This window comes from Pinus tabuliformis, chromosome 2_2 (assembly GCF_031772625.1).
Source record: "Pinus tabuliformis cultivar Carrire ecotype Pingquan chromosome 2_2, CPIR1, whole genome shotgun sequence".
Lineage (NCBI taxonomy): Eukaryota > Viridiplantae > Streptophyta > Pinopsida > Pinales > Pinaceae > Pinus > Pinus tabuliformis.
The window spans coordinates 199,569,125-199,857,482 of record NC_142300.1 but is presented as its reverse complement, the minus strand read 5'-3'; positions in this window follow the sequence as shown (position 1 = coordinate 199,857,482).

Here is a 288,358-nt window from a genome sequence, read left to right as displayed (position 1 = left end):
GTTCTGAATGCTCATATTGGGGTTTCCTGTTCTCCCAATGAGATCAGGATTTACACTGAACTTTTCAAATAATTTTGAGATGTCTTCACGTGGTCATATGAGGAAATGCCTGGTATTGATCCAACAATAGTGGTGCATGAAATACTCACCTATCCTAGTGCAAAGCCTATTCATCAACGACTTTGTCCTATGCATTCTCGGAAGGCTGTTGCTATTAAGGCATAAGTGTAAAAGCTTTTAAAAGTTGGTTTTATCTATCCAATCCCATTGACAGATCGGGTGTCTAACATTGTCCCTATTGCCAAAAATTAGGGCACGATTCACACTTGTATTGATTACCATGACATTAATTGCGCATGTCCAAAAGACAATTACCCCACTCCGTTTATCGATTAGATCATCGATGACTCTGCTAGGAGTGAGGTTTTCTCATTTATGGATGGTTTTTTTGGCTACAACTAGATCAACATCTCACCTACTAATCAACATAAGATGACCCTTATGTATCCATGGGGCACTTTTCCCTATAAGAAGCTCCCTTTCGGTTTAAAAAATGCTATTGCTACCTTCCAGAGAGAATTTTCTTATGCATTTCATGATATTCGTCAAATTTTTCAACCTTACCTCACAATTTACCAACCCATTCTGCTAAGCGTCATGACCATCTCGACCACTTAAGATCCATATTTCTGTGATGTCAACATTATAACATCTGTCTTAATCCATGCCAGTGCACCTTTTGTGTTGAATCTGGTCGACTCTTGGGTTTTGTGGTGTCCCGCGAAGGTATCTGAATTGATCCTTTAAAATTTGATGCTATTGTGAACTTACCCCCCCTACCTCTTTGCTTCAATTGCAAAGCCTGCAAGGAAGGTTAGCTTTCTTCATCGATTCATTCCTAACTACGGTGAACTCACCAAGGGTTTTACTCATTTTCTTAAGAAGGGGATCCCTTTCATTTGGGATGAAGTTGCCTAGAAATCCTTAAATGCTTTGAAAAACACACTTATCATTGCTCCTTTACTACATCCCCTTTATTATCGACATGACTATTTCCTATACTTTGTTGTAACTCGCAGTACCATTGTTATGGTGTTGGTTCAGGATGATGACGATGGCAGTGAACATGTGGTTTATTATTTAAGCTAAAATCTCCTTAACATTGAATCTCGATATGCTCATGTCGAGAAGGTTGCCTTAGTAGAAGTCGTTGCTATCCAAATATTTCTTCATGATATCCTTTTACAAAAAACCATGGTGATTTCCAATTGCAACCCCATGACCTATATATTGACTTGTCAATTATTGGGGGGGAAATACTCCAAATGGATTGTTATCTTATAGGAGTTTGATTTGGAGTTTATTGTTGCCAAATCAAAGAAATCACTTTTTTTTTTCTGAGTTGATATGTTCCCTTCCGTCTGCAAACACTTCTATTGATTTTGTTGAGCAGATTCTTGATGAAACTTTGTTTCTCATCAGCACTCTTGACCCATGGTATGGAGATATTATCATTTATCTTCAAACCCAAACCTTCTGATTTTAGTTGTCTCGATCCTACCAATGCGGCATTCAGCATCAGTCCCAAACCTATCAGATTCTTGGTGATACATTGTACCAAGTCGGTGTGGACTATGTGTTAGTTCCAGTCTTCACAGCCTGTCACTAGGGATCAACATGGGATCTTACTAGGTTTGGTTTGGTTAGATGTTTTGCACATGATATTCATCACAAAACATGTCACAAATGGGTTCATCAGAAGAAGCTCATAAAAATCTTTCCAATGGTATATCACACTCCTATAACCGGCTTCTGGATCATAAGATATGATCAAAATGAATGATTGGTTCTTGGTTATGCATGTTTTGAGGTCAGTTGTTGTACACAGGGACAAGTTTACTACAAAATAATTTTGGACAGGAATTTTAAAAAAGTGAAAGAGGTTTTTGTCCATCACATACCAATAACGAAAACCTCCTTCAGTTTATGCATAGGTGCTACTATGTGGGAGATATGCAGTGATATTTGGAGCCTGTAATGATTTTGCTGTTAGTTGTAATGGTTGTCTTAGCAGAATTCATCCTTGGCTAGATGCTCTGTTGAGCAACCTCGTGATTCTCTTTCATCTAAAGTTGTTGTTGCAGATTCATCCATTGTATGATGCCTATAGGGCAGTGGGATTTCTCTCTCATACTTCTCACATTTACAATCTTCACTTGGCTGAACATGGCACTTAATTTTCCCCAGGTTTGCTGGCATAAACTGGCATTGACTCCATAGCCCAACCATCCTTTCTCTTGCTGTTTCGACCCAAAACCTTTCATAAAAACTCTTTCACTCTATACCTAGCCTAATATCTATATTAAATTCAGTTATATCGACAGATATTGACAAGGAGAGAGCCATCTCCTGACCTGGTGGGGCTAGCTACCAGGTTAAGCTTGGTTTGTGGTTATCCTAAGATTGCCTCCCTTCAACCTGAGGTCGATCTAGGATCTAACACTATGTTCTTCATAGATGTATAACACTTGAAGAGGCTGAATGGGTTTTGAATGATTGCCACTCTAGTGCTTGTGGTGGTCATATGTCTGGCTACACCACTACTCAGAAAATACTCCACGCCAATTATTTCTCGCCTTCCATCCTTAAAGATTGTATTCTGGTTGTTCAGAAATGCCATGAATTCCAAACTTTTAACTACAAGAAGTGCACCCCACCAGCACGCCTACACCTAGTAGTTACCATTGGCCCATTCGCTAAATGGGGCATAGACTTCATGACATGTAACCCTCACTCAGTCGGGGGATATGGCTATATTATCATCACCGTCAACTACTTCACTAAATGGGATAAGGTGATGCCCACATATAATGCTGACGGTATCACTGCTGCTTGGTTCCTCTTCAACCATGTCATAGCGCATTTTGGTGTTCCTCAAGCCATTGTATCTGACCATGGATCACATTTTCGTTAGTACGTGGTGGAAGAGTTGATTGCTCAGTTGGGCCTTCGTCATGATAGCTCAACTCCTTACTATCCACAGGCCAATGGCCAAGTCGAAGAAATTAATAAAGTTTTGATTACTATGCTTCAACTCACCATTGGGAACCAAAAAAAGGACTGGCATCTAATCCTATGACTTAGTCGAACGAATAACAATATTGATGAATATAGAGTAGCCATTGAACTATTGTCAGGAGCAGTTACTCTTGGAATTAGATATTTAATTGTCAAGTTATATTCACAACTTATTGTGTTATAGTTAAACAATCATTATTCAGTAACAATTCCACAGATATTGCATATGTATCTACGTTTTCAATTACTAGAAAGAAATTTTGATTTTATCACATATCAACATATACCACGCAATTTGAATACATTAATAGATGCATTAGCGAACTATGTTCTTAATAGATATTTGCGTAATTTATAAAACCAGTCACATCATCATCATACATGGATGCATCAGTAGAAAATAAAATATGCATATGTGTGTGTGTGTGTATATATATATATATATATATATATATATATATATATATATATATATATATATATATATATAGACACACACACACACACACACACACACAGATATATATACATATATATATATATATATATATATATATATATATATATATATATATATATATATATATATATATATATATATATATATATATATAGAGAGAGAGAGAGAGAGATCATGTCTGTCAGAGTGTTTACATCAAAATCTCAAAAACTAAAGTGTTATGAGACGCTTGGCTTTCAAAGCCTACAAAATGTGTAAAAGTAACTAGAAAGGCTATCAAACTGCACGATTCTCATTGTAACATGAGACTACTCTGATCACTCAGCCTAACAGCCAATGCAGTCTCACTGATGCTCCTACAGTGTGCCTCTGCCATCGTTGTGGTGTAGGTAAATTCTCGATGCAGACAAAGACAATTCCTCTAGCCCGAGAGAGCAGGTCTAGCCACAAACAAACAATCTAGTGAAAACTTCCTTAGGCTATAATGAAATAAGAGGGCCTACCTCTTAGAACACTATTCTACTTGGTGATGATCCTACTTCCTTACTCCAACAACCTTTCGTTTCCTTCCTTCGAATACCTGAATCAAGCAACAAACAACAACAGCAAACGTGATAGCATACAAATTGCATTCAACCTACTTAAAAGGTCATCTTAAGCCATCAAATGTAAGATAACACTTAATGTAGGAAATCAATCAATAGTTGTATTCATATAAGTTCAAAAAGAGATTACAATCAAAGCCTTGACGTTGCTGGTCTCCTTCGACGTATCTAGGTTCCCACACCTCTTTTAGCATCTCATGGATAGCCCTAACAATGGAAATTTTAAGGCTTCTTCCCTTTAGTTCCAAACCAAACCAAACACACTATTCTCCCTCCACAAACATAAACTAGAAGGCTACAAGTTATAGATATCTTTCTAGTTATTCAAGCTCCAAAAAGACTAGTTCAGCTTGGAAAAGGAGGATTTTATATAGGTTTGATGGAGGGGAGATGGTTCCTCTTATGATGGGAGAGGGTTTATCTCTTTGGTTTGTTCCATCTTAATAGGGGAAAAGAGCCCAAACTGAATTCCTCGGCTCTATCCATCCCAACCATTTACCAGACTTCCATTACGAAGCTTCTAGACCTGGAAGATTTGACTCCATATTTAAAAAACTTGCCAAAAGAGGATCAACGTGACTGAGAAAAGGCTCATTTGTGTCGTATGGTGCTAGGCTAGGTTTTAAACCCTACAAATTGACACAAGGAGGGAACGAGTCATTAGCGTTGGTCTTGTAAACTAGGGTAAAATGAATATTCTTGGAAAATGATGCAAAATGGAAATGTTCTTCTCATGAAGAGGGACATAATGGGAGTTTCTTCATGATGGGAAAGCATGTAGGGTTCACTATAGAGGTCCTCCAGGATCGAGGAATGGGGAGTACAGGGATAGTGACAAAATGTTGTGTAATAGATGCCCCCTAAAGCATGAAGGTTGAACTAGAGTGGGGGGTGAAATGCTTTACAAGTAGATGTGGGGAGCCGGAATTCGTCGTCGGAAAACCTACAAGAAAGCATAGATACATATACAACACTAAAACTCTCACAAATTATACATGAATCATGGTATGGACATGGCCATCCAAATGTAAATGGATCCAAGGCATGGGTGCAACCATCCAATAAAGAGGATTATATCGAAACCAAGGTATGGTCGCAGCCATCCTATAATGAAAAGGATCACATATAACCATTCATGGTATTGTTGTAGCCATCCATCTAAGAGAGACATGTATATCAGCATGATCATGTCAAATCACCTTGCAACCTGGACTTTTGTAATCTAAGCCCAGGGTTTTGTGCTCCAACATGACCCGATCAAAGTATGAATTCTAACATGCGAATAAATGTGTTGAAGTTGAACATGCTAGAAAGTCGCTTGATTACTGGTCAATGATGTGGATCGTTAACAAGTGTGGGAGAAGCCACCAATAATTACAATGGGTCTCAAGGTACCATCAGCACAATCCATGGAATGTGAATAAAGGAACTGGAGTTGAACACCTGTGAAATCACTTGATCAAAAGCCAATGATGTGAACTTGTTATCGAGTGTGAAGAACTTGCTATTAGGGCGTGCAAGCTCTAAGGTACTGGAAGGGAGTCTCTTAGCCAACTTCTTAGATAAGGAGCTGAATTCAACAGGAAGTGACCATGTCAAAGGAGAGCCATGATGTATCCCAGATCATCAACACGAGACAAAGTGATGCAATGATTATGGATGGTACAGAGGATCAAGAATGAGTGTAACTATAAAAGCACAACTCTTGAACATATCCATGACACGACTCTGGAGTTTGGCAGCTTTTGGATCCATAGGATCGGAGGTCATGATGATGTGGCAGAGATCAAATGGAAGGGAAAAATGAACAAACCAACCTAGGAAATTCAACAATGAAGTGAGGATATCCCAACCCGACACAAAGCAGAAAGTGTCATGTTTAAGAGTGAGTTGTCGACACAACTCATAGAATTTCCCATTTTCCCCCACCATTTCTAGCAGGTACCCCAATTATTTTTTAATCGCAAGCTTGAAGGGGACATCATGTGCTTGCACTGTAAGTCCATCCTTCGGATGAATCTGACCTAGCAAGATTAATGAGCCCTAAGAAGGAGAAGCTCATGTTCATCATGTTTATGAATCCGATGTCGTTTAATGTTTTAACGAGTCTGAGAAAGGTGTGACTTGGTATCTTTTTCATGTTTAGAGAGTTTGAAAAAGACAAGGAAAAGAAAACTCCACATGGTCCCTTTTCGTACATTTGTGTCTCTCAAGCCTGAAAAGGTAGAAAATGATACTTGAGAGAACTTCTTGATCATTTCAGTCAAGGAGTACCTTTTTCGTAAATAGTATATCTCAGCTTGAAAGAGGGATAAATGCATACTAGGTAAATCACATTTCATAGCCTTTAACGAGTTCAAAACAACAAGAGCTCGGCAATCTTTTCATATTTTAGGAGTAAAAAAAGAGTTCAAATATGACTCCCTACTTTTATTTGCTTTAACAAGTCTAAAAGGGAAAAATACTTAGCAATCTTTTCATTTTTTATGAGTCAAAAAAGAAATTAAAGGTGACTCATCCTAGAGGAGCAAGTGGTATAAAGGGTAGCAACAGGTTTCGGTTATGGTGGAACTACTCAAAACATTGAAAGGTCAAGAGGCTAGCTAGCAAAACCACTCATTGCTACAGTTCCCTGGGAAAGGAAAAACAACCAAGTGAAAGCATATGATCATCCAAAGAGATGGTGGCGATGGAATGAAACAACCAAGGCTCATCTAGTAGAAATTAGCTGATAAAAACGACAAACACGAGATGTAAATGGGGCATGGGTTCATTTTTACACAAACTTGAACCATGGGGAACTCTGCTTGAATTTGGTTTCATGTTTACACAATCTTGAAATGAAAAACTATGCTTGAGTTTAGTTTCATTTTTACACAAGCTTGAAACAAAGACAAACTATGGTTGGATGAAAAAAATGGCATGCCCCCAGCATGATGAGAGCCGAGGAACATGCCCCCCAAACTTCATTTAATTCGATGAAGTAGGCATCAGGTTGCTAAAAGGTGGATGGAATGAAGTTTCACTTTCGAGATCAAGGAAAGACTCAACTGGAATTTTATGAGATCTGAATGAAAGACTCGATTTGAAAAAGGGACTTTTTTCATTTTTTAATGAGGTTGACACAGTAAAAGAACTATCCTCAGATATCTGTTTCATTTTTTAACTAGGTTGATACAGGAAGAAACTATCCTCGGACATCTGTTTCATTCTTTAACGAGGTAGATATAAGAAGAAACAATCCTTTGACTCCTTGATTCATTTTTTAATGATCTTGACACAAGATAGGAAACTATTCTCACATCCCTTGTTTCAATTTTTAACAAGCTTGACACAAGACAAGGAATTCTAATCCGAGGTCCTTGTTTCATTTTTTAAGGATTTTGACACAAGACAAGGAACTATGCTCCGACACTCTAATCATGGACCACACAAGAACATGGCCCCCAAGAGGTCCTCACTAGATGAGAGAACCATGCTCTCGGAGGAATTCATGTTCATTGGTACCAACAACAGATCAGGTTCCAATGCCCCTAGTACATAATGTACTATACCATTTGTGTGATCATCAACAGATGTGGAGATGGAATGGGTAGCCACATAACTGACTTGTGGTGGGGAGGTAAATTCTTGCAAACAAGAACCAGTAGTGGACGATGGTTGCATAGGAGGCATCTAGTGACCAATGAATGAAAATTGATCAATGGTCACTCTTCTCCCTTTGTGTGGAAAACAAACCACACGAAAAAGCAAAGAAACAGGAGCTCCCATGACATAAACATAATTACATCCAAGGAGAAGATTGAAATCTAGGGGACCTTGGACCACCATCATGTCTATATAGATAGTATTTCCTCCCAAAGTAATAGGGAACTTCAAAAGGATCCTTAAGGGCTGGCTGGTTCCTCTGTTGATAGCCAACAGATTCTGGGTGACAGGCACAAGCTATGGGAACCCAAATCTTTCCAAGTAGTAGAAGACATGATGCTAACAGGCGCGCCTTCATACAATATAGTTCCATGTACTACCATATTATATGCTTGTACTGTGATATGAAAAGGCACATAAGATGGGAGACGAAATGCAGTCAATTTACTCCAATCAAAAGAAACAATGGAACTAATTAGTGGGGGTATCATATGATTGCTCCAATTCCCTACAGGAGAAGGAGAAGGACTCTCCTAAACAACTGGGACGAGAGGGTCACTCTTTGATTCATGAGAATTTGAGGAGATGAGAAGAACACGAGAAGTACGATCACTAATCTCTTTCGGGAACAGAGTGAACAAATGAAGGCATAGCCAAGTCGACACTATTTTCAACCAATGGTTGGTCAAGAATAGACACAAGAGAGTCATACTCAGGAAGATCAGGATGGGCAAGAGATGAATCCAAGTCAATCTCTTTACCAACTAGGAGAGGGTTAGAAGAAAGCCTCTGATAACCAACAAAGAGTTGGGCTTGAGGACCTGTAAGGTTTTCCAAAACTTTGGAATCTCTATCCATAAGAGGACAAAGGTGAAAAGGATGCTTCCCTTCACATAACCTACAGGGGAATTTAATTTTTCCTTTCTTCTTACCATCACTAGCCGAGGGAGTAGCATCGACATCATCTCTAGAGGTCAACGAGATGGTTGATTCAGGTCTTGAGACCGTACCTCTAAGACTCTGGGAATTCCAGGGCAGTCTCAAAGGAGATGGTCACCCTTACACAACTTGCAAGGGAATCTAACCTTATGTGGAGGATTGGAAGGTTTGTCTATGGGAGGTGAATTTGGATTAACAACTGCACGGTTAGCCTCTCGCTTATCTGACCTCTTAATCTTCTTCTTCTTAACCTCTTGGTTACTAGATTTCAAACTTTCACTAGGCAAAGTAGAAGATGAAGGTGAAGAAATAGGGGAAGAAGGTGAGAGGTCAACCTTAGAATCAACGTGATGTGGTTCAAATGAAGGAGATGGTTAGGCAGGAGTCTGGACACTTGGGACCACCAAGGTAAAAAATAACCAGATAGGTAAACCAATGGTTAACACAGGGAGGGACAACGTTGCCATATAAGGAGCACCAACATTTCCAAAAGAAGGAAAAGGACCAGGATTCCCATCCGAGGGGAATCCTTGACCGATAGACTCTAGAAATGTTGCCATTGGAATCAACCCTAAAGAATCACTAAGGAAGATAACTTTAATCAAGAATATTTCGTGGGTAGTTAATTTTAATACACTGAAACAAAACTTTTCCTTTTCATATTTTAGGAGTCGATAAAATGATGAAAGGTGACTCTAGTCACTTTTAGAGTTAACGATCTTGAAAGGACAAGTGCTTGATGATATTTCAAATTTAAAGAGTTAAAAAGAAAAAAATGACTATTGATGATAATCTAGGCAAAAGGGACTACCAGGTAACTGTGAACTACATAATACCTCCTAGCGAACCGAGAAGTACAGGGCAGGCAATCTCCTCGAATGTTGTGTTTGGTGTATCACGTTTACAAGGCGGCAGACTCGGCTTCCTATGGAATAAGGATTGTGAAGCTAGTGGGGTCTCCCTTTATATACGCGATGACACAGGGAGCGCAAGTCCGTACTAGCGCTGTCTAGTGCCGAAATGAATGCCAGTTGCTAGGTTTAAAGATGTTGGAACACATCTCTAGCCTAGACCCTCTAAATTTGAGCATTAAGTTTCAAATGTGCCTAAGGTTAATTCAATAAATTTTAACGATTGATATTGAATTAGTTTTCAATTCCAAGGCCCTACTATTGTCATATAAAAACTCCTATATGCAGCTATATGAGAAAATAAATCTTTCTTCGATGAAAGTTAACACTAATTGAGGGATAGAGAGCATGCAATCAATGCAACAATCAAAGAATGAAATCTTTCACTAATACATGTCTTAAATGCACTTAATCTTCCCTTAACAACAAATGAAGTTTCATTTCATTTCCAATGCTTATAATGATGCAGTTCTAGCTTCTCAATGACACTACTAATGCAATATTTTCGCTTAAGTAAACTAGAATGATGTTCTTCTTTTCATAAAATGCAAAATGAATCTTTCGTATAAAGAACTTTGATGAAAATTTTCACAATTCCGAAAAAACAAGCATCGATCAAATCCAAAGCATGATAAATGAAACTAAAAGAAACTTCTTCCCTGAATCACACAAACCAAACACATAAATGCTTCAATTGAGAAACCAAGCAATGTAATCTATGCTTGGAAAGAGAAAAGAGACACTCGAAATAAGAGAACAAATGAGACTCTTTCACTCATTCAATTAAAATGAAGCAATGAAGATGTTGTGACTAGAAGATGGATTAAATGAAGCAGAAAATTAGAAACTTGACACACTGAGTAAACAAACAAATGAACGGTAATTGACCTAGATGTCCTAGGGTCATAGAAACCATCCAAAAAACTCAAAAAATCAAGAAATGAAACTTCAAGCCTATCAATCAAACAAAACCAGCAAACAAATCATTCTAGTCACTTCTGGGCAGATGAAGAGACTCTCAGGGTCAAGACACACTAGCACTAGAATGGGAAAAAATTATGATTTTTCTTAACTCAAAGACCACACACATTTTGGGTTGAAACTAGTGTTGATCGGCACGACTAGCATGACTGGCCAGGCTACAACTAGAGCTGATAGGCTTGATCAGCGTGACTCTTTGGCCAAAAAGAGCGTTGATCGAGGGATTCAAATAAAAATTAAAAAATAACTTCACACAGAGCCAGACTTAACACATCAAAAGGTGGGATAGTGTCTGTATGCTTTCAAATAGGCTAAGAGGCGGAAATTATGAGGGAAATACACATTGGTTATGATTCAGGAGAAACCTTGATCTTCACCTACAGGAAACGGCGTGATTGCCTAACTGACAACAAGTGCCACCAAGGGGTACGGCGCAACTGTTTAAGAGAAAATTGCGCTGGTCGGCGTGACTGTCAAAAAATAAAACGAGTTGATCAAGGATTTCAAGAAAAAAAATGAAAATTTTCAAAGGCCAAAACTAGACCTGCCACCATAAATTTCAAACACAGAGCAGTAAACCACGGAAAGCAGAGAAAACTAGAGGTAAATGGTGATACGACAAAATTTCACACAAACCATGAAATGAAAAATCAATAAAACAAGAGGATTATATCCCTAGTGGAGTCGTCAATTTGTGGTGTAGGTAAATTCTCGATGCAGACAAATACAATTCCTCTAGCCCGAGAGAGCGAGTTTAGCCACAAACAAACAATCTAGTGAAAACTTCCTTACACTAGAATCAAATAAGAGGGCCTACCTCTTAGAATGCTATTCTGCTTGGTGATGATCCTACTTCCTTACTCCAGCTACCTTTTGTTTCCTTCCTTAGAGTACTTGAAACAAGCAAACAAAAAAAAACAACAAACATGATATCATACAAATTGCATTCAGCCTACTTAAAAGGTCAAGGAATCTTAAGCCATCAAATGTAATATAGCACTTAAATTAGGAAATCAATCAATAGTTGTATTCATATAAGTTCAGAAAGAGATTACAACCAAAACCTTGATGTTGCAGGTCTCCTCCGACGTATCTGGGTTCCCACACCTCTGCTAGCATCTCATGGATAGCCCCAACAATGGAAGTTTTAAGGCTTCTTCCCTTTAGTTCCAAACCAAACCAAACACACTATTCTCCCTCCACAAACATAAACTAGAAGGCTACAAGCTATAAATATCTTGTTGGTTATTCAAGCTCCAAAAAGACTAGTTCAGCTTGGAAAAGGAGTTTATATAGGTTTGATGGAGGGGAGATGGTTCCTCTTATGATGGGAGAGGGTTTATCTCTTTGGTTTGTTCCATCTTAATAGGGGAAAAGAGCCCAAACTGAATTCCTCGGCTCTACCTAGCCCAACCATTTACCAGACTTCCATTACGAAGCTTCTAGACTTGGAAGCTTCGACTCCATATTTAAAAAACTTGCCGAAAGAGGATCGACGTGACTGACAAAAGGCTCATTTGTGTCATATGGTGCTAGGCCAGGTTTTAAACCCTGCAAATTGGTGCGAGGAGGGAACGGGCCATTAGGTTCGATTTTGTAAACTGGGGTAAAAGGAAGATTCTTGGGAAATGATGCAAAAGGGAAATGTTATGCTCATGAAGAGGGACATAATGGGAGTTTCTTCATGATGGGAAAGCATGTAGGGTTTAGTGTAGAGGTCCTCCAGGATCGAGGAATGGGGAGTACAGGGACAGTGAAAAAAGCTTTGTAACAATCATAGTGGCACCTCGTCTATGGTCACATACTCTAGTATCCCCCAAGTAATAACGTCCAAGTTGCGCTCCATCTCTACCAAGGGGTCTGCCCCTTCCTCATAGTTGGCACCTACTATCTAGTGGGCTACTCATCGTGTTATTGGTGACATGCCAGGCAATTTTCCCAATCCAACATATGCACATTTATCACATTTTACATCTCAGTTACACTTTTACAAAAATTCATAAAACTTGAAAAAATCAAAAAACAAGTTTTACCTGCGTCAGGCCACTGTTCTCCCGATGGCAGAGATAAATCCAAATCCCATCTAAAATCTGTGCCAGCATAAGCATAATCATCCACAACAAGTATTTGGCAATGTGGCAAACCAAAAAAATATGGAGGGAAATGCATCTGTTGGACCCCTCCTCTTCGAGGTATGATTTGACTCCAACGCACTATCCTCAAATCTTAGGGGAGAGGATCTAGTACCTCTACAAATTGGTTCCAAAACAAGGGCACCCGCTCTAGGAAGAAAGTAACTAGTATTGAACCAAAACAAATTTGTTTCAGGTTCCCTCATTTACCTTTGGTTAGTTGCCTCTTCATATTATCCAATAGTCCTCCACACCAGTTGAAGACTGTGGGAGTCAAGAAATCTACTGCATAATGAAATTGCGACTCAGAGGCTTCATGGAGAGCTTGAGTGCCAGATACGTGAGCTATGGTGAATGAGATAGTTCTCAAGGGAAGGTTAGTGACTGTTGTTTTCTTTAATTTCCCACCCATGGTCATCTCTAAATCTGGGCAATGTCTCTTGATGAGACTACTAGTACTTTCATCTCCTGGATGAGATCTAAAGAGTTGGACTCTCTCTCCCCTCCTAGACAATTCGGTGAAGAAATACATGTTTGTTTCTTCTAGCACTGGTTCCTGGTCTTTTATTATGAATATTTCTTGATCAACATCCCACAAGATGATCAAATACAGCAACAACTCCATCTGAGCTCTCAATATTGTGGTCCTGAAGAACTTCAGCAACCCACAATTTCTCAAAGCATTGATGCATTCTGGATCTTAGGACGCCTGGTGGTCTTCAGCCTCATGGCCTCTTTATTTCCATTCTAGAACCATGATATCATGCAAAACATCATTAGACATAAGTTACAGACTAAAACATCATTAGACATACGTTAGAGACTTTTTCATGGGTCAAAACTAAGAATTTTTTCTTGAAAGAAGAGTTTTTCTTCAAAAAATTCTACCTCCGCGCCATTGTGCTTGTTTTTATTAACAAAGCGATGTCATCGCATGAGCCTTTCGGCTTAGGAGTGATTGTCATGGGTTTGATGAGGAAACGCGCAATGATCATCGGCGATTTAAAATTTTAAAATCTCTCCTTTTAACATGCAAAATTCCATTAAAAATGGATAAAAGTATGATGAATTGCAAGAGAGAGGATAGACCTCTTACCTGCTACAAATGGTTTACAAAATTATGCCCCGGGTCTCCTACATTGGTTACCTGAAACTCAAGCAAATTAGGGCACAAATGCACTCTCAAAACTTAGTTGGGTGAAATGGTAAAAATATTTTTACTTTTGGTCTATTTCTAAGTTTTGAAGTCATGTTTTGTCAATATTTTATTAATATTTTAATATTTTTTCTCAATATCAGTGATGGGTGAATCTCTTTGTGCAGTTACAGGTACTTTTGATGGACAGTGATCATTTTTTACTAATTCACATGAGTTTTTGTTTTATCTCTTTTTCAGACTCGTTAAAAAATAAATGAAAAAGGAACCCCCCTAGAGTCATCTTTAAGCTCTTTTCTAACTCTGGAAACATGAAAAGATCACCGAGCACTTGTCATTTCGAACTCATTAAATTAAATGAATTGATGTCATCCCAGTATACGTTTACCCCTTTTTTAGGTTGAGATTGACTATTTACAAAATAGGTACACCTTGGTCGATATGGTCAAGAGGTTCTCTCGAATATGGTTTTCTGCCTTTTCGGGTTCAAGGGACAAATTACGAAAAAGGGACATGATGGAGTTTTATTCTTCGTCTCTTTTTCAAACTCTCTAAATATGAAAAAGACACTGAGTTGTTCTTACGTTAGACTCGTTAAAAATTTTGCGACGAAAGACTCATCACCATGATGAGATTGAGTTTCTCCTTCCTATGACTCGTAAAACTTGCTAGGATGGATTCATTCGAAGAATGAACTTACATGAAAATCATATGCTATCCCCTTCAAGCTTGTGTTAAAAATAATTGTGGTACTTGCTAGAGATAGTGGGGGAAAATTAAAATGAAACATCCTTTGCATAGGTAGCATGTCGCTCTTGAACATGACACTCTTCTTCTTTCGTGTCGGGTTTGGGATATCCTCACTCAGTCACTTGTCCTCCCGGGTTTGGGTGATCCATTTTTGCCTCTCATTTGACTATTCCATTTTTTCATCATGACCTTTAGTCCTATGTTGAGCCAAATGTTGCCACACTCTGGAGTCATGTCACCAGTGTTCAAGAGAAGTTCTATCTATAGTTATTTACCAATACATTGTCTGACCAATTGTTACAGTTTTGGATCTTATTCATTTCATTCCACTTTATTCTGTGTTTCGTTTCAATGATGGGGGACTCATTAATGCCCTCCTTCGTCGGGTTGCTTCTTGCCAACTTCATATCATTATCCAGGAAGATGACTTAAAAGCTCCCTTTTAGTACGTTAGAGCTTGCATGCCTTAATGGCAAGTTCTTCGCTTCCGACAACAGGTCTTCATCATTGGCCTTTGATTGGATGATTCCATGAATGTTCAACTTCAGCTTCATTATCACATACACGGATTGTACTGTCGTACCTTGAGAACCATTGTCATTATTGGTGGTTTCTCTCGTACTTGTTAACGGTCCACAACATTGGTCGGTAATCAAGTCATTTTCTAGCATGTTTGACTTCAACACATTCATTCGCATGTTACAATTCGTACTTTGATCGGGTCAAGATGGAGCGCAAAACCTTGAGTCTTGTCTGAGATGACTCAGGTTGCATGGAGTTATATGTTATTCATGATTGTACACATGTTTTTTCTATACGGATGGTTGTGACCATACTGTGGGACTTTACATTTATGATGATCCTTCTATATCGAATGGTTGCGACCATACCTTGGATCTTAGATTCACAAATGATCCTTCTCATTTGGATGGTTGCGCCCATACCATGGTGTTATATACATTTTTGGGCACTGCAACCCCAATCATATATGTCCATAAATCAAGGGCTCCTAAGTCCCTAAAAGTGTTGTTCCATACCTTAAAAGAACAAGGTAAGCTGATTACATCATCTCCCAGAAGTTCTCCATGAAAAACTGCTCAGAACTGGTCAAAACTGGATCATCCCACCTGCTCCATGGTCAATGTGCGATGCATACCACCTAATGCACATGGGAGGTGAAATGCATACTGAAAATCCCTTCTATGGGGTGTGATGGACGAGAATAGACAAGTGGCGGAGACAGTTTGCGAGGTGGATGATCATGGAATCTTCCAGAAACTTCTCCTGTGACACTTGCCTCTCAGAAATCGCCCAAGGATGAGTAAGATATCAATGAGATCTCCAAGTGGAATCAAGAACTATCAGAGAGAAGACACTAATCAAAAATCCAGAGCTGACTCACACCTATGCAAATATCTATATATGGATCTCTCATCCCAGAGATCCGGAGGTTGGGGGCTGGAATTTTGTATCTTGTAAGGAAGTGCTGCTGGTTTCTTGGTGCAACATCATAGTGTTGAGTGATCTAAGCTTTTCATGAGCTGAAGAAGGGCTTTCTTGCTGAGAGGATGATGATGGGTCAGAACAATTGGTTGTAATCCTCTTTGCTATTCTTGATTATTAATAAAGTTATTCAAGTTTTCCTCCACATTCTTGTATGATTGATGATATGTGCATTTGTGTGGTCAATATATATATGGTCCTATATTTTTTATGATAGTAGATCTATGTTCTTGGATAGTGTTATGCTGCTTTGATTCTACAGGTGCTCTTTGAAGCTGGGTAGACGAGGAAGCGAGTGGCAAGGATCTATCAGAAGGGAGAGGAATCAAGTAAGGAGCCAAGCGCAAGAGAGAGATTGGTCTCCTTCTTTCCCCTCTTATCTACTTCTCATAAAGGGAAACGAAAGTGGTTTTAGTTTGTTTGTTTCTAAGGTAGCTACCAGCCTTAGTGGGACTAGCAGTTCTGCATAGACACTAGATTTCCCGATAACAAAATGGCGACTCCACTAGGGAGCGAATAGATTGTTTATTTCTCTATATTTGTTTGTTTTATAAACTTACAGATGGAGCCTGAAGTCAAGCCAGCTAGCCTTCGAACTGCATTTGCTATGCAAGTGAAAAGTAGATGAATGCTGCTTCAGTCTATCTCCGGGTTTTGTTTATGAACTGAAAAATTTATTTACAAACTCTCTAATTGACCTTGTGGTGGCTCTAGTAACCTCTTTAGATCTACCCCTGTGATTTATTTACTGATTACCACTTGCTCGGCCTAAATCCCTGAACTATGCTGCAAACTGTGATCAAGAACTGGATCAAAAGTCTCGCGTTGTACCATCGCACCCTCTCTTCAAGGATATCAGTATGCATCACACTTCCCATGTGCTGTAGGTTGGATGCATACTGGAATCCCTGTGTAACAGGTGCGCTAATCAGAAAGGGCTAATTTTGCCTTCAGACTTTGGTTTTTTCACTCTTTTCAGCTCTATTCAGGAGTTTTGCTGTCTGTAATCAGTATACCTCTGTTGGAAACCCCCTTCCTTGCCATTATTCCGCCTCCATTGTGTAAAGAATTGTAAATGTTTTTATGTATTGTGAGCCATTTTTAGTTCTCTTTTACAAAGAAGTAGTGTAATTGAACTGTCGTTTCTTGATTTGAAAGTGTCGCAAGTGTCGTTTTTAGTCATAGAAGAGAATCCGATTGTTCTTGATAGTTGATTACACTATTACTCTTGTATTTGATTTGAATTAGTAGTTTTTTCAAGTATCGAAAGCAAGTTTTCAATTCCAAAGAACAAAGTGTCATCATTGTCTTCATTTTGTCTTGAAAAGAAACTTGTTAGTAATGTCGCTTTGAAAAATAATTCAGATTTGCGCTTTGCTTTCTTTTTATCCTTCACACATTAAGAAGTCTGAAAACAAATACATGCATGTGCATTCTCATTTAGACTATTTGTTGGTTTGATTTAGGACAGTGCATATAGTGTGTGCTCTCTGCTCTATGTTGAAAGAATATCATCTCTCTTTCCTTAGCAGCTAGGATTTTCATTGCAAAAAAGAAGATTAAACGATTTTTTATCATCTTAGATTGCATTTTAGGAATTGTATATCTACATCACACGGTGAACTTGAAAGGAAAATTTCTTAAGCAAGATCAACTGTAAAATAAATTTAATGAATCTAAAAATTCTTTGGAACCTAACGCACAACATTTAGAAGTCTAGGCTAGAGACATATTCCGACGTCGTAAAGCCTGGTAACTGTTGTTTTCATTGTTGGTTGGGTGATTCCTCCACTTTGAGATGACAAGTGCCAGTGCGGACTTGTGCTCCCACGTACCATCGAGTATATATTGGGAGACCACAATAGGCTATATCCTTTATCCATAGGAAGCCGTGTCTTCCGCCCTATCGATTGAAATGCACTGAACACAGCATTCAGGAAGATTGACTGCCATACTGCAAAAAGTATTCTGCAGTTTTGCAATTGGTTTGGTAATCCCTCTGTCTAGATTTCCATAGTAGTCTCTTTCGTTCCTTTTCAGACTCCTTAAAGGAAAAGGTCCATTTGAGCACTTGTCACTTCAAGCTCATTAAAAATAGAAGGCGACTAGAGTCATCTTTTGTTTTTTCTCGACTCTTAAAAATTGAAAAAACAAGTTGTGTCAAAGCATCTAAAATTCATTTAATTCGGAAACATATTTCCCCTTGATTTTTAGTTGATTGAGTAATCCACAATCGTGGAAGGAAGTCAATCGAAATCACTAGAAAATCTTTTGGATAGACTAGATATGTCTGAACAACCGTCAACATCCAGGACTGTGTCATCTGACGCAGCAGCGACAGAGCCTCCTGCTGCTACTCCAACGATGTTTGCTGGTATACCATCTATCCCAGAAAGTTATCAACAACAACCCGGAGTCCAATCAGGGACTGTTTCGACGACATGGTCAGTTCCTATTTCTTCATCCTGATTATCATCTGGTATTTCTTATGTTGAAACTCAACAAATTGATCCAATGTGTCTTCAAATGCCAATCTACCCTTTAAGTACTGGATTTCCATCATATGGAGGGCAGTATGCCTTTTCATTGTTCCCTCCCGGAGAACAACCATATGGGAGTTTACAACAAAGTTCAGGTCAAACTGGAATTACATCCAGCGGTTGGGTACCAATACTGCCTCAGCAACCAAGGGTTGTATATTCAATGCAACCAATCCACCCTGTGTCGAATATTCCCACTATACCTGCTATGGTGATTGCGTCGCAAGTACAAGCGTTACCTGTTGTATGTCAACCCCAAGTTTCTCAGGTTGCAATACAATAGCCTCTTGTCTCAACAACTCAATCACAACCTCAGGTTAGTGCCTTCTTATTTGGAATGACTCAGGCTCAAACAAGTACTATGACTCCTCATCTTGGTCAATCATCCAGTATTGGGCAACAGCAAATGGTCCAACAACCATGGTTGGTTCAATCTCAACAACTGCCATTCCAGCAATCATATCAAGGACTTGAGCAACAAGTCTTTGTAAGTAATGGGAAACTGCATTTCCAAAGCGGTTATCAACAACCATATTATAATGGTTATGCCCATCAACCTTATCAAAGTTACCAGCATCAAATACATTATGTTGGTATGCAAAGACCCACTGCTCAGGCAATTCCATCTTATCCTGGGTATGCTTCGCATAACCTAAATCAACAGTTTTCCTTTGTAGCAACTCTAGAATTACCAAATCTAAACTGGCTGACGAATGATCCAATTGCTTCTGCCCCTTGGTGGCCGGCGATTCCGCATAAAATTCCATCAGATATTCCTAAATTTAATGGAAATCCGGGTGAAGACCCGTTGAATCATGTGATGACCTTTAATCTGTGGTGTTCATCTAACACTCTAAATGATGATTCGATTAGGCTTCACCTTTTTCAGCGAACGTTAATTGGTCCGGCAGAAAAATGGTATATCGAATTGCCTAGAGCTTCATTCGATAACTTCAGCACCCTAGCCACAACCTTTTTAACCCATTTTCAGTTACCAATAAGTTACGAAATAGGAATAGAGCTTCTTAACAATTTCAAGCAAACAATGACCACTCACATATCCGATCATATTCATGAGTGGCGACGTCGTCGCAGAATGGTAAAAACATATGTTCCTGATCAACTGCTAGCTGAATGGTTTATTAAGTCATTATTACCTTCTATCACATAAGATGTGGCAAAGGGAGGAGTCATCACTGAAGAGCAAGTTATTTCTCGTGCACAATATCTAGACTTGATCTATACTCAGTTTGGCACGCTCTACAATAAAATACCTGATGCTCCTAGACCGGAATTTTCCATTCCTCCCCCTCCTAAATCAAACAAAGACTCTCATGCTGGCGATGGCGTGATAGGTACGACAAGAACAAAATCGACAAAGGTTACATCTAAGAAAGTCCGTAAGATTTCTGATCAAAATTCAAATGAAGAACTTCTCACCTCAGAGGTAAATGCCATGTCGACCGACAAGGGAAAACAATTGAAGCAACCAGGGGGCAAGAAGAAAAAGAAAGGGAGAAAAAAGAAGCAAGATGAGTCATCTCCCGAAAAACCTTCTGCAAACCCTTTTTGGCAAAGGAAACCCCCTGTGGGGTGTCAGATATGCGATGAGGATCATCAGACGAGAGATTTTCCACATAAAGCTGAAGTTAAGGAACTCTTTAAGAGTTCAAGAACCTCAGCAGTATTGACTCATCCGTTTCCAAACCCGGGAACCAAACTGGTTGCTAATCAAAATGCTTCTCGATCCCAAGTGCTTATGTTGTCTATCTCAAAGCAGAAAAATGATGCTTTGACATGGAATAAAGATTACGGGAATCCACAGCTGTTGAATAACAAGGCTAATCAACAACCTAGTAGTTCGACAACAAATTTGACCGAAGTTGTGCCACCCATCATTCCTGAACCAATGATAAAGCCGCCAAAGGGAGTAGTACACAAATCGACATTTAATCCTCATGCCAAAGTAGCACAGAATTATAATATAGTAGAGGACCGAGCCCAATTTCTGTCCGCTATGTCAACACTTGAGGTACTGCAAAATTGCCTCTCCCAGAAGCAGGATCTATTATCAGTAATAGGTGGGATTGACCCAACAGATTCCAATCTTGTATCCTTTAATCACAAATGATATGACCCTTAGTTACCAGCTCAACTAGCTTTCCTTATTCAAGTGAAAGCCCTCAACAAAACTGTTCATCGAACAATTATTGATGAGGGGGCATCTACATGTATTATGTCGATGAGTTGCTGGAAAAATTTAGGCTCACCACCCTTTTCGCGATCGTCAACAATGTTAAAAGCATTTGATGACCGATCATACACTCCATACAGGATTTTAAGTAACTTGCAAGTTGAACTAGGGGGAAAAACAGTAGAAATTGATGTTGAAGTAATCGACGGAAACCTCGATTACAACATCCTACTAGGAAGGCCCTGGATATATGCCGTGGCCGCAGTTGTGTCGACCTACTTCAGGAAGATTGCATTTCCCTTTCAAGGAAGAATTACAATCGTCGACCAACAAACATTTCTCCCCAACAGTTCACAAGTTACGGTAAGCATTCCAATGATCCATGGAAGCAATCATTTGCTTCAAAATATCGGAGTAGGTCTCCTAAAAGACCCTGCCTTAATGGGTACTTTTGCCCTACTACCCCCGAGTAATCTGGCGGAAGTGGCCACAGTGGAAACCTGCAATATGAAATCTTCTATATCTAATGGATTCGGAAGATTCCTAAACATTTTGTTAGCATGGATCATCGCCATTTTAGAAATATTGTAGCAATCAATTTTCTTGGCCTAGGGGGAAAACCCAAATCAATGCTCATCGAGTGTTTGGATAGATAGGTCTAAGGAATATGGTACCTCTTCAGATCCTTGGTCACATGTACATTCTACAGACGAAGGAATCATTCAGTCAATGATGTTAGGAGAGGCACCATGGGAAGATTACCACCATCGTTCCCATCTCCCGAATTACAACGAAGATTATTCCAATGACCTTAATCATCCTTCAGTTTTTTATTTTCTATCAAATACTGTAAATACAGTGGATTCCGAGGATGGTTCTTATCTCGTGTCGACCTTGTTAAAAAATGAAACAAGGAGTCATGAGGATAGTTCTTTTACTGTGTCAACCTCATTAAAAAATGAAACAAATCCCTTTCCAAATCTCAAAGGTAAACCTTCATTCCAACCACCGAGTTGAATGCAATGAAGCTTGGGGGGCATGCACCTTGATTTGCGTTATTATGTTGGGGGCATGCAAACTTATCATGAGTAGTGTTACCGCAGGGTTCAAGCTCATTAAAAAATAAATCTGCCATGAGCAGTGTTACCGCAGGGTTCAAGCTCGTTAAAAAATAAACCCGCATCGAGCAGTTTTAACGCGGAATTCAAGCTTGTTAAAAAATAAACATAAGCAATGAGCAAACGTTCCCCCAGAGTTTAAGATCATTAAAAAATGAACCAATTTCTAGTAAATAGCCATTGTGAATGCATTATCATCAGCCTTTTAAGCCTTGGTCATGTTCTCATCATCACCTCCACTCTGTATTGGCCGATCATTCACCTCCATTTGATTGTTTACCCTTTTGAGGAACAGCTGCGAACAGTGATCTTGTTAGCCATCCTTGTGACACTGCCGTGATTAGAAAATTCCAAACCTTACCTGGAATTAGTTGCTACTGGAATTTATCACTCATTCCTCGAAAAACGAGTCTCCTTTAAGCCCTTTTCATCTGACTCGTAAAATATGAAATGGTTGCCGACCAATTGGCCTGTCCAGCTCGTTAAAGTGACCAAAAGTGCCATCCTTCCTTTAGATTTTAATCTTTTTGGACCTGAGGGATTATTACACGAAAAGATCGAGCGCTTGTTTTGTTCGGCTCGTTAACATTATCGCAAATCCATCCCTTTTGTATTATTTTATACTTTTTCGGACTTAAGGGATTATATGACGAAAAAGGATTATTGGAGTTTTCTTTATGTCCCTTTTCAGACTCTCTAAAATTGAAAAGGACCGAGTTATCTTTGTTGTTAAACTCGTTAAAACCGAATAGCGACAAACTTGTCCATACAGACATGAACGAGTTTCACTGTCGCTAGGCTCGTTAAAACATAGCGATGGGTTTGCCCAAAGGGAAAATTGTAGAACAAGCATATGTTATCCTCCTCAAGCTTGACAAAAATAAAGAGGCACTGGTCAGCAATGACTGGGGAAAGATTGGGAAGAAAACTTGAAGAAACTTTATTGGTAGCAAGTCGCTCTTGAACATGACACTTTCGCTCCGCATCAGAGTCAGGTTGGGTTGTTTCGTTCACTGGTCATATCACCATTGGTCCATCACACCATCCATATTTGGGGTTAACGCTACCAATCCATCATGTCAATGTCGCCGATATTTTCAAGAGAAGTCGCTCAGAGAATTCACCTGTGTCTCATCCACTGCAATACATTTACGCTCCATTCTTTCAGGACTGCCACCCTGAACCTTATGTCATCAGATCATTTTCACCTCCATTAAAATCATTTGCTCCATTCCATGTCATTGATGTGGGATTCACTAAGGCCCTCCTATGACGGATCGCTTCGTATCGACATCAACTCATTATCCAGGAAGTCGATCTAGGAACAACCCTTTCAGTACTTTGAAGCTTTCATGCCTCAATGGCAAGTTTCTCACTTCCGGCGACAGGTTTACATCAATGGCCTTCGATCGAAAGATTTTGCGTGGTGTTTGACGCCAAGTCCCTTATTCACACCACGTGAATTGTACTATCGTACCTTGAGGGTCATCATCATTATTGGTGATTCCTCTCGTGCCTGTTAACAGCTTACATCACTCGCTGGTAATCAGGCGATGTCTTTCCATGTTCGACTCCAGAACATCTCTCACATGGATCGACTTGAACTTTGAGTGATGATCAAATGAGATTGAAGACCCAAGATCTAGTTTCATCCATCCGGGCTGCGATATATATTCAGGAAAATAAAGACATCAAATGTACATCATTGCTACACAGATAATCATCCAATCTAAGGGATGATGGCTCTACCAGAATCATCAGTCTGCACACAGACGATTGTTTATCTTGTGTACATGAAAATGAATTTATAAAGCTGAGCATGGGAATGCTCGCCTCAGCTAGATCATGAAAATATTATGAGGATAATGTATTGTATTGTATCTTATTACAGGTAGCCTTCCAGCTCAAAAAAACTTTGGATCCTCATGATAAAGCATTTCACCCGACATCAAAATATTAACGACCTCATGCTTTAGGGGGCAACTGTTATAGACATTTTTGGGCACTGAAACCCAAATCGTATATGTCCATAAACCAAGGGCTCCTAAGTCCCTAAAAGTGTTGTTCCATACCTTAAAAGAACAAGGTCAACTGATTACATCATCTCACAGATGTTCTCCATGAAAAACTGCTCAGAACTGGTCAAAACTGGACCATCCCACTTGCTCCATGGTCAAAGCGTGATGCATCCCACCTAATGCACACGGGAGGTGCAATGTATACTAAAAATCCCTTCTATGGGGTTTGATGGACGAGAATAGACAAGTGGCGGAGACAGTTTGCAAGGTGGATGATCATAGAATCTTCCAGAAACTTCTCCTGTGACACTTGCCTCTCAGAAATCGCCAAAGGATGAGTAAGAGATGACTGAGATGTCCAAGTGGAATCAAGAACTATCACAGAGAAGACACTAATAAAAAACCTAGAGCTGACTCACACCTCTACAAATATCTATATATAGATCTCTCATCCCAGAGATCCGGAGGTTGGGGGCTGGAATTGTGTATCTTGTAAGGAAGTGCTGCTGGTTTCTTGGTGCAACATCATAGTCTTTGGTGATCTAAGCTTTTCATGAGGTGAAGAAGGGCTTTCATGCTGAGAGGATGATGCTGGGTCAGAATAATTGGTTGTAATCCTCTTTGCTATTCTTGATTATTAATAAAGCTATTCAAGTTTTCCTCCACATTCTTGTATGATTGATGATATATGCGTTTGTGTGGTCAATATATATCTGGTCCTATATTGTTTATGATAGTAGATCTATGTTCTTGGATAGTGTTACGCTGCTTTGATTCTACAAGTTCTCTTTGAAGCTGGATAGATGAGGAAGCGAGTGGCAAGGATTTATCAGAAGGGAGAGGAATGAAGTAAGGAATCAAGTGCAAGACAGAGGTTGGTCTCCTTCTTTCCCCTCTTATCTACTTCTCATAAAGGGAAACGAAAGTGGTTTTAGTTTGTTTGTTTCTAAGGTAGCTACTAGCCTTAGTGGTACTAGAAGTTCTGCATAGACACTAGATTTCCCGATAACACATGGAACCTTTCATACAATCCTTATCGTCCGGATGGTTACGTCCATACCATGGATTCATGTTTTGATATTAGATATGTATATGTATATGCATCCTTGATTTACAGGTCTCCTGACAGTGTTTATCCTCGTCCTTGCAAAAGCTCGTAAAGCATCTTAGCCATCACTCCTCATTCTACCTTCATGATTTAGGGGGCATCTGTTAAACAACATTTTGTCACCCCTCCTGCACTTCCTCGTGACATACCCCGAAGTGCCTGAAACATGACCATCATGCAGTGTACTCATTCATATATGCAATTCAGATCTGTCCTAAGACTTTGATTGGAAAATTCCTTGAGATTCGCCTAAAGGAAATAGCTCTAAAACCCTAATTTGAGAATCATCACCCTTATGAGACTAAAAATAGTGATGATCACCGGTTGCGCTGTACTTGACCCACGATGGCATCGCTTTGTTCACTTGTATACCTGCAATGATCCCTAAAATCCAATTTTCCCAAAGAGGATGAGAAGCTTCGTGATCTAGAAGCTTCCAGAGCGGCGAGCTGGAGGTTACTCGGCATAGATGAGGTCGAATTATCCCAACTTGGCCTCTTGGTCTTATCCCTATGAGCTACCTCCTTGAGATAAGGGCCTACTACTATCTTTGGAGAGATCCTAACTCCCTTTCGTATCCTATATATTCATCCTCTCACATTCCCAAATTGTTGGTCTATGCATATTTGCACCCTTGTGCTAAGATTGTGCATATATGCTACTCATTTGGCTTGGAGAAGGAGTGCTTGGAGAGCCTAGCTTGGACTTGGATATTCATTTCAAGGAGAGCATATCAACATCAAGGCTTGGTTGTATGCTTCCCCTTATTTTCTATTAATATACAATTGTTGGTTCATTTTCCATTGATGTGTATGCTCATGTATCATATATCTTAACATTCCTTGATCAGTTAAGTAGGTTGCTTTTGAATATGCTATTTGTATTTGCATGCCTTGTTGTGTCTTGATCTCTTATGCAGGTGCATAAACACTGAGAGCAGGAGGAATGAGCTCGTGACGCAAGTGATTCAAGGTATTCAATAAAGGAGATAGAGATAGCATCAGAATGAGGTAGGTCATCTTCTTCATCTATCTTTTCAATTACAACTTAGGAAAGTTTCTAATTGTCACATAGGTTGTTATTCCCACTCATTGAATTAGAGGGATCATCTCTGTCTGCAAAGAGGATTTACCTAGACAACACCTATGGTGAATTTCAGAAAAATGATGTCAAGATATGCAAAGCTTCTGGGGAAGCCTATCATGTTGAGTGAAGAATGATACATGAACTGTAAATTCGCACTTGGGGACAGATTCTACTAAGAAGCTATTGATAACCTGCAACTTTAAAAGCAAATAACCCAAGTGAAAACATCTATGCATAAAAATATGGGAACTAGAAAGCAATATTAAATAAAAACATAGGAAGGCATACTTGAAGGGTTCTCTGAAAGGGTGGAGCTGATGCTACTGTTCCTAATGTGGTGGGGATCAGGCTATGTGTCAATATGATGCTCCACGATGGTGGGAACTGATGCTTGCCATTTTAGAGTAATTCCATGCAAAAAAATCCCTATATTCTTGGAACATGGCTTTGTATGAGGCCACCTCATCTTGGGAGAATGTTGCTCCAACAATATCTCTTCAACTATGCCAGGTTTTCTTTAAATATCGACCTTAATGGTAGGTGAGATATTTGAAATGTTCCCTCCTTGAATGCATTTGGTGTCAGGATGGAATTTTTAAACCAATCTACCTATCTTGGTGGTAGCAAATCCTTTGATTCTATTGTGCAAATATCGTGCTCTGGTGCATCAATAGGTACAATTTTTTTTTTGGGTAGAAAGAATGAATGGTGCTGCATATCATCCCATAGACATTTGGGTTCCATCATGGCCTCTAAAATATCTTCGTCTGAGTGAAAAAAATTATTTAATGTTGAACTGGGTTGCATGAGGCCATGAGGATGACGTACAGGCTTAGTTGTGTTGGTAGACAAGCAAGAAAATGATTCAGTGGTTGATTTCATAGAGCCCAGTGAAGTTGAAAATGTGCAAATGGGATGGGTCTGCACAGTTAGTAGCAGTACCACCATTGTGGTGGGTTTAGCAGCCTTGACAGCAGAAAAAGATGAGCATACATCGCAAATCAGGGTTCCTACGGAAGAAGAAATGAATCGTATATGTGTTACATGTCGTTAGCATTAGGTGGTGGTAGTATCTCCATAATGCCAAATTAATGATGAGTGGGAGTGGGTTCTCGCAATAACGTTGGCATCCTAGGAGCCAATGCATCTTCCTCCATGTGAAGCTAGTGTTTAGGAATATGATGAACTTGTGGATACCGAATCTTAAGTTGTCCAAATGTTCGTAATAGAGGACATGTCACAGAACTATGAGAGTTTCTAGTACATACATTGCACGCAGGACAAGTGCTAACATAATAAATGGTGTAGGTGTCATCATCTCCCATAGCAGGAGATCATGATGCATGGTTCGTGCAATGAGATGGGACACTCTTGGATGTTGGCCACCTCTGGATCTCAGTATGATGTGTGTGATCCAGGTGGATGTTGGTGGCCACCCGCCTATTCCACTTGGACCCCCAATACTTGTCTCTTTCATTTTTTTGGGTCCTAAACTTCTGGAGCTGTTTTGAGGCCCTAAACAATGTTTTTAGGGAAAAACAGAGAGACTGAAAACGTCCCAAACTGACTTGTGCAATTGTTTTTAGTACTCTCTTCGAGTCTTCGAGATCTTAGAAACGAGGTATTATGATAGCCAAATGGAGATCGTATGCCAAAGTTACGACTCCGGGAAGTTGATGTACCAACTGATCCATTGATCTGGATTTAAACAGGAATGCAACAAATTACAAATATAACCATAAATACAAAGATGCAGTAGAAATAACACTTCATTTCATTAATATAAAATGCTGAAATATGCTTAGAAATAGAATGGAAATACGGCTAGCTCGGGCGATGATAGCTTATCTCTGAGAAGAGATGTGCTGGCTACATGCCTCTCAACTATGTTACAATGAGGCTCAAAGGCCTATTTATTATTGAGAAACAATGGAAACCCGAAACATCCAAAAACCTAACCCTAGGAGATGAAGTGCCAAAATTGTGGGCCCTGTTTGGGTAAATTGGTACATCAACTACCCAGGGTCGTAACATTGGCATACGATCTCTGTTTGGCCATTATCATGCCTCGTTTTGAAGATCTCGAAGAGAAGGCCTAAAATAAACTAGAAAGCCAACTTGGGACGTTTTTAGTCTCTCCATTTTCCCTGAAAACATAGTTTAGGGCCTCAAAATGGCTCTGGAAGTTCAAGACCTGAAAAACTACAAAAAATAGTAAATTGTGCTACATTTAAGGAAATCGAAAAATTGAAAGACAAAAGTGTTGGGGGTCCAAGTGGAATAGGTAGGTGGCCACCAATATCCACCTGGACCATTCCTCCCCCCTTAGGAAGCAATGGTCCCCATTGCATTGAGTGCCTGCATGAGATGGGGAAACTTTTGCTGAACTTGGTACCTGGTGAGCCACTTGTCTTGATGAAGGAGTTGACCAGCTTTGACAACTTGATATAGTTGGATCTTTTGCTGGCAAGTGTTCTTGATTTGTGTGTCCATGATCCAATCAGTGGTGGCCTATTCCATGTAGTTTAGGTTTAGCTTTGTTGGTGTTAGCTGTTTTACAATGGCTGATGTGTCCAGCAATGGTGGAAAGTATGGTCGAAGGCGGTCTACATTGAACAGTGGGTGTAGACCAAGGAACGGTGGAATGCTAAGCTCAAAGAAATTTTCCCCTATAGCCTTGGTGATGGTGTATGGCCCATATCGGAGTGGTCGACGGTTGCAGTGGTATCCAGTGAGACGCTTCTTCTGTAAATGTAGCCAAACTTTTTCGCCCACCTAGAACTTGTGTGATACTCGGTGTTGATCATGGCACTGCTTGTACTTAGCATTGGCTCTTTCAAATATACCATGGACCTGTTGGCGGATGTATTGGATGTGCTCAATGAAGTTGTTAGCCCTGTTGCCTTCGGATTGGACATGAGCCGAATTTTCCTGACTCGCTGCAAATGGTATGGCCACATCAATGGGACATAATGGCTAAAATCCTAGCCCTACCTAAAAGGGGTTGTGGTCCGTTGAGCTGTGGAGAGCTCTGTTGTAGCTATTTTGGACATAGGGGAGGCTTTCATCCCATGTACGTGGATGATTCGAGTTGTACATGCGTAAAATGTGTATGATCATCCTGTTGACAACCTTTGTTTGGCCATCAGTTTGGGGATGGAAAGTCGTGGACTTAGTAAGTTTTGTATCCAGCATCGACCAAAGACTTGACCAAAATGCACTCAAGAATATGTTGTCTCGATCTAAGACAATGGACTCTAGGATCCCAAAGTGTACCCACACTTGCTCAAAGAAGAGCTTAACAGTGGTCTCTGTTGTGATACTCTTCTTACAGGCCACCATGATGGCCATCTTAGAGAATCTGTCGACGACCATGAAAACGCAATCGTTGTCATGCTTAGTAGAAGGAAGGCCCGACATGTAATCCATGGAGAAATATTCCCAAGGACGACTAGTAGTAGGTAGAGGAGTATACAGGCCTTGCTTCTTGATGGTTGGTTTGGCAATGGCACAAGCGGTGCAGGATCTAATGTACTTCCCAACATCCTGATGAAGCTTTGGCCAATAAAAATATTTCTACAATACCACCGCTATTTTCTCTACTATGAAATTTCCAGTGACCTAACCGTAGTGCACCTCCCAAATCATCTTGGCACACTCACTTGAAGGATCACAGATGTGTCCTAGGTGGCATTACAATGCATCCTTAAGGTGAAAACTTGGAACTTGCTTCCCTTCCAGGAGTGTCTGATATGTGTTGTTGAATTCTGGATCGCTCTTGTAAAGATGAGGCCACCTCGATGTCCCGTGCCCGCAGGAGTCGAGCACAATGATTAGCTCCATGACTAGTGGTTGGCTGAGGCAATCAACAACATTATTGGTGCTTCCCTTCTTATACTCAATGTTCAAATGGAAATACTTCAGGTGGGTGGACCATTTCTAATGGCGATTGTTCTGCAACTTCCCTTGTGTCTTTATGAACTATAGAGGTTGGTGGTCTGTGTGGATGACTGTTTCCTTCCCTAGAATGTAATGCCTCCATTGAAGATAGGCCTGCGCAATGGAATACCTTTATTTGTTGTAAGTGGGGTACTTTCGGACTGTGTCTGAAAGTGTCTCACTACGGTAAGACATCGAAGGCCCATGTTGAGTAAGAACCGCACCAATAGCATAGCCATAGGCATCTTAATCTCAAATGGTAATTGCAAGTCTGGTAATGTGAGCATTGGTGCAGAACAAAGGCGATTCTTCAACTCGGAGAACGCTTGTTGTTGGGTTTCAAACCAAAAAAATTTTGCTTTTGCTCCGCCTTTAGTAACTTAACTTAAAGGCCAAGTGATATGAGAGAACCCCAACACGAACCTACGGTAGGAGTTGGCAAGGACCAAAAAGTTGTGGAGCTTTGTTAGAGTGGTTCGGGCTGGCCAATCCTGAATGACTTGTATCTTGGATGGGTCCACATGCACACCCTGCTAATCAATTATGTACCCGAGATATTGAACCTAGGTCAGGCCAAAGGTGCATTTCTCCAAGTTAGCACACAACTTGTGTTGTCGAAGGGTTTGAAGGACCTGTCGAATACAGTGGAGGTGCTCATCCCAACTCTGGCTAAAGATCAAGATGTCATCAAAATAGACCACCATGAATGCATTGGTGAAAGGTCACAAGATGTCATCCAGCAGTATCATGAAGGTTGCAGGGGCGTTTGTCAATCCGAACGATATGACCAACCATTCAAAAAGGCCCTCCTTGGATTTGAAGGCAGTCTTCCACACATCAGAGGGTTCGATAGGCACCTAGTGATAACCTAACTTCAATTCAATCTTGCTAAAATATTTGGGCCCCTTGAGCTAGTCAAGAAGGTCATCTATCTGCGGGATTGGGTACCTATTCTGAACAGTGATCTTGTTCAACACTCGGTAGTCAATACAGATCCTCCAAGTCCCCTCCTTCTGTACCAATAAAATCGAGCTCCCACAGGGTGATGAGATTGGCCTGATGTGCCCTGTCTGCAATAGTTCCTGAATCTGCCTCTTGATCTCATCATTCTCTACAACAGAGTGCCATATATTGGCCTACTAGGCAACAACACACCCGGGTTCTGATCGGTGGAGTGCTTGACCTGACAGTGCAGAGCTACCCCTGTAGGTGAGGCAAAAATATCCTTGTACTCCTCCACAACCTTGTCCATCTATTGCTGCTAAGGAGAGGAGCCCTGCCTAGAAGCCGTGGCCACGACCTTCTTCTTGCCCTGAGGGTGAATCATAAGGAACACAAATTTCCTGGTCTCGGAAATAATCTTATTGCATTTCTTTGTAGCGATCAAAGAGATGGCAGTAGGCAGGGCCACCTCTGGTATCTTATACAACTTGTTGGCCAAGGCAATAATTACAAAGCGAGGTATAGACTCATATACAACATGTCGCTTCCACAAGTATGGTTGTCCTAACAATACATCACAAACTTCAAGAGGAGCAACATCACAAAGTACCTCATCCATGAAGGGCTTGATGCTATAGGGTAGGTGGCACTGCTGGCTGACACAAAGATCCCATCCTTGGTGAATCCACCCGATGGTGTACGGTTGTGGATGTGCTGTAGTCTGCTAAAATGAGGTTCTTTTGGCTCCTGCTATTGACAATGAACTACACAGAGAACCCTTCACCCACATCTATGAGTGGAAGAGGTGTTTCCCATCCTCTTGATCTTCAGGCTTAATATTCTGGATCTTGGTGGTGGCCACGGTGGCACTGGGCCCCGCATCAATGGTCTACTTCCCTTTGTCATTTCTCTTATCAGGTTTTGATTTAGAGTCAGAACATGTGTCTGATTCAAAAGCCTTCGACTCGGCCACCAGTGACTGCTTGGCCCAACACTCACTTGTATTGTGAGTGGAGCTCTTATGGAACTCACACCATTTTCCTATGTCGTTCTTTGTCTTCATGGTGTTGTTATTTGTTTGCGGCCTTAGCAGGCTGTCCTGGGTAGCCCTGCCTTGGCTTGGTCCTTTGTTATGTGGTTTGGGGGTGCCTTTTCCTTACTTTGGATTCACAGATCCAAAGTCCCACTTCTTCTGTTTAAACTTCTGCTCAATCTTGACATCATACCAGTACATCATGACGCGAAAGGAAATTTCCATGAACTCCATCATGTCCTAGATGTACTTGTGTAGACAGTCACAGTACTTGAGCGTCAAATGTCGCTCGATGTCCTTGTACCTAGCTTCATGTGAAGGGTATGGAAAATATTTTTGAACTCTAGCACATCTTGGTCCCTTCCCTACCGTAGCATGGTACACTTTATGTATTTATCGTCATAGCTCCCGACAGGGTAATATTGTTCCTTGATGGCATCTCGGGAAGAAACCCGAGTGGGTGCGGTTGAAAACAATGAGGGTTCACTCTCGTCCTTTTGTTCACAGTAGGTTTCCCACTAGTCCTTGACGTGTGGGGTGGCTTTGAGAAGTGAAAAAGTAATCTCTTCCCGATTGGAATAGTCATGAACTGAATAATATCCTTCCAATATATTTAACCATTTATCTATGTCATCTGCATCTATCAGGCCTTCAAATATGGAAATATCGAAGTTAACTTGTACCTTAAAAGGAGTGGTGCCTCCAGAGTGGCTACTAGATGAAGATGCATCGCCTGTGGGTAGCCATCGAAGGATCTGGGCAAAGTTATCCATCATCGTGTCCCTTCGCCACTCGAGGGCTTCCTTGAGCAACATTTTGAAAGAATCTCCTGCCCCCTCATCTTTCTTTTCTTCTGCCATGGGAGGCCGTCGGGATTTGTGAGGCTGATCTTGCAAAGTTTCAACCAGATCGAGCCGTAATTCCTTATATCCCAACCTCGTTGGGGACATGCAAATAAAAACAGAGAAATAGCAGACCACTCTGATACCACTAATCCACTGATCCAGATTTAAACAGGAACGCAACAAATTATAGATATAACCATAAATACAAAGATGCAGTGGAAATAACACTTCATTTCATTAATAACAAATGCTGAAATATGCTTACAAATAGAATGGAAATAAGGCTAGCTAGGACGATGGTAGCTTATCTCTGAGAAGAGATGTGGTGGCTACATGCCTCTGAACTATGTTACAATGAGGCTCAAAGTCCTATTTATTATTGAGAAACAATGGAAAATCCTAAACATCGAAAAACTTAACCCTAGGAGATGAAGCACCAAAACTGTGGGCCACATTTGGGTAAATTGGTACATCAACTTACCGAGGTTGTAAATTTGGCATATGATCTTCGTTTGGCTATAGTAATACCTCATTTCGAAGATCTTAAAGAGAAAGTTGAAAACAAATGGGCAAACTGATTTGGGACATTTTCAGTCTCTCTATTTTCCCTAAAAATGTCGTTTAGGGCCTCAAAATGGCTCAAGAGGTTTAGAACCAGAAAAACTGCCAAAAATAGTAAACTATGCTACAATTAAGGAAACCAAAAAATTAAAAGAGACAAGTGTTGGGGGTCCAAGTGCAATAGGCGGGTGGCCACCAATATCCACCTGGATTAGTGTGCCCCCAATGTCAGTTTGTCTCAATGTTGCTCGAAAACATGGAAGGTATTGGAACTTTTACATAAGATGTGCTTGGGAGCAGTTGTGACAATGATTTTGTGAGCATCTAGCTTTATTTGAGTGAGTAGGTCGAGGAATATGGACCAACAAGAAAAATGTGTCTCTAATCTTGCTCAATTCCTGGCATTGATTGACCAAGTGACCACTTTTGTTGCATAGGGCACATGTGTGGGGAGGTTTTGATAATACTACCTGAGTTTGTTTTCCATCCTTCTAGATCTTGTCCGAGGATAGGAGGTAACATGGTGGTGGGTGCCAGGATGAACCGCCCATGGTTCCTTTTCCTCGAATATGCAAAAGATCATTCTGGATCCATCATCCCTCACTGCCATGGTGTTATCCTATGATTGGGTATCTACTTGGATAGATGTTGAGTTCTTAACAATGTATTAGCATATAAAATCCAATGTTTCGTGGAATCAGGGAAGGGTTGGATGAAACCAAGTATAATGGTTTCGCATACAAATGTGGCAACTATGGAATTTTCACCTGGGTCAGATGCTAGGGACAAATTGAGGGGTCAAGTACCATTTCCTAAGTTCCCGCAACTCATGACATGGGTTAACCAGAGGTACGTTGCAATGTCACTAATTATGGTTGCCTCCTTGTATAGTGGGAGGTTGCGTGACCATGGGTGCAAGGGGAATATGAGCATGAATCGTCTTCCTTAAAAACACAAATGATGGTTTTGAATCCATCATCTGCCACTGGCATGGCAGGAAGTGATGGAGCCATAATATTGGCTTAAGCAAGTGCACTCAATGCATGTCGATATCGAGGGATCTTTGGGCAATGATGAGGGTAATTCCTTTACTCTGTGCATATAGTGCATGCATGGTTAGTGTACAATGCCTTATTTTGTGTTGGTGTGGACTTCTCTCCAGTGGATGCAGGTGGGGTCACTGGTCTTTTTGGGGCATGTAGAAGAGCTTTTAACTCCTCTAACTCAGGGCACATATTGGTAGGGTGCCTAATTACTTCATAAAAATCACAGAGTGGAGGTACCTTGGATGAGGAATCATTTGAGGCTTCCATCCTCTTGCCTTTTTTATTATCCATCTTGTTGGCACCAACTAGTTTCAATGCAGGAATTTTTAAATTTGGGGTGGTTTCCTGAGGAGGGGCTACAGGAATGATGCATGTCGACATGGTACCTAATTTTTCTGACATGGGCTAAGGGGCTAGATACGAGACTGGTATCACAAGAACCATATTCAGCAACATAAGGGTCGCCATGACATAGTAGAAGACAACACCAAGTGGAGGGTATAAGAAGGGTGTTTGGGTGATAATATATGGTAGGAACGTAGAATCAGTAGTTGCAGCACTAATGTGTCTAGAAGTAATTCCTGACTCTGGTGTTGTTTGGTGAACTCATCATGCACACTAGAGCTCTTGTGGTTGGAGAATGGCCTCCAACAAAGGGGAGTCTCCAAGGTATGTATCGAGGAGTTTTGATGGTTTAAATTGTCTAGGTTCAAATTTAGTGAAGGCTGTGATCAACTCAAGGGAAGATCCTATTAAAGGTAGAACAACATTAGGGGTGGTGGATATCTTATTCTCATAGTATGCAAGTTGGTCAATTGTAACAATTTTCCCATCATGAGTTAACATCATTATCCTGAATACGGAAGATGCCACTACAGTCATTACATACATGTAAATTCGACCAAGAAGGATATTGTGATCCAACTGTGCATCCATGACTTCTATGTTGATGAGAACAATTTTAGCGTCAAGTTGCACCAAAACCTCTTGAAATAGGCCTACTAGAGCATAAGGGTGCCTATGCTCAGAGAGTAATTTTAGACGGTTTGAGTTCAGGAGCTCCAAGTTTTTTCCAAATTATTTTGGACATAATACATGTAGACACTCCTTCATCAATTGTGCAACGATGGATGTTGATGTTCCAGATTGTGACCAGAATTTGGAAGATGACTATTGATGGAAGACACTGGGTAGCGTTATCCAAGTCGAAAGCCATTAAATGAGAATCAACAGGGTCAATTTCTCCTAATGCGGAAAGTAAGGATTTGCATTGGGTTAGTCATGTTTGCAAGACTTCCAATGCTGACATAGATGATGGACATGGGTTCTCTTTCGTCGTAAAGGCCCTTTTACCATTTTTGGGATGGGTTCTATAGGATGTCAATGGATTTTAAAATATGTTGTAGGTGTTATAGTGGTCAAGGTGGAAGGGTTGGTTTCTCGTGGAGTTTTGTAATCCTGGTTCAACATCTATAGGAGAATTTCTTCCCCTACGATATAAATGTTGTGACTTAAGGTATTTGGGGAACTTCCTCCAAGAGGATTTAGATACTATTGCTGGGAGGGTTCTTACTTAGTATTTACCACTCCTTGATGGGGGAAAGGATTATGCATTGCTGTAGTTTGTTGGTTTTTTCCTCCTTGCCCCCTAGTATCTTTCATCCTCTTCAACTCAGGGAGATGAGGGCAATGATGGGTGTAATGATTTTATTCCCCACAGATGGAACAACATGATTAGCTTGTAGACCAAGGTTCTTGTTTTTCCTTTGTGGGTTATTATTGGTCTATCCCTTATTTGGATTCTGATTGGGGTTTCACCCATATGGTGTCCATAGAGGTTGTTACTAATTGTTTCCCCTTATTCGGGCTCTACCTTTGGCTTTTTCTTTCCTTTTTTCTTAGGAGTGTTGGGTGAGTTACCCATGTTTAGTTTTTCAAATGATTGTTGTTGTTGAGGGAGAGAAAGTTATGGAAATTTAACCCCTACATTAGCCTATGTTGGTGGGTCATTCTATTGAGGTGTTGGAAAATGGAAATGTTGATTCCCTTGTTCTTGGCTGGCATATGTGTTTTGGGAAGTGGAAACCACTTCGACATTCCTAGGGGGGTATAGGTTTCCCTGATTGGAGGACATAAGACACCCTACGTGGGAGGGTATTAGGCACCCTGCGTGGGAGGTTATTCGTTGGAGGGTATTGGTTGACCTATATAGAATGATTCTACATAGGTGTAGGTTGATAGGGATAATATCATTGGTTTTGTGGTGGTTGTGTTTCAAGTGTGGTGCCAAATAGTTGGCCACTATACATATTTCCAGAGTAGTGGAAGGTGTTTCCAGGTTTATTTTGGGCTATGGTCTTGATCAACCCGTCTACAACACTAGATGCACCTCGTAACTCTAGTTTAAAAGTTTGCGTGTGGGGTGCATATGGAAGGACATGGTAGAGGTATCTAGATTGCATGTATATGAGCTCTAATTGTTGATCTTTTTCATTAACATCTTCCTCATTTTTTTGGGGAGGAATTTTCCACATCTTTTGAAATTTCTAATGTGAGGGATCTCAAAAATAAATCGAGGGGGATTTTTTTTCTAGATGAGCTTTGGACAAGCTACGACATTTCTGCCATTCATGGATGTGGTCTGATATGTGCTTAGTGGATGTTTGCTTGAAATGGGTTAAAAGTTCCAGTCTTGAGCCTTAACGAATAGAGAAGTAAAAAAATGTGAGGAATGTTGTGGCTAGAGAACTGAAGTTCCCATGTGACCTAGAGGGTTTGGTTATGTATATTTTGTTGCCACCGCTATAAGGGTGTGTTGAAATAGTTGTAGGAGAATAATGTCTGTCGTGATCATGTTGGATGAACACCAAAGGTGAAAGGTCATAACATGGTTTCTTGGATCTTCTCCTTGTTTCCATTCGAATTTTGGCCCATCCGAAGGCAACTTGTTTGGTATGGGTGGAAAATTTTGGCCCTGTACAATGGGGTCATTGGTTAACTGACTTAAATAAGGGGGTTCCCTGATGAGAGTGGTTACCCTAGTGGGAATTGCATGGATTCCCAGGAGGAGTGTTGTCTGGGCTCCCCTAATGGGTAGTGTGAGGGGTCCCCTGACGGGTAGCATGTGAAGTCCCTTGAGGGGTAGTGAAAAGAGTGTTGTGAAGATGAAGGGTCCCAATCAAAGTTTCACTAATAAAGGATGATCCTCTAACAATGGTTGTGTGGTGTCTTCTACGCCTAAATGGAAAGAGACTTGGCACACCTCCTGGTAATGGGGGGAGGTTTTGGAAGAGCCTAGAGTGACGGGGAGTTGTGGCATCCCCTATGGTGTCAAGTAGAGTGTGTTTCACTTTGTGTGATGAGGAAATGAGATATGTATCAAATAAATTAGCTCACATACATAAAACAAAGCGAAAAAATAAAATGATTACTTTCCTTTTAACTTATGTTATGCCATCAATCAAACAAAAAATGGTTTTTATTTCCTTTTGCATATGATTAAAGATCTTATGAAGACTTATTCATCCTTACCACCCTCAAAGTAACTAAGCCTTGCAAAAATATATTTTCATGGGTATAAGGGCAACATCCTAAGAGAACAGGTGATGCCTTCTAGTAGCCAAAGAATCAACCAAGGTATTAATGAGGCTTCATTGCTTCCCGTACCTCCACCTATAGGGAAAGGATGCCCTAATTGTGGCCACTAAGATACCTTCATCCCACGTGAGAAGTTGAGTCCTTAGCTTCTTGGGAGTCAGTTACAAGTATCGAGCACTATACGAGACAGGTAGCCCCGAATAGTATTGCATGCTCTAGACCTAAACCGAACCCCCTATTAATCTGATCTCTAACGTGCTTGGGTAATATTTTCCATGGGATGATGAAGGATTTGAAGCACCCTAAAAGTCAACTTCTATGTTTCAAAGGTGTAGCATTACCATCGTGGTATATGGGATGTCTACCCCCAATGGTCGTAACCTAAACTATAAATTATTTTGTGGCCCCTGTGGGGAAATTTATTTGGTTCAAGTTATGGTTTCTTTCAGGATTCTTGCTTCAATTATGGTGTGATAATGTAAGCCAAAATAAACTAAGTACAAAAAACTCTAGAAACTGGATGCCCTTCTGTACCAAGCTTATAGAAGCTTAGTGTGTGAGGTGTAATGTGTATGCAAGCAGAAAAGTGAACATACAAAGTGTGATAAGATGTTGATATTCAATGATCCTTTATAATACCCTCTAATTACACTAAGTTTTGATTGCTCCTTGCATGAAAAAAAATTAATGTGTGGATCATGAGCCACTTACTCTTTTCCTATTACACTATGTGTGTCTAAAGGGATTTGGAAAACCCAAGTGCTTTAAGAAATATTTCATACGCAAGCCTAGGTTCATATAAAAGATGCAAGGGAAGAAGGGATTACTTAATTTCTATACTAACACTTGTCCTAGTCCCAAAAACTAATGAAAAATGCTTTGTTTAGTAACAAGATATTTGGATAATGGGCCACTTACTCCTTTACTAACTAAGCTATGTGACTTGTGAAAAATAGAAAAATAGATTTAAAAAGATATATGGAATGTGGCCACTTACTTTTCCGTTTAATTAATCTATGTGAGAAATGTAAATAAAAAGCAAAGGTTATGTAATTACTCTACTAATAGTGATTAGTAAAGAAACTAGGAAATTTGAACTAACTGGAAAAAATTTGCAGAGGTGAAGCCTATTCAATAAAGCCTGACAATCACCTAGGAAAGAAAAATTAAATGGTTTTTGTGCTCTTTGTAAATCACACAAGTTTTCCTATGCACATACATGCGCACGCATCTGTCTATGCAAAAATTCATGCAAAAGGTGGAAAAAATTGAACAGTCAAGCTTCTCAGCTGAAAATAGATCCAAAAGGTCTTGTGAAAATTCTAGAGACGTGATAAACGCACAGTGAACGGATAATGCAGAGAGAAGGTCTTGCAAAAAAAATTGTTACAGTAAAGAGAATAAACTGGTGGAGTCACCAAATCTGTGGTAATGCGTTTGTTGCTATGGGGTAACCAAGACACCTTCTCTGTAGTTGGTTGTTCTCCTACAAAAAGCATAGATAATTGCTTGTTGTTAGTAGACAAACATGAATAAAAAAGCACTATAAATGGTGAAAACAATGCATACATCAAAATGAACTAAAAACTAAGAAATAAACACATAAATAATTCTTGATGAAGCAAGCATGCCAACAAAGTAATGGAAAAGAGCTCCCTTTACTAACTATTGAATGTAGAAGAGATACAATAGATGAATACTAAAGCACTTGGAGAGAATAATTTGAGCAAAGGTGCTCAAAAATCCTCAACAAGGGGATTTATTTCCTCAATCTCTTTGCAAGCTTCTTCTCTCTCTCAAAGAAGTGTGAAGATTCTCTCAATGGTGAAATCCTCTTCCCACTAGAATGTTGGATTGCTGAGGAACAATTTTTCCAGCATAACAATGCTCTACTTCTTCTTGTTTTTGGTTCTCCAATTGCGTGTTTATATAGAATTTTGAATTCATGTTCCCTCTCTTGGTTCATTAATGGGAAAATGACTTATGAGTAGTACAAAGGGTCCCTTGGGGGTTGCATATCTCCAGGTCGACTCGAAATCGGTTGTCCTTGACTGGTGCATGTCAGGGAATCCCGAGTTCCAAGTGTGTGAAGTGGTATCGGACTGTTGATTCATACTTTCTCTTGACCATGCGGGTATCGAAATAAAAGCCACAGAGTCACTGATTTTTTTCCTTTGGATGGGCCACATGGGTAGAATTTATAATTGAAACCTTCAGAGAATTTTTTATTTTTGTATCTCATGATGTTTTCAGCTAAAAATTATTTGCATGTACATTATGTTGGGTGAATTTGGGTGTCATCTGGATTGCACAATGTGTGTACAATTTTTTTATGTTAACATCTACATTGAATTTCTAAAGAAATGACTTTAACCAACATTGACTAATGTGTTTGAGGGACTATTGGACTGCAATTTGACATAGAAATATTTTTTTTTGGGTAGGCAAAATTAAGTAGCACAGGAACTGAGGTAATATGTGAAGTTTGACATGTGTTGACTATATGGCTTGACCACAAGTTTGATCTGCATTGACTGCAGTATTCTCTGTCTCTTTTGATAAGTTTTTAAGACTCTTTTGGGATGACTATAGCTAGCTTTGGAGATCGAATTTGTGGGAATTTGACAGAACCATTGAAGGACATATTTGACCATTGACTTTGATTGGTTAGGGAACACATTGACTATTGTTGATTTGGACAGAATTGTGAATTTATAATAGTTGACGAGATTTGACTATTTCATCTTTGGCACATTAGTTTTTGGTTGGTTGATTTATTGGATGAGTCAAGGATTTGACATTGACTCTTATTAATGGATTTGGGCTCATTGTACTCTCTACTGAATATTTTATGACAATCTAATAGAGGAATAATTTTCAAAGGGTTCCCCCTTATGGGGTTTTTCCCTGGTCTTTGACCAAATCGATGTCTCTTGTTGATGTTCTTTATTATCTTCTATTGTCATTGCATTTACTATTCTATCTTCAATTACTGTTGATTATTGGAAGAATTAATTGTTACTAAAAGCATTACTTAATGAAGGACTGAATTTGGCTAAAGTAATTGACCTAGCAAGAAGTGAAAAAATAACAATTTCATGAGATGGTGTTGAACTTAGTGTTATTTACAATTCAAAGCCATAATTAAACATTGATTGCATAATATTTAATGTAAAATATAGTACCAAATTTAATGATGTATCTAGCACTCGGTTTCTTTAACAACTAAATTAAAGTGAAAAAAAAGCTTCAATTTTATTTTTATTTTTAAATTTGAAGGGATAAAAATGAGTCACTTCACAAAACCATTCAAATCATACCCCTTTCATTATTTGCCCATCTACTCTCTTTCTCTCTTCTTTTATCCCCCATTATTTTTTCTCCATTAGTGTTTCATCCTCATGAAAGCTAGAGTTTTCTTTTCACGGAGGAATATTCATGAGGAAGGTAATAAATTCCCCCTTCCCTTCTTGTCCCGCCACTTTTACTTTTCTCTTTCTTCTTTTGATTTCCAAATTTTTATTCGTGTTGTTTTCTTGATTTAGGTTTAATTTTTCATGCATGGAGGATAAATTTTCATTTAAGAACCTCCATGATGCATGCAATGGCTTCTCCCTTTCATTATCCTCCTTCAATCCTTTCTAAGTTTTCTTTAACTTTATTATTTTGTTAATTCTATTGTTCTTTTGTTGTTGTAGGTTTAGAGTTTCACATGTGGAAGTTATGTTTTCATGGAGGAAACTTCATGAAAAAGGTAATGGCTTCTCCTTTCCCTTCTTTTTCCTTCACCTTTTGTTTTTCTTTTCCTTTATTTATTTGTTAGTGTTTATTATTTTTTGGTGGCTGTGGATTTAATGGAGAAAGAAGAAAAAGAGGCACCTTGGAGGGTCTATTTAATGGGTAGATCCATTTCATGGGTGTGTCCGAAGGAAGGTCATCACATTCCCATAAGGAGATAAGGGTTCAAATACTGTCACCCATTTATATATCATTACTTACTTTTCCGTTATTATTAAACATTAATATTTATCTCATATCTGCATTATTCACCTTTTTACATGCCTCAATTAGGATTATTCCAATATGAATATTTTTTGTGCGAATGTAGCTCAAGTAGAGTTATTTCATTTTGGAAAGTGATAAGGGCTCAAATCCCAACATTCTCTTACCATTTTCAAATTATACTTTCATATTTTTACCATTTTCTATTTTTGTTTCCATAAATTTTAATTTGCAATAAGTTAGTCCAGTTTAACATCAGATTTAAACTTTTAGTTGCATATTTTCTCTAGAAAGTATCTCAATTAGAGTTTTTTCCTTTTGGAAATAATGGTATTGTTCAACCCCTGACATTTTCTTACCATTTTTTGTTTTTCATTCTATAATTCTAATTTATAGATAGTTAATGTTAATTCCAATACCAAACTTAGAACTAAAGTTGGCACTCAAATTGTCCCAGGGGGAAGCTCAATTGTTGATCGAAGTAATGTTAAATCTGTGAAAAATGAGATATCCAAGGTTCAAATCCCCCTGGTTGTCTCTCAGTTTACGAAGAGGAGGACAAGTCGTAGATCCCGAAAGGTTTACTAGTAGTTATGTGTCAAGCAGGTTATTGGATTCCACTAGGATACAACAAAAACAAAGGTTGGAACTCAAATTAGTGCTAAACCATGTAATATATATGAAGATCGATTTAACACCAAATTTTGTGCTAATAAAATGATCCAAATTGAAAACATTTGATACAATTCTATGTTAAACTCAATACTAATGACCTATCATTTTGTAGTGTCCATAAATAACATGTGAAATCATGAGGAGAGTTATGAATCTAAGGTTAAAGATATAACATGGAAGGGAATAAAGTAGGGACAAGTTTCAATATTTTCCTAAATGTTTTATATTGATTGGGGGAGGCATCCGCATACACTCTCTTTGAGGAAATGACAAAATAATGAAGGAAAATTCAACAAATGTGAGTCATATCAATAACAATGGGAGTCCCTATTTGCATTAGTAAATGGGAAGCACACGGTGATTCAACACTTGAAATTTGATGAAATTCTATATCATATTAGGTACATACATGAATTGAACCAAGTGTGAAATCTATGCACAACATAGTTTCCAATTGGAAGGAGATGTTATATGCGAAGAACCTATCATTGACGTGTCATGTAAAGAGACAATGGCATGTAAGAATAAGGATGGAAAAGAGAACAAATTCCAAAAGCAATAGAAAATGTAGACCAAACATGGAAATTCTTAAGGGGAAAAGATTACATAGACCATTCACTAGGTCTCCACTTAATTGACATATGTCAAAGCACCTGCATTCATAGAATATTAAAAAATACCCATAATGTCACTAGATATTGATAAAAACTTCCAATTTTTTTTTTTTTTACCCCCTCTCAATACACTTTTCCAATAAAAATAACCATATTTTTATCATATACCCCATTTCATATATATCCCCTATTTTAGAAAATACCCCATTTTATACCCTTTAATACCTAGATTATCTCCCTACCCCACACCCTCCAACCCCAATATCTACAATATATTGAATATATTTTTCATAATTAAAAATACCCTTTATGAGTGAACATAATAAGATAACAATCAACAAAGTGAAGCTCTATGAGCTCATTTAAGTAATAGTCATCTACCCCCACTTGAAGAGGTAAATATCTCATGTGGCAAGGTGAATATTGTCATGGAGGACACTTTATAGAGTGATCAATTATACCAGTGAGGAACCAAAAAACTTCTCAAAATGCATGATAACAAGCAATCCATGCAAAAGTAAAATAAATAACAATAAGAAACCCATGCATGACAGGAAGAGAATAATTAGAGCAAGGGAAAAGTAAATATCTAGCTACATGTGAATGAAATAAGTTATTATACACAAAGTCTCTAAACTATAAGAATGATAAATATATCTATGAATAGTAAAATAGCAACTAAGCCATAAAGAGTAGGTTGAAATATGAGAGGCAAATATACCGACACTTACCTCATCATCACTTGCGTTTTTAGAAACATGTCAATACATAGCCCGAGGATGCATGAAGATGCTAGAAAATTTATCTTTGGGATAAACAACTTGAGGTAAATAATAACAGTGATATTAAAAAAAAAAAAAATGGAGGAGAGAGAAATAAGGACCATCTATACCTTTTGATATAGGAGCACTTCATCACTGAGAAAATAGCTATTAAATATTTTTCATAGTAGAGCATCGAACTCATCATTATGCTCTTAAGGAATATGTAGAAGAATCAAGAAACCATCACATGTATTGGGACAACAAAGGGATCCAAAATGGATTTATACACTTTCAAAACCATGTTGAATTATAAAAAAAAATAATAGGGTATTTCATAAGAGAGTGGCATGGAAAGAATCTAAGGCCAAAGGATCATTTAGATCTCTTATCATCAATCATTTCTTATGGTCCATGTCATCGCTAATGCAATAAGGTTTCCTCTACTTCCTCCATCAATGTGTATGATTGCAGGTTATGTCTAAAACACCACACCTATGAGAGAAAATCAAAGACAAATTATAAGAATATATTACCCAAAGGAGCAAAACCAAAACATGAGGCAAGAAACCAACATCAAGAAATTCACATTAAGACCAATATTTGGAAAGAAATCAGATTAAATGCATACATTAAACATCTACATTTACTCTCCAATGACCAAAAAAGGGTTTCCTCTAGTCCCCCAAGTTTCCACACTTTCTATTGTTGAGACAAACATGGGACAAGAAACATCATTAACAACATGGAAATTGTGACCACCATAAAAATTTCAAGGGAATAAGAAATATAAACCTCATTTAAGCACTCTATGGGGGGAATATAGACACATATGAAAATCTAACATGAACCATAAAAAATGAAAAGTGAAAAGAAAGTTGATAGGTGGCTTGAGAAACAAAAGAAAAAAGGATCTTTGCAAGTGACTAGAATACTTATGAAGCATTATAGTCATGAATATTACTCAACTTAAAAATAAGTAACATGTTAAAAAATGTAGCAAGAAAGGTTCAATTTGACTTTAACCATAGTCAAATTGAGTAAACCAAATTTCCACATCAACAGGACAAATTGGAGGTAGTTAACTAGTGTGACATGGCTCTTGTCACTTAGTTAGCATAGTAAATTTGAGTTAGAGGGCTTAGAGTTTAGTTATGCATGTGTGATTGCTAAATTTTAGCAATCTAGTTTAGTTATTTTCAGTGGAATTCAATTAACTGACCTCTAACTATTGATAGAGTCAATTGAAGGTTAGTTGTGCAGTGGGACAATAGTGTAACTCGAAGATTTGTCAGTTAACTGATCAATTATCCCAAACTAGCTAATTCCTGCAAGGAATTCGAATTCTTCAGCTAAAGTGGAGATGAAAAGGTAGCGTAACATGAGTTGTATACTAGTTTGAGTGTACAAGTGTTGCATGAAGTCAAGAGATCAATCCTTTGGAATTGCCCAATAAAATAGGAGGGAATTCCTATATTTTAGGGGTTAATTCCCTCAAGAATTATGCAAGGAAATAGGAGGCTAGAGGAGAAAATAATTGGCTAAGTGTTGGCCATAGTTTCTCATTTCAATAGAGAGAGTAGTTATTCTTTTGCAGGTTGTGCTCAGAGTTGGAGCAAGAAATTGTAATAGTTTCTCTATTCAACTGATTAATACAAAGAAGCTTGAGGGGTTTTTCCTAGTTGGGTTCCCCTAGAAATCATTGTGTACTTTTGGTTTTGCTTGTTTCATGTCTATGCATGTTATTATAAATTGTGATTTTCATTCTGCATATTGGTAGGGTAGAATTTTGTCTCTTGCTTTTTTGTGTGAAATCTTGAGAAGTTGCAATTTATATAAAATTTCTGCATGATATCAAACCCCTAAAATCACATTAGAACCATTATTTCGAACTTGTCTCTTAGGAATTTTGAATTTGCAGCTTCAATGCAACATTTTTTCTTCGATATCAAGAGAATTCCTTTCAACGGATTGAGATTGGAGTATGCCCTAGAGGGTAGCTCAAATTTCATAACATGGAAGGATCAATTGGAAGGAATACTTGATGATATTGGTGTGTTAGAATTTGTTAAAACTAATATTGCAAAACCTACACAGTCAGATGCACAACAGTTATCCCAATGGATGAAGGATATTGCAAAGACTAGGAGAATTCTTCAAGAAGGTGTGAGAGACCATGTGGTCTCAAACCTCCATGGAAAATAGACACCATTTTCTATGTGGGGGACATTGACTGAGCTATTCGAAAATAGAAGTGACCATAGAAAATTGGCCATTAAAGAAAAACTTTGAAACATTAGGATGCAAAAGAATGATACTATTCCGCAATATCTCTCCAAGTTTACACAAGTTGAAGATGAGCTTGGAGGGGTTTGGGTCAATGTTGCAAAAGATGACCTGGTCAGCCTAGCTCTTCTAGGCCTTGTAAAATATTGGCACAACTACCAAGATGATGTGAATGGAAGGGGAAAATTATCGAATTGGGAGAGATTGTGGTCTGATTTGGTTCAAGAAGAGTTCAGGAGAAATAATAGAGATGGAACATCATCCAAAGTTGAGGATGAAGATAATTTATCCTTGGTTGGGAAGGGGAAGGAGGGAAAAGGAAAGAAGACCGAAAGCAAACATGAATCTAGCCAAAACAATGGCAAGAAAAAATACTTGAGCAAGAAACAACGTAAACTTTGAAATGGGAACTGTAAACTCAAAATGAGAACTCTAGCCAAAAAACCCCCCAAAAAATGAAAAGCAACCCGAAAATGAAAATTGTTGATGTTGGAATAAAGTTTTTTTTTCAACATTTTTTAAACATGGTAATAAAAACAAATAAAAACTATTTATTTCTTTTCAAGGTACATTTTCAACATTTTTTCACAATCATGTTAAGGATAAATTGTCATGACTTAGAAAACCCTTAAATTTTTTACAAATTTTCAACCATGGAATTAAAACCAAAGATCATGACTACAAAATACGTTTTTTCAACATATTTCAACCATGGGATTATGAAACTTTTCTATGACTAATTTTTTTTTAAATGAATACCTGAATGAAGGAATCATTATATGAAGAGTAATGTTCTTTTCAAATGCTAAATGTATAACAACTTCAAAGTCTCACCCTAAGACAACTTGACACATTGCAACAAAAATTTAAAAATAAATCATCAAATTGACAAGCAGCGTAAGTGAACTGACCCATTCTAATGAAAGCTTAAACACCAACCATTAAATTGATACATTGTGGAGTCAGACTCGATACATTATAACAAAGACTTTAAAATTAACTATCAAATTGACACAATGGGATTAGGTTGCTAGTCGAGGATCAACATGGACCTTGTAGGAAAAAATAAAATCAAACAAAATAAGAAATAAATAAAAATGAAAAATACAAAAGAAAATAAAAATTAAAACATTGAAAAAACAAAATTCAAAAAAAAAACACAAGTTTAAAAAATAATAAGTAAATAAAAAGATATAATAAAACATTTAAAAAACACGACTTAAAAAAAAAAATTAAAATATCGAGAAAACTAAAAACTAAAACAAACAAAAATTTAAAAAAAATAATAACAAAGAAAAAATATATATATTAAAATATAATCCAATTAAAAACATGACAAAAATATATATATATAAATGACCAAAAGAAACCAAACATCAAAAGTAAAATGTTAAAAAAAAAAAACAACTTAAAAATTATTAAAAAGTTTAAAAATTATATTAAAAAAAACAAACAAATCAAAAAAAAAATACAAGAAATTACTACTAAAATAAACTAAATAAAAAATAAAAAAAAAAGATACAGATAATTTAAAAATAAAAAACGAAATAAAACATAATTAAAAAAGAAAAAATAAAACATCAAAACTTAACAAAAACATTAAAACAAAAATAAAACATCAAAAAAAAAATAAAAAATTAAAAAAATTGCCCGCTATGGCCCCACCCTCGCGGCCCAACAGGCCCTAGGGGGTGGAGGCTCAATTCTTAGAATCGAGCCTCTACCCCCTAGGGACCGTTGGGTTGCGGGGGTGGGGCAAGAGGGGCTACTCCTGCACCACCCCAGTGGCCTAACGGGCTCCAAGGGGTGGAGGCATGATTCCAAGAATTGAGCCTCCACCCCCTAGGGCTCGTTGGGTCACGGGGGTGGGGCCTTAGCGGGGCATTTTTTAAATTTTTTATTATTTTTTAGTAATTTTTTTAAAGGGTTATGTTTTATAAATTATTTATGATTTTTTTAATTAATGTTTTTAAATATATTTCAATATTTAGTTTTTAATGTTTATTTTTATTTTTATTTTTTTGTTTTAATAAATTTTTTTACGACAAGCCATTTGAGGTGAACTAGAGCTCAAAACCCTCACATTCATGGAAGCCGCCGCCGGAGTTCAGAACGACTTGTTTTTTTGCACAGATCTCAGGCAGGGGAACTGCAACGCAGGTTCTCTAGTGCCCATCTCCCCCTCTTCCCATGTCGTGGACCTGGAAGGGTGGAGTTTCGATACCAGTGATTCTTTGCGGGCATCACACGATTTGCCTGTAAATCCCACTCAGAGTTTCCAGCCCTCTCTAGTTCATGAAGTCAGTGAGCCCCTGAGAAGAAACGGGACTCAGAATTTCACGCAGAATCACCCCTCCTTTCAACAGAATAATCTCTATGGCGATTCTGCTCCTCAGGGAAGAGTCAAATGGATGATTTGAAGGAGAAATTAGATGAGAATGCATAGCCCAAGGCATTGGTCTCCCTTAGCGCGGATCTCGGGATCATTGTCTCATCCTCATCCCATTTTTAGGGTTAGAATGTTCCAGATCTCCTCTCTACCAGAAGCAAGCAGCGAATCTGCTCCTCATTCTCACCAGATTTGCTTGCAGAGGTTCCTCTCTTGAATCAGCCAGATCTGTCTGAAGAATCTCAGGAATTTCAGATCCAAGTCAAACTCTTGGGCAAGACGAGGATGCATTGGGTTCGAGCAACAGATCTCGTGCAGGATCTTCTGCAAAAACTTGAATGCCGGCTGGGGATCCCCTCCTCTTTCCTCAGATTTTTATATAAGGGTAAGCAACTTATGAATCCCCTTCCTCTCTCCTTTTACAGCATTCATAAGGACGCCTCTATTGGGGCTTCTTTTCGTTTAAGAGGTGGTTCCTTTGGGCAGACCTCCTCTGCCCCTTCTTTCTCTTATAAAGATGCAACTCGCAAAGATGCTGCCCAACCTCAGTCCTCTTCGAAAGCAACCCATCCAAATGGGGCTCCAAAGCCGTTTTTGGTAGACAAATCAGAGGAAATTCCTTCCATCAATTTCTCTCATCCTGAGATTGAAAATCGCTTACAGATTTTTGCAGAATCAGCACTCATATGCAGATTTAATGGGCTTTGGCCTCGCACAACAGATCTATACCAATGGATCCACTCCACTTGGACAAAAAAAAGCAAGATCTACTTATGCTCAAAAGGATTCTTCATAGTGGTTTTTGAATTAAATGAAGATTACCAGACGGCCTTAACGGGAGGCCCCTGGTTCTGGGGCTCGGCTGGGCTCTTTCTCACCCCTTGGTTTCCAGACTTCGACCCTTCTACAACAGTCATCACCAAGCTTCCCATTTGGGTCAGGCTCCCGAATCTTCCTGCTCATCTATGGCATCTCTCAGTTTTCTTGGCCATTGGAAATACTTTAGGACGCTACCTGGCTACAGACTCCTCAAGAAAGGAAAGTGGGCTCTTCACCTACGACAGACTTTGTGCAGAGATAGATATTAGCAAAGGACTGCCGGATCAGATTAATCTCAAGATTGGAGATTTCCACTGGACTCAAACCTTGGATTACGAGAATATAGCCTTCCGTTGCCGCCATTGTCATCAAACGGGGCACCTCCAGAGTACATGTACCCAGTTCCTCGATAAAAAGAAAAATCTGAAACACAAACCCAAATCCAAGCGTTGGAATCCTTGTGAGCCTCCCCGTCCTATGGACGATTTAGATTTCTCCAGCTCGGATGAGGAGGAATCTGAAGCAGATGTGCAGAATGATGAGGATACTGTAGCAGATATGCAGAAGGATATGATTCAGATGGACGCTCCCTCGGTCGGTCCGGAAGTCCCCTCTGACCCTCAGATTTCTCAGAAACGTTCTCATTTTTCTTCGTCCTCAAACTCTGATAAGGATATTCCGCCGCCAGTGCAGAATAGTCTACAGCTTGTTATGGCTCAGCCAAACTCCTCTGGGTGGGTCAAAGTAAGCAAGAAAAAAGGCAAAAAATGTCGTGTGGTAGGAACTGACCCCTCGGGGTAGTTCTCTCAGCTTAGTTCTATCTTTTTGTATTCCTGTGCCCTCTATGGCCCTTTCCTTGACTGTCTCTATGGAGCGAGGTGGATAGCCTATCACCTGCGGCTCCCTTGCTTTTCTGCTTCGCTTGCGTGCAAGCTTGATTGTACTATACATTTCTTATCTTAATAGAATTAGTCTTTATCCAAAAATAAAAATAAAAATAAATAAATAAATAAAATAAAATAAAAAATTTACATGTTTTTTATTTTTTTTAATGATTTTTTATTTGTTTTTTTTAAATTATCTAGTATCACTTTTTTATTTTATTTTTTTATATAATTTTTAAAAGTTTGAAGTTATTTTTGTTTTCTTTTTACAATTTTATGTGTTTTTTCTTTTTCTTTTTTCTTTTCTTATGTATTTTTTTTTTTATTTTTTTCCATGTTTTAAATCTGATTATATTTTAATATATATTTTTATTTGTTATTTATTTTTTTTAAATATTGTTTGTTTTATTTTTTATTTCTCAATATTTTAGTTTTTTATTTTTTAAGTCATTTTTTTTATGTTTTACTGTATCTTTTTATTTACTTGTTATTATTTTTTAAACTTCTTGTGTTTTTTTTGTTTTCGAACCAATCTCATTATTTGTCAATTTGATAACTAATTTTAAAATGTCAAAAATATGCCTTAAAAAATAATGTTGATGCTTTTCAAAATCCAGATGAAATTTACCAAAATTTTAAAAAAAATATTCACAACTAATACATTAGAAAATTTAAAGTGTAAAAAAGAAGTGCTCTAGAAAATGGGTTGATGCATCATCAACACTTTTCAAAATCAACATGAAAATCATTAACATTTTTAAAAGAATGTTCATAACAAAACTTAAGGGGTTGATGCCTCATCAATAATTTTCAAAATCAACATGAAAATTATTAACATTTTTAAAAAAATGTTCATAAGAAAATTTAAAGTGTCTAAAATATGCTCCAAATAAAAAAGGGTGTATTCTGAATCACTACTTTTCAAAATCGAATGATTTTTTTGTTACCTCAAGAAAGCGGGTAATTGTATCAACTCCCATTTCAAAGTTTATGATGTTAAGATAAAATGCTTCCACTTCCCCAAATACGGGAACTATGCATTTCCACACAAGAATTCTACTAAGAAGCCTTCAGGAAGAGTAGGAGGTGAAGCAATGGCTTCACAATTCGAATTAGACTTCACCCTAATGGCATGCATGGCCAACATTGTTATGGGGAGTGTGTGGTACTTTGATTCCAATTCCTCGTTCCATATGACAAGGTGCAACGAGTTTTTCAGTAGTCTAGAAGAGAATGATCTCTAAATTCATATCGAAATGGGAGATGATGGGAGTTACAATGCTACAGGAATTGGTATTGTCACCTTTGAGAGGGAGAAAGCCTCTCCTCTTTGCCTCAAAGATGTTATGTTTGTACCTGGTCTAAAGAAGAAACTAATCTTTGTAGAAGTATTGGAGGATAGAGGCTATGATTTTATTTTCAATAAAATGAAATCCTTTCTAAGACACATAGCTATCAAGAAAGTGAAGCATATCGAGGGTCAAGTGAAGAACCTATACAAAATTAAGGTGGTAGATTACACTGTATTGAGAAGTAAGGCTAAAAAAGTGCATAGTAGATATGTTGAAGAACTCTAGCATAGGATATTGGGTCATCTACACCATGGTGCCTTAAAAACCATGCAGCAAATTACCATCAGTATCCATAAAGGCTCCCTTGAATAGCAGGATGTCTGCAAGGGTTTCTCATTGGGGAAGAATGTCAAATCCATTTTCCATGACTGAGATAGAAAATTTGATCCAATCTTGGAGCAAGTCCACTCTGATGATTGTGGTCCCTTTTCTGGAGCCTCCACAACAAAACATAAGTACTATGCTATTTTAATTGATGATTTCTCTAGAAATTGTTGGATATTCTTCACGTGGAAGAACGATGAGGTTTTCTCCAAATTTGTTGAATTCAAGGCATTGGTTGAGAAGGATACTGGGAAGAAGGTGAAGGCTCTCAGGAGAGACAATGGAGATGAATTTGTTTTGAATTTCCTCAAGGATTTTTGTGCCAAAGAAGGTATTCGAAGAGAATTGATAGCACCCATTAACCCACAACAAAATGGGGTAGTTGAGAGGAAGAACAGGAGAATAGTAGGAGTAGCAAGAGCCATGTTACATGATTAGGGGTTTCCATTTCATCTATTGGCAGAAGCATGCAACACAAAAGTTTACTTGTAGAACCATAGTCCTCATAGAATACATGGCAAGATCACACCAGAGGAAGCTTTCTCTAGGAGAAATCCTGAAGTGTCTCATTTCAGAATTTTTGGAGCTTCAATTTATTGTCATGTCTCCAAGGATTCAAGGAAGAAACTTGAGCCTGTAGCAAAGTTGGGATTTTTTATAGGATACACCAAAAGTCCACACAATTACTAGGTGTATTTACCTTCACTGAGGATGACATTTGTGAGGAGAGATGTCAAGTTTGATGAGGAGAAGGTTATGATATGATCTCTAGAATGAGAGTTGAGTATTCCACCAGAGTAGGAGCTTCTAGATGCAAAGAAGGAGCCTCAGGATGAGCTTTAGGATTTTATGGAGCAGTCCCATGCAGTGGAGTAGATAGGAGACAGAGTGAAAGGAACCCACTCAACCAGATTCTTCCAAAGAGGGGACAAAGAGAACCTGAGAAGTTGATATATTGTTGCAGGATGCAATGGAGAATGTGGGAGCCCCTACATCACAGTGCAAGTAGAGGAGGTCACCTGATAGGTACACTAGTTACATGGCTCTCATGACAAAGCTCATTGAGGAAAATCCTGCTTCATTTGAGGAATCAGTTTCTCAACCTATTTGGGTTGATTCCATGGTGGAAGAATACAAATCCATCATGAAGAACAGTGTATGGGAGGTGGTTCCAAGACTAGAAGGGAAATCAATGGTTGGTTCCAAATGGATCTACAAAGTGAAGCATGCAACTAATGGGAGCATTGAGAAGTACAAGGCCAAATTTTTGGCCAAATGATTCTCTCAGTTAGAGGGAGTGGACCATGAGGAAACTTTTGCACCAGTTGCAAGATGTTCCTCAATCAGATCCATTCTATCATTGGCTATGTAGATGAGGTGGAAAATCCACCAAATGGATGTGAAGGCCTCCTTTCTTAATCATGTTGTTGAGGAGGAAATTTACATAGAGCAACCAAAAGGATTTGAGACGTATGATCAAGAGTCACATGTGTGAAGAATCAGGAGAGCATTGTATGGTCTCAAATAGGCTCCCCAAGCAGGTACACTCAGATAAAAAATTATCTTAGTGGATTGAGATTCACCAAAAGTGAAGCGGATGTGAACCTCTATCACATTGTGGTAGATGGTAAGTTTCTTATTATTGTTTTTTATGTTGATTAATTAATATTGATAGGTAATGAGCAGTTGATCCGCTCTTTCAAAGAGGATCTTACAAGGGAACTTGATATGAAAGACACGGGCTTAATGCATTATTTCCTTGGGCTAGAAGTATGGCAAGGTGTTGGTGAATTGTTTTTGTCTCAGGGGAAGTATGCGTCTGAAATACTTTAAAGATTTCACATGGCGAATTGTAAGCCCATGGACACACCTCTAGCTACAAACTGGAGGAAGAAGAATTCCACTTCAAGTGAAGAGTTTGATGCTACCATTTACAGGTATCTTGTGGGGTATTTGATGTATCTTGTGAACACAATACCTAACACGTGCTATGCAGTAAACCAGCTTAGTCAAGCTATGGTGAGGCCTACCAAGTTATATTGGAAGAAAATAAAGCACATGTTACGGTACCTCAGAGGCACTACCGAGTATGGATTATGGTATGGGAGGACATAGGGAGTGAAACTTCAAGGCTTCACTAATGCGGATTGGGTAGGGTGTCCATCAGCCAGGAAAACTACTTCAGGTGCTATCTTGAGTGTTGGGTCTGTAACTATATCTTGGTATAGTAGGAAGTAGAGGTTTTTGGCACTCATCTTAGTAGAGGTTGAATACATGGATGCAAGCCAAGCAACATGTGAGGCCATATGGATGAAGAAAATACTTGTGGGCCTTTTTAGTTAGGAGATGGATCTAACAGTGGTATATTATGATAACCATAGTTGCATTAATCTCTTTAAGAACCTGGTATTTCATGACAGGTCCAAGCACATTGATATATGGCATCATCATTTGCGGGATTGTGTGAAAAGGAGAATTATGTTACTACAGTACATTCCAATTGAAGAGAAAGATGTTGACATCTTGACAAATGAATTGTCAAGAGGTAAATTTGAATTCTAGATGTGCAAGATAGGGGTGGTGAAAAATCCCTTTCTTGCTAAGAAAGGCTCAATTTGACTTTAGCCCTAGTCAAATTGAGTAAATCAAATTTCCACATCAACAAGACAACTTGGAGGTAGTTAACTAGTGTGACATGGCTCTTATCACTTAGTTAGCTCAATAAATTCAAGTTAGAGGGTTGGGAGTTCAATTATACATGTGTGATTGCTAAATTTTATCAATCTAGTTCAGTGATTTTCAGTTGTGTTCAATTAATTGACCTCTAACTATTGATAGAGTCGGCTAAAGGTCAGTTGTGCTATGGGACAATAGTCTAACTCATATATTTGCGAGTTAACTAATCAATCAGCACAAAATAGCTAATGCATGCAAGGAATTCAAATTCCTCAGCTGAAGTGGAGATGACAAGTCAATGTAACATGAGTTGTATATGAGTTTGAGTGTAAAAGTGTTGCATGAATTCAAGAGATCAATCCTTGGGAATTGTGCAAGAAAATAGGAGGAAATTCCTATCTTTTAGGGGCTATTTTCCTCAGTAATTGCGCAAGGAAATAAGATGCTGGAGGAGAAGACAATTGGCTAAATGTTGGCCATAGTTTCTAATTTCATCAGAGAGAACATTATTCTTTTGTAGATTGTGTTCAGAGTTGGAACAAGCAATTGCAATAGTTTCTCTATTCAACTAATTAATGCAATGAGGCTTGAGGGGTTTTTCCCAATTGGGTTCCCCTAGAAATCATTGTGTACTTTTGATTTTTCTTACTGCATGTCTATGGATGTTGTTCTAAATTGTGATTTCCATTCTACAAATCAATAGAGTAGAATTGTGTCTCTTGTTTTTCAATGTGAAATCTTGACAAGTTGCAATTTATATCAAATTTTTACATAAAATACAACAACAACAAAAAAGTACAAGGAGGCAATGGGTTGTAATTCCATTGAATAAACTTCTAATTAATATAAAAGGTTAACACAAAATATGGGAAAATCTACTTACTATCCCCTAGGTTATTCCTTTATCTCTCACTTAGGGTCTTAACTTTGGGGCATAATCAGAAGGAGCACCTCCCTAAACCACTCTAGGCCTTTAATCTAATAACCAAGTCAAAGCAAGGGTACCCTTTTGTAACAATCCCTCCCACCCCCTTGGCTGATCTTAATTGTGGGAGGTGTTACCTATTCATTTTACCCGATATAAAAAATTTAATATGAATATGGGGTTAGTAAACATTTTTCTTTTGTAATCTTATGGAATTCAAGAGTGATACCACCATTGTGATCAAGACATTGAGATATTTTCAATGACATAAAATTTAACTCAATCCAAGTTATGGATCAAAATTTATCCTAATTTTAAGTTTTCCAATAAGAAGGGTCCATGTTGGTATATGGATCTATGGATCTCCATGTCGACCCATGTGGCCCATTCCTATCCCATGTGGCACTGTTGCAACCACTTACCCATCCACCGAGTTTCCTTGCCTATTTGCGTCGTACTAGGGTATTAAACCACCTCAATCAAACAACTAGTATTGTGGACCCCCAAATGGTGGGTTTGAATTAGGGGAAGGGGGACCCATAATTAATCTCAACCATCGATTAGATATGGGTGGGTCGGTGTTAATCTGAACCATGCCTCCACCGTACTAGTTAAACATCGACCCTGAGAAGAACCCCTCAATCGATATCAATCATTGATCTTGCTTGTGCAAAGATTTCACTTGATTAACTTGCATGGTGTTAGGTTTAAATTCTTCAGCAGATGGTCAGAAATCTACTTTTTATAGCTGCTGATGTATCTACCTAACATGTAAATGAAACTAGGAAAAGATTCTAGAACCCTACAACCTCCAATTTTTTTTTATACTTAGACAGACATGAAATTGTTAGAAACCTGCAAAAGAAACTAAGAAGATCCCAATATTAAGGAATTTAGACTTCTGTGATCCATAACATTGTTTAGATAATCTTCGGCAAAATCACATAACCAATCTTTTGTCGACGCGTTTCGAACCAACCAGTGTGGTTCATCGTCAGGACAAGTTGAAGAACCAATCCGGTTTAGCTGATTAAATAGAGTGTGTAGAGACTCCAACGGTTATCTTGCCAACGGCTAATTTGACCTAATGATCCTAGTCAAACCATTAATTTAATTATTAACATTTCTATAAATAGCTAAAACAGGTAAATTTGTTAATTATATTTACGATTAAAATCATTTAATAATATGAGTATTGAATAATCTACTATCCATGTTTATTATTTAAATATAATGGTCATATATTTATTAAATAATGTATAATTATTATTATTTTAATATTATTAAAGTATAAATAAATATTACTCTTAGAATTTAGTTATCTTAGGTAAAAATATACCATTTTATTATTTATTATTTAAATATAATGGTCCATTCGAAAAATGTTAATAAATCCATAATAATAAAATAATATTATTATTAGAATAAAGTAATGTTCATGTTTATTAATACTAGAATAACTAATAAATCCATATTTATATAATAATTCATAATTCCAATACTATTAAAAACAAACAAATAGAATTCTTAATAAAATATTATTATTATTAGAATAAAGTAATGTTCATGTTTATTAATACTAGAATAACTAATATTATTGTTAAATCATATATATATTTATTTATACTACTAACTAATTAACTTTTAAACCTAATGGTCATTTGGTAAACTAGGTCTCCTTTAATATTTAAATAATTGATCTATATATATTAAATACTCAATATATAAAATTAATTATGTCATTAGGTAAATATAATATTACTATAAGGTTTAAAAGGGTTTTTTAGACATTAGCATATTTAATCAAATTAATGGAACCAAAAAATCTAATCTCATAATAATATATCCAATAGAATCATACCCGGGACAAGGTTAATACCCTGAAACTCACAAGGACTAATCCGCCAAAAACGAAACTTAAGGAGGGGGAAGACGGAAACCCTAAGGCTAAACACAAGGGGAATGAGGAGGTTAGGAAGACAAGGCTGGGACCCAACAACTGCTAATCTTCCAGCCATCATCCCTATTAAGATTATTCGGCCTTTTTTCAATCTCCAGGGCCTCTCTAAATTTGCGATGGTGAAACTGCGCAACTTTGGCAATGACTTGAGCCTCTTCAATACACACATGATGCATAGTCTTCCCCGCATGTTCAGCCAGGGCGGAGGACTTGGTCCTACCATGTCTCAAGTCAGCCGAATGCTCACTAATCCGTTGATTGATAGAGCGACCAGTCTCACCAATATAAAGGGTCCCACAGGAACAGGGAATGACATAGACGCCCTTCATGTCCTTAGGGTCAATCGGGTCTTTCACAGACCTGAGGGAGCCATGGATAGTGTTGAGAGGTCTAAAACTAGCGGGCACATCGTATTTCCTCAGAATTCTTGCAATCCTGTCCGTGGTCCCCTGGATGTAAGGAAGGTTCACACCCATGATATGATCTTTAGGAACCTTTCGGGATGAAGGCTCCTTCTTGGCCCTGAGGAAGGCTCTACGACCGAGGTGCCTACTGTAACCATTCTTCTCAAAGACATCTAGGAGATGCGCCTTCTCTGTTTCCAGGCTCTCCTCATCCGAAATTCTTACAGCACGGGTGGCGAGCGTGCTAAGAACCCCTAACTTCTGAGCGGGGAAATGATGCGAAGAAGCATGCAAATATTGCTCAGTATGCGTCTTCTTTCTAAACACCTGATGAGAAAAGGAACCATCCACCTTCTTAGAGATGAGAACATCCAAGAATGGAAGACAACCATTATCTTCTTTTTCCATCGTGAATTTAATGGCGGAAGATTGGTTATTGAGGTGACTAAAGAAATGATCCAGCTCGACGGGACCATGGGACCAGACAACACCCGTGTCATCAACGAATCTTTTCCAAAGCTTTGGTAAGAGACGAGAGGAGGCCAAAGCCTTAGACTCAAAATCCTCCATGAAGAGATTGGTGACGATAGGGGACAAGGGGGAGCCCATGGCAACTCCGCAAGTCTGCTCATAGAATTCTCCCTCGAAGCTGAAAAAGGTAGAGGTAAGGCATAGCTCAACTAACTTAGCCGTATCAGGGTCGGTTAGCTTATTAATAACGTTCATGGCCTCATTGATAGGAATACAAGTATAAAGAGAGACCACGTCGAAACTCACCAGAATGTCCTCGGGCTCAAGTTTAATTCTCTTAAGATCCTCAATAAAAGAAGCTGAGTCTTTAACAAAGGACTCAGTCTGCCCAACCAAGGGTCTTAACTTTGCAGCGAGAAACTTGGCCAGGAGGTAAGTCAGACCACCGATGGTATTGACAATGGGTCTCAAGGGGACCCCATCCTTATGGATTTTAGGAAGACCATATATCCTAGGAGTGATGGGGTTTCCCTCAATAAGTTTCTGGGCTAGAGGAATCGTGGAATTGCACAACTTTATCGCGAGAGCGACCGCTCTAGAAACTTTTTTGAGGGGATTTTTAGAAAGCTTCTTATAACTTCCACTATTACAAAGATGGTCAAGCATCTTATTTCTGTAATCCTTCCTATCCAGGATAACGGCAGCCCCACCTTTGTCAGCTTTTAAGACCACGACGTCACGATTTCCGTTCAAGCTCTTAAGAGCTTCAAACTCGGCCTTGCTGATATTGCTACGGGGAGGCTTAGCCCTTCTCAGGGTAACGGCACAATCCTGCCTAATTGTTTCTTTAATCTTATCAGGAAGGTTCTTAATGCCAAATTCCACATCGCAAATGATGTCTTCAATCGGGATTTTTCTGGGTGCTAAGGCAAAATTAAGACCTTTCCCTAAGAGACTAAAAACCGCAGGCGGAAAAGAAAAACTCGACAGATTTACCACCTTATTGCCCTGAGAGGGGGAACTCGAATTACCCACCGACATAACCCTACAATCAAGGTTAACATTCCTATTTACCACATTATTACAACGACTCCTATTATTATTATATACTTTATCATCCGCAATTATATTATTGCTTTTATGTATTACAGATTTAATATCACGATCGTTTATAATCATATTATCATTACCTTTATGTATCTTATCACAATCGTTCATCATAACATCGTGCTTATTATTCTCTTTATCATAATCGATTATACTAATATTATTACTTTTATATATATTATCATTACCTTTATGTATCTTATCACAATCGTTCATCATAACAACGTGCTTATTATTCTCTTTATCATAATCGATTATAATAATATTATTACTTTTATATATATTATCACAATTGTTTATAACAACAACGTGCTTAATATTCTCGTTATTAACCCTAACCATATTATCCTTATCCTTATTTTCCACGCTATTAGAACTATCGTTACCATTATTCATGCGCAGATCCGTTTTCATTGAACTACCACCATTTATATCGATCTTATTAAATATTACGGCTTCATAATTGTTTATAACGCTATTAGAACTAACGTTGCCATAATTAACGCTCAGATCAGTTTCTGCTGATTTACCTGCAGCAACGCCATCTGAAACCACCGCTGATTTACCAGCAGCAACGCCAACCGAAACCGGCGAGAAAACTACCACATCAGAACTCCCACGCATAACCATCTTCTTCGACGAGTCAGCAGCTACACCATCTGAGGAACAGGTCGAACAGATAGGAGAGCGATCACCCGAATCTGCTGCTTGGCAGATCAGATTCACGGGCCCTCGCTTAACGCAGATCGATTCACTGTTCAACACCAGGCCGTTCACATCGCTGCTTCCTTTCACCAAACCTGAGCCAGAATAAAAAGTTTATTAATAAAGTTCACTTGAGGAGAAGAAACTAGACATGGGTCTATGAAGTCCTCCTCTAAGGAAGGGTTCTTTTGATATCCTTATTCTTTATTCGGTTATTTATCTCTCTTGGTTACAAAATAAAATGGAAGATGAACTCATAGTGGGGATTTTGAAAGTAAGAAGATCATAATGACGTCAATGATAATGATCATGTGTAGAAAGTGAGGGAAAAACCTCTCGATTTATAACAAAATGCTAGGATAGATCTAGATCTAGTCAAGCAACAAAATATTATTGGACCAAACCAAGATCTAATAGTTAGGCATATTTTAATATATTTAAGAGAGGAAATTATTAATGAAATGGTCAATAATATTTATTTAGTGAACTAACTCAAAAAGTAATGATTAATTGAGTTAATTAAGAAAAGTGGTTAAAGTAATTAATGACTAAATAAAGATTTAATAATTTCTTAAGGAGATATGGTCAAGGTAAGTTATAAAAAATTACTAACTTAGTGATTTGATTATTATTTCATGGGGGAAATGTATGAAAACTAAGGAATAATAAATAAATAAATAATAGTTTATTTAATTATTCCTATGGATGAGTGAAAATATTTTTAATTATTTTCACTAAATGGGTAAAAATATGAAAAATAACATGAAATTAAATAAATTATTTATGGGTTATTTTCAAGTGGGTAAATTAATTAAACATAATTTTTTTTAGAAAAAATGATTTTCTAGATTATTTCCTATGGTGAAAGTGGGTTTTAATGTGTAAAACACATACTACATTGTGTATTTCGATCATCCTAGTAGAAAATGGCTAGGTGATCACCATTTGGATGATAACATATTTCCCCCCCAATGTATGAGTGTTAGGAGCACATCATATGACTAAAATACATTATAGGTTCACTTTCACAAGACACCGAAGGGAGATTCAATGGAGAGAGAGAGAGAGTCATTGTAGCATAGGGAAGAACTATAACCAGAGGAGGCAAGATCTACTTGTCAAGTAAAAGTCTCCTTTATGGTGTGTACATGACCTCAATGAGGCAAGGGAGGCATACCCATACCCACTGAGATAAATCAGTACAAAGAATAATGGTGCACCCCATAATGTGAGTCTATGCAAAATAATACATGATGCATGATGATTTGGATCAATGGGCCTAAATATAATACAATGATATAAGGAATCCCATATACATGTTCCTAGAATAGAAAGGTCAGGAATGATACAATGAATGTTGTTGAATTGAGTTCATAGGACCAAATGCCCCCAAATTTGTGAGAGGAGGAGATTACAACCAACGAAGCCTTTCTAAATAGGAAAGGGATATGAAGATTTGAATGAGGAAAATAAAGGAGGGGATCATGTAATGGGTTTTGTGATCAATAGAAACTAATCCAATCAAATCTACTAAACTAGATCTAAGGTTCGATCAGGAACTACATATGACCAAGCATGTAGGGGGCCACCCGAAGGGCCATTTCCTCATGAGGTATGGAACATATCACACATGCTCAGTATATGTTGGGACAATTTGGTGAAGCATTGGATCATCAAGTGTATGATTTGTTATCATGTGATAATGAGTTGGAGTCAAGCACATGCGAAACAACCAAGTCAAAGGGAATTGATGGATCCCTTTAATTGATACGAGGAACCCAATGATGAAGAGAATGGATTCGGGTGCACTGCCCTCTAGGCCACTCTCCTAGAATAAATGCGTTGAATTCAACAAGGGAGGACCTGTCAGAATTGATGCAATAAGGAGTTCTCAACAAAGGCATGAGGAACATAGTAATGTGACTAACAGAGACTAACATTAAGGATTATGATGGATAATGGTATGATGGGTGGGCTTATGACTTCCCTTGTTAGAATAACATGCAAGGTTGACCTGGTAGCATTTCATAGGGGATGGCTAATTACTCAAACGAGGATTTTAAAAGACAAATAAAGACATTTAGAGGTCAAATCTAAGTGATACAGGAATAATGTGGCATGGAGAGGATGATATAATGTAAAAAGACTTGATGGGGTTTTGAACAAACTCCATTACTGACAGGCCCAAATGGAATTTCCAAAGCATAATTAAAAAGTGATTACTCAAGATGAAACTTGACATATAAGTGGATAGGTGCAAGGACAAAGTGGTGGTCAAGTACGAGTGGGAAATATTAAGATATTCGATTTTAATAAGGGGAGAATTGACACCTCATGGAAAAAATGGCTTCCTAATGAAGTATCAAATCGAAAAAAAATGGATGGCTTTAATTCATCTTGGAAGGATGGTTCCTGGTGAAGAATTAAGGTAAGAAAATAATATGAGAATGAACTACTAGGGGAACTATAGAATCATCCTTTCCCACAAAGTCAAACATGGGGACCATATGGTAAGAATGGCATCTAATAGAGTATATTGTTTGAATATATGGTATCAATCATATATTATATGTGAAGTATATATGGCTCATCAAAAAGACCAATAGGTCAAACTATCAAAGGATTGAAAGGATAATCAACCATAACTAGATCATTGGGGCCTAAGTTGAGGTTGTTGTTAATCAAGTGAAAGGTGGCCAGAGGAGCCATCATGCCCCCAAGCATGGGATACCACCCCCCATCATATGGTGAAGGGGGGAACTGATCAAGTATGAAAAAGTGGGGATGATTCCCCATTGTTGGAGGTATATGTATATTGTTATGTACATGCCATATGTATTTAGAATTATGGATTCTAAAAAATTGTACAAATGATTTTAGTACATAATATTATTATGCAATTTATTGTGTCATCACAATTTATTGATGATGTGGTGATTGTCTTCTTATGGGGAGAATGGATGGATAAAATTAGAGAAAAGAAATGGTGGAATGTAAATCTTGCTTCAAACTGCATATACTAGTCCAAGGGGTGAAACATATGGGTTTATATATAGGTGTCACCATACCAAAGAGTGAATTTGGATATAATGACCTGATGCTCACTTACACAAGATTGGGGATCAATAATATAAGTGTCAAAGGGACTAGATTGATGATGTAAGACGTAGGAATGATTAAGTGGATCATCCGAAAGGTGACATGGAGTGATATGTGACTCTAAAGGTTCTTCAAACTGGAAAGAATAATGATACTAGAGTTGACATAACCAACCATAACATGAGGGTTGGGGAGAATTTATTCTTTTCAACCCTAAGAAGTGGATGCCCCTTTACCCAAACATTGTGTGGAAATATAATGACGAAAAGGTGGATATGATTCAAATTTTTGGCTTCAAAGAGGTGATTAAACCAATCAACATCATGGGAAACATGGTTACTATGCACAATGTATTCTAGGGGATATGAATGACAAAAGGATTCAAAGTACACCTATATTGAGACTGAAGTAACTTCAAAAGTTGAATCTAAAGAAACACACTTAGACATTCCCAAGGAGTTTGAAGATGTTGATCCCATGAAGGATGATAAGTAAAATATGGGTGCAAAATTATCTATAATTTCCACATCAAGAGGTCGAATCATGATGGTGGTTTGAGTAGCCTTCTTCCCTGGTGAAAAATTGGTACCAAGGGCCACAGATAGAGGAGTTGACAAGTCACTACGAATGGAATTCATCTCATGAAGAACAATAAGGGTATCATGAAAATAATGGAGATGAGGACAATGATGTGAATAATATTTGTACGTATCGTACAGATCACATGGGTAATTCATGTGTAAATATTTATTATTTTTGGATGATTTAGGTAAGGTGACTTGCACCTCAGGGACATTTGGGTCTGGCTAAATTTCATCCTTAGAAATCACATCCTTTAAACAGAGAAGAGTAGGGAAATTATTACTAGAATGGTTGTGGATATTGCACAAAGCGCTTGGAGGAGTAGGCTTAGGTATTATAGATGGAGTAGCTTCCACTTGGTTTCTTTGTCTTTACCCCCATTTTTCTGATATTTTCCCCCCTCACCAGATGCTTTCAAAATAGGAGTAGATTCCTATTAAGGTTGCAATTTAACTAGAGAAATGGTGGGGGCGGTGGGGATTGATTGTATTGGTTTCAAAGCCATGTAAGGTTTGAGTTGATTAGGAGTGAATTTTTGAGGAGGATCAATATACCAAATGAGGATTCCCAAGGTATAGTTGGGTAAACTCAGCATAGCCATCACAGGAGTGGAAACTATTCATGGCAGTGGGAACAAGAAAGGAATTTTTCCAAAGGGATGGTGTCCAAGAGGAACTCCTCTTGAGGCAACAGTTGACTTTGAAGTAGTAGGTTGTTGTTGAACTATTTGTTGGGAAGTGGTACTAGGTTGTTGAGCTACACGTGACTCTTGAAGCATCCAAACATTGGAAGTGTTGGGCTCAGTGGGAATACGTGATGGACCATAATAATCCCCAAGAAATGAGGAATATTTATAGACCCCTAGATTTATTTTGGTTAAAGAAAGCATTGAATTGTTCCCTCCCATTATATAAATGACATTCTGAGGGGATGTCTTAGACCAAGGATCGTAGTATCTCAACTAGTCTATGGTGATAATCTTCCCATTATGAGGGAAGGTCATGGTATGAAATACAGAAAGAGTGACCACCTTCATGGTATACATGAAAATATGACTGAGAAAAAGGTTATAATCAAGAGGTGCATCGATGACTTCAGCATGAATCATGACTTTCTTCTCAGCGGCGGTGAAGGGACAATGTTGGTAGAGACCAACAAGTTACGAATGGAAACCACCATATACACGGAGGGTGATTAATAATGGTGAAAATTTGGTGGAACCAAGTTACTTCCAGACATTAGTCAACACCACACATGTCGATGTGCCTTCATTGATGATATACCACTAGAAAATGATGTTCTTAATGGATACTAGTATCTAAAAAGAAACGGAAGGAGGAAGGTGACGATGATCCAATTTATCAATGTTGAAGACAATAATGTGATTGTTTGAAGGGTTCATAATTTCCAAATCATATAGAAGATCCTTTCATTGAGATGAACATGTCTGCAGAAATTCTAGCATTGACATGGTAGTAGGATACTATGCCAAATCATTTACAATGTTATAAGTATGGGAGGCTAAGGAATTGGTAGTGTTTCGACGTAATGGACCTTTGACGATTCTTAAGGGAACCTATACCTTAGGTGGAGGGATTTGTAAGGTATGATTGGGTGATGAAAGAGCCTATGTGGATACTTATGGTTGTGCCTTTGTGGATGACTTCTTAGGAGGTGAATCATATTGGCGCAACTGAGTTTGAAGGTTGACTTTTTTGGAGTTCATCATGAGAATTTGGTAAGACCAATTGCTTGGTTGATTATGAGGAATGAAAATATTATTTTTTCCATCTTACGTGGCCACATATCCTTAATGAGGGAAATGATTTTTGAGCACTATTGACTGCGAAGAGTGAGGTATGGATGAAGGCATAGGAGGTTTAAAACCAATACGATACTAAGAGGGGCAGTGAATCAATATTATACGAATTATACCAATTAAAAACATTCTTTCACTTGTGAAAGAACACTATGACACCATTAATTAATTCAACAATTAATTTAAATAAACATGACAAGAAACAATATCAACAATCACAATGGAACACAAGGAGTAAACAAATTCTTCAAAACCGCTCTTCAATTCATTCACAAGGCAAGATACAACTTGTCACAATTCTCTGGCTACAATCAACAAGAAGCTAAAACTCACTAATTTATCAGCTACAACCAAATGGATCTACAACCCCAAATATTTACTAACACCCACTAGAGGGAGCACCAACCCCTGATCTGCAAGCTACAACTTGCTTGATGCTCACTGATTCACCTTTCATCCATTTTCACATTAGAAACCATGAATGCCACCTATGATTGCAAACAAAACTATCTATTCCTTAATCACCAATACCTTTAACAATCTCTAATTACTGATAACATCAACATCTTCACCTCAAATCTCTCAAGAGAATTCTCTTATTTTCGTTCAACCAATTTTCTCAAGCCTGCTTATAAATAATTTTGGCTTGATATTTTTGGCCTCTTTGTTTTTCTTGTATTGTTGCATGAAACCATATTTTTTTCCTTTGTCCTATTATTTCATTCCTCTAATTTTGTTCTCCAAGTTCTTAGACTTCAAACAACCTTTTATGCAAGTTAAACTGAGTTTATTTGCTTATTTTAGAATTATGACATTTTAATCGGTTTTAGCGAGGCTTTTCTAATTTTGGCTGCAGTTAACTTTGGCATGACTACAAAAACTTCACTTAAACTATTACTTATAATTCTTACTCATTCTGTCAAAGCCCAAAGGCTTTATTAACAAAGCTACTAAAATTAGTTGTCGACTCATTCATCCAAGGCCTTTGGTTATGGCACGAATCCTTTTAATATAGGTCCAAAGGCCTTTTTCTAATTATACATGCGCTTCCAAAAAGACCTTCATGGCAATTTTTTAATTTTAAAACAAAATTGCTACTAAATATGCCAAAATTTGCCTTATTTCCTTATGCTATAGCACCTTTTTTCTTTCCCACCGACAAACTAGGTGATATGTCCTCTGGCTATTTATTTAAGCACTTGAGCTCCTTTATTATTTTCCTGTACCCTTGGGCTTTTGTTTCTTGCACATAACCTTGTGTTGGTGCTTAGGCCCAGAGCTCCCAAGTCCAGTGTTTTTGCATTCTTCCTCTTACAATCCATCAGGATCCACTTTAGTAGGTTTTTCTATCAATTGGGTTCGGGTTGGGTGTGGAGCCTGATTATATTATTTATTCAGAGGTATCGCCACGGAACCCCTTTCGTAATGTGGCAAAAATGCCGCCCATTGATGTGTGCCACTAGGGGGGTCTAGGGGGGAGTGATGGCCCCGAAGCTAAAAATAGATGTAAAATTGCCTTGTAAAATGTTGTAATTTCGTAGTCAATCTAAATCGTTCATTATGCAGAAATATGACAGTAGAAGTTATGTTTAATTTAGGGTTTTTTTCCCTAGAAGGAAACCCCTCACTATATATGAGGGAATTCTATTGTGGCTATGTAGATATGTATTCTGAGCGAGAAAGAGAGAGGAGATTGTGTGATAGAGAAGAGGAAATTATAGCGGATCTGTTGTAGGTTGTGTCTCTTAATTTGGCTAGATAATATAAAAGGAGGACTGACTGTTTCTCCGTGGACGTAGCCCAAATTGGGTGAACCACATATATATGTGTCTCTCTTGTTTTATGCATTTTTATCTTTATTTATATTCCTGCAATATTTTATGTGTTCTATTTCTCTGTAATATGTAATTTTATAACAACTAGTATTAGAGTCGAAGGTTTATTTGGCTGATAAACTCGCACAAGAGAAGGGTTACTGGTTCGAGTGGGAGCAATGGCGGAAGATGGTAGGTTTAGGGTCAAAAAATTTAATGGCCAAAGTTACCTATTGTGGAAGATTTAGATGGAAGATTATTTATATTAGAAAGATCTATACCTACCATTGAGCGGAAAGACAAAGAATCTGATGAGTATGATAGACACAGAATGGATATTCTCGATATAAAGGCACTTGGAACAATATGGTTGTGCCTAGATGCATCGGTAGCCTTTAATATTTTAAAGGAAATGAAAATAGAGGGTTTAACATTAGCATTGGAAAAGTTATATGAAAAAACCTCAACCTCAAATAAGGTATTTCTTATGAAGCATTTATTTTATATTAAGATGTCAGAAGGTGGATATGTTGCTGATCATTTCAATGAATTTAATTTAGTTACAAGTCAGTTAAGTTCTATAGGGGTAACTTTTGATGATGAAGTTAGGGCTCTGTTATTTCTATGTTCATTTACATAAAGTTGGAATGATTTAGTTATGGCCATTAGTAACTCTATCTCTAGATCTAGTACTTTAAAGTTTGATAATGTTGTCGGTGCAATCCTTATCAAGAAAATGCCACAGAAAAGATTCAGTGAGACATCAAGTAATGATTTGACTGCAGAGACTAGGGGAAGAAAAATGGAAAGAGGAAATAGCCCAGGATACTGTAGTAAGTCAAGGAAAGGAAGATCCAAGTCTAGATTGGGGATAGTGTGCTGGAAATGCGGGAAGAAAGGACACCTGAAGAAAGGTTGCAAGTCTCATAAGGGAAAAGAAGGAGACGTGCAACAAGAAAACAATCATGAAGTGAATGTGACAGGTGATGTGTTACAAGATGCTTTGATTATTTTATTATAAAATATTATTGATGCTTGGGTGGTAGATTTAGCGGCCTCATCCCATGCCACACTTTATCGAAAACTTTTTCATGATTATGTTCAAGGAGATTTTGAACAGGTTCGATTAGGTGATGACAAACCCTGTAAAATCATTGGAATGGGTACAATTTTCATAAAACAACAGAATGGAAATCAATGGTTGGTGAAGGAGGTAAGTCATGTTCCAAATATGAAGAAAAATCTAGTTTCAATAGGGCAGTTGGGTGGTGAAGGATGTGTAACTAATTTTACAAATAAAACCTGGAAAGTCACTAAAGGAGCCATGGTAATAGAAAAAGGAGAAAAGATTCGTACATAGTATTGAGGCAATGATATTTATAATTTTGTTAATGCTTTAACCTCTACAGGAGAAGATACGACATTGTGGCATCGTAGGCTCGGGCACATGAGTGAGAAGGGGATGCAAATTCTTCACTCAAGAAATTTGTTGCCATCTTTGAAGCATGTTAATTTGGAATTCTGTGAGAATTGCATTTGTGGAAAACAAAAGAGAGTTAGATTCCTCAGAATTGGGAAAGAAAAATAGAGCCAAAAATTAGAGCTTGTTCATATAGATGTATGGGGACCTGCTTAGGTATCATCTCTCAGTGGCTGTCATTATTATGTTACTTTTATTGATGATGCAACCAGAAAAACCTGGATTTATTATATTCGAAATAAATCTGATTTATTTGACACTTTCAAGAAATGGAAAGCTGTGATTGAAAATGAGATAGGAAAAAGGTTGAAGTGTCTCAGATCAAACAATGGAGGTGAATATTGTAGCAAAGAGTTTGATAGGTATTTTTCAGAGAATGGAATTAGCTGAGAGAAGACAGTTCCATGAACAGCACAAGCAAATGTTGTGTCAGAAAAGATGAACAAGACAATCATGGAGCGTGCAAGGTGCATGAGATTTCATGCAGGATTGCCTTTAAAATTTTGGACATATGTTGTATATAATGTTGTTTATCTAATAAACAGAGGGCCTTCAAGTTCCTTGGATGGTGGTATTCCAGAGGAGGCATGAACAGGTAAAAAGGTAAACTACTCACTTTTAAAGACTTTTGATTGTGAAGCCTTTGTCCACATTAATAAAGAAAATAAATCAAAGCTTGAGGCAAAATCAAAGAAATGTACCTTTACTGGATATGGTGTTAATGATTTTGTTTATCGCTTTTATGATTATAAAGAACACAAAATCATTAGGAGCAGAGATGTCATATTCAATGAAAATGTTTTATATAAGGATCAGATGCAGGAAAAGAAACAGGAAAAAGAAAACAAAGAATACACAGTGATTGATGAGATCACTGAAAAAGTGAAGGTGCCTGAAAATCATAATGATCAATATCCATAACAACAACAACAACCACAACAGCAACAAGCACCTCAAACACCTGAAAGTGGTGTTAGAAGATCTATCAAGATAAGTAGACCCCCTGAACGATACTCTCCTTCAGTATATTATGTATTTTTGATTGAGTTTGGTGAACCAGAATGTTATGAAGAAGCAGTGCAGGTAGAAACTAGGAAGAAGTGGGATCAAGCCATGAAAGAAGAGATGGATTCCTTAGCACATAACCAGACTTGGGACTTAGTCAAGTTTCCTGCAGGTAAAACAACGTTGTAGAATAAATGGGTTTAAAGGTTGAAGGAAGAAGATGGAGGTAGAAAAAACTATAAAGCTAGACTTGTGGTGAAGGGGTTCTCACAGAAAAGGGTATAGACTTTAATGTGATATTTTCTCATGTGGTTAAAATGACTTCAATCAGAACTATTTCAAGTCTAATAGCAGGTGAAGATTTGCATCTTGAGTAGTTAGATGTAAAGATAGCCAAGTTTCTCCATGGGGATTTGGATGAAGAGATATGTATGCAATAGCCACAAGGATATGAGGTAAAAGGAAAGGAGAAACTAGTGTGTGTTGGGGAAAATAATTGATTAATAAATAGATAAAACAACCAATCACTTGAACATTAATTATCAACCCGAGGAGCATCTTTTTATTTCAAGGCAATTAGAAAAATATATGCATAACAATACCAACAGCTAACACTGGTTCCATATGATTGTGTTCTATACTATCAAGCTCACTCAACGAGAAATAAAATGTAAGACTTGAATAATAAAACTAAATTAAAAAGAAGAAAGTAAATGAAAGGAAAAACAATTATGCTAATCATGAAACTTGAATCATCCAAATTAAATCACACATTGCTGAATTGGAAATTTAATCTATTGCACTCAACAAAATTCAAATTCTAATCTAGAGCAACAAATCAAATGAAATCTAGAAGTTGCAGGAAATAACAAATCTGGAAATGAAACAACTTAACAAATTACTTGATTAAAATGGAAATTTACTTTAAAGAACAACGATTGAAATTCAAATAAACAAGCGCACAACTAAACTACTGTAGATGTTCAAGGCAGCACCTCATCCAAGGTAGTGGGCCCAATTGCCCAACACTCAGTTCTGCCTTGAGAAATAGCTCATATCAGATTATAAATAACGGATGTAGAACTCAATGGATAACTTCCTTCATTAAAACATATGAGAGAAAAATTATAGCATAATGAAGCTCTTAGCTTTTCCTCAAATTCAAAAATTGTTCATCCTCTCATCTCTCATCTCTTATATCTTCTCCTACATCCTATCTAATAATTATCCATATCCTACCTCCTAATTATCCTTCCATTATTCCCGCAATGATCCTCTAATTCTCTCCCTATTATCCTCCTCTCTTTGATCTTTGTTTTCATTTAAATACATAGAGAGCAAAGGGAAGTTACAACAAAGTTGATTACAAAATGATTTCCATTACAATTTTGGATTGATTACATAATCTTAATAAAGAAGATCAAATCTGAAATATCTTCCCATCATGATTTAGTTGGAACAAGTCGAATATGGTATTGCAATTGGAAGAATTTGGAAAACGGTTGCAACAACAAATCTGAGAAAATAATCTTCGAAGAACCTTTCATTTCTTTTAATTCAAGCCGAATTTTGGAAAACTTCTCAACACAAAACTAATTCGGTTTGTTCTAGACAAAACCTATGGTTTGGATTTTCTAGATTCTCCTTCATTTGTCCAAAACTTCCAATGCAAAACTGTCACTTCTTATTCCAACGAATTTTTGAGTTGGAATATTTAATTATGAGCTAGAGATCAAATTTGCAATCTAGAAAAGATCTTGGAGGCTAAAATCATGAGTGATGTTACAAAAAATCCATTAATAAACCATCATTGGTAAAATCATGCATAATAATAATCAATTTATTAAAAATAAAAGAGAAAAATAGTATTTATCCATAAGAGCATAAATAATTATAAAATGGAATTATATGATAAATGACATGATAAAGAATGGTAGAAATGGATGAAATAGATGTTAAAAAGTGATATTAATAATGACAAATTAGTGGCCCAACATACCCCCAAACTTAATATGTTGCATGTCCTCATGCAACCCAAAGCCTCTGTGTTAACCAAGCTATGATACAAAAATGTTCATCCCAACTCATGAAATTGATGGAACAAATGAGTTCTTCTTCAAATAATGAATATTTAATTTTAGCAATGTTGATGAAGGCATAACAATTTTTACGTTGACTTTCAACCATATGTATATCAAGTTGCAACATCCATGGTGAAGTGGATTCTCAGGTATTTGAGAGGTACCACATATCAAGCATTATGTTTTGGTGGTTCAAACACTTCTCTACAGGGATATGTTGATGCAGATATGGTAGGTGATAGAGATAACAAGAGGAGAACCACAAGGTATGTGTTTATTGTTGGTGTAACAACTACCAGTTGGGTTTCAAAACTGCAAAGTGTTGTTGCAATCTCAACAATGGAAGCAGTGTATCTCGCTGCTACAGACGCTAGCAAAGAAATGATTTGGTTACAAAAGTTTTTGGATGAATTAGGTAAGAAGCGGGAGTTGGGCAGGTTATTCAGTGACAACCATAGTGCCATACATCTTGCAAGAACCCTACATTTCATTCCAAGTCTAAACACATACAAATCAAGTACCAATTCATATGGTCAGTGTTGGAAGATGGACAGTTGAAGCTAGAAAAGATACACACTATCCATAATCTTGTAGATATGTTAACAAAAGTTGTAACTAGAGAGAAACTTATATTTTGCTCGGTTTCAATTAGTCTTCAAGTATGATGATGAAGATGAGAAACAGCCAGGTCCAAAGTGGAGTCACTGTCCAGCAAATGAAGCAATGGTGGAGTTGCTATAATCAGTCTCCAAGTGGGAGATTGTTGGGTATGGAGCCCGATTATCTTCTTTATTCATAGGTATTGCCGGATTGGACCCCATTTTTGTAATGTGGCAGCAATTCCACCCGTTGATGTGTGCCACCAGGGGGGTCTTGGGGGGGGGGGGGGGGTGGGGGCGGCAGCCCCGAAGCTAAAAATAGATGTAAATTTTCCTTGTAAAATGTTGTAATTTCGTAGTAAATCTGAGTCGTTCATTATGCGAAAATCTGACGGTAGAGGTTATGTTTAATTTAGGTTTTTTTTTCCCTAGAAGGCAACCCCTCACTATATATGAGGGAATTGTATTGCGGCTATGTAGATCTATATTCTGAGCAAGAAAGAGAGAGGATATTGTGTGAGAGAGAAGAGGGAATTACAACAGATTTGTTGTAGATTGTATCTCCTCATTTTGTTGGATAATATAAAAGGAAGGATTGGTTGTTTCTCCATGGACGTAGCCCAAATTGGGTGAACCACATATATCTGTGTCTCTCTTGTTTTATGTGGTTTTATCTATGTCTATATTTTTGTAATATTTTATGTGTTCCATTGATCTGTAATATATAATTTTCTAATAGTTTTCCCAACACCTTTTTAATTGGTTTTCATTGTGTGCTTTTAGTGCGACGTATCCTGGCTCTCACTACATGGAACTTTCCTTATGCACTACTCTTTAACCTTTTGGGCTAAATCTTTTGGGATAATGTCATGTTGTTTTCACGTGTGCTATGTGTTCACCAATGATTGGTCCATGTGTCACTCAGATATGGTCCATTCGGGTACCCAAAAACACTGAATATTCCAGCCATATGTCCACCTCCCATTGGGTGTGTTGATGTCATCATCCTTCATCATCTAGAGCCATAGCATCCTTCCAAGTGTCCCTGCCAAAGATGTTAAATTTTTAGGGCTATATTGTTATTTTCTTTGATAATTGTATTTCGTTATTTCCATATTAAATTCACCCCATAACATCATAACATTATTCAGATTTACATCATTATTCAACAACATATACAACTATGTAGAAAAACCAATATAATCATTTATGCAATGGAACATAAAGGAGAAATAGAAGAAAATACTTCACACATAGAGACACCATGATTGGTCAGAGACTAGGGAAAAAAACACTACGGGGAAAACCCTTTCAATTCTTCTTCTTGTTATATTGTCATTGAATGATTCAACAAAAGAGAGTACAATGATCCATATCTTCATCCATACAACTGTCTAGAAATTTCAACTAAAAAATATCCATAAGATGAACCCAACCATGCTAATAATATAAAATCCATGATTCAAGAACATGTAGTCAACTTTCATCGTTTGTAGTCAATTGTCAAACTCTATAGTCAATGGCTGAAAACTTTGGTCAATTGAAAAATTCAACCTTCAGGTTCCAGTAGCAGGGAAGATGCATCATGCATGCGGATGAAAGGCTTCAGTCAAAATTTATCCATGAAATGCCTACGGCTAAGACCTAAAACCCTAAAAATGGACATGCAAGCTTCAGACCCTGCAATTTCGCACCTATGCCAACCATTCTTCGTGAACTTGCCTCAGACTTGTGTGAGCGAAACCAAAAAGGAGAATAGAATAATGTATCATGATAATAACCAAATGAGGTTGAGTTAACTTGTATTTATAGCCTTCCAAGGGTCTCCAATTTGTTTTATGGACGACCTAATCAAATATGCACATGTGGGATTTAATTCAAAAATACACTTTCCCTTGTCCAAATTGAGCAGTTCAATAATCAAAATTGGTCCTCTCAAAAAGAGGAATATCATCCCATGGTTGGAATTCATCACTAAGATTCCAAATTAACACTACCTCTCATCTAATGAGAAATTTCAACTACATCATTTAATCATCGCAAGAATCTTGTCATCAAATCATATCCAATCTCAAGTATCTCGTCATCAAATTTCATCACTACTCATCTCTACTTATCCCAGCTTATCTCTTGATTGAACATTCTCAAATATAAAATAAGGAGAATTTGATATCGGAGGAGAGCCTAAGCTACCTCCCTCTATTCATCGGGGAGCCACTACTACCACCCAGAATCACTGCCAATAGGGAGCCCAATGCTACTACCTAGGAAACATTAGTGGGGATCAAATTATATGACCCACATCAACATCGAAGAGCCTAGATCAATCTCAAACAACATCAAGGAGCACATCTTAACCTAAAACCAAGTTTGGGAGCTTATTCTCAACCTGAAATAGTATAGGGGAGCATATGTCAACCCAAAAAGTACATCGGGGAGCACATCTTAACCCAAAATCTCATGGGGGAGCGAAACATCTTGTTGTTGGGAAAAGTATCCATTCGGAATGCCCCTATCCCACTCTAAGGTGTGATAGTGCCTTAGCAACAAACAAGGAAAACTAATTGAGTATTCTTCTTTATGGAATGTAAATGAGGAGAAAGGATGTAACTAACCTGTGTCTTCCGCTAGTTTGTTGATCCAAATCGCTCCTCTCTTCAGTAGCTCCCAGCTCCCAGCTCCCTTACCGGCCCAGCTTCACCGAATCCCTGCAATATCACAAGAGAGAGAAACTACACGAAGATATAGATATACATTCATTAAAAGCTCAAGATCAGATTAAGCTAAACATGTAAGTATAGCAAAACATCATTGGTACACAACATGTAGGAGAAACTCAAACAGTTTATTGATATGATAAGAAAGTCCAAGAGGAGATACAACCAAGTGAGTTCTGATCCAGCATCTACCTCCCAGCAAAGGAATCCCTTCCTCTCCTCCAACAAAACATAAATCACCCAATGTACTAATCTCAATCTCAAACCAACAACAATTCTCTGCAAAGTACAAAATTCCAGCCTCTGGATCTCTGGGATGAGGGATCCATATATAGATGTAAGAAGAGAGGATGAGTCAGCTTATGTTTTGACTTGTGGCTTCTCTCTGTCAGTTCTTGCTTCCACTTGGAGACTGAGAGCCTCTTACTCATCACTTGGTCAAATTCAGTGAGGCAAGTGTCATTGGAGAAGATTCTGGAAGCTTCCATGGTCTCTCCACCTCGTTGAATGACTCTGCCACTTGTCATTTCCCGCTCAGCGCACCTGGGTAGTGTATCCAAGTGCGTTGCAATGCACCTAGCCAGTGCTTTTGGGTGCTTTGCAACGCAGGCAGCTAGTAGAGCATCTGAATTGATCCTGAATTGACTGTTTCTGAGTGGTTTTTGGTGGAGAACTTCTGGGAGAAGCTGTCATTGGTTGACCTTGTCCCTTTAGGAGCTGTAACAACATCTTTAGGGACTTTGGATCCCTTGAATTATGGACATTTCATGCTTATAGCTGTAAGGCACAAAAATGTCTATAACAGTTGCCCCCTAAAGTATGAGGCCGTTTATCGAGTGAAATTCTTTATTAGGAGGATCCGAAGTTCATTCAATGCTGGGAGGAGACCTGTAATAAGATACAATACAATACATTATTTTTCATATTGTTTTCATGATCTAGCTGAGACGGGCATTCCCATGCTCAGCTTTATAAATTCATTTTTATGTACATAGGACAGACAATCGTCTGATGGTAGACTGATGATTCTGATGAAATCATCATCCTTTTGGTAGGATGATTATCTGTTCTGCAGTGCTGTACATGTCAATGTCTTTATTTTTCCTGAATATATATCGCAGCCTGGATGGATGAAACTAGATCCGGGGTCTTCAATCTCGTCCGATCTTCACTCTAAGTACAAGTTGATCCATGTGAGAAATGTTTTGAAGTCGAACATGGAAAGACATCACTTGATTACCAGTCGATGATGTAAACTGTTAACAAGCGCGAGAGGAATCACCGATAATGATAATGGCCCTCAAGGTACTGCAGTACAATTCACATGGTGTGAATAGAGGACTTGGCATCGAACACCACGCAAAATCTTTCGGTCGAAGGTCATTGATGTATACCTGTCGCCGAAAGTGAGAAACTTGCCATTGAGGCATGCAAGCTTCAAAGTATTGAAGGGGGTGTCCCTAGATCAACTTCTTGGATAATGAGTTGATGTTGACAAGAAGCGATCCGTCAAAGGAGGGCCTTGATGTATCCCACATCATTGACACGGAACGGAGAAAATGATTTTGATGGAGGTGAAAACGATCTGATGATATATGGTTCAGGGTGGCGGTCATGAAAGAATGAAGGATAATGTATGGTAGTGGATGGGACACGGTTGACTTCTCTGGATGACTTCTCTTGAACATATTGGCGAAACTTATGTGATGGATTGGTATAATTTACCCCAAAGGTGGATGGTATGGCGAGACCATGGTGATGTGATCGGTGAATGAAACAACCCAACCCGACTCAGGCATGGAGTGGAAGTGTCATGTTCAAGAGCGACTTGCTACCAATAAAGGTTCTTTGAGTTTCTTCCCAATTTTTCCCCAGTCATTGCTGACCAGTACCTCTTTATTTTTGTCAAGCTTGAGGAGGATAACATATGCTTGTTCTATAATTTTCCCTTCGAGAAAACCCATCGCTATGTTTTAGCGAGCCTAGCGATAGTGAAACTCGTTCTCGTCTAAAGACAAGTTTGTCGCTATTTAATGTTTTTAACGAGTCTAACGACAAAGATAACTCTGTCCTTTTAATTTTTAGAGAGTCTGAAAAGGTACGTAAAGTTAACTCCAAAAGTCCTTTTTCGTCATCTAATCCCTTAAGTCCGAAAAAGTATAAAACAATACAGAAGGGATGAATTTTCGATAGTTTTAACGAGCCGAACAAAACAAGCGCTCGATCTTTTTGTGCAATAATCCCTCAGGTCCAAAAAGATTAAAATCTAGAGGATGGATAGCTCTTCCGGTCGCTTTAACAAGCTGGAAGGCCAAAACTCGGCAATCTTTTCATATTTTACGAGTCAGATGAAAAGAGCTTAAAGAAGACTCGTCTTTTGAGGAACGAGTGATAAAATGGGTAGTAGCTGATTCCAGGTAAGGGTTGGAATTTTCCAAGCACGGCAGTGTCACAAGGATGGCTAGTGAAATCACTCTTCGCAGCTGTTCCTCAAAATGGGTAAACAATCATATGGAGGTGAATGATCGGCCAATGGAAAAGTGGAGGTGACGGTGCAAACACGACCAAGGCTTTAATGGCTGATAATGCTACATTCACGGTTGTCATTTACCGGAGGATAGTTCATTTTTTAACGAGCTTAAACATGGGTTGAAACACTTGCTCAATCTTATGTTTATTTTTTAACGAGCATGAACTATGCTCTAAAACTGCTCGATCTTATGTTTATTTTTTAACGAGCATGAACAATGTGCTAAAACTGCTCGATCTTATGTTTATTTTTTAACGAGCATGAACTATGTGCTAAAACTGCTCGATAATCCAGTCATATGATAAGAATGTCTCATGTAAGATGCCATTTTTTATGGAGCTTGCGTCTTACAAAGCTATGCCCCGCATCCTTTCGTTATGCAAGTTCGGAAACGACTAATCCTACGAGTTTAAAGGGTTATACCTACGGGTTTAAAGGGAGGACCTAAAAATTTAAAAAATAAATAGCCGCCCCTTGCTTGCACTCCAAAAGGTTTGCATGCCCCCAGGTATAAAGTAGAGTTTCAAGGTTACCCCTCAATTTGCAGGAAAAACATTTGTTTAACCGGGAGAGGCCTACCTCTTTCAGGTTACCAAAGATTGTTTTATTAATCTTTCAAACAAAACATTTCTTCAGCGATGTCTATCGAGATAGACAAAGGTGAGTGACAACGAGCGCTAAACACATAAATTTGACAAAAGAATCTTATTCTAGAATAACCCCTCTTCCAAGACGAACGGGGTACAGACTAGTCATATTCTCCCACGGAAACCTACCCTATACCCGAAGTTTTCCTGCCGAAGCAGACCAGGACACATGCCCCCTGGGTTCCAGTCATATCCTTCCGAATCACTCGCGCTCATCGGGAGGACGGACCGTGGGTTGAGACATTTCTTGCGTGAAGAGACCATTTAGGGATGGTATATGACTATTTGCGATGCGTGATCCAGGAAATGAAAGCTGGTCCACGATCTTGACCACTCTTCTTTCGTGCGGAAAACACATTACTCTAAAGAGTGAGGAGACGATGGCTCCCATGCAATATATATAGTCTCGTCCAAGGGTCCTTGAACGACCATCACGTTCATTTGAACGGTCTTCCCTTTCAATGTTATGGGCACATTGGGGAGGATCCCTAAAGGTCGACTGGTTCCTTTATCAAAGCCTGTCATATTTCTCATTTCAGGCAAAAGCGTTGGCGAACCAAGCGCTTTCCAAGCAATAGAGGAAAGGATACTCATAGATGCCCCCTCATCAATGATGGTGCCAGCCATGACCATTCTGTATATTTGGACGATAATTCTGAATGGTATGCTTGCTGGCAAACGGGGTCTGCCTAGTTGGTTCCAGTCAAAGGAGACAACTAGGTTGCTTGGTGGTGGGACCGAGTAGACGGCCGGGAATCGCTCTGACGAACTTCCTTCCTACGATAAAGGAATGGGGGAATTGCCCCCGTGCTCATCGGAGTCTGTGTTGATGAAGAGAATTTGGATGGTGTCATCTTTATCCTCTTCAGTGACTGTATCATTCGAAGATAAATCCTGTGAAGGCAAGACCGGGTCAACTGCCGCCTCGACCTTTTGACTTTCTTCGGGTATGGATTCAGCTGGTTCATCTTCAATGACTGGCACTTCAGCTGACCACTTGAGCGGGCCAGCTGGATTTTCAACTAACGAAGGACTCGGCAAGAGTTTTTTATATCCAGGAGGAAGTCGTAATGGTGAAACCGGACGATCATCCAAAACTCTTTTCGCTTCGTCTAAGAAGGGACAACGGTGGATGGCATGGTTGCCTTCGCACAGTCTACAGGGAGATCTGGCTCTCCCTTTTTGTCCAGGGACTTCACTTTCGCTAGTTGACGACGTGCCTTCAACATGGCTATCAGAGGTTGATGCCACCGGATTGTGCAAATGGGGAGACGAGTCCCTTAGTATCCGAGGGATGCAGGGACAATCTCTGTGAAATTGGTCTCCCTTGCATATGACACATGGCGATTTAGGCCTAGTCAGTGCTATGTGTGGATTTTCGTTAGACGACACTCGTTTTCCCCCAGTCGCTTTTGGCTCCTTCTTCTTCTTCTCTTTCTTATTCTTTTCCTTCTTCTCCTTAGGAACTTGGTTTTTAGTTTTACCAGTTCCGTCAAGCGAAGAGGAAGGGAGAGAGGAAGAATTAGAGGAAGTAGAAGGCTGGTGGGTAACTCTGGACTGGTCTAACTGCTGATTCAACTGTTCAGGAATAGTGGTGTTCTGAACGACATTGGTTGAGAAGAGCCAGACCGGAAAGCCAATTGTCAGTCCTGGAAGCGACAATGTGGCCATATGGGGCGCACCAACATCTCCCCAAGAGGAGAAGGGACTAGGATTTCCACCAAGGGGAATTCCTTGGTTGGTAGGCTCCAGTTTCTCAACCTAAAGATCAACGCAGGAAAAAAGGGTATGAATATTCCGTTTAAAATAAATTTTAACGACGCTTGGACACAACTTGCTTTTTCAATTTTAAAGAGTCGAGAAAAAGCAAAAGATGACTCTAGTCGCCTTCGATGTTTTAACGAGCCCGAAGTGACAAATGCTCGGATGGATGTTTTCTGTTATAGAGTCTGAAAAAGGCCAAAAGGAACTGCTCTGGAGTTCTAGGTAGAGGGTGTGCCAAACTTTTCGCAAAACCGCAGAATACTTTTTAAGGTACGGGCGGTCAATCTTCCGAATGCTGTGTTCAGTGCATTGCGATCAATAGGGCAGCCGACACGGCTTCCTATGGATAAAGGTTTTATGCCTATAGGGGTATCCCAATATATACTCGACGGTACGTGCGAGCACAATTCGTACTGGCGCTTATCGTCTCTCAGGAGGAATCACCCAACCATCAGCGAGATTGACAGTCACCAGGTTTTACGACGCCGGAACACGTCTCTAGCCTAGACCTCAATGTTGTGTGTTAAGTTACAAAGCGTTGTTAAGTTCATTCAATTTATTTTAGGTTGATATTTCTTAGAATTTTGCCTTTTTGGATCACCACAAGATGTATGATACAATTCCTAAATGCAGTCTAAAGATGATAAGCAAGCATTTATCTCTTTTCAACAATGAAAATCCTAGCTACAAGGGGAAAAGAAAGACACAATCTTTTCTCAAAGAGCAAAGAGCACACTGTAAATGCACTTTTCCTAAATCAAAGCATGCAAACTATCAATATGCAAATGCACAAATGCATGTATTTGTTTTCACTTTCTTAATATTGATGCCTAAAAAGAAAGCTGTTGTACAAAATTTGAATTCGATTTCAAGTGAAAACACAAACAAGTTTCTTTTTGAACTCAAAAAGACGATTACGACACTTTATGATTTTGAAGTAAACACTTGTTTCGACACTAGAAATTCATAAATTCAAACCAAAAGACAAAAGTAAAAGCGCAATCAACTGTCAACAGCAATAAACTTACTCCTAAGATTAAAACGACACTTACGACCGATCTAGATCTAAGGGCGACAGTATGACTAGTTTACTTTTGTAATGGTAAACTACAAATGATGTAATAAATACACAAAGAACAAATACATTTTCTTTATACAACTGAGGTGGAATTGAGGCAAAGAAAAGGGGTTTCAGATAGGTACACACACTGATAACAGGCTGCAAAAAAACAGAGACAAAACTGAGCAAAAGGAAGCAGGGAACCATAGCTGCACAAGGCAAAGGCTGATCAGCGCACCCCCAGCACAGAGAAACTGAACTTCAGCGCAGGTAGCCCTCTCAGGACCTACGTTGAAATGTAGAACCTCTTCACAGAGCCTGCGCTGAAGCAGAAACGAGAATTGTCTCTGGGTTTTGGGTCACGGTTTGCAGTTTAATCTATAGTTTTTGGTCGGATAAAAGCTATCAATTAGGTACAATTAGGAGGATGATTTAAAGGAGGACTAAGATCTATCACAAAGGGCTGTTAGAGCACTTTTGGATCAGCTATTTAGATCATAAAAACAGGCCCAATGAGTGGACTAGAGTGGCAGATCTCTACTTTGCATTTGTAAATGGCAAATGCAGTTTGATTCAGCACTCCTGAGTTTATGAGAAGAACAACAATAAAAACACAAATAAACTAACAAGATACGTTCCCCAGCGGATTCGCCAATTTGTTGTTGGGAAAAGTATCCATTCGGAATGCCCCTATCCCACTCTAAGGTGTGATAGTGCCTTAGCAACAAACAAGGAAAACTAATTGAGTATTCTTCTTTATGGAATGTAAATGAGGAGAAAGGATGTAACTAACCTGTGTCTTCCACTAGTTTGTTGATCCAAACCACTCCTCTCTTCAGTAGCTCCCAGCTCCCAGCTCCCTTACCAGCCCAGCTTCACCGAATCCCTGCAAGATCACAAGAGAGAGAAACTACACGAAGATATAGATATACATTCATAAAAAGCTCAAGATCAGATTAAGCTAAACATGTAAGTATAGCAAAACATCATTGGTACACAACATGTAGGAGAAACTCAAACAGTTTATTGATATGATAAGAAAGTCCAAGAGGAGATACAACCAAGTGAGTTCTGATCCAGCATCTACCTCCCAGCAAAGGAATCCCTTCCTCTCCTCCAACAAAGCATAAATCACCCAATGTACTAATCTCAATCTCAAACCAACAGCAATTCTCTGCAAAGTACAAAATTCCAGCCTCTGGATCTCTGGGATGAGGGATCCATATATAGATGTAAGCAGAGAGGATGAGTCAGCTTATGTTTTGACTTGTGGCTTCTCTCTGTCAGTTCTTGCTTCCACTTGGAGACTGAGAGCCTCTTACTCATCACTTGGTCGAATTCAGTGAGGCAAGTGTCATTGGAGAAGATTCTGGAAGCTTCCATGGTCTCTCCACCTCGTTGAATGACTCTGCCACTTGTCATTTCCCGCTCAGCGCACCTGGGTAGTGTATCCAAGTGCGTTGCAACGCACCTAGCCAGTGCATTTGGGTGCTTTGCAACACAGGCAGCTAGTAGAGCATCTGAATTGATCCTGAATTGACTATTTCTGAGTGGTTTTTGGTGGAGAACTTCTGGGAGAAGCTGTCATTGGTTGACCTTGTCCCTTTAGGAGCTGTAACAACATCTTTAGGGACTTTGGATCCCTTGAATTATGGACATTTCATGCTTATAGTTGTAAGGCACAAAAATGTCTATAACACATCTTCAACCCCATATCGAGAAAGAGGTGATATAGGGGATCATCCCAACAATGGCCCTCAAGATTCATGTGGTAGAACACTTACATCATAATCTGAGGTTGGGTAAGGTACCCGACTTACCAAATGTAAGGATCACACACCCCCAAGCCTCCTCAACCTGTTAGCTAGACGAGGAGGGACAATCCAAACAAGCTCGTCTTGTGGGTATCATGCTAATTGGGGTATAATATATGCATATACCAAGATAGGGGGAGATACCCCACTTGTTAAAATAGATAAGGATCACACACAACCTATGGATGAAAATAGGGGGGATACCTGACTTACTGTAAGAGTATGGATCACACACATTGATTGTACATAGTTCCCTCAACCCTAGGAGCCCTCCATCTCAATTCCACTTCCTAGGAGCTCATACAGGGGGGGAGAGTTGGTTCAATGTTCTTGATTAGTCCTTCTCCCTATATATTAGAAACATATCATCATGCTCATATTTGGTACCTGCTTAATCATCATGTCACAATCAAACCAAATATCATTTTAAAAAATTTATATATCACAAAAATGATACTTTATTCATCCTCCCTCTCACAGAGGAAGAAACCATGAGCTTAAGCTTTTCTCGTATAGAAACATTGTCTCAATATATGAATAGATCTCAGTCCCAACTATATACGAGATTCTCTGCCAATCAAATCCCACTCAATATTATCACAATGTATCCCTGTCATATCCAAAACCTTCTCTAATAGATCTCCAAAGATATTCTTCAACCTACTTCATAGTTAGTTATGGAAGCAACATCATATTCGACCTCGGTCCTGCTTAAAGCTACAGAATTTTCATAAAAAATATCATGGCAGATCTCATACTAAGGCAACACCCAAATGTTCTCATGTCCTCAATAATGATCCCAAACAATATCAATATATCTATGCAGTCACATATCATAGGAAGAATATCTTCAGATCAAAAAATTGATTGTCCCATGCAAATATTGCAAAGGGTGCTTGGCAATAACTGAATGTATGAATTGACTCAAAATATACAGATGGGTGTTCGCATGGAACATCAATGCTTAAATAAACTATCAGTTTCCAAGTTAGGTTCCTCATAACTTATTGAAATTCAATTGGAGTGTCCAAGGATTTCCATTTCCACTTTCCAAAAACTCTTCAATAGTTTCACAGTATATATTTTATTTTCCAATCTTCAGAAAGCGATTCATCATGCCATGATTCATTATTTCGAGCTTCAAAATCCAACTCCCTCCTACTTTGATCATCAGAGGTTCGTTACTTGTCAGGACTATACCATCAGCATATAAAACCAAAAATCAAAGTCATATCTTGGACCCCTTTTGAAGTAGAGGTTCAGATCAGCACATCTTCTTGACTTCACCAAATAACTGTCAATGAAAACATGTCAGGCTTGGGGAGCTTGCTTCACATAGTACTTTATGCAAAAATATCACTTGACCAGACCAATATGATCATCCTTTGATAAATCAATATTGTGTAATCAAATAATCTAAGTCAGCTTATCAAGCCTTAGATGCCAGATCAAAACTAATATCAAATCATAAAAGTTTCTACCATTATCTTTGTGACAAACTTTTTGAACCAAATGTCAGGTGGAGCTCACATCCAAATATTAGGTTACAAAACCCTTTTATTTACCAAGCATTATCCAATCTAAATTTATTAATCCATCCTTATGATCATAACATGAATAATTTCTTTCACTAAATATGAATGGATACATTGGGCACAAGTCATATAAGTTTCATATGTCAAGAATAAGTCGTACAAGTTTCATCCATTCATTGTGAGGTTACTTCATACATAATCAAATTTTTTTATGCTTTAACTAATATTCCAAGGACAATGAGGCCAATAAAAAATCATTATTGAATCCCAATATTAGTTACTAAAAGTTACTATTCTCACATAGTATTGTTATCTAGGAAAATCATCAAGTCAAAAACTCTAATTTGTCATCTTTGTGAATTTAATCAATCCATAAGCCAAAAACATATGAAGCATAATTTCAATGTTCTAAAGAATATTTATGAACTATCAAGCATCATGTCAAAACTCCAAGCATTTCTCATTTATAGTAATCACCTAAATCTTGTCAAACCCTTGTGGTTGTCATCAAATATTGTCATACACTAGATTCAATGGTTAAATCATAATGAAATATTGATATCCATATTTCAGTCACTTGTAAATACAAGCTTAGTCAACATATTCACATTCTCTATAGTAAGTCAAACATTCAAACTTCCCTACTTATAGAAATTTCTGATGTCTGGTACATATTTGTATAACTTTCATACTTCAAGTGCACTTCTGATTTCGTGCATGAGGCTTTGTAACCTACAGGCATAGCTGCTCTCATAGACCTTCTTCCATGTGGTTGAAGGCCTATAATCACACTAATAAGCTTGCTTCCATGCAGTTGGGGCTTAGACTAAGAGAAACCCTCTCTTCTCATACCAAAAATTTCTATAGACCAACAACATCTAAAATTTATCTATTTAAGTCAAAAAACATCAACAATAAGGAATCTTCTATACATCTAATGCAAATTAAAATAGGAGAAGGGATCTTATAAAGAGATTCTCCCTCTGAAAGGGAATCCACTCTAGTCATTATCATTCAAAACATCAACATCAACCTGTCTATCAAAATACTTCTCATGCATCAGCGGAGATGTTAGATCATAAAATCAAGCTATATCAGGTTTTGAAACATATATTTATCATATTCATAACATGTCAACATTAGCTACTTCATTATCATATATGAACTTGACATCAAAGTTTTATCAAGAGTTAGAGTCTTATGTTTAGGGCAGCAGACAGGTGATTCATCATACTTCAAAGATCATGAAAAATGTATAGATTATTCCATCAAGTTAGGGAATCCATATTTACATTATTGTCAAGATTAATAAGCCAAGGTCAATAAGAAGATCCTGAATATCAATCTTATTGTCACACTTTTATCATCATGGTTATCGTTCTTATCACAAACATAATCAATAGTATCAAGTTACCATCTATTAAAATCAAGGTGTTAGCCTTCATTATGGGATCAAAATATCCAACACAATAGATGTTAGCTAAACATCAAGTATGATAATATATCAAAGATCAATATTAAGTAGCCTCACATAATCAAGAAGTGTACCATGTCTAAAAGGTAAGAGATGTGTTCACTACCAAGTGCACCATCCCATCATCAGTACCATCAATAAAACTTACTTTCACATGCATGCATTAGTCATTTGTGAAGCTGATATACTCATCATACCTTAGGGCTTACCTTGCCATCCAATATTGCAACTAAAACATAACATTGAAACAATATACCATTTATACCTTGCAGTATTCAAATACTTATGCACCTTCTTATTTGACATTGGTAGTTGTAGCATTGTGTCAATTTCCTTGGCATGGGAAATTGTAGCTCTTCTCTTCCTACACTAGTCATCCTTTCCTGCATCTGGGATGATCCTCAATAAGGATTCACTTATCATAGCTCATCAATACATTAGAAGTTTCCAAATACTCACATATACATGCAGGAAGTATAAGTAATAATCAATGAAAAAAATCAAACAGGAATAGAATCACAAAGAGGTAACATAAATCTAAAATGTACTTATCTTTTAACGAGAGGAGATTAGATCCCTCTTGAACCATCCTTCAAGAGTCATGACCATCCATTGACCATATAATATTGTTTCTTTCAATATACTCATCAAATTCATCAATAATAAAGGCCTAATTGAGATGATCCCATCTAGGGCTACATCAAATCTGTCACAAGTGCTTGAACATATCCACATTAAACATGCTAGGGCTTCTAGATTGCATATCTCAAATATTTTCCATAAACCGAGGTTTCTCCCAAGCCCTAACCTCATAATATCCATCAAGCCCAAATAACGAAATTTCATAGGGTTACCTTCAAACCCTAGTATTCTTTTAGGTATCCTCCATCTTCTCACTCTTCCATTAAAGGTGTCTTCATAGGGCTGATGTTCAATGACTTTTCTTCAGCCCATCTCTGATACCATGTTAAATATTTCTTAGGGCTATATTGTTCTTTTCTTTGATAATTACATTTCATTATTTCCATATTAAATTCACGCCATAACATCATAACATTATTCAAATTTACATCATTAGTCAACAACATATGCAATTATGTAGAAAGAACAATATAATCATCAATTAAGTGGAAAATAGAGCAATAAAAGAAACGAATTCACACATAGAGACACGAGGATTGGTCAGAGACTAGGGAAAAACTCACTATCAGGAAAACATTTTCAAATTCTTCTTCTTATTAAATCGGCATTGAATGATTCAGCAAAAGAGAGTACAATGATCCATATCTTCATCCATACAACTATCCAACAAAATCAACTAAAAAATATCCATAAGATGAACCCAACCATGCTAATAATCCAAAAACCATTATTCAAGAACCTATAGTCAATTGTCACTGTCTATAGTCAACTGTTGAACTTTGCGGTCAACGGGTGAAAACTTTGGTCAACTAAAAAATTCAACCTTTAGGTTCCAATTGCAGGGAAGATGTGTCATGCATGCGGATGAAAGGCTTTAGTCGAAATTTCTCCATGGCATCCCTACATCTGCAGCCAAAATTTCTCCATGATATGCCTATGACTAAGACCCAAAACCCTAAAAACATAGATGCGAGCCTTAAACCCTGCAATTTTGGCCCTGTGCCAACCAATCTCCCCGAACTTACCTCATACCTATGCAAGTCAAAACAAACAAGAGAATAGAATAATTTCTTGTAATCATATCGAAATGAGGTTGAGGTCACTTGTATTTATAGCCTTCCAAGGGTGTCCAATTTGTTCTAGGTCCACCTAATCAAATATGCACATGTGGGCTTTAATTCAAAAATACACTTTCCTTGTCCAAATTAAGCACCTCAATAGTCAAAATTGGTCCTCACAAAAGGAGGAATCTCATCCCATGGTTAGAATTTGTCACTAAGCTACCAAATTAACAAGAGAAAAGAGATAAAGGGTCTCGAGTCTGGTTTTGCTAGCAAATCCTTTGTTCAATATTTTTAAGGGTTCCCGTCTTATTTCTTCTATTTTTCTCCAATATCCCCCTGGATGACTCTCCTATGAGCTTTGTTATCTTCTATGTTTGCCTTAGTGGGTTGAACTATTAGTTGTGGGGGTCGCCTGGTCCACTTTTCATTAATCGTTGGTTTTATTTTTCCTTGTTGCACAATCCAGCATGTCTCGATGCCTGACACTTGGCATTGTGCACCACTTTTAATTGTGCCAGGTGAATACCTTTAGGCTACATTTTTTTGGATGGCGTCATATGCTGGCATCATCCTACCCATTTTTTTTAAGCACTTAATAACAAATGTCAATTTATTTCCATCAGGCTTCCCCTGTCAGTCTATCATGTAGTGTGGGCCCTGCCTGTGGCCAATGGGAGGCCTCTCCACTACTTTTTTGTCCCTTCAATTTAGCCTCGTGCTATCTACATCTGCTCTGCTAACTTTGTCATTGATTTGACTACTCTTCCAACCTTTTTTAAGCACCAAAAGGGACTTTAATCCATTTAATCACTGCTAAACTTTGACTTGGGGATCCACAACTTTGACTGGCTCTATCTTTCAAACCAGGAGGCCATTTTCAGACTTCCACATAAAACTAGAAACATTTTCTAGAGGTCTATTCATATTAGTGGGTTTCACCTTCATTTGATATGATCTTCTTCTCTAGAATTTGTTGCAAGGTCTTGACACCATTCTCATCCATGTTTATCCTTGATACTTGTTTTGTGCTTGGAACATAATCTTATAAGTCCTTCTTTGACCCCTATTTCCATAAATGACAACATGTTTCCAAAATTCCCCCACTTTGGCATTAATGGCAACACCAAAATAAAAATAAAAAAATAAAATTCCTTTAATTGTCTCCTTTTAGTGTTTCTCCCCCTCAGATGCACTTCACTTATCCTTCATTGTTTCTGCTACTTTGGTGCTATTGTTGTTGCTATTTTTGGATCACTAACACCTCCCGCTCACCAAGTACCGCTCCTTTTACTTATTTTTTTTTATCAGCATGTATCTCTCCCCCTTTGACATCAATGGAAAATACACCAACATGCTCCCCCTATCACTATACTCCCCCTAACATGTTGATCTTGTGGACCTTGCAACTTCATCTTGATATGCTGAAAATACACTAGCTTCCTCTCTTCCTCTTGAAGAAGATCTAGTGGAGGGAAGAAAGAGGAACAAATCCTAATATTTTCCTCAAATATTCAATTTTTTCTGTAAGAAGTGGCTTGGTGAAAATATCAACAACTTTCTCTTTTTTAGTGACATACTCCAACTTCACAATCTGATTGATAACCTTCTCTCTGAAGAAATGATACTTGATTGGAATATTCTTAGCCTTGGAGTGAAAAACTAGATTCTTTGACATGCTTATGGCACTTATGTTATCACAAATAATGGGTAGGGTTGATCATATAACACTTGTACATCTTGCAAAGTATGCTTCATCCACAATAGTTGAGCACAACAAGGACATCCTCCAATGTACTTTGATTTGGCTCTAGATGAGGAAATGGAAGCTTGCTTCTTTCTCAACCATGAAACTAACCATTCTCCAAGAAATAAAGCACCACCACTTGTGATCTTTCGATCATCTACATCACCTACCCAATCATCATCAGTATAAACAATTAATGAAAATTATCTACCTATGGGGTACCACAGTCCATAATCCATTGTTGCTCTGTGATATCTAAGAATCCTCTTGGCTTCTAGCAAATGACTTTGTTTTGGGGTTGCTTGGAATCTTCCAAATATACCAACAACATGCATTATGTCTAATCTTGATGCTATAAAATATAATAGGATGCCAATGATGGATCTATATAAAGTCTATGGAGATTCATCCATCTTACTAAGTTTGCAACTTGTCATCATTGGTGTGCTAACTAAAGAGCATTCTTCCATGCCAAATTTCTTTAGTACTTCTTTGAGATACTTAATTTGAGAGATAAAAATTCCCTTGGGTGTCTACGAAATCTGCAATCCAAGGAAGTAGGAATCTCTCCACGCATTTCCATCTCAAACTTTCCCTTCATATCAGCTACAAATTCACTAGTTAGAAAATATGAATCATTGGAAAAGATAATATCATCAACATATACAACCACCATGATAAGTTTTCCATCCTTTGATTTAACATATAAGTTCTTTTTTGTTGCACCTCTTTTGAATCAACACTTGAGTAGGTAGTTTTCTAGCTTGGAATACTAAGCTCTAAGTGTTTTCTTGAGATCATACAAGGAATTATTAAGTATACAAACATAATATGGTTTCTCTGTCAATTTAAAAACTTATGGTTGCTTGATGTATACTTCCTCCTATAGTTATCAATTGAGAAAGGTAGATTTGACATCCATTTGATAGATTTTGAATTTCTTAAAGAAATAAAATGCAAAAGACATTCTTATTCCTTATCATCTAGCAGTAGAAGAAAAATTTTCATCAAAGTCTAGTCCTTATATTTGAGCATAGCCTTTGCATACCAATCTAGCTTTGTTTCTTACCACTTCTCCATGATCATTCAATTTATTCCTAAAAACTCACTTTGTGCTAATGGCACCTTATTAACAAGTATTGGAACAAGTTCCCAAGTTTGATTTTTCTCTATTTTTCCCAATCTTCATGCATTAATTTTAACCAATGTTGATCTTGACATGTGTGTACAACATCCTTTGTCTCCTCCATGGATAGTAGGGAAACATGTGCTTTCGCAGGGGGATTAAGCAGATTCCTTATTGTCTACATACCAGTATTTAATTCTCCAGCAATCTGATCAGTTGGGTGGTGGTTTTGTACATACCTTGATGGCTATTTGGCTTGAGGACTAGAGGACTCTTCATCATCTTATTTTGCATGTGGCTCAACATACTCCTCACCAATGTTGTTTGTCACTGGTTGTTTCTGTTCAATGTATTCAACCACCTTGACATAAATACAGTCAACGATCCTCTTGGTGTTCATGTTATAGCATCTATACCCTTTATTGTTATGTCAATATCCTAGAAAATGACCTTCATCTTCTCTTGCATCGAACTTACCCAACTTCTCATCATTTCACTTGATATAATGTCTGCTGCCAAAAACACTAAAGTGCTTAACTATTGCAATTGTTCCATGCCACAACTCATAGGGAGTTTTGTGTTATGCAACCAGATCACAAAATAAAAGAAAAGGTAGATCAACGACTTGAAAATTAGCCTTTTAGATGGGGAAACCTCCTTTACATCACATAAATGAAAAATTCTTGTATGATACAAATGACAAGACCTCCTCGGTATATATAGGAGTCTAAGAGATCAAAATATAATCAAAGCCTACAAAAAAAAAATTAATGTAAGGGCACAACAATAACAGTTGTGGGCTTCTATGGGACACAATAATAACAATCTGGGGGCTACATGGGCACAACAATAACAATAAGGGAGCTACACTAACAATAACAATAAGGAGGATAGGCTAGTACTATAGGTACCTAACATGCCCCTCCTTCAAAAAAAGTGTTTTCCTCAATGCTTGAGTAGTTATGGATGCTTCGATATAAAATTATCATCCTTCGATCTAGAATCTTCAACGGTAAGTTCTTCCATTTAATGAGATACTCTGAAATTGAATGATTTCGTAGATGTTAGGTTCTTATTTTCATGATTGCTTAAGGATCCAATATGATTTTCCCTTCTTCATAAAGTTCTAGAAATATTTTTTGAACTGTGATATTGTCATTGATAACCTTCTTTAAGCATGAAACATGGAAAACTAGGTGTACTCAAGAACATGCAGGCAACCCCAATTTTTATGCCATAGTATCAATCTTTTTCAACACCTTGTAAGGACCATAGTAATTGGGTGATAATTTATTATCCTTTTTAACTTGTTGAGGGAAATTTGTTTGTATGGTTGTAACCATAAAAATACCCATTTGCCTACGTCAAAACTTCTTTCACTTCAATGTTGAATTGCTTGTTGTTTCATTCGATTATGAGTCAGAGTGAGGTTATCCTTCAAGAGTTTGAGAACTTTTTATTGATGCTCGATGTCATATTACACTTCTTGAACCTTAGAATTTCCTATTAAAGATGATGTGATGGATGGCGGATGATATCCATAAAGTCCCTATGAAGACATCAATCATATGCTCCTCTGGAATATCAATTACCCTGATATTCAATTTTTGGAAGTCCTCAATGTGCGTTTTCATTGAACCTTTTTGTTTGAGATTTATTAGTTGGCTAAAGAAGGTGTTTTTTTTCTTCCTCATTGTTTCCAAGAAAACTAGTGTCGATTCGAACTGCTAGTCCCACTAAGATGGGTAGCTATATTAGAAACAAACAATCAAAGCAATTTGAGATTTCCTTTATATGTAATAGATAAATGGAAAGAAAAGAGGACCAACCTGGATCTTCCGCTTTGATCCTTACTTGATTTCTCTTTCCCTTGATAGAATTTGCCACTCCCCTCCTACTTGTCATGCTTCAAAGACTACCTGTAGAGTCAGGGAACAAAAAACCATCAAAGCATATCTATCTAAAATGTCATAAACAATGAAAAATCAAAAACACATTGGCCATACAATTCCATTCATAAACAATAAGATTCGCAAACACATGATTATATGGAGGAAAACTCAAAGAACTTTATTAATAGTATAAGAGAGGATTACAACCCAGCTGTCTGATCTAGCATCATCCTCCCAGCATAGAAGCCCTCTTCACCTCATTAAAAGCAAGATCACCCAACAATACAATGTTTCTCCTCACAGATAAACCAACAACACTTCCTTACAAATTACAAAATTCCAGCCTCTAGATCTCTCAGATGAGGGATCCATTTATAGATGTCTTGCAAGGGTGTGAGTTAGCTCTGGGATTTTGATTAGTGTCATTCCATTGATAGTTCTTGGTTCCACTTGGAGATTTCATTGATCTCTTACTCATCCCTGGGCGAATTCAGAGAGGCAAGTGTCCTGGGAGAAGTTTCTGGAAGATTCCATGAGCTTCCACTTAGCAAACTGTCTCTGCCATTTGTCTATTCTCGCTCATCGCACCCTACAGAAGGCCATTTCAGTATGCATCACACCTGGCTAGTGTGGTAGCCAGTATGCATCGTACCTTGACCATGGAGCAGTCAGTATGGTCCAGTTTTGGCCATTTTTGAGTGGTTTTGCAGGTAGAACTTCTGGAAAATGATGTAATCAGTTGACCATGATCCTTTAGGGTATGAAAAAAAACTTTTAGGGACTAAAGAGCCCTTGTTTTATGGACATATGGGTTTGGGGTTTCAGTGCCCAAATATGTCTATAACACTCATGATGTGCTATCATTTCCTCCGTAAATATTGACCAAGTGACAAGCAGTTTACGAGAACAAAGCCATCAATACCATACAAACTTATTGGGTTCTAAATATAAAGATGGAATGTGTACCTTTTGTGAATGTAGCTCCATCTATAGTATCCATGTTACCATATCCTTGTCATAAAACTTCCTCATATCAATCTTTGGATTTTGGTTGGTCTTCAACCCAAAATTAGAGTCTCTAAAATCATGATTAGCATTCCTTTTGTTCTCATCATGGGTTTCATGGAATACCTTGTCACCATTTGGAAGCATTTCTTGTAGAAACTTTGTTAAACCTTCCATATCTTATTTTAAACAATTCATGTCACCTTTTATTTCTTCTTTTAAACCATCCATGTCCCCTTTTAAGCAATCCATGTCCCCTTTAATTCATCTTTGGTTTCTCTTTGTGAGAGAAAACTTTGTTGCACTTGGTCCCGTAATTTTTATATATCATGTTTCAATTATTCATCTTCATGTGTCATAGTAGAGCTTTCTATGCTTCAATATTCCCCTGGAATCACTTCAAACTGATTTTTCAAACAAAAGTTATGCAATTTTTTTTTTCTAAATACACATATTTATCTTGCTTTTTGGAGCTCGATATTGAAACAATTTTATCTTTGTAATTTCATCTCTCAAAGGTATAAATTTTGTCTTGTGGTAGCCCTCTAGGTATTCTTTCCAATTCCACAAGTAAAACAGAGATTGGATTCGTCGAGATATATTTATGTCCAATCTCCCATGATGGCCTAGTTATGGACTGGTTCAGTAGAGTGAACTTCTATGGAAGGCCATGTGTCACTATTTCAACCTTCAGCCCTAAGAATGATATAAAACAAATTACAATCCATTCAATTTCAATCTTTTTTTACAAAAGACAAATTTGATGCTCATTCAGAACGTTATGATGATTTACTCTAGGTCATCTATTTGAAACTAAATTATGGAGCATTAAAAAAAAACTTAACTTCTTCGGACTATAACTCAGAAAATATAGCAAACCAAGATCTAAAATTTTTACATGAAGTGCAACAAGATTTCAGCTCCACTTGGTCAAAGTTTCATCTTTTGAAGCCCTGTAGAAAAAAAAGTTATAGCGAAATTTCCAAGATGACTTGTTTGAAGCAGTGAAACCCTAGAATCCAAAGCTTTGATACCAAATGTTATGCAGCCAAATCACAAAACAGAAGAAAAGAGAGATCAATGACTTGAAAATTAGCCTCCTCGAGGGCAGAACGTTTTTTACATCACATAAATGAACAATTATTGTATGATACAAATGACAATACCTCCTTGGTATACATGGGATTCTAAGGGGTCACAATATAATCAGCCTACACAACAATAATAATGTAAGGGCACAACAATAATAATAATGGGCTTCTATGGGGCACAATAATAATAATATGGGGGCTACATGGGAACAAAAATAATAGTAAGGGGGCTACACTAATAATAACAATAAGGAGACTACACTAGTATTATAAGGACCTAACATTTTGTCACTGTTTGGTCTAAAATGAGTTTTATTGAGGATAACCATTGTTGTATGAATATATTTTTCCCAAAAAAAATTGTTGTACATTCCTTTTTTCCATCATTTCTCTGTCTAATTACTACACTGATTTGTTTTCTCTTTCTACTACACCATTTTGTTGTGGAGTCTCTTCTATAGTGAATTTCCTTTTGATGCCATTCTTCTTGCATAATTCTTCAAATTATTCTGAAGAAAACTCGCCTGCATTGTTAGACCTTATGATTTGTATTTTGAAATCAATTCCATTCTCAACCATAGCTTTGAACTCTTTAAATTTCTTGAAAACTGGAGATTTCTCTCTGAGGAAGGCAACCCACATCATTTTGTTGAAATCATCAATTATTAGCATAATGTATAATTTACCTATGGGTGATTGCATTCTCGATGGTCCACACAGATCCATGTGTACCAACTACAATGGCTTTAATGATGATTTATCCTTTTCCTTGAATGGAGCATGGGTTTGCTTTCCCAATTAGCAAGATTTGCAAATAATATTCTCTATTTTGGAAAGCTTGGGTAAACCCTTAATAAACATTTGTCTTTCTCAACTTGACTATCTGAACAAAGTTCAGATGTCCAAGTCTCCTATCCCACAACCATATTTCATCAATATTTGATAGGAAGCACCTATTTATATTATCTTTGAGCACATAGACACTATTATCTATTCTTAGAGCTTCAACAACTATCTCACTAGTGCATGTAGACTTAATTTGATAATTTTGGCTTTAAAAATCACATCATATCTTTGATCACAAATCTTAGATACACTAAGGAGGTTATGCTTCAGGCCATCAACATATAAAACATTATTGGATTTACCTTTTCCATTTTATAGACTAGCCACTCTTTTTGCAACAATTTTTCCTGGAGAATCGTTTCCAAAAGTCATATTACCTTTGTCAACTAGTTTCCATGTCAAAAACTTACTTCTGTCACCTAACATGTGCCTGACAACCACTATCCATATACCAATGGCTCCCTTCATTATGAGCATAAAAATTAATATCACATTTCTCTAATTTCTCCTTTTCTTTCCAGACTTTGGGCTTCTGTTCAATTTGTTCAATAATTGGTTTTGTCTTCTTCTCCTTAAGTTTGCAATTGACTGCTATATGCCCAAAATGTTGACATTTAAAACATTTCCCCAAATAGTTTAGAGGAGAAAAAGAATTATTATATTTGGGTCTCCTTTTCCTTTGCTGAATTCTTCTTCTAGATATGATTTTCCCATAGGAAAGGTTGACTCTACAATTTTTTCTCTATGGTTGTAGTTTGTGCATGTGAAACAATACCCTAGGAAATATTATTATACCTAGAAGGTTGCCTTATATGCTAACCAAATTTTTGGGTAGTTTGATTTGCTTGGACAACGTTTTTCTTTTGTTTTTGCTGATATTTCCTAAGCTACACATTATCCTCTTTTTGTTGTGCAGACCCTTCTTTATCTACGGGGACAAACAATTCCTTCTTTACTTTATAATTCAGCTACTGCAATAGACTCTACTTCAAAGACAAGACCACTAAGGTATTTAGAGACGCATTTTTCTTCCAATATTTCATTCAAATATTCAGTCCCTTTACTGAATCTCTGATTAAAAATCAGTTGTGCTATGTTTTAGCCTTCTCCAACTCGTTCTTTAGCAACACGATTTCTCTTTCCATACTTTCACATGCTTAAATATTTTCATTCAGTTGTTGGTTCAAGGATTCTTGTATCTTGTTTCCCTTTTCTATTTGCAAAAGAAATGGTTGAACAAATTATGTTTTTTCTTTTATCAAAGACTCCTTCTCAGACTTATTTTTCTTCCACAATCTCTCTATTTCCTCAAGTGCACTTACTAGTTCTCCTTCAAGCTATACTTCTTCCTATTCATCGTTAGAATTAATAGGCTCAACTTGTATATTTTCTATGGCCATCAACATAAATTCTTTACGGATCTCATCATCTCTTTCCTCATATGAGGATTGGCTAAGTTCACTTTCTGAGGAGCTCTCTTCTTGAACATAAAAACCTCTCTTCTTATCCTTCTTTCTATCCTTTTGAACTTTCTTGAATCTTTCTTTAGGATTGTAATATTTCTTCTTCTTTTATCTTCTCTTGAGCTTCCTCATGTGAAAAAATTCTTCTTCATCTGATTCAAAACATGAGTCATCATGCTTTTCTTTGCACTTCCTTTCTTCTTAAAAGGATGATTCTTTGGCTACAGACTTTCCATTAGAAATCCTCATCTCATAGGTAGTGAGTATTCCCAGAGTTGATATTGTGTGAGAGAGTTTAGATTGGTCATTTCTTCAATGGATGACACTTTGGGATTAAACCTTTCATGAAGAGATACTAACACCTTTTGAACTTATGCATCTTCATTTGGCTTCTCATCAAGCCCTCTTATGGTGTTCATAACTTTATCAAGTCTTAAAAAGTACTTTGTAATATCTTCATCACCACGCATACTTAAAGACTCAAATTGCATCATATGCCCTTGGATTTCAGATTTACCTTGTTATCTCCTTCATAGTATCTACTCATATTGTCCCAAATAGCTTTGGTAGAAGTGTAGTCCATTATTTTAACAAGCTCAAATTCAGGTAGACCAACAAGTAGGCCATTCATTGCTTTAGCATTGCATGTAAACTCCATGTTTTTATCTTTGGTAGTTATTGTTGTAGGCTTTTGACATTCTTCTTTCACAACATCCCACACATCAGCTCCAATTGATTGATTGTAGATCTTCATCCTTACATTTCAAAACACATAGTTTGTTCCATTGAACATAGGTGACCTCTTGGTAAATCCTCCCTCCTGGTTTTCCATGGTCATTGATCTTTCTTCCAATTGCTAAACTGATCTGAAGTAACCCACTGTGATACCAATTATTGGAAACCAAGGAAATACTAAGGGGGGATGAATCAGTATTGTAGGAATTTTACCAATTAAAAACATTCTTTCACTTGTGCAAAAACACTAGGACACCATTAAGTACTTCAACAATTAATTTAGATGAACATGACAAGAAACAATATTAGCAATCACAATTGAACACAAGGAATAAACAAATTCTTCAAAAATGATCTTCAATTGATTAACAAAGAAAGTGATCCAAATTTAAAAATGAATGCAACAAATTACAGATATAACCATAAATACAAAGACGCAGAAGAAATACACTTCATTTCATTAATATCAAATACTGAAATATGCTTACAAATAGAATAGAAATAATACTAGCTCGGGGGATGGTAGCTTATCTCTTAGAAGAGAGGTGGCGGCTACATGACTTTGAACTGTGTTACAATGAGGCTCCAAGGCCTATTTATTATTGAGAAACAATGGAGGTACATCAATTTCCCGAGGTCATAACTTTGGCATACGATCTCCATTTGGCTATCATAATACCTTGTATCAAAGATCTAAAAGAGTATGCCAAAAAGAAATAAGTTTATTAATTGTGAATTTTCAAGTCTCTCTGTTTTCCCTAAAAACGTTGTTTAGGGCCCCAAAATTGCTGCGGAAGTTGAGGACCTGAAAAATTGCCAAAAATAGTAAACTGTGCTAAAATTAAGGAAACTAAAAACTAAAAGAGATTGTGTTGGGGTTCAATTGGAGAAGGAGGGTAGCCACCAATATCCACCTAGATCAATCCTCCCCCCTTAAGAATCAATGTTACCCATTACGTTGCATGCCTCCATGAGATGGGGAAATTTTTGCTGAACTTAGTCCCTGGTGAGCCATTTTCCTTGGTGCAGGAGTTGGCCAACTTTGACAACCCGATACAGTTGGATCTTTTGTCAGTGAGTGTTCTTGACCTGTGTGTCCATAATCTGATCATCTGTGGCATGTTCCATGCAGTATGAGTTTAACTCTATGTTGTGAAGGTAAATCCCCTCTATGGATAGAGGCAGTTCCTCTAGCCCAATGAGTGGGTTTAGCAACAAACTAAACTAATTAACATACAAATTCATAGCTTATGTTTAACAAATGTAGAGAGGAAGAAACCTACCTCGCTTTGATGCTAATTGCTTAATCTTTTTGGAGATGACTTTGATTCTTTCGCTCTAGGCCTCACTCCTTACTTGTTATTCATGTCTAATTACCTACATGAAATATCAAAGAGCTAAGCAAGATAAAAGAGCATATATGGCATACATCAAACATAAACTACTTAATAGATCAAGGAGTATTAAGCTAAAAGCATAAACATTTACACAATTATGGAAAGTGAACATCATATGTATATATTAATGAGCTAAAAAGGGAAGCATACAACTTATGCCTTGATGTTTGAGACCTCCTTTTCATGGATGTCCAAGTCCAAGCAAAGACTCTTCAAGCACTCCTTCTCCAAGTTAGAATGGGCAACATTTAGGCATAATCTCATTATAGGAATGGAAGCAATCAATGACCAACAATTTGGGGATGGAAGGGAGTTGGTTTATAGGAAGGGAGAGGGAGTTAGGGATCCACAAAAGAGGGAGGAAGGTCCACATCTCAAGGAGAAAGCCCATAATGATAAGATCAAGAGGTCCAAATGGGAGGTCCCTACCATATCAACAACAACCAATATCAAGCTCGTTTTTCTCAAAGGTTCTAGTGCACGAAGCTTCTCCTCCAGTTTTGGAAAACTTTCCAGAATAGGTTTAATGTGGGTTTTCATATGAAAACCCATGCTGGCAGCACTAGGGTAAATAAGAGAAACCTGCCATCATCATGGGCAGGCAGTGGAGAAAAACATGCTGACCCTAAAAAGTAGGGTTTTAGTTAACCTTCTTCAGAATTGACTCAAGGCAGTTTTCCTTTAGTTCTTAAAGGAGGTTTTGGTTTGTATATCATGATGGATATGTTACACAGTTGTCAATGTTTTGACACTTTAGGATATGGAACAGGAAGTGAACAGGAGGTGTGACAAAATACTGTGTAACAGATGGCCCCTAAAGCATGAAGATAGAACAGGAGGTGTGACAAAATACTGTGTAACAGATGGCCCCTAAAGCATGAAGACAGAACAGGGAGTGATGGCTGAGATGATTTACAAGTTAGTGCAATGACTAGAACAACACCATGAGGAGACCTGCAAATCAAACATATACATATACATATCCATATTTGACATCTCTGATAAACATGCCTAGTATTACATTAATAGACATCTAATGATACATGAAGCTAGAATAGAAGGGATCATGTTCATGGATCCACGGTATAGTCACAACCACCTGAATAAAAAGGGTCATGGATATGGACCCATGGTATGGTTGTAGCCATCTGTCTAGAGGAAACATGTGTACAATCATGAATAACTCATAACTCCACGCAACCTGGACTTTATCAGACAGAATTCATGGTCTTGTATTCCATCTCGACCCAATCAATGTATGAATTATAACATGTGAATAGATGTGTCGAAGTTGAAAATGATAGAAAACCACCTGATTACTGGTCAATGATGTGAACCGCTAACAAGCATGAGAGAAACCACCAATAATGACAATGGCTCTCAAGGTACAATCAACACAATCCAAAAATGTGAATAATGAAGTTGAATTTGAACACCTCTGGAATCATCTGATCAAAGGTCCATGATGTAATCCTGTCATCGAATGCGAAGAACTTTCCATTGAGGCATGCAAGCTCTAAGGTATTAGAAGGGACTTTCTAAATCATCTTCCTAGATAATGAGCTGAAGTCAACAAGAAGTGATCCATCGAAGGAGGGCCATAATGAATCCCACATCATCGACACAAAACAAAAGGATTTAGTAGAGTAGATAAGTGCGATCAAAGACTACAACAAAAATTCAGATAATGTATAAATGGTAAAGAACTGCATATAAGACTTCTCTTGAATGTATCGGTGACACGACTCTGGAGTTTGGTAGCATTTGACTCGACATAGGATCACATATCATGATGAAAAAGCGGTATAATTAGATGAGAGGAAAAATGGATTTCCCAAACCCAGGAAGGAAAGTGACTAAGTGAGGATGTCCTAAACTTGACATGAGCAATAGATGAGTTTCATGTTGAAGAGCTACATGTTGCCTTTACATGATACAAGAGATGATCGATTTCACTTTTTCGCCCATAATTTCTAGTGAGTACCCCATTATCTTTTATTGCAAGCTTGAAGGGGATAGCATATGCTTGTTGTATAAGTTCATCCTTCAGATGAATCCATACCAATAAGTTTTACGAGCCCTAGGAAGGAGAAACTTTGTCTCATCATGGTGACAAGACCTTCATCGTTTATGTTTTATGAGTCCCACGGAGGGGAAAATCGACATCTTTTTCATGTTTAAAGAGTTTGAAAAAGAAGCAGAAAAGAAAAATCCAAAGGTACCTTTTCGTAAATTGTCCGTTGAACCCAAAAAGGCAGAAAACAATATCCAAGAGAACCTCTTAGCCATGCTCAACTAAGGTATTCCTTCTTCATACAATAGTCTATCTCAGTCCAAAAAAGGGCTAAACTTATACTGAGTAGATGTGATTTCATTTACTTCAATGAGTTCAAAACGACAAGTACTCAACAATCTTTTCATTTTTGGATAGTCAGAAAAGAGCTTAAATATGACTCAAGGGGGTCACTTTTTTGTTTATTTTTAAGTTATCTAAAAAAGCGATACAATAAAACTCATTGAATCAATCAAAATAAATCACTGTTACCAAGAATGCATGACCTGTCATGGCACAAGGAAACACAAATTACTTATTTCGAGGAAAAATATTAAAAAAATGAGTGAGATATGCCCTAATTTGGTAAAAACTATTATTTAAAACTTATAAAAGGGCCAAAAAGTAAATAATTTTTACCATTTCACTAAGTTGCAAATCTGAGAGCATTTTACCTCAATTTACCTCAATTTTCAAGAAAGGATTACGATCAATCCTAGACACTATTCATGAAGTCGTTTGTTGCAGGTAAAATATATGTCCCTTCTCTTCATTTTGGTACCCATTTCACGCATTTCCATCCATAGATTATGTTGCAAAGAGTATTCGCAAAAATTTTATGTCGAGGGTGATTAGCGTGGGCTTTACCCATCAGCCCCAAATTGCTCACCCTGTGGTCAACTAGGCCATCATGCTGGAAGCGCGTGAAAATTCACACAGAATCACACTAGCACCGAGGTAAAAATTTGTGGCGAAATCCTCCATGTTGAATGGTTTTTGTTAAATTTTTCTTCCATGGAAGCCATGAAATTTTGTTTAATTTATTTTCCATAGGATAATTATTCCAAAATGGTGGTTGAATGGAAATAAAGAGGACATGAAGTTGAAGACCATCAAGCAGCTCAAGATCAAGAATGTATTGAATCCCTACGAGCATGCAGGTTGCTCAAGTTCTTCAGGATTCCTTGGATTAGATCTCAACCCTAGTTATTCCAAGAGATGAACTCGCAAATACATTCTCAAAATTTGAGGGTTTCTAACTAAATATTGTCCATTGAGATGTATTACAATGAGTTGTGAATCATGTTTCACGATTAACTCTCTAATGCCAAGAGCCATAGCTTCTGACAAAAGCTTGATGACCGCACTATAGTCAGAAATTTTATTAGTTATACGACCTAAACATATGCCTTGCAAATTCACTAACTCACCATTAGGGTCATATATTTCCCATGCAGTGGAACATAGACTCTATGCACTATGAAAAGCACCATCTGAAAAATCGACGTGACAGTTGGATGACATCTACAAACCAAGTAGAGCATGAGGTAAGCAGAGGAAAACCTGTTTTCAAAAGAAAAATAACACACCAAAACCACACTGCACACTAATGTACAAAAGTATTTACACAAAAAATGTATAAAAATTTTCAGATGGAGCCCATTGGCGGACTCGGGTAATCAATCAACAGAGAGTAAAACCGTATTTTCACCATTGGCATGACATGTAAGCATCGACTCGGCTAAATAGTGGAATGAAACACATAAATGACAATGCCCCCTTGCCCCCTGGGCGAGTGAGGGTTACGAGTCATAAGATGAATATCCCATTGCAATAATGGGCGAACAATAGAAACTTGATGATAAAATCCCATGAAAGAAGGCAATAAAATCTTAATCTCATTGCGAGGAAAAGATGCCTCCAATTGAAAGATTTTGACAATCTTAGGTTGGACTGAAATGTCAATGGGCAAGGTAGCAATAATGTTCCCCATGTTTCCCTCAGACAAAAATTCATGCACCAAAATAGGCATTTGAAGTGGATGAGTTGGTTCATGGGAAATAAAGGTATATAAACACAATGAAATCTCTCCAAGACTTGGGAGAAATGAGGAATGATGATGGGCATCATTCTAGGGAGTTTCTTCAAGAGACATAACCTCGATGATACTCTCATCAATTGGAAATGTCTCGTTCAAGGGATCTGGAGAATCCAAAGATCCAAGCCAAGGGGATTGTGAATACACATCTAGATGCATGCTAATATTAGTATGACTTTCAGAAGTGGTTGCTAAAGCCAAAACGATAGATTTATAGGCTTGTTTTGCTAGGCTAAGTGACATGACATTGCCAAAAGAATCAACTTGACTGAGATGTGGAATGATCCAAGGATCATATGAAGTGGAGATCATGTTGATGGAAGTGACATTTGGAGGGGGGAGGGAAAAAGTTTCGATAAGAGCAGAGTCTTTAAAAATACCCACCCCAACACTCTCATAAGGGATGTTAGTATTTCCCACATATGGCACATTGTCATTCGAAGAGCTAGAAGAGAAAAATGCTAACTGATCAACCATGACGATTTCCCCTCATGAGGAAAATGGAGCACACGAAACAACATAGAAACCACGAAAAACATAGCATGGGTCCAACTTTCACTAAGTAGATGGTTATAATTCAAATTGGAATCAACGAATTATACTTCTAAGTTAATGGTTTTCCCTTCTAACGTTATGGGCAAGTTTGTGATAATATCGTATGGATGAGATCCTCTACCATCAAAGGCTTCTTAGGTGTTAGGATACTGGTTGAGAGGTGGAGAGCCAATAGCTTTCCATCATGAGACAGACATGATCCAAGTGGAAGTACCCTCATCAACGACAATCCAATGAATCATCTTCCCTTTGTTAGTGACTTGGATTAAAAGGAAAGCTGATGTGGAAGACATGGAACATGATTTTCCAAGTCAAAAATAATGAGACTCAAATTAGTAGAGTCAATTCCTCCTATAGCAGATAGTAATTCTTTCTGCTACGATGGAAAAATCTGGAGAAATTCCAAGGGAGACATCACCAAAGACACTTGAGTTAAATCTTTGACAATATTGTAATGTTGGGTAGCTCATGCATTTGTGTTATATGATTATTTCCAAAGGACATCGTTAGGAGGTGGTCACATAAAGGAGTCATTACTGGGCCTCTAAATATGAAGAGGACCAAAACTGGGTGGAGTAAAAGTGGAAGGTATATCAGTAACTTCTTTCTCCACAACTTGTTTGGGAGGAGTCAGATAGTCTTTTGACCAAGTAGCAATAGAAATAGGTGTCATTCCACTCATATAAACCTGAGAACCCAAAGATGTAGAAGATTGTGGTTTTTCTACCAATTGGGTTTGTTGTGATTGAAAAGGTTCTTTTAGTACAGTTGGTGTCAATGGGTGCCTTTAACAAATGATTGACTTCAGCACGATGGGGACAATCCTTGGGGTAGTGATCTTCCTCACAAATGAGGCAAGCATATTTGGGCTTACATTTAGATGCATCATCAGCAGATGATTCCAGAGGATCTTGTTTTTGGGTATTAGATTTGGCTTTTCCTTTACCCTTCTTTTTAACTTTTGAGTTTTTTTCTGTCATGGTAGACTAAACAGAATTAACCTCAGAGGTTTTACCAGGATTTTGAGAGGGATTCGAAGGAGATTTGGATGTAGTAGTTGAAATGTATTTCTTCTTTGAGGAAGAAGCAGAATATTTACTAGAATTTTGAGTTACTAACCCAATAATATCGTCAATGGGCAGTTCCTTTGGAGGTTTGGAAGATACAAGATCCGTAGACGGTCTTAAAGCATCAGGAAAGAAATCATATAATGTGCTAGATTGGGAATATACCAAATCTAAATATTGGGCATGGGAAATAGCTTGATATACCTAATGAGATTTTAACTAAATGGTTTACCAAAACATTATTTAATAAAATTTACAAGGACATAGCTATGGGTGGTTGTTATGATTGGGGATGTGGGTAGAAGTACTCTATTTCAAGGACGTAAGTATATGGGTACTAGTTTCATATCGAACGGGTAACTACAAGTGGGTAAGGAAGGCCATTGTTAAATGTTTGAAGTCCTGGTAGGAACCTTGAGGTAACTCAATGTACCATTTCACAAAAGCACCTGTCAAGATTCGTTGGAAAAGACTTAGACGAATGGAATCATCCACCCAAGAATTCGATGAATACCATAAATGGTAAGTCATAACGTGGGCTTGTGGATCTTCTCCAGACTTTCCTTCAAATTTTGGACAATCATCAGGAATCTTAGTAGGAACCGGAGGCCAATACGACGAATGGAGTATTGGGTCAATTGTGAGGCTTGACACATCCAGTAGTTCCAACGTTGCTAGAAATGGAAATTGTGGATTAAAAGGTATGGGGGTCCTTTGATAAAGCCCAACCTGTGGATTACAACCTTGTTGGTATTGATTAAGCCCCCAAAGTGGCGTATTTTGACCACAGGAGTTTGATATTTCCCCCACTGAGATGTATTTTGACCATACAAAGGGGGATTTCTCCCCCACAAGGTGGGTTTTGACCAGGGCAAGGTTGATACTGACCTACCAGAGGCCATTGAGAACCATAATGTGGATAAATAGCTTGCGAAGAGTATGGAGTATAAAGTTGTTGTTGCAACTGTTGACCCTGGTGGTAAAATTACTGACCTTGCTGCTGCAGGTGTTGACCTTGTTGCTCTAAAGGTTGGCCTTATTGGTACAAGGGTTGGTTTTGTTGTTTCAAGGGTTGACCTTATTACTGCAATGGCTTTTGATAAATCCCTTGTTACACATAAGGCCCTTTTTGTACATAATTTTGTTGTTGTTGGAAAGTTCCTTGTGGAATTTGTTGAGTTCCAGGTTGGTATTGATAAGTTCCAGTTTAAAATTGACCAGATGTCCCAAATGAGGAATTTGAACCAGGTTGCATTTGGGGTCCTGCCTATTGATGAAAAGGTGTATTTTGAGGTTGTTTTGAGCCATACAGTGGGTAAGGCTGTTGGTAGGGTATCTGGTCTGAAATAGGTTGTTGATACGGGATTTGTCCTGATCCATATGGAATAAAGGATCCACTAGAATAAGGTACACTAACAACATTTTGACTAACTCTGGTAGTGTGAGTTTGAGATCCACTCACATAAGTTCCACCTGAAATAGGAGGTACATATGGAGGAGGTGGTTGTTGCCCCACATTTGGTGGGATAGGTGGTGGCACATATTTTCCACTTAATGGAGGACCAAAGGAACCTATAGGAACATTAAATGTCCCAACCGTAACTGTTGGTTGTACTAGAAATTATGAAACTACAGTTTGTACAGGAATTTGAGAGGCCACACTTGAAACAAACGGATCAAAAGTAGGCATGGCACCTAATGACCAAATGGGATTATGATAAAGTGAAGATGCACTCGGAGTACCTGAAACCAATTAAGCCAAAGAGGTGTAACCTGGTGGAAATGAAGGTTCAATACTTTCAGGTAGTGGTGGAGGTGGCACACTTCCCACATACGGAAAGCCTTCATTTTGAAATTTATATTTAGAATCATTGCCAACACCAAGAGTGTGAGTGGCTAAGACTTCTGGAGGAGGATCTTGAGGAGAGGTTGGAAACACATCTTCTGATTCCATGGGTGGAAACACTTGGTGATGGGGAATCTACGACGATCGTGGAGAAATATCCAAAGTTACACCGGGATTATCGTACAAACTATATGGTCATTGAGGAGATATCACGAATGGATCAAAAAGTGAATTTAGAGGGAATAATAAATACCTATGTGGACTCTTAGGAGTTTCTGGGTCATATTCCTGAAGCGGTGAGTCTCGAGGTGGAAGACAAGAAGCAATGGGTTGAATACTTAGGACAATTCCAAGTTCAAAATGTTGGGCTTCAAGTGACTATGAAATCTCTGTATGGAGTCCTTGTGATGACCCTTTAGTGTCAAATGATGAAGGGGATATGTAAGGTAAACCCAATGGTTCAACCACGATGACCTTCTCTCAAAAACAAAAGGAGGTGGTTGATTTGAGTTTACAATTAAAATTTACTATTAATCAAGCAATGTGAGGCCAAGGATAACTACATAGGTAATTCATGTTATCGCGGGTAGTTAAATTTTAGAACTTAAAGAAAGAAATAGACCAAAAATGTCTTACTAGGAAAGAGGGTTTACCAAGTATCTGCGAACTGTAATGTACACCTTAGCCGAAACCAAGGACTTAATGTACGATAGTCGATCTCCCCGAATGTTTTGTTCAGTGCATCACATCTACAAGGCGGCTAACTCAGTTACATGTGGCTAAAGAATAGCAACCTAGTGGTGTCTCCCAATATATACGTGATGGTATGAAGAGCACAAGTTCATGTTAGTGTTGTCTAATGCATAACCATTCGGTGAGAGAGTTCGCATAGACTTGCCATACTAGAGTGCCTCCGATATAACTGAGTGTATTGGAAAACCTCCTATATACTTTCGTACTAGAACAGGATTTCACCTCTGGGATTCAATGCATCCAGTTAACAACATATGCTAGTTTTATAGATGGTGGAACATGTCTCTAGCCTAGACCTCTAAATGTTTATGTTAAGTTCCAAATGCTCCTTAGGTTAATTTAGTAAATTTTAATGTTGTTCTTGAATTATATTTCAAGTTTGGGCTCAAACGATGTCACCTGAATCCTAAAATGCAACAATATGAGAAAAGGAAACTTTTCACTTCGATGAATGCTATACTAGCAAAGGAAGAGAGTTCAATCAATCAATCTATAAAACAAGAGAATGCATCAAAGAACATGCCTACAATAAATTTTGTTTCCAAATGAAATATGCAAAAGAAAAAACTAAACTTCACTTTTGCTACCCAACATCCAATCTATCAAAAGCAAAAATGACTTTTACTTCGCTAAGTTGCACTTTATCTAAATGATGTTTTCTTTGATTTTCCAATGCTCTATTGAAATTAAGCTTTAACTAAAGCAAAATCATATTTTTCATTCAAAGGCTCCTAACGCAAGCTATGCAAAAATCAAAACAACACCAAATCAAATCCAAAAGCACTCAATGAAAATGTCTTTCACTTTTCTCTTTTGAATAGACAAACAAACGTACTCTTTTCATCTTGTAAACCAAGCAATGTATTCTATGCTTGATGAATAATAAAGATGAATTTCAAATGAAATATGACCTAATACAATTGAAAATAAACTTTTCAAAAGGCAAACCAAAACTAATACAAACCAATGTTTTGAATGATTTTAACATAAAACCAAATCTAACCAATCAGAAAACCACAATCTCAGTGACACTCACAAGTGGCAAGTGACAATGAAATGGCCTATAAACCCTAAAATCAATCCAATTTCACTCAAATACTTGAAAGATAAAAAATACAAGAATTTTCTAATCAAATATCATATGTCATACAAGACATCAATAAAGTCAATCACACTAGACAAGACAAAACCTCAAGGGCTCAAACACACTGGATGGCCAAACTGGTGTTGGACAAGGGATCAACATGACTATGTCAACAAAAAGCACACTGGCAGTGCCACTGTTAGAGAAAAAAATGTGTTGGGCGAGGAAAAAGGAAAAAAATAAAAATATTTCCACAAACACTCTAGACTTAGCACTCTAAGGTAGCAATCAGTGATTGTGCAGACCTATATAGACTCAAACTAACTGAGAACTCGATGGTCGGTCAAATTGATCAAGAGATCATATGGGAAAAGAGATTGAAGAGGCTATAGCTTCCCAAGTGGAGTCGCCATTTTTTTGTGAAGGGAAATCCCCTCTGTGGATACAGGTGATCCATCTAACCCAATGAGTGGGTTTAGCAACAAACTAAACAAACTAACATACACTTTCCTAGCTTATGTTTAACAAATGCAAAGAGAGGAAGAAACCTACCTCGCTCTCATGTTAATCTCTCAATATTTTTGGAGATGACTTTGATTCTTTCACTCTAGGCCTTGCTCCTTACTTTTTCTTCACATTCAAGTACCTACAAGAAAGATCAAGGAGCTATGCAAGATAAAAGAGCATATATGGCATACATAAAACATAACCTACTAAATAGATCAAGGAGTATTAAGCTAAAACCATAAACATTTACAAAATTATGGAAAGTGAACATCAGATGTATATATTAATGGTCTAAAAAGGGAATCATACAACCTATGCCTTGATGTTGGAGACCTCCTTTTGGTGGGTGTCCAAGTTGAAAAAAAGACTCTTCAAGCACTACTTCTCCAAGTTAGAATGGGCAGAGCATTTCGGCCTAATCTGAGTATAGGAATGCAAGAAATCAATGACCAACCATTTGGGGATGGAAGGGAGTTAATTTATAGAAAGGGAGAGGGAGTCAGGGATCCACAAAAGAGGGAGGAAGGTCCACATCTCAAGGGAAAATCCCATGATAAGATCAAGAGATCCAAATGGGAGAGATCAACCATATCAACAACAACCAATATCCAGCTCATTGTTCTCGAAGGTTCTAATGCATGAAGCTTCTCCTATAGTTTTGGAAAACCTACTAGAAGAGGTTTAGCACAAGTTTTCATATCAAAACCTGCACTGGTAGCGCTAGTGTAAAGAAGAGAAACATGCTATCAGCATGAGCAGGAAATGGGACAAAACGTTCTGACCATAAAAATTAGGGTTTTAGTTAACCTTCTTCAGAATTGACTAAGGGAAGTTTTCCTTTGGTTCTTCAAGGAGGTTTTAGTCTATATATCATGATGGATATGCAGCACAATTGTCAATTTTTTGGCACTTTGGGATATGGAACAGGAATTGAAAAGGAGGTGTGACAAAATATTGTGTAACATTATGTTGGTGTGATTTGTTCTGCAATTTCTGATGTGTCAAGCAATGGTGGGAAGTATGGTTGAAGGTGGTCCGCATTGAAAACTGGGTGCAGGCCAAGGAATGGGGGAATGTTGAGCTCAAAATAATTGTATCCCATAACATTGGTAATTGTGTAAGGACCATATCAGAGTGGTCTGAGCTTTCGATAGGCTCTGGTAAGACGTTATTTCTGCAAATGCAACCAGACTTCGTCACCCACCAGAAACTTGTGTGGGACCCAATGTTGATCATGTCGTTGCTTACACTTGGCATTTGACTTATCCAAGATTTCGTGAACCTGTTGGATGATGTGTTGGATGCATTCAATAAATATGGTAACTTTATTGTCCTTGGGTAGTACATGTGTGTATTTTTTCTGCATAGTTGCATGAGGCATGACAACATCAATCGGACACAATGGTTGAAATCCTAGACCCACTTGAAAGGGACAGTGACCAGTAAAGCTATGGAGAGCTCTATTATAATTGTGTTGCACATATGGAAGAATCTCATCCTAGGTTCGAGGATGCTTGGATTTGTACATTCAGAATATGTGCACTATCATCTTATTGATGACCTCCTTCTAGCCAAAAATCTGGGGATGGAAGGCAATCGATTTGGTGAGATTGGTGTCCAATAGTGTCCAAAGGCTTTACCAGAATGTGCTAAGGAACTTGCTATCCTGATCTAATATAATGGTCTAAGGGATCCCAAAATGTACCCATACTCGTTAAAAGAAGAGTTTTCCAGTGCCTTATGTTGTGATACTCTTCCTGCAGACCGCCAATATAGCCATCTTAGAAAATTTGTCCACAACCACAAATACATGGTCATTACCATGCTTGGTAGAATGGAGGCCAGACATATAGTCCATGGAGATAGATTCCCGTGGCTATCTGGTACGAGGCAGAGGAGTGTACAGGCCTTGCTTCTTGATGGTTGGCTTGGTGATGGCATAGGTAGTGTAGGATCTAATATATTTACCAATATCCAGTAGTAGTTTGGGCCAATAAAAGTAATTTTATAGTATAGCCACAGTGTTCTCCACACCAAAGTGTCCTGCGACCCCACTATAGCACGCCTCCCAAATCATCTTGGAATGCTCGCTTTAAGGAACACAAAGGTGGCATGGGTAGCATAATAATGTGTCCTAGATGTGGAAATGAGGAACTTTCTTGCCAGTGACTAGCATCTGGTATGTCAAGGCGAACTTTGGATCATTTTTGTATAGTTGTGGCCATCTAGAGGTCTCATGACCGCAAGATTTGAGAACAGTAGCTAGTGCTACAATTGGGGGTTGGTTGAGGTAGTTTGCAACATGATTGGTGCTACCCTTTTTGTATTTAATGTTCAAGTGGAATTATTGCAGATATGTAGAGCACTTCTGATGGCGATCTTTCTGCAACTTCCCTTATGTATGTGTAAACTGAAGAGGTTGGTGATCGGTGTGGGTGACTGTCTCCTTCCCCAGAATGTAGTACTTCCATTGTTGGAAATCATGCACGATGGAATACATCTCTTTATCATAGGTGAGGTACTTCTGAATTGTATCAAAAAGATTCTCACTATGATAGGCCACTAGATGCCCGTGCTAGGTGAGGACTGCACCAATATCATATTCTAAGGCATCTGTCTTAATTTCAAATGGTTGTTGCAGGTCTGGAAGTGTGAGTATCGATGTAGAGAAGAGGCGATGATTCAAATCAACAAACACCTTTTGTTGGGACTTGGACTAGGAAAAAATTTATTTCGCATCGCCGTTAGTAATATTACTCAAAGGCCAAGTGATATGCGAGAATCCCAACAAGAACATTTAGTGGAAATTTTCAAGGCCCAAAAAGTTGCGAAGCTCTGTTAGAGTGGTTGGAGTTGGACAATTTTGGATGACTTGGATCTTGGTCGAGTCCACATGCACACCACTCTAATCTATGGTGTAACCTAAGTATTGGACTTGGCTCATGCCAAAGGTGCATTTCTCCAAGTTGGCACATAGTTTGTGCTGCTGAAGGGTTTGAAGGACCTTCTGAATGTGTTGCAAGTATTCTTCGCAACTCTTGTTGAAGATGAGAATGTCATCTAGATAAACCACCATGAACAAGTTGGTGAAGGGCCACAAGGTGTCATCCATTAGCCTCATAAAAGTAGCAGGGGAATTTTTCAACCCAAAGAGCATAACCAACCATTCAAAAAGGACTTCCTTGGATTTAAAGGTGGTCTTCTATACATCTATGGGCTCTATTGGAACTTGGTGATAACCAGACTTCAGATCGATCTTGCTAAAACAATTAACTAACTTGAGTTTGTCCAGATGGTCATGAATCAATGGGATTGGATACTTGTTCTTGACAATGATTTTGTTTAGTGCCTGCTAACCAATGCAAAGCCTCCAAGTCCCATCCTTCTTCTGTATAAGTACAATCAAGCTCCCACAAGGTGAGGAACTTGGTTGGATGTGCCCTTTCTGCAGTAACTCCTGGATTTTCCACTTGAACTCTTCATTTTCTAGAATAGAGCGTGATATATTAGCCCATTGGGTAGAGGTGCTCCAGGAGTCATATCGATTGAATGCTTAACCTGACAATGCAAGGGTACCCCTATGGGTGAGGAGAAGATGTCCCTATATTCTTCAATGACTGTATCCACCTGCTTCTGCCACTTGGAGGAACCCTTCCCAGGGGCCATGGATGTGGCTACGAACTTCCCTTTATTTTGAGAGTGAATCACAAAGAAAACAAATTTCCTAGTCTATGAGATGACCTTACTGCATTGCTTAGCAGAGATTAAAGAGATGGAGGTAGGTGGGGCTACCTCTGGTATCCTGTATGACTTAGTAACCAAAGAAATAATAACAAAGCAAGGTCTAGACTCATATACAACATACAAGTTCCATAAGTATGGCTGTCCTAATAATACATCACAAACTTCAAGAGGAGCAACATCACACAGTACCTTATCCACAAAGGGCTTGATGTTATAAGGAAGGCGACACTGTTGGCTGACGTAGAGATCTCGTCCTTAGTGAAGCCACCCGATGGTATATGGTTGTGGATTTGAAGTAGTCGGTAGGCCTAGCTACTTCATGACCTATCCTAAATGAGATTCTTTTGGCTCCCACTATTGACAATGAACTGCAGCGGAGAACCCTTCACCCACATATTTGAGTGGAATAGGCGCTCCCCCTCTTCTGGATCTTCAGACTCAATCTTCTGGATCCTGGTGGTGGCCACAGTGACACTGGACCCCACATCAATGGTCTGATTCCCTTTGTCATTCCCCTTGTCAAGTTATGACTCATAATTGGAACATGCATCGGACTCAGAAGCCTTCAGCTCGCCCACCAGTGACTAATTTGCCCGACACTCATTTGTGTTGTGAGTGGAGCTCTTATGGAACTCACACCACTTCCCCATGTCCTTCTTTGTCTTCGTGGTGTTTTTCTTTGCTCACAACTTTGACAGGTTCTCCAGGGTTTCCCTGCCTTGGCCTTGCCCTTTTCTCTACAGTTTGGGGGCGCCTTTCCCTTGCTTCAGATTCACAGATCCAAATTCTCTCTTTTTTTGTTTAAGCTTCTGCTTGATCTTGACAGCGTATCAGTATGTCGTTCCAAGTGAGGAGATGTCCAGGAACTCCATCTCATCTTGGATGTACCTATGTAGGTAGGCGTAGTACTTGAGTACCAAATGTTTCACAGAATCATTGATACCCAACTTCATGCAAAGAGTATGAAAAACATTAGTAAACTCTAGCACGTCTTGGTCCCTTCCATGTCGTCGTGTGGTCCACTTTATGTATTTATCCTCATAGCTCCCAATAGGGTAGTATTGTTCCTTGATGGCATTCTAGAACAAAGCCCAAGTGGGTGTGGCCAAAAATAGTGAGGGCTTACTTTCATCCTTTTGCTCACAGTAGGTTTCCCACTAGTCCTTGACGTGGGGGGTGACTTTGGGAAGAGAAAAAGTAATATTTTCCCAGCTAGAAAATCATGGACAGACAAATATCCTTCTAGCATATTTAACCATTTATCTACGACATCCACATATATCTAACCCTAAAATATGGGAATGTCAAAGTTAACTTGTACCTTAAAGGGTGTGGCGCTTCTAGAGTAGCTCCTGGAAGTAGATGTGTCGCCCTTGGTTAGCCACTAAAGGATCTGGGTAAAGTTTTCCATCATCGCATTCCTCTATTACTCGAGGGTTTCTTCGAGCAAGATTTTGAAAGGATCTTGTTAAAGGGAAAAGTGTCTACTCAGAACGCCCCTATCCCACTAAGGTGTGACAGTACTTTAGAAACAAACAGAGAAAATTACTTTCATATTCTTCTTTATGAACTATAAACGAAGAGGAATAGGATGAACCAACATGTGTCTTGTGCTAGTCCTTTGATCCAATCTCTCTCCTCTTTGACAGCTTCCAACTACCTGCTCCCTTGCTTTCCCAGCTTCACCAAGTTCCTGCAAGATCACAGAAGAGGAAAACTACACAAAGACATGGATTTATATTCATAAATAGCTTAGGATCAGATTTAAGCTAAACATGCAAATATAACAAAACATCATTGATACACAAGCATGTAGGAGAAACTCAAATAGTTTTATTGATATAACAAGAAGATCCAGGAGGAGTTACAACCGATGATTCCTGATCCAGCATCAACCCCCCAGCAAAGGAATCCCCTCTTCACCTCCAACAAAGCATAAATCACCCAATACTCTGATCTCTATCTCAAAACCAACAGCAATTCTCTGCAATGTACAAAATTCCAACCTCCCGATCTCTGGGATGAGGGATCCATATATAGATGTATGCAAAGAGGATGAGTCAGCTTATGATTTGACTAGTGGCTTCTCTCTGTCAGTTCTTGCTTCCACTTGGAGACTGAGAGCCTCTTACTCATCCTTGGTCGAACTCAGTGAGGCAAGTGTCATTGGGGAAGATTCTGGAAGCTTCCATTATTTGTCCACCTCGCGGAATGACACTGCCATTTGTCATTTCCCGCTCAGCGCACCCTGGTAGTGCATTTAGGTGCATTGCAATGCACCTAGCTAGTGTACTTGGGTGCTATGCAACGCAGCTAGCTAGTGGAGCAACTGAAATGATCCTGATTTGACTGATTCTGAGCAGTTTCTGGTGGAGAACTTCTGGGAGAAGCTATAATTGGTTGACCTTGTTCCTTTAGGGGTAGGAACAACACTTTTAGGTACTTAGGATCCCTTGGTTTATGGACATTTCATGCTTAGAGCTGTAAGGCACAAAAATGTCTATAACAGTTGCCCCCTAAAGTATGAGGCCGTTTATCGGGTGAAATGCTTTATTAGGAGGATCCGAAGTTCCTTCAATGCTGGGAGGAGACCTGTAATAAGATACAATACAATACATTATCTTCATACTATTTTCATGATCTAGCTGAGGCGGGCATTCCCATGCTCAGCTTTCTAAATTCATTTTCATGTACATAGGACAGACAATCGTCTGATGGTAGACTGATGATTCTGATAGAGCCATCATCCTTTTGGTAGGATGATTATTTGTGCTGCAATGTTGTACATTTCAATGTCTTTATTTTCCTGAATATATATCGCAGCTCGGATGGATGAAACTAGATCCGGGGTCTTCAAACTCGTCCGATCTTCACTCGAAGTACAAGTCAATCCATGTGAGAAATTTTTTGAAGTCGAACATGGAAAGACATCGCTTGATTACCAGTCAATGATGTAAACTGTTAACAAGCGCGAGAGGAATCATCGATAATGATGATGACCCTCAAGGTACTGCAGTACAATTCACGTGGTGTAAATAAAGGAATTGGTGTCGAACACCACGCAAAATCTTTCGGTCGAAGGTCATTGATGTATACCTATCGCTGGAAGTGAGAAACTTGCCATTGAGGCATGCAAGCTTCAAAGTACTGAATGGGGTGTTCCTAGATCAACTTCTTGGATAATGAGCTGATGTCGACAAGAAGCGATCCGTCAAAGGAGGGCCTTGATGAATCCCACATCAATGACACGGAACGGAGCAAATGATTTTGATGGAGGTGAAAACGATCTGATGATATATGGTTCAGGATGGCGGTCATGAAAGAATGAAGTATAATGTATGGTAGTGGATGGGACACGGGTGACTTCTCTGGATGACTTCTCTTGAACATGTCGGCGACACTTATGTGATTGATTGGTAGCATTTACCCCAAATGTGGATGGTATGGCGTGACCATGGTGATGTGACCGGTGAATGAAACAACCCAACCTGACTCAGGCACGGAGTGGAAGTGTCATGTTCAAGAGCGACTTGCTACCAATAAAGATTCTTTGAGTTTCTTCCCAATTTTTCCCTAGTCATTGCTGACCAGTACCTCTTTATTTTTGTCAAGCTTGAGGAGGATAACATATGCTTGTTCTATAATTTTCCCTTCGGGCAAACCCATCGCTATGTTTTAATGAGCCTAGCGATAGTGAAATTCGTTCTCGTCTAAAGACAAGTTTGTCGCTATTAATCTTTTTAACGAGTTTAACGACAAAGATAACTCGGTCCTTTTCATTTTTAGAGAGTCTGAAAAGGTACGTAAAGGTAACTCCAAAATTCCTTTTTCGTCATCCAATCCCTTAAGTCCGAAAAAGTATAAAACAATACAGAAGGGATGAATTTTCGATAGTTTTAATGAGCCGAACAAAACAAGCGCTCGATCCTTTTGTGCAATAATCCCTCAGGTCCAAAAAGATTAAAATCTAGAGGAGGGATAGCGCTTTCGGTCGCTTTAACGAGTTGGAAGGCCAAAACTCGGCAATCTTTTCATATTTTACGAGTCAGTTGAAAATAGCTTAAAGAAGACTCGTCTTTTGAGGAACGAGTGATAAAATGGGTAGCAGCTGATTCCAGGTAAGGGTTGGAATTTTCCAATCACGACAGTGTCACAAGGATGGCTAGTGAAATCACTCTTCGCAGCTGTTCCTCAAAATGGGTAAACAATCAAATGGAGGTGAATGATCGGCCAATGAAAAGTGGAGGTGACGGTGCAAACACGACCAAGGCTTTAATGGCTGAAATGCTTCATTCACGGTGGTTATTTACCGGGGAATAGTTCATTTTTTAACAAGCTTAAACGTGGGTGGAAACGTTTGCTCATGTCTTATGTTTATTTTTTAACGAGCTTGAACTATGTGCTAAAACTGCTCGATTAGATGGTCTTGTTTTGATTTTTACCATAAATAGCTTCGTCTTTCCAAAGATAGTACTGTATTTTCAACTGCTTCATCAAACTAGTTAGAAATGAACAATATTTGCTTGAAAATGAGATTAAAACGCTAATATTTTACTTTGAACTACGTAAAAGCAATCAAAAAGTGTTTTTACCTCTCATTTTACCATTTCATTTGAACTTGGTTTGTTGGAGCTTTGGAGGTGCCTTTTCCCCCTCAATTTTCATCAGCTGATTTCGGGAGATTCTGTGGATGATTCTCGGCGCCGTCTGGACCAGGTAGGAGCTAAAACCGAGCTCTTCGATTTCATGGTTTCCTTTTTGAATTCTGGGCTTCATTCCCTGCTTTTCTGAGCCCCTGGGGTTTGAGGGGTTCGTTCTGCCATCAACGCACCCTTAGTACATCGAAACCTGCACTGAATGTTGGCCTGTATCAAGGCAGTTTGACATTCAACGCAGCTGGAACACTGCTGTAGGTGCGTTGGGCGCAGAAAGGGAATTTGTTGCACAGTTTTTGATGAAATTTTTTGCCTGTTTCTCATCAAAATCAAGATCTAACTCCTCTCTTGTTTGTTTTTCAGAGATCTCGGAGCAAGATGACCCTTACATGGCGAGAATGAGAACATGAAGAAGAGGACATGATTGCCCTACATGATCTAGTTATAGTGAACGCGTTGCGGAATTGTGGCTTGCTGAAGTTCTTCCACATCTCTAGCATGAGACAACAGATCAACTTACTGCAGTATTTGCTCGATGCTTGGGATCCTATCAATCAAGTTTTCGAGATTAGGGGCAAATCTATCCCCTTGACTGCAGTAGACATCTACTTCTTGACTGGCTTGTCGAGGCAGGGTGCCCCCATCTCTTTGTCAGGTTAGGCCTGAGGAGGTGACTCTGTGAGAGATTATGTCCACCAGTATTGCAGGGAAGGATCTCAGCCGAGTAAAGACGGCAAGATCATCATCCGTGTGTCGCTGATAGGTCCCTTAGGACTATCCTGTTTACTTTTGGTAGGATGGCCGGTAGTGCGTCTCTTCATGTAGCCAACAGATCCTATATGCAGCATGCCTTGGAATGCCTCCAACCGAAGGTATTCAACTGGTGCGACGCAGTACTTCTTGTGATGAAAGATCAGTTGACCAAGATAAAGAACGGGAGGTTGAAGAACTTTGGGTTCCGTTCTATTTTGACTGCCTTTGCCTTGGAGAAGATACCAGTGATGTAGCCGCAGTACATTGCACTCGACTTACCTTCTCCTACTGAACCACGTATGCAGAGATGGGTTGACCATATGTCTAGGCATGTTGGCCAGTCCCAGATTTCATTTTCCGATACCTTCTTCAGGTGGTTTGATCGTCAGGAGATGGTTTATGCCGAGTATCCATATGCTGGCATGGACTTCCGGGGTGATCCAGATTTAGTACTACCGGATGGCGAGCAGTGGGGTGACATTGGTAAAATCTTTGACCATATCGCTGTTTACTGTTTTTATTTATAATGTCCTTGTGCTTTTTTCTTTCAAGACTTTAATCAAAGTCATGTGTACATGCAGATGTTGGTCCTGTAGTTCGCCTGAGAGTACCAGCTGTTGCCCCGGCAGGAGAGGCCACCGGGAGAGTTATTCTTCATGACCTCGATGTGGCCGAGACTCTCACAGCTGTGCAGGAGCAGGTTGAGAGCCTTACTCTCGGTATTCCAGATGTGAGGATCGACGAGCTACCTTTGCAGTTACAGCGGCATACTACTGGTGTGCCTAGACGATGGAATCGTCTCTTACGCATGATCGCACAGGCTGTGACGTTATCACGAGCATCATTAGACTAGGGTGCCCCCTAGCATTTTGAGTTTTTGGGTCATGTGACCGATTTTGTCTTGGTTACAGAACATTATATGTAAACCATAAACAACTATATATATTTTGATTTTCGGGGTTTTATTTTGGTTGAGCTATGTGATCCACATGTAAAACATTGATGATGTGTTTCTTTTTATAAATGTTGCAAATGCCTATCTAACACATAGTTTGCTAATGAGTCGGTTAATGTGTTTAAGTTTCTGGAAATATGTTGGTATTGAATAAGATCAAATTGTCTTTCCAAAATCTTAACCCTTAGGAACATGCGATAAATAGCTGGGTTTCGGACGGAATATATACCATTGAGTTATAGTATTACGAGTTGTGAGTCTAGCCTGACAATTAGTCGGCGTATACCATGGGTGATGGCATCAGAGAGAAGTTCTATCAACGCGCTATACTCAGCGATGTTATTCGTTGATTGACCAATACATACACCTCTGAAACTTACTAACTTGCTGCTTGGATCAAAAATGGCCCAGGCTGCGGAGGACAGGTTCCGCGAACTACGACTCGCTCCATCGGCATATCCAACACATGGCTCCAAAAGGTTTGACATCTGCAATAAATGTAAAAAGGTTGATTACTCGACCAAAACAAACACTTTAGCGAAAATGAAAATATAACAAAAGCATATTGGTTACTATTTATGCATAGTAACGCTTGAGGTACAACCCATTACAAGGTTGCGCCAGTGGAACTCCGTCATAATCCATTAAATCATAGGATCCTTTTGCTAACACTCATTTAACAATATAGGGGCCCATCCATAAAGACTTAAATTTACCTGCTCCCAATTTATCGGATTCTTGGTCGTAAAGCAAGACCAAGTCACCTTCTGAGAAGACACGGGGTTTGACATTTTTGTCGAACTGCGCCTTGACTCGTTTCTTATGGGCTTCGTTAGCCAAAGCGGCATCACGACATGTTTCATACAATTGGATTAATTCCAAGAAACGAGCCTCTTCTTTTGAAGTTCCGGGGAGGAGATCGATTGCGAGTTTGAGAGACGAGATTTCACACTAGACTGGTAAGACTGCTTCCAGGCCATATACTAGTTGGAAGGGTGTGAACCCGGTTGCATTCCTTACCGATGTTGGGTAAGCCCACAAGGCTGAGTACAGGATTAGGTGCCACCTTCTTTTGTGAACTCCGATCATCCTTTGTAACATGCGCTTCAGGACCTTGTTGATCGCTTCAACTTGTCCGTTGGCTTGTGGATAATACGGAGTAGAGCTGTCGTGAGACAATCCTAGTTTGGCAGCTGATTCGAGCATCATGTGATTGCGAAAATGCGATCCATGATCTGTGACTATAGCCTGTGGTACGCCGAATCTGGCGACTACATGATTGAAAAAGAAAAGGGCAGCTGTTTCACTAGTATTATCTAATGTAGGCATCGCCTCGGCCCATTTGGTAAAATAGTCAACTGCGACTATGATATACCCATGCCCCCCGGTCGAGGTGGGGTTACATGTCATGAAATCGATGCCCCATTTGGTGAACGGCCCAACAGCAACTATTGGCTGTAGTGGCGCGGGTGGTCTTCTGGTTTTGCTATCAAAAATTTGACAAGCATGGCAACTTCTGACTGCGGTTATGCAATCTTTGAACATTGTTGGCCAGAAGTATCCTGCTCGTAAGATTTTTTGTGCTGTAGCATATCCAGATTGATGCCTCCCATAGGCTCCTCAATGACACTCATTCAGGGCTTTTTCGGCCTCCTCATGGGTGAGGCACCTTCTCAGAACTGTATCGATACCACGACGGTAGAGTGTATCACCGACGATCATGTAGTCTTTTGCTTGGTATCGAATCCGTTTTTGTTCAGAGTGTCAGGTGTTTGGCCTAAAACTTTGGGTTTGGAGATAAATTATTATATCTCCATACCACTCATTGCTTGTAGATATCAGAAACAAATTCTCATCCACGATTGATTCTTCGGATGTTTCATCGTTGGACGATGATGGGAGATCGCATAATAGTTCTGCAAAAACTAGAGCTTTCTTTGATTTGGATTTTACAAATTCCAGATCAAACTCTTGAAGGATCGTTATCCATCTTGAATATTTTCCCCCCAGCAACTGTCGTGACAATATATAAGTCATGGGGTTGCAATCGGACAGAATGGTAGTTTTCCGAAAGAGGACATAGTGTCGAAATCTTTGTATCGCTTGAACAACTGCAAGCGCTAGTTTTTCAACGTAAGAATATTTGCTTTCTGTATCATTTAAGTTCTTACTTAAATAATATATAGGATGTTCAATTCCATCGATTTCTTGAACTAAAACCATCGCGATGGTTGTATCTGCTGCAGCCAGATACAAGCTGAAATCTCTTTGATAATCGGGGGCATACATTAAAGATGCTTTCATTAGGGAATCTTTTAAAGCATCAAAGGAAGCTTGCGCGACCTGATCCCAGACAAAGGGTACCTCCTTTTTCAAAAGACGTGTATAACCTTTAGCAAGTTCGGCGTAATTTGGAATGAACCTCCTCAGAAAGTTTGCTTTCCCTTGGAGTTTCTGAATCTGAAGCAAATTTGAAGGTGGAGGCAAATTTATGATTGCCTGGACCTTGCACGAGTCGAGACGAATCCCATCCTTGGAGACTACAAAGCCAAGTAAACGACCAGAACTGACGCAAAATACACATTTGTGTGGATTGAGTCGTATCTTGTAGTGTCGGCAACGTAGAAATATCACTCTTAAATGCTGCAGAGGATCAATCCGCTTTCGCGAATGAGCCGGAAGGTCGTCGAGGTATGGTTGAACGATGTTTTTGATGTCATGGAAGGCATAATTCATTGCCCTCTGAAACGTCACCCCTGCATTCTTTAAACCAAAGGGTAATTTTCGATATGCGAATGTGCCCCACGGACAAATGAATGTAGTCTTTGACTGGTCCTGTGGGCGGATATTTATTTGATTATACCCGGAAAATCCATCCATGAATGAAAAGATTTCACATCCGGCACATTCATCAATTATCTGGTTGATGAAGGGTGTAGGGTAGTTGTCTTTTGGACAAGCTTGATTTACATCCCTATAATCGACACACGCTCTAATCATCCCCTGTTTCTTCATAACAGGGATAATATTCGATACCCAATCGGTAGAGGAACCAGGTAGATGAAACCAGCATGGAGAAGTTTTTCAACTTCTGCCTTAATGGCAGTGGCTTTCTTGGGGTGCACCTGCCTTAGCCGTTGTCATACCGGTTTAACATCTGGATACATCTTAATTTCGTGTTCAACGATACTTGAGTTGATGCCTGGCATTTCACTGTATGACCAAGCAAAGACATCTCTGAATTCGCGAAAAAGAGCGTTATATATTTCCAGTTCTGAAGGAGAACAACATTTGCCAACATAAATATTCTCTACAACATCTGTTTTAGTCGAGATATTTATGGCTATAGTCTCTTCAATGTTGGATAAGTTTCACTCGGAATCCACCGTATTTACAGTATTTGAAAGAAAATCAAATACTGAGGGATGATAAAGGTCATGTTGAGTCTCTTCTTCACAATCCGGAAGAAGGGAACGATGGTGGGAATCATTCCATGGTGCTCCTTCAATTACCATAGCTTGGAGAATTCCTTCGTCGGTGACATGCACTTGCGACCAAGGATCTGAAGGAGTACCATATTCTCTAGACCTATCTATCCAAACGCTTGATGAGCGTTGATTTGGGTTTGCCTCCCATGCTAGAAACATTGATTACTATAATATTTCTATTGGGCTTGGGGGCAAAACCATTGCATGATCCATATTGATATCGTTTTCTGAGATCTTTGTAGAAGATATCATATTGCAGGTTCCTATCGACGCTACTTCCGCCAGATTGATTGGAGGTGGAAGAGCGAAAGTTCCCATCAGTATAGGATCTTTTAGTAGGCCTACTCTGATATTCTGAAGCGAATGGGGGCTTCCATGGATCATGGGAATGCTTCCTGTAACTTTAGAACCATTGGGGAGGAAGTTTTGTTGATCGACGATTGTAATCCCTCCCTGAAAGGGAAATGCAATCTTTCTAAAATAGGTCGACACAACAGCTGCCATGGCATATATCCATGGTCTTCCTAGTAGGATGTTGTAATCAAGATTCCCATCGATGACTTCAACATCTATTTCTACCATTTTCCCCCCTAGTTCAAATTTCAAGTTATTTAGGATACCATATGGGGTATATGTCCTTCTGTCGAATGCTTTTAACGTCGTCGCAGATCGCGACAAGGTTGGAGATCCTAAAGTTTTCCAGCAACTCATCGACATAATACATGTAGATGCCCCCTCATCAATAATTGTTCGATGAACAGTTTTGTTGAGGGCTTTCACTTGAACAAGGAAAGCTAGTTGAGCCAGTAACTGAGGATCGTATCCTTTGTGGTCGAAGGATAAAAGATTGGAATCCTTAGGATCAATCCCACCAATGGCTGATAACAAATCCTGCCTTTGGGATGGGCAATTTTGTAGTACTTCAAGAATCGACATAGCGGATGGCGATTGGGCCAAATCTTCCACTATGTTATAATGCTGCGCCGCTCTAGCGCGGGGATTAAATGTCGACTTGTGTACTACTCCATTCGGCGGTTTTATTGTTAATTCAGGAATGGTAGGTGGTACAACTTCTGTGGAAGTTGTTGTCGAACTACTTGGTTGATCTTTATCCTTGTCGTTTGACAGCTGCGAATTCCCGTAATCTTTTTTCCTTGTCGAAATCAAAGCATCATTCTGCTGTTTGAAATCGACAACATTAGCACTTGAGACGGGGTAGCATTTCCACTTTCAACCAGATTTGTTCCTGGATTCGGAAACAGATCAGTTAACACTGCTGAGGTTTTTCGAATTCTTAAAGAATTTTTTAAGCTCAGCTCTATGTGGACAATCTAAAGTTCGATGATCCTCATCGCATATCATGCATGGATATTTTTGTTTCCTATTTCCAGGAGGGTTTGAAGAAGATTTTTCAGGTGATGATTCATCCTGTTTCTTCTTCTTCCCTTTGCCTTTCTTCTTGCTTCCTAGTTGTTTGGTTTCTTTGCCCTTATCTGTCGATACGGCATTTACTTCCGAAGCAAGAAGTTCGTCTTTTGCATTTTGATCTGAAATCTTACGGGCCTTCTTGGATGTAGCCTTTGTCGATTTCGTGTCTATTGTGCCAATCACGCCATCGCTGGCGTGAGTGTCATTGTTAGATTTAGGAGGAGGAGGAATCGAGAATTCCGGTCTACGGGCATCAGGTATTTTGTCGTAGAGCGTGCCGGACTGAGTATAAATCAAGTCTAAATATTGTGCACGAGTGATAACTTGCTCTTCCGTTATGACTCCCCCCTTTGCCACATCTTCCGTGATGGAAGGTAATAATGACTTGATAAACCATTCAGCTAATAGCTGATCGGGAACGTACATTTTTACCATCCTACGACGACGTCGCCACTCATGTATATGATCAGATATGTGAGTGGCCGTTGTCTGTTTGAAGTTGGTAAGGAGTTCTGTTCCCGTTTCATACCTTATCGGTAATTGAAAATGGGTTAAAAAGGTTGTGGCTAAGGTACTGAAGTTGTCGAACGAAGCTCTAGGCAATTCAATGTACCATTTTGCCGCTGGACCCGTTAACGTCCTCTGAAAGAGGCGAATCCTTATCGAATCATCATTTAGGGTGTTTGATGAACACCATAGACGAAATGTCATCACGTGATTCGATGGATCTTCACCCGGATTTCCATTAAATTTAGGAATATCTGATGGAAGTTTGTGTGGAATCGCTGGCCACCAAGGGGCGTAAGCAATTGGATCGTTTGTTAACCGCTTTAAATCAGGTAACTCTAAAGTTTCCACGAATGGTAACTGCTGATTCAGATTAGGTGAAGCATACCCAGGGTAAGATGGGATTGCCTGAGCAGTTGGTCTTTGCATGCCAGCATAATGCATTTGATGCTGGTATGACTGATAAGGTTGGTGGACATGACCATTGTAAAATGGTTGATTTTGACCATTTTGAATATACGGTTGTCCACTGTTCGCAAAGATTTTCTGCTCAGAACCTTGGTATACTTGTTGGAATTGTGGTTGTTGGTATTGCACCAGCCATGGTTGAGAAGTCATGTGCTGTTGCGCTATACTAACCGTTGGACCAAGGTGTGGGGTAATTGTACCCGTCTGGACCTGTGTCACCCCACCAGTTGGCGATTGTGGTTGAGTCACAGGGTCAAGGGGCTGTTGCATTACAACCTGAGAAATCTTAGGTTGACATACAACAGGCAGCGTTTGAACTTGTGACACCGTCATAATAGTTGGTGTAGTCGGGATATTCGACATAGGTACACATTGTTGCATCGAATACACAACCCTTGGTTGTTGAGGTAGTATAGGTACCCAACCACTTGAGGTAATTCCAGTATAACCTGAATATTGCTGTGAACTCCCGTATGGATATCCTCCCGGAGGGGATAATGAAAGGGCATACTGCACCCCATACGGTGGTAATCCAGAACTCAAGGGAATTGTTTGCCCTTGGGGACCTGACTGCCCAAATTGACCTCCAAATGGATGAATTTGTTGAGACTCAACACAAGAGTTTCCGGATATTATTCCGGATGAACAAACAGGAATGGACCAGACTGTCAAAATAGCCCCTGAGTGGGCTCCTTCTAGCGGTTGAGAGCTAGTTGGGACAGATGGTATGCTGGCGAACATTGTCGGAGTGACGACAGGGAGTTCTGCTATCGCTGTGTCAGACAACACAATCCTGTTCAAACATTTGGAGCCTATCCAAAATATTACCTAGCGATTCTACAGGAACTTCCACTGGTGGTAGACTAACTTCTGATGAAGAAGGATATAGAGTGATCCCGACTCCAAAGTGCGTTGGAGTACTTGTTTGAGGATCTTCTACAATTTCTTCAATTGCAATCAGACCAGGTGGAAGGGGAAGACCGTCAGGTCCATAAAATATTTCTGGTGCCGAAGAAGGGGTGGAATCGACAGCGACAGATGTTTGAAGAGCAAGACTCTCCGAACCGGTTGTAGATGGAACTGGTTTGGTAACACAAGTGTTTACTCTCAGACTAGGATCAGTATCACTGTCCCTCTGTGGCTGTTGAACTTCTTCTGTAGAGGTAGGGTTTCCAGAAATGTTTGGAGTAACCGGAATCTCGGATGTCGTTGGAACACTTGTTCTAACTTTAATAGGATATTTTGAACCAGTTAAATGAGTTCGCTTTGTCCGTACTGGTTTCGATTTCGGAGACAAAGACGGTTGACTCGTAAGCCTCCGCGAACGACGGGGTTTCAATTGACTTTCTTCCACGATTGCGGATTACTCGATCAACTAAAATAAAAAGGGAAAGTATGTTTCCGAATTAAATGAATTTTAGACGCTTTTGACACAACTTTTTTTTTCAGTTTTTAAGAGCCGTGAAAAAACAAAAGATGACTCTAGTCTCCTTCGATTTTTAATGAGCCTGAAGTGACAAGTGCTCAGATGGACCTTTTCCGTTAAGGAGTCTGAAAAGGAACGAAAGGGCCTGCTCTGGAGATCTAGGTAGAGGGAGTACCAAACCAATCGCAAAACTGCAGAATACTTTTTACGGTACGGCAGTCAATCTTCCCGAATGCTGTGTTCGGTGCATTGCGATCAGTAGGGCGGTCGACACGGCTTCCTATGGATAAAAGGTTTTAAGCCTATAGGGGTCTCCCAATATATACTCGACGGTACGTGCGAGCACAAGTCCGTACTGTCACTTATCGTCTCAAAGTGGAGGAATCACCCAACCATCAGTGAGGACAACAGTTACCAGGCTTTACGACGCCGGAATACGTCTCTAGCCTAGACCTCTAAATGTTGTGCGTTAAGTTCCAAAGCGTTGTTAGATTCATTCAATTTATTTTAAGTTGATCTTTCTTAGAAGTTTGCCTTTTGGGATCACCACGAGATGTAGATGTAATTCCTAAAATGCAATCTAAAGATGATAAGCAAACTTTTATCTCTTTTCAACAATGAAAATCCTAGCTACAAGGGGAAAAGAAAGACACAATCTTTTCTCAAAGAGCAAAGAGCACACTGTAAATGCACTTTTCCTAAATCAAGCCAAACATACTATCAATATGCAAATGCACATATGCATGTATTTTTTTTCACTTTCTTAATATTGATGCCTAAAAAGAAAGTTGATGTACAAATCTGAATTTGCTTTCAAGTGACAAACACAAACAAGCTTCTTTTCGAAATCAAAAGGTAGAGATGATTACGACACTTTGTGATTTTGAAATAAACACTCGTTTCGACACTAGAAAGTCTCAAATTCAAACCAAAGGCAAAAGTAAAAGCATAATCGACTGTCAACAGCAAATAAACTTTCTCCTAAGATCAAAATCGACACTTACGACAGGTCTAAATCCAAGGACGACAGTATGACTATTCTACTCTTTCAATGGAAAACTATAAATGATGTAACAAACACACAAAGAACATCTACAGTATTTTTGTACAAAGGAGGCAGAATTAAGGCAAAGAAAAGGGGTTTTTAAACAGACACACACTGATCACAGGCTGCAAAAAATCAGAGACAAAACTGAAAAAATGAAGCAAAGAACCTCAGCTGCACAAGGCTAGGCTGATCAACGCACCTGTTACACAGAGAAACTGGATTGCAGCACAGGTAGCCCTCTCGGTAACCGCGTTGAAATGCAGAATCTCTTCACAGAGCCTACGCTGGGGCAGAAACGAGAATTCTATCCGGGTTCTGGGTCACGGTTTGCAGTTTAATCTATGGTTTTTGGCCGAGTAAAAGCAATCAGTAATGCACAATCAGAGGGTGGATTTAAAGGAGGTCTAAGAGCTATCACAAAGGGTAATCAGATCATTTGTGAATCAGCTGTTCAAATCATAAACAAATCCAGTGAATGGATTGAAGTAGCAGGTGTCTACTTTGCATTTGATAATGGCAAATGCAGTTCGATTGCTACTTCTGTGTTTATGAAACAAACAACAAGAGAAACACAAACAAACTAACTAGACACGCTCCCCAGCGGAGTCGCCATTTTGTTAACGGGAAAAGTGTCTACTCAGAACGCCCCTATCCCACTAAGGTGTGACAGTACCTTAGAAACAAACAGAGAAAACTACTTTCGTATTCTTCTTTATGAACTATAAACGAAGAGGAATAGGATGAACCAACCTGTGTCTTGCACTAGTCCTTTGATCCAATCTCTCTCCTCTTTGACAGCTTCCACCTACCTGCTCCCTTACTTGCCCAGCTTCACCAAGTTCTTGTAAGATCACAGAAGAGGAAAACTACACAAAGACATGGATTTATATTCATAAATAGCTTCGGATCAGATTTAAGCTAAACATGCAAATATAACAAAACATCATTGATACACAAGCATGTAGGAGAAACTCAAATAGTTTTATTGATATAACAAGAAGATCCAGGAGGAGTTACAACCGATGATTCCTGATCCAGCATCAACCCCCTAGCAAAGGAATCCCCTCTTCACCTCCAACAAAGCATAAATCACCCAATACTCTGATCTCTATCTCAAAACCAACAGTAATTCTCTGCAATGTACAAAATTCCAGCCTCCGGATCTCTGGGATGAGGGATCCATATATAGATGTATGCAAAGAGGATGAGTCAGCTTATGATTTGACTAGTGGCTTCTCTCTGTCAGTTCTTGCTTCCACTTGGAGACTGAGAGCCTCTTACTCATCCTTGGTCGAACTGAGTGAGGCAAGTGTCATTGGGGAAGATTCTGGAAGCTTCCATTGTCTGTCCACCTCGCGGAATGACACTGCCATTTGTCATTTCCCGCTCAGCGCACCCTGGTAGTGCATTTAGGTGCATTGCAACACACCTAGCTAATGTACTTGGGTGCTATGCAACGCAGCTAGGTAGTGGAGCAGCTGAAATGATCCTGATTTGATTGATTCTGAGCAGTTTCTGGTGGAGAACTTCTGGGAGAAGCTGTAATTGGTTGAGCTTGTTCCTCTAGGGGTAGGAACAACACTTTTAGGGACTTAGGATCCCTTGGTTTATGGAAATTTCATGCTTAGAGCTGTAAGGCACAAAAATGTCTATAACAGATCTCCTACCCCCTTGTCTTTATTTCCTTCCCCCATGGGAGGTCGTCGGGATTTGTGAGGCTAGTCTTGCAAAGCTTCGATTGGTTCAAGCCCTAACTCCTTATATCCCGACCTCGTTGGGGACATGCAGAGAAAAACAAAGAAATAGAAATCTTCTATGATACCACTGATATGAATTTAAACAAGAACACAACAACTTATAGATATAACCATAAATACAAAGACGCATTAGAAATAACACTTCATTTCATTAATATCAAATATTGAAATACACTTACAAACAAAATGGAAATAAGGCTAGCTTGAGCGATGGTAGATTATCTTTGAGAAGATATGTGCTAGCTACATTCCTTTGAACTATGTTACAATGAGGCTCCAAGGCATATTTATTATTGAGAAGCAATGGAAAACCCTAAACATCCAGAAACATAACCCTAGGAGATGGAGTGCCAAAACTGTGGGCCCTGTTTGGGTAAATTGGTACATCAATTTCTCGGGGGCGTAACTTTGGCATATGATCTCTATTTGGCTATCATAATACCTCGTTTCAAAGATCTCAAAGAGTAGGCTAATAATAAATAAAACTTTCATTTTGGGACTTTTATGGTCTCTCGGTTTTCCCTAAAAAACGTCTTTTAGGGCCTCAAAACGACTCTGGAAGTTCAAGACTTGAAAAAATCACAAAAATAGTAAATTCTGCTACAATTAAGGAAAGTAAAAAACTGAAAGAGAGAGTGTTGGGGGCCCATGTATAATAGGAGGGTGGCCACCAATATCCACCTGGATCAACAAGCTACAACTTGTTGTTACAATTCTCTACTACAACCAGCAAGAAGTTACAACTCCTTGAGCTTTCAGCTACAACTGAATGGAGATACAACCCCAAATATTTACCAACACCCACTTGATGGAGCACCAACCCCTGATCTACATGCTATGCTTTATACGGAATATAAGACTATGGACATAAGTTTCTTCCCTAGATCTGGCGCACTGACCTAGAACAACATAAAGCAAGACTATAATGTTCCTTAAAGTAACTGGACAATGGGATGAATCCTACCTGGAATCTGTCGCAAGCTTCATTCCTCTCTTGGCTTATATGCTCCAATCCTAGCTCTGATTGCTATAATTAGAACCTTCACAATTAGACAACACAAGCCAAAAATCTACGACATCTTTGTGGCATAATCTAATCACTTCATTCAATAGATCAACATGGTATTGAAATATATGAAAGCATAACATCACATATTAATAGGAAAACAATGTACTCCTTGTATTAATAGAAATGGAGAGAATTACAACCAAATATAGATTTGATCTTTTAGAAGAGATCCTCCAAGTTTACTTGTCCTTCCTTGTCACAAATTGTGCCTCTATGTCATCTTAATGCATGGAATAATGACTCTCACAATAACAGCATGAGAGTAGAATCTATCTCCAAAATCCAACCCCTGGATTGTGGATGGTAGTAAATATATAGAAGAGGATGGTAGGTTAGGAATTCTTATCCATTTACCATTCTAGGCTTGAGATCCACTCTTGATGGGAGGATGAGCTCAAGGGATAAGTGGTGAAATCTCCAAGGTATGATAGGATAGGATTCGAGACTTTCATCTAAGGTAAATGGTTATAACAACTCCTGGAAGCTTCTGGGAGAGGAAGCTTTGGGATTATTTTTATTTCTCCCAAATTTCTAGAATCAGTGTACCCCCAACAAGGGGAAACCTACTGGTGATTAGGGCATGTCTAGAGAGGGAAAACTTCTAGTGAACGCAGTCTCTTAAGGTAACAAGGTGTGTTGGGCCTTAAAATCAATGAAATGAAGAAATTAAGGGAAAACACTTGAGGATTAGGGAGATTCATGCTTAGGGATTTGTGTAATGATAATGAGAAGGGGTAAAAGGATTTTGATTGATCTAGTTAATAGGCCTATTGACCAGATGTAACAAAATGACCTATAACACTACAACTTGCTTGACACTCACTAATTCATATTTCATGAATTTTCACACTAGAAACCATGAATGCCACCTCTGCTTGCAAATGAAACAACTTTTTCCTTAATCACCAATATCTTCAACAATCTCTAATTAGTGAGAATGCCAGTACCTTCACCTCAACACACTCATGAGAGCTCTCTTGTTGTCATTCAAATAGTTTGCTAAAGCCTTCTTATAAAGATTTTTGGCTTGATATCTTTTTCCTATTTGCTTTTCTTGTATTGCTGCATGAAACCATATATTTTGCCTTTGTCTTCTTTATTTCGGTCCTCTGAATGTGTTCTCCAAGTTCTCAGACTTCAAACAACATTTTCTACAAGTTAAACTAAATTTATTTTCTTATTTTAGCAATATGGCATTTTAATAGATTTTAGCGAGGCTTTTCTATTTTTGGCTACAATTAAGTTTGGCTTGTTTGCCAAGGCTGCCCCATAAAGTGTTACCTATGTTTCCAACTCATTCTATCAAATTCCAAATGCTTTATTAACAATGCTACTGAAATTAGTCACTAACTCATGCATCCAAGGCCTTTGGTTATGGCATGAATCTTTTTACTATAAGCCCAAAATCTTTCTGCCAATTATAATTGTGCTGCCAAAAAGAGCTTCATGGCCCTTTTTTAATTTTAAAACAAAATTTCTACCAAATCGGCCAAAATTGAGCTGCTTATGCTCTAGCGCCTTGTTTTTTTTCTATGAATGGACAAGGTGTTATGTCCTATGGTTAGTTCTTCAGGCGCTTGACCTCCTTTGTTATTCTGTCACACCCTTGGTCTTTGGTTTCCTCCACATAACATCATGTCAACACTAAGGCTCCAAGCTCCCAAGCCTAGTTATTTTGCATGCTTCCTATTACAATCCTCTAAGCTCATCTTTAGTGGGCTTCACGACTAGTGGGGTCCACCCGATGCCTTTTTAATTGGTTGCATTTGTGTGTTGTCATTACGACGTATCTCAGCTCTCACTGCCTGATTTTTCCCTTGTGCACTACTCTTTAACCATACAAGATAAACCTTGTAGGCTGACGTCACCTATGCCACATGTCAATCACTGATTGGTTAATGTGTCACTCAGATATGGGCCATTTGGGTGCCCAAAAACACTAAATCTGCCCGCCATGTGTCCACCTCCAATTGGGTGTGTTGACACCATCATACTTTGTCATCTAGAGCCAATAGTATCTTGCCAAGTGTCCCTATCAGAGAGGAGAGATAAAGGGTATCAAGGCCGATTTTGTGAGAAAATCATTTGTTAAATATTTTTAAGGTTTTACAGCTTATTTCTTTTGTTTTTCTCCAATATCCCCTAGGCTATCTCCTACGATCTTTCTTATCTTCTAAGCTTGCCTCAATGGGTTGAACTGTTAATTGTGGGGGCCTCCTGCTTTGCTTTTCATTGGTCGTTGGTTGCATGCTACCTTATTGCATGATCCAACATGTTCTGACACCCAACACTTTGCACTATGCACCACTTTTAATCGTGTTGAGTGAATACCTCTGGGCAGGCTCTATCAGGATGCCTCTACTGGGATGGTGTCATCTTTCTCATTTTTTTTAACCAATTGACAAAAACTGGAGGGGTATTTCCGTTAGGCTCCTCCCGTCGAGCTAGGTTGTAGTGTGGGCTTTGCCTATGACCAATGGGAAGCCTTGCCGCTACTTTATCGTCACTCCAAGTCATCTTGGTGCTCTCTACATCTTCTCTGCTAACTTTTCCATTGATTTGGTTGTTCCTCCAACCATGGATATGCACTAAAAGAATATTTAATCCATTTTATCTTTGCTAAAATTTGACTTGGTGTTGTTGGGAAAAGTATCCAATTCGGAATGCCCCTATCCCACTCTAAGAGGTGATAGTGCCTTAGCAACAAACAGGTAAACTTATTCAAGTATTCTTCTTTATGGAATGTAAATGAGGAAGCAGGATCTAACTAACTTGTGTCTTTCGCAAGTTTGTTGATCCAATTGCTCCTCTCTTCAGTAGCTCCCAGCTCCCAGCTCTCTCACCGGCCCAGCTTCACAGAATTCCTGCAAGATCACAAGAGAGAGAAACTACAAGAAGATACAGATATACATTCATAAAAAGCTCAAGATCAGATTAAGCTAAACATGTAAGCATAACAAAACATCATTGGTATACAACATGTAGGAGAAACTCAAATAGTTTATTGATAGAGTAAATAAAGTCTAAGAGGAGATACAACCAAGTGAGGCCCGATCCAGCATCTACCTCCCAGCAATGGAATCCCTTCCTCTCCTCCAACAAAGCATAAATCACCCAATGTACTAATCTCAATCTCAAACCAACAACAATTCTCTGCAAATACAAAATTCCAGCCTCCTGAACCTCTGGGTGAGAGATCCATATATAGATGAGAGCAGAGAGGATGAGTCAGCTCATGTTTTGACTTGTGGTTTCTCTCTGTCAGTTCTTGCTTCCACTTGGAGATTGAGAACCTCTTACTCATCACTAGTCAAATTCATTGAGGCAAGTGTCATTGAGGAAGATTCTGGAAGCTGCCATGGTCTTTCCACCTCGTTGAATGAACTTGCCATTTGTCATTTCCCGCTCAGCACCCTGGTAGTGCTTCTACCTACGTTGCAGTGCACCTAGCCAGTGCAAACTTTGCATTTCAGCGCAGACAGCTAGTGGAGCCTCTGAATTGATCTTGAATTGACTGTTTCTGAGTGGTTTTTGGTGGAGAACTTCTGGTAGAAGCTGTCATTGGTTGACCTTGTTCCTTTAGGAACTGTAACAACATCTTTAGGGACTTTGGATCCTTTGAATTATGGACATTTCATGCTTATAGCTGTAAGGCACAAAAATGTCTATAACAGTTTCCCCCTAAAGTATGAGGTTGTTTATCGGGTGAAATGCTTTATTAGGTGGATCCAAAGTTCTTCCGATGCTGGGAGGAGACCTGTAATAAGATACAATACAATACATTATTTTTCATACTGCTTTCATGATCTAGCTGAGGCGGGCATTCTCATGCTCAGCTTTATAAATTCATTTTTCTGTACATAGAACAGACAATCGTCTGATGGTAGACTGATGATTTTGATGAAATCATCATCCTTTTGGTAGGATGATTATCTGCTGTAATGTTGTACATGTCAATGTCTTTATTTTCCGTGAATATATATCGCAGCCTGGATGGATGAAACTTGATCCGGGGTCTTCAAACTTGTTCGATCTTCACTCTAAGTACAAGTCGATCCATGTGAGAAATGTTCTGAAGTCGAACATGGAAAGACATCGCTTGATTACCGGTCAATGAGGTAAACCGTTAACAAGCGCGAGAGGAATCACCGATAATGTTAATGACCCTCAAGGTATTGCAGTACAATTCACGTGGTGTGAATAAAGGACTTGGCGTCGAACACCACGCAAAATCTTTCGGTCGAAGGTCATTGATGTATACCTGTCGCCGGAAGTGAGAAACTTGCCATTGAGGCATGCAAGCTTCAAAGTACTGAAGGGGTTGTTCCTAGATCAGCTTCTTGGATAATGAGCTGATGTCGACAAGAAGCGATCCGTCAAAGGAGGGCCTTAATGTATCCCACATCAATGACACGGAACGGAGCAAATGATTTTGATGGAGGTGAAAACGATCTGATGATATATGGTTCAGGGTGGCGGTCATGAAAGGATGAAGGATAATGTATGGTAGTGGATGGGACACGGTTGACTTCTCTGGATGACTTCTCTTGAACATATCGGCGACACTTGTGTGATGGATTGGTAGCATTTACCCCAAAGGTGGATGGTATGGCGAGGCCATGGCGATGTGACCGGTGAATGAAACAACCCAACCCGACTCAGGCACGGAGTGGAAGTGTCATGTTCAAGAGCGACTTGCTACCAATAAAGTTTTTTGAGTTTCTTCCCAATTTTTCCCAGTCATTGCTGACCAGTACCTCTTTATTTTTGTCAAGCTTGAGGAGGATAACATATGCTTGTTCTATAATTTGCCCTTCGGGCAAACCCATCGCTATGTTTTAACGAGCCTAGCGATAGTGAAACTCGTTCTCGTCTAAAGACAAGTTTGTCGCTATTAAATGTTTTTAACGAGACTAATGACAAAGATAACTCGGTCCTTTTCATTTTTAGAGAGTCTGAAAAGGTACGTAAAGTCAACTCCGAAAGTACTTTTTCGTCATCTAATCCCTTAAGTCCGAAAAAGTATAAAACAATACAGAAGGGATGAGTTTTCGATCGTTTTAACGAGCCGAAAAAAACAAGCGCTCGATCTTTTTGTGCAATAATCCCTCAGGTCCAAAAAGATTAAAATCTAGAGGAGGGATAGCACTTCCAGTCGCTTTAACGAGCTGGAAGGCCAAAACTCGGCAATCTTTTCATATTTTACGAGTCAGATGAAAAGAGCTTAAAGAAGACTCGTCTTTTGAGGAACGAGTGATAAAACGGGTTAGCAGCTGATTCCAGGTACGGGTTGGAATTTTCCAATCACGGCAGTGTCACAAGGATGGTTAGTGAAATCACTCTTCGCAGCTGTTCCTCAAAATGGGTAAACAATCATATGGAGGTGAATGATCGACCAATGGAAAAGTGGAGGTGACGGTGCGAACACGACCAAGGCTTTAATGACTGATAATGTAACATTCACGGTTGTTATTTACCAGAGGATAGTTCATTTTTTAACGAGCTTAAACGCGGAAAAACACTGCTCGATCTTATGTTTATTTTTTAACGAGCATGAACTATGCGCTAAAACTGCTCGATTATATGGTCTAATTTTGTTTTTTTACCATAAATAGCTTTTCTCTTTTCAAAGATAGTACTGTACCCTCAATTGCTGCATCAAACTAGTTAGAAATGAATAAAATTTGCTTGAAAATGAGATTAAAACATTAATATTTCACTTTGAACTACGTAAAAAGCTATTAAAAAGTGTTTTTACCTCTCATTTTACCATTTCATTTGAACTTGGTTTGTTGGAGCTTTGGAGGTGCCTCTTCCCCCTTGATTTTCATTAGCTAATTTCGGGAGATTCTGTGGACAATTCTCGGCGCCGTCTGGACCAGGTAGGAGCTAAACCTGAGCTCTTTCTTTTCATGGTTTCCTTTTTGCATCCTGTGCTTGTTTTCCTGTTTTTCTGAGCCCCTGGGGTTTGATGGGGTCGCTCTGCCATCAGCGCACCCAGTTCACTCGAAACTTGCGCTGAATGTCAAGCTGTATGAAGGCAGTTTGACCTTCAACGCAGGTGGAACACTGGGCAGTTGTGCTGGGCGCAGAAAAAGAGTTTTGTTGCACAGTTTTTGATGAAAATTTTGCCAGTTTCTCATCAAATCCAGGATCTAACTCATCTCATGTTTGTTTTTCAGAGATATTGGAGCAAAATGACCCTTACATGGCGAGAACGAGAACATGAAGAAGAGGACATGATTTCCCTACATGATCCTGTCACGGTGAACGCGCTGCGGAACTGTGGCCTGCTGATGTTCTTCCGCATCTCTAGCATGAGGTAGCAGATTTCCTTACTGCAGTATTTGCTCGATGCTTGGGATCCTATCAACCAAGTATTCCAGATTAGGGGAAAATCTATCCCCTTGACCGCAGTAGACATTTACTTCTTGACTGGCTTGTCGAGGAGGGGTGCCCCCGTTTCTTTGTCAGGTTTGGCCCGAGGGAGTGACTCTGTCAGAGACTATGTCTGCGAGTATTGCAGGGAAGGATCTCAACCGAGTATAGATGGCAAGATCGTTATCCGTGAGGTTGCTGACAGGTCCCTTAGGTCTATCCTGTATACTATTGGTAGGATGGCCGGTAGTGCGTCTCTTCATGTGGCCAACAGATCTTATGTGCAGCATGCCTTGGAGTGTCTCCAACCCAAAGTATTCAACTGGTGTGATGCAGTACTTCTTCAGATGAAAAGTCAGTTGACCAAGGTAAAGGATGGGAATTTGAAGAACTTTGCATTCGGTTCTATTTTGACCGCCTTCGCCTTGGAGAAGATACCACTGATGCAGCCACAATACATTGCACTCGACTTGCCTTCTCCTACTGAACCACGCATGCAGAGATGGGTTGATCACATGTCTAGGAATGCTGGTCAATCTCAGATTTCTTTCTCTAATACCTTCTTCAGGTGGTTTGAGTGGCAGGAGATGGTCTATTCTGAGTACCCATATGTTGGCATGGACTTCCGGGGTGATCCGGATTTGGTACTGCCGGATGGCGAGCAGTGGGGCGCTATTGGTAAAATCTTCGACCATATCACTGTTTATTGTTTTTATTCATAATGTCCTTGTGCTTTATTCTATCAAGACTTTAATCAAACTCATGTGTGCATGCAGATGTTGGTCCTGTTCGCCCAGCAGTTCGCCCGAGAGCGCCAGCCGCTGCCCCAGCAGGAGAGGCTACCAGGAGGGTTATTCTCCGTGACCTTGATGTGGCCGAGACCCTTACAGCTGTGCAGGAGCAGGTTGAGAGCCTTACTCTCGGCATTCTAGACGTGAGGATCGACGAGTTTCCCTTACAGTTGCAGCGGCATACTACTGGTGTGCCTAGATGATGGACTCGTCTCTTACGCATGATCGCACAGGCCATGACATGCTATCATGAGCATCACTAGACTAGGGTGCCCCCTAGCACTTTTGAGTTTTTGGGTCATGTGACCGATTTTGTCGTGGTTACAGAACATTATATGTAAACCATAAACAGCTTATATATATATTTTGATTTTCGGGGTTTTATTCTGGTTGAGTTATCTGATCCATATGTACAACATTGATGATGTGTTTCTTTTTATAAATGTCGCAAATGTCTATCTAACACATAGTTTGCTAATGAGTCGGTCAATGTGTTTAAGTTTCTGGAAATATGTTGGTATTGAATTCAATCAAATTGTCTTTCCAAAATCTTAACTCTTAGGAACATGCGATAAATAGCTGGATTTCGGACGGAATATATACCATTGAGTTGTAGTATTACGAGTTGTGAGTCTAGCCTGACGATTAGTCGGTGTATACCATTGGTGATGGCATCAGAGAGTAGTTCTATCAACGCTCTATACTCAGCAATGTTATTCGTTGATTGCCCAATACATACACCTCTGAAACTTACTAACTCGCCGCTTGGATCAAAAATGGCCCAGGCTGCGGAGGACAGGTTCCGCGAACTACGACTCGCTTCGTCGGCATATCCAATACATGTCTCCAAAAGGTTTGACATCTGCAATACATGTAAAAAGGTGGATCACTCGACCAAAATAAACACTTCAGCGAAAACAAAATACAACAAAAGCATACCGGTTACTATTTAAGCATAGTAACGCTTGAGGTACAACCCGTTACGGGGTTGCACCAGTGGAATTCCGTCATAATCCATTAACTCGTAGGCTCCTTTTGCTAACACTCGTTTAACAATATAGGGGCCCATCCATAAAGAATTAAATTTTCCTGCTCCCAATTTATTGGATTCTTGGTCGTAAAGCAAGACCAAGTCACCTTCTGAGAAGACACGGGGTTTGACATTTTTGTCGAACTGCGGCTTGACTCGTTTCTTATGGGCTTCATTAGCCAAAGTGGCATCACGACGGGTTTCATCCAATTGGATTAATTCCAAGAAACGGGCCTCTTCTTCTGAAGTTCCGGGGAGGAGATCAATTGCGAGTTTAAGAGACGAGATTTCACACTGGACTGGTAAGACTGCTTCCAGGCCATATACCAGTTGGAAAGGCGTGAACCCGGCTGCATTCCTTACCGATGTTCGGTAGGCCCACAAGGCTGAGTACAAGATTAGGTTCCACCTTCTTTTGTGAACTCCGATCATCCTTTGCAACATACGCTTCAGGAATTTGTTGATCGCTTCAACTTGTCCGTTGGCTTGCGGATAATACGGGGTAGAGCTGTCGTGAGATAGCCCTAGCTTGGCAGCTAATTCAACCATCATGTGATTGCGAAAATGTGATCCATGATCTGTAACTATAGCCTGTGGTACGCCGAATCTGGCGACTACATGATTGAAAAAGAAAAGGGCAATTGTTTCACCAGTGTTATCTAATGTAGGCATCGCCTCGGCCCATTTGGTAAAATAGTCAACGACGACTATAATATACCCATACCCCCCGGTCGAGGTGGGGTTACATGTCATGAAATCGATGCCCCATTTGGCGAAAGGCCCAACAGCAACTATTGGCTGTAAAGGTGCGGGTGGTCTTCTGGTTTTGCTATCAAAAATATGACAAGCATGGCAACTTCTGACTGCGTTTATGCAATCTTTGAACATGGTTGGCCAGAAGTATCCTGCTCGTAAGATTTTTGTGCTGTCGCATATCCAGATTGATGGCCCCCACACGCGCCTGAATGACACTCATTCAGGGCTTTTTCGGCCTCCTCATGGGTGAGGCACCTTCTTTGAACTGTATCGATACCACGACGGTAAAGCGTATCACCGACGATCATGTAGTCTTTTGTTTGGTATCGTATACCTTTCTGTTCTGAGTGAGAGGTGTTAGGCCTGAACTTTTGGGTTTGGAGATAAATTATTATATCTCCATACCACTCATTGCTTGTAGATATCAGAAACAAATTCTCGTCCACGATTGATTCTTCGGATGTTTCATCGTTGGACGACGATGGGAGATCGCACAATAATTCTGCGAAAACTAGAGCTTTCTTTGATTTGGATTTTACAAATTCCGGATCAAACTCTTGAAGGATTGCTATCCATTTTGAATATTTGCCCCCCAGCAACTGTCGCGACAATATATAAGTCATGGGGTTGCAATCGGACAAAATGGTAGTTTTCCGAGAGAGGACATAGTGTCGAAACCTTTGTATCGCTTGAACAGCTGCAAGCGCTAGTTTTTCAACATAATAATATTTACTTTCTGTATCATTTAAGTTTCTACTTAAATAATATATAGGGTGTTCGATTCCATCGACTTCTTGAACTAAAACCATTGCGATGGTCGTATCTGCTGCAGCCAGATACAGGTTAAAGTCTCTTTGATAATCGGGTGCGTACATTAATGATGTTTTTATTAAGGAATCCTTTAAAGCATCAAAGGAAGCTTACGCTACCTGATCCCAGACGAAGGGTACCTCCTTTTTCAAAAGACGTGTATAACTTTTAGCAAGTTCGGCGTAATTCGGAATGAACCTCCTCAGAAAGTTTGCTTTCCCTTGGAGTTTCTGAATCTAAAGCAAATTTGAAGGTGGAGGCAAATTGATGATTGCCTGGACCTTGCAAGGGTCGAGACGGATCCCATCCTTTGAGACTACAAAGCCAAGTAAATGACCAGAACTGACGCAAAATACACTTTTTTGCGGATTGAGTCGTATCTTGTAGTGTCAGCAACGTAGAAATATCGCTCTTAAATGTTGCGGATGATCAGTCCACTTTCGCGAATGAGTCGGAAGGTCGTCGAGGTATGGTTCAACGATGTTCTTGATGTCATGGAAGGCATAATTCATTGCCCTCTGAAACGTCGCCCCTGCGTTCTTTAAACCAAAGGGTAATTTTCGATATGCGAATGTGCCCCACGGACAAATCAATGCAGTCTTTGACTGGTCTTGTGGGCGGATATTTATTTGATTATACCTGGAAAATCCATCCATGAATGAAAAGATTTCACATCCGGCGCATTCATCAATTATCTGGTCGATGAATGGTGTAGGGTAGTTGTCTTTTGGACAAGATTGGTTTACATCCCTATAATCAACACACACTCTAATTGTCCCTTCTTTCTTACTAACAGGGACGATATTCGATACCCAATCGGTTAGAGGAACCGGGTAGATGAAACCAGCATGGAGAAGTTTTTCAACTTCTGCCTTAATGGCAGTGGCTTTCTTGGGGTGCACCTGCCTAAGCCGTTGTCTTACCGATTTGACATCTGGATACATATTAATTTCGTGTTCAACGATACTCGAGTCGATGCCTGGCATTTCGTCATATGACCAAGCAAAGACATCTCTGAATGCGCGAAAAAGAGCATTATATATTTCCAGTTCTGAAGGAGAACAACCTTTGCCGACATAAATATTCTCTACAACATTTGTTTTAGTCGAGATATGTATGGCTATAGTCTCTTCAATATTAGATAAGTTTCGCTCGGAATCCACCGTATTTACAGTATTTGAAAGGAATTCAAAAACTGAAGGATGATAAAGGTCATCTTGAGTATCTTCTTCATAATCTGGAAGAAGGGAACGATGGTGGCTATCATTCCATGGTGCCCCTTCAATCAACATTGATTGTAGGATTCCTTTGTTGGTTCCATGCACTCGCGACCAAGGATCTAATGGGGTACCATATTCTCTAGCCCTATCTACCTAAACGCTTGATGAGCATTGATTTGGGTTCGCCTCCCATGCCAGAAATATTGATTGCTACAATATTTCTATTGGGCTTGGAGGCAAAACCATTGCATGATCCATGTCGATATCGTCTTCTGAGATCTTTTTGGAAGATATCATGTTGCAGGTACCTATCGACGCTACTTCCGCCAAGTCGATTGGTGGTGGAAGGGCGAAAGTTCCCATTAGTATAGGATCTTTTAGTAGGCCTACTCCGATATTCTGAAGCGAATGGGGGCTTCCATGGATCATGGGAATGCTTCCTGTAACTTGTGAACCATTAGGGAGGAAGTTTTGTTGGTCGACGATCGTAATCCCCCCTTGAAAGGGGAATGCAATCTTTCTAAAATAGGTCGACACAACAGCTGCCATGGCATAGATCCATGGTCTTCCTAGTAGGATGTTGTAATCAAGATTCCCATCGATGACTTCAACATCTATTTCTACTGTTTTTCCCCCTAGTTCAACCTTCAAGTTATTTAGGATACCATATGGGGTATATGTCCTTCCGTCGAATGCTTTTAATGTTGTCGAGGATCGCGACAAGGTTGGAGATCCTAAAGTTTTCCAGCAACTCATCGACATAATACATGTAGATGCCCCCTCATCAATAATTGTTCAATGAACAGTTTTGTTGAGGGCTTTCACTTGGATAAGGAAAGCTAGTTGAGCTGGTAACTGAGGATCGTATCCTTTGTGGTCAAAGGATACAAGATTGGAATCCTTAGGATCAACCCCACCAATGGCTGATAACAAAGCCTGCCTTTGGGATGGGCAATTTTGTAGTACTTCAAGAGTCGACATAGCGGATGGCGATTGTGCCAAATCTTCCACTATGTTATAATGCTGCGCTGCTCTAGCGTGAGGATTAAATGTTGACTTGTGTACTACTCCCTTTGGCGGTTTTATTGTTAATTCAGGAATGATGGGTGGTACAACTTCTGTCGAAGTTGTTGTCGAACTGCTCGGTTGATCTTTTTCCTTGTCGTTCGACAGCTGTGGATTCCCGTAATCTTTGTTCCTTGTCGAAATCAAAGCATCATTTTGCTGCTTCGAAATCGACAACATTAACACTTGCGACGGGGAAGCATTTCCACTTTCAACCAGATTTGTGCCTGGATTTGGAAACGGATCAGTTAACACAGCTGAAGTTTTCAGACTCTTAAAGAATCTTTTAATCTCAGCTTTGTATGGACATTCTCCTGTCCGATGATCCTCATCACATATATGACATGGATATTTTAGTTTCCTATTTCCAGGAGGGTTTGAAGAAGTTTTTTCAGGAGATGACCCACCCTGTTTCTTCTTCTTCCCTTTGCTTTGTTTCTTCTTGCTTCCTGGTTGTTTGGTTTCTTTGCCTTTATCTGCTGATACGACATTTACTTCCGAAGAAAGAATTTCGTCTTTTGAATTTTGATCTAAAATCTTACGGGCCTTCTTGGAGTTGGCCTTTGTCGATTTCGCGTTTGTCGTGCCAATCACGCCATCGTCGGCGTGAGAGTCACTGTTTGATTTAGGAGGAGGAGGAATTGAAAATTCCGGTCTAGGGGCGTCAGGTATTTTGTCATAGAGCAGGCCAGACTGAGTATAGACCAAGTCTAGATATTGCGCACGAGCGATAACTTGCTATTCCGTTACGACTCCCCCCTTCGCCACATCTTCCGTTATGGCAGGAAGTAATGACTTGATAAACCATTCAGCTAATAGCTGATCGGGAATGTACATTTTTACCATCCTACGACGACGTCGCCACTCATGTATATGATCAAATATGTGAGTGGCCGTTGTCTGTTTGAAGTTGGTTAAGATTTCTGTTCCCGTTTCATACCTTATCGGTAATTGAAAATGGGTTAAGAAAGTCGTGGCTAAGGTGCTGAAATTGTCGAATGAGGCTCTAGGCAATTCAATATACCATTTTTCTGCTGGACCCGTTAACGTCCTCTGAAAAAGGCGAAGCCTTATCGAATCCTCGTTTAGGGTGTTTGATGAACACCATAGATAAAATGTCATCACATGATTCGATGGGTCCTCACCTGGATTTCCATTAAATTTAGGAATGTCTGAAGGAAGTTTGTGAGGAATCGCTGGCCACCAAGGGGCGTAAGCAATTGGATCGTTTGTTAACCGGTGTAAATCGGGTAACTCTAAGGTTGCCACGAATGGTAACTGTTGATTCAGGTTAGGTGAAGCATACCCAGGATACGATGGAATCGCCTGAGCGGTTGGCCTTTGCATACCAGCATAATGTAATTGATGCTGGTATGACTGATACGGTTGGTGGACATGACCACCGTAAAGTGGTTGATTTAGACCGTTTTGAATGTATGGTTGTCCACTGTTCGCAAAGATCTGCTGCTCAGAACCTTGGTATACTTGTTGGAATTGTGGTTGTTGATATTGCACCAGCCACGGTTGTGAAGCCATGTTCTGTTGCGCTATACTAACCGTTGGACCAAGGTGTGGGGTAATTGTACCTGTTTGGACCTATGTCGCCCCACCAGTCGGCGATCGTGGTTGTGTCACAGGGTCAAGGGGCTGTTGCATTACAACCTGAGAAATTTGAGGTTGACATACAACACGCAACGTTTGAACTTGCGACACTGTCACAATAGCTGGTGTAGTCGAGATGTTTGACATAGGTACACATTGTTGCATAGAATACACAACCCTTGGTTGTTGGGGTAGTATAGGTACCCAACCACTTGATTTAACTCCAGTATAACCTGAATATTGTTGTGAACTCCCGTATGGATATCCTCCCGGAGGGGGTAATGAAAGGGCATACTGCCCCCCATACAGTGGCAATCCGGAACTCAAAGGGATTGTCTGCCCTTGGGGACTGGATTGCCCAAATTGACCTCCAAATGGATCAATTTGGTGAGTCTCAACATAAGAGTTGCCGGATATTATTCCGGAGGAACAAACAGGAACGGACCACACTGTCGGAATAGTCCCTGGGTGGATTCCTTCTAGCGGTTGTGAGCTAGTCGGGACAGATGGTATGCCGGCAAACATTGTCGGAGTGACAGCAGGGGGTTCTGCCGTCGCTGTGTCATTTGACATAGTCCTAGATGTTGACGGTTGTTCAGACATTTTGAGTCTATCCAAAAGATTACCTAGCGATTCTACAGGAACTTCCACTGGTGGTAGACTAACTTCTGATGTCGAAGGAAATAGAGTGACCCCGATTCCAAAATGTGTTGGAGTACTTGCTTGCGGATCTTCTACAATTTCCTCTATCGCAATCAAACCAGGTGGAAGGGGAAGACCGTCAGGTCCGTAAAATATTTCTGGTGCCAAAGAAGGGGTTGAATCAACAGCGACAGATGTTTGAGGAACAAGACTCTCTGAACCGGTTACAGATGGAACTGGTTCAGTAACACAAGTGTTTTCTCTCAGACTAGGATTAGTATCACTGTCCCTCTGTGGTTGTTGAACTTCTTCTGTAGAGGCAGGGTTTCCAGAAATGTTTGGAGTAACCGGAATCTCAGATGTTGTTGGAACACTTGTTCTAACTTTGATAGGAGATTTCGAACCGGTTAAACGAGTTCGCTTTGTCCGTACTGTTTTTGATTCCGGAGATAAAGACGGTTGACTCGTAAGCCTCCGCAAACGATGGGGTTTCAATTGACTTTCTTCCACGATTGCGGATTACTCGATCAACTAAAATACAAAAAGGGGAAAGTATGTTTCCGAATTAAATGAATTTTTAGACGCTTTAGACACAACTTGCTTTTTCAATTTTAAAGAGTCGAGAAAAAGCTAAAGATGACTCTAGTCTCCTTCGATGTTTTAACGAGCCCGAAGTGACAAATGCTTGGATGGAATTTTTCCGTTATGGAGTCTGAAAAAGGCCAAAAGGAACTGCTCTGGAGTTCTAGGTAGAGGGTGTGCCAAACTTTTCGCAAAACCGCAGAATACTTTTTAAGGTATGGGCGGTCAATCTTCCTGAATGCTGTGTTCAGTGCATTGCGATCAGTAGGGCGGCCGACACAGCTTCCTAAGGATAAAGGTTTTATGCCTATAGGGGTCTCCCAATATATACTCGACGGTACGTGGGAGCACAATCCGTACTGGCGCTATCGTCCCTCAGGAGGAATCACCCACCATCAACGAGATCGACAGTCACCAGGCTTTACGACGTCGGAACACGTCTCTAGCCTAGACCTCTATGTTGTGCGTTAAGTTACAAAGCATTGTTAAGTTCATTCAATTTATTTTAGGTTGATCTTTCTTAGAAGTTTGCCTTTTTGGATCACCACGAGATGTATGATACAATTCCTAAATGCAGTCTAAAGATGATAAGCAAGCTTTTATATCTTTTCAACAATGAAAATCCTAGCTACAAGGGGAAAAGAAAGACACAAACTTTTCTCAAAGAGCATGGAGCACACTGTAATGCACTTTTCCTAAATCAAAGCATGCAAACTATCAAAATGCAAATGCACAAATGCATGTATTTCTTTTCGCTTTCTTAATGTTGATGCCTAAAAGAAAGTTGTTGTACAAATTTGAATTCGATTTCAAGTGAAAACATAAACAAGTTCCTCTTTCAAAATCAAAAAGACGATTACGACACTTTATGATTTACTTGTTTCGACACTAGAAATGCATAAATCCAAACCAAACGACAAAAGTAAAAGCTCAATCAACTGTGAACAGCAAACAAACTCACTCCTAAGATCAAAACGACACTTACGACAGATCTAGATCTAAGGGCGACAGTATGACTAGTTTACTTTTGTAATGGGAAACTGCAAATGATGTAACAAATACACAAAGAACAAATACAGTTTCTTTATACAACCGAGGCGGAATTGAGGCAAAGAAAAGGGGTTTTAGATAGGTACACTGACTGATAACAGGCTGCAAAAAACAGAGACAAAACTGAGCAAAAGAATCAGGGAACCACAGCTGCACAAGGCAAAGACTGATCAGCGCACTCCCAACACAGAGGTTTTGACATTTAGCGCAGGTAGCCTTCACGGGACCTGCGTTGAAATGCAGAACCTCTTCACAGAGTCTGCGCTGAAGCAGAAACGAGAGTTGTTTCTGGGTTCTGGGTTACGGTTTGCAGTTAAATCAACAGTTTTTGGCCAGATAAAAGCTATCAATTAGGTACAATTAGGAGGATGATTTATAGGAGGACTAAGATCTATCACAAAGGGTTGTTAGAGAACTTGTGGATCAATTTGTTCAGATCATAAAAACAGGCCCAGTGAGTGGACTAGAGAGGCAGATCTCTACTTTGCACTTGAAAATGGCAAATGCATTTCGATTCGGCACTCCTGAGTTTATGAGAAGAAAAAGAATAGAAACACAAATAAACCAACAAGATACGATCCCCAGCGGAGTCGCCAATTTGTTGTTGGGAAAAGTATCCAATTCAGAATGCCCCTATCCCACTCTAAGAGGTGATAGTGCCTTAGCAACAAACAGGTAAACTTATTCGAGTATTCTTCTTTATGGAATGTAAATGAGGAAGCAAGATCTAACTAACCTGTGTCTTTCACAAGTTTGTTGATCCAATCGCTCCTCTCTTCAGTAGCTCCCAGCTCCCAGCTCTCTCACCGACCCAGCTTCACAGAATTCCTGCAAGATCACAAGAGAGAGAAACTACAAGAAGATATAGATATACATTCATAAAAAGCTCAAGATCAGATTAAGCTAAACATGTAAGCATAACAAAACATCATTGGTATACAACATGTAGGAGAAACTCAAATAGTTTATTGATAGAGTAAATAAAGTCCAAGAGGAGATACAACCAAATGAGGCTCGATCCAGCATCTACCTCCCAGCAATGGAATCCCTTCCTCTCCTCCAACAAAGCATAAATCACCCAATGTACTAATCTCAATCTCAAACCAACAACAATTCTCTGCAAATACAAAATTCCAGCCTCCTGAACCTCTGGGTGAGAGATCCATATTTAGATGAGAGTAGAGAGGATGAGTCAGCTCATGTTTTGACTTATGGCTTCTCTCTGTCAGTTCTTGCTTCCACTTGGAGGTTGAGAACCTCTTACTCATCACTAGTCGAATTCATTGAGGCAAGTGTCATTGAGGAAGATTCTGGAAGCTTCCATGGTCTTTCCACCTCGTTGAATGAACTTGTCATTTGTCATTTCCCGCTCAGCGCACCCTGGTAGTGCTTCTACCTGCGTTGCAGTGCACCTAGCCAGTGCAGACTTTGCATTTCAGCGCAGACAGCTAGTGGAGCCTCTGAATTGATCCTGAATTGACTGTTTCTGAGTGGTTTTTGGTGGAGAACTTCTGGGAGAAGCTGTCATTGGTTGACCTTGTTCCTTTAGAAGCTGTAACAACATCTTTAGGGACTTTGGATCCTTTGAATTATGGACATTTCATGCTTATAGCTGTAAGGCACAAAAATGTCTATAACACTTGGGGTTCCACAACTTTTACTGGCTCTATCTTTCAAACGAGGAGGCCATTTCAAACTTCTGCATACCACTAGAAATTTTTTTGAAAGCTCTATCTATTTGAGTGGGTTTCACCTACATTTTTAAATGATTTGTTGCTCCAGAATTTTCTCCAAATTCTTGGCACCATTCTCATCCATGTTTCTCCTTGATACTTGTTCTTGTGCTTGGAACCTAATCTTTTGAGTCCTTCTTTGACCCCTATTTCCTTCAATGACAACATATTTCCTACATAGGTTGCTTCCCTGTAGAGGCAACTTCTGAATCCTCCCATGCCTTATGCATTTGAGGGATAATGGGATAGTCATGAGTGTAATGTCCATAAGTATTGCATAATGCACAAGGTTTTTTCTTTTGAAGGTACTTATTCTACTTAGGTTGAGCATCGCGTTGCTATGTTATAGTATTAAATTGATCATGTTTATTAGCATTAGGTTGATGACCTTGGTTTCCTTTGTTACCTTGAGATGGTGTTTTTTGTTACCCTTCCCTTTATTATTTATCTGGGGTTTAGGGGGAGGGACAAAATTATTTTTTGGGAAAAGCTGCCCTTGTGGGGGAAGTGATTGTTGAAGCACAGGGAGTTGAGGCATTAGACATTGAAGTTTTGGTGCCATTAGGGCTAGGGAACTATGTAATGCATATGGATAATATGGACTTGTTGTAATATTATCGTAACTGGGTTGAGTATTAGATGGCCTTTTCATCTATTTATGTGGATGTGGAAATGCATAAGACGTAGTCATGCCTTGGAAGGAGTTAACTCACGAAGGGTCAAGAGGAGGATAATTGTAGGAGGAGCTTATTCCCTCTTGAGATTATCCATAACCCATGGATCCATATGGATATGTGGAAGGTTGCTAGAAAGATATTGATCCAACTACACCATTGGCAGTGTGTGATGTTTCAGGTGCATAAGAATCATCGGGCCAAGGAAGATCGGTGAGAATGACATAGACATAACCTGATTAGGTATAGATAAGATCAAACTTCAAAGCCTTTTGGATGGCTTCTTCTTTGGTTTGAGGGATATAAAATTTGACGTAGTTGCAAATTAGAGAAAGGAGGGATCACAAGAACCAATCCATGTAAACTCTTTCTTCAAGCTCTAGATCTTTGCACAAAATTTTCCTTCTGCACCATTTCTAAAAATGATTGGAAATTTAGGTGGCAAAGGTTTGACAGAATGAGGCCAAAAGTTTGGTACCGATATCATAATAGATAGGTAACTATAAGAAAGATAAGAAGGCATTAGCAAGGGTTGCAAACACCTTATAATATTCACGGGGTTGTTATACATAGCACTTTATGATAGTTCTAGTGAGGGTGTGTTTAAAGAGGTGTAGTTGAATGAAATCTTCAATTATAGAATTAGAGGAATACCACATGTGAAATGAGTGAACATGGTTAGTGGGGTCCTCTCCGGAGTTCCCTTCAAATTTGGGGATATCATATGTGAGTTTGGTTGGCATGGGGGGCCAATTAGGATCATGGTTGAGAGAATCATAATGAGTTGATTCAAATCAAGGAAACTCAAACCATCCATATAGGGGAGAGGAGGTTGATTAACAGTCATTCCTTGTGAGGTCCTAGCGTCACCACTAGGAGGGGGACCCTGACTATTTCCAGTGTTGCCAATAACATTTCCTCTGCTATTGGTGCTTGAATTGGGACCAACATTGACATTAGACATAGTAAGAGCTCAGGGTTAAGAGGCCTCAAAATCTGATGAAAAACTTGATGAATCAGAAAAAACTAGTCTGAAGGTGGACTAGGGAGAGGGATATTGACTTGTATAGCAGGTGTTAATGGATGTCTTAATGGTAAATGAATATGAATACCATTAATTCTCCATGAAAAAATCCTAGGGGATGTAATAATGTGAAGACAAAGAGAATGATAAATGTTAGAGGAAAAGAATGAAGGAAAAAAACAACAGAGAGCAAGAAAATACTATGTGCAATGGTGGAGAGTGTAAGATAACTACAATGTAATGATACTCTAATTTAGGAATGCTCATCCTATAAAAATAAAAATGGCACCTAACCTAAAGGTTAATTATACCTCAAACAAATCCTAGTCTATGTTTTTTATGGCCTTCCAAGGAACTTCTTACTTGAAGGATCTCAACTCCGCAAACATAACTATTGAGTGAAAGGTAGGGAAAAGGGATGGTTTCTTCCCACAACCACCACATATATGGTATTTTAAAACTAGGAAAGGCCATTATAGTTCCCTTTGTCCAATAGGGGCGAGTGAATCTTGAGCTTCTAGGTGAAAGCTATGGACCCAAATTCCCTACCAAGAGTTGGGTAGCGTCATGGGGATCCACTAGTATCCTTGGCCTAAGCTTACCCCCCTATTAAATGGGTTTATTCTCAACACCAACTTTGGACTATTGGATGGAGGAGGATTTTTAGCTCCCTAATTGTGTTAATTTTAGGGCTATATTGCTCTTTGTTGTAGATAATTGCATTTTTAAATTTGTAAACAATATTCACAATATATTTACCTTGTTAGTGCCTAAATCTACCTTAGGCTGAGAAAGGTAGGATATAGGATAACATCAAACCATGCTTAACCTGGTAGCTAGCCCTACCAGGTCAAGAGAGGGCTCTCTCCTTATCAATCTCAGCAAAATAGGATCAATGAGGGGTTGAGATGACTGATATGAATATTGATATTAGGCTAGATATGTGTGCAAAAGAGTTTGATTGAATTTAAAGATGTTTTGTTGGCTCAAATGGAAAGGCAAATTTTGGGTCCTGGGAATGAGGCTCAGTTTTGCAGAGGTCTCAATGGGGAAAGGTAGGAAAGTTATTTGATACTTCAAATTGAATGAAATGTTTAGACAGGTGAGGAGTTGAAGAGGGCAAGAAAACCTCAAGGATCCTCTTCAAACAGCTGAAAACATCAATAACTAAGCAAACCCTAGGTAGAGCACTGCAATTTCAATGGATTCTACCTTTATCCTTGTTTGTTTTAGTTAAGAGGAAGAAAGAGAGATAATGGCATACATAAAACACATATAAACTTACAATTATAGAAGGAAACACAATATCAAAGCAAGATGCCACATGAATCCCATAGAGTGTTGCAAACCCTGGTCTATTCCTTAGCCAAAACTGCTAAGAAATGTATACAATGAAGCTCCAAAGCTTTCTCAAAAATCCAACCATGCTAATGACTGAAAAATCACAAGATATAGGCAAAAAACAACTCATCCTAGCCTCTATGGGTCGAGCTCATGATTTTAGGAGCTTTTCCAACTAATTCTAAACTGAGAACTAAAAATTAGGCAGTGGAACAGCTTGCCTCTAGAAACTAGGGAACTGATTCATTCAGTTGCAAGCTATTTTTTGATAGATGAATCTACCTCCATGAGTGAAAATTTGAAAAAATTACATCAAGATCCATCAATTTTCATTAAATTACATCATAATTTTGACATTAAGAAAGAGAAAAGTCAAACTGTCAAGGAACTAGGCGAAAAGGAAAGTATACTTGGTCAAACTGAGCAAAATTTCCCCAATGCATCGCGCTGATTTCTCTATGCGTAGCGCTTGTTTGCATCTGCTTTTGGAGGCCTTCCCGATGTCCAAATTTTCTCCAAGTGTGCTTGTTGCAAAGGTCTACCTATCTACATTCCAGAAAAGTGGAATTTTTGAATTTTGCCTCCATTTTCCCCTCCAAAAATGAGTTCTCCCAACACTTCTTCCTGTGTGTCAAAATAGGGACAGTAAAGGTCATTTTTTGGGTGTTTTTGACCTTTCTGGGGGCTCAAAACCTGTCAAAATTTCTTGACCATTGGTAAGCATGCATATTTTTCCAAGAAAAATCCAAATATTTTGAGTTTTTGTCATTTGGAGGCCTCCATCAAAATCGAGCGCCAGGTGGCGCGACGCATTGGGCGGAAAATTCTGTGTTTTAGCCCAAACTTTTCAAAAATGAAAAAAGTGTTTGGGCTGAGTGTTCTACATCAAGTGCTATGTTGGGCCAAGGAAGCCTCAGCCAAGATCTAAAGTTTATCTTGCGCTTTTTTCCTTCTCGATCTCTTCTTCAACATGGCCTTCAAGTTCCTGATTCTAGCTTGGCACACCATATTCCTTGAAAAATAGTGATATGCCATGTTTCTCAACATATTTTTCTCATTGATGGCCTTCTCCAGTGTTATCACCCAGGTTGTTCCCTTTGACTCCCAAGGGAATACTGCCGGGTTAACCACTAACCAATCTTTGGATTGCAGCTTCTAGCCAGGTTGTAATCAGAGAGGGCTCTCTCTTTAAGGTTTAGCTCTGTTTGTGTAGAAGTTTCAGGCTAGTTATGATGTTCACGATTTGTTTTTGTATTTGGTTGGAGAATGTTTCAGTCAAGATATGTATGTTCTTACTAGAATGTTTCAGGTCATTGGGCAATGGAGTCAGTGGTTCTTTAGTTGTTTGGTGTGCTATATTGATACAGTAGTGAAGTTGCAGAGCTGGATAACTGTCTGAGAAATAATACTTTGAAATTGTGATCAAGTGTGATGTGTCCAGTTCATGAAAGGCAGTTAAGGATCTTCCAATAAACTGGTATACTAAAGAAGTGAGACTGTATTTTAGAAGCAGTGAAGAATTTCTAGACAACATTCACATTATAGATTTAATAAAACATGAGCATTTAAGAATTCATGTCCATAGTTAATCCTGAAGAAAACATTTACAGCAGTAAAAATTGAGCACAAGGTGTAATTAGACAATTCATGCACTATTCTTTTTCTTTACTGCTAGTCAGTGAAACATGAGTATGATTTAATGAACATAGGAAAACAAACAGAGATTAAGGAAAACTTATTATTCCATCAGACAGCACAAGAATTCTGCAACCACACGCAGGTCATCAGCAAGACATCAAAATTTTAGGAAATCACTGAGCTGATCCAGCCCTTTGTATTAGACAATTCTGAAAGTGTAAAATACATTTGCCTCAGAGTGAAAATTACCAACCCTTTATACATTACTAAGGGGGGTATATATACAAAATTTACATGAAAAATATCAAGGAAATGAGTTAATGGCTCATTGATGTTATGCCAACTCCTGGAGCGTTGTAGCTGAAAAAGGTTAATGCTGTAATAACTCTTCAGTGCTTTAGCTATCAAAATGGTCAGAGATTGTTGACTTGGTGGCTGTTGGAGTCGGCTGAGGATAAGCTGTCAAAGATATGCGTTTTTTCTTATCCTTTGGGCTAGCTGTCGTTGTACATGTGCTGAGTCACTTTTCAGCTGCCTTAAATGCTAACCTTTTCCTGCTGTTTGTCTTCTAGTGAGCTGGAGATGGCAGTGACCGAGCAACTGACGCTACCGTGGCAAAATTTGAAGCATTGCCTGCCACCAATCTTCCTTAGGCATTTGATGTCTTCGAATTTTAATTAAAGTTTCATTGGCCTCTGTATACCTGTAAAAATTGGGAGGAATTTCAAAAAGGTGCTTCACCTCACTCTCAATAAAAAACAGGCCTTCAAGTTTATTATATAAGCTCTGTCCTGTTGGAGGCCCTGTTTCCTGAGAGGTACTGCCAGATGCAGTGATTTGGTTTTCAATATAAGCTGCCATCCTGTTAGCAAATTGATCTCGGGAGATCAGCTTTCCTGTACCGCTTAGTAGGCTGGGCAGTCCTTTTGCTTGCAGTGCTGCCATCTTGTGTTGGTACTCATGCACCTCAGCCTGTATTTCAAAGCACTTTCTCTCCACAGTCTGTACATAATTCCTGAGAGTGAGTACTTTCTTGGTTGTGAGGACAGCCTCTGTCCTGTTGACAATGCCAATGGCTGCCAGCTCCTCCTTTTCTTGCCTGTTCAGGAAATCTATCATTCTGCTTGCTTGTTCAAGCTTGTCTCCCAGTGTTGCTTTGGCCCTCTGAATTTCTGTTTGTGCTTGGCCAATTAAATCCATCTGCTCATGTATAGTCTTGATTGACCTCCATTGTTGAGTGATGGATTGGCCAATTTTGGCCCATAGAATTCTTTTTATCTCAGCCATCGCACTCTCCAGATTTAGCTCTTTCTCCAAGGCTTTTATTTTTTCTTTTAGAGCTTTTATTTCTCTGCCTTGCTCTGCTACGGTCACTTTTGATTTGTCATACTTGGCATCTAGTTCTGCCAATTTCTCCTTGGCCTTCTTTATTTCATTTGCCTGGAGCTCCATTTCCTTAATGGCCTTGGTTAATTCTTCCACACTTGCGCTGGAATCTGGAGCTGCTGTTGTTGCTGCTGCTTCTGTTGTAGGGGCCACTGCTGGCTCTGTAGTTGTTGCAGTGGTTGAAGTAGTTGGAGGAGCTTGGGATGTAGATTCTCCCTGTTTATCTTGCAATGCTCCTTCAAGCTCCTTCTCCAAATCGAGGACCTTTTGATTTAGCTGCATTATGAGGTCCAGTTGCTCATCAGCTTGTTTTTCCTTTTGTAGCTCTGCTGTTTGAGGGTGCTCTGTGGGCTGCAGCTTTAACCTCTTCTTCAATGCATTGAGGTCATCTTCTTTTTTCTTCATAAGGGCCTTTACACCCTTTGGAAACTTAGGATCATGTCCCAGGTCGATAATAATGTCCTCCAGTGACTTTATTTTGTTATCCTTGGCTAGGGAGGACATTCTCTCAAAATCCAACTCAGTGTTGGTATTTTTGAGTGACTCTTTTAGTTCATGGGCCAAGGTTGCCCTCTCCACCAAGGTTGCATAGACCATTTCTCCAGTCTGTTTGTGGAGTTCAATCTGGTCCATGGGATGGATGTCTTTGGCTAGGACCTCCACCCTTGTCTTCACATAGTCTGCTGCTGATTTTGGATGGGGCATTGTAGGCTTGAAATGGCTGAGGATCATTTTCTCCTCTTGGATGTCATATACAGACATTAGCCTTTCCTTTTGGGCTAGTGTGGCATTTAGAAATTGTTTATAAACCTCCACCCTCAGCAGGTCATTCTGCGCCTTTGTTTGCTTGAAGAAGTCCTTAGTGCCTTTGGACTTCTTGCTCTGCTGGGAGGGGGAGGACACCTCCAAACCAAGTTGTAATCCTTGCTCCTGCTGAAAGCAGCTTGTCCCTGTGTGCTGGCTGCCCTCCCTGTTTTTCCTTGAACTGTCAAGGAATTCTTCAGTGATGTCTTCTACCTCCGGGGAATGAGCTCTTGGCCTCTTGGTCTGGGGTTGCTGGGAGGATCCACTAGCAGGAGTGGACTCTTCTCTGGCTCTTTTCGTACCCCTGTCTTCTTGTGCTGGGGTCTGCAAAATTGGAGTTGTTGGTGGCTCAGTTTGTGGAGGGGGAGTCTGCTCTTGCTGCTGCTCCGGTTGCTGCCCTTGCTGCTGTTCACTTGAAGGGGCAGACTTTTCATTCACGGTTTCTTCTTCAGCACCCATTATGCCTTTCCCTTTGTCTGTAGCTGGTGCTGCTGTGGAAGGTGCCTGTGTGGCTGGTGCAGTCCTTGAGGCCGAGGTCCCTTCTCCTGCTGAATAAGGCCGTTTGAAGGGTACCTGCTGCACAGAGTCTAGGTCAAGAGTTTTTTCTAGTTCCTTGACATTCTTTAACATTGTCTCTTCTTCAGTTAGTTTTTCAATTAGAGTATCTTGCTGCCATTCTTGCTGGTTTGCATATCTTTCAATATGTGGGTATTTACAATGCCTATAACCTAGAAGCCTATACTTGATCCTTCTAGCAGTGATGAAGCCTTCAGGGTCATAAGGGACCCACCGAAAACTATATGACAGCTTGTATTTATCTTTGAGGATTAGGTCAGCATCTTCCCATCCTTCTTTCTTATTCATGATGAAGGGGCCCACTTGGTGTTTGAACTTGAGGTGGGCTTTCTTTTTGGAGCTATGGAAGTGAGTGAGGTCAGACTGAATCAACTGCCTATAATACTCCAAGGCAAATATCCTCATAGGCACATATTTTGGGAGCCTGTATGGACAGAGCTCACAGCCATAGACTCTGATGACTGTATGATTCTCATATAGGTACCAATCACCTATTTTATACTTTTTGGAAAGCTGCAGAGCTTTCTGTATCTCAGTTGATATTCTGGGAGGAGTGGACCTCATCAATAGGCAAGAGACAGGGTATACAAATTGGTCAACAAACTCACAATAGGAATAGGGTGAGGTTTGGACTTGGTGATAGACAGATGTCCAGAAGATAACAGATCTTCTTTCCCCTTTATAGTCCAGCTTCTTGATGTAGCATGGAAAAGCCTCAGACTGATAGTACATAAAAAGGTGGTAGATATAGGATGAGTACTTGAAGACACCCTGTCTGTCTACCTTGCACAGCTGATCATGAATCTTGTTAGCTATGAACTTGGCAAAGTTATATTTGCGGGTAGGGGGTTGGCCTGGGCTGTAAGCAGCTAGCAATACCAGAATTGTTTCATCCACATGCTCACTGGTTCTGTATCCCAACACATAAGCAATCATGTCTAGCAACATTCTGCCTACCTCAGTGAAATAGACATCCAAGTAGGGAGGAGGCCCTGCAGGCTGACATTCAGGTTTCACAAATGTCCTGGTGACCTTCTGAATATCTTCACTGGTCATTTTGGCACCAGTGTCCAGCAGATAATTCATGGAAAAGGGGAACAACAGCTCAGTTTGATCAAAGTGGAGCATCTTATTGATAGTTTCAGGGTTGATGTGAAAGAGGATGCTCCCAGATGGAGACTTAATGGCTCTTTGCTGCACATCATAGTTTTCAGCACATAGGCGAATAATCTCAGGAAAAACATTAACAGAGGGGAGACAATAGTATGGAAGATTTGATTCCCATATCCCATATGTGTCCTTGCCATTCAGATAGTCATCTCTTAACTTCCTGAAGGTCTGTAAGAAGTCCCTGTTACCCACAAAGTCTTCAATGAGGTAGTCCTTGTCAGCAAGAGGCAAGGACTCCAGGTCTTTATTTGGTGGATTTAATGGAGCAACACTGAGGGCTGAGGGTGCAGGAGCAGTCATTATGCAGTTTGAATTTCACTGAGGTGATTACAATACTTTGCAAGATTCCTCAAAGATTTGAGTGACAGGCTTAACAGACAATACTTGAAATTCTTCTTCACAGTGGAAAAGGCAGGCTTGGCAGGCTTGTTTCTGCAGTTTTTAGTAAATTCACAGGGATTGTGAATTGCTAGGGGTAAATTGCAGAGGGTATGTGAGATTTACTTTGGTAAAAAGCTGCAGCTGGTCTACACCCCACAAAAGGGAACAATGTCGGGCACCTCGAGGACAAATTTACAATTTTGGTCTGCGAATTGACTGTTTCAATGTTAAATTATGGTGCTGGGGCAATGAAGGTTACCTTAGCTCTCTTTTAGGTAGCAGACAGAGTTTAATTTGGAATTTGACAAGTGCTTTAATGGTGAATTTGCAGAGAAATGGTATGTATGGACGAAATGGGAGAATTATGGTGAATACCTGGATAAAATCGCTTGAAAAGCCTGCGGGCCGAACTGTGAAGGCTCAATGTAGCTGAGTTGATAAGCTCGGGCGGTCGCAAATTCGAATTTGGAGGTTCGGGAACAATCTGGCACCGAAGCAGCGACAAGAGTTCTGTGTATTTCGCTCGAAAATGACACAAAACGACTATTTCGGGCGTTTATAACGACAATTTTGGCAAAAACGGGTTATTGGCGCTTTTTCGCCGATGACGTCATGGCAGGCCCGGGTACGGAGGGTGACGTGGGCACTGAGGTGGAGGCCAGCATGGCCAGACACGGTGGCGGGCGGATAAGGTGGCAGGGCTACGTGGAGGGCCACGCGGCGCGGGGCGAGAGATGGTCCGACGTCATGGTGACGTGTAGGTGACGTAGGAGGGAAGGTGGTAACGGGGAGGGTGGTAAGCGGTTTCCCCGCACCACCTTTGGGCAAAGGCGGTATTGGGGAGGGGGGCTCCGAACAACCCCGCCGCCTGCCACGCGTCCCATGTACGGGGCGGAAAACCACCGTTCCCCGGACGCTAAAGGACGGCAGATCCAAATCTGGAAATACCCGCCCGCCGTTGGATCGGGGGTGGCAGACGATGGAGGGCTGGCGGGCCTTCGACGGATCGTGCATGTTGGGGGGGTCCCGCCGGCATATTAAAATATTCGAATTAATATTTTGGGCGGAGAACTTTAGGTTTAAGGGCTTTTTGTGGGTTTTTCGGGGCAAGGGTTAATCTGAGGGGGGAAGAAGGGTTTAAAAGTGGGTTTTAAGCAGAGGGAAGGGGTTTTAATGGAATTCTTGAGCAGAGGTGAGGTGAGGGCTTAGGGGGAGGTTATCACTCCAACCAGAGGTTAGAGCAATCCCATGACAGGGTTGACCATATTCCCTGGTGGACTAATGTCTCCCTTAGACAAACTTATTTAGCTATAGTGCTAAAAAGGGAGGATATTTATACAATGCTTGGGATTTATACACCATGGTGTTATAATAGTAGGGAAAAGGTAACATAGGGGATTTAGATAATAGAAGTTAGGGGTTAATTTGGATGGAAAAGGTGAATGAGGAGTGAAATCACTAAGTTTATGTGAAGATAGCTTAGCTTAGGGAGTAGATCAAAATAAAAAGATTTTTAGACAAGAAATGTGGCTTTCAGAGGAATAAGAACCAGCATAAAACCTCAAATTCTTTCATGAACACAACTGATGAAGGGATGTTAGTAATGAAGGTGAAAGAGAGGGGGAAAAGGAAGTTAGTCATGCCTCTTTGTTTTGCTGCAACATGATGGAGAAGAGGACCTTCTCAATCCATTGATATTCCTTTGTGAATAGGTTAGCACACATTGAATTGTAAGGAATGACATTTCTGCAACCCCATCTGCCTACCCATCTATTTGCCTAGCATTTTTTGTTTCTTCATGGAGGGTGCACTTAGACTTGCAGACCCTTATGTGCCTTTTCTTTTCTTTGGCTTTTTCCCTTTGATTTTCTATCTAGAACTACCCTTATTGCTTCCAAGGTTCCAGATTAAGCAGTTGGGAACCTCACTTCTCTACCTAAGCTACTGGTCTGCCAAGATTAAACAGTTTGAACAGACTTCTTTCTCTATTCTACAACAGAAAAATTGAAACATGGCATGATCGAGATTAGGCTTTTGGACCACCCATCAAAACTTAATGAACATGAAGCTATATACACACCTGGTCTCCTTTTGGAAATATGGGATCTTTGTATCACCAAAGCAGAGCATATTTGGAACTTTCTTTGCCAATCATGAAATATGAAACCTATTGGTATAGGTAGCTAACAGTGGCTCCACATGGGGATGGCTTTTCCATTTGAAAAGCCAAGAACAGCAGGTCAGAATGCCTGGGCCCTTGACTGCTTTTACTAAATCCTGAAGTATGCTGCTTTGACATGCCAAATTGTACTCTTCCCATCTTGGTAGATCTCTGAACTCATTTGCCTTTTGCTGATAACTAATAAAACTTGAGAAACTACATTTTTACATTTTAACAGAAGGTAATATATACACCTGAATATGTACAAGGGAAAATTATGCTGCACTCATGGATAGTAGTCAAAATAGTGCTTCAACATCCTGCCATTCACAGGACCTTCATCCAAATCAGTTTCATTAAGACTTTTAAGGAAATAAGTATTGTTTCCTTGTACTGCTTGAACAACAAATGGTCCTCTCCAAAGGGAATCAAATTTTCCATGTTTTCCCTTATCTTCTCTTCTTGAGTCCCACTTGAGGACTTTGTCTCCAACATTAAAATCTTCTGCCTTTGTCCTTCTGTCAAAGGCTTTCTTTAACTTTTCTTGTAAAACTTGAACTCTGCTGTAAACTTGGTCTCTAGTTTGCTGCAAACATATTATTTGATTTATCCTTCTTTGCATATCATTTGGCTCAGCTTGACTCTCTTGAAGTAATTTCATGACAGGGATTCCCAGTGATGAAGGAAATTTGGCTTCTAATCCATAAACTAACTCATATGGGCTGATCCCAATTGATCTTTTGGTTGTTAGTCTATCTGCCCATAAGGCATTCATAAGCTTCTTATGCCAATTCTTCTTATTTTCCTCCAATACCTTCTTTATGATGTTCACAAGGCTTTTGTTTGATGACTCAGCAAGGCCATTTCCTTGGGGATAATATGCAGTAGAATGGCCCAAGGTAATGTGAAATTTGTGGCAGAAATTGACCATCTTCTTTGATCTGAAGGCAGCAGCATTGTCTGTTATTATTTTATCAGGACAGCCAAATCTAGAAAGAATATTGGTCTCAAGGAACTGAATGATAGTGGAATCATTTGCTTGTCTGCATGGAACAGCTTCAATCCATTTACTAAAGTAGTTTGTAGCTGTTAGAATCCATCTATGTTGGCCTGAAGATGAGGGATGAATTTCCCCAATGAAATCCAAGCCCCATTGTTGAAAAGGTCTCTCTGTCGCAATAGGCCTCAAAGGAAGTGGTAGTAACTTTCTCTTTCCCTCAAACACTTGACATTTATGACATGAGGTGGTGAATTTCTTGACATCAGAGAAAACAGTGGGCCAATAGTAACCAGGCCTCAGTATTTTATCCATAGTGGACTTCCAATACAAGTGTCCACCACAGTCACCTGCATGAAATTCTTTGGTGACATTGTTAGTCTCATTCTCAATCAAGCAGTTTAACAGTATACCCTCATGGTTTTTCCAAAGCAAATTGCCATCTATTACACAAAATTTTGAAGCTTTCATTTTTAGGAACCTACACTTAGTTCTGGACAATCCTGGTGGAACACACAGGTTTTGTAACACATAACATATATCAGAATACCAAGGGGATTGTTCAAAGGCTACATTGATCTTTGGACTCGCCAGCTCCGGTTCATTGTCCAGCTGGTTTATGTCTAAGGCTTGGAGGTTTGATTCTGTCATTAGTTTGGCCAAACCTTGCCCTTTTATTAGTTTTGTAGGTTTTATTTCAATGTCAAATTCTAAGATGTTGGCAATCCATTTTCCTCTTCTGCCCTCTAAGTTTTCTTGAGTGAGTATGTCTTTTACAATAGGACTTGGCACATAAGCTATAACATGGGAATAAAGGATGTAAATCCTAAAGTCTTTAATGGCCTTGACCAAAGCATAAGCTTGTTTCTCCATGATCTGATATTTCAAAGGCGCATCTCTAAGGGCTCTACTAAAGAAAGCAATGGGTTTCTCATTTCCTTGGTCATCTTTCTGTAATAAAACAGCAGCAATAGTATGCTGGGAGGCAAAAGAGAAAATGATAAATTCCCTGTCAAATTGAGGATTTGTTAAGACTGGAGTTTGGGTAAGGGCCAATTTTATGCCTTCAAAGGCTTGATTTGCCTCTACTGTCCATTTTACTTTTGAATCCTTTTTTAGCATGTTGTTCAATAATCTGATCAGTTCTGCTAAGTTTGGGATAAACCTTCTTAAGAAATTGATCTTCCCTAAGAAGGCTTGCAATTCTTTGATGTTTCTTGGGTGGGGCATTTGCAAGGTAGCTTGTATCCTATCTGGGTCAATTCTGATGCCATCCTTTGAAATGATATGTCCTAAGAGCTTTCCTTCTTCCAAACCAAATAGAGACTTCTTTGGGTTCAAGGAAATTCCATATTTCCTACATGTTAGGAAGATCTGTCTCAAATGTTTCAAATGTTCTTGGTCTGATTTTGAGAAAGGTGTGAGGTCATCCAAATAAATGACAAGTAAGTCATGAATCTCTTTGGCAAAAGCAATATCCATTGCTCTTTGAAATGTTGCCCCTGCATTCTTCAATCCAAAAGGCATTTTTACGTATTTAAAAGTTCCCCATGGGGTTGTGAATGCGGTTTTGTCTTGATCATCAGGGTGCACTAGGATTTGATTAAAACCTGAGAATCCATCAAGTGGTGAGATCCTTGATGCTCCTACCACTCTTTGGAGAATGTGATCCATATTAGGTAAGGGATAGTTGTCTTTGAGGGACACTTGATTTAGGTTTCTAAGATCAACACAAAGTCTTATTTCACCAGTTTTCTTTCTTGTAGGCACCAAATTTGAGATCCAATCAGAAAACCTGATTGGTGCTATGATACCAGCCTTGAACATTTTTTGTACCTCTTTTTCAATTGCAGGGAGAAGCATGGGGTTTATTCTTCTCAATTTTTGCTTAAATGGCTTTTGATTTGGCTTGAGAGGGATTGTGTGTTGGATAACAGAGGTGTCATAGGATTTTAAGTCCTCATAACTCCAAGCAAAGACATCCTGGAACTCTTTGAAAAGGTCAATGTATTTGGGCTTCTGATCAGGAGGTAGGGATGCAGACAATTTTATTATCTTGGGATTTTCCTTGGTTCCAATGTTGCATTCTTCAATGGCAGAGTTAAGGGGCTGCATTTTTGGTTTTCTTGGGACATCATTTGAATCAAAGATATCCTCTAGTGGAGTTAGGCCTGTTGGAAGAAAATTATCTTTCAATTGTATCACTTCAGCTTCAGCATCAGCCACTTCTTCACAATTGATTTGTTGAATTTCTTGTATGTTGTCTTTGCTGAAAATTGTTGGGTGTAGGATTTGGTGAGCTGTCTTAGGTGATATTGGCTTGTTATTCTGTTTACTCTGTATTTGTGATTGACTTGCTCTTTCAAGTATTTGTGATTGACTTGCTCCCTCAGTGTCAATATTTAGTCCTGCAAATTCTTGTTGCAAGGTCAAGAAATTATTTATTTGTGCATCATCTTCAAATACTTGCCAGTCTTTGACATTGTTTGGGACAGAAGGTCTGTGTTTTACCTCAGCTGTAAAGCAATGATGGGGCTCAAAAGGTAACTTGCAGGTGCTTGCAAATGTGGCCAAGCTATGAGCATGCAGGTTATGGGTCCTGGGAATCTTGGTAATTTGAAATTCAGTGAAGGACTGTAGTAGTTCAGCAGCAGCGGATCTATAAGATCTCAGTCTTTTATCATTAGTAACAAAATTTCCCTTTACTTGTTGGATAATCAAGTCTGAATCTCCCATGATTGAAACTTTTATGGCTTGTAAGGATTTTACTAGCTTAAGGCCTAGCAAGAGAGCTTCATATTCTGCCATGTTATTAGTGCATCTGAAATTCAGTCTATAGGCTCGACCTTCTGCATGATTGTTTTGCTTGTTATGTATCCAAACCCTAGCTCCTACCCCTAATTTGTTAACTGACCCATCAAATTCTAGAAACCATAGGTTCTCTTTTTCTAGGGGAGATTTAATAACTTCTCTGTGATCTGGGATCATAAGTTGAAGTTCTGTTTTTTCACCTGGTTTGTCTTCTAGGACAGTCTGATCACTTGATTGAATTAGCTTGATTTCTAGAGCAGCAGCTTGTTCATTAATGTCCTGGTCTTGTTCAAATGTTTTGGTTTCAACATCATTATTTGTAAGACCTGTATTGTCATTGAAAAGAATATATGAGTCTATATCAGAATGAACAGCATATATGGGAAAATTTTGAGGTTTTTCTTCACTGCTGACCATGTATTTCATAAGTGTTTCTCTGTATAGTCTTTTTGGTTGCCCAAAGACAGAGATGGTTGCATATGACATGTCTAGTTGTAGGGAACCTTGGAGTTTAGCCCCCCATGATCTTGATAACATCATCCCATATTTGGGTGGGATATCAGCAACCACAACATCCATGAGAATTATTTTATTTGGGTACTGAACAAGGGACACACATAAGTCTTTTATCAAGCCTAGACACTTGACTTGGCTGGAGTCAAATGAGAATAGGTCCTTATATGGTCTTGTAATATCTAGATTCAATCTTTCCATGACTGATTTGGGCATCAAGTTGTGAGAGGCACCTGAATCAAACATTGCATTGTGTATTATCTTATCATGAACATGTAAACTGACATAAAAAGGTAAGATACCTGCAACGGCTGTTTTTCCATCAACTTCTGGACCGAAAAGCAATTCTGGGGTGTCATCTAACACATTTACATTATCTTTATTATGAGTTAACTGAAGGGACTTCCTGATTTGTTGTCTATAAATGTCATGCTTGGCTAGTTCTGAAAGAGGAACAACTACCTTCAATTTGCCAATTTCAGCTTCTAAGTCAAAGGGTCTTTCAGATTGGATCTTGGTGTTGTGGGTGGCAGCCTTTTCCTTGTTCACTAGGTTTTCTTCTTGATTCTTATCTTGATCTTGAAGCTTGTCCTTGTTACTGACCTCTTGAGAAGTGTTACTTGGAGTGGGTTGCAAGGGTGATGTAACCATAGGCTGTTGTTCAGTTACTTCCTCAACTATTACCTCATCTGTGATTGGGCCAGTTTTGTCACTTGGTTCTGTGATAGTGGCTTTCTTAGGCTGCGGAGTGTGTCCTTTGTCTTGTCAGGCTGTGTCACATTTATAGTTCTGCTTCTTAGCTTATACTGTTTATGAACTTCATAAACAGCTGTGTCATATCCTTGTTTAAAGTCAAATGACTCACCTGACCTGGTTTGGAATTGCTGAATGTCATCATCTTTATGATCCTCTTGACTTAGAAAACCTTGTTGCTCATCATTCAGGCCCATCAGGTTAATGTGGGTGTCATCTGTTTGTTCATCCGAAGTGGATGCCTCAGTATAGTTTTCCTGGAAAGGAGGTCCTATGTCTGGGTCAGAACTGGTCTTGCCAACGTTTGGGTTTTGATTTCTCCTAAAGTTTGGATTCCTGTTAGGGTTATTTTGTGGTGCATCCCATGATGACTTTCTCTCAACTGATTCTACTCTATCCCCCAATCTCTTCATGCCAGTGAGTATTGCATCCAATTTTTGATCAAAGGCTGAGGGTTCTTCTTTGAAGGTGGTTCTCTTTTCTAATCTTGCCCTGTTTCTTTTGGCAATCAGGTTAGCCTCCACTGTGACAGCAACCTTTTGGGCTTCTTCAAGGGTTTCAGGCGCCCTTTCTTTTAATTGATATGCCATATCAGCGTCAAAACCATCAGGAAATTTGTACAAGGCTAAATCAGGGGGAGGTCTTAAATTCTGTGGTATTGCGTTATATACATTATTGAATCTTGCACAATACTCCAAAACGGTCTCTTGAGGACCTCATTTGATTGTGTCATATTCACCAAGTATGTGCAGGGGATCTTTCTTCTTCTCCCATCTATTAGTAAAGGCTTGATAAAGGTCATCAGGAGTTGTGATGGTATTTGCAGCTAGTGATCTAAACCAAGTTCTTACATCCCCTGTGAGGCTCTGAACAAAGATTCTCATTCTCACACTGTCATCATCTATTTCATAGTTCTCAAAGTGGTCTTGCATCCTTCTGGCATGCTGAATTGCTGTGAAAGGGCCAGTGGAGTCAAAATATGAGATCTTGGATTGATAGTCCTGAGGTAGAGCTGGAGCATTGGCAGGTAACTGCAGGGGTGCATATCTATTAGCCATATTTGCAGGATTTAGAGGGTTAACAGGGATGACTGGGATAGCATGAATGACTGGTATAACAGGGGTAGTGGGAAAGGTGCAAACTAGAGTGTTGGTCAAGGGAATATGTGCAGTGGATGGAGGTGTAAAAGGAGGTCTTTGAGATGTGGATGGTGAACTAGGGGAACCAAGGGTAGACCGAAATAGAACCTTGATTGGAGTTGGAACAGGGTTTGGATGAGCTGTCTCAGGACTTGAGTCAGCAAGGGTCTCCTGTTCCCGCTGCTTCCTAATGATCTTGGGGATGGTATTAGGATTTTAAAAAATAGCTGGTGGATTGGGGTCAGGGTTTGACCTAGTGTGTCTAGGTTCCCTTTTAGGAGCTAGCTTCTGAATTTGTTTTTGATATTTTAGGATATTTTTAGAACTGTTTCAAGGGACCGCTCAAATTTTTAGAACCACTGTCTATAGACAGACAACAGTTGAAAAATAAGTTGATCCCCAGTGGAGTCGCCAATTATGTTATCACCCAGGTTGTTCCCTTTGACTCCCAAGGGAATACGGCCGGGGTAACCACTAACCAATCTTTGGATTGCAGCTTCTAGCCAGGCTGTAATCAGAGAGGGCTCTCTCTTTAAGGTTTAGCTCTGTTTGTGTAGAAGTTTCAGGCTAGTTATGATGTTCACGATTTGTTTTTGTATTTGGTTGGAGAATGTTTCAGTCAAGATATGTATGTTCTTACTAGAATGTTTCAGGTCATTGGGCAATGGAGTCAGTGGTTCTTTAGTTGTTTGGTGTGCTATATTGATACAGTAGTGAAGCTGCAGAGCTGGATAACTGTCTGAGAAATAATACTTTGAAATTGTGATCAAGTGTGATGTGTCCAGTTCATGAAAAGCAGTTAAGGATCTTCCAATAAACTGGTATACTAAAGAAGTGAGACTGTAGTTTAGAAGCAGTGAAGAATTTCTAGACAACATTCACATTATAGATTTAATAAAACATGAGCATTTAAGAATTCATGTCCATAGTTAATCCTGAAGAAAACATTTACAGGAGTAAAAATTGAGCACAAGGTGTAACCAGACAATTCATGCACTATTCTTTTTCTCTACTGCTAGTCAATGAAACATGAGTATGATTTAATGAACATAGGAAAACAAACAGAGATTAAGGAAAACTTATTATTCCATCAGACAGCACAAGAATTCTGCAACCGCACGCAGGTCATCAGCAAGACATCAAAATTTCAGGAAATCACTGAGCTGATCCAGCCCTTTGTATTAGACAATTCTGAAAGTGTACAATACATTTGCCTCGGAGTGAAAATTACCAACCCTTTATACATTACTAAGGGGGGTATATATACAAAATTTACATGAAAAATATCAAGGAAATGAGTTAATGGCTCATTGATGTTATGCCAACTCCTGGAGCGTTGTAGCTGAAAAAAGTTAATGCTGTAATAACTCTTCAGTGCTTTCACTATCAAAATGGTCAGAGACTATTGACTTGGTGGCTGTTGGAGTTGGCTGAGGATAAGCTGTCAAAGATATGCATTTTTTCTTATCCTATGGGCTAGCTGTCGTTGTACATGTGCTGAGTCACTTTTCAGCTGCCTTAAATGCTAACCTTTTCCTGCTGTTTGTCTTCTAGTGAGCTGGAGATGGCAGTGACCAAGCAACTGAGGCTACCGTGGCAAAATTTGAAGCATTGCCTGCCACCAATCTTCCTTAGGAATTTGATGTCTTCGAATTTTAATTAAAGTTTCATCGGCCTCTGTATACCTGTAAAAATTGGGAGGAATTTCAAAAAGGTGCTTCACCTCACTCTCAATAAAAAACAGGCCTTCAAGTTTATTATATAAGCTCTGTCCTGTTGGAGGCCCTGTTTCCTGAGAGGCACTGCCAGATGCAGTGATTTGGTTTTCAATATAAGCTGCCATCCTGTTAGCAAATTGATCTTGGGAGATCAGCTTTCCTGTACCGCTTAGTAGGCTGGGCAGTCCTTTTGCTTGCAGTGCTTCCATCTTGTGTTGGTACTCATGCACCTCAGCCTGTATTTCAAAGCACTTTCTCTCCACAGTCTGTACATAATTCCTGAGAGTGAGTACTTTCTTGGCTGTGAGGACAGTGTCTGTCCTGTTGACAATGCCAATGGCTGCCAGCTCCTCCTTTTCTTGCCTGTTTAGGAAATCTATCATTCTGTTTGCTTGTTCAAGCTTGTCTCCCAGTGTTGCTTTGGCCCTCTGAATTTCTGTTTGTGCTTGGCCAATTAAATCCATCTGCTCATGTATAGTCTTGATTGACCTCTATTGTTGAGTGATGGATTGGCCAATTTTGGCCCATAGAATTCTTTTTATCTCAGCCATGGCACTCTCCAGATTTAGCTCTTTCTCCAAGGCTTTTATTTTTTCTTTTAGAGCCTTTATTTCTCTGCCTTGCTCTGCTACGGTCACTTTTGATTTGTCATACTTGGCATCTAGTTTTGCCAATTTTTCCTTGGCCTTCTTTATTTCATTTGCCTGGAGCTCCATTTCCTTAATGGTCTTGGTTAATTCTTCCACACTTGCGCTGGAATCTAGAGCTACTGTTGTTGTTGCTGCTTCTGTTGTAGGGGCCACTGCTAGCTCTGTAGTTGTTGCAGTGGTTGAAGTAGTTGGAGGAGCTTGGGATGTAGATTCTCCCTATTTATCTTGCAATGCTCCTTCAAGCTCCTTCTCCAAATCGAGGACCTTTTGATTTAGCTGCATTATGAGGTCCAGTTGCTCATCAGCCTGTTTTTCCTTTTGTAGCTCTGCTGTTTGAGGGTGCTTTGTGGGCTGCATCTTTAACCTCTTCTTCAATGCATTGAGGTCATCTTCTTTTTTCTTCATAAGGGCCTTTACACCCTTTGGATCCTTAGGATCATGTCCCAGGTCGATAATAATGTCCTCCAGTGACTTTATTCTGTTATCCTTGGCTAGGGAGGACATTCTCTCAAAATCCAACTCAGTGTTGGTATTTTTGAGTGACTCTTTTAGTTCATGGGCCAAGGTTGCCCTCTCCACCAAGGTTGCATAGACCATTTCTCCAGTCTGTTTGTGGAGTTCAATCTAGTCCATGGGATGGATTTCTTTGGCTAGGACCTCCACCCTTGTCTTCACATAGTCTGCTGCTGATTTTGGATGGGGCACTATAGGCTTGAAATGGCTGAGGATCATTTTCTCCTCTTGGATGTCATATACAGACATTAGCCTTTCCTTTTGGGCTGGTGTGGCATTGAGAAATTGTTTATAAACCTCCACCCTCAGCAGGTCATTCTGTGCCTTTATTTGCTTGAAGAAGTCCTTAGTGCCTTTGGGCTTCTTGCTCTGCTGGGAGGGGGAGGACACCTCCAAACCAAGTTGTAATCCTTGCTCCTGCTGAAAGGAGCTTGTCCCTGTGTGCTGGCTGCCCTCCCTGTTTTTCCTTGAACTGTCAAGGAATTCTTCAGTGATGTCTTCTACCTCTGGGGAATCAGCTCTTGGCCTCTTGGTCTGGGGTTGCTGGGAGGATCCACTAGCAGGAGTGGACTCTTCTCTGGCTCTTTTCGTACCCCTGTCTTCTTGTGCTAGGGTCTGCAAAATTGGAGCTGTTGGTGGCTCAGTTTGTGGAGGGGGAGTCTGCTCTTGCTGCTGCTCTGGTTGCTGCCCTTGCTGCTGTTCACTTGAAGGGGCAGACTTTTCGTTCACGGTTTCTTCTTCAGCACCCATTATACCTTTCCCTTTGTCTGTAGCTGGTGCTGCTGTGGAAGGTGCCTGTGTGGCTGGTGCAGTCCTTGAGGCCGAGGTCCCTTCTCCTGCTGAATAAGGCCGTTTGAAGGGTACCTGCTGCACAGAGTCTAGGTCAAGAGTTTTTTCTAGTTCCTTGACATTCTTTAACATTGTCTCTTCTTCAGTTAGTTTTTCAATTAGAGTATCCTGCTGCCATTCTTGCTGGTTTGCATATCTTTCAATATGTGGGTATTTACAATGCCTATAACCTAGAAGCCTGTACTTGATCCTTCTAGCAGTGATGAAGTCTTCAGGGTCATAAGGGACCCACCGAAAACTATATGACAGCTTGTATTTATCTTTGAGGATTAGGTCGGCATCTTCCCATCCTTCTTTCTTATTCATGATGAAGGGGCCCACCTAGTGTTTGAACTTGAGGTGGGCTTTCTTTTTGGAGCTGTGGAAGTGAGTGAGGTCAGACTGAATCAACTGCCTGTAATACTCCAAGGAAAATATCCTCATAGGCACATATTTTGGGAGCCTGTATGGACAGGGCTCACAGCCATAGACTCTGATGACTGTATGATTCTCATATAGGTACCAATCACCTATTTCGTACTTTTTGGAAAGCTGCAGAGCTTTTTGTATCTCAGTTGATATTCTGGGAGGAGGGGACCTCATCAATAGGCAAGAGACAGGGTATACAAATTGGTCAACAAACTCACAATAGGAATAGGGTGAGGTTTGGACTTGGTGATAGACAAATGTCCAGAAGATAACAGATCTTCTTTCCCCTTTATAGTCCAGCTTCTTGATGTAGCATGGAAAAGCCTCAGACTGATAGTACATAAAAAGGTGGTAGATATAGGATGAGTACTTGAAGACACCCTGTCTGTCTACCTTGCACAACTGATCATGAATCTTGTTATCTATGAACTTGGAAAAGTTATATTTGCGGGCAGGGGATTGGCCTGGGCTGTAAGCAGCTAGCAATACCAGCATTGTTTCATCCACATGCTCACTGGTTCTGTATCCCAACACATAAGCAATCATGTCTAGCAACATTCTGCCTACCTCAGTAAAATAGACATCCAAGTAGGGAGGAGGCCCTGCAGGCTGACATTCAGGTTTCACAAATGTCCTGGTGACCTTCTGAATATCTTCACTGGTCATTTTGGCACCAGTGTCCAGCAGATAATTCATGGAAAATGGGAACAGCAGCTCAGTTTGATCAAAGTGGAGCATCTTATTGATAGTTTCAGGGTTGATGTGAAAGAGGATGCTCCCAGATGGAGACTTAATGGCTCTTTGCTGCACATCATAGTTTTTAGCACATAGGCGAATAATCTCAGGAAAAACATTGACAGAGGGGAGACAATAGTATGGCAGATTTGATTCCCATATCCCATATGTGTCCTTGCCATTCAGATAGTCATCTCTTAACTGCCTGAAGGTCTGGAAGAAGTCCCTGTTACCCACAAAGTCTTCAATGAGGTAGTCCTTGTCAGCAAGAGGCAAGGACTCCAGGTCTTTATTTGGTGGATTTAATGGAGCAACACTGAGGGCTGAGGGTGCAGGAGCAGTCATTATGCAGTTTGAATTTAACTGAGGTGATTACAATAGTTTGCAAGGTTCGTCAAAGATTTGAGTGATAGGCTTAACAGACAATACTTGAAATTCTTCTTCACAGTGGAAAGGCAGGCTTGGCAGGCTTGTTTCTGCAGTTTTTAGTAAATTCACAGGGATTGTGAATTGCTAGGGGTAAATTGCAGAGGGTATGTGAGATTTACTTTGGTAAAAAGCTGCAGCTGGTCTACACCCGGCAAAAGGGAACAATGCCGGGCACCTCGAGGACAAATTTACAATTTTGGTCTGCGAATTGACTGTTTCAATGTTAAATTATGGTGCTGGGGCAATGCAGGTTACCTTAGCGCTATTTTAGGTAGCAGACAGAGTTTAATTTGGAATTTGACAAGTGCTTTAATGGTGAATTTGTAGAGAAATGGTATGTATGGGTGAAATGGGAGAATTATGGTGAATACCTGGATAAAATCGCTTGAAAAGCCTGCGGGCCGAACTGTGAAGGCTCAATGTAGCTGAGTTGATAAGCTCGGGCGGTCGCAAATTTGAATTTGGAGGTTCGGGAACAATCTGGCACCGAAGCAGCGACAAGAGTTCTGTGTATTTCGCTCGAAAATGACACAAAACGGCTATTTCGGGCGTTTATAACAACAGTTTTGGCAAAAACGGGTTATTGGCACTTTTCTGCCGATGATGTCAGCATGACGTCATGGCGGGCACGGGTATGGAGGGTGACGTGGGCGCTGAGGTGGAGGCCAGCGTGGCCGGACACGGTGGCGGGCGGATAAGGTGGCAGTGCTACGTGGAGGGCCACGCGGCGCGGGGCGGGAGATGGTCCGACGTCATGGTGACGTGTAGGTGACGTAGGAGGGAAGGTGGTAACGGGGAGGGTGGTAAGCGGTTTCCCCGCACCACCTTTGGGCAAAGGCGGTATCGGGGAGGGGGGCTCCGAACAACCCCGCCGCCTGCCACGCGTCCCATGTACGGGGCGGAAAACCACCGTTCCCCAGACGCTAAAGGATGGCAGATCCAAATCTGCAAATACCCGCCCGCCGTTGGATCAGGGGTGGCAGACGATGGACGGCTGGCGGGCCTCCGACGGATCGTGCATGTTGGGGGGGTCCCGCTGGCATATTAAAATATTCGAATTAATATTTTGGGCGGAGAACTTTAGGTTTAAGGGCTTTTTGTGGGTTTTTCGAGGCAAGGGTTAATCTGAGGGGGGAAGAAGGGTTTAAAAGTGGGTTTTAAGCAGAGGGAAGGGGTTTTTGTGGAATTCTTGAGCAGAGGTGAGGTGAGGGCTTAGGGGGAGGTTATCACTCCAACCAAAGGTTAGAGCAATCCCATGACAGGGTTGACCATAGTCCCTGGTGGACTAATGTCTCCCTTAGACAAACTTATTTAGCTATAGTGCTAAAAAGGGAGGATATTTATACAATGCTTGGGATTTATACACCATGGTGTTATAATAGTAGGGAAAAGGTAACATAGGGGATTTAGATAATAGAAGTTAGGGGTTAATCTGGATGGAAAAGGTGAATGAGGAGTGAAATCACTAAGTTTATGTGAAGATAGCTTAGCTTAGGGAGTAGATCAAAATAAAAAGATTTTTAGACAAGAAATGTGGCTTTCAGAGGAATAAGAACCAGCATAAAACCTCAAATTCTTTCACAAACACAACTGATGAAGGGATGTTAGTAATGAAGGTGAAAGAGAGGGGGAAAAGGAAGTTAGTCATGCCTCTTTGTTTTGCTGCAACATGATGGAGAAGAGGACCTTCTCAATCCATTGATATTCCTTTGTGAATAGGTTAGCACACATTGAATTGTAAGGAATGACATTTCTGCAACACCATCTGCCTACCCATCTATTTGCCTAGCATTTTTTGTTTCTTCATGGAGGGTGCACTTAGACTTGCAGACCCTTATGTGCCTTTTCTTTTCTTTGGCTGCTTCCCTTTGATTTTCTATCTAGAACTACCCTTATTGCTTCCAAGGTCCCAGATTAAGTAGTTGGGAACCTCACATCTCTACCTAAGCTACTGGTCTGCCAAGATTAAACAGTTTGGACAGACTTCTTTCTCTATTCTACAACAAAAAAATTGAAACATGTCATGATCCAGATTAGGCTTTTGGACCACCCATCAAAACTTAATGAACATGAAGCTATATACACACCTGATCTCCTTTTGGAAATATGGGATCTTTGTATCACCAAAGCAGAGCATATTTGGAACTTTCTTTGCCAATCATGAAATATGAAACCTATTGGTATAGGTAGCTAACATCCAGCATCCTCTCTAAGTGGATATTAGTCCTCTCCAACCAAGACTCACAATCAACATTGATTTCTTGCTCAAGTGTTGTGAACTTAACTTTCCTCATTTTGGCAGCTTGCCGGTTTACTCGTATGTTTCTTAGCTACATTATGGTTTGTTGATCCTCTATTTGCTTATTTATTTGCTCCAGGTACTTTATTATCCACTTGGCTCCTTCCAAGTTGAGGGACAAAGCATTGATTTCTGCTTGTTGCTCTTGGATGACCTCCTTGAGCTTTAAGCTTCATGGGCCCAAATCAATGTCATCGTCCTGAATGAGAATGAAATCAGTCTCCTGCTCACCTAAAGGCCCCTCATCATGTAATGGCCTCTTTCCCTTTTCCTGAACCTGCTGTGCTGATGAAGCAAGGGAGACCCCTTCCACCCCGCGTGGAGATAATACTCGCTTTGTTGCTGCAAACAACTGTCTAGAGCCCTTTTGATAGGTGACAAACACCGGCACACTAGCGGTCTGTGTCTCATGACCCTCCTGCTAATGAGAAGGTCCACTTGTCTCATGAAAAGTCTCTGGAGGTACCTGAGGAGCTGTGAAGAACTCATGAGAAATTAAATCCTCCCATGAGATGCCCTGCATACCAAGCTGATGCATGACCACAATTTTGATGAGTGCAAAATGATATATATTGTTAAACTATTGTTGAGGAGTCTTCTATTGTACTAGGGTGGTCGTCTTCTAAATAGTTCGACACATGAAGTAGGGGATATTCATCATTCTCACCCTGGTAAAGTGCATCAAAAATCTAATATGATAAGCATATAGGAGAGAAAACCGGCCCTCACAGCTGAAATACTTCATTATGAGTTTCATCAAGGGAGCATATGAGTCTTTCAGGTACCAAAAAGCAAAAACTCTACTGAGTTGTCTCAAATAACTAGGCTTGATGTATGGTTCATAATCTTCCCTGTCAATCTATTGCCTTTTATTCCACTGCTCTCCGACGTTAGGAATGTCGGTTGCTAGAGAAATAGACTCCGGTGTCAAGGTGAATGCCACACCAGCTAGAGTGGCTTGGCCATTATGTAGATGAAGCACAAACAACCGGGCTAACTCATGATGATACTGGACTCTAGCAACCATCTCATAGAACTGATAATAGGATTGGTGTTGGAAGCATGTGATAGCAAGAGGGAAAGCCTGCAGCTCGTCAAGTGAGGTAGGCTCCTCTCGTATATGTTTGCCACCTTTGTGAGGTCTCCTTGGTGCATGCATTTCTATAGGCGAGTCACTATGTGTCTCTTCATCTCGGTCATATGAAGGATCAGATTCCATGCTTGCTAATGTGTGAGTTTTCTTGATGAGTATGAAGAGATTTATGGTGATTTTAGTTTTCTTCCACCAAGGGTAAGAATGTATGAGGGACTGTGGAGGGAGAGGGTATGAGCGGTTTTGAGAATATTATGACAGGTTTTTTGGGAAATAGGGGATTAGGGAATATATGTAAACTTAGGGATAGCAATTAGGGTTTGGGGATTTTGTAATTAGGTTTTGGGAAAATGAGAATTGGGGATAGGGGTGAATGATTTGTTTTTAGGGAATAATATGTAAACTTAGGGTCATCAATTAGGGTTTGGGGATTTTGTAGTTAGGATTTGGGAAAATGGGAATTGGGGATAGGGGTGAATGATTTGTTTTTTAGGAATATGAGAGTTAGGGAATGAATGGATGAACTGGGAAAATAAATGGAGTCAAAGAGTAAGGGAAAGGTGTGGTGGACTTGGCAGCAAAATGACCAATGCAAACCCTAGGCAATCATTTTTTGAAAAATTGCAAGGAAGTAGGGTTTGAGTTTTTTTACACAACCAGCATAAATTTTTAAGAAAAGCTCCTTCACTAGAAAGGAAAAGGGCTTGACTTACTTGCACACTAGAATATTTGAGCAATTTTGGCAATTTGAGGGAGTTTATGATGAAATCAGGCTTAGCAGCTCTATGCACCGCGCCACAAACCCAACGCACCGCGCCGCGCCACAAACCCAATGCACTGCGCCTCTTGTATGTGTTGTGCCAGTATAAATTTAACACTGTGGAGGGTAGCCCAATGCACTGCGCCACTTGTATGCACCGCGCCTCTCACCCAATGCGTCGGGCCTCCAAAACTGGAACTCTTTGCTGCGATTTTGCTTCCTTTCTCCAAAAGGACCTTCACTTTGCTCAATCTTTCTTCTTTAAGTGCTAATTAGCTTTTTGAATTGTAAAGATGACTTATATACAAGAGCTTTTGATTTTTCCTTCATAAAACCCACTTTTATAATGTTTGCAATGTGACTTACTTTTTCAACTCTGTTTTTTGGGCCGTTTACTTTATTTGTGCCTTTGATGAATTGAATGACTTGATTTTTGTTTGCCTTGCAGGGGATGGAGCTGCTGAAGATTCGAAAGGTGACTAGGGTTGCCACTGAAGTGATTTACATATAAGAGAACTGAAATTACATGAATTTATATTTCAAAAACCTAAAATACTTTGTTTTTTCTCAAAACAGGATTTTGAGGAAAAATACATTTCTAAGAAATTGATTATGAAATTTATTAGTACTGGAACTTTATTCAACCTCCTCATGCACCTGCTGACCATTATTGGACATTTTGAAGACCATTTTGATGAAACCCTAGACCTAATGAAACTGAAGCCCTAGAAATGACTCTTGCAAATTTAAAGACAAAAGGTGACTGCAAATAATCTTGATGAATGGAAATAGGCTAGAAGGTAAAGGACATGAGGGAAAATGTGCAGCAAGCCACTACCGTCAGATGATCCATGCTCCTAATGGAATGCAACTGACTGAGCGAGACATCTAATATGCAATGCAACAAGAGAATTTGATCTCTGACGGAGGGATGAAGATACCGACACTAGCACACCCCATATCATCATATCATTATAAGCAATTATATAGAGAAAACAATAAAAACAACAATTTAGTGGAACAATAAGAAACAATAGAAGAAAATCATACACAAGAGAGACACTAGGATTTAGTTCAGAGACGAGGGAAAAACCCCACAAGGGGGAAAAACCAAAAATGAATTCTTATTCTTCATTAGATATTCATCAAATGTTTAGCTGAGATACAAAATAAAATAATAATGAGACATAATTCTTTTAACATCAATCACATTAGGCCTACTAGGCCAACCCTAGATCATATAAGATCCTCATGAGATGAAAACAAACAAACTTATCACGGATGAATTCATAGGCCTTCCACGATTAGAGAAATTTTGAGATATAAAATTGACCTCCTAAGGAATGTTATAAAATAATATTAGATTACCTCATCAAATTTTGGAGGGAAAAAATCAAAAACTACTTTTTAGACATGTATTTTCAACTTATCTCCCTATGATTGTACTCAAACTTTGAGCAGGAGCACTTGTTGGATACAAAATTTAATTTTGAATCCAAGGATTACCCATGTTGCATACTTTTGATGGACCCTACTATTGTCTAGGTAAATCCTCTATGCAGACAAGGACAATCCCTTTATCCCAATGAGTGGGACTAGCAACTTACGTGCCAATCTACTGGACACTTTCCTAAGTTACAATTGAAAAGAGACACGAAGAAGATGGCCTACCTCGTTCTAATGCTATCACGTCATCCTTTGTTGAAGACCTTGAATCACTTTCATCACGGGCTCGTTCCTATTGTTCGCAGCATTTATGCACCTGCATAATAGATCAAGTCACAACAAGGCATGCAAATACAAATATCTTATTGAAAAGTAACCTACTTAATAGATCAAGGAGCGTTAAGAAAAATGATACATAAACATACACATTTTTGGAAATGAACCAGCAGTTGTATATTAATAGAATAAAGGAGGGAGTCACACAACTAAGCCTTGATGTCAATAGGCTCTCTTTGAATGAATGTCCAAGTCCAAGCTAGGCTCTCCAAGCACTCCTTCTCCAAGCCAAATAACTAGCATATACACAAAATCTTAGCATATGGGTGCAAATAGACATAGACCAACCATTTGGGAATGGGAGAGGATGAATATATAGGCAGGGAAATGGAGTTAGGATCTCTCCAAAGATAGGAGTAGGCCCTCATCTCAAGGAGGTAGATCATAGGGATAAGAGCAAGAGGCCAAGTTGGGAGAACTCGACCTCATATACGTCGAACAACCTCCATCTCTCTGCTGTGGAAGCTTCTAGATCATGAGGCTTCTCATCCTCTTCGGGAAAATTTCCTTTTTGGGATCATTGTGGGTATACAAGTAAACATAGTGATGTCATCATGGGTTAATTATAATGCAACAGGTGACCATCACGGTTTTTAGTCTCATAAGAGCAATGATTTTCAAATTAGGGTTTTAGAGCTATTTCCTTCAGGGGAAGCTCAACGCATTTTCCAATCAATGTCTTAGGGAGGATCTAAACTGCATATATGAATGAGTAAACTACATAATTCTCATGTTTCAGGCACTTTAGGGTATATCACAAGGAAGTTTGGGAGGTGTGACAAAATAATATGTAATAGATGCCCCCTAAAGCATGAAAGAAAACGGGGAGTGATGATTGAGATGCTTTATGAGATTTTGCAAGGACGAGAACAAACATTGTCATGAGACCTACAAATCAAGGGCGCATATACATATAAATATCTGATATCAAAACATGAATCCACAATATGGACACAACCATCCAGATAAAGGGACTATATGAAAGGATCCATGGCATGGGCGCAACCATCCAAATGAAAAGGATCATCTATAAATCTAAGATCCAAGGTATGGGCGCAACCATCTAAGATAAAAGGATCACCATAAATGTAAAGTCTCACGGTATGGTCACATCCAACCGTATAGCATAAACATGTGTACAATCATGAATAACACATAACTCCATGTAGCCTGAGTCATATCAAACAAGACTCAGGGTCTTGCGTTCCATCCCAACCCAATAAAAGTACGATTTCTAACATGTGAAATAATTTTTTGAAGTTGAACATGCTAGAAAACCACTTGATTACCGGCCAATGATGTAGACTGTTAATAGGTATGAGAGAAACCACTAATAATTACAATGGTTCTTAAGGTACGATAGTACAATCCATGAATGTGATAATGAAGCTAAAGTCGAACACTCGTGGAATCACCCGATCGAAGGCCAATGATGGAAACCTATCGTCAGATGTGAAGAACTTTTCATTAAGGCATGAAAGCTCTAAGGTACTGAAAGGGAGTTTCTGAGTCATCTTCCCAGATAATGAACTGAAGTTGATAGGAAGGGACCCGTCGAAGGAGGGCCATAATGAGTCCCCCATCATCGACACAAAACAAGGAATAAATTGGAGTGAAATGAGTAGGATCCAAGGCTATAGCAAAGAGTCAAACAATGTATACATAATAGACTGTAGATGGGACTTCTCTTGAACATATTGGTGACACGACTCTGGAGTGTGGCAACATTTGACTCAAAATAGGACGAAGGGTCATAACGATGAAGTGGAATAATAAAATGAGAGGAAAAATGGATTACCCAAACCTGGAAGGATAAGTGATTAAGTGAGGATGTCCCAAATCTGACACGAGAAATATATGAGTTTCATGTTTAAGAGGGACATGTTGCCTATACATGAGATGTTTCACTTTCACTTTTTCCCCACTATTTCTAGTGAGTACCTCTTTATTTTTACACAAGCTTGAAGAGGATACCATATGCTTGTCGTATAAGTTCACCCTTTGGATGAATCCATCCTAGTAAGTTTTACGAGTCCTAGGAAGGAGAAACTCGGGCTCGTCATGGTGACAAGTCTTTTGTCGTTTAATTTTTATGAGTCAAACAGAAGAGTAACTCTGTATCTTTTTCATATTTAGCAAGTTTGAAAACGAGATGAAAAAATAAAACTCCATCATGTCCCTTTTTTTAATTTGTCCCTCGAACCTGAAAAGGTAGAAAACAATATTCGAGAGAACCTCTTGACCATGCCGATCAAGGTGTACATTTTTCGTAAATAGTCAATCTCAGCCCAAAAAAGGGGTAAACGTATATTGAGATGTTGTCAATTCATTTAATTTAAAGAGTTCGAAAAGACAAGTTCTTGGTGATCTTTTCATATTTTTGGAGTCTGAAAAGAGCTAAAAGGGGACTCCACCTAGAAGAACGACTAGCATAAAAGGATAGCAACTGGTTCTGGTAATGATGGAACTTCTCAAAACATGTAATGGTCAAGAGGTTGGCTAATAAGACCACTCATCACAGTTGTTCCTTAGGCATAGGTAAAACAACCAAGTGAAAACATATGATTGGCCAATGAGATGGTGCTGATGGAATGAAAAAACCAATGCTCATCTAGTAAAAATGGTTTATAAAAATGGAATCATGAGATTTAAAGTGGAAATGGTTTCATTTTTACACAATATTGAAACATGAGAAACTATGCTTGAATTTGCGTGAAGATGGTTTCATTTTTTTACAAGCTTGAAACGGAAACAAATTGTGCTTGAAAATGGTTTCATTTTTACACAAGCTTGAAACAAAGATAAACTATGCTTGAGATGAGTTTGCATGCCCCCATCATAATGACTCAATTCAAGGTACATGCCCCCCAAGTTTCATTTCATTCACCTAAGTAGACTACTTGTTACTAACAGGTAGATGGAATGAAGGTTCACTTACAAGATCAAGTGAAAGACTCCACTGGATTTTACAATATCTAATCAAAGACTTGAATTGGAAGGGGATTTGTGTCATTTTTTAATGAGATTGACACAGGAAAAGAACCATGCTCATGGAGACCTATTTATTTTTTTAATGAGGTTGACATAATAAAATAATTATCCTCATGGGAACCTATTTCATTTTTTAATGAAGTTGACATAGTAAAAGAACTATCCTCATGATCCTTCATCAGAGATCAAAAGAGGCCATGGCTTCCAAGAGGTTCTCATCAGATAGGAGAACAACACTTTGGAAGAGATACATGTCCAGGGATTCAAATGAAAAATCAAGTTCCAATGCCCCTAGTACATGGCGTACTACATCACCTACTAGATCATCAATAGATGTGGGCATGGAATAGGTGGCCACATAATGAACCTATGGCAGGGGTGATACCACTTGCACATAAGAACCATTTAGGGATGTTGGTTGATGGGGAGTTGATTCAGGACCAATGAATGTAATATGATCAATTATCGCAATGCTTCCTTCATGCGGGAAACACATCACGCGAAAGAGGGAGGAAACAAGATCTCCCATGACGTAAACATAGTCATGGCCAAGGAGTAGATTAAAATATAAAGGGCTTTGGACAACAATCACATCAATATAGATAGTATTTCCTCCCAAAGTAATAGGTAACTTAGGAAAGATCCCTAACAGTTGACTGATTCCTCTATTGAAAGCTAACAAATTCTATGTGACGGGGATAAGCTAAGGAGAACCTAAAGCTTGCCAAGCAGTTGAGGATAGAATTCTAACAAATGTGCCCTCATCTATGATTATGCTAGGTACAACCATATGGTAAGCCTGTATTGTAAACTGGAAAGGAACATAAGATGGAAGGAGATATCCTTCTAGTCGACTCCAATCAAAAGAAGTGACTAAACTACTCAGAGGGGGTGTCATAGGAACATGAAAGCTGCCCTCTTTCTTGATGGGAACGGGATAAATCCTCTCATGCACCTCGGGAATAGGAGGATTTACCTCCAATTCATTTGAAACTGAAGAAACCAGAAGAACCTGAGCAATATGAGGTTCACTCTCTACTGGAAAGGTAGGTTTAATTGAAGGTGGATTCAAGTCTACCAGCTTCTCAACCAATTATTGGTCAAGAATGGACTCACGAGACTCACTTTTAGAGAGAGTGGGGTTGAACAAAGATGTCTTTTGATCAATCACTAGATCAACTAGTGAAGGATCAGGGGAAAGCTTTCGATAACCAACTGGAAGACGAGGTTGGGAAGCGGTAAGGTTTTCTAACTCTTTGGAAGATTCATCTATAAGAGGAAAAAGGTGAATGGGATGATTACCTTCACACAACTTACAAGGAAATTTGACTTTTCCCTTTTTACCATGGAATTTACTGTTACTAGTTTAGGGTTTGTCATCAGCATGATCACCAGAGACTGATGACAAAATTCGATGTGAACCTGTGGACCACACTTCTAAGACCTTAGGAATACTAGGATAAGTCTGAAGAAGGTGGTCACCCTTGCATAACATGCAAGGGAATTTTACTTTCCAGGGCTAGTTGGAAGATTTTTCTTCATTAGTGGCATCGGTAACAATAGTTCTTATTTTTCTTCTTCTTCCTCTTAGCTTCCTGGTTACTAGATTCCAGACTTTCACCGGGCAAAGAAGAAGAACAGGGTGAAGAAGTAGCCGAAGAAGGCAAGGGGTCAACTATAGGATCAACATGAGGTTGATGTTGTTCAGTTGGATGAGAACTTGGTTGAAAATAATTTTGGACACTCGGAACCACTAAGGTTGAAAATAACTAAACTACTAGACCAATGGTCAATCCAGGAAGGGACAACGTTGCCATATAGGGAGCACCAGTATTTCTAAAAGAAGGAAAAGGACTAGGATTCCTGTGAGAGTTGTTTCCTTGACTTGTAGACTCAAGAAATGTTGCCATTTTTATCAACCTAAGATCTGCGAAGGATTATTTCCACAGGAAGGATGTTTTTCCATAGTCAATTAATTGATTTTAGAACTTTAATAAAAATAAATCAAAAAGGGGTAATCGAAGCAAAAGGGTTTACCAAGTATCTGTGAACCACAATATACACCCAAGCCGAAACCAAGGACTTAACGTACGGTAGCCAATCTCCCCAAATGTTGTGTTCGGTATATCGCATTTACAAGATGGTTGACTCGGTTACTTGTGGCTAAAAGATAACAACCCAGTGGTGGCTCCCAATATATACTCGCTGATACGGGGAGCACAAGTCTGTGTTAGCGTTGCCTAATGCAGAACCATTCGATGAGGGCGTACCTATATACTTATCATACTAAAGTGCCTCTGATATACTAGAAAGTATTGGATAACCTTCTATATACTTCCATACTGGGACGAGATTTCGCCGCTGACATACACTACAGGAATTTAAAGGTATCTTTTATGTTTAAAGACATCAGGACACATCTCTAGCCTATACCTCTAGATATTTGTGTTAATTTTCAAATGCTCCTTAGGTTAATTGAAGTAAGTTTTAATGTTTATCTTAAATTATGTTTCAATTTTAAGGATCAAAATGATGTCACCTGGACACCTATGATGCAACTATATGAGAAAAGGATAAATTTTTGTTTCAATGAAAGCTAGACTAATCAAGGGAAGAAATTTCAATCAATAATGCACCATGCAAAAATGTCTTCCACTAACTTTCGTTTTCGTCTTCCAAATGCAATGCCAAAAGTAAAAATTATTTTGATTTTTCGCTATCCTAAATGCAACTTTTTGAAAGCAAAATGATTTTGACTTTACTAAGATGCATTTATATGAATTATGCTTTTGTTTCATTTTGAGTGATTTGATGCACCTAATATAGTTTTTAGCTTTCAAAAACCGAAAAATGTGATCTATTTTCAATGATGAATCTCAAAAAATAACTTTTCAATGAAACTAAACTAATGCATTTTCACAAAAAGTAAATTTTGAAATACAAGATAAAATAAATGCAAAACGATGTTTCCAATGATTTCCACATAAAACAACACTCAATCAATCAGCAAAATAAATATCTCAATGACACCAACAAACAACAAGTGATGACCAATTGACTAGAAACCCTGGAACTCAATCAGATTTCACTTCAAATCCAATGAGGCAAATTTTGACATTAATCAAGAAAATCAATAAAAAACTGACAAATCCAAGCATATAGGATAGGAAAAGACCTCAGGGGCCAAGACACACTGGATTCTAAGGAAGAAACCTTAAAAATTCTCACATTCAAGGATCATCGCTACAATATATACCCAAACCCGTGATGACAAAGTTATCATCGCTACTTTGTATAGCCAAACCCATGATGGTCGGGGTCATCACTACTTTGTATAGCAAAAGTAGTGAACATTTCAGCGCGACCAACGAGTGAAGAAATTTTTTTCCATCATGATTGTTAGATCTAAACCCGCGATGGGCAAGGAATATGGGAAAAAAAAATCCAAGAAACAATTCAGATTTAGCACTCTAAGGCAGTGATCAGTGATGGTATAAACCCATACTAATGTAGACAAGCCAAAAAATTGACGGTTGGTCTAATTAGACATAGGATCTGATTGAAGGAATGGATGGAAATGGTTATATCTTTAGCTTCCCCAGTGGAGTTGTCATTTTGTTGTCTAAGTAAATCCTCTCTACGGACAGAGATGATCCCTCTAGCCCAATGAGTGGGACTAACAACCTACATGCCAATCTACTAGACACTTTCCTAAGTTACAATTGAAAAGAGAGACGAAGAAGATGGCCTACCTCATTCCGATGCTATCATGGCATCCTTTGTTGAAGACCTTGAATCACTTGCTTCACAGGCTCGTTCCTACTGCTCATAACATTTATGCACCTGCACAAGAGATCAAGACACAACAAGGCATGCAAATACAAATAACATATTCAAAATTAGCCTACTTAACAAATCAAGGAGCGTTAAGACAAATGATACATAAACATACACATTTTTGGAAAATGAACCAGTAGTTTTATATTAATAGAATAAAGGAGGAAGCATACAACCAAGCCTTGATGTCAATAGGCTCTCCTTGAATGAATTTACAAGTCCAATCTAGGCTCTTTAAGCACTTCTTCTCCAAGCCAAATGTGTAGCACATAGGCACAATCTTAGCATAAGGGTGCAAGTAGACATAGACCAACCATTTGGGAATGGGAGAGGATGAATATATAGGCAGGGAAAGGGAGTTAGGATCTATCCAAAGATAAGAGTAGGTCCTCATATCAAAGAGGTAGCTCATAGGGATAATATTAAGAGGCCAAGTTGGGAGAACTTGACCTCATCTACATCAAACAACCTCCATCTCGCCACTCTCGAAGCTTCTAGATCACGAAGCTTCTCATCCTCTTTGGGAAAATTGCCTTTTTGGGATCATCATGGGTATACAAGTAAATAGAGCAATGCCATCATAGGTCGAGTATAATGCAACAGGTGACCATCCTTGTTTTTAGTCTCATAAGAGCGATGATTCTCAAATTAGGGTTTTAGAGCTATTTCCTTAAGGAGAATCTCAAGGCATTTTCCAATCGATGCCTTAGGGAGGATCTGAGCTGCATATATGAATGAGTACACTGCATTATGGTCATGTTTTGGGAACTTCAGTATATGTCATAGGGAAGTACGGGAGGTGCGACAAAATACTTTGTAACACCTACCACATGAAAAATGTGAAATACATGAAAAACATGATCGGAACCATGTTTTTCATGTATTTCAAATTTTTGTGTGGTAGGTTCCATCAAAAGTATGCAACATGGGTACTCCTTGGATGAAAAATTAAATTCAACATCCAATGAGTTCTCCCACTCAAAAGTTGAGTAATATCGTAAGGAGATAAGTTAAAAATACGAGTTGAAAAAAAAACAGTTTTTTAATTTTTTACATTTTTACCTCTTTACTCCAAAAATGATGAATCATCCATCATGGTTTCCATAATCATATTGAATCCTATTAGTTCTTATAAAGTTTATTGTTGTTGTACATTTTTGTTTTGAGGCTCATTTTTGTACTTCAAAATTTCTCTAATGCAGCACCTCTGATATCATTGTTTGCCATCACATTTTTCATGTATTTCACATTTTTTGTGTAGTAGGGTCCATTGAAAGTATGCAACATGTGTAATCCTTGGATGAAAAATTAAATTCCACATCCAATGAGTGCTCCCATTCAAACTATGAGTGATATCATAAGGAGATAAGTTAAAAATACAAGTTGAAAAAGTAGGTTTTTAATTTTTTTTATTTTTAGCTTTTTACTCCAAAAGAGATGAATCATGCCCCGTGGTTGACATCATCATATTGAATCCTACTGGTTCTTATAAAGTTGATTTTTGTTGTACATTTTTGTTTTGACGCCCATTTTTTACCTCAAAATTTCTCTAATGAAGGACCTCTGATATCACTGTCACAAAAATTACATATCCTTGTCTCCAATAGCTTATAAGTAACTTCCATAATTGCATGTGTCACTATTATGAATCACTATCATACACCACTTTTATAGGGATATTTCCATTTATTACTACCATAAGCTTACTGGCATACATTGTTTTCATCATTGTTATGAACACACTATCAAGTGTCTCTGCTATAAGCACAAGAATAATTGCTATAACTCACTACAAGTATCATTAATCATTGTCATAAGAGTCATGGCCAATATCATTCACCACTATCATAGGAAGAAGGTTCACTGAAAAAGGACCACTCCCATACTTCATTGAACAAGAATGATTGTCATATACCACTGAATAAAGATCATGGTTACACATCTCTAAACAATAATGTGGACATGTGTTATTATCATAAATAATATTTCCAAATATCATAGCCACAAAGATGTCGCCATATAAGGCCATCCAACAACTTTGAGAGACAAATACTTTTAGGATGTCCAATTCTTCTTATAAAAGTTTGTCCCTATACACATTGTAATCCCTAAATCAGTCTTGGTTGGGGCTTCTAGTACATATTGTGACATCCTTGATTCTAGCCTTCAAACACCTTCAAAACCTGCATTCAATCCATCCTTCAAATCCCCGACTCTTACCTTGCTTCACATGGTATCTCAGCCCTCATTTACAAGTATGCTCAACTCATATTTGCACCTGATTAGGGCTTGGACCTCCTTAGGCATGCACATAAAATGTATCCCTACTTTCAACGAAAATTAACCCCAAACTATGTTCAAAACAATCATTCAATGGATGCAACCTAGTTCTAAACTTTCGACCTTCCATGAATAGGCCTTATCACCCTCTCCAAATAGTTGAAACGATGCTCAAACCTTTTCACTGACCCTATACTAGCGTCCTAGATCATAGGAGATATGAAAAAAAATGAAGCCCAAAATCCTCCTCACAAACCCATCTATATTCTCCTTGAATTTATCCAAACCAAATCACAATAAAAGAACCAATGCAATACTTCATCTCCGACTTGGCTAAGACTTCTTCAGCCCATGACTATCTCATATCATTTCTTGCCAAAGATATATTGCATATCATGTTTTTTTGAATAATTCATGTTGTCTCTTATTTATACAACTCGATGGAGGAGAAAAGGGGTGCTTGTGTGTCAATGTTACCCATGATTTAGTGAAGCCGACTTGAAGAAAAACCCAATTTAATTTGAACTTTAATAATATCAAATATATTTCAGCACATGCCTTAATTATTTCTTTCCAAAATAAATTTGTCACATCAAGGAAGAGTGCCAAGAGCACATCAATAATAATATTTTCCTTCGAACAAATTCAATTCTTCCTTGGGGAATATGGTCTTTTTTTGGGGTAGATGGGCGTATTTTAGGGTAATTAGATTTCTCTTGGGGAAATTCATCCTGAAGCTACCCCAAATTTCAACGCTCCTTCTCAGATAGGGAGGAATTTCTAGTTATAACATGTGTATCATCTAGGATGTATATGTCTCATCATAAGAGAATCTCATCACATCTCATTTAAGAAGAAGAATCCGCAATCAATGTAGGGGAGATTGATTTACCACAACCAAGTCCATGACATTCATAAATGACCTTGGTACAGATCACACACACACTACTGGTATCCAAGTTAACCTCTATGACCTCATCTTAGTTGAACAATGATGAATCAATCCATATCCACACAAAAATAGGGGAGATTGATTTACCACAACCAAGTCCATGGGAATCATAAATGACCTTGTAAAGATCGCACACCCTACATCCTCTAACTGATCCTTAGCCAACTTGATCCTCAATGACCAAGAGGTAGAATACCTTAATCCAATACTTAGGGGAGATTGATTTACCATAAACAATTCCATGGTAGACACACCTTCCATTACGTAAATATCACACACACCTAAGTCTCCTCACCCACTATCCAAATGGGTGAAAATCCTAGTAAGATTAACCACCTCAGTGTGGCCCTTGGTTAGTAATGAAATATAGATGACTTATGGGTAGGGTGCTTACTGGGGAATGTAGTCATTCAAGTCCATGGCTTCAATGAGTACCCTCAAACTAGGTATCTATTACACGACCCCCTTCACCAAGTCCATGGCTAGTCATAAAGACGAGGAAGGCATGTGTTTAGTTTTCTCAATTAACAATTTTCCCTCTTTGCGAGGGAGAACCTCATTGTACACCCCCCTTCAACAAGTATGTGGCTAGTCATAAAGATATGGGAATGCATATGCTCAATGAATACATTCTTCTACACTCTAAGCTAACCTTAGAAGAATATAAACTTTAATGGCTTGGTGAGAATGTCTTCATTAGGGGAATTTTGAGGTCTAAAATGGGCCTCCTAAGAAAAATGTACAACTAAAATAAACTTTATAACAAACAATAAGATTCAAGATGCTGATTTTAACCATGGTGGATGAATCACCATTTTTGGAGTAAAAAAGTAAAAATATTATAAAATTATAAAATAATAAAACTACTTTTTCAACTCGGATTTTCAACTTATCTCCTTAGAGTTTTACTCAAATTTCGAGTGGTAGTACTCGTTGGATGCAAAATTTAATTCCTCATCCAAGGAGTACCCATGTTGAATACTTTCGATGGACCCTGCTACACAAAAAATGAGAAATACATGAAAATACATTATTGCAATCAAGTTTTTCATGTATTTCTCATTTTTCGTGTAGCAGGGTCCATCGAAAGTATGCAAAATGGGTACTCTTTGCATGAGGAATCAAATTTTTCATCCAACAAGTGTTGCTGCTTGAAATTTGAGTAATCCCATAGGGAGATAAGTTGAAAATACGAGTTGAAAAAATAGTTTTTTCTTTTTTCTCTCCAAAATTTGATGATGTAAACTAATCTTATTTTATTATTTCCACTATTATTTTATAATTTCCTTAGGAGGCCCACTTTAGACCTCAAAATTCCCCTAATTGCAACCTTCTCATCTATTGAAGCCTCACTACTTCAATTGAGCAGCAAGTCATTGTTGAAGCCTCACTACTCCCTTTGTGTTATAGATTCATCACTCCATCGGTCTTCGAGCCTCATCACTCCATCAATAGCACCATGTTTTACAATCCCATAGGTAGCTTTCAAAGCCGCACTACTCGCAATATGATCTGTCACAGTTGGACTGAGTGCAATGAAAGTCTAATACCTGCACATCCAGGAAATCAAAGCAAGACCCATACTGAAGAAACACCTCAATGTCATTTTCCTAATCACAACACTCTTGGTTCAATTGTGTTTGACGGATAATTTCCTTTTGCAGACAAAAGAAAACTCCCTAGATATAGTGGCTTGATCTAGAAACAACAGATACACAAGGACTATGCTTTCCTTAAATAACTTTATAATATGGAAGGAATACTCACCTGGAATCCAACACAAGCTCTCCTCTTCTACTTGATTGTAAGCTACAACTCCAACCCCAAATGCTAAAAGTGGAACATGCAAAACAACTAAAACGAGCAAGAGAACCAAAATATACAAATAGGATATACCAATATCTAAACAATGAGTCAAGAATTCAGTGTTCTACATATGCATAAATGAGACATAAGTATAGGAAAACAAAGCACTTTTTATATGAATAAATGTAGGAGAAGATACAACCCTTTCATATCTTGATCTTGTAGATGTATCCAAACTATATTGTTCTCCCTTTTCCACAAAGGAAGCCTTCAATATCAACTCTAATACATGGATGGATAATGGATCCCTAGGCACAAAGCAGCAACATGAGGGCATAACTAAGAGTCTCTAAAAGCCCACGCAAGCTCTATGGGAGGTAGTGAATTTATAGGGTAAAAGAGGTAGTTTGGGATTTACCATTCTATGACTTAGGTCCATATTAGAGGGAATATAAGTTCTAGGGATAAGAGATAAGACCTCAAGAGTAGGAGTTTGAGATATAATCCAATAGTAAATAGTTAAAACCACTTGTGAAGCTTCTAGAAAGAGAATATTCAAAATTATTTTTTATTTTTACCAAATTATACAGGCCATCACACTTGTAGCAAAGGTAACATGTGTTGGTTAGTGTAGTTCCTCATTGTACAACTTGCAACAGTGCATTTTACAAGAAGGATAAGTGTGATGAGGCAAAAAATTAGGGTTTTTAGCCATTTAACCTAGAATTCTTGGAAATTTTGGAGAGAGGATGTTCTTAGCTTTGCAGGGTATGAATGCAAAGTATCAAAGGATTTTGATTGATTCGGTTTCAAGCCCATTTAATTGGATGTGACAAAATGGCATGTAACAACTTGGAATAGGAATATCTCTCAAGTCACGGAATTTTCTCAATCCATGACTAACTGTATCATGTTGGTATCTCAATATCAATTTTGTATCATTTCAATATGCATGACCAAGTTCTATCCATCACAAGGAACACACTTCAAAGCAAGGATCCATTTAGCTTCCTTCTCATTGTGGGATCCACCAAATCTACATCTAAAGAGGAGTCTCTCAATTACTTCAATGTAATCCATCATGCCAAGACTTTGACAACATACTTTTCTTAACAAGGAAATCATCATCATCTCTTTGTTACACTTATAATCTGAAGAAGTGGATCACCTTGGGGTCAGAGTCAACTCGCTTTGGTACAAAATGATGAGATGATTTGATCTTGTCATAAATAAATTGTTAGCATATAAAACCAAATATCAAATACATATTGTCAATCTTGAAGAGAGGTTGGTATATATATCATATGTCTATTAATCCAAACATACCACACACAAGGGAATTGCTAGATTCCATATGGTACTTTCATTAATCTGCAATCATGAGTCTTTTTTATGTGCCTCAAAGCCTTGAGTACACTTCTTCCATAAATACATCATGGAGGAAGCTAACTTCACATGCATCTAATAATAATGCATCTAGCAACATGTGTTCGGATTTCATCATAGTGATCTATCTCAAAGAGAAAAGAGCTTGTGACACTGTTATGCATCACTGCCATTAGGACATTGGCATACATCACTATTATAGGGACATTTCCATTTATTATTGCCATAATATTATTTCCATACATTAATGTCATCACTATTATGAACACATCACCAAGTGTATTTGCTACAAGCGTAAGAATCACTATTATAAATCACTACAAGTATCACTACACACTGTCATAAGAGTCATTTCCACTACCATTCATCATTGTCATAGGTACAAGTGTCACTGAACAAGGATCACTACCATACTGCATTGAACGAGAATCATAGTCATATATCGCTGAATAAATATCATGGTTACACACCTCTGAACAAGAAAGTTGCCATGTATTATTATCATAAAGAATATTTGTAAATATCACAATCACAATGATGTTGCCATATAAGGCTCTCCAACAATTTGAGAGAAAAACCCTTTTAAGACATCCAATTCTTCTTATGAAAGTTTGGTCTGATGCACATTGTAATATCTAAAAATAGGTCTTGGTTAGGGCATCTAGTATATATTGTGATATCCTTGATTCTAGACTCCAAAAAAGTTCAAAACATGCATTCAATCCATTATTGCTAGTGACCTATCTATTCTTCTATTTTATGAGTTGGTTGCATAACACCTGTACAATTCTATTCTGGAGCTCATTAAAGGTTGGACTAGAAACATCCATGATCATCTCATCATATAGAGGAGATATTTATTCTTCATCATTCAGGGCTTTCCCATCTATGAGGGGAAGTGGAGGTCGTCTGATGATCTGTTTTGTACTAGGAATGAGATCCGCATCTTGGTTCTACTCCCTTTGTTCTATTTCCATGTTAGGGCTACTATTTTCTCCTTTATCTCTTGCACAAGCTCTTGGTCCATCTTCTAATTAATTTCTTCTTCTTGAATTTGTTTATGCTTTTCTATGTATGCCTCTTCAATTTGACTTCTTCTTCCTCCTTTTCCTTCCTTTGCTGCTCTTCCTTCTATATCCAGCTTTCTTATTTTTTCCTATCCAATTCCTGCTACTTCCTTTTTCTTTCTACTACCAAAGAAGCCTTTAGAATAGTTGGATATACCTTGAATTTGTGGCTTTGCTCCTCTGCTGGGTTGTGGGAAACATTCCTCTTGTAATTAATACTCATTGGGGAGTGCTCTTCTTGATGCTTTGCTTCCTAAGTAACACCTTCTTTTGGAACTACATTAGAAGGGCCTCCTGGTGCACATGGACGTGAGGCATTATAACGATTCTTCATCTTTTCTTTCTCTAGTTTGAAATAGGTCCCATATGGTCAGATGAAGTGTAACTTGGCATAGTGTCTCTTGCAAAATCCTCTAGGATCATATTGACGATATTTTATTATACTGAACCTAAAGTCTTCCAATTGTTTCACTTCATTTTTTGTAGCCTTCAAGTTCTTAATCATGTAAGATCCCACCTGCAAGGGAAGAGCAAGCCATGGTGCTTTCTTCTTCCTTTACAACACTATGAACAAACCTGTGACAAGATGATATGTGACCTCTTGCATGACTATTTTTCCAGTGGCATACCTTGATAAGAGATGATATGGTTTCTCATATATGAACACTCTGCAGTATTTTCCATCTGGGGGGTGAACCAATCTACAAATTCTGAAATTGTACTCATTTCCTCACAAGACATGGAAGGGGTATCTTCTTCAAACATAATATGTTATAAGACCTTAGAGAAATGATTAGTGAACTTTTCAAAGACTCCCTTGTAGATTTATTCAGCCAATAAATTACAGTAGATATGGATATAAAGGTCTATGGAAGTCCATTTCCAATCCATGCTAGAGAAAGCATTGTGAGCACATATACTGTCCAGTAGGTAGGGATACATGTAGAATTGTTCTTGCTTTCCTTTTGGTCGATTTTTCACCTTGTTCACATTGATCTTCAACTACTGAGACACAAGATCAAACCAACTAAATATCTTCCCATGAGAGACAATCTAATACAACATGTAAACCCATACTTCTAGGAAGGATTCAGCGTTATTCTATCCATAAACTCTGCAACATAATACTATGAAGTACTGAAACACTGTTCTGAGTGAACTAGTCTTATAAGTATTTTTCAGTGTCTGCAAAAAATTTGATGGTTCCTTCACCCATATCTTGACCACATCCTTAGTATTGAGATAGCCTAGTTCTACATAGAAATAAGAGTCCATATGTTGTTCAGGCTTATGAAGGTGATAGATCAAGTGAATTTCATCTAGATGGTAGGAGGCAAGTTGCTACCCACTACCATTGTTCAAATACATGTTCTTGGTGTCAAATATTTACAGAATCCATTTGATGAAATATGCATAAGGTAAGCCTAGGAATCTGTGAGCAACCTTGTGAAGCCACGACCATTAGATGTTGATATAAACATCTATATCTTCTACAACTACTTAAATTATGTGGCATTGAATGCATCCTTGATAGTGTGCAATGTATTTTATGAGTGATTCTCAATGTACAGTTGTGTCTCAGTGAAAATGGGAATTGAGGATGAAGGATTTTCAACCACCTTATCGGTACTTCTAGTTATGTACTCACAACAAAAGCAAGTTAGCTATAGCCAAATAAACTCATCAATTAATCAAAAAGAAGCAATCATAGTGATGAGTAGAGAGATTACACAATTATGGGCTGGAAGAGAGCAAGTTGAGCTCAAATATTGCTCAATGAAAAGTGAGAGAGGAGGATTGCAATTTCAATTGATAGAGGGATGGATTGAGGCTTGATACTGCGCAATGTGCAATCTCAACTGACAAATGAGAGAGAGAATTATGCATTAGGTTGTCTCAATGGCTAGGGATGGGAAGCTAAGGGTTGGACTTTCATAATGTGTAGCTGGGAGATCCATTGATTTCACATTACACAGTCACAACTAGTAAGGGGGCAAGCCTGACCCTTGGAATTGTGCAATGCACAATATTGGAAAGCAACAACTCATGCAAAAGTACGTAGTATTTCCCAAGAGAGAGGAAAGCTTTTGGATCGTAAGTTGAGGAAGGATTAAGTGTATACAGCCTTAAGATAATTTATATCAATCATTAACATTGACTAGATAATATTATGAAAAGGGAAGAGCATGCATGCACAAAAATACCCAGCAACAGTTACTACTAGTAGGAAAAATAGCTTGGGGGCATGCGACACTCGTAAAAATTGAATGAAAAACTAAAAAAACACTTGTACAAGGTAAATGTAGAATAAATTCTAGTAAATACAAGAATAAATGGGAAAATTGGCACTTGCAAACACAAAAATTACAAAAGAAACTAAAAAAATAGTAAAAAGTGACACTTTAGAAACTTACCTGGAAAATAATTACAAATCGACTTCGAATCTCCTTGATCTTGTGGGGAAGGATAGAGCTCCAAATTTAATTTTTAAAATGAGCTTTATAATCCTCTATTATATATATTTATCCCCCATGGGATTAGGTTAGTGTTTATGACACTCATGCCTAAAATCAAGGAGAAAGTGACACTTGTCCTTAAATCAGAAATAGAATCTGTGTGCCACTTTTCCATAGGTGATTGCACACTCCATACTTTCTATGGATGCACAATTTATTACTCTGTGGGACTACACAATCCACTAGTAGAAAGGACTGCACAATTCCCAGTGACAGGGATTTTGCAGTCCACTAGCTCAGTGGATTGCATAGTTCTTAATCTCAGCGAAAGATTGTGTAGTTTACTTTCCTAGTGACTTCTTGTCAAATGGGATTGTGTAGTTTATATCCTTAAGGTTTTTTGCAAACTTTGATGATAGAGTATTGTGCAACTCCCAAAGCTAAGTCCAGTAATCAATGCTAGATTAGGACAAGAGTTGACTTGCGTTTGGAGGAAAGTAACTTGTCGTAAAAATTTGTGCAATTACTGGCAAAAAGACTTAGTCAAAAAATCACGTAAGTGTTTCATGAAAGAATTAATGACACCAAACAATAAAGAGGAACACTTGACAATGGTGTAAGATAAATTCTTATTGACAAAAATGCAGGCTCCAAAATCAAAGCGGAGGGAAAATTTTGGAGGGGGGTTGTAGCAACTACAACACAAGGACATGAATCAAACTCTGGAGAAGGATGTTTAATAGCAAGACTCATATATCAACTTGTTAAAATTATTTCATTCTTAATGATAGATATACCTTCTTCATCGCCTCCCTTACTACCCAATGTAGTAAAAAAATAAATCTATATTTTGTTGATCATTGGTCATACCCAATGAGGTTTTTATTCGAGTTTTAATTTCTTGTGTAATTTAATTAATATCTTAATATGCATGTTGATTTATTTTTTATACTAGCAAAATGAGAAAGGCATGTTTTATTCTAAATATGTGCAAGCATATCGGTAAAACATTGCAGCTAGAATAGGATAAACCAAAGTTTGTGCAATTCTAGGGAAAAGCTTCATTTACCAAGTTCCTTCTTCTCTCTTTCTCTCTTTTATTTCTTGAGAATTCATGCAAACCTTTGGGAAAAAAATTATAGTGACCTATGTTGAAAGTGTAACTAGTATTTATCTTCATAATCGTTGTAGAGCTCATGACATGGTGTAATTATTATGTATTTGTAAAAAGAAAGAAAGAAAAGTTGTAAAAGAAAATAAAAATATTATTTTATGAGCATGGGTTTCAAGCTCAATTTATTTTTTTTATAGGTGAAAGCACCCATTGAGTGCTTCTAGGGCTGATTCATAAGTCATAGTCCTTGTCACCATGTAATAGACCCTCCTTGGAATTTTTGTGTCAAGAAAGAAATTTATATTTGAGACAAAAATGTAAGTTTATGCTTCTCCATCAAGTCAGCCTCATTGAAGGGATTTTAACACCCTTGAATACTTTATATAAGAAGCATCTTCGACCTAGTATGGCATCCATCCAAGTGATTTCTGCAATTCCAAAAAGAAGAAAAAGAGAAGTGTTAAGGACCTAGAAAGGAAGGAATAAGAGACACTTTTCAAGCAAAATGAGTTGAATTTATCTCTATTTTCTATCACATGTGTAAGCTGCAGTGGGTATTTAGGGTTATTGCAGGTCCAAAATATTGTAGGGACAATTCCAGGAGTTGTAGAGGGTCAAGACCCTTGTTGATTTGCTTTGGAAGAGTTGTCTTTTGTTGATTCATGCAGAACCTGACTATATTTTGATTAATATTCTTGGGATGCCAACTTGGTGGATTGGAGGAGGTCTTTGTCTTGGTCAAAGGGTCTTGGTTGTCTTATTTGATTTTTTTCTAGAGGAAGAGAAGAGAATTTTTTATTTTTCACCTAGGAGAGGGGTTTTTCCCCGGCTAAGAGCCTAAATCCCATGTCCTTATCGTTTTTATCATCATGTACTTATGTTTTGGTAGTTGCTTTATGATAAGAAGATAAAATAATACATAAAAAGAAGACAATAAGAATACAAATAGATCAAAAGTAATTATCAAGATAAGAAAATCTTTTTGCCTTTCTGATTTTTCTAACAACCTACTCTTTGTCTATTAGTGAATCTCATCTACTCACCAAGGGTTTTTCTTAGTCCATAGGTAGTTTTTCCTCTTAACAGTGTTTCTCATATTAATCATAATAATACAAACCCCATCCTTTAGCCAAACATTTAGAAAAAATAGATCATCATATTTGCATTGAGGATGTCAAAATCATAGCTAAGGTGGATCATTATTACCATAAAAAGCGTAGGGAAGAAATAAAAATTGAGAAGATATCAATTCAACCTAATAAGTATGATGGCTAGAAGACCAGTCAAAATTATATTCTGCCATTTTCAATAAATTTTGACTCTAGATAATTTGTCTAATTTTTCCTTTCTTATATTTTAGTTTGTCAAGTTTTTGATTTCATATTTTTTGTTTCTTTTTTCATTTTTTAACATAACTCATATTCATATATTTAACATCATATATATTTTACCTACTCATTAAAAAAATTAAAACAAATAATAATAATCATCATGAACATCGTCATCTTTAATTCTATCTTTATATCATCATATGCTACACTATTAATAAAACTTCTATAACAAATTTTGTCCTATTACTATAATATCCTTAATAGAAGTTTAAAGCATATATAATTATATATTTTCAAATATTTTATCAAAAACTTAGGCCCATTCTTATAGCATCTTTAATAATACTTAAAATAATCTAAAAAAGAAAGGATTAAGAAAGAAATGACAAAGGCATTTTTACTTTTGCTAGAATTTGTTTAGAAGTAGACCTTGGCAAAGGTCTACCTAACCGCATTCACCTGAATCATAATTCTATAAAGGACCCAAATATTAGATTATGAAAATGTTGGATTTAGGTGTTGTATATGTTTTCAAATAGGAAATTTGTAGAACACATGTCCACAAGCTTAAAAATCCCTCAAAAGAAAAAAGAGATAGGCCCAAAAGCCAAAAGTACGGCAGGTTTCAGACTCTTGTCTTTTAGAAGAAGAAGAAGAAGAAGAAGAAATGATGGAGAACCCTCCAAACGTGTATTTACATAATCAAAGAGGTACCCAAGAGGATAGGGGGGCCGAGAATCAACACGACACTAGAATTCCTTTCGAGAATGGTACCAAACTAGCAGTGATCCAAGTGCCATAGTAGAAAAAATAGGGAAGACATAGCACATAGGGTGCGGGTGGTACAAAGAGAACACATGCCTATGAGAGTAAAAATTTTGATAAATAAGTGTGCCTACAGACTGGAAGTAATAAAATGGAAATGGTAATTATTGATCGCAATCCTAGGGGTTGGAAAAAACTTCAAAAGAAGAAAAACAAAAAGGAGAAGCTTAGTGATTTTTACCACAAATAACTCCAACACTTTTATGTAATTTTTACTGTATTTTCTTTCTCTTTTAACTCTTACATAAGTTGAGAGGATTATATTTCTGAATGAAATATGTATCTAATCTGACTTTTATATGCATACACACAGTTGGTGTGTTTACAAACGTAAATTTATCATTTTGAAAGAATAAAATTATGGTTTTTTTATCTGGAAATATATATGTATATACACTAAACAAAAATAAATTTCAATATACATTATTGTACTCCCAATTGCAACTCTCAAATCAAGAGTCTGTTATGATCAGCATAGGACTTGATTTTGAACCAACGTGGTGGATTAATGATCCATATAGTTGGAATCAAGTTTGTATTGGGGTGTATGCAAGGAGATTTTATCCATAGCATAAGTAGGATAAGATGTCTCTCCACTATAGACTTGTTGTGCTTGCTTGTTGTTCGGGTTCGAATTTGGTTGAGTAGACATTTGAGGTTGCTTAGGTGGAGTAGGATGAGTGAGTTGTGGTTGAGGTTGGGGTGGAGGTAGTAAAGTAGGAGGTTAGTCAACTTGAGCCCTCCCCCCTTGTGATGGGTTGCCCCATTGAGAATATTGGGGTGGATATGGATGAAAAGGATGGTTGACAGGTTGAGGAGAATATGGAGGAGAATAAGGCCAATAAGGAGGTGTGGATCAGAATGGGTGAGTGGAAGAGTACTAAGGTTGCAAGGGTTCATTCTGATTTGGATTATACTAAGAGTAGTGTGCACCTTGCATGCCTTATTGATATGGTCGAGGTCCTTGAGGTCTTCCTTGATTGATGAAACAAAGTTTCTCGGATGCCCCTTCTCTTCCTTGATATACAACTTTTAGTCCTAGAAATGAAGGGCACTTGTCTGTTGCATGATTTTATTCACAGACTAGGCAGACCTCTATGACATTCAATGGGCACTCATTCCTAGGATGTCTTTTCGTGCATCTAGGGCATAAAATAGCTAGTGCCCTTTCTTATTTCTTTTGAGTTGCATGGTATCCATTTTTAGTGCAAAGGTATGCAACATTTCACTCTTGAGATCCTCCAACATGTTACCTATTTTGTTCTTAATGGATGTTGTGGAGGGAGAGGAACTGACCAAGCCTTGACTAGCCCTACCCTTCTTCCTGGCAGCCCTAAAGTGATTCTTGAACACAATTTTAATGTTATCATAGGATAACTGATAGATATCTCCTCCATACAACATGTTGAGGGTTTCCAACATGTCTTCCCTGATCCCTTAGAGAAGAACTAGTTTGGGTGATTCGGGATCAAGGGTGCACTTGGCCCTCCTATAACTGAGTTGAAATCTCTCCTCATAGTCTTCTAGGGATTCATCAAGTCTAATATTCATCCTAAAGATTTATTCCTTGGTTTCTTTGGACCTACAGTGGTCCATGTACTTGTTATTAGAGGTTTGTTGCATCTGGGCCCTGGTAGTGATGCTACCCCTAGGTATACCAATAAATCAGTGAAGGTTTCATCTTTAAGGGTATAAGGGAATAACTTCAGCTGCTGCTCATCAGAGGCATAGTCATAGGTCCTATAGAAAAAACAAAATTCACACATGAAGGTATTAGGATCCTCATAGGTTAATCTATGGAAGTGTGGAAGGGCAGTAGGGCTTATGTTCTTCATTCTAGCCTCTCCATTGGTCTCTTTGATAGGGAAAACCTCATTGTCCCTATTTTTAGCCATATTTTGGGTAGGTGAAGTGGGTTTTTCTTCTTCCCCAATAGGTTCTTCAAAAAAATTAGGTTTCTCACCTAGAGGGTCTTTTAACTCCCCTATAATCAAAGAGGGAAGCACATAGTCACCAAAGAAGAGTGAAGGTTGACTATTTGATGGTGTGGGGATTTTTGGTAAGAATTTTCCTTGATTATCCCTACTCCTACGAGGCATGAAAGAAAATAAAAAAAATATTTTTTCAAAACTGCATGCAAAATAGAAAACAATGCTTAAGCATAAACAACGTCTACTTATACACCTCCCCGACAATAGCGTCAAAAGTGGTGAGCCTTGGTATTGCACTAAGAATGTTTCAACTCCCAAGGGATCCAAAACTCAAATTATCAATATAGGGTTCATACAAACTTTGAGGTGACAGTGTTATATGCACAATAGATAGGATTCCACTCATGCAACCCTCAATTATGACATTAGATCAAAAGTGATGAGAGACCCTTCCTCCTACTGAATTAGAATGAAATCTTGTTGATAAAGGCACAATTGGAAATTGCTTCTAGCTATGAAATAGAAATTCCATGGACTCAACTTGTAAATGCTAACTAATCAATTCATGAAAGTACAAAGGTTAATCTACTTGCAGAAAGAAAGTTATGTTATCTTGCAAAATTCATCAAATTACCACATCTACTTGAAAAAAGGAAGCTAATTTATCTTGAATAATTTTTCAAACTACCAATCACAATTATATGTACCATCTACCTAGTTCACACTTTCTCATAAATCAGTAACCTACTTGCTTGATAAAGAAACTAACTCTACTATGTTTCTACAGTGGAGAAAAGGAAGGGTTGGAGTGGCGTAGGAGATTTCCCAGATCATACAATCATAGTTGGGGGTCATTATACATCTATACTAAGTCAAAGTTGCAGTCGGGTTCAAAATTGATGGAGTAAAATGTTGATACAAGTTTTCTACAGGCGATCACTACACAAGGCCTCTAATGCTACATGAGGGAATCCAAGTGGTTTTCGAAGGTGAAAACATTGTCTTGAGGGTATGGAGAGGTGGATGGAAGTTGAAGCAAATGGAGTGAGGTAGGTTTGAGCCCCTAGCCAAGCTCGGGACCTCTCAGAGGCCTATCTTGCACTAGGATGAGTTCTCTCCCTATACTAGGCGGAATGGATTATAAAACAGGGTTTTTAGACAAAGTTTGGAAGTGGAAGGAGAAGATCAAGAAGCTTAATATGGAAGTGGTGAAGGCACCTGTTATAGACATTTTTGTGCCTTACAGCTCTAAGCATGAAAATTCCATAAACCAAGGGATCCTAAGTCCCTAAAAGTGTTGTTCCGGCTCCTAAAGGAACAAGGTCAACAAATTACAGCTTCTCCCAGATGTTCTCCACCAGAAACTGCTCAGAATCAGTCAAATCAGGATCATTTCAGCTGCTCCACTAGCTAGCTGCGTTGCATAGCACCAAAGTACACTAGCTAGGTGCGTTGCAACGCACCTAAATGCACTACCAGGGTGCGTTGAGCGGGAAATGACAAATGGCAGTGCCATTCCGCGAGGTGGAAAGACAATGGAAGCTTCCAGGATCTTCTCCAATGACACTTGCCTCACTGAGTTCGACCAAGGATGAGTAAGAGGCTCTCAGTCTCCAAGTGGAAACAATAACTGACAGAGAGAGGCCACTAGTCAAATCATAAGCTGACTCATCCTCTTTGCATACATCTATATATGGATCCCTCATCCCAGAGATCCAGAGGCTGGAATTTTGTACATTGCAGAGAATTGTTGTTGGTTTTGAGATAGATATCAGAGTATTGGGTGATTTATGTTTTGTTGGAGGTGAAGAGGGGATTCCTTTGCTGGGAGGTTGATGCTGGATCAGGAATCATCGGTTGTAACTCCTCCTGGACCTTCTTGTTATATCAATAAAACTATTTGAGTTTCTCCTACATGCTTGTGTATCATTGATGTTTGTTACATTTGTATGTTTAGCTTAAATCTGATCCTAAGCTATTTATGAATATAGATCCATGTCTTTGTGTAGTTTTCTTCTTCTGTGATCTTACAGGAACTTGGTGAAGATGGGCAAGTAAGGGAGCAGGTAGCTGGAAGCCGTCAAAGAGGAGAGAGATTGGATCAAAGGACTAGCGCAAGGCACAGGTTGGTTCATCCTATTCCTCTTCGTTTATAGTTCATAAAGAAGAATACGAAAGTAGTTTTCTCTGTTTGTTTCTAAGGTCACTGTCACACCTTAGTGGGATAGGGTCGTTCTGAATAGACACTTTTCCCGTTAACAAAATGGCGACTCCGCTGGGGATCGTGTCTAGTTAGTTTGTTTGTGTTTCTCTTGTTGTTTGTTTCATAAACATAGAAGTAGAAATTGAACTGCATTTGCCATTAACAAATGGAAAGTAGACATTTGCTACTTCAATCCATTCACTGGATCTGTTTATGATTTGAACAGCTGATTCACAAATGATCTGATTGCCCTTTGTGATAGCTCTTAGACCTCCTTTAAATCTACCCTCTGATTGTGCATTACTGATTGCTTTTACTCGGCCAAAAACCATAGATTAAACTGCAAACCGTGACCCAGAACCCGGATAGAATTCTCGTTTCGGCCCCAGCGCAGGCTCTGTGAAGAGATTCTGCATTTCAACGTAGTTCCCGAGAGGGCTACCTACGCTGCAATCCAGTTTCTCTGTGTAACAAGTGCGCTGATCAGCCTAGCCTTGTGCAGTTGAGGTTCTTTGCTTCATTTTTTCAGTTTTGTCTCTGATTTTTGCAACCTGTGATTAGTGTATGTGCCTGTTTAAAAACCCCTTTTATTTGCCTTAATTCCTTTGTACAAAAAGACTGTAGATGTTTTTGTGTGTTTGTTACATCATTTACAGTTTTCCATTGAAAAAGTAGAATAGTCATACTGTCGTCCTTTGATTTAGATCCGTCGTAAGTGTCGATTTTGATCTTAGGAGAAAGTTTATTTGCTGTTGACAGTCGATTATGCTTTTAATTTTGCCTTTGGTTTGAATTTGTGACTTTTTGGTGTCGAAACGAGTATTTATTTCAAAATCATAAAGTGTCGTAATCATCTCTACCTTTTGATTTCGAAAAGAAGCTTGTTTGTGTTTGTCACTTGAAAGCAAATTCAGATTTGTACATCAACTTTCTTTTTAGGCATCAATATTAAGAAAGTGAAAAACAACTACATGCACGTGCATTTGCATATTGACATTCTGTTTGGCTTGATTTAGGAAAAGTGCATTTACAGTGTGCTCTTTGCTCTTTGAGAAAAGATTGTGTCTTGCTTTTCCCTTTGTAGCTAGGATTTTCATTGCTGAAAAGAGATAAAAGTTTGCTTATCATCTTTAGATTGCATTTTAGGAATTACATCTACATCTCGTGGTGAACCCAAAAGACAAACTTCATAAGAAAGATCAACTTAAAATAAATTGAATGAATCTAACAACGCTTTTGAACTTAACGCACAACATTTAGAGGTCTAGGCTAGAGACGTATTCCGGCGTCGTAAAGCCTGGTAACTGTTGTCCTCACTGATGGTTGGGTGATTCCTCCACTTTGAGACGATAAGTGCCAGTACGGACTTGTGCTCCCACGTACCGTCGAGTATATATTGGGAGACCCCTATAGGCTTAAAACCTTTTATCCATAGGAAGCTGTGTTGGCCGCCCTACTGATCGCAATGCACCGAACACAGCATTCGGGAAGATTGATTGCCTATCGTAAAAATTATTCTGTAGTTTTGCGATTGGTTTGGTACTCCCTCTACCTAGATCTCCAGAGCAGTCCCTTTCGTTCCTTTTCAGACTCCTTAACGGAAAAGGTCCATCTGAGCACTTGTCACTTCAGGCTCATTAAAAATTGAAGGAGACTAGAGTCATCTTTTGTTTTTTTCTCGACTCTTAAAAATTGAAAAAACAAGTTGTGTCAAAGCGTCTAAAAAATTATTTTAAACGGAATATTCATACCCTTTTCTTACGTTGATCTTAGGTTGAGAAAATGGAGTCTACCAACCAAGGAATTCCCCTTGGTGGAAATCCTAGTCCCTTCTCCTCTTGGGGAGATGTTGGTGCACCCCATATTGCCACATTGTCGCTTCCAGGACTGAAAATTGGCTTGCCAGTATGGCTCTTCTCAACCAATGTCGTTCAGAACACCACTATCCTTAAACAATCGAATCAGCAACCAGACGAGTCCAGAGTTGCCCACCAACCTTCTACTTCCTCTAATTCTTCCTCTCCTCCTTCCTCTTCACTTGATGGAGCTGGCAAAGCCAAAAGTCAAGTTCCTAAGGAGAAGAAGGAGAAGAAGAAGAAAGAGAAGAAGAAGAAAGAGAAGAAGAAGAAGGAGCCAAAGGCGAATGGGGGAAAACGAGTGTCGTCTAACGAAAATCCACACACTGCACCGACCAGGCCTAAATCGCCATGTGTCATTTGCAAAGGAGACCACTTTCACAGAGATTTTCCTTGCATCCCTCGGATACTAAGGGACTGGTCTCCTCGTTTGCACAATCCGGTGTCACCAACCTCTGATGATCATGTTGAAAGCACACCGTCAACTAGCGAAAGTGAAGCCCCAGGACAAAAAGGGAAAGCTAGATTTCCTTGTAAACTGTGTGAAGGAAATCATGTCGTCCACCGTTGTCCCTTCTTAGATGAAGCGAAAAGAGTTTTGGATGATCGTCTGGTTTCACCGTTACGACTTCCTCCTGGATATAAAAAACTCTTGCCGAGTCCGTCGCTAGTTGAGAATCCAGCTAGCCTGCTCAAGTGGTCGGCTGAAGCACCTATCATCGAAGATAAACCATATGAATCCATACCAAACAAAAGTCAAAGGGTCGAGGCGACAGTTGACCCGGTCTTGCCTTCAGAGGTTTTATCTTCGGATGATACAGTCACTGAAGAGAACAAGGATGACACCGTCCAAATTCTCTTCATCAACACAGACTCCGACGAACATGGGGGCAATCTACCCATTCCCTTACCGCAGGAGGGAAGTTCGTCAGAGCCATACCTGGCCGTCTACTCGATCCCACCTCCAAGCAACCTAGTTGTCTCCTTCGACTGGAATCAACTAGGCAGACCCCGTTTACTAGCAAGTGTACCATTCCGAATTATCGTTCAAATATATAGAATGGTCATGGCTGGTACCATCATAGATGAAGGGGCTTCTGTGAGTATCCTTTCCTCTATTGCTTGGAAAGCGCTTGGTTCGCCATCGCTTTTGCCTGAGATGAGAAATCTGACAGGCTTTGATAAAGGAACCAGTCGACCTTTAGGGATCCTTCCCGATGTGCCCATAACATTGAGAGGGAAGACAGTTCAAATGAACGTTATGGTTGTTCAAGGACCCTTGGATTATAAAATACTCCTTGGATGAGACTATATTTATTGCATGGGAGCCATCGTCTCCTCACTCTTTAGAGTAATGTGTTTTCCGCACGAAGGAAGAGTGGTCAAGCTTGTGGACCAGCTTTCATTTCTCGGATCACGCATAGCAAATAGTCATATACCATCCCTAAATGGTCTCTTCACGCAAGAAATGTCTCAATCCCCAGTCTGTCCTCCCGATGAGCGCGAGTAATTCGGAGGGATATGACTGAAACCCAGGGGGCATGCGTCCTCATCTGCTTCGGCAGGAAAACTTCGGGTATAGGGTAGGTTTCCGCGGGAGAATATGACTAGTCTGTACCCCGTCCGTCGGTGGAAGAGGGGGTTATTCTAGAATAAGATTCTCTTGTCAAAGTTATGTGAGTTGGTGGACATCGTCACTCACCTTTGTTTATCTTGGTAGACATCGCCGAAGAAGTTTTTTGTTTGCACCGCGAATAGAACAATCTTTGGGTAACCTGTAAGAGGTAGGCCTTTCCTGAAAAAACAAATGTTTTGTCTGCAAATTGAGGGGTAACTTTGAAACCATATTTTATACCTGGGGGCATGCAAACCTTTTGAAGTGCAAGCGAAGGGCGACTATTTATTTTTTAAATTTTTAGGTCCTCCCTTTAAACCCGTAGGCTAACCCTTTAAACTCGTAGGATTAGTCGTCACCTAACTTGCATAAAGAAAGGATGTGGGGCAAAAATCTAAAAGTTGTCATTTTATATGAGACATTCTTATCATATGACTGGATTAATCGAGCAGTTTTAGCACATAGTTCAAGCTCGTTAAAAAATAAACATAAGACATGAGCAAATGTTTCCACCCGCGTTTAAGCTCATTAAAAAATGAACTATTCCCCGATAAATAACCACCGTGAATGAAACATTTCAGCCATTAAAGCCTTGGTCGTGTTTGCACCGTCACCTCCACTTTTCCACTGGCCGATCATTCACCTCCATTTGATTGTTTACCCATTTTGAGGAACAACTGCGGAGAGTGATTTCACTAGCCATCCTTGTGACACTGCCATGATTGGAAAATTCTGAACCTTACTTGGAATCAGCTGCTACCCATTTTATCACTCGTTCCTCAAAAGACGAGTCTTCTTTAAGCTCTTTTCAACTGACTCGTAAAATATGAAAAGATTGCCGAGTTTTGGCCTTCCAGCTCGTTAAAGCGACCGGAAGAGCTATCCCTCCTCTAGATTTTAATCTTTTTGGACCTGAGGGATTATTACACAAAAAGATCGAGTGCTTGTTTTGTTCGGCTCGTTAAAACTATCGAAAATTCATCCCTTCTGTATTGTTTTATACTTTTTCGGACTTAAGGGATTAGATGACGAAAAAATAATTTTGGAGTTACCTTTACGTACCTTTTTAGACTCTCTAAAAATGAAAAGGACCGAGTTATCTTTGTCGTTAAACTCATTAAAAAGATTAATAGCGACAAACTTGTCTTTAGACGAGAACGAGTTTCACTGTCGCTAGGCTCGTTAAAACATAGCGATGGTTTGCCTGAAGGGAAAATTATAGAACAAGCATATGTTATCCTCCTCAAGCCTGAAAAAAATAAAGAGGTACTGGTCAACAATGACTGGGGAAAAATTGGGAAGAAAACTCAAAGAATCTTTATTGGTAGCAAGTCGCTCTTGAACATGACACTTCCACTCCGTGCCTGAGTCGGGTTGGGTTGTTTCATTCACTGGTCACATCACCATGGTCACGCCATACCATCCACATTTGGGGTAAATGCTACCAATCCATCAAATAAGTGTCGCCGACATGTTCAAGAGAAGTCATCCAGAGAAGTCACCCGTGTCCCATCCACTACCATACATTATACTTCATTCTTTCATGACCGCCATCCTGAACCACATATCTTCAGATCGTTTTCACCTCCATCGAAATCATTTGCTCCGTTCCGTGTCATTGATGTGGGATTCATTAAGGCCCTCCTTTGACAGGTCACTTCTTGTCGACATCAGCTCATTATCCAAGAAGTTGATCTAGGAACACCCCTTCAGTACTTTGAAGCTTGCATGCCTCAATGGCAAGTTTCTCACTTCCGGCGACAGGTATACGTCAATGACCTTCGACCGAAAGATTTTGCGTGGTGTTCGACGCCAAGTCCTTTATTCACACCACGTGAATTGTATTGTAGTACCTTGAGGGTCATCATCATTATCGGTGATTCCTCTCACGCTTGTTAACAGTTTACATCATTGACTGGTAATCAAGCGATGTCTTTCCATGTTCGACTTCAAAACATTTCTCACATGGATCGACTTGTACTTCGAGTGAAGATCGGACGAGATTGAAGACCTCGGATCTAGTTTCATCCATCTGGGCTGCGATATATATTTAGGAAAATAAAGACATTGAAATGTACAGCATTGCAGCACAGATAATCATCCTACCAAAAGGATGATGGCTCTATCAGAATCATCATTCTACCATCAGACGATTCTTTGTCCTATGTACATGAAAATGAATTTATAAAGCTGAGCATGGGAATGCCCGCCTCAGCTAGATCATGAAAATAGTATGAAGATAATGTATTGTATTGTATCTTATTACAGGTCTCCTCCCATCATTGAAAGAACTTCAGATCCTCCTAATAAAGCATTTCACCCAATAAACGGCCTCATACTTTAGGGGGCAACTGTTATAGACATTTTTGTGCCTTACAGCTCTAAGCATGAAAAGTCCATAAACCAAGGGATCCTAAGTCCCTAAAAGTGTTGTTCTGGCCCCTAAAGGAACAAGGTCAACAAATTACAGCTTCTCCCAAAAGTTCTCCACTAGAAACTGCTCAGAATCATTCAAATCAGGATCATTTCAGCTGCTCCACTAGCTAGCTGCGTTGCATAGCACCCAAGTACACTAGCTAGGTGCGTTGCAACGCACCTAAATGCACTACCAGGGTGCGTTGAGCGGGAAATGACAAATGGCAGTGCCATTCCGCGAGGTGGAAAGACAATGGAAGCTTCCAGAATCTTCTCCAATGACACTTGCCTCACTGAGTTCGACCAAGGATGAGTAAGAGGCTCTCAGTCTCCAAGTGGAAACAAGAACTGACAGAGAGAGGCCACTAGTCAAATCATATGCTGACTCATCCGCTTTGCATACATCTATATATGGATCCCTCATCCCAGAGATCTAGAGGCTGGAATTTTGTACATTGCAGAGAATTGTTGTTGGTTTGGAGATAGATATCAAAGTATTGGGTGATTTATGTTTTGTTGGAGGTGAAGAGGGGATTCCTTTGCTGGGATGCTGGATCAGGAATCATCGGTTGTAACTCCTCCTGGACCTTCTTGTTATATCAATAAAACTATTTGAGTTTCTCCTACATGCTTGTGTATCATTGATGTTTGTTACATTTGTATGTTTAGCTTAAATCTGATCCTAAGCTATTTATGAATATAGATCCATGTCTTTGTGTAGTTTTCTTCTTCTGTGATCTTACAGGAACTTGGTGAAGCTGGGCAAGTAAGGGAGCAGGTAGCTGGAAGCTGTCAAAGAGGAGAGAGATTGGATCAAAGGACTAGCGCAAGACACAGGTTGGTTCATCCTATTCCTCTTCGTTTATAGTTCATAAAGAAGAATACGAAAGTAGTTTTCTATGTTTGTTTCTAAGGTCACTGTCACACCTTAGTGGGATAGGGTCGTTCTGAATAGACACTTTTCCCGTTAACAACACCCTTCATTGTAGGTCAACCAACCCTACAATCAAGCAAATGCATGCATCCATTTATCATTAACGAGATGAAATAACTTATGATGGAAAATATGAGTTGAATTTAAATAACATCTAATTCATGCAATACCATTGATCTAATCACTAAACTGACTTCTAAGCTACAGAAAGAAAATGTAAAATAGGACAACTAACACTAATATACTTCCAAGAAATCATAAACACAATATTTTTGGATTGTGGTTGTGAATCCTTCCACTCATTCTCCCATAAGAGATGTGATGTAGAAGCCACAACCACAATATTTTATAGATTAATCTATACTCAAATGCAAGAAACTATGAAATGTTTGGAATCAAGAAGAAACATAAGTACAAGAAGAGGTACCAAAGTCTCTGGGTTGGACCCAAATCAAATGGTCTCAGCCCTCTGAAACTAACTCGGATGCAGCTTAAAATCCAACTTCTTATTATTGAAAAGTGCAGGTCTAATACATCACATAAAAGTTGAAAATAACAATGTCAATCTTGAAGCTCAATAGCTACACCTAGATAAACAAAAAAATTGAATCCTAATGAACTCTTCTTCTAGTTTATTTATACAAAAGGATGCCTTAAGAAGCTCCCTTGAAAGTAGGAGTGGTTCCCTCCCTGATCTTGAAAATGGTGTATATTGTCCCTCTTGATCTTCACTTGGACTAGGAGTCACTCGGTTACCAATGAACTCAAACTAGTGAGAGAGGATATGGTGATCTCAGGTCAAGTTTAGGGAGTTAAGGAGGTGGAAAAACCACCTAGATTCTCTTCTAGTTATCTCCATCAAACCCTTACATAGTAAAAGCCTAAAAAATGCTTCATTTTCTTGCAATTAAACCACATTAGGCCACATACTATGACAAACACCTTTTACTCCTCTTACTAAACATAATATAACAAAAAATGTGAATTAATGTAAGAGAAGGATAGGTTTAAGGCTATAGGATGGCATATTGATATTCAAAATGTACCTATTGATGGGACTCATTATATGCTCCGAGTTGTACATGCGCAAAATGTGCACGATCATCCTATTGACAACCTAAGTTTGGCCATTACTTTGGGGGTGGAAGGTGAAGGACTTAGTGAGCTTGGTATCCAACATTGACTAGAGGCTTGACCAAAATGTACTCAAGAACCTGTTATCCCAAATTGAGATAATGGACTGTGGGATCCCAAATTATACCCACACTCATTGAAAGAAGAGATTAGCACTGGGTTATGTTGTGATACTCTTCTTCCAGGCCACCAGAATGGCCATCTTAGAGAATCTATTGATGACCTCGAAAATGCAGGCATTGCCATGCTTAGTATAAGGAAGGCCCAACATGTAATCCATGGAGATGGATTCCATAGGCTGAATAGGAGTAGGCATAGGAGTATATAGGCCTTGCTTCTTGATGGTCATTTTGGCAATGGATTAGGTATTTCAGGAACTGATGTACTTCCCAACATCTTCTCAAAGGTTCGTCCAATAAAAATACTTCTACAACATTGCCACGATTTTCTTTACTCTAAAATGTCCAGCGACCCAAGAGTAGTGTGCCTCCCAAATCATCTTGACATTCTTGCCTGAAGGTCAACACATAGGTATCCCAGGTGGCATACCAGTGCACCCTAGAGTTGAAAATCAGGAACTTTCTTACCTTCCAAGAGTATCTGGTATGTGTTTCTGAATTCTAGATCTCTCTTATAAAGATGTGTCCACCCTGAAGTCTCGTGTCCATAAGAGTCAACCATAGTGGTCGGTGCCATGACCGGCAGTTGGTTGAGGTAGTCTGCAACATAATTGGTGTTTCCCTTCTTGTACTTAATGTTCAAATGGAATTGTTGTAGTTATGTGGGCCATTTTTTATGGCAGTCATTTTGCAACTTTCCTTGTGTCTGGGAAATGATCTTACAGCATTGTTTTGTAGAGATCAAAGAGATGGCCGTAGGTAATGATACCTTTGGTATCATGTATAAATTATTACCCAAAGAAATAATAATAGTTTGAGGCCTAGAATCATATAGAACATGACACTTCCACAAGTATGGTTGACCTAATAAGGCATCACACACTTCAAGAGGAGAAAAATCACACAACACCTCATCTGTGAAGGGATTGATGTTGTAAGGAAGGAGGCACTGCTTGCTAACACGAATATATTGTCCTTGGCAAAGCCACCCAATGGTGTACGGTTACGAGGGTGGTGTTTTCAGTAGGGCCAACCACTTCACGACCTTCATTGAAATGAGGTTATTTTGGCTTCTGTTGTTGACAATGAATTGCAATGGAGAACCCTTCACCCACATTTGTGAGTGGAAGAGTTACTCCCCCTCCTTCGGATCTTCGGGCTCAGTTTTTTGGATCTTGGTGGTGGAAACAATGGAACTAGGCTCCAAATCAATAATATACTTCCCTTTGTCATTTCCCTTGTCAGGTTCTAACTCATAATCAAAACATTCATCTGATTTAGAAGCTTTTAGCTTAGCCACCAGTTACTAATTGGCTTGACACTCACTTGTGTTATGAGTGGGGCTCTTATGGAACTCACACCATTTCCCAGTGTCCTTCTTTGTCTTCGTGGTGTTTTTCTTTGCTTACAACTTTGGCAATTTGTCATGGGTCACCCTGCCTTGCCTTTGTCCTTTATTTTGTAGTTTGGGGGTACCTTTCCCTTGCTTCAGATTCACATATCTAAAGTCTCACTTCTTCTGTTTAAATTTCTTCTCGATCTTAACAATGTATCTATAGGTGACGCCAAGTGAGGAGATGTCCAAGAACTCCATCTCATCCTAGATGTACTTGTGTAGACAATTGTGGTACTTGAGTACCAAATGTTGCTCAGAATCCTTAATTCCAAACTTCATGCGAAGGGTATGAAAAATATTTGTGAACTCTCGCACATTTTGGTCCCTTCCCTACTGTAGTGGGGTGCACTTTATCTATTTATATTCATAGATCCCGGCAAGTTAATATTTTTCCTTGATGGCGTCTCGGAAAGAATTCCAATTGGGTGCAGCTGAAAACAGTGAGGGTTCATTCTCATCCCTCTCTTCACAGCAGGCTTCTCACCAGTCCTTGACATGGGGGGCAGATATGAGGAGTGAAAAAGTATTTTTTTTCCCAATTGGAAAATTCATGAACTAAAAAATATCCTTCCAACAGATTTAACCATCTATCTACAGTGTTTGCATCTATCTAGCCTTCAAATATGGGAATGTCAAAGTTGAATTGTACCTTAAAGGGTTTGGTTCCTCTAGAGTGGTTCTTGGATGAAGATGTGTCACCTGTGGGTAGTCGCCAACTGATCTGGGCAAAGTTATCCATCATCGCATTTCTCTGTCGCTCGAGGGCTTCCTTGAGAAATATTTTGAAAGGATCTCCTTCTCCCTCATCTTTATTTTCTTTAACCATGGGAGGTTGTGAAGGTTTGTGAGGTTGGTCTTGCAAATATTCAACCAGTTCAAGCCCTAACTCCACCTTATTGTGGACATGCAAGGAAAAAGAGAAAAATAACAAACCGCTTGGATAGCACTGATTTAGAGTTATATAGGAATGCAACAGAATAAAGATACAAACATAAACATTGAGATGCAGCAGAAATAAAACTTCATTGAATTAATATCAAAGAACTAAAATATGCTTACATACAAATGGAAATAAACTAGCTCAGGCGATGGTATCTTATCTCTTAGAAGAAATGTGGCAGCTACATGACTCTGAATTTTATTACAATGAGGCTCAAGGGATTTTTTATTAATTAAAAATAATGGAAAACCCTAAACAAAAAAAACCTTAACCTCAGGAGATGGAACACCAAGAGTTTGTGGGGCTTGTTGGGGTTAGTTGGGCATCCAACTTCCTGGGGTCGTAACTTGGTCATATGATCTTCGTTTGGCATGTAAAATACCTCTTTGGAAAGATCTCTCTAAGTACTATAGCATTTTCCGTAGGCCCCTACCTATAGCTACAGGCCTATTGCGGACCTCAAAAAAATCTCTTTTACAGGGTAAAAATAGCTATGGAAGTTCAGGACTTGAAAAACTACTAAAAATAGTAAATACTGGTATAATCAAGGAAACATATGAAACTTACTGGAGGTCTAGGTGGAATAGGCAAGTGGCCACTAATATCCACCTGGATCAAGATTAGTAGATCAAAGCTTGAAATTTCTATGGTAGATCTCCCTTATCTAACTTGCAATAGGTAGAGACTCCAATCAGACAAAAGGAGCAGCAAATTTGTTAGTTCATCATTGCAAAATCTAGACATAAATAGTGAGAAAGAAGAAAAATAGGTAATTTGTAGATTGGATTTAATTGGTGCTAACAAGAGAAATGGTCAGTGGTTTGTATGCTCAAACTATGGTAGGAAGTCACTCAGCCAGAAAAAAGTATCAGATCAATGCAAGCAATCATTTCATGGCTTTGACCAAGTAAAAACTCAACATACCCAAGTGTGGAAGAAAAAGGGAGATAATCTACTCAGGGGGAGTAGATCCCATGTTCCTATTCATTGAAAAGAAGAGGCTTTCTTCAAGAGAACCCAAAAAGTTTAGATGCAAGGAACAGAAAGGAACATGCCAAGTAATGCATCTGAAGTATAAGGGGAGTATGCCATTTTTATTTTTCCTTAGTTTATAAATTGTTGAAGAAGAATCATGTTGTTGATTATAGTGGTTGATTTAATGTTGTGTTCAATTATATTGATAGTTTGAGTATGTATATATTGCAATGGTAGAATAGGGATGATGATTTGTTTACTGTCAAAGTTTTCTTTTCTTATGCAAGTATGTTTATAGATTCTTAATGTAAAGAGGGAGCATAACCATAGGGGGAGTATACTCAAGTTAACATGTGGGTATCATATTATTCCATTAATTATTGGTATCATCAATTGGTATTAGTTGTTTGCTGCTAAAATATAAGCATGGAAGGCAGAGGCTAATGGTTTTTTTTATGCATTGTAATGTTCCCTGAATTATCAGAGCTTAAGTTGTAAATACGATGAATGGTATGGTTGTTTTGATGCTTTCATATTGTTCCAATTAGTAATTGATATCAAACATCATATTTTTGGAGAGAACAAATATTGGTGAAAAAAGCATAATCATAAGGGGAGATCACTCAATTATCAAGTTCTCAACAATTGGTATCAGTGGCATCAATTCAACAATTGGTATCATTGATATCAAAGGTATTAACACTTGGTATCAAGTATTAACAATTCGTATTAATTGTCATTATAGTTTTGTCAAAGTGTGGTATTCATATTGTTAGTAAGTATGAGAGTGTAAGTCCAAGTGTTGGTGAAAGAGTCCTTATTTGAATGTTTCTATTGTTCATGATGAGTCAAACGTATCATGGTAAGTCCGTTGTCATTAGAAGTTTGTCAAGTAGAGTATGAGATTTTTATTTAAGCATGCACTGGTGAGAGTCTCTCTATGTTAAAATATAAGAACTTCTAAGTGTTGCACTTTGTTTTTCTTCAATTGACAAGTTGATGGTGTCAGTCATGCATAGGATAGGTTGCTATTTTTGCTAGAGGTCAGGTGTATGTGTCCAGAAAGGAACTATTATGAATGTAAGCCTAGTTGAGACTTAGACCAGTAGGCATTATTTTTCTCATGGCTCAATTGTATAAGCATGTGTTGTTTTAGCAAGAGATCCCTCTTGACTACTTGAGGTAGAGATTGGGAGTAATTACTCCTCTCCTTTCAACTCAATACTCTCCACATGACAGAAAGGAAGTTGTTTGGATCAAATCAGAGATACCTGAAGTTTCCAACATAAGATGAAGTAGTTGATAGCTCCATAGGATAAAAAATATAGGGGGATATTGTTGATAGGGAGAGCATGTTGGTATTTTTTGCATTGGTTTCAAACGGGGACATGTATCTCAAACAAAATAAAACACAAAAGAGGGAGATATGTTGCTGATGATTGGAGACAATGTTTTTGTTTGATCATGGTGTTACCATCAATATCAAAGGGGAAGATTGTTAGAAATATATTTTCATTGATGGAAAAGGTGATGAGGATGATGACAAAGGCAAAGAAGATGATGGGATAATATTTTCTCAAGGAGGTGCTCATTGATTTCAAGTATTGATATGGAGTTAATACATAAGGAGGATGTTGCAGGTGTCAATGGTGGTGTATCCCGATCAAAGGTAGTGCAATGGAAAAAGAAAATAAGACTGCAAGAAGAAGAAATATTAGCACATGTATGGAAAAGGTGTTGCAATTCTCAAATGTTTCCAAGAAAATTGGTGAACTATAATGGTGGAGCTAATTGATGAAGGTGCATGGATTGCTGCCATTTCTTGTAAATTAGGTCATATCAAATGTATTTGGAACCCACTTAAATGGATATAGATCTGAAAGAGCTTCCTAGTGGTATATCAAAGTTCCAAAGTGGCCTCTTGGATGGCAAGTTATTTCTAGTCAAATTCTAGCATCCCCAAAGTCAATGATTACAAAGCTAAAGTGGTGGAGGGATTTTGGAGTGTGTTTAAGTTTGGTGTTTTAGCCAAACATGGTGGAGAAGTTAGTGGATCAGTCAAACAAAGGGTTTGGTAAACGTGGCTTTGATAACAACAACAAAAATCATTTCTATTGGCCCGATGGTGGAGGTTGTTAACACACATTCCTGGTGGAAGTACCATGGAAGGACTTACCTGAAAGGATCAAAGGTGTGCATACTAGGTAACAGTGGGATGAAGATAGAACAGGTAGAGGTGGCCTTAAAACTAGCAGCAGAAAGGCACAATTGATTGGTAGAGTTTTTAAAATGGGAGGCCCCCACTTAATATCTAAACCCGCAAAGGCTAGCTAGGAAGAAACAAGGTGCTCACGAAGGATGAGGTGTAGGATGGTAAATGACTAGGAAACTTGGTAACAACATAGCATTGAAAATGGCTAAGACACCTTAAATATTTTACAAAGGAAATGGTTGCATGACCAAGGCTCAGGACCCTTTTCTACCTCTTCTATAATAGGCATGTGACAATGTTTTAGTGGATGATGATTTCAACATGATGTTAGCACAGAGGACACGTGGTAGGAAGATTCAATGTTTTTGGGTGCCTTAGTGGGCCAAATCTCAGTGACACATTTCACCACTTAGATTGCACCATGTGGCAGGGTTGATGTAAGCATGACATCACCTTGTAGGTTTTATCCTAGAAGATTTATAAAGTGCATAGAGGAGGATCCTACAGGCTGACTCGGTGTCAATCTAATGTGTCAGTTGTTAGTGAAAATTAAGTTCAATTTGTCATTTATTAGTTCATAGTTACAGTGGTGGTACCCACCAAGACAGCTCATCTTGATTCCCTAAACCTAGAATGTTTTGGATTTGCAAGAAGGAAGAACCTCTAGGCTAGCAAAAGGATGAGATGGTAGCTAAAGTCAAAGTGTAGCGACCCATGGGGTAAGGTGTAGGGCAGCCCCATGCAACATGCCATCTCGCAAGGAAAACCCCGTGGGGAAACAAAAACGCACAAAGGAAAATGGACGAGATGACAAGCCCGGGAGACGGAAATATTGTTGGAAAGTGATGTTCCATCAAGTAACAAAGAGTTCATCGGGACACGATTTCATGGAGGTTCTATGTTTATTATGATTGAGGGCCTTCGAGCTAATTTCAATGAAAAGTTTCATGTGCACATTAAAACGTCTTAGCGCCTTGAGCTAGAATGGGTCAACAACATGAATTTTAGTGTTATTCACCGTATTTTGATGGATGAGTCAGTAACTTGATTTTTGGCGTTTAGTGGGGCACTTTGGAGTTAACAACATATATATATATATATATATATATATATATATATATATATATATATATATATATATATATATATATATATATACATATACATATATATAGATATATATATATATATATATATATATATATATATATATACATATATATATATATATATATATATATATATATATATGTATATATATATATATATATATATATATATATATATATATATATATATATATACATATATATACATATACATATATATAGGCAACATATCAATAAATCTTGTAGAGATTATAACACATATATTATTTGGAAACGTTTTTATTTAAAAGACCTTGGGCTTTAGGCATGAATTGAGTCGACAACTTTTTGAATTTGGTTGTCATGCCAAACACAACATGAGTACTAAAATATTTATAAAAACACATGAACAAGTTAACAACGATATATTGTCATGAGAAGATTTAGTGTTCGATTTGGTAGTTCTTCCAAATTTCGCAATGCTCTAAAAATAGAAGACCTCTAATAAATCCTGAAACAAATTCCAAAATGGCAGAATTGTTGAGTTACTCATTTTTTCAAGAAGAAACAGGTAAGGAGAGTTTCATAACTTGAAGAGTAGATACAAAAGACTTAAGTGAAGCAAGAAAAAGTAAAAAATAGAAGATTCATGCAAGAAATCAAGTGCAAGAGAACTAAAGATTATTATCTAGTAATATCAGTCCAAATCCCTTTATAAGCATAATTGAATTTGCAAGGTGCATGAGTGTGCAAGTGTGCAACCATGTTGGTCGGTCGAGGTGCATGAGAGGTTGTTGGTGCAACCTAATTCATAATGTGAGTATGCATCAAGGGTGAATTGGAGATTAGATTTGATATCTAAAGAGGTGCAATTGGTGGTATTGTTTAAACAGGCTTTTATGGTGATATTGGCAAATTGCATGAGATTGATGTTTCTGGAATAGTTGGTGATTTGTTTAGTAATCAAATATTGTTGAAGGTGTTTTTTAGGAAACTTTGGTGAGTGTTTGAGGTAAGAAATTTTATTTGTTTAAGAAAATAAGTGGCCTATCGGTTCTAGTTTGAAAATAGATTAATGATGGATCAACAGGGCCAGCAAGTGGTAGCTTGGATTCCAGGGGCAAGAGTCCCTTTCAGCAGTGGTTGATAAACAAGCAATGGCAAGAGTCCCTTTCAGCAGTGGGTAATAAACAAGCAGGGGAAAGAGTACCTTTCAACAAAAACTGACAAACGAGCAAGGATAGAAGTTCCTTTCAGGAGCAATTGATAAACCTACAAGTAGTAGCTTGTGGGCAAATGTTGTAATCAAGTTTAAGCTTGTATTTGACAAAGAAATAAAAAGAATATTGATGTCTTATGTATATTTTGTCCATGTGCTTGATGATGATAATGTTTCTTGCTTTACATGAGTAGTTTCTAAAGTAATTGAAAGTGTAATTTGTCAAGAGTCGTAAAATTTGTTCACACTATTGATTCACGCCCCCTCTTCGTAGTGTCATGGTTTCATTATTTCTAACAATTGGTATCAAAGCAAGGTTCCTTCAGGATTAGTGTAACAACTAGAAGGGAGATCAGGGATCATGGAGAACTAGGACTGGATTACCTCATATGGAGTTCCATTTTTCAATGGCTCAAATTATACAACTTGGAAGGTAAGAATGAGAATCTACTTGCAAACTCTTGATTTGGATGTATGGCTATGTGTGGGGAATGGATTAATAGATTATGAGGTTGATAAACAAGACAAGGAGGAAATATTAAGGGGGTTGTCCACGTCAAATATTAAGAAAGTAATCTATTGTGAGATTGCAAAATAGATATGGGATGAGTTGCAATCCATCTATGATATAGGCATACAAGTTGCATGTGATGTCAAGAGGCTTTCCCTTGAGGATGTAACAGTCAAAGATTCAAAGATTATTGAAGATCGTGAATTGGAGGATGATTTCCCTGTATTAAGAGTCTAAGTTGTTGATCAGCACTCAGAGGATTTATGGGAGATGCAATCTACAAGTAAGTTGTTTTTTTGTTGGTATTGTAGAAAAATAGGCCTTTTATCTTCTAGTTGCTCAATTGCAAGTACTAGTGAAAGAAATATTTGCTCATTTATTTGTATTGAATAAGGAACTAGCATGATAGTATTAACATATCTATATTTGTTCAAGAATTAAATGGGTGCACCTCTGGTAGAGAAGAAGAATCCATAGAGTCACCAAGGGAACAAGTTCTTGAACAAGCTCTGAGTGAAATAGACACAAGTTGTGAATCTAGTAGCTCCTCTATTGAGTTGGAAGATCTTGAAGAAAATATTTATTTAAAGAGGTAGCTCATATCATATTTTGAGGAGATAAATAATCTTAGAGACATCATTCTGGAGCTAGAACTAGAGAATAAAATATTAAAGGAGTAGTTGGCCTGGTTTTAGAATTTTGATGTTGTGGATAAAATTTGAAGCATTCAAAATCCCTTGCAAGTTGAAACATTATTGGGAGGTGAAATTGACTTAGTAGCAGCATTTAAGTGACCCACCATCCTCAATAAATAAATACCCAGCAGCGTTGAAGTAACAAAGAAGCTAACACAACCGTAAGGAGACAAAAACACTTCTAGAAATAAATACAAAGGGATGCAACCCCTCATATGTTTTTATTGTGGTAACACAACGCACTTTGCTTCTAAGTGTCCAAAGAGGAAAAAGAAGGTACAATAGCATCTGTGGAATTCTTTATTTCAACAATAGCCACGAGTTTCTCAGAACAATTTGAAAATCCATGCATAGAGATCCTTTCCCCTCAAAGCAAAAATTATCAGTGCCCCAAACAAACTAGCAGAGTAAGTATCAATCCAAGAAATTAGATGAACATAAGCTTTGGTAAGAATAATTAAATTGATTCCTTTTCCACCGTTATAAATAATATTGAATGCTACATGTGTAATAATTATGGGCACAAAGTAGTTGCAGGCAAGCTTGGCAAGAAATTTCCTTTCTAGAATACTGAAAACAGAAGTATGGATCATGTTAGGAGCTAGAAAGGAGAACTACATAGGAGTTATTATAGCACTAATAAGAGAGGTGAGTCAAATGGTGCATGGAGGCAACATAGACCAGTGTTTAGATTTGAATATTATCAGTAGAACATTAGTATATCAAAGCCTGAAATTCATGTGGCATCTCTCTCTTATATAACCTGCAATAGGCATGGACTCCTACCAGACAAAAGGAGTAGCAGCTCTGCTAGCTCTGCATTACAAAAGCCAGGCACATACGATGAGAAAGAATAGAAATAGGTAATTTTCATATTGGATTTAATTGGTTCTAACAAGAGAAATGGTCAGTGGTTTGTATTCTCAAACTATGTCAAGAAGTCACTTAGTCAAGAAAAAAAATATCAGATTGGAGCAGGAAATCAGTTCATGGTGTGGACCAAGTAAAAACTTAATATACCCAAGTGTGGAAGGAAAACAAATATAATCTACTAAGAGGGAGTAGATCCCTTATTCCTCTTTATTGAAAATAAGAGGTTGGATTCTGTTGGGTCCCTATAATACTAGTGATTACCCCATTACTATTGTAGTTATACCCCTTATTTATATTGTTGTGCCCCTATTACCCCCATATTGTTATTTCTGTGCCCCATAGAATCCCTCTATTGTTATTTTTGTGGCTTTATATTATTATTGTTAGGTCGGCTGGATTATATTGTGACTCCCTAGACTCCTATATATAGAAAGGAGGTTTTGTCATTTGTATCATCCAAGAATTGTTCATTTATGTAATGTAAAGGAGGTTGCCCCCTCGAAGAGGCTGAATTCTAAGGCGTGGATCTCTCTTTTCTATCTTTGTGTGAGCTGGTTTCATAACATTTGGTATCAGAGCTTTGGATTCTAGGGTTTCGCTGCTCCAAACAGGTCATCGTGGCATTTTCGCTATAACTTTTTTTCTGTGACGTTTCAGAAGTCGCAAACAAAACCCATTTGAGAAGAATTGGCGCTGAACCTTGGGTCCGAATTTCAGAGATTTTCTCGCAACATTTTCGGAGATATGATCTCAGGAAGTTGGTCTTTTTGCAGACTCCTGAATTACATTCAAAACAGGTGACCTGGGGAAAATCGTCATAACTCTCTCTCTGAAGATCGGATTGAAATTTTGTAAAAAGGTACAGAAAGAGGACGGACTGTAGTTTCTTGTGCGTGTGTTTCAGATTCAAAGGTTGAAACAGTGACTCGTGGCACGTCGTACAAGTTCGCTCTACTGAACTAGTCTAAAAGCAAGTCACTGTGGGAGATTTCACATAACTCTTCCTTGGAGAATCCAATTTGGCTCAGACTTGTGGCATTGGAAAGAGGACGCAGAAGGATACTACAGGTAGCAATTTCAGAATTGGAGGATCCGAAATTACAGAGATACATCAGATTCAATATCAGGCTTCTATAAAGTGAAAAAAGGTGTGTAGTTTTTTTTTAATTTTTGTGTAAGCTTGGTTTAACGGAATTCAAAGGGCATAGTAAAACTTTATTATCGGTAACTGATGCCCCGAGGAAAGAAAATGCAAACACCTAGTAAGGAACCTGAAATCTCTAGCATGACTCATGAAGAAGAGGAAGAAATGCTACATGATATATCAAAATTACGTGCAACAAATGTCACGCTCACAAAAGCTAACAGAAGCTAAGATAAGTGGCGTGGAATCTAAGGTAAATGGCGTGGAATCTAAGATAAAGGGAATGGAAGCTAAGATGGATGGCATGGAAGCTAAGATTGACGCTAAATTTGATGGCATGGATGATAAGATGGATGAATTGAAGAAGTTGCTACAAGAAAGGGTCACTAATGGTGAAAAGGTAGTAAAGGAAACTCATGATGAGAATAAAAGAAATGTTAATCATGATTCCATAGACTCTAATGTTGGATCGAAGACTCACCATGTTCCAAAAATCGATATGAGGAAGTTTGATGGCAAGGATCCCGCCACATGGATATTACAGATGGAGCAATTCTTCGATCTCAATAATGTGCAAAACACACAAAAGGTACGTATGGCAACTTTATATTTGGAACCAAATCAGTTTGTATGGTATCAATGGCTTTGTTCTCGTAAACAATTTATCACTTGGGCAATTTTTACGGAAGAATTGATAGCACATTATGAGGATACAAAAAGCAACACTTTTTTTAGCCAATTGATAAGTCTCAAACAAAAGGGTTCAATAATGGAGCACATTGAGGAGTTCCAAAAATTGAACATAAGGGTAAAAGATATTCCAGAGGAGCATAGGATTGATGTGTTCATAGGGTCTTTAAAGGATAATATCCAACATGATGTGCGCCTTTGGGAACCTGATTCATTAGAGAAGGCATTCAGGTTAGCAAGAAAAATGGAAAGCAAAATTATGGCAACTAGGAAGCATACCGTTCACAACTATAAAGACGGAAGTGTTGTTGCCCATAGTCTTCCACAACCTACAAGGTTGACACCACAACAATTGGAAGAAAAAAGAGCAAAAGGGCTTTGTTACAATTGTGATAGCAAATACACAAAAGGTCATAAGTGTGCTGAGAAGAAATTATTCTACATAGATTGTGAAGGGGAAGAAGAAAAGGAGCAAGAAAGGTCAAAAGAAGAGGATATATTCCAGGAACAAAGCCTAGATGAAGAACAAATAAATCCGACCATATCTTGTAATGCATTGGCGGGAATTACCACTCCTCAAACCATCAAGATAGAAGGACAAATCAAGAAGAAAAAGGTAATAGTGTTGATTGATTCAGGAAGCACCCACAATTTTATTCATTGTAGGGTAGCAAAAGAATTGAATTGCTTCCTATATCCAGCACCAGAGTGTCAAGTGATGATTGCAAATGGAGGAACAATAAATTGTTCTGGAAAGTGCCATAATATCAAGCTATCCATGGGAGAATATGTATTGACTAGCCCAATGCTTTCCATTCCAATGGGAGGTGCTGATGTTGTACTAGGAGTCCAATGGCTACAATCCTTGGGTACAATAGCTTTTAATTTTCAAGAACTTTTCATGAAATTTTCTGTGGAAGGAAAGGAAGTTGAATTAAGGGGTATTGCAGGGAAACCAGGAAAGATAATCAGCTCTAATGGCATGACAAAGCTTCTAAAAAAGGAGCAAAGAGGTGTAATTGCACAATTATGTTCGCTAGATGTTTCCACATTGGAATCATCTATTTCTCCAGATCTCCAAAAAGTCCTGGACAATCATTCCAAGGTATTTGAGACTCCCAAAGGTCTCCCACCTATGCGTGATCATGATCATGCTATTCATCTGATTCCAGGAAGTGTTCCTCCAAACATCAGGCCGTACAGATATCCCTATGTCCAAAAAAGTGAAATTGAACGTATGGTTGCAGAAATGCTAGAGGCTGGTATAATTCAACCGAGTCAAAGTTCTTTCTCAGCTCCAGTAGTATTGGTGCACAAGAAGGATGGATCATGGCGCATGTGTCCGGATTATAGGGAGCTCAACAAGCTCACTATTAAAGATAAGTTCCCCATTCCTGTTATTGATGAATTACTGGATGAATTGCATGGATCAATTTACTTCACCAAGTTGGATCTTCGTTCAGGATATCATCAAATCAGAATGAAGATTGAAGACATTCCGAAAACGGCATTTAGAACTCATGAGGGTCATTATGAATTTTTGGTCATGCCTTTTGGCCTTACCAATGCACCTTCAACATTTCAAGGTTTGATGAATTCAATTTTCAAACCATTCCTTAGAAAATTTGTGTTAGTATTTTTTGATGATATACTAATCTACAGCAAGTCTTGGAAGGATCATGTTGAACATGTTGACAGGGTGCTACAACTATTGGAGGAGAAACAATTATATGCAAAAAGATCCAAATGTTTCTTTGGAGTCCAGGAGGTGGAATATTTGGGTCATATTGTATCTCATGAAGGAGTTAAGGTAGACCCTAGCAAAATTAAAGCCATTAAGGAATGGAAAATCCCCACATCCATAAAGCATCTGCGAGGATTTCTTGGGTTGACAGGGTATTATCGCAAGTTTGTTAAGAATTATGGGAGAATAGCAGCACCTCTAACAACATTATTGAAGAAAGATTCATTTTCATGGACTCCGGAAGCAACAAAGGCCTTTGAACATCTTAAAGAGGCAATGTGCCAAGCACCGGTCTTAGCTACACCGGACTTCACAAAAACCTTTATTGTGGAATGTGATGCTTCAGGAAATGGAATTGGTGCTGTTCTAATGCAAGATGAAAGACCCATTGCTTTTGAAAGTCGTCCAATCAAGGGAAAGTTTTTAAGCAAAGCTATTTATGAGAAGGAAATGTTGGCAATACTCCATGCACTTAAGAAATGGCGACCCTACCTAATGGGAAGACACTTCAAGGTAAAAACGGATCATGATAGCCTTAAATACTTTTTAGAACAAAGGTTATCCTCTGAAGAGCAACAAAAGTGGGTCACAAAGATGTTGGGTTATGACTTTGAAATCATCTACAAAAAAGGGAAGCAAAATGTTGTGGCAGATGCACTCTCAAGAAAGGATGAGGATGTGGAAGCATTGTTGTGTGCCATTTCTATTATCCAACCAGATTGGATAAACGAAGCAAGGGAGGAATGGAAGAATGACGAAGAAGTGTGGGCACTTATTCGAAAGTTACAACAAGATTCCAGTACTTCTGATACATTTAGCTGGCAAAATGATTCATTATGGTACAAAGATCGCTTATACCTCTGTAAGAATTCCCAGCTAAAACAAAAGATTCTTATGGAATTGCACACTTCTCCCTTAGGAGGGCACTCAGGATTTTTAAAAACTTACCACAGGGTTAAGAAGGAATTTTTTTGGGATGGCCTTAAATCAGATATTCAAAAGTTTGTGGCGGAATGTTTGGTTTGCCAGCAAAATAAAGTTGAAACAATTAAGACACCGGGTCTATTACAACCTTTATCCATTCCAAGCCAACGTTGGGAGGAGGTTTCAATGGATTTTATCACAGGTTTACCCAGGTCTGAGGGAAAGAGTGTCATCATGGTGGTAGTTGACAGACTTACCAAGTATGCACACTTTTGTGCATTATCACATCCATTTAAAGCCAGTACAGTTTCTACTGCATTTATGGAAACAGTTCAAAAGCTACATGGAAACCCAAAGATTATTGTAAGTGACAGAGATCCCATTTTCACTGGAAATTTTTGGACAGAATTATTTTCTTGTCTTGGTACTCAGTTAGCTCATAGCTCATCTTATCATCCTCAATCTGATGGGCAAACTGAGATAGTAAACAAATGTTTGGAAGGATATCTTCGTTGCTTTGTATCTGATAAGCAGACACAATGGGTCAAATGGTTGCCTCTGGCTGAATGGTGGTATAACACTTCCTTCCATACAGCAACAAAAATGACCCCATTTATGGCACTTTATGGGTATAAACCACCATCCATCACATCATATTTAAGAGAAAATTCTAAGGTTCAGGCAGTGGAACATCACATCGAACATCAACAACAAGTCCTCCAACTCTTAAAGGATAACCTAGTGTTGGCACAAAATAGAATGAAACAACAGGCAGATCAACATCGCAGTGAAAGAAGTTTTGATGTAGGTGATTGGGTATTCCTACGGCTACAACCATATAAGCAAATGTCCCTAAAGCAAGCTAAGAAGGATAATAAATTATCACCAAAGTATTATGGTCCGTACAAGGTGTTGCAAAAGATTGGTACTATGGCATACAAATTGGAGCTTCCTGCAGCTTCTCGATTGCACCCAGTTTTCCATGTTTCATGTTTAAAGAAGGTTATAGGTGACAAGCTCCCAATTCAAACAATATTGCCAGAACTTGACGAGAAAGGAAAAATTATATTGGAACCGGAAGCAGTCACAGAAACAAGAACTCGACAGCTACGAAATCGATCAATTTCAGAGTATCTTATCAAGTGGAAGAACTTATCCGCTGAAGATTCCACATGGGAGGATGAGAATTTTATGCAGAAGTATCCAGAACTACTCAAGCGTTGAGGACAACACTTTTTTGAAGGAGAGGGGCATGTTGGGTCCCTATAATACTAGTGATTACCCCATTACTATTGTAGTTATACCCCTTATTTATATTGTTGTGCCCCTATTACCCCCATATTGTTATTTCTGTGCCCCATAGAATCCCTCTATTGTTATTTTTGTGGCTTTATATTATTATTGTTAGGTCGGCTGGATTATATTGTGACTCCCTAGACTCCTATATATAGAAAGGAGGTTTTGTCATTTGTATCATCCAAGAATTGTTCATTTATGTAATGTAAAGGAGGTTGCCCCCTCGAAGAGGCTGAATTCTAAGGCGTGGATCTCTCTTTTCTATCTTTGTGTGAGCTGGTTTCATAACAGATTCAAGAGAAGCTAGAAAAGTCAGATGCAAGGAGGAGAAAGGAACATGCTAAGTAATGCATCTAAAGTATAAGGGGAGTATGTCATTTTTATTTTTTTCCTAGTTTATAAATTGTTGAATAAGATGGGTATTGCTAATTATATTGCTTTATTTAATGTTGTTTTCAAATCATTCACCTGATCCCCAATGTGTTCATCAACATAAATCATGCCCCCTCATTCAAGTCCAGATTTGAATGCTTAAAATGTCATAATGTAGGGTATATAGCTCAAGATTGCAACTTGAATTGGGTTTCTAGACAATCCAAAGAGTTATCAACAAAGCATAGAAAAAGAGTCACACAAGTTTGGAGAAGGTAGAATGTTGAACCACAAAATGAACATATCTTGAGTACTCCAAACACTTCTTAAGGAAGTTGTTGGCCACCAAGAATATGGGATTTAAGATTTAATACTTGATAATAGCTCACTCACTACATCTTGTGATTTGGGTTTCAATGAAATAACCATAGAAAAGAAAATTTCCACTATGGCTTGTGCTAAATTATGTAAGGTAACCATTTTTCATTTAGGCAATTATGATATAGATAAGACATGAATGGATAAATCCCCATTCATGAATAATTTTGAAGATGCTTGTATACATCATATTCTGCTAAATCAATCAAATTAGATTATGGCTATTATGTCCAAATCATGTCTCAAGGTGATTTTTGAGTTTCAGCCAAGATATGGAGGACCATTCCGCTATTATATACTAAAGGTTTCATGCCTAAGGCTCCATATGTACCTATGATTATAGTTAGAATTTAGAACCTATATTTCCTATATGGCTTCACATTTGGATAGAGATTTGTTCATCGTTGAAGAATTCATGGGTGGTGAATTTGACGTCCGAAAATTATATTATAAAAGGGAGCGTAGACAATGTTGGTTCTTCAACATTTTGTCCATATAAATCTAGCCTTGTCAGTGATTAATGAAAACCCTATTGTGGAAATATGAAGGTTATATCCATACTAATAATTCTAGACAAGCATTAATGTTGTTATTTCAATTATTAAGCATCCAACTACAGAGATAGCTCTTAGGGGAATCCCATATATCAAAAGGATGTTTATCAAGTCTACAAAACTCAACAAGTTTGAGAAGAATGATGAATTCAGGCTTGAGAAAGAATGGAAGCTAGATACTAAAGGTGTCAATATGTTAGCTATGATGTACCATAAATATGTGGATAATATTGAACCTCCAATTTGTTCTCTTTTTGAAAAGTTTATCTTCCATTTTCCACTCATTTAGTTACATATTTCCATCCCATTTCATCTCTCTCTGGTTAAGAGATACTTGTATCATACAATTACATGAAAAAAGTAAAGGTCCATCATCAAATTAAAATCTATGTTTTTCTTTATGAAGTTGATTTAACTAGATTGTAGTTACCAAAATGTGTGATTTCTACAACTAACCTGATATTCTGCAACTAAATCCAAAGTTATATAGGTTTTCATGTGCTATAGATCAGTGAAAGAACATGAACAATTGTTAAATGTCATAAATATGGAGGTCCATGTATTGGTTACATATGGAAGCAAACATGATAAGTGCATCTCATTGGTCAAACCTATGGTCAACATGGTTATGGCATACTTTTTGCAAAGAGTATCGAGTGACTGGTTCTACAGTCAAGTGAGAAAGGATAATTAGCAAGTGAGAGTGATTTGAAGACCATGTTGAAGTTGTTGATGTGTCAAGAAATCATGAGAAGAAAAACTTCTATTTTGATTTAGAGACTTAGATATCGATTTTAGTTCTAGTTTCTAGGAAATAATTACTCAAATTGTTTACTTTTAAAAACATTATGAAAAAACTTCGTCTTGAAAGAAAAGGTAGTCAATTGAGTTTAGAATTGTTGTTATTATCATTTCTTGTTGTTAGGACTCTATTTATACGTTGTGAGTAATATAAGTTCTATTCATGGAACTCTCATAATTCTGTTTGGTGATTCTAGTCTTGTGATCTGATTTTTCAACACCTCACACTCATTAGGAGTTGAGTGAAGACATGTGAGAATAGTATAGATGTATTTAATTTCTTTGATTTAATTTATTCATGCTTTGAATTTAGATTAAACTATATTTCATTTAGTTGTTCAGTTCATTTAGATGCTTTGTTTCATTTTAATGCTCTTTTCTTAAATTATAATTTCACTTATTCACCCTTTTGTACTCTGCAGGTCAAGCACTTGATAAAAGACCAAAAATAACCAAAAAAGAGATTTAATTTGATTGTATTTTTAGCTTAGTCTCATATTTATGTTCAAACGATTAGGATCAGTTCTGGTTTAGTATGTGCACACTAGTAATCTCTTAGGCTTCTTGCATTTCAATTCTTTTCATTTTCTCTTCAATTGTAGCATAATCTTGTTACTTTCTTGGTTATAGTATAGATTTATTTTCAAAAGTCTCGTAGATCAAATTTTGTTTAATTGGTAAATTAGATTAGAAAATGTCTTTGAATTCACAAGAGTAGATTCATAGAATAGACTTGTTTCAAAGTTTCATTGAATAGATTCCTTTTCCATGTTGATCAGCTTAGGTATCCTTTCCAAGTACAATATACTAAATTTATTTTTCAAAGACTCAATAGAATAAATTTCAATTCTTTTCCAATAGAATAGTTCAATAGAATAAATTTTTGAAGCTTTCAGATTAGCATAGTTTGTTTTGAATTCCTTTACATTTCAATCTTTCATTTGATGTTTTCTTAGAGATAGTCTTTAAGAAATAACTTATGGGTGTACTCACTAAGATCTCTTCATAGATAGGCTTTATTTTCACATTGTAATTAGACTAGTTTCCTTTTCCATTATAAGTTGATAACCTAGCATATAAAGTGCATGTATACCTCACAAGTTCACGAACCCTAGATTGATAATTTAATAAAAGTAATTTAACCAAAAATAGAATTACCCAACATTTTTGGCACCATTGTTGGGGAAGCATACATAGGTGTTTACTTTTAATATAGGATGTATTTTCATTTACTCAATCTTTTTTAGGTAGAGCAGTAAGACAAGAGGTAAGAACCTACCCTTCACGATTGTGGGGTTCTTCCTAAATTAGAGTTATAGCAATTTCATTTCATTATAGTTGCATCCATTCTTTAGATGCATAATTAAAATTCATATTAAAATCATTTAGGATGCATGTATAGAGAATGAGACACTAGGGTTATATTTTTAAGTAGAGGACATAGTTAAATTCCAACATCACCAATCACTCCCATTAAACCATGTAGTTCCACACCATCTTCTGATACACACATTCCATCATTTGCAAGTAGATCAATACTTCATGAGGTTCATACGTCATAAATTCAACCTAGGGAATCACCAACTTTATCTATAAAATTTATAGTAGAAGAACCTACATCCCAAACGAAAGAGTCATATTCCTTCATTCAACAAGTGAGAAACCCATTGGACAAGAGTTGGAAATACCTAGTGAAGAGGAAGAAGAGGAAACTTTTCTAGAAGAATTGTTGATAGAGGAACCAAAGGAGAAGGAATTATTTGAAGAGAGCCCTATCAAAGAACCCTATGTTATCTCTGGAGTTGGCAAGTGAAGGAGGAGAAGTAAATAATGGAGAGGAAAGACCAAGAATTTGTGGAGGTGGAGGTATAATACCACAAGGAGGTGGTAGAGGGGGTCGAATTGGAAGAGGAGGAAAAGGAGATGAAGGAGGTTTTCATGAAGAGGAGGAGCCTTTTGGATTCCCTATTCAAGATATTGATACTACTCCTACCATGAAAAATATATCTCCATCTACCCTCCCTAATTTCCACGGGTTAAGAATTGACGATCCATAAACATTTCTTTTTGAGTTCGAGGTACTAAAAGATGGGGCTCTTAAATGGTTCATGGGTCTAGGAAAAATTCTATAAGGACATGGGATGATATGAAAAGAGTATTTTTAGAAAAATATAAAGATTATTGCATACAACATGACCTTAGAGATAATGTCTTTAAGATGGGCAAAAAAGAGGATGAAAGCCTAGAAGATTTAGTGGAGATATTTACGTATAATATCAAAAGAGATAAATTATATGATTTAGGATCAGACACATTAAAAACTATCCTACTAAAAGTTATAAGGGATGAATGGATTGATATTATTAACCTTATGGGTAAGGGAGATGTTTCTCAATTGTCATTTCAAGAGATTTGTGAATGGTGAAAACACATTTCAAGAGGAAAATCAAAATATGGCAGGAATCTAAGAGATCCAATGATGTCAAGGTAAGAAAATTTGCATCAGTAATGGTAAGTAGATCATAACTAGGTAATTTTATTGATAACTTTAAAACTGTTTTTCTTGGGAATCTTAGTGAACAACTAGATTTGCTAAAAGTGCAAAACAAGAAAAAAGCTAAAAACCTAGCTTTGTCTATTTTTTGTACTAGATGTAGGAAGTAGCATACATTATGAGAATTTCCTCTTGATAGTGTTGAAATATGTGTTAAATTTGTAGAAAATCATGCTACAAATGAGCACCCTTCAATACATAGATTTAAGGTTGTTTACCAAGATCAAGTTGGGACAGGTCAAACATAACCTCTTTGTTATGTTGCTCCTAGAAGACCTTGCCAACCTCGGAAAACAAGTATGGCACAAGATCCCTATGCAAAATATTAATCTTATGCATAGTGATCTATAATTGGAGGATAATTTCTCCTTCCTAAAAATTTACCATCCTCTGACGCTTTGTAAGTAAACAAAAATGGGTCTTATGTAAATAAGTTTTATGTTCTCTTCAAGGATGATGAGTTAGTCTTCATATGAAATTTAAATAAGAAACATTTCCACATGAAAATCATAAAGGAAATAAAGAAGAGAGACAAAAAAAAATTTGATGATGGAGTTCACCCCTCTTAGGCTACATCTCTAGGCCTGCTAACATAGCTTGATCGCTCCATAGATTTCAGCGATAAAAAGCACATAAAATTTGTTCACAAAATGAGTGTCCTGTTTCCCCTTCAAGGAAACATTCTTGATCCAAATTTAAATAGGAATGCAACAAATTACAGATATAACCATAAATATAGAGATGCGGCAAAAATAATAGTTCATTTCATTAATATCAGACACTAAAATATTCTTACAAACATAATGGAAATAAGACTAACTCGAGCGATGGTAGCTTACCTCTGAGAAGAGATGTGGCGGCTACATGCCTCTAAATTGTGTTACAATGAGGCTTGAGGACCCATTTATTATTGATAAATAAGGGAAAACCCCAAACATCTAAAAACCTAACCCTAGGAGATGAAATGCCAAACTATGGGCCCCATTGGGGTAAACTGGTACATCAACTTCCCGGGGTCATAACTTTGGCATATGATCTTTGTTTGAACCACATGACGCCTCATTAGAAATATCTATCCAAGGACTACAACTAATTATAGTGAATATCGAGTTGAAAACTTGTATTTTCCATCAGTGATTTTCCAAAAGAAAAACGTCATTTAGGGCCTCAAAATGGCTCTAGAAGTTCAAGACCCAAAAAATTTCCAAAAATAGTAAACTATGCTATAATTGAGGAAACTGAAAAAATTAAAGAAACAATGGTGGGGGTCCAAGTGGAATAGGTGGGTGGCCACCAATATCCACCTGGATAATTCCTCCCCACTTAGGAAGCAATGGTCCCCATTGCGTTGAGTTCCTCCACAAGATGAGGAAACTTCTGCTAAACTTGGTCCCCGGTGATCCACTTGCCCTAGTGAAGGAGTTGGCCTGCTTTGACAACTCGATATAGTTGGATCCTTTGTTTTCAGGTGTTATTGATCTGATTTTCCATGATCTGATCATTTGTGGCTTGTTCCATGCAGTCTAAATTTAGCTCTGTAGGTGTGAGTTGTTCTGCAATGCTTGATGTGTCTAGCAATGGTGGGAAGTATGATCGAAGGTGGTCCACATTGAACACTAGGTGCAGGCCAAGGAATGGGGGAATGTTGAGCTCAAATGAAGTGTCACCCATTGCCTTGGTAATGGTATAAGGACCATATCAGAGTGGTCTGAGTTTTCGATAGGCTTCGGTAAGGTGTTCCTTCTGCAAATGCAACCAAAATTTTTTGCCCACTTGAAACTTGTGTGGCACTCGATGTTGATCATGTCACTGCTTGTACTTGGAATTTTATTTCTCCATAATGTCATGGAATTGATGGTGAATGTTTTGGATGTGTTCAATAAATTTGGTCACCTAATCGGCCTCAGATAACACATGTGGGGATTCGGTCTATGTAGTCGCATGAGGCATGGCAACATCAATCAGACACAATGGTTGAAATTTGAGACCCACTTGAAAGGGACTATGACCAATCGATTTATGGAGAGATCTATTATAACTATGTTGCACATATGGAAGACTCTCATCCCAGGTTTGAGGATGCTTGGAGTTGTACATGTGGAGTATGTGCACTATCATCCTATTGACGACCTCCTTCTGGTCATCAGTCTGAGGATGGAAGGCAGTCGATTTTGTGAGCTTGGTTTCCAATCGTGTACAGAGGCTTGATCAGAATTTGCTCAGCAACCTGATATCCAGATCTGATATAATAGCTTTTGGGATCCCAAAATGTACCCATACTTGTTCAAAGAAGAGTTTGGCAGTATCCTATGTTGTGATACTCTTCTTGTAGGCCGCCAATATAGCCATCTTAGAAAATATTTCCATGACCACAAATACACAGTCGTTACCATGCTTGGTAGAAGGGACGCCTGACATATAGTCCATGGAGATGGACTCCCATGGCTGGTTGGGAGTAGGTAGAGGAGTGTACATGATTTTCTTCTTGATGGTTGTCTTAGCGATGGCACAGGCAGTGCAGGATCTGATATATTTCCCAACATCCGGTTAGAGTTTGGGCCAATAAAAGTACTTTTGTAATACATCCACAGTTTTCTCCACACCAAACTGTCTTGCTACACAATTGTAGTGTGCCTCCCAGATCAACTTGGCATGCTCACTTGAAGGAACACAAATGTGGCCCATGTGGCATAATAATGTGTCCTGGAGGTGGAAATCAATAACTTTCTTTCCATCTACTAGCATATGGTATGTGGAGGAAAACTATGGATCATTTTTGTATAGTTGTGGCCATCCAGAGGTCTCGTGACCACAAGAGTTGAGAACAGTAGTTAGTTTTTCAATTGGGGGCTTCCTGAGGTAGTCTACAACATGATTGGTGCTACCCTTTTTGTATTTAATGTTCAGTGGAATTATTGCAAATATGTAGACCATTTCTGATGGCGATCGTTTTACAACTTCCCCTATGTCTGTATAAACTAAAGAGGTCAATGATCGGTGTGGATGACCATCTCTTACCCTAGAATGTAGTGCTTCCACTGTTGGCAAGCCTACATGATGGAATACATCTCTTTATCATAGGTGGGGTACTTCCGAATTGTATTAGAAAGTTCCTCACTATGATAGACTAGTGGACGCCTATGTTGGGTGAGGACTACACCAATAGCATAGTATGAGGTGTCTGCCTCAATTTTGAATGGTTGATGTAGGTCTGGCAGTGTGAGTACCAATGCAGAGCAAAGGCAATGCTTCAACTCAATGAACACCTTATGTTGGGACTCGGACCAAGAGAACTTTTCTTTTGCCCTGACCTTAGTAATCTGACTCAAGGGCCAAGTGATATGGAAGAATCCCAACATGAACCTCCGATAAAAATTTGCAAGGCCCAAAAAGCTACGAAGCTCCATTAGAGTGGTCGGGGTTGGTCAATCCCGAATGACTTCGATCTTGGTCAGGTCCAAATGCACACCATGCTCATCTATGATGTAACCTAAGTATTGGACTTGGCTCATGCCAAAGGTGTATTTCTCCAATTTGTCACACAGTTTGTGTTGCCAAAGGGTTTGAAGGACCTACAAAATGTGTTGCAAGTATTCTTCCCAACTCTTTCTGAAGATGAGGATGTCATCCAGATAAACCAACATGAATGAGTTGGTGAAGGGCCACAAAATTTCATCCATTAGCCTCATAAAAGTGGCAAGGGCATTTGTCAACCCGAAGGACATAACAAACCATTCAAAAAGGCCTTCCTTGGATTTAAAAGTGGCCTGCCATACATTTGTGGGCTTGATTGGAACCTGGTGATAACCAGACTTCAGATCGATCTTGCTGAAATAATTGGCCCCCTTGAGTTGGTCCAGCAGGTCATCGATCCGTGGGATTGGATACTTGTTCCTGACATTGATTTTGTTTAGTGCCTGATAATCGATGTAGATCCTCCAAGTCCCACCATTCTGCTATACAAGTACAATCGGGATCCCACAAGGGGAGAAACTTGGTCAAATGTGCCCTTTTTGCAGCAACTGCTGGATTTTTCGCTAGATCTCTTTGTTTTCTATAATGGAGCAGCGATATATCAGCCCATTAGGTAGCGTTTCTCCAAGAGTCATATCGATTGGATGCTTGACCTAACAATGAAAGGGTACCCTTGTGGGTGAGGAGAAGATTTCCCTATATTCTTCCACAACCACATCCACCTGCTTCTACTAATTAGAGGAACCCCTACCGGGGGCCATGAATCTAGATACTACCTTCCCCATACTTTGAGAGTGAATCAAAAAGAAAAAAAAGGTAGCCCCACCTACTACCATCTCTTTGATCTATGCTAAGCAATGCAGTAAGTTCATCTCCCAAACTGGGAGATGAACTTACTGCATTGCTTAGCAGAGATCAAAGAGATGGCAGTAGGTGGGGTTATCTCTGGTATCATATATAACTTAGTACCCAAATAAATAATAACAAAGCGGGGTTTATACTCATATACATTATGTTGCTTCCATAAGTATGGTTAACCTAATAATACATCACACACTTCAAGAGGAGCAACAACACATAGTACCTCATACGTGAAGGGCTTGACGTTGTAGGGAAGGCGGCACTGCTAGCTGACATGGAGATCGTGTCCTTGGTAAATCCATCTGATGGTGTAGAATTCTGGATGTGTTGTAGTCGGTAGTCTTAGCCACTTCATGACCTCTACTGCAATGAGGTTCTTTTGGCTCTCATTATTGACAATGAACTACAGTGGAGAAACCTTCACCCACATATGTGAGTGGAATAGGTGTTCCCCCTTTTCTAGATATTTAGGCTCAATCTTCTGGATATTGTTGGTTGCCACAGTGGTGATGGGATCTACGTCAATGATATGACTCCCTTTTTCATTCCCCTTGTTGGGTTCTAACTCAAAGTCGGAACATGCATCAGACTCAGAAGCCTTCAACTTGACCACCAGCAACTGCTTGGCCCAACACTCACTTCCATTGTGACTAGAGCTCTTATGAAACTCACACCACTTTCCAGTGTCCTTCTTTGTATTCATGGTGTTTTTCTTTTCTTGCAGCTTTGGCAATTCATCTTGGGTTGCCCCGCCTTGGCTCTTCCCTTTGTTTTGTGGTTTGGGGGTGCCTTTCCTTGGCTTTGGATTCGCAGATCCAAAGTCTCGCTTCTTTTGTTTAAACTTTTGCGCAATCTTAACAATGTATCAATATGCCATTCCGAGCGAGGAGATGTCCAGGAACTCCATATAATCCTAGATGTGCCTGTGTAGACAGCCACGGTACTTGAGCACCAAATTTTTCTCAGAATCTATGATACCCAAATTTGTGCGAATGGTATGAAAAACATTTGTAAACTCTGGCACGTCTTGGTCCCTTCCCTATCACAGTGTGGTCCATGTTACACAGCACTTTGTCATTGTCCCTATACTCCCCATTCCTTGATCCTGGAAGACCTCTACAGTGAACCTCGCATGCTTTGCCTTCATGGAGGAACTCCCATTATGTCCCTCTCCATGAGCATATCACTTCCCTTTTGCACCATTTCGCCTGAAACTTCTGTTTTTCCCAATTTACAAGATTATTGCTAATGGCCTTTGTCTCGCCCGCGCTGATGTTTAGAGATTAACACTATTCCCCATGTTGATCGGTGTGACTGAGTTGTGTTCCAGTCGCGTCGATCCTTCTATGGATTTTTTTTAAAATTAGAGCTAAAGCTTCCATCTCTAGAAGCTCTGTAACGTAAGTCTGGTAAATGGTTTGGTCGGATGGGGTCGAGGATGATAGTTTTGTCTCCTTTCCCCTATAATGATGGAACTACCTCAAGGGTTAAGTCATTTTCCCATGAGAAGATCCATCTCCCATCCATCTTTCCTATATAAACCTCCCTTCTTCGCAAGCACAAACTAGTAACATGGTTAGAGTGTTGGCTGAGTGTGAGTATACTATTTTTATTTGACAAGCAAGTTAGTACTAGTTGTAGCCATCTAGTTGTGTGAGGGAGAAGTGTGTTTTGGTTTGGAGTGAAGCCTAAAGGGAAGAGTCTTTAAACTATTGTTTTTTGAAGTCATCATGAAGTGCTAGCAGAAGTGTGTGGGAATCGGGTCTTGTCAGAGGAAGACTGCAATGTCAAGATGAATTGTTGTAATCTCTCTTTGATATTAATATATGCAACTATCGATTGATTTCCTACATGTTTGGTAATATTACATATTTATGTCTTGATGCTTCTTGACTCATTAAGTAGGTTGAATTGCAATTTTTTTACTATTATGTTTATGTGTTGTTGTTGTTTACTTGTTTTAGGAACTTGAAGAAGGAAGTGAGAGATTTCTAGAGCGAGCAAGCGAGGACATCATCAAGCATGATAAGTGACCAGGAGGTAGGCCCTCTTGATTGATTCTAACCTAAAGAAATCTTCCATAGAATGTACCTATTGTCGCTAGACCCATTATCGGGCTAGAGGAATTCGTTCGTGTCTAAACTTATAATTTTACTTCACCACAAATTGGCAAATCCACTAGGGAGATCAAATCTTTTTGTTTGTTTTGGATTTCATGATTTCATGAGAACTTTGCTAGTTTCGCGTTTTCCCTATTGTTTTGTTTCTTTTCTCTTGCTTATTGGCTTAAGTCTAAAAATCATAGTAGCAAATCTGGTCCCTGCTTTGAAAAAAAAAATATTTTTTCTTAGTTTCCTCGGACAACATTTTTAATCGGCTGACAGTAGTGTCGATCAGCGCAAATTGCAGAGGAGCAATCATGCTGACCAGCCTCTGGCACTTGTTGTCAATTAGGAAATCACGCCGATTCCTGTAAGTGAAGATTAGGGCTAGACCCCAATCTTGGCCAGTGTGTTCTGCTCTTGTGTTTTTGACCCTGTGAGCCTTTTGACTATTTTTCTCCCTGATTAGAAAGCTACTTTTTGTTTGGTTTTTCTTGCTTGTAGGCTTGTCATCTTGTTGTTTGATTGATCAAGTCATTGAGTGGCCAGCGACACTAGGACATCTAGCTAGTCATCCATTCAGCAGCTTGTGGACTCATCGAGTCTGGTTGTGGGTGTGTTTGCTCTTTGCATTTGTTTTTGGTCCCTTGTATGATTTTAACCTCTTTTTGCAAAAGTTTGAAAAATTTGTGTGTACTAGTTTGAACGTCTTTTTTTGGCATAGATTACATTGTCGATCTTGTGTTTGGAAAAGTCAATGCTTAGTCGATCTGAATGAACTTCTCTTTTCATGTTTTCATCTTCTTGAAGAGCTCATAGTCTTGAAAATTTTCTCATTGAAAGATTGTATGCGAAAGTTTGTTTCATTGTTTTATGAGAAAATATGAAATTCTAGCTTGTTTCTTCATTATGATTCACATCTCTTAGAAACTAGAATTGCATCAGCATTTGAAAAGGAAGAGATTTTTTTTCATTTCGAAAGGACTAATAGATAAGTGCTTGTTAGGAAATTAGGAATTGGAATGCATTTTTTATTAGTTTATTTTTTCAGAAGTGAAGTAGTGGAAAATCATTTCATTTTCAGTTGCTTGATTGTTTGCATTTGATTGAGTAGTTTCTACCCTCTCTAGTATAGGCATTTCATCGAATTGAAAGGGTCTTGTCCCATTTAGTTTTATTTTAGGTTTTTCGAATAGCATCACTAAGACCTGAAAACTAAAACTTAACTCAATATCAACTCTAAAATGAATCCAATTTACCTAAGGCACATTTGACATTAATAATCACATCTATAAGGTCTAGGCTAGAGACATGTTTCAACATCTGTAAACCTAACAGTTGTCGTTAGCTTCAACATTAGATAGCACTAGCACGGATTTGTGCTCCCTGTACCATCACGTATATAATGAGAGACCCCAGTAGGCTGCAATCCTTTTATCCATAGGAAGCCGATTCGGCTGCCTTGCAAACGTGATACACTGAACACGGCATTCGGGGAGATTGCCTGCTCGTACTTCTTGGTTTTCCACGAGGTATTTTGTAGTTCATGGTTGCCTCATAATCCTATTTACGTAGATCATCCAGAGTATCCATTTGATATTTTTGACTCATTAAGCTTAAAATATCATCTGAGCACTTGTCCTTTCAAGCTTGTTTCCAATCGAAAGTGATAGAGTCATCTTTGTTTCTTTCTCGACTCTTTAAAAATGAAAGAACATCAGTCTTTTATGCATCTTAAATAATTGATTACCCACAATCCAAATCATCCTGTTAGATTTTTTGACCAAATCATGAGTTCCCTTAAAAGGACATTTTAAAGCCTTGAAGTTATCTGTTATGTCGGCTAAGATAAGGTCATCGTGGCTGAACGATTTGGTTCACCCATTTCCTCTTCCTCTCCTCCATCTGAAAGATTGTCCTAGGAGCCACTTCCTAAGTTATCAAATCCATTTGAGGACCAAAATGTTGAACTCACAATTGTTTTGAGTGTTCAACCATTATCATCTCGTCCTCCACCTACTTTCAATTCAGGGTCATCTGTTGGTCTTGACCTGGAATCTCCGGATAATCCCGTTTGAACTTCGGAGAACTCACTGACCACTGAAGGTTAGCTTGGACTAGTTATCTTTCCTCCGAACCCTTTGTTTGATGCTGTTGAGATATCACCATAGTACCGTTACAGTTCGTACGATCAACCGGATGTTCCTTTGGAACTCTCCCCTAGTACACGTTCAGTTGTCTGTCGTCGTTTGTTTCCAGACATGGAACTTGAGGGTGATGATCCAGTCATTTCTCTAGATGAGTCTGAGGTCTCAACTCCACACACTGTTGAGGGAGAAGAATTGCAGTTACAAGTCCCTCTTGAGGGTTTCCATTTTTCAGAAGGTATTCCTGCCAGCTTGCCACTTGGCTATGTGTCTTTAGGGCACTTAGTTTCAGGCACAACGAGTGCCTCATCACTCTACCATAACTTTTTTTGGGCATCAGGTGTTAGACCTACGTTAGGTCTGTTCGTCACGAACACGACCTCCCAAACAAGTGTTACTTCAGTCCCGGTGCAACCCACCATCCCAAACACTCTTGTACCATCAATCCCAATTATAGGTCAGTCACAATCGGGGATTTCAAAGATTATCTCTGCTAGTTCTTCTATCCCGTTAGTCAGTGGCCAGATCGTGCCACCGTCTAGGGGGGTGAATCTGAATGTCTCTATGGTGTCAAGTGCCACTAATGTGAGCAACTCACAAGCTCACATGCTTGGTATAAACCAACCCTCTTCTGGTATTATTTACAACCCTACTGAACCTATTGGATCAAGCAATGTCCAGTACCAACAGGTTCAAAATCCTAGTGGTACGTCTTGATCGAACAATGTTCAGTATCAGTATCCTTATGGGGCTCAATTCCAATACCAAAATCCTTACATTCCATACGGTTCTCAAGGATTGGTTAATCAACCTTACACCATCCAATCTAGGTAGTACATCCAGCCTGGCTATGTCCAGATTCAGTTCGGTCATTTCCCGAGCACTATTCAAGTACCCTTGCAATAGCAAGGACAACTTTTGCAACAACTAGGGTAGCCTTTGTTACCACAAAGGAAACCTTTGTTGCAGCAAGGGCTTTCTGCGCAACAGCAAGGGAAGATTATCCCGAAGCAAGGTCACCTACAACAACTGCAAGGTCAGTCCTTCCAATAGTTGTAGCAAACCGTGCAACAACAGAGGCAATATGCTCTGCATACCTCTCAACCCATACCCTCGCAGGGCCAACCCCTGAAAACCCTAGGAAAAATTTTGCAACCGCAAGGTCAGCAAAACCAACCTGGGTAGCAACAACCCTTGGATAACTATCAACAAGGGAACCCTTGCAGGGACAGGTTCAAGGTCAAATCCTATAGCAGGAGGTGCAGAATCCTCTTGTCCAAGGCTAATAGGTTTAGAATCCTGCCAGTCAAGGGTACCAGGTACAAAACCCCTACGTCCAAGGGAAACAAGCATATCAACCTTATACCCAAGGACTACAGGTCTAGAAACCTCTTGTTCAGGGACAACAGCCCAACAGCCATATGTTCCAAGACAACAGGTCCCATACCCACATGTCCAAGGCCAACAAGCTCAACAGCCTTTTAACCCATATGTTGCCTATCAACAACCTGTGCATGGACAGTTTCTAGGTATTCTTGGTCTGAATCCTCCCTTTGGTCAAGGTCACCCGCAATGGGGGTAGCCTCAGATGCCATATGGCCAAAATCCCCCACTATGGGGTCAAAATCATTACCAGCAGAGATGGGCTCCCACTTATGGGCCCACCGATCGACCTCCCATGCCTTTTAACACTCAGTTACCCTTCTTGGCTACACTTGACTTGTTGGATGTATCACGTCTCGCGAATGATCTGATTCTTCATTCGTCATACTGGCCTCCGGTGCCATCCAAGATACCAAGTGATTGCCACAAGTTCGATGGGAAAGCTAAGGAAGATCCTCAGGCCCACGTGATGACATATCACCTCTAGTGCTTGTCGAATTCATATGTGGATGATTCCATTCATCTTCATCTTTTCCAATGAACCCTTACAAGTGTCGCAACAAAATGGTACATCGAGCTACCTCGAAGCATTTTTCATGACTTCAATTCGTTAGCCATGGCTTTCCTCACTCATTTTCAACTACCGATTCGTTATGAAACGGGCACCTATCTGCTCACATCGCTTAAGAAAGACATTGCGATGCACATCTCTGATCATATCCATGAATGGAGATGTAGACATTGACTGATCAAGTTCGAAATAGCTGATCATTTGCTCACCGAATGGTTTTCCAAATCATTCGTAGCCCCAATTGCTCATGATATAGCCATGGGTGGATGCATCACTGAAGAGTAAGTCATCGTTCGTGCCCAATATTTTGACCTGGTCTACTCTTATTCTAGCACCTTATACGAATTATTACCCAATGCTTTGTGGCCATCGTCCGATCTTACGACATCAAAGTCACCAGTTGTCCCTCCCGTTGATGGAGTTATTGGTTTAGTATCCCAAACCCCTGCCAAAACTTCTTCCAGACAGAAGTCGGTCTCGAATACTGCTCCCAACAGTTCATCTCAAAACCCTCCAGGCCCTGGTAAAACCTCAGAGTTCCACGCTATCCAGTCTACCACAGCGAACAAATCCTCGAAAGGAAAAAATAAAGGCAAAGGCAAGGCTAAAGTCGATGCCCCAAAACAGGGTCCTCCAAAATTGTCTACCGGTGAATCATAGCAATGGAAACCTAAGTACCCTTGCCTCATTTGCAAGGAGGATCACTATACTAAGGATTGTCCACAATGATCCAAAGTTAGTCGATTTCTCAAGGGGACCCCTACTATCCTCAAAGATCCCTTTCCGTCTCAGCAGACTAAAATGGTTGACCCACCCCAATCTGCTTCATCTGGATCTCAAGTGTTCATGATGAGCATGCCCATTAATGTGGCTACTTGATTGAAGGATTATCAAACTCCAGCTCCCACAGTAGGGAAAGAAAAAGAAGTTCCACCTTCTTCCTCTACCCCGAGTTCTGGTGCTCTGTAAATCGAGCACCCTAACCCTGATTCTACTCCATGGCCACCCTCTCAAGGTGTGTTAAGGAAATCCTCGTACAATCCCAATGCTCGAGCCACTCAACATTACAATATTGTTGAATATTTGGCTCAGGCACCGTCAGCTATGTCGGCTCTTGAGGTACTCCAAAGCTGCCCATCACAGCGGAAATCTTTGTTGTCAGCTATCAGGGGCATCAATCCCACTAATTCTAATTTGATTTGTTTCGATCTAGAGAAACATGTTCCGATACTCCCTCATCATATTGCCTTTCTTATTCAGGTAATCATTAATGAAAAGACCATCCATCACACTGTCATAGATGAGGGTGCTTCTACCCGCATCATGTCAACTGCATGTTGGAAGGCTATTGGTTCCCCTGCACTAAACCAGTCTCCAAACACATTGGAAGCTTTCGATGGGTGTGACTCGTGACCCTTCGGTGTTTTACCCAACCTTTCCATCACCCTGGAAGGCAAGACAGTGCAAGTCGATGTAAATATTGTTGATGCCAATCTCAATTATAATCAGCCGAAGTTGGACTCATGCCATGCATGCCTGGCCTCCTCTTTGTTTCGTGTGATTCATTTTCCCCATCAAGGGAGGATTTTCACCATTGATCAGTTGTCTTTATTTGCCTCTTCCTCATCTGATGGCAATGTTCCATATGTCAAGCACTCAGGTGCTCCCTTTGAGAGTGTGGGGCAGGTCTCTTCAAAGATTCTGCCTTAATGGGTATTTTTCCACTCCCTCCTCCTCATGTTGCCTCCATCATCATGATCTTGATCAAATCTAATCCCTGGGTCATACCTATGCTAGATCTAGTTGATTCTTGGGGCGACGTCATGCTGCTTAGCCCTGCTGAAGTCAATTACGTGGAAATTATTTCGACTGCAAACTCTGCATCCTTTGATTCTCATATCTCGAATACCTCTCTTGATATGTATGTATTCTCAATCCCCCTAGCTTGGCACTTTAGAATAATCCGATCCCTTAGCCGAGACCTTCCTCCCTAATGAAGGTATCATGGAAATCATGTCTCTCGAGGAACATCCGTGGATGGATACCCATCATCACTCCTCGTTCCTGCCTCGCCTGACGGTCATGTCTACCTCTTTCGAAGAGTCCTCTTCTCCATTTCCACCACTGACTATTACTCATGAAGTATGGTTGGAAGGAAATCTAGGTAATATTACCCAAACGATGTCAATTGACATTTCTATCAAACTCAGCATCATTGAACACGTTCATATCAGGGTATCCTGTTCTCTAGATGAGATCAAGACATATACTCGTCTTTTTCAAGAATTTCGTGATGTGTTTGCATGGTCTTACGAAGAAATGCCTGGCATTGATCCCAGCATTGTCGTGCATGAAATAACAATGTATCTGAATCCAAAACCTGTTCGCCAATGGCTTTGTCTGGTACACTGTAGAAAGGTCGCTGCTATTAAGGACGAAGTCGAAAAGCTTCTAAAAGTTGGATTCATTTATCCCATTCCCCTTACAAACTGGGTGTCTAACATTGTCCCGGTGAATAAAAAATAAGGTGTGATCCATGTTTGCGTGGATTATCGAGATCTTAATCATGTCTGTCCTAAAGACAACTATCCTACTCCCTTCATTGATCAAATCATTGATGAATGTGCCAAGAGCAAGATCTTTTCCTTTATGGACGGTTTTTTTGGTTACAACCATATAAATATTGCACCAGCTAACCAAGAGAAGACAACCTTTATCTACCCATGGGAAATGTTCACATAAAATAAGCTCCCTTTTGTCCTAAAAAATGTTGGGGCCACATTTCAACGGGCAATGTCCTATGAGTTTCATGATATTCGGAACATTGTCCAACCTTACTTGGATGACCTTCTTGCCCATTCTCGTAAGCGACAAGATCACCCAAACCACCTTCGGCAAATTTTTCTATGGTGCAGGCACTACAACATCCGGTTAAATCCACACAAATGTGTTTTTTGTGTAGAATCAGGATGACTCCTCGGCTTGATCATTTCCAAGGAAAGGATTCGCCTGGATCCGCTAAAAGTCGAGGACATTGTAAACTTACCCCCTCCATCTTCTTTGCACCAACTCTAGAGCCTCTAGGGAAAGGCCAATTTTCTTTGTCATTTTATACCCAACTACGTTGGGCTAGCTACGAGATTTACTGGTTGCTCAAACAAGGATCACCCTTTGCATGGGATGAGATAGCCCAAAAATCTTTTGCTTTTCTTAAGGTTGTCCTCATAAATGCTCCTTTGTTGCATCCACTGGATTATTATAAAGACTACTTCCTTTACCTATCCGTAGCCCCTAGCACCATAGCTATGGTGTTGGTTCGAGATGACGATGAAGGTGTTGAACACGTGATCTACTACCTGAGTCAGAATCTCCTCCAAATTGAAACACGTTATGCACATTTCGCAAAGTTGGATTTGGCCGCCGTCTAGGCGGTTCAACATGTTCAGCATTATATTCTCTTACGAACGACTACATTGATTTCTGAATGCAACTCTATGAGCTACATCCTGACTCGTCAGTTGCTGGGGGGCAAGTATTCTAAATGGATCGTTATCCTGCAAGAATAAAATTTGGTCTTCACTACGGCAAAATCTAGGAAGTCACTTGTTTTCATAGAATTGATCTGTTCCCTTCCCTCCAAAGCTTTCCTTAGTGGTGCAGATGAACAACTCCTAGATGAGACCCTTTTCCCGATTAGCCCTTGATCCATGGTACCGTGACATCATCATGTATCTCTAAACCTCCACATTTTGGTCTACATTGACCAAAGATGATCATCGAAGGATTCAACATCATTCTTAACCCTACCACATTATTGGTGATACTTTATACCATGTCAATGTCAATTCTGTTCTTTGTCGATGCCTCACGATTGAGGATGCTGAAAAAGTTCTCAATGATTGCCACTCTGGGGCATGTGGTGTTCATATGTCTAGTTATGCTACAACTCAAAAAATCCTTTGCACTAGTTATTTCTAGTCGTCCATCTTCAAATACTGCATTCTTGTTGTTCACAAGTGTCACGAATGCCAAATCTACCAACAAAAGATGTGCACCCCACCTGCTCACCTACACCCTGTCATTACCATTGGTCCCTTTGCCAAATGGGGCATCGATTATATGACATGTAACCATCCTTTGGTTGGGGGGCATGGTTGCATTATTGTTGCTGTAGATTACTTCACCAAATGTGCTGAAGCGATACCTACATATTCGGCAGATGGTAAGACGGCAGCTCAGTTCCTTTTTAACCATGTTATTTCCAAGTTCGGTGTACCCCAAGCCATTGTCATAGATCATGGCTCCCACTTCAGAGATTACATGATGGAAGAATTGACATCTGCATTGGGCTTGTGCCACGATGGCTTGACCCCATATTATCCTCAGGCCAATGGCCAAGTTGAAGCCATGAACAAATTTTTGGTCACTATGCTTCAACGTACTATTGGGATGCACAAGTCAAATTGGCATCTCATGATTTTTTCAACTTTGTGGGCCTACCAGACTTCAACCAAAGATGCCACTAGTTTCACACCATTCCAATTGGTCTATGGTCTAGAAGCAACATTGCCTATCGAATGTGAGATTCCTTCACTTAAGTTAGTTGTTGAACTCCTCCCTGAAACATCACCTCAAGGGGAATGCCTCTTATATTTAGAACAACTGGACGAGACTCGCCGTCTCGCTGCCTTGGTCATCAAAGCACAAAATAAATGGGTCAAATCCCATTTTGACTAGTCAATCTCCCCTCATGCTTTCTCTGAGGGTGATTTGGTCCTGCTATACGACCAAGCTAATGATAAATTGGGGGCAGGCAAGTTCAAACCTATGTGGCACAAGCCCTACATTGTAAAACTTGTTTTTCAGAAAGGAGCCTATGAACTTATTGATTATGAAGAAAATCCTCTCAATAAAACCTGAAATGGGCTTTACCTCAAAAACTACTATGCTTAGGTCATCTTGCATAGTTACTTATGTACATTAGTGTGTGATTCATTTACATAAAGGGTGGTTTTGTGTGGAAGTTTTCAAACAACTTTCCTGTTTACTATGATTTTCGTGCTTTGCAGATGTCTACAGCTCCTCACATCAGTTTCACCGATGGTGCTTGCCGAAGTACTTGAAACCTATCATCCGTGACATGGGATATCTACAACCCTAATGGTGATTTAATTGATCTTCAAGGTATTTGCCTAGGTCGTACAACCAACAACATAGTTGAATACAGTGTGGTCATCAAATTGTTATCAGAAGCCATTGCTCTGGGCATCAGAGAATTGGTTGTCAACTTGGATTCACAGCTTGTCATCCTTCAACTCAATGGGAAATATTTCATCAAGAACCCTCAAATATTATGAAAGTATCTCCATATCTGTCTGTTGGAAAGGCATTTTGATTATATCACATATCATAATATTCCTAGATGCATGAATCCATTAATAGATGCATTAGCTATTTACGTGTTGGATAGACATTTGTGAAACATGTAAAAGATAAGACAAACCATTTTTATACCATAATAAACAAGAAAATATAACATATATACATATGTGAGAGTGTTTGATACATCAAAACCCCCAAAATAATATGTATGTCTATAATAACATTGGCGGCTCACAGGCCTCGTACATCTGTGGCATGCAGGCCTCACAAAATATGTAAGTATTGGACCTAGGAACTACTCAACATGGTGGTCATGATAGCACAAGACACCTCATACTACATGACTCAGTAATCGGTGGATCCAATATGAGACTCCCACTGTGTGCCTCTGGTACCGCCGACGCATGTCTCCTATCTGAACATACTTAGGGATACCATGAGTCAACCCCTCAAGGTTCCTCACAATCTCCTCCTCATTATCACTCCCTTCCTGATAAGGGGCGACAACATCAATAGGACGGGGATAGCGCCTGGCTATTGGGGACATCCCAGCTGGCCGCTCTGGCCCAACATTTGCATACACAAGAGAAATGTTATAAGCATGCATATTCTAAAAAAGATAAAAAAACATCAAAATCAAAATTTGGTTTGGTTTTTTACCTTCGTCATCAAAGTCCTCCCCATCTAGCAAGGGCATATCCAGGTCTCCATGGAAATTAGTGTCGTTGTATGGCCAGTCCCCCATAATGATTTTCTATCATCGTAACCACGAAAAGAATGCTCGTCAGTAGGACATCTACTGACCCCCAATGATCCTAGGCATCAAACGACTCCAATGGGCCATCTACAGATCGTGTGGCGCAGGAGGATCAACCTCAGTCAAATGATACTGGAACAGTGGCACTTGTTCTAGGAATAAGGTCACAAGCACTGATCTGAAGCCAAATTACTTCAGATTTCCCATCTTTGCCTTGGACAACTGGCGCTTGATATTGATCTTCATGGCCTCTACCCAATTGAAGATCGTGGGAGTTGTGCAGTCTATAGCGTAAAGGAACTTCGACTTATTAGTCTCATGTTCTACCTAGAACCCTGCCACTCTTTTGATGGTCAACAGAAGCACCCTCAGTGTCAAATCTCGTACACTAGAAATCTCAATCTTCCTGCTTTTGGATTTGAAGGCCTCGGGACAATGCGCGATAAGCAGGAAAGATATGCTTGCCCCGACCGGAGGTGATCCATACAAATTCACTCTCTCACCTCTGCGAGACAGCCCAATGATGAAGTAAATGTCTGAAGTTTTCAGCTCCAACTCCTGGTCCCCAATGACAAAAATCTCATGATTGATGTCCCAAAGGCTTATCAAGTACCAAAGCAATTCAGGGTGGGCCCGCATCCCTGGTGTAAGGAAAAAATTTAGGATCCCACAAGCCCTCAAAGCCTCCAGGCAATTTGGATCATTCATTGCCTGGGTGTCGACATCTTTGTGTTTTCTTTCCTTCCAATCCACCATTTTCAGTAATTTATCTCTTGCAAAAGCCATTTATTTGAGTCAGTCATCAATTTTGGTACATAAAAATCATGTTTCAACAGTCAGTTCTTGAGAAAACTTGTTTTTGCCCTATCCATGGTGCCACAAAGCTTGTTTTAGAAACAGTCGCACCAGTTTCCATCGATGGCCATGAAAATACCCTCAGCCAGCGCGATCGTGTGCTCAAAAATCACGCTGACTGAGGGCAAAATTTTTTTCTCAAAAACTTCCCTAAAAATCCAAAAAAATGGTTAAAATCATAAATGAATAGCATGAAAATGGAGCTCAGGACTTCAGGTGGTACCTGGAACTAACGGCTCAACGACTAGCCTCCCGGATCTCCCGTAATCCACTCTGGAGAAAGCTAGGGAAAAAGTGGGTAAAAGTCTTCACTCTAAAGGTAAAAAGGTAAATGGTAAAAATATATTTACTTTTCCCCTATTTATTCATTTTTTCATGAAAATATCAGATTTAGTAAATATTTTTTACCTATTTTTGCCTCAAGGACTCGATAATACACTTTTCCTTACTTTTGCAGCGATAGGTGACAGACATTCAACGATGGCAATGAGTCATATTTCAACTCTGTTCTCAGCTCATTAAACTCATATGAAAAAATAGTTGAGTATTTTTCCCTTTTTCACTCGTTAAAGAGAATAAAAATGGGGGGTCCACTTTAAGCTCTTTTTTGACCCTTTAAAAATGAAAATATGGCTAAGCCCTTGACGTTTCAAACTTGTTAACGGATGCGAAATGTCATGTGCCTAGTATATGTTTCCCCTTTTTCGGGCTGGAAGGAACTATTTACGAAAAAGGTACTCCTTGACTAAAATGGTCAAGCAGTTTTCTCAAGTATTGTTTTCTACCTTTTCGGGCTCGAGAGACACAAATGTATGAAAAGGGACCATGTGGATTTTTCTTTTACGTGTCTTTTTCAAACTCTCTAAACATGAAAAATATATTGAGTTACACCTTTGTCGAACTCATTAAAAACTATTAAACGACATTGGATTCATCACCATGACGAATGTGAGCTTCTCCTTCCTAGGGCTCATTAAAGTTACTAGGTCGGATTCGTCCGAAGGATGAACTTATAGTGCAAGCACATGCTATCCCCTTCAAGCTTGTGATAAAAATAATTGGGGTACTTGCCAGGATTGGTGGGGGAAAAATTTGGAAATCTATCGAGTCGTGTCGGCGGCTCACTCTTGAACATGACACTCTTTGCTTCATGTTGGGTTGGGATATCCTCCTCTACATCATTGACGTTCCTTGGTTGGGTCGTTCATTTTTTTCCTTCCATCTGATCTTTGCTATGTCGCCATGACCACTGATCCTATGGATCCAAAAGCTGCCAAACTTCCAGATGTGTTGCCGATATGTTAAAGATTTGTCCTTCTATAGTTACACTTACCTCTGATTCTCTGTGTCATCCAAAATCATTTTGAATCCTCTCGTCTCACGTCGATGATGTGGGGTTCATTATGGCCCTCCTTTGACATGGTAACTTTCCATTGACATCAGCTCATTATCTGGGAAGTTGATCAAGAGACTCCCTTCCAGTACCTTAGACCTTGCATGCCTTAATGGCAAGTTCTCCGCACTCGATGGCAAGTTCACATCATTGGCTTTCGATCGAGTGATTTCGCAGATGTTCGACTTCATTTCATGTATTCACATTCCGTGAATTGTGCTGATAGTACCTTGAGGGCCATTGTTATCATTGGTGGTTTCTCTCGCGCTTGTTAACAGTTTACATCATTGATTGGTAATCAAGCAATTTTCTAGCATGTTCAATGTCAACACATCTATTCTTATGTTAGAATTTTTCTTTGATTGGGTCATGTTGGAGCACAAGACTCTAGACTCATATCACAAAAGTCTAGGTTACGAAGTGGTATGACATGGTTATGATGATATGCATGTCTCTATCAGATGGTTGGTTGTGACCAGACCATGAGTTATCATTTGTGATCCTTCTCATTATTGGATGGTTGTGACGATACCTTGGTTTCATTATGATCCTCTTTAACGAATGGTTGTGCCCATACCTGGATCCATTTACATGATCATTCTCTGGATGGCTGTTTCCATGCCACAATTCATGTATCATTTGATAGAGATCTCAGTTTATGTATATGTATCTATACTTGTTTGCAGGTTTTCCAACGGTAGACCGATTCCCCGCACTGATTTATAAAACATTTCATCCATCACTCTGGTTCGGCCTTCACGCTTTAGGGGGCATCTATTACACAACATTTTGTCACTGTCCATGTACTCCCCATTCCTTAATCTTGGAGGACCTCTATAGTGAACCGCACATGCTTTGTCTTCATGGAAAAACTCCCATTATGTCCCTCTTCATGAGAAGATCACTTCCCTTTTGCACCATTTCCCCTGACACTTCTGTTTTGACCACTTTACATGACTGGCACTAATGGCCTTTGTCTCCCCCATGCTGATGTGTAGAGATTAACACTATTTCCCACGCCAATTTGTGCGACTGAGCTATGTTCCAGTCGCGTCGGTCCTGTTATGGAAAGTTTTTTAAATTAGAGCTGAAGCATCCATCTCTAGAAGCTCTTTAACAGAAGTATGGTAAATAGTTTGGCCGGATGGGGTCGAGGATGACAATTTGGGCTCCTTTCCCCTATAATGATGGAACTACCTCAAGGGATAAGTCCTCCTCCCATGAGAAGAGGATCCATCTCCCATCCACATTTCTTATATAAACCTCCCTTCTTCCCAAGCACAAACTAGTGACATGGTTAGATTGTTGGTTGAATGTGAGTATACTATTTGATTTGAAAAGCAAGCTATTACTAGTTGTAGCCATCTAGTTGTGTGAGGGAGAAGTGTGTTTTGGTTTGGAGTGAAGCCTAAAGGGAAGAGTCTTTAAACTATTGTTGTTTGAAGCCATCATGAAGTGCTAGTAGAAGTGTGTGGGAACCTTGCCTTGTCAGAGGAAGACTGTGACGTCAAGACAAATGGTTGTAATCTCTCCTTGATATTAATATATGCAACTATCGATTGAATTCCTACATGTTTTGTATTATTACATATTCGTGCCTTTATGATTCTTGACTCATTAAGTAGGTTGAATTGCAATTTGTGTATTATTATATTTGTGTGTTGTTGTTGTTTACTTATTTCAAGAACTTGAAGAAGGAAGCGAGAGATTGCTAGAGTGAGCAAGCAAGGACATCATAAAGCAGGGTAAGTGACCAAGATTGATTGATTCTAACCTAAGGAAATCTTCCATAGAATGTACCTATTGTGGATACACCCATTATCGAACTAGAGGAATTAGTTCGTGTCTGCACTTATAATTTTAGTTCACCACAGTCCACTTTATGTATTTATCCTCATAGCTCCCAACAGGGTTGTACTGCTCCTTGATGGCGTCCCAGATCCAATCCCAAGTGGGTGCATCCGGAAATAGTGAGAGCGTACTTTCATCTTTCTTCTCACAGTAGGTTTACCACCAGTTCTTGACGTGGGGGGTGAATTTTAGCAGAGAAAATTAATATTTTCCCAACTGGAAAAATATTGAATAGAAAAATATCCTTCTAGTAGATTTAACCATTTATCTACGGCATCTGCATCTCTGCAACCCTAAAATATGGGAATGTCAAAGTTAACTTGTACCTTAAAGGGTGTGGCACTTCTAGAGTAGCCACTGGAAGTAGATGCGTCACCCTTGGGTAGTCGTTGAAGGATTTGGGCAAAGTTGTCCTTCATTGCGTTCCTCTATAGCTCAAGGGCTTCTTCAAGCAAGATTTTGAAAGGATCTCATGCCCCCTCATTTTTCTTTTCTTCTGCGATTAGAGGCCATCGGGATTTATGAGGTTTTTCTTGTAAAGGTTCGACCTGTTCAAGCCCTAACTCCTTATATCCTGACCTCGTTGGGGGCATGCAAAGAAAAACAAAGAAAAAGCAGACCACTCTGATACCACTTATCTGAATTTAAACAGGAATGCAACAAATTATAGATATAACCATAAATATAGAGATGCAGCAGAAATAACACTTCATTTCATTAATATCAAATACTGAAATAAGCTTACAAACATAATGGAAATAAGACTAGCTCACGCATTGGTAGCTTATCTCTGAGAAGAGATGTGATGGCTACATGCCTCTCAACAGTGTTATAATGAGGCCTGAGGGACTATTTATTATTGAGAAACAATGGAAAACCCCAAAAATCCAAAAAGCTAACCCTAGGAGATGAAATGCCAAACAACGGGCCCCGTTGGGGTAAATTAGTACATCAACTTCTCAGGGTCGTAAGTTTAGCATATAATCTTTGTTTGATGCACACGATACCTCGTTAGAAAGATCTATCCAAGGACTGCAACTGCTATTAGAAAATATTAAGTGAAAAACACATCTTTATCATTGCTGATTTTCCAAAAAAACATCGTTTAGGGCCTCAAAATGGCTCAGGAAGTGCAGGACCCAAAAAATACCAAAATAGTAAATTGTGCTATGGAAACTAAAAAACTGAAAGAAACAATGGTGGGGGTCCAAGTGGAATAAGTGAGTAGCCACCAATATCCACCTAGATCAATTCTCCTGCAAATAACTCTGACTCTAAAAAGTATGACCACCTATAGTCAGTCATAAAATAGTTAACATGAAAAGGGCTCTCACATTAAGACCCTGTACTCCATCTGAAAATGAGCATAATGTGTACAAAAACTCCACATTGAATTACTGAAAAGAGCTTTCCACAAAACACATAATGAGAAAAGACAAACAAGAGTTACACCATAGAATTCATGGCTACTGCAAATAACATATGAAGGTTTCAAAACCCCTACAAGCTCCTCTTCATGCTCAAAAATCTTCAATATTGATTCAAACCACTGATTGTACCTAACACTCAAAGACTCAAACCTACAAAAAAATTCCTTCCAGAAGTGCTCCAATTAGTAAACAGACGTTTCCAATGGATTCAAAATGTCCAAAAACCCCTATCTGGGCTCTTCTTAGGCTCAAAAATACCAAAAACTAATCAAGTTATGGCTCTTCCAAGTTGCTTTTGCTATTCGTCCCTCAATTTAACAAAACCTGCAAACTATGCGAAATTTTCGCCCTTTAAATAGTTCAGGAGGCGACAATTTCACCCGTAAACTATGCATTTTGTCTCTTAGTTAATTCACCCAATAACCTCGTAGGCGCAAAACTAGGGTCACATGGTGCACCATAAGGCCGAGGGTTGGGGCCAACTGTCTGCCCCCACCGGCCTTGGCACCTTTTCCATCAGGTAGGTGGTCACATGGAGTCATGTGGTCAGGGATCAAGGCTAACTGCCTACCCCCATCAGCTATGCTCTTGAATTTTCATTGAAGGTGTTAGTGTCAGTATCTTCATCCCTCCGTCAGAGATCAAATCCTCTTGTTGCATTGCATATGAGGTGTCCCACTCAGTCAGCTACATTCCATTAGGCACATGGATCATCTGACAATAGTGGTTTTTCCTACAGTTTCCCTCATGTCATTTACCTGCTAGTTCATGTTTTTTCATAAAAAAAAATTGTACACAGTCACCTTTTTGTCTTAAAGATTGCAGAAGTCTTTACTAGGGTTTCATTGTCACTTTGGTCTAGGGTTTTGTTAGGGTTTCATAAAAAAAGTTTCAAAAGGTCCACTAACAACCAGTAGGCACATGAGGATGCTCCAGTCTCAATAAATTTTATAATCAAGTATTCAGAGATGTGTCTTTCCTCAAAACTCTGTTTTGAGGAAAACAGAGTATTTTTGCTTTTATTGTACAAATTTATGTAATTTTATCCCTTCATTTGTAAATTGTTTCACCTGCAACCCTGCTCACCTTCCCTAGCCCCAACAGCTCCAACTCCCTGCAAAAGAAGCAAAACAGAGGTCATTCAGTTCATCACAAGCTCTAGCAAAGTGAAAAAGTTCAAAACAGAGTTTAAGAACAAAGTCAAATTCCAAACATTATGAAAGTGGGTTTTGTGAAATAAAAATTAAAGGCTCCATGAATATAAGTCATTATTTCAATTTGAAATCTCATTTGCACTCTTGGAAGCAAACAAAGTTGTGTTTGAAGGCGAGCAAGAGAAAATCAGAGACGTTTGCAAAAAAACAGAGGCGCGACGCATTGGTAACTAGCGTGGCACATTGGGCCGTGGTCTTCAATTCATAATTACATGGGCACGACGCACATAACTGGCATGGTGCGTTGGGTTTGATGTGCGGTGCATACAGCCGGCAAGCCCGAAATCTTCACCAATTCATTCCAAATCATCCAATATGCTTGGACCATCATTTGTGCAAGTAGGTTGAACCTCTAATCACTACTTTTAATCCAATTTTGGTGCTTGTTTGATGGTGCTTGTCTTATGGTGGTTGGCTAAGAAAATCAAACCCTATTTCTTTCTCCAAAGAAAATAGTGCTAGGGTTTGTATCAATTATTTGGTTGCCAAGTAATTTCATCACCTTTCTACTCCCTCTCCCCATTTTCCATCACTTCCTTATTCCCTAAACTTATATATCCCTAAATTCACTAATCTCATATCCCAACCCCATATCCCCATTCCCATTTCCAAAATTCCCAAATAAAAATTCCCAAACCCTAGTCCTATACCAAAAGCTCCCAAAACATTCCTTAATTCCCTATTCCCTTCACTAAATCTTACCCCAACAGTCCCTAAATCCCTCACCGTTTCCTTCCTCCACAGTCCCTCGTATCACTGTTTTCCTTGGTGATAAAAGTCAAAACACATCCTACTTCTCATCAAGACAACTCCAAGACAGTCCATCCACTAGCAGAAATGGCATCTGACCCCTCATATGATTATGAAGAGGAGACACACAATGATTCACCTACAGAGGTACATGCACCCAGGAGGCCTCATAGAGGAGGCAAACATATTCGAGAGGAACCAACCACTCTTGCTGAATTACAGATCTACCGTCTTGCCATCTCTTGTTTTCAGCACCAGTCCTGCTATGAATTTTGTGAGAAGGTTGCTAGCATTCAGTTTCATCATGAGTTGGCTCATTTGTTTGTGTTGCATTTACATGATGGTCAAGCCACTCTAGCTGGTGTCACTTTCACATTAACACCAGAATCTATTTCACTAGCAACTGGTATTCCTAACATTGGAGGGCAATGGAACAAGAGGCAGCAATTTGGTCGGTAGCATTATGAACCATACATCAAACCTGGCTATTTGAGACAACTCAGTAGAGTATTTCCTTTCTGGTACCTCAAAGATGCTTATGCTCCTTTTATGAAACTAATCATGAAGTATTTCAGCTGTCAGGGCCGGTTTTCATGTTTATATGCTTATCATATCAGGCTGTTGATGCATTTCACTAGGGTAAGGATGATGAACATCCCTTCATGTGCTGAAATATCGAGAAGATGACCACTCTAGTGCAGCACAAGACTCCTCAACAGCAGTCCAACAATATTTACCATTTTTCTCTCATTAAAATTGTGGTCATTCATCAGCTTGGCTTACAGGGCATTACTTGGGAAGATCTCATATTTTGTGAGTTTTTCAGAGCTCCTCAGGGACCTTCAGAGGCTTTGCTTGAGACAGGTGGACCTTCTTATCAGCATGAGGGTCACAAGACATAGACCGCTAGCATACCACTGTTTGTCACCTATCAGAAGGGCACTAGACAGTTGTTCGCAGCAGCCAAGCGAGTGTTATCTCCACTTGGGGTGGAAGGGGCCTCGCTTCCTTCATCAGCACAATAGGTTCAGGACAAAGGCAAGAGGCCACTACAAGATGAAGGACCATCAGGTGAGCGTGAGACTGATTTCTTTCTCATTGAGGGTGACGACACTGATATGGGCCCACAAAGCACAAATCTCAAAGAGGTCAGTCAAGAGTAGTGGGCGGACATCGATGCTTTATCCATCAACTTGGAAAGGACCCAATGGAAAATATAGTACCTAGAGCAAAGGAATAAGTAGCTTGAAGACTAGCAATTCGGGAGAATCGCCAAGCTGCCCAAAGGAGGAGGGTGGAGTTCACTTCACTTGAGCGGGAGGTTAATGCTGATCAGGAGTCGTGGCTTGAAAGAGCCAATATCCACTTGGATACAAAGTTAGAAAAGTCCATCAATGAGAAGAATATGTTGAGAAACCTGTCATATCATTATTTTTCAAGGAACATGGTGTGCCAAGCTAGAATCAGGAGCTTGAAGGCAAAATTGAAGAGAGCATCAAGGAAGCAAAAAGAGAATCAAGGACATCATATATTGGCTGAGGCTTCCTTGGCGCAACACAATGTTTGATGGAGAAGACTCAGCCCAAATTTCAAAGAATTTGGGGCACTTTTTTTATTTTTGAAATTTTTCGCACAAAAAACAGAATTTTCTGCACTATGTGTCGCGCCACGTGGCACTCGCTTTTGCTAGGAGCCTCCAAATGACAAAAAATTAGCCTTTTTGGATTTGGCATGGAAAAATATGTTCTTATACCAATGGCCAAGAAATTTGGACAGGTTTTGAGCCCTCAAAAGGGTCAAAAACACTCAAAAAATACCTCAGAGCCCCTATTTTGACACACAGGAAGTAGTGTTGGGAGAATTGACTTTTGGAGGGGTAAATGGAGGCCAAATCGAAAAATACCACTTGGGTTAAAACGTAGACAGGTAGGCTTTTCCAACAAGCATTCTTGGAGAAAATTTGGACATAGTGAAATAATTCAAAGGTGGGTCCAAATAGGCGCTATGCATAGAGAATCAGGCGCGGTGCATAGAGGAAATTTTGCCAATTTGACCAAGTATTACTCTGTTTTTTGCCCAGCTTTGGCCAATTTGACTTTTTCACTTTCTTAATGGAAAATTTGTGATGTAACTTAATGTACAATGATGGATCATGATGTAAATATGTCAAATTTTCACTTATGGAGGTAGATTCATCAATTTAAAGGCTATTTGGAACTGAATGAATCAGTTCCCTTGTTTCTGGAGGCATGTTGTTCTATTGCCTGATTTCTAGTTCTCAGTTTAGAATTCGTTGAAACAGATCCTAAACATGTGAGCTCGACCCCTAGAGGCTAGGTTGAGCTATGGTTTGTCTATATTATGTAGTTTTTCAGTCATTAGCATGGTTGGACTTTTGAGAAAGCCTTGAGCTTCATTGTACACTCATATCAGCATTTTGGCTAAGGAATTGAGACCAAGGTTTGCAGCACTCTTTGGGATCCATGTGGCAATTTGTCTTGGTACAGTGCTTTATTTTGTAATTGTGAATTTTCTTATGTGTTATGTATGCCATTCTCTATCTTGTTTCTTCTTAACTAAACAAACAAGAGTGTAAGTAGAATCCATTGAAATTGCAGTGCTCTACTTGAGGTTTGCTTTAGTTTCTTGATGTTTTCAGCTGTTTGGAGAGGATCCATGACTTTCCTTGCCCTCTTCAGCTCCTCACCTATCTAATCCTTCCATCTCACTCAAATTGAAGTGCCAAAAACAATTTCCTACCTTGCCCCATTGATATCTATGCAAGACTAAGCCTCGATCCCTGCACCCAAAATCTACCTTTCCATCTAAGCCAACAAAAACATAATTTTATTCAATCAAAATTTTTCACACATCTACCTAGCCTAAGATCAGTATTTCTATCAGTCATATCAAACCCTCATTGATCATAATTTGCTGATATTTACCTGAAGAGATCCCTCTTCTGACCTGGTAGGGCTAGCTACTAGGTTAAACGTGGTTTGATGTTGGCCCTGGATCATACCTTCCTCAGCCTGAGATAAATCTAGGCACTAACATAGTGGCAACCATACTGGGGAAGAAATTGTTTGTTTATTAGTGTTCTTCATTTTATAAACTACAGATGGAGCTTGGAGATTATCTAGGTAGCCTTCGAAACACTTTTTCTTTTCATTAGCGCAAGTAGATAAATGCTACTTCAGTCAATCTCTGGTCTAGTCTTATAAATGGAATATCTAACTTGCAAGTCACCCCAGTACATCTGATAATTCTAAGCTTTTGGATGATAAGTTTTGGATTTGATAGGCTGAACAAGTGGTTAATGTCCATTTGATTTCTTTGAAATAATAGCACAATGTCTTCCAGAAGACATACCAGAGCAAATCCAGATCTTGATCCCCCTCCTGTGTATGAAAATCCCAATCTTATTCTGAGAATCCTTGGCCAAGGAAGTTCTGTGATTCCCTTGTTCAAATCTCATTCATGTCCTGTTGGCTTTGAGTATCTCGAGGATCTTGAGTTTGATGAGCAGTTTGAGTTGTCTTTGTTTGAAACCAAATCTGAAAGCATTGTTGCTTCAACTGCCTTAAATCCTGAGTTTATTAGAAATCTTGAAACTGAAAGGGCCAATAAATCCATTGATGATTATATCTTGAATCAGCTCTAGACTTTAATTGTGGCTTCTAATATTGCTGATTTCTTAGAGACTGCTTCTGCAACCCTTGGGTCATCTGCAATAGCATCTAGCTCAAGAATTCCCACCGAACCTCCTTTCATTCCTACCATTCCTGTGCAGCGTACTGCCTCTGATCAAAAATCTGCAGTAGTGTCGCCTCCATCCACTCCTTCTACTCCTCAAACATCCAAGATTGCTTCGCCTCCACACACACCTCCTCATACCCCCCATACATCAGCTGCATCCACTCCCCCAACATCCCCAAGACCGATTGCAAATCCACCAAGAGCAATGGCTGCCCGTTTTGCACCTCTTGTACTGCCTCAAAATTTGGATGATGGCACTCCTCTTAGTGTTACAACTCAGCAAAATGTGGACAAAATGACAGATTTCCTCGATCTTCATGAGATTGATGCAGAAAATGTGACCATGAGATTGTTTGTACAAACCTTTGGTGGTGAAGTGACGAAATGGTTCAAGGCTTTTCTAGCTGCAAGCATCACTACATTGGCCAATCTACAAAGACAATTCTTAAACCGCTGGGAAGTGAAGAAAAATCCTCTTCAGATCCTTTCCAAATATGAGCACATCAAGCGAAACGTTGGTGAGTCTATCCAAGATTATTATATTAGATTTAATTCCGTTTACAATGCAATTCCTAATCATATAAAGCCGCCCATGGGGCTAGCCTTGATTAAGTTTCCTGACGGTTTTGATACTAATATGGCTTATCAATTAAGAGAGACAAATCCGACTACTTTGGAAGATATGCAGAAGATTGTAGTCAGTGTTGAAGCAAATCTATTTTCCAAGAGAGCTAGAGCAAAGGCTGAAAAGAAAGTCACAATAAAAGAAGAGTCTTCCTCATCAGATCAAGTGCTTCGGAAGGTGGAGCAGATGCTTGATAGGATGAAACTTGACAAGTCTAAACCACAAGTTAGAAATCCTAACATCCGTGACCAGCAATAGCCACAATATAGGATCAAAAAAAGAGAGAAGCGAGCCCAAGATCATGCAGCACAACAGCAGGTGCAGACACCTCTACAGAAAAATTTTGTACATGGTCCAGAATCAGATGAAGAGGAGAATGTGTTTGGAGAAGAAAATCAGTTCTTTACACCCACTGATATGCCAACTTTCATCACTGAAGATGAGGAGTACTCCGAGAATTCAGTTGAACAAAGGGATGAAAATTTCATTTTGGCAAATGAAACAGTTCTTGAGGAAGAGTCCAATGAATACCAAAGAGGATACATGAATGCTTTTTCAGCTCAGTAGCGACAATATTCACTCTGAAACAAAGATGTGCCCATTAATCCAATTCAAAAAAGGAAGGAGGCAGCAGCGTCAAAGAATGATCCTCCTAATGTGCAGAAAAGGGAAAAGAGACAGTTGATCCTAACACCAATAAAACGACATCAACGAGTGAAAGAACCAATCAGCCAAATGTGTCAAAGGAGAAAATGGAAAAGAAGGATGTTCCAACAAAAGAGGTAGAAAAGTCCCAGTTTTTAACTTAGAAAATGAAATTGCTAAGTTGAAAATATCCATTCCTTTGACTGAGTTGATGAAGAACAGTAATTATAAAGGTCAGGTGTCTAAAATTTTGAATTTAGATCCATCATCCAACATGGTAAACATGGAGGATGACAGTCTCGAGCTGATCTTTGGCCCAACATTGGAAGTTCAGTCCCAAGATAGTGATGTCACTCCTTTCTATATCAGTCTCAGGGTGCATGACTTTGTTTTACATAATGCTATGTTTAATTCTGGAGCCTCTCGTAATCTCACGCCTAAGGCCATCATGGAGAAATTGGGATTGGATGTCACTAGAAAATATCATGACCTTTACTCTTTCAATTCTGGTAGAGTAAGGTGCATTGGTATTATCAAGGATTTGGTGGTCATTTTGGATCAAGTTCCTGCTAAAAATGTTTTGATGGACGTGGTGGTGGCAGATATACCTCCTAGATTTGGCATGCTTCTTTCTAGATCTTGGGGAGCAAAGATTAAAGCGACAATGCAGCTTGATTTATCCTATGCTACCATTCACGTGTTTGGTCAGATGAGGAAACTATACCAGGAACAGAAAATGAAGTACAAGATCACTACCAAGGAGAAGCTGGTAAATCATCCAATCAACTATGTACATACTTATCTAGAATCATTTGTTTTGTATTCAGATAGCTTTAATGATGTAAATAGCCAAGTAGTTGAAGTAGAAGACATTCCCAATATCACTGAAAATTTTAGAGAAGTCTTAAAACAAGAAAGGAAAAGACTTGATAGTACCGCTGAGCAATCAACCTCCTGACAACAACAACATATTGATGGACAACAATGAAAAGAAATAGAATTTCAGTATTTCGAAGAGGATGAAACATGCCTGTGGATCATGTACTTTGATGGCATAGTAGGAAGGGAAGGTTCTAGAATTGGTATTTGGATACGCAACCTTGTTTTCGCCCCAAACAAAGTGCCAAGCAATGTAAGGGTCTGTTATTATAAACTAGCTTTTGATTGTTCAAACAATGAGGCTAAATATGAAGCTTTAATTGTTGGTTTGAAAGTTCTTAGAAAATTGAATGCTAAAAGGATTTCAATGTATGGTGACTCCGAGTTGGTTATCAAGCAGGTGAAAGGGGAATACCAAGCTAAGCATCCTCGAATGTGGGCCTACCACAATGCATTGTTGAATATCTTGAAAGTATTTTCTGATTATACTATAACCTAAGTTCCCCGTGCTCAGAATGTCAATGCAGATTCACTTGCAATAGCAGCAAGTAATTTGAAAATTCCAATGAATTAAAACAACAAGTTTGAGATTCACGTGAAGCATTGCCCAGCTGTCCCAGACAATCAAAGGTACTGGCAAGTGTTTCAAGATGATGATGAGATCAATGAATTTCTACAAAATAAAGGTAAGTTCAAAGACACTTCTATTGATACGGAGTACGATGATGGGGAAATGGATATAGAAGTCAAGCAGATGGAAGTTTTGTAGCTTAAAGACAACATCACTCCTAAAGGTATAATACCTTTAGAGGAGCTGTTTGATCAGGATGATGTGGCCCGAAAACCGAGCTTGCTGCCAACTAAGAAAGAAGTTGAGGATGTGAACACTGGATCAGCTGAAAATCCTAAGATGGTGAAATTATCAAAGGCATTGCCTCCACAGGTAAAAGCAAAGTATATTAGTTTGTTATCCTCTTTTACTAATGTATTTGCTTGGGATTATTCAGATTTGACGGCATATGACACTAGCATAATTTAGCGTGTCATCCTAATCAAGCCAAATCAAAAGCCTTTTCGTCAGAAGCTAAGAAGAATAAATCGAAAGCTACTGCCCTCAATCGAGAAGGAAGTGAATCAGTTGTATAAAGCTGGTATCATAGTCCCCATAAGATTTTCAGATTGGATTTCAAACTTGGTGCCTGTCAGCAAGAAAATAGGTGAGATCCATCCTTCTTCTTCATCGCAGCATAAATGGATCCTCACAGCGACAGATTATTTCACCAAATGGATTGAGGCAATTCCTACAACGTAAGCTACCAATTCAGTAATTATCTCATTTCTTGAAAACAACATTTTGTCTCATTTTGGCTGTCCAAATAAGCTAATCACTGACAATGGAGTAGCCTTTAAATTGAAAAGAATGATTGAATTTTGTCATAAGTCTCAAATCACTTTGGGACACTCGACTGCTTATTACCCTCAAGGTAATGAATTGGCAGAATCCTCAAATAAATCTCTTGTCAACATTATCAAAAAGCTACTGGAAACTAACAAAAAAAGTTGGCACAAAAGGCTGGTCAATGCACTTTGGGCAGACAGGGTAAGTCAAAAGAAATCTATAGGCATGTCTCCTTTTGAGCTTGTGTATGGTGTGGACACAATCTTTCGACCTCATTGGCAGTCCCGATAGTCAAACTTCTGCAAGAAGCAGTCATCGAAGATGATAGTTTGCAGCGGAGGATCAATCAAATGATTCATTTGCAGCAAACTAGAGCGGAGGTATTTCAGAACACTAAAAATTAAGAGGATATATGACCGAAAAGCAAAGGTGCATAGGTTTTAAATATGAGACATAGTATTGAAATGGGATGCAAGGAATGAAGAGAAAGGTAAGCACGACAAATTTGAAAATCATTAGAAAGGACCGTACAAGATTGTTGCACATCGGGGCCATAATGCTTTCCTTTTGCAAGAGCTGAATGGTGAAGACTATCCTGGCGGGCCGGTCAATAGTCGACTCCTCAAACAGTATTATTTGTGAAATGTTTTCTACTGTCCTACTCATCATTGTATATACCAGTTTGTTTAAAATTACATTGCAAGTGTGTACTATTTTCATTCTTCAGTTTGGGGCCCGAGGTGAAGGCTATAAAAATGAGGTTTGATTTCAGTTTTGGTTTGGTTTGGTAGAGTCAGGTCTTTCAGTCAATTTCAATCTTGAAAATGAGTCAATATTGAGTCAAATTCAGTCCTGAAATTGAGTCATTTAGTCAAGAGTTTGGTTTTGGTTTGTTGAAATTATTGACTCCATAGCCCAATGAATGAAGGCACTGTTTGCTTTCCCAAAGATCTGTATTTCTTGGCACCTCCAAGGAGGTACCATCCCCATTGGAGCCAATGTTATTGTCGGTATCTTCATCCCTCCATCAGAGATCAAATCCTCTTGTTGCATTGCATATTAGGTGTCCCTCTAAGTCAGCTGCATTCCATTAGGCGCATGGATTATCTAACAGTAGTGGCTTCTCCTACAGTTTCCCTCATGTCATTTACCTGCTGGTTCATGTTTTTTCATAAAAAATTATACACAATCACCATTTTGTCTTAAAGATTGTAGAAGTATTTACTAGGGTTTCATTGTCATTTTGGTTTAGGGTTTCATTAGGGTTTCATAAAAAAGAGTTTCAAAAGGTCCAATAACAACCAGTAGGCACATGAGGATGTTTCAGTCTCAATAAATTTTATAATCAAGAATTTTTTCTTTTATTGTACAACTTTATGTAAATTTATCCCTTCATCTGTAAATTGTTTCACCTACAACTCTGGTCACCTTCCCTAGCCCCAACAGCTCCAACTCCCTGCAAAACAAACAAAACATAGGTCATTTAGTTCATCACAAGCTCTAACAAAGTGAAAAAGTTCAAAACAGAGTTTAAAAATAAAGTCAAATTCCAAACATTATGAAAGTGGGTTTTGTGAAATAAAAATTAAAGGCTCCATGAATATAAGTCATTGTTACAATTTGAAAGCTCATTTGCACTCTTGAAAGCAAGCAAAGTCGTGTTTGAAGGCGAGAAAGAGAAAATCAGAGAAGTTTGCCAGAAAACAGAGGTGTGGCGCATTGGGTAACTACCACGGTGCATTGGGTTGCAGTCTCCAGTTCAGAATTACACGGGCGCGGCGCACATAACTGGCACGACGTGCTGGGTTTGACGCACAACACATACAGCCGGCAAGCCTGAAATCTTCACCAATTCATTCCAAATCACCCAATATGCTTGGATCATCATTTGTGCAAGTAGGTTGAACCTCTAATCACTGCTTTTCATCCAATTTTGGTGCTTGTTTGATGGTGGTTGTCTTATGGTGGTTGGCTAAGAAAATTAAACCCTATCTCTCTCTCCAAAGAAAACAGTGCTAGGGTTTGTATCAATTATTTGGCTGCCAAGTCATTTCATCACCTTTCTACTCCCTCACCCCATTTTCCCTCACTTCCCTATTCCCTAAACTCATATATCCCTAAATTCACTAATCCCATATCCCAATCCCATATCCCCATTCCCATTTCCCAAAGTCCCAAATACAAATTCCCAAACCCTAGTCCTATACCAAAAGCTCCCAAAACATTCCTTAATTCCCTATTTCCTTAACTAAATCCTACCCCAACAGTCCCTAAATCCCTCACTATTTCCTCCCTCCACAGTCCCTCGTATCAATGTTTTCCTTGGTGATAAAATTCAAAACACATCCTACTTCTCATCAAGACAACTCCAAGATAGTCCATCCACTAGAAGACATGGCATCTGACCCCTCATATGACTATGAAGAGGAGACACACAGTGATTCACCTACGAAGGTACATGCACCCAGGAGACCTCATAGTGGAGGCAAAGATATTTGAGAGGAACCAACCACTCTTGCTGAATTACAGGCCTACCCTCTTGCCATCTCTTGTTTTCAGCACCAGTCCTGCTATGAATTTTGTGAGAAGGTTGCTAGAATTTAGTTTCATCATGAGTTGGCTCATTTGTTTGTGTTTCATTTACATGATGGTCAAGCCACTCTAGCTGGTGTCACTTTCACATTAACACCAGAATCTATTTCACTAGCAACCGTATTCCTAACATTAGAGAGCAATGGAACATGAGGCAGCAAATTGACCGGCAACATTATGAACCATACATCAAACCTCGCTATTTGAGACAACTCGGCAGAGTATTTCCTTTTTGGTACCTCAAAGATGCTTATGCTCCTTTGATGAAACTGATCATGAAGTATTTCAGCCGTGAGGGCGAGTTTTCACGTTTATATGCTTATCATATCAGGCTGCTAATGCATTTTACCAGGGTAAGGATGATGAACATCCCTTCATTTACTGAAATATCGAGAAGATGACCACTCTAGTGTAGCACAAGACTCCTCAGCAGCAGTTCAACAAGATTACCATTTTTCTCTCATTAAAATTGTGGTCATTCATCAGCTTGGCTTACAGGGCATTACTTGGGAGGATATCATCTCTCATGATTTTTTCAGAGCTCCTCAGGGACCTTTAGAGGATTTGCATGAGATAGGTGGCCCTTCTTATCAGCATGAGGATCACGAGACATAGACTGCTATCATACCAGTGTTTATCACCTATCATAAGGGCACTAGATGGTTGTTCGTAGCAGCTAAACGAATGTTATCTCCACCCGGGGTGGAAGGAGCCTCGCTTCCGTCATCAGCACAATAGGTTCAGGACAAAGGCAAGAGGCTGCTACAGGATGAAGGACCATCAGGTGAGTGTTAGACTCATTTCTTTCTCACTGAGGGTGACGACACTGATATGGGCCCGCAAAGCACAAATCTGAAAGAGGTCATTCAAGAGCAGCGGGCGGACATCGATGCTTTTTCCATAAACTTGGAAAGGGCCCAATGGAAAATACAGTACCTAGAGCAAAGGAATAAGTAGCTTGAAGACTAGCAAGTGATTATGGAGTTGCAAAACATTCAGGAGAATCGCCAAGCTGCCCAAAGGAAGAGGGTGGAGTCCACTTCACTTGAGCAGGAGGTTAATGCCAATCAGGAGTCATGGCTTGAAAGAGTCAATATCCACTTGGAAAGAAAGTTAGAAAAGGCCATCAATGAGAAGAATATGCTGAGAAACTTGTCATATCATTATTTTTCGAGGAACATGGTGTGAAAAGCTAGCATCAGGAGCTTGAAGGCAAAATTGAAGAGAGCATCAAGGAAGAAAAAAGAGCATGAAGAACTTCATATATTAGTTGAGGCTTCCTTGGCCGAAAAAAATGTTTGATGGAGAAGACTCAGCCCAAATTCCAAAAAATTTGGGGCACTTTTTGTATTTTTGAAATTTTTGGCACAAAAAACAGAGTTTTCTGCCCTATGTGCCGCGCCACGTGGCACTCACTTTTGCTAGGAGCCTCCAAATGACAAAAACTCAGATTTTTTGGATTTTGCATGGAAAAATATGTTTTCCTACCAATGGCCAAGAAATTTGGATAGGTTTTGAACCCTCAAAAAGGTCAAAAACACTCAAAAAATGACCTCACTTCCCCTATTTTGACACACAGAAAGCAATGTTGGGAGAATTGACTTTTGGAAGGGAAAATGGAGGGAAAATCAAAATATTCGACTTGGGAAGGAAAGTAGATAGGAGGGCCTTTCCAACAAGCACATCTAGAGAAAATTTGGACACCAGGAAGGCCTTCAAAAGTGGGTCCAAACAGGTGCTACACATAGAGAATCAAGCACAACGCATAGAGGAAATTTTGCCAGTTTGACCAAGTATTACTCTGTTTTTCGCCCAACTTTGGCCAGTTTTACATTTTCACTTTCTTAATGGAAAATTTATGATGTAATTAAATGTACATTGATGGATCCTGATGTAAATATCTCAAATTTTCACTTATGGAGGTAGATTCATTAGTTTAAAGGTTGTTTGAAACTGAATGAATCAGTTCCCTTGTTTCTAGAGGCATGCTGTTATGTTGCCTAATTTCTAGTTCTAAATTTAGAATTAGTTGAAACAGCTCCTAAACATGTGAGCTCAACCCCTAGAGGATAGAATGAGCTATGGTTTGTCTATATTATGTAGTTTTCCAGTCATTAGCATGGTTGGACTTTTGAGAAAGCCTTGAGCTTCATTGTACACTCATATCAGCATTTTGGCTAAGGAATTGAGACCAGGGTTTGCAGCACTCTTTGGGATCCATGTGGAAATTTTTCTTGGTACAGTGCTTTCCTTTGTAATTTTGAATTTTCTTATGTGTTATGTATGCCATTCTCTATCTTGTTTCTTTTTAACTAAACAAACAAGAGTGTAAGTAGAATCCTTTGAAATTGCAGTGCTCTACTTGAGGTTTGCTTTAGTTTCTTGATGTTTTCAGCTGTTTGGAGAGGATCCATGACTTTCCTTTCCCTCTTCATCTCCTCACCTATCTAATACTTCCATCTCACTCAAATTGAAGTGCCAAAAACAATTGCCTACCTTGCCCCATTGAGATCTCTGTAAGACTAAGCCTCGATTCCCGCACCCAAAATCTACCTTTCCATCTGAGCCAACAAAAAAATAGTTTTATTCAATCAAAATTTTTCACACATATACCTAGCCTAAGATTAGTATTTATATCAGTCATCTCGAGCCCTCATCGATCATAATTTTCTTAGATTGACCCGGAGAGAGCCCTCTCCCGACCTGGTAGGGATAGCTACCAAGTTAAGCAAAGTTTGATGTTGGCCTTGGATCCTACCGTCCTCAACCTAAGGTAAATCTATGCACTAACATAGTGGCAACCATATTGGGGAAGAAATTGTTTGTTTGTTATTGTTCTTCGTTTTATAAACTACAGACATAGACTGAAGATTAGCCAGGTAGCCTTCGAAACGCTTCTGCTTTGCATTAGCACAAGTAGATAAATGCTACTTCAGTCAATCTTTGGTCTAGTCTTATAAACGAAATATCTAACTTGTAGATCACCCTAGTACATCTGATAATTCTAAGCTTTTGGATGATAAGTTTTTGATTTGATAGGCTGAACAAGTGGTTAATGTCCATTTGATTTCTTGGAAATAATAGCACACTGGCTTCCAGAAGACATACCAGAGCAAATCTGGATCTTAATCCCCCTCTTGTGTACGAAAATCACAATCTTATTTTGAGAATCTGTTATGAAACCAACTGAAGGAAAAGATAGAAAAGATAGATTAAAGCCTTAGAATTCAGCGTCTTCGAGGGGGCAACCTCCTTTACATTACATAAATGAACAATTCTTGGATGATTCAAATGACAAAACCTCCTTTTTATATATAGGAGTCTAAGGAGTCACAACATAACCCAGCTGACCTAACAATAATAATATAAAGCCACAAAAATAACAATGGAGGAATTCAATGGGGCACAGTAATAAATATATGGGGACAATAGGGGCACAACAATATTAATAAGGGATACAACTATAATAGTAATGGGGTAATCAATAGTATTATAGGGACCCAACATGCCCCTCTCGTTCAAAATAGTGTTTTTCTCAATGCTTGAGTAGTTCTATATGCGTCTGTATAAAATTCTCATCCTCCCATGTGGAATCTTTAGCAGATAAGTTCTTCCACTTGATAAGATACTCTGAAATTGATCAATTTCATAGTTGTTTAGTTCTTGTTTCTGTGACTGCTTCTGGTTCCAATATAATTTTTCCTTCCTCATCAAGTTCTGGAAATATTGTTTGAACTGGGAGCTTGTCGCCTATAACCTTCTTTAAACATGAAACATGGAAAACTAGGTGCAATCGAGAAGCTACATGAAGCTCCAATTTGTATGCCATAGTACCAATATTTTGCAACACCTTGTATGGACCATAATACTTTGGTGATAATTTATCATCCTTCTTAGCTTGCTCGAGGGACATTTGCTTATATGGTTGTAGCTGTAGGAATACCCAATCACATACATCAAAACTTCTTTCGCTGCGATGTTGATCTGCCTGTTGTTTCATTCTATTATGTGCCAACACGAGGTTATCCTTTAAGAGTTGGAGGACTTGTTGTTGATGTTGGATGTGATGTTCCACTGCTTGAACCTTAGAATTTTCTCTTAAATATGATGTTATGGATGGTTGATGATATCCATAAAGTGCCATAAATGGGGTCATTTTTGTTGCTGTATGGAAGGAAGTGTTATACCACCATTCAGCCAGAGGCAACCATTTGACCCATTGTGTTTGTTTATCACATACAAAGCAACGAAGATATCCTTCCAAACATTTGTTTACTATCTCAGTTTGCCCATCAAATTGAGGATGATAAGCTGAGCTATGAGCTAACTCAATACCAAGACAAGAAAATAATTCTATCCAAAAATTTCTAGTGAAAATGGGATCTCTGTCACATACAATAATCTTTGGGTTTCCATGTATCTTTTGAATTGTTTCCATAAATGCAGAAGAAATTGTACTAGCTTTAAATGGATGTGATAATGCACAAAAGTGTGCATACTTGGTAAGTCTGTCAACTACCACCATGATGACACTCTTTCCCTCAGACTTGGGTAAACCTGTGATAAAATCGTTTGAAACCTCCTCCCAACGTTGGCTTGGAATGGACAAAGGTTGTAATAGACCCTGTGTCTTAATTATTTCAACTTTATTTTGTTGGCAAACCAAACATCCTGCCACAAGCTTTTGAATATCTGATTTAAGGCCATCCCAAAAAAATTCCTTCTTAACCTTGTGGTAAGTTTTTAAAAATCCTGAGTGCCCTCCTAAGGTAGAAGTGTGCAATTCCATAAGAATCTTTTGTTTTAGCTGGGAATTCTTACAGAGGTATAAGTGATCTTTGTACCATAACGAATCATTTTTCCAGCTAAATGTATCAGACGTACTGGAATCTTGTTGTAACTTTCGAATAAGTGCCCACACTTCTTCATCATTCTTCCATTCCTCCCTTGTTTTGTTTATACAATCTGGTTGGATAAAAGAAATGGCACACACCAATGCTTCCACATCCTCATCCTTTCTTGAGAGTACATCTGCCACCACATTTTGCTTCCCTTTTTTGTAGATGATTTCAAAGTCATAACCCAACATCTTTGTGACCCACTTTTGTTGCTCTTCAGAGGATAATATTTGTTCTAAAAAGTATTTAAGGCTATCATGATCCATTTTTACCTTGAAGTGTCTTCCCATTAGGTAGGGTCGCCATTTCTTAAGTGCATGGAGTGTAGCCAACATTTCCTTCTCATAAATAGCTTTGTGTAAAAACTTTCCCTTGATTGGACGACTTTCAAAAGCAATGGGTCTTTCATCTTGCATTAGAACAACACCAATTCCATTTCCTGAAGCATCACATTCCACAATAAAGGTTTTTTTGAAGTCTGGTGTAGCTAAGACTGGTGCTTGGCACATTGCCTCTTTAAGATGTTCAAAGGCCTTTGTTGCTGCTAGAGTCCATGAAAATGCATCTTTCTTCAATAATGTTGTTAGAGGTGCTGCTATTCTCCCATAATTCTTAAAAAACTTGCAATAATACCCTGTCAACCCGAGAAATCCTCGCAGATGCTTTATGGATGTGGGGATTTTCATTCCTTAATGGCTTTAATTTTGTTAGGGTCCACCTTAACTCCTTCATGAGATACAATATGACCTAGATATTCCACCTCTTGTACTCCAAAGAAACATTTGGATCTTTTTGCATATAATTGTTTCTCCTCCAATAGTTGTAGCACCCTGTCAACATGTTCAACATGATCCTTCCAAGACTTGCTGTAGATTAGTATATCATCAAAAAATACTAACACAAATTTTCTAAGGAATGGTTTGAAAATGGAATTCATCAAACCTTGAAATGTTGAAGGTGCATTGGTAAGGCCAAAGGCATGACTAAAAATTCATAATGACCCTCATGAGTTCTAAATGTTGTTTTTGGAATGTCTTCAGTCTTCATTTTGATTTTATCATATCCTGAATGAAAATCCAACTTGGTGAAGTAAATTGATCCATGCAATTCATCTAGTAATTCATCAATGACATGAATGGGAAAATTATCTTAAATAGTGAGCTTGTTGATCTCCTTATAATCTGGACACATGCAACATGATCCATCCTTCTTATGCACCAATACTACTGAAGCATAGAAAGGACTTTGACTCAGTTTGAATTATACTAGCCTCTAGCATTTCTGCAACCATATGTTCAATTTCACTCTTTTGGGCATGGGGATATATGTACGGCTTGATGTTTGGAGGAACACTTCCTGGAATCAGATGAATAGCATGATCATGATCACGAATAGGTGGGAGACCTTTAGGAGTCTCAAATACCTTCGAATGATTGTCCAAGACTTTTTAGAGATCTAGAGAAATAGATGATTCCAATGTGGAAACATCTAGCGAACATAATTGTGAAATTACACCTCTTTGTTCCTTTTTTAGAAGCTTTTTCGTACCTTTAGAGATGATTATCTTTCTTGCTTTCCCTGCAATACCCCTTAATTCAACTTCCTTTCCTTCCACAGAAAATTTCATGAAAAGTTCTTGAAAATTAAAAGCTATTGTACCTAAGGATTGTAGCCATTGGACTCCTAGTACAACATCAGCACCTCCCATAGGAATGGAAAGCATTGGGCTAGTCAATACATATTCTCCCATGGATAGCTTGATATTATGGCACATTCCAGAGAAATTTATTGTTCCTCCATTTGCAACCATCACTTGACACTCTGGTGCTGGATATAAGAAGAAATTCAATTCTTTTGCTACCTTACAATGAATAAAATTGTAGGTACTTCCTAAATCAATCAACATTATTACCTTTTTCTTCTTGATTTGTCCTTCTATATTGATGGTTTGAGGAGTGGTAATTCCTGCCAATGCATTACAAGATATGGTCGGATTCATTTCTTCTTTATCTAGGCTTTTTTCCTGGAGTGTATCCTCTTCTTTTGACCTTTCTTGCTCCTTTTCTTCTTCCTCTTCACAATCTATGTAGAATAATTTCTTCTCAGCACACTTATGGCCTTTAGTTTATTTGCTATCACAACTGCAACAAAGCCCTTTTTCTCTTTTTTCTTCCAATTGTTGTGGTGTCAACCTTATAGGTTGTGGAAGACTAGGGGCAACAACACTTCCATCTTTATAGTTGTGAGTAGTATGCTTCCTGGTTGCCATAATTTTGCTTTCCATTTTTCTTGCTAACCTGAATGCCTTCTCTAATGAATCAGGTTCCCAAAGGCGAACATCATGTTGGATATTATCCTTTAAAGTCCCTATGAACACATCAATCCTATGCTCCTCTAGAATATTTTTTACCCTTATGTTCAATTTTTGGAACTCCTCAATGTGCTCCATTATTGAACCCTTTTGTTTGAGACTTATCAATTGGCTAAAAAAAGTGTTGCATTTTGTATCCTGATAATGTGCTGTCAATTCTTCCGCAAAAATTGCCCAAGTGATAACTTGTTTACGAGAGCAAAGCCATTGATACCATACAAACTGATTTGGTTCCAAATATAAAGTTGCAATACATACCTTTTGTGTGTTTTGCACATTATTGAGATCGAAAAATTTCTCTATCTGTAATATCCATGTTGCGGGATCCTTGCCATCAAACTTCCTCATATCGATTTTGGAATATGGTGGTTCTTTGATCCCACATTAGAGTCTATGGAATCATGATTAAAATTTATTTAGTATATCATCAAAAAATACTAATACAAATTTTCTAAGGAATGGTTTGAAATGGGAATTCATCAAACCTTCAAATGTTGAAGGTGCATTGGTAAGGCCAAAAGGCATGACCAAAAATTCATAATGACCCTCATGAGTTCTAAATGTTGTTTTTGGAATGTCTTCAGTCTTCATTCTGATTTGATGATATCCTAAATGAAGATACAACTTGCTGAAGAAAATTGATCCATGCAATTCATCCAGTAATTCATCAATGACAGGAATGGGAAACTTATCTTTAATAGTGAGCTTGTTGAGCTCCCTATAACCCAGACACATATGCCATGAGCCATCCTTCTTGTGCACCAATACTACTGGAGCACATAAATAAATTTGACTCAGTTGAATTATACCAGCCTCTAGAATTTTTGCAACCATACGTTCAATTTCACTCTTTTGGGCATAGGGATATCTGTACGGCCTGATGTTTGGAAAAACACTTCCTGGAATCAAATGAATAGCATGATCATGATCATGAATAGGTCAGAGACCTTTGGGAGTCTCAAATACCTTGGAATGATTGTCCAAGACTTTTTGGAGATCTGGAGAAATAGATGATTCCAATGTGGAAACATCTAGCGAACATAATTGTTCAATTACACCTCTTTGTTCCTTTTTTGGAAGCTTCATCATACCGTTAGAGCTGATTATACTTCCCGGTTTCCTTGCAATACCCCTTAATTCAACTTCCTTTCCTTCCACAAAAACTTTCATGAAAAGTTCTTGAAAATTAAAAGCTATTGTACCCAAGGATTGTAGCCATTAGACTCCTAGTACAACATCAGCACCTCCCATTGGAATGGAAAGCATTGGGCTAGTCAATACATATTCTCCCATGGATAGCTTGATACTATGGCCCTTTCCCGAGAAATTTATTGTTCCTCCATTTGCAATCATCACTTGACACTCTAGTGCTGGATATAAGAAGCAATTCAATTCTTTTTCTACCTTACAATGAATAAAATTGTGGGTACTTCCTGAATCAATCAACACTATTACCTTTTTCTTCTTGATTTGTCCTTCTATCTTGATGGTTTGAGGAGTGGTAAGTCCCGCCAATGCATTACAAGATATGGTCGGATTCATTTCTTCTTTATCTAGGCTTTGTTCCTAGAGTATATCCTCTTCTTTTAACCTTTCTTGGAGTATATATTCTTCTTTTAACCTTTCTTGCTCCTTTTCTTCTTCCTCTTCACAATCTATGTAGAATAATTTCTTCTCAGCACACTTATGACCTTTAGTGTATTTTCTATCACAACTATAACAAAGCCCATTTGCTCTTTTTTATTCCAATTGTTGTGGTGTCAACCTTATAGGTTATGGAAGACTAGGGGCAACAACACTTCCATCTTTATAGTTGTGAGTGGTATGCTTCCTAGTTGCCATAACTTTGCTTTCCATTTTTCTTGCTAACCTAAATGCCTTCTCTAATGAATCAGGTTCCCAAAGGCAAACATCATGTTGGATATTATCCTTTAAAGTCTCTAGGAACACATCAATCCTATGCTCCTCTAGAATATTTTTTACCCTTGTGTTCAATTTTTGGAACTCCTCAATGTGCTCCATTATTGAACCCTTTTGTTTGAGAATTATCAATTGGCTAAAAAAAGTGTTGCTTTTTGTATCCTCATAATGCGCTGTCAATTCTTCCGTAAAAATTGCCCATGTGATAATTTCTTTACGAGAGCAAAGCCATTGATACCATACAAACTGATTTGGTTCCAAATATAAAGTTGCAATACGTACCTTTTGTGTGTTTTGCACATTATTGAGATTGAAAAATTGCTCCATTTGTAATATCCATTTTGCGGGATCCTTGCCATCAAACTTCCTCATATCGATTTTTGGAATATGGTGGGTCTTCGATACCACATTAGAGTCTATGAAATCATGATTAACATTTCATTTATTCGAATCATGAGTTTACTTTACTACATTTTCACCATTAGTAAGTATTTCATGTAGAAAATTTGTCAAATATGTCTTCAAATCTGCCATGTCTCTCTTCAAATCTATCTTCAAATCATCAATCTTAGCTTCCAAGCCCTTTATCTTAGATTCCACGCCATTTATCTTAGCTTATGTTAGCTTTTGTGATAGTGAAATTTTTTGCACTTGGTCTTGTAATTTTGATGTATCATTTAGCATTTCTTCCTCTTCTTCATGAGTCATGCTAGGGCTTTCAAGTAGCTTACTAGGTGTTTGCATTTTCTTTCCTCGGGGCATCAGTTATCGATAACAATGCTCTACTATGCCCTTTGAATTCCTTCAAAATAATTTTTCAAACCAAGCTTAAGCAAAAATTTAAAAAAATATACACACCTTTTTTCACTTTGTAGGAGCTTGATATTTCCTCTGATGTATCTCTGTAATTTAAGATCATCCAGTTCTAAAATTATGATTTGTAGTAGCCCTTTGTGTCCTCTTTCCAATTCCACCAGTCTGATCCCAATTGGATTCTCCAAGGAAGATTTATGTCAAATCTCCCACAGTGACCTGATTATAGACTATTTTAGTAGAGAGAACTTGTATGACGTGCCACATGTCCCTGTTTTGACCTTTGGCTCTGAAAATGATATCCAAGAAACTACTGTCTATCCTCTTTCTACACCTTCTTACGAAATTTCAATCCGATGCGTAGAGAGAAGGTTATGATGATTTTCCCTACATCACTTGTTTGGAATGTAATTCAAGATTCTGCAAAAAGACCAAATTCCTCAGATCATATCTCTGCAAATATAACGCGAAAAGATTTGAAATTTGGACCCGAGATTCATCGTGATTTCTTCTCAAATGGTTTTTTTTTAAGATTTAGAAACGTCGCAGAAAAAAATTTATAGCGAAAATGCCACGATGACCTGTTTGGAGCAGCGAAACCCTAGAATCCAAAGCTCTGATACCAAATGTTATGAACCCAGCTCAAGAAAAAGATAGAAAAGATAGATTAACACCTTATAATTCAACCTCTTTGAGGGGGAAAACTCCTTTACATTACATAAATGAACAATTCTTGGATGATTCTATTGACAAAGCGTCCTTTCTATGTATAGGAGTGTAACGAGTCACAATATAACCCAGCCGACCTAACAATAATAATATAAAGCCACAAAAATAACAATGGAGGAATTCAATGGGGCACAACAATAACAATATGGGGACAATAGGGGCACAACAATATTAATAAGGGATACAACTACAATAGTATGTTGGAAATAATACTGAGAGGGGGGGTGAATCAGTATTATCAAATTCTTTTCAATATTGCCTCTAGATTTATAATTTAATTTATTCTTTAGATGTTGACCATTAATTTGAATGTCAGTACCATATAATAATGAACAGGAACAAGAAAAACAGACAGTCACACCAAAGAACACCATATATAAGGTGGAAACCCAATGTGGGTGAAAACCACCTGCTGCAATATGTCTCTATCTTCTTTCAATTAGAAACTTCCTTTACAATGATTCTATACTGGTGCAGTCCTTTACCAATACGCAGGCTACAACCTGCAGAGAGCTACAACCCTCTCTCGTTTTCCAGTCTCTCCTGGAAGGGAGCGACAACCCCCTTAGCTCTTGTCCTAGCTGAGCTACTAGTACATAGGTGTTGACCTACTTCTTCTCTTCCAAGGACCACATTTCATTAATTTTCAGACAGGATCCATGAACATAAAATAATCATCAAGTACATGTGAATCAACCAATCTCCTTTTACAATCAACTAGTGAATCAACCAATAGCTTCTCAGAATGCAGTAACCAGAAAAGCAATACTAGTAATCTAAACCCATAACTCTATAGCAATATACAAAAGGCAGCCAAGAAATATTTCAAGAAAAGTCCGCAACTTCACCAATAGAAACCTGCGAATATCCGCATTTCTTCTGTGTTTAGCCTGCGCAGCTCCGCACCTGCTCTGTCTACTCGACAGCGCACCTCCGCGCTTGATCCATCTGTTGAACTGCGTACCTCTGCACCTATGCCATTTACTGGAATGTGAATCTTCGCACCTGATCTGTTTGTTGGACTGTGCACCTCCGCACCTGCGGCTTCTACTGGACTGCGCACCTCCGCACCTGTGCCTTCTGCTAGACTGCGGACCTCTGCACCTGCACCTTCTATTGGACTGCGTACATCCACACTTCTCCTTCTACTGGACTGCGTACCTCCGCACCTGATCTTGTTGCTAAGCTGCATACCACCACACCTGCGCTGTGGATTGCCTGCGGACCTCCGAATAAAGGTAAATTATCAGTCCTCTAATGTGCTACAGACTATCAGATCCACAGATCTGATCATGCACCAAAGAGATCACGACCCCTCAATTGATCTATCTTCTCATGCTCATGTTCAACTCTAACTCACCAACCGATTACAATTATTTCAAATCTAGTTCCTCTTAAGATATTCAACACATAAGTGTCTAGCCAAATGATCTCCTTTCCTTTTTATAAGCAAGCCCTTACACAAACCATGGATCAAAACCATAGAAAGCCAATACAAGGGACCCAAAAACCAGGGTTCAATGTTTTAGATCCAATACCACGGACCAAAACCATAGGATCAAACACGTCGGACTAGATACCATGGACCAATCATAAAAATTCCCACCTGCGCGCGCTTCTCTCCATGAAATTGAGTGAATTTGACATCCGCACCTTTTGTTCGGAGAACCTGCAGGTATGTCTGCACTTCTTGTTCGGGGCACCTGTGGGTCCACAGCTTTTGTTAGACTCACCTGGGGGTATCTCATTTTCTATTATTTGAGAGCCTGAATAGAGATTTGCCACTTGAGTGAGTTGCCATCAAGGACAACACCTATGCCATAGCTCCAAACCTGAATCATAATTCCAACAATCTCCCCCTTTGGACTTGATGGCAACCCCAAGATCCTCAAATTCATTCTCCCCCTTTCTCATCAAGGGCAAAGGGTTATGCTCCCCCTGAGACCATGCTGAAAACACTGTTCTGCTATGCTGATCGTGCTCCCCCTAACTGTAGGCTAGATCTGCAAAAGAAATTTTCTTCAAGAAGAACCATAAACCACCATACACCAAATGACCTTCCTATCAGCAAAAAGACTCTATACATACATTCATCACCCAACCAAGTGGGGTTACATCAGAAATTTACATATGACAACCAATTACCATATTCATCCCAGACATAGGCTGTTACATGACCTTGACAAAAGAAATATAAGACATAGAGACAAAACATTAGCAACAATATTCAAATCAACATCCATGTACTCCTTCTGTACATGCTCCTCTAAGATCTTCTACAATAATTCCAACAATGCATTATTAGAAGAATATATGCTCCCCCTGAACCTGTGTCATTCGGTCTTTGATCAATCCATAAACCAGCGAATGTATGCGTATACCCCATATGAAACTCGTGTACACCCAACAATCTCCGAAACAGACAAGATTCAACAGAAAGATGATGCATCAACTACCCCTAGCTTTTTCCTAAGGTATTCAAAGGTCTCCCTGGGCAGCGGTTTGGTGAGTATATTGGCAACTTGTTCCTTAGAGGGAACATACTCCAACTTGACCTTTTTTTCAAGCACTTGTTCCCAAAGAAAATGATACTTTATTGGAATGTGCTTGGTCTTTGAATGCATGACAGGATTCTTTGAAATACTGATTGCACTTGTATTATCACAGAAGATGGAGATAGGTGGAGTACAAGTGATTTGCATGTCTTGCAATGTTTGCATCATCCAAAGGAGTTGTTTGCAGCAAAATGCAGCAACTACATATTCTGCTTCAGTTGTAGATAATGCAATAGATCTTTGTTTCTTGTTGAACCAAGATACTAATCTAGGACCCATGAAGAATGCGCCACCACTAGTGCTTTTCCTGTCATCCACGCTTCTGGCCCAATCTGCATCTGTATAAGCATGAAGTGTGAGATCTGTATCTCTAGGATACCATAAGCCATAGTTTTGAGTTCCTTGAAGGTACTTGAAGATTCTCTTAACTGCCTGAAGATGAGTTTCCTTTGGATTTTCCTGAAATCTTCCAACAATTCCCACTGCATGCATGATGTCTGGTCGGGTACCTGTCAAATAAAGCAGACTTCCAATTATGGATCTATAGGTTGGTTGATGTACTGTTGTCGACTCATCATTCGCGCTGAGGCTGCATCCTGTCACCATAGGGGTACATACTTGTTTCGAATATTCCATCCCATATTTCTTCAAGATTTGCTTGAGATACTTGGTTTGTGATAGAAAAATATCGTCTTTGTTTTGTTGGACTTGCAAGCCAAGGAAATATGTGAGCTCACCAAGCATGGACATTTCAAACTCCTTTTGCATCACCAAGGCAAACTTTTGACTCATGTCTTCTTCATTGCTACCAAAGATGATATCATCTCCATACACAACAAGTATTAGCAACTTTTCATTATCAACCTTTATATATAGATTGCTGTCAGTTGATCCTTTTATAGAACCTTGTTGATGAACATATTTATCCAACCGATAATACCATGCCCTAGGAGCCTGTTTAAGACCATAGAGATCCTTTTTGAGCCTGCATACAGTATTTGGATCATTTCCAAGGATGAACCCATCTGGTTGTTCAATGTACACTTCTTCATTTAAGTCTCCATTCAGAAAGGCAGATTTTATGTCCATCTGAAATACTTTGAACTTTTGAAAGCTAGAGAGAGCAAGAAACATTCTTATAGCCTCAAGTCTAGCAACTGGTGCAAAGGTTTCTTCAAAGTCTATGCCCTCTTGTTGCGCATATCCTTTACAAACAGGTCTTGCCTTGTTTCTAACCACATCTCCATTTTCATTTAGTTTATTTTTGAAAATCCACTTTGTCCCTATGACATTCTTATCTTTTGGTCTAGGAACCAATTCCCAAGTGTTATTCCTTTCAATCTGTTCAAATTCTTCATCCATTGCCTTGACCCAGCATTCATCTTTGCATGCCTCTCTTACATTTTGTGGTTCAGTGGAGGAAATTAATGCCAAATAGCTTGAAGCTTCTGCAATTATTCTTCTTGTTTGTATGCCTGCCTCCTTTTGCCCCAAAATTTGAGATTCTGGATGATTCTTTTGAACATACCTGGATGGAGTCTTTTCTTCTATCCTTATCTATTCCTCTGGTGCCTCATGGGTTTTTTCTTCATTATGAATCTGATTTGATGCTGATGGATAGTCCTCATCATCTTCGAAGTCTTTAGATCTTACCTGCCTGGGAGTGTTTTCTTTTTCATCCACCACTACATCAATGTTGTCAACAATTCTTCCAAGCCTTTTATTGTAACATTTGTATGCTTTGCTGTGAGGAGAATAACCAAGGAGAATGCCTTCGTCTGCTCTAGGTTCAAAATTTCCAAGATTTTCATCATTATTTTTAATATAGAATTTTCTTCCAAAAATTTTGAAATGTTTTACCGAAGGAGTCTCACCATACCAGAGCTCATGAGGAGTTTGAGTGTTGTTCACCCGAATATTTGTCTTTTTGAGAATAAAAATTGCAGCAAATGCGGCTTCACCCCAGAAGGTTGCAGGAGTTCCAGACTCATCAAGCATAGCACGAGCTATTCATTGAACCGTTCTGTTCATCCTTTACACCACTCCATTTTGTTGTGGAGTCCTAGCTGTAGAGAATTCCCTTCTTATTCCATGTTCTTCACAAAAGTCAAAAAATTCATTTGAAGTAAACTCCCCACCTCTATCAGACGTGAGACATTTGATTTTGTGATCTGATTATTTCTCCACCAAGGATTTGAATGATTTGAACTTTTCAAAGGATTCGTCTTTGTGCTTCATAAGTCCTATCCAACACATCCTGGAAAAGTCGTCAATGAATAATATGAAATATTCTTCTCCTTGAGGTGACCTTTTCCTAGATGGGCCACATACGTTAGTATAGACAAGTTCAAGTGGCATGTTAACTAATCCTTCCTTCTTAGGGAAGTTGGTTCTCGTTTGCTTAGCAAACTGACATGATTTGCAAATTGTATTGTCTGGAATTCTGATGTCTAGAAGACCATGAAATGCCTAGTATTTACATGCTTTCCTTATCTGTGAGAAGCTAAGATGCCCCAATCTTCTATGCCATAACCAGTGTTCATCGTTCTTGCTTAGATAGCATTGATGTTGTCCTTATTTGAATATGTATAAATTATTTGGAGTCCTTATGCCTTTGATCACTGTTTTTCCTATATCAAAATCACGAACACTACATCCATTTGATCGAAATATTACCTCTATTCCTTGATCACACATCTGACTGACACTCAACAAATTATGCTTTAACCCATCAACATACATAACATTTCCATAATTGACCTTTTCTTTCAACTGAACAGAACCTTTACCTTTTATGAGCACAGGGGTGTCATTTCCAAAAGAGACCTTCTTTTCCTTCTCTAAGGCACTATATGACTGGAGTTTTTCCTTATCACCCATCATGTGTTTCGAACAGCCACTGTCAATATACCATTGATTTTCTTGCCCTTCTGCATATAAAACTATACCACATCTCTCAGGTTGTGGTTCCTTCATTTTCCATGTTTTGACACTTGAGGCTTGCTCCTTCTGAGTTGTCTACCAAAACCTGCTCCTGCATTCGGAATCTTCATGACCGAAGTTATTACAAATAGAGCATTCTATTTCATTTTCAAGAGCAGAAAAGTTATTGTAGGTTCTTTTCACGATCCCAGTCATGCTCCTTTGTTTTTGAGCTTCTCTAGTCATGATTGTCTTATAGGAAATACATTGAGCTGCTTTGTGGCCAAAGTTATGACAAGAGAAACATTGGCCATTGAAGAAAATCCTGTGATTATCAAATCTACCAGCCAAATGATTGTAGTTTCTATTGACATCCATTCTTGAGGCAAATTGAGAAGGCTTTACCTGAGGCTGGTTGTAGCTTCTGTTTGTTCTTAAAGTGGATTGTCCCCGATTTACCTGATAGTCTTTGTTCATTCTTGAGGTAAACTGTCCCTAATTTACCTGATGATTTCTATTAGGCCTTTGCTCTCTCCTCCTTGCTGCATCAAGATAGCTTTTAGAGGTGGATGCTTGAGATGCTTCTTCATTATATCCTAGACTTGTCTTGATTAGTGGAGAATGTTGCACATTGATAATCTCATCCAAAGTTTTATATCCTTTAACAAATTTAAGATTAAGAGCTTTTGTTTTCTCAAACTCTTTTCTAAGACCAACAATTTCACATTCTAACTTTTCATGAAGTTTTTCTTTTTCACCCTGTTGGAATTGCAGAGTATCAATAATCATATTTTTCTCTTCTAAACAAATTTTGAGTTTAGAAATCTCTTCATACAGACCTTCTTCATCTATAGCATCCATGAAATCATCATCTTCAAAAGCCATTAAGAGTCTATAATTGTTACCTTGTTCATCTTCGTCACTGTTTGAAATTCCATCACTGTCTTCATGAGTGTAATAACTTTTCTTATTTACATTCTGTTTCTTGTTCCATCTAACAGGTTCCTTACCTTTATCAAGCTTGTCTTTGTGAGGACATTTTGTAGCATAGTGACAAACTCTTCCACAAGCAAAGCATTTGAAAGGTAACTTACCTCTGAATCTTCCAGCACCCCATTGAAGGTTCTTGACAAAATTTGATTCTTCGTCTTCTTCTGATAGATGTCCTGACTCATAGTAATCTCCTTTTCCTGAAGCCTTGAATGCAGCTTCTATTCTGTATGATGGTCCTCCTTTCCTCATTTCATAAGTGGTCAGAATTCCGTGCAACTGTGACATAGTGAGGTTTCATATATTCTCCTTTTCTTCTATTGCAGAAACTTTAGATTCAAATTTAGGGGACAAGGATCTTAGAACCTTTTCAACCACAACAGCCTCTTTTACTTCACCCAAATTTTTCATACAATTAACAATCTCATCTACACGAAGGAAATAGTTAGCCACACTTTCATCATTATGCATTCTCAGATTTTCATACTGAATTATGAGGGTTTGAAGTTTTGCTCGTTTTACATGTTAATCTCCTTCATAGCTCAGAACAATCTTGTCCCATATTTCTTTTGCGGATCTATACTGCATAACCTTCATGAATTCTGATTGAGATAGAAATCCTAATAGAGTATTAATAGCCTTTGCATTTGTTTCATATTGCTTCTTACCAGCCGGATCTGTAGGTGTTGTTGACGGAAAAGTGTACCCTATATCTATGATATCCAGACTTCTGTACCAAGAGATTGAAGATAGGCAGTGATTCTTACCTTCCAATATACGAAGTTTGTCCCATCAAAAATCGGTGGTTTGATCGATGCTTCTCCCTTGTAGTTGTTCATGATGATAGATCTTCCTTCAAGCGATCAAGCTTCTTCTGAAGGACCTGCTCTGAAACCAATTGTTGGAAATAATACTAAGAGGGGGGGTGAATCAGTATTATCAAATTCTTTTCAATATTCCCTCTAGATTTATAATTTAATTTATTCTTCAAATGTTGACCATTAATTTGAATGTCAGTACCATATAATAATGGACAGGAACAAGAAAAATAGACAGTCACACCAAAGAACACCAGCTATAAGGTGGAAACCCAAAGTGGGTGAAAACCACCTGCTGCAATATGTCTCTATCTTCTTTCAATTAGAAACTTCCTTTACAATGATTTTGTACTGGTGCAGTCTTTTACCAGTATCCAGGTTGCAACCTGCAGAGAGCTACAACCCTCTCTCGTTTTCCAGTCTCTCCTGGAAGGGAGAGACAATCCCCTTAGCTCTTGTACTAGCTGAGCTACTAGTACATAGGTGCTGACCTACTTCTTTTCTTCCAAGGACCACGTTTCATTAATTTTCAGACTGGATCCATGAACATCAAATAATCATCAAGTACATGTGAATCAACCAATCTCCTTTTACAATCAACTAATGAATCAACCAATAGCTTCTCAGAATGCAGTAACCAGAAAAGCAATACCAGTAATCTAAACCCAGAACTCTGCAGCAATAGACAAAAGGCAGCCAAGAAATATTTCAAGAAAAGTCCACAAATTCACCAATAGAAACTGTGAATATCTGCAGTTCTTCTGTGTCTAGACTGCGCAGCTCCGCATTTGCTCTATCTACTCAACAGCGCACCTCCGCACCTGATCCATCTGCTAAACTGCGTACCTCTACACCTACGCCGTTTACTGGATTGCGAATCTCTGCACCTGATCCGTCTGTTGGACTGCACACCTCCGCACCTATGGCTTCTGCTGGACTGCGCACCTCCACACCTGCGCCTTTTGCTGGACTGCGGACCTCCGCACCTACGCCTTCTACTGGACTGCATACCTCTGCACTTCTCCTTCTACTAGACTGTGTACCTCCACACCTGATCTTGTTGCTGAGCTGCATACCACCGCACCTACACTGTGGATCGCCTGTGGAACTCCGAATAGAGGAAAATTATCAGTCCTCCAATGTGCCACAGACTGTCAGATCCACAGATCTGATCATGCACCAAAGAGATCACGAGCCCTCAATTGATCTATCTCCTCATGCTCATGTTCAACTCTAACTCACCAACCGATTACAATTATTTCAGATCTAGTTCCTCTTAAGATATTCAACACATAATTTTCTAGCCAAATGATCTCCTTTCCTTTTTATAGGCAAGCCCTTACACAAACCATGGATCAAAACCATAGAAAGCCAATACAAGGGACCCAAAAACTGTGGTTCAATGTTTTAGATGCAATACCACGGACCAAAACCATAGGATCAAACACATCGGACTAGATATCATGGACCAATCATAAAAATTCCCACGTGCACGCGCTTCTCTGCATGAAAGTGAGTGACTTTGACGTCCGCACCTTTTGTTCGGAGAACCTGTGGGTATGTCCGCACTTCTTGTTCGGGGCACCTGTGGGTCCGCAACTTTTGTTAGACTCACCTGCAGGTATCTCATTTTCTATTATTTGAGATCCTGAACAGAGATTTGCCACTTGAGTGAGTTGCCATCAAGGACAACACCTGTTCCATAGCACCAAACCTGAATCATAATGCCAACATAGTAATGGGGTAATCACTAGTATTATAGGGACCCAACAGAATCCTTCACCAAGGAAGTTTTGTGATTCCCATGTTCAAATCTCATTCATGTCTTGTTGGCTTTGAGTATCTCGAGGATCTTGAGTTTTATAAGTAGTTCGAGTTGTCTTTGTTTGAAACCAAATCTGAAAGCGTTGTTGCTTCAACTTCCTTAAATCCTGACTTTATTAGAAATATTGAAACTGAAAGGGCCAATAAATCTATTGACGATTACATCTTGAATCAGCTCCAGACTTCAATTGTGGCTTCTAATATTGCTGATTTCTTAGAGATTGTTTCTGCAACCCTTGGGTCATCTACAATAGCATCTAGCTCAAGAATTCCCATCGAACCTCCTTTCATTCCTACCATTCCTATGCAGCCTACTGCCTCTGATAAAAAATCTGCAGTAGTGTCGCCTCCATCCACTCCTTCTACTCCTCAAACATCCAAGATTGCTTTGCCTCCACACACCTCCTCATACCCCCCATACATCAGCTGCACCCACTCCCCCAACATCCCCAAGATCGATTGAAAATCCACCAAGAGCAATGGCTTCTCGTTTTGCACCTCTTATAATGCCTGAAAACTTGGATGATATGCCCGCCGATTATCATAGTGTTATAGCTCAGTAACATGTGGATAGAATGATAGATTTCTTTGATCTTCATGAGATTGATGCAGAAAATGTGACCATGAGACTGTTTGTACAAACCTTTGGTGGTGAAGTAAGGAAATGGTTCAGGGCTTTGCCGGCTCCAAGCATCACTACATTGGCCAATCTACAAAGACAATTCTTAGACCGCTGGGAAGTGAAGAAAAATCCTCTTCAGATCCTTTCCGAATATGAGCACATCAAGCGGAACGTTGGTGAGTCTGTCCAAGATTATTGTATTAGATTTAATTCTGTTTACAATGCAATTCCTGATCATATAAAGCCACCCATGAGGCTAGCCTTGAATAAGTTTCCTAAAGGTTTTGATACTGATATGGCTTATCAATTAAGAGAGAGAGATCTGACTACTTTGGAAGACATGCAGAAGATTGCAGTCAGTGTTGAAGCAAATCTGCTTGCCAAGAGAGCTAGAGCAAAGGCTGAAAAGAAAGTCACAATAAAAGAAGAGTCTCCCTCATCAGATCAAGTGCTTCGAAAGGTGGAGCATATTATTGATAGGATGAAACTTGACAAGTTTGAACCACAAGTCAGAAATCCTAACTTCCGTGGCCAGCAGTAGCCACAATATAGGATCAAACAAAGAGAGTAGCGAGCCCAAGATCAAGCAGTGCAATAGCAGGTGCAGACACCTCTATAGCAGAATTTTGTACATGGTCCAGAATCGGATGAAGAGGAGAATGTGATTGGAGAAGAAAATCATTTCTTTACACCCGATGATGTGCCAATTTTCATCACTGAAGATGAGGAGTACTCTGAGAATTCAACTGAACAAAGGGATGAAAATTTAATTTTGGCAAATGAAATAGTTCTTGAGGAAGATTCCGATGAATACCAAAGAGGATACATGAATGCTTTGTCAGATCACCAGCGGAAATATTCACTTTGAAATAGAGATGTTCCCATTAATCGAATTTAGAAAAGGAAGGAGGCTGCACCGTCAAATAATGATCCTCCTAATGTGCAGAAAAAGGGAAAAGAGACAGTTGATCCTAACACCAACAAAACGACATCAGAGAGTGAAATACCCAATCAGCCAAATGTGTCAAAGGAGAAAATGGAAAAGAAGGATGTTCTAGCAAAAGAGGTACAAAAAGTCTCAGTTTTTAACTTAGAAAATGAAATTGCTAAGTTGAAAATATCCATTCCTTTGACTGAGTTGATGAAGAACAACAATTATAAAGGTTAGGTGTCTAAATTCAAGATCCATCATCCGACATGGTAAACGTGGAGGATGAAAATCCCGAGCTGATCTTTGCCCCAACATTGGAAGGTTAGTCCCAAGATAGTGATGTCGCTCCTTTCTATATCAGTCTCAGGGTGCATGACTTTGTGCTACATAATGCTATGTTTGATTCTGGAGCCTCTCATAATCTCATTCCGAAGGCCATCATGGTGAAATTGGGATTGGATATCGCTAGAAAATATCATGACCTTTACTCTTTTGATTCTGGTAGAGTAAGGTGCATTGGTATTATCAAGGATTTGGTGGTCAGTTTGGATTAGATTTCGGCTAAAAATGTTTTGATGGACGTGGTGGTGGTGGATATACCTCCTAGATTTGGCATGCTTCTTTCCAGATCTTGGGGAGCAAAGATTAAAAGGACAATGCAGCTTGATATATTCTATGCTACCATTCATGTGTTTGGTCAGATGAGGAAACTATACCGGGAACGGAAAATGAAGTACATGATCACTAGCAAGAAGAAGCCGGTAAATAATCCAATCAACTATATACATACTGGTCTAGAATCATTTGTTTTGTATTCAAGTAGCTTTAATGATGTAAATAGCCAAGTAGTTGAAGTAGAAGACATTCCCGAGATCACTGTAAATTTCAGAGAAGTCTTAAAACAAGAAAGGAAAAGATTTGATAGTACCACTGAGCATTCAGCCTCCTAATAGCAACAACATATTGATGGACAACAAGGAAAAGAAACAGAATTTTAGCATTTGGAAGAGGATGAAACAGGCCTGTGGAGCATGGACTTTGATAGCGCAGTAGGAAGGGAAGGTGCTGGAATTGGTATTTGGATACGCAGCCCTGTTTTCGCCCCAAACAATGTGCCAAGCAATAAAAGGGTCTGCTCTTATAAACTAGCTTTTGACTGTTCAAACAATGACGCTGAATATGAAGCTTTAATTGCCGGTTTGAAAGTTCTTAGAAAATTGAATGCTAAAAGGATTTTATTGTATTGTGACTCTGAGTTAGTTATCAAGTAGGTGAAAGGGGAATACCAAGCTAAGCATCCTCGAATGCGGGCCTACCCCAATGTGGTGTTGGATATCTTGAAAGTATTTTATGATTATATTATATCTTGTGTTCCCTGTGCTCAAAATGTCATTGCAATTCACTTGCAACAACAGCAAGTAATTTGAAAATTCCAATGAATTCAAACAACAAGTTTGAGATTCACGTGAAGCATCGCCCAGCTATCCCTGATAATCAAAGATACTGGCAAGTGTTTCAAGATGATGATGAGATCGATGAATTTCTACAAAATAAAGGTAAGTTCAAAGAAACTTCTATTGATATGGAGTACGATGATGGTGAAGCGGATATAGAAGTCAATCAGATGGAAGTTTTGCAGCTTAAAGACAACATCATTCCTAAAGGACTAATAACTTTAGATGTGCTATTTGATCAGGATGATGTGGCCCGAAAACCGAGCTTGCTGCCAACCGAGAAAGGAGTTGAGGATGTCAACATTGGGTTAGCTAAAAATCCTAAGATGGTGAGGTTAGCAAAGGCATTTCCTCCACAGATAAAAGCAAAGTATATCAGTTTGTTATCCTCTTTTACTGATGTATTTGCTTGGGATTATTCAGATTTGAAGGCATATGACACCAGCATAATTCAAGCCAAATCAAAAGCCTTTTCATCAGAACATAAGAAGAATTAATTTGAAGCTGCTGCCCTCAATTGAGAAGGAACTGAATCGGTTGTATAAAGCCGGTATCATAGTCCCCATAAGATTTTCAGATTGGATTTAAAACTTGGTGCCCGTCTACAAGAAAAAAGGTGAGATCCATCCTTCTTCTTCAGCGCAGCATAAATGGATCCTCACAATGACGGATTATTTCACCAAATGGATTGAGGCAATTCCTACAAGGAAAGCTATCGATTCAGTAATTATCTCATTTCTTGAAAACAACATTTTGTCTCGTTTTGGCTGTCCAAATAAGCTAATCATTGATAATGCAACAGCCTTTAAATCGAAAATAATGATTGAATTTTGTCATAAGTATCAAATCACTTTGCGGCACTTGACTACCTATTACCCTCAAGGTAATGGATTGGTGGAATCCTCAAATAAATCTCTTTTCAACATTATCAAAAAGCTGTTGGAAACTAACACGAAAAGTTGGCACAAAAAGCTGGTCAATGCACTTTGGGCAGATAGGGTAAGTCAAAAGAAATCTATAGGCATCTCTCCTTTTGAGCTTCTGTACGGTGTGGACACAGTCTTCCCGGCCTCCTTGGTAGTCCTGGTAGTCAAACTTCTGCAAGAAGTAGGCATCGAAGACGATAGTTTGTAGCAGAGGATCAATCAAATGATTCATTTGCAGCAAACTAGAGCGGAGGTATTTCAAAACACTTCCAAGCTGCAGGAAAGAACTAAGAGGATATATGATCGAAAAGCAAAGGAAGATAGGTTTGAAATAGGAGACATAGTACTAAAATGTAATGAAAGGAATCAAGAGAAAGGTAAGCACGACAAATTTGAAAATCTTTGGAAAGGACCGTACAAGATTGTTTCACATTGGAGCTATAATGCTTTCCTTTTGCAAGAGCTGAATGGTGAAGGCTATCCTGGCAGGCCAGTCTATGGTCAGCTCCTCAAACGGTATTATTTGTGAAATGTTTTCTGCTGTCCTACTCATCATTGTATATACCGGTTTGTTTAAATTACATTGCAAGTGTGTACTGTTTTCATTCTTTAGTTTGGGGCCCAAGGTGAAGGCTATAAAACTGAGGTTTGATTTGAGTTTTGGTTTGGTTTGATAGAGTCAGGTCTTTCAGTCAATTTCAGTCTTGAAAATGAGTCAATCTTGAGTCACATTCAGTCCTAGAATTGAGTCATTGAGTCAAGAGTTTGGTTTCGGTTTGTCGAAGTTATTGACTCCATAGCCCAA